A 259,625-nucleotide genomic window follows, 5' to 3' on the forward strand; every position below is an offset into this window, starting at 1 on the left:
TCATAATATGTCCCCTTTAAGCATTTATACTGTTGTGTAGCACAGACGCAGACCCCCTTAAAGGAAGAGTTCAACATTTAGGGAAATGCCTTTTCGCTTTCTTGCTGAGAGTTAGATGAGTTGATCGATATCAGTCTTAAATATGAAGATACAGACAGGAGACAGTTAACTTATCTTAGCTTATCTTAGCTTAGTATAAAGACTGGAAACGGGGGACATAGCTTGTTAGCCTGGATAAGAAGTATTTTTATTTGATAGTGACAGTAGAGATACAGACGGGAAATATGGGGATGACATGCAACAAAGGTGCATGGCAGGTATCAAACCAGAGATGTTACATTCAGTGTCTTAACCACTCGGCCACTGTACACACACAATTTGTCCATTTTATTCCTCAGTTTATGTACATATTAAACAACGAAAATACAGTATATTGTGTTTTAGTGAGCTTTAGAGGTGCTGGTAAGCAGGTTTTGTTGCCTTTGGATGGAGTCACACTAGCTGTTTCCCCCTGTTTCTAGTCTTTATGCCAAGCTAACCCGCTATAAAAATAAGTGTATTTGCCAAAATGTCAGACTATTCTTTAAAATATGAAGCTACAGCTAAGAATTGGTTAACTTAGCTTGGCATGAAGACAGGAAGCAGCGAGGAAGTTGCAATACATAACATTCCATAACAGTTTTCCAAGACTGTTTCCGGTCTTTATGTAAAGATAAGCTTATAAGCTCCTGGCTTTAGCTTCACATATAATGGACAGACATGAGAGTGGTGTTGATTTCCTCCTGCAACTCTCAGCAAGAAAGTAAGGACACATATTTCCCAAAATGTGGAACTATTTCTCCCATGAACGTCCTTCGCAGAGTCTCAGTTTGAAATGCTTGTTGTGAAAAAGGAACAGGCTCTAACTTTCATACATTTAAGCGGCATGATTTGGATAAATATAATGTGTTTGGCATCATAAATAATAATTTTGTCTGTCGGAAAAACCCCTCAATGTTTGGCCAAAGAGAAATCGAGCTTTAAGCCACAGACACAAAGTATCAGAGTCTGTGGATGACTGGCTGGAGTTCAGGCTTATGAATAATTCAATTTAATATGACATGAACCATGAATCAGTTTGTCATGCTGATGCTACCTTGTTATGCCAATCAAGCACTGCGAGTTTCAACATGTGAAAGTATTCAGCTTCTTCTTTTTTTCAGGGCTCAACTGAAAGTAATTGCTCAATTTCTTATTACTTCAGTTTTCTTCTTTTGTTTGTATTCAGAGGTAGTGTTGTTCGGAGCGTTTTTGCCTCTTTACCAATAAAGTAAAGTCATCGATGTTCCATACTGATTAAATTTAAATGTGATGGTTTCACATTCGCTATGATGGGAAGGAGTGCTTTGCATAGCTGATATGCTGGCAGGGCTGGCCGGGTTTATTGATGGTTAGTCTAGTTATGGTTTTTCTTTCCTCCTTCCTTGTGTTATTTGTATTTTTTGTGAGTGTTTTATTTATTATATTTGTTGTAATTATTTCAATGCATTCTGGGTTTAATTGCAAATAAATGTGACATATAAATGACATTGCTCTGTCTGTAAAATCATGAAAAAACGTCTGACTTCTGTGCCTGCTCTGACAGTGTGAGTACGTGCGTGATTGTGTGTTTATGTATTTCAGAGGCAGCTGTTTGGCATTGAGGCTCCGACTTCTGTGGAACTGACTGGTTTGAGGAAATACTTTAATAGCTACACTCTGCAGGGTCGCAGAAATGTACGTCACACACACACACACACACACACACACACACACACACACACACACATATACACGTACATCTTCTGTTAAATATGAATATTTATAAAGTTCACACATATCAAGCTCCCACAGTCACAGAAGTGTCCTCGTCTGCTCTTTTACAGTGTGTCATGGCTACTTATGGGATCCTGGTTGTAACAGCAGCTGCCTACTTGATGCACAGACGGAACAAAAACGAAAACCACACGTCTAGCTCCACAGCCTGAAGTATCAACCTCTTACAATAACGTTTATATTTGCATTATTTATAATGTGAGATATGTGACACTGCCTCTGAGTGAGTGTGACTGCTAAAATCTGTACTTTGTGAATAAACTCATATCTAAACGCTTCATGGGGTCTGATTATTATTCAGTGTTATGATGAGCAGTCACACTGTTTACCATGGTATCATGGCGTGTGCAGTAAAGTTGTTTCCCCACAAGGTGTCAAACTGCCGTTGAAAGTGCAACCAAACTGTTCTGTTTTTATTCGAAATCCTACAAGATTTTGTAAGAGTGTTAGGCTAGTTGTCGTGATCATGACCAAAAAGGCCACATTTATGAATGTTTCAAGGTTTTACTGTTTGAATAATTTGTAAATGTAATCACTTCTGAGCATGTTGTTTGTGTCAGATACAGTATTTATTGTCCCTGAGGGAAAAAAATACAAGGTTCACACAATATAGGTAGATAATCTCCATATGTAAAGACAATAAAATACACTATTGTACCACTGGTACATAAGGTTTACATTATTCCTAAAATAATAAAGAGCAGAGAATGATAAATGGAATAAAAATGTTTAAAAACAGATGTATAAAGGAGGCAGAATCCATATATCAGATATCCAGTTAAATGAGAAGTCTTATTGTAGTGGGTAGGCATCCTAGTCCATAAAAATGACCTATAAAAAAATGAACAATAAAAAGATTACAGATCACACAGGGTCTTTGTTCAGCAGGCTCATGGATGTGGGGACAAAGGAGAGCTCAGAGTACTTCGTGGATAGATGTGTATGTGCTCTCTGCATCTTTTTATTTTTTTTCATCAGTGGATACGTAAGTCTGAACATTAAGACAAGATAAGAAGGTAAGTCTGAAACTTTTTTTAAACTGTCATGAAGGTCTGATAATGCTAGTGTATTGATAATGCTAGTGTATTGATAATGCTAGTGTATTGATAATGATAGTGTATTTATTATCATTTTTATATTGTTATATGTGCATTCATACGCGCCCAGGGGGAAAAAAAATGGAAATAAGTATTGTGTTATATCTGATGCACTACATTTATTGTACACTGTCCTTGTTTTAAATAAACCAATACATGAAATGAAATGAAATCATTATAACGGATTATTTGAAAAAAATTAATCTTGCATCAGATTATTTTGCATTTTCAGCATGTGATGATCTGTGCGGTTTTCTTGTTAAATGTGCTTAAATAAGTAAAAATGTGCTACACACACACACACATAACCACACACACACACACACACATAACCACACACAAATGCACAACCATTGATGGCAGATCACGTGATTTAAGGGAAATCTTCGAGCAAAGTGAAAGCGAAAGTACAACAGCTACCACCTGAACGTTAGTGTGTGTGTGTGTGTGTGTCTGTGTGTGTCTGTGTGTGTGTATGCGCGCGCGCCTCCGCATCAACTACGTATAGCTGCCCGCGTGCACCGATGCCTGTAAATGAACTAAATCCTGCACGCAGCCGGGGAGCATTACTGTCTGCTGAAGCCTAATTTCATCAACAAGCTCTGAAATAACGGCTCCGCCTTCCAACTCACCAAAACTTAAACCGAAAGTACGATGTTACCTCTCAAGTCGAGCTGCGATCTTCTGCAGACACACTGCATTGCATTTCACTCCAGTTTGGACTCAAACACACACCGAGCTGTCAGTTATTAGAATGTAAGTACGCTTTTGAGTTTAATTAATTATGCAATGATCAATTAAACTTACTAAATTACATGTCATTTTTTGTGCTGAATCATTCATCTAGACCCAACAGGTTGCATCATTTTTGATCCAGAAACACACAAATGAGTCAGAGCTGGACTCTCTTACAGTTTTAATTGATGCATTTTGAAAGATTTTTTTTAAAAAAAAATTAATAAATAAACAGGCATATTTAGATTTCAGCCAGATGTGGGAGGTTATGAAAACTTTAACAGCCACGTCAACTCCTGTTTTTGGATTAAAACCATAACAAAGTCAACGTTATCAGCATGTCATGAGTTTCAGTTTAATTTCATACATTGTAAATGTGTTTTACTACATAAAAATGTGCAGTACAAATGACAGAATGATTTCTGTAATGTAAAGATTAGGTCAAGTTTTGTTTTTTAACACTTTCCTGGCACCTGAACTGCAGTCCATCAACATTTTGACATTTTGACACGTTTTTTTTTTTGTTGTCATTGTCACTGATGTCCAGCAAACTGGACCTGAAATTAAACAGTGACTGTGTGGCTGAATTTCTGCCCTTTAGCTTTAATTTCAGGGTGTTTTCATCAACTCTGGGTGAACAAAGCAGGGATCGTATTTCTCCGTTATTGTCCTGCTGCTTTGTTTAACAATTTAGGGGACGTATGAAAAGGTTTATACACTGTGAATGTGTAAAAACTCTCAAATCAATCAGTCAGTCAATTGAAATTGATTCTTATAGCAGCTTTCATACAGGTTAGTCCAGTTCAAAGTGCCTAAGTACTTAAGTTAACCCTTAAACCTTACAGTCATTGTTTCATTTAAAATTCAGAGAACTGGAGTACAAAGCTGTAACAACAGAAATGATCCTGTTATAATACTTTCAGACACCGAGGAAAAACATCCCAGAGATACGTAACTGTAAACCAGTAAAACTGGACACAGTCTAGTTTCAATATATTGGGACTAAGTGAGCAGCACAGAATACAACTTCAGTGACATATTTCCTTGCAATCTTCCTCATTTAAATAAAACTCGAGATCCACAGTTGGTTGTTTTTTTTGTTGTTTTTTTTTTTTGACGGAGAAAGTGAAAGCTTTCGTGTGTGATTATGTTACATCCGCCCTTCCCAGTCATTGATGAAGAAGTGCTTTATTGTCAGTCACATGAGTTATCACTCTCCAATAGGCAGGCGGGCACACACACACACGCCCGCACACGCACACACACACCCGCACACACACACACACACATATTATGTTGACTGGTGAGGGATTAAAGGATAAGGATGTTTCTTAGTGTTAACAAATCTCATGTGCAGAGCCAAACCAACAATGACAAGTAATGTGTGTGTGAATCCAAAATTTCATATATCTTATTCCTCTGTGCTGTAGACTTCCGCTGTTGGCGAAAAGCTATTAAAAGCACATCAATGAGTCACACTGTGGCACAGGGTTCATTTTCCTTCAACACACCAGAGTTTTGTTACAGTAGTTTATTTAGAAATGGCTCCAAAGACGTATACCAGCGATGTAAGCTGCACCTAATGATTGCTTTCATTATTGGTTAATCTGTTGATTATTTTCTCGATTAATCGATTAATTGTTCGGTCTATGAAATGTCAGAAAATGGTGAAAAAAATGTCAACCGCTTTTTCCTAAAGTCCAAGGTGACGTCTTCAGATGTCTTGTTTTGGTCCACAAGCCAAAGATATTCAGTTTACTTTCATAGAAGACTAAAGAAACCAGAAAATATCCACATTGGAGAAGCTGGAAGCAGAGAATTTTATTTCTTAAAAAATGATTCGAAATGATTTATGGATTATCAAGATAGCTGCCTGTTAATTTAATAGTTGGCAACTAATCAATTGATCGTTGCAGCTGTACAGCGATCACATTTTCAGCGTCAGGAGAACATTTCCTCTTACGCAAGACGCCACTGAGCATGTGTGGGAATGCTGTTCAGTTTACAGAGTATCGCTAGATTCTTGTGCTACATCACAACTGAAGTTATTTGAGAATATTTATAATGTAGCACAAAGTCAAGAGGTTTTTAATAAACAATGGAGGTCTACAGCACAGAGGAATGAGATATATCAGGCATTGGATACACAATATGTTTTGGTTCTGCACATGAGATTTGTTGACAATAAGAAAAACAAATAAAATTTCCAGCATTATGCTTCAAATCTGATTGTTTGTGTTTCAGCTCCCTCAAGGACACATGAGCAGATTGAGCCTCTGCTCTTTTCCGGTACTCTGTGATAATGCTGATGAATCTTGATTAAAGATCATAAGCTGATCTTTAAGCAACATGGAGTCTCAAAGAGGACTGAGCAGCAGGTGACCAGACCCCTGAGAGGATAATGGAGGATCTGCCGATGAACAGAGGAGGAACCGGTGCAACAGGTGGCCACGAAGAGGATTCTCCATTGTAGGATGGTCAGAGACAATATTGATAGAACAGTAGTACAGAACCTAAAACAGAACCGTGCAGCTGAGACACAGAACCAGAGTCAGCCCCCTGAAGAGCCCGCAAGACCCGAACAAGCCCAGAGTCCAGAGAGAGTCAAACCAGAGGGCCAAGAGCAGAAGACGAGGCAGCTAGATCCACTGCACTGGAAGCAACTCCTCACCCAACACGACTCAGAGGAAGAACCTGAAACTTGGCACCAAGTTAGTGTTTATTTGACTGTTTGTACTTTCTATTAATTTTATTCTTTTTAATTAAACTGTTTTCAGATGTGGATTTTTAAACAGCAGGAAGTCAGACGTCAATCGAGAGATTTCTGTCTTACTGTTTATTTTATGTGAAAAAAACACCATAGATACACTTTCCAGTATTTGGAAACACTATTTTTAAACATTGGTTACGAGATGACTCATCACTTTTAAGACCCTTGATATATTTTCCATAATTAACTTGTATTTTAGACAGAGGTGTGGGATGTGTGAACATGTAGGTTTTTGTTCCAGCCTGTTCCGATAATACTTATACTAATACTTATACTAATACTAGTACTAATGATAATATGAATAATAACAATAATAGTAATAATAATAAATATTCTCATAATTCATAGTATTATTTTGTCATTATGCAGGTGTAGACTTTTATTCCAGCCAACTGCTGTTAACAATAATTGTACTAATACAACTAAAAATGAACCACAAACATGTAATACAAGTGTATGCATGAATTTTAACCACTGACTAACAAGATGTGATGTGTCTGCTATGTTTGGATAGTTTATGATAAAATATGGACTTTGCACATCAGTTTATCTGATGAAGAAAACAAACCCACACACTACATCATCTCTGGGAAACTCAGTCAGCAAAAGTCCATCAGAATTTATTTTTAATTTCCTCATAAATCTGACCTTTAATCTGCAGAAACTTCTATTACAAATTGATCAACACTGTGAAGAGCATTATTAGTAGTATTTGTAGTAGGAGTTATGCTATTACATTATTGGTATTGTTACTATTATTGTTACTATTATTGTTACTACTACTACTACTATTATTATTATTATTATTATTATTATTATTATTATTATTAGACATTCTCAGACAACCAGAAGAATTACATAATATGGTCAATAAATGGTCCTAAAGCAAAAACATAAAGTGTTAAAACTAAATGTGAAACTAAAAATGAAGTTGAAGTATCGAAGGTACAACAGTAGATTTAATTTATTCTGGGACGTTCTTCCAGACTTCCTGGTTGCGCTTTTCGTCTTAAGTACTAATTAACTGACAAGAGAAATTCTTAGATTAAATTAATAATCATAATTATTATTATAATTATTATAATAATAATCTGTTTACATTCCCACTGGACTTTGGATACACATCTACATCATCAGGATTCTTGACTCACAAACTGTTGTTATTGATTTCCAAAATCTTGATGATATTTTTTTTTTTTTTTTTTTTTTTTTTTTTACATCAAATTGATTTAAAAAAACAAACAAAACACATCAACACAAATAAAGACACTGTGTGTGAAATCCTGGCTACACAACAAAAACAGAAAAGTTTAAAACATCAAAACAGTTTGAAGTTTTTCAGAGTCACTTTTTCTAAATCGTTTCAAAGTTGGGAATCCTCGATAGGTGTTTTTTGAGGATATTCTCTGGATCTTTGTGAATGTAGCCCAAAGTGATTTCAACATCGGGACAGAAACCAGCCCCTGAATTCAACTGTGTTTGTGTTTGATTGGAATAAAAAGAACAGACTGATTTATACATATAACAAGTTTTTAAAGTTTTTATCAAGTACAACACATGTCTTCTCAGTGTTTAAAAAATCATTTCCACTTTTTTTTTTTCCACTGCAGCGAGTGTCCAGAGCTGATGCTGAGAGTTTGCCCACACACCTCCGCCCATTCAGCAGCTCTGCAGAGTATAAACTTGTGAAATACACTTATCAGCAGCTCCAGTACAGTGGCTACTACTGGGGGCCGATGACAATGGAGGAGGCACATGAAATACTCACACACGTACCTCTGGGCACCTTCCTCATCAGGTAATCCACCACTTTCATTTAAATTTTTTAGGATTGTTTTATTTGTTTTGAATGTTGTTTCTTGCCTAGATACCCAGAAAGTTCTGCTTTTAATTATCTGGATAAATAAAGTTTCAATTAAATAAAACAAAAAATAAATAAATTACACCCAGTGATTTAAAGTTCACCTGGTACTGTTTACTGTATTTATGATGTAAAACATGTATAACTTACTATAAATTGGAGTTACATTCATCATGACTTTCATTGGTAACACTTTACTTTAACCTCCCCTATTTATCTGTAATATAAGCATATAATAAATAGTTTGAAACACATTATAATTTAGTTATAAGCACATATAACGACATTTTCTATATATAATAAACTTGTATTACTGTACAGACTTTTCAACTATTATAGCTTCTCCTATGAAAACATATTTTATTTCATTACAACTTATATTATCTATAATTAATGATATTATATTGCGCTTCATTATCTTTTTTTGTATCTCAGAACTTTATTTAAGTGGACAAATCACATGTACAAAACAGAAGTGAAGTAAAGCCACCAGGAGATAAAAAGCAAAGCTAATAAATAAGGCCTAATTAAAAAATAGCTTATACATAAAATAAAGTAGTGAATAATACAGTTACTTTAAGAAAATATTACGTAAAAGAAAAGTTGGGAGAACAAGTTTAACTGCTTTGTTATTGTTAGAGGGTTTCATTTTTAAAGGAAATGAAGCAGCTTATCTTAATTACATTTGCTCTTATGCACGTAACATAAGTAGTGTTCGGGTTTATATATCATTTATTTATTTTATTGTCGACATGAAATCTAAGCAGCACATGTTGAAAACACAAAACAAATACAGGAAGGATATAATAAACAATGAAAGCTCTCATATCAGGCCAAACATTGTGTGACACGAGAGCAGTTACACAACAAGTGAAAAGCACTTTCATTAGCAACTCATAAAAGCTGCAGTTATCAACAATGTCACTTTTAAATCTCGTTCAAATAAAGGTTAGTTTGGTAATATATTAATTTAAAGCTTGAAAGAGATTTCTTTAACTTTATTAGTTATTGTAAATTAATGATGGAAGCTTCAGATCTTCTCCAAGTGAAGGTTTTGAACCAGATTATTCCAATAAGATTCTTCATTATTACACAAAGAGGTGTTGCCGTTTATCATCTGCTTCACTAGGAGGAGTTAACTTATACCTAAGTACATTATAGCATTTTATAAACCATTTATTAAATGCAGTAGTGGACCGTGGAGTCTCGCACTGGGCCTTCAATAGTCAGATTGATGACCCCGTCACTCACACACACACACAAAGCACACTTATCGCCAGCAATTAATATCGAAACAATATGCAAACTACGTCATTAATTCCACATTAAAATAAGTCCATTACAGAATTGCCTTCCACCACCTTTAAACTCATGTGCTCAAACCAACGATGCAAACCTGGTTATTTCTCCCACTGAGACAAATGCATCAGCAGAACTGCCAACCTGGCCTTCTGATGCCGTAGACGTTTGCTCATGTTGTTCAGCAAACAAAAGGAAGGATTTTTTGTGTAGTTTTGTGAGCTCACCAAAACCAAACCCCCAAACCAAATTCCTGGGAACTATGTTGAAATCAAAACGTTTTTTAAAAATAAAATAAATAATTTCAAGAACTTATTCTATTCTATTATTTTAACATAACATTATAATTACTCATTTGGAATATTTTATTAACTAAAAATTACACCTTTCAAAAATGGTCGGGCCCTGAAGGCCCTGACTGACCTCCTCTGATTAAATATTTATACACTGTTTATAAATGTGTAAGTGTCATCTATTGTATTCACTTATATTGGGTGTATTTGAGGTAATGTTTAATTTATCTTATTCTATTTTAATTTCCCTATGTACCTATTTTTGTGGTTTAAAATCGACAAGTCTGTATATTGTCATCCTGTACTAATTTTTATCTCTTGACCAAGTCCAATTATATTTCCTATAAAAAATATTATATATTACGTAGAAAGTGACTGTTTATTGCTTTGGTGTTGCAGAGACAGCGGTCAGCCGGATGTTTTCTTCACTCTGAGTTACCAAAGCAATGACGGCCCGACTAGCGTTCGTGTCATGGTGAACAACCTGCTCTTCAGTCTGCATGGCAGCCACAAGACTTTTGCTTCACTCTTCGCTCTGCTCGATTATTACACCGGCTCTTCCTGTAAGCTGACCGAGCCGTATCGTAGGCAGCGGCCAGAGAGCCTGAAGCAGATGTGCAGGAGGGCTTTTATACGCACTTATGGAGCAGACAGTACATGCACCTTACCTGGACTCAGTAATCAAATGAAAGAATATGTTCGTGCCTATCCTTATCATATATAGTATGTAATAGTTAGTCAATCAGTCAGTCAGTCAGTCAGTCAGTCATCATAAGAAAAATCAACATTACAGTTTACACACATCATTACACAGCGATGAAAGACAGAGATACATGAAGTGCAACACAACAACGACAGGCAAAACAACATGAAAACAAGACTCATAGTTCCATTAGCGAGTCACCCTATTTAGGACTGCTAAATGTAATGTATATTTATGTATAGAGTTCATGTATGACGATGTTTGTGTTACAGCTTGAGTATTTGATCTGCAAGTTATTCACAGCTGGTTTGCACACTTAACAAAACTGTATGTGCAGAGTTATATGTGGCTCATATAGTATTTGTTTGAATAATAACATTTACAAGCACAGATCCTCACTTCTTATCTGTGGATACGAAACCAGTTTCAACAAATCCTGTGTATATGCTGCACTGTTGCCTCTTTAATACATATCAGTACTTAGCATCCATCAAAATGTAAAAATCTGCTGCTGTTTAAAGCTGCATTAATTGATTTGAAAAAATCTGATATATTACCAGTTTATAAAGTTGCGAACAGTTGCCTACTTACTAGGAATGGAGCCGAATCTGAATATGGTATTCAGAAAAGCTCACATAGTAGGTTTTTACAGATATTTATTTTGTACAAATATTTTAAAATATTTAAAATAAACTCTCAATGAGTCACATCCACCTGCACATTTTCTTATTTAAGCATCACCCCCGGAGTCAGGGGTGTTCCCTAGAGATAAAGCTGAGCTACAGACACATGCAAAGTGCTTAAAAGGGACTCTCCATAACCTGCTGTTTCCCTTCCCCTTTCCACAATGTTAGGTTGTAAAATATAGGCAAAAAATTAAAAGTTCAAAGCGATAATGACTTTTGAAGTTCTTCCCTACAACTTACTCGCTGTGCTGCCTCTGTGTGACGGGTGTATAAATAGGTAAAGATCTGTCTATACAATGGTGCAGAGCTGAGTTTTAGCTCAGTAGTCAGCGCAGTCGTCTATGATCTGAGAGACTTCAATTTGAGACCCAGTTTAGGGACCTCCTTCGCAAGATGATTTATTGATGAACACTTATTTTAACATTTTAATATCCTAAAATCAATTTTAATATCCCCCCCCCCAAAAAAAGGATTTTTACGCCTATTTGCATTTTTTATTCGAATACAAATACAAATAATTTTGCTGCCTCAACAAATACAGATACAAATACAAATACTGGGAACTCCACATCCCTACTACTACACATCCAACACTCACAATGCAACATTAGGATTTATTTGGAGTTTTTTCTTGCCACATGATGAATGTAAATCTATTCTCTTTTATTGTGCTTTTTACGGAAGCTAAGAGCTGCTTTTTATAATGAGACAAATGCCTTACCACTTGTTTTCTTAATGGATAAAAGAGCCTATACTTTAAATAGTTTGTAATCCAGCTAAACTGCACATTTTTTCCAGTATCCAGTTAACAGTATCAGCAGGATTACTGGAATACACACCTCTGAAGTTGCAGCTATAGCCTTCTCATTAAATGAGAAAGACTGATTTGAATAATGTATTAAAATGATCCTGTTATCTTAAGAAAATAACCTTTTGTTTTCTCAAGATAATCTGTCATCCTGAGAAAACATTTTTATAAAGAGATAAAATAAAATGATTGCAACCATGGCTGCTTTTGGCTGCCGTAGTTTTGGTCTCCACCAACTAGTAAGTCAGGTAATTTTGTCTTTTGCTGAAAACGGCTGTATACAGGGGTTGATGAGAGCAGTTGAGACTCAGTTATACAGTAAATGTGTAAAACCAAAACAACCAAAACAAAACAATCTGGTAATATGAAAGTATTGATTAATGCAGTTTTAAAGTCAGGACTTTGATCCACTATTCTTCAACACTTGAAATAATGGTTTTGTATGTGTAGTTACTGTTTTCAGTTGTGGAATAACAAATATTGTACAAGAGTGAGATGCTTTGCAAAATTGTGTTCAGATTAATAAATGTTTTACTCTAAAAAATGCAATTGTAATGGGTGTGTTGCAGGCAGCAGGACTGAAGACCTAAATGCAGACACTGAGCCAGAACAGATATGAAAAGTGACTTTACCAGAAACAAGCTCACAGTTTGACACGAGAATGCTGTCCAAACAACACATCCAGAGGGGGAGGGCAGATAGCTGATAACAAACAGAACATTAGGAACAGATGGCTGGACAACATGACGATATGTCAAAGAGAAAGAGCTGGAGAGCTGGTTATCTACTGAGGGACTGAGGTGATAATGAACCATAGACTGTTGGGTTTTTTGGGGTTTTTTTTATTGCATCAAAACATCACTTACAGCATGTGACATTAAGTCAAAAACATAGAACATTTAGGCATCATAGTGTGATATGGATAACATAACAAATATGGCTCCATTCTCAATAAGACAAAAGTAATAGTAATAAAATAAATATAAATATATATAACATAAGTAACATGTATGAAGAAGATAATATAAAATATTAACAGAGAAGTTAGGAAATAAAATCAAATTTCTTTAAATAATCCTTAAATCAAACTAATTGTGTGAGCACATTTCTCGTTTATAATTTAAATAGACTCAAAATGTTCCTAAATTCAATCCTGAAAATTTCAAATGATGGGCGAGACCTTGAGAACTTGGCTTTGTGGATATGAAATTTACCCAGTAAAATTAATAAATTGATATAGTATAGTATTACGTTCTTGTCTCTCAACTTAATTAGATGGTTAAAGAATCCTGATGTGTACTGACGTTCATAAAATAAGTGTTTAGTTGTTTTTTCTTCTTCAGTTCATTCCAAATTTATATGGGAGAAGCAATGATGTTTCTCACTGAATATTAGGAAAATTGGAGTAAAAATAATTCCTTATATGTTTATTGGTACATTTTTGAGTTTTTATATTTATTCCGTTAACATGAAAGGCAGGTTCCACTTCCTGTAACTCCTCTTTCCTCTCAGAGCGGCATTTCATTAGCTGAAGGATCCCACGAGGAACAGCATTTAGTACCGTTTGATATTTTTTATAAGTGACGGGAAAAGTTTTAGATCTGAGAAATTCTTCATAACTGAAAATTTTAGCTTCATCATTTTGTAAGTCTGCAAGATAAATTATATATAACGTTGTAAATATAGTGATTTATTCTTTCTGGTTATGTATTCATTGTTCCATATAATAGTCTTGTTGGGGCAGAAATTATGGACAAAGCATAATGTTGCTGATTGTTGAAATTTTGTGGTAATTTTGTTTCATCATAATTACATAGTAATATAAATTGTAGGCCTCCCATTTTTCCAAAAATATTCTGCGATATAAAGTACCAAAAGGATTCTGGAGGTTTCAAATATTCTTTAATCCATTTTAATTTCACTGTGTAGTTCACATCCATAAAATCCAGTATCCATAAAATCCAGTATCTCCATGCCACCTTCACCCCTCAAATTGTTATTTGAGTTATTCTAATCTCTCTCTCAAAAATCCTTAAACCTTGAAAATGATGGCAATGCAAAATAGGTATTGAAAGCAATTCAACAGCTATAAGAAAAAGAAATGGAGAACTGGGGCAACCTTGGAGATGAATGTTTTACCAAAGCCAAAAGCCTGAAGTGAAGTGAGTAATCTATTAGATCAAGAATCAGCCTTATATTACAACTTATATGTCAATGATGAACCATGGACTGTAAAAAAATATGGAAGTAGCCACCGTGACATCACCCACTGGTTTCTGAAGAGCAGGTATGAACATGGACAGCTCCAGCAGTTGCCATCTTGGCAATGTATGACTCCGCCTAACTCCCCGGCTAATCCAAAATGGGCAAAGAGGTGGAGCTGAGGGGGGCTGAATAAAGCCTGTTTTTTTAAACCAGGCTTAATTAAGAGCTATTATAAGAGCTCTTATAATACATCCATGCCTGAAACACGCCCACTTAGCTCAACGCTGCCAAGCTAGCTAAGGCTAACAAGCTAGGCTATGTGGCTAACCTTGTGGTCTCCTTTCTCCCGGTTGGTGCCGTTACTGTCGCAGCTTACGTTACTTGAGGTAAGTTAACCTGAAACTATACAACAACTTGAAATAATGATTTGTGTTATTGAAATTATACTACACAAGTTTAAAATGCTTCCACGTTTTTTTAGATATATAATTGTGGTAATTTGCAACACTACATTTTGTCAAGACTTGCAGAAATTTGGCCAGTGTTACCGTAAATCAGTGTGAAGCAAAGCAATTAACTTGAATTTAGATTCCCTCATTAATTTAGTTTCGAGTTGTTGATTTGGATGTCACTTGATTATACTTTTAAAAAGTTAATGTTAATAAGCTAAGTTGCATGTGAAGGTAGCCATTTCGTATCCTTACAATAAATATTTTATTGATACTGCCTTGCAAAGCCATGATTATTATTACCACTTTTTTTTTTTTAACATATCAAGGAATTATACCAAACAAGAAATTTGAAAATCTGCAGTTCGATTCTCAGTGTGCATAACAGTTTACATCAAAGATTATAGGTCCCCACACTAGTATTGCAAACTGTGCACATATTTATGGTTTTGACATTGATAGAAATCTTCAGGAGACTGAAACTTATGAGTACTGCTATCGACAGTCCTGTGCGAGATTATTATCTTGAATATGACTGTTGAGACAGAAAGGCACTTTCATATTTGTTAAAAGATGATTTCTTTCATTATATCAATCCTTGTTGAGGTCATGGCCACCTGTGATGCCTCCACCTGCTACACACAGCATCAACTGTAAGTACCAGTCTTGGCTAGTTGACTTTAGAAAGCTGATATTATATCGTCTGTTGTCAAAGGAAAAAAACATTTATTTAAAGACTGACATCTATATTTTGAGGTGTTGCGCCCTTGTTCCATTTTACATAACAGTATTGTCAACATGAAAAACTGAGCCACCCTTTATAGTTAACTTTATATTTTTCATTACCTGAAGCATTTATTACATTCATTTATTTTCCTCTCATATTCACAGCGTGGATCATTGGTGACAGCTGTGTCCGGCGTGGTGCCCAGAGAGATGCAGAGACTATGGGAAGAAACCTCAATGTGCCAGATGTCCCTCACATTTGACATGACCATCCTGGACTATAATGAAAGATGGAGTTCATTTCACACCTAGAGGAAATTATATGTTTTTAAGTATTAATTAGCTAATTGCCTTAAAAACCACCTCCAAACACAGTGAACTGCTCACAGTTGGTAGTGTCACTGCTTTTGAATTTTTCCTGTAGGATCCATTTTGTTTGGCCTAAATATGGCCCTGACTGTCACTGCTAATGCTGAGCTTTCATTTTATTTTATTTTAAATGTAAATATTGTCCACCTTTTTGCATTTTATTCCCCTTTATTTGAAACATTTAAGGGTTAGTCTATGATATCTTCTAGCTCACATTTCAATCAATTCTATTTTGTCTTCAATACTGACTGAAAATGTTAGATTTCTCATTCAAATCTGACTATAACTTGAAAGGCAAGGCAAGGCAAGTTTATTTGTATTGTACATTTCAACAACAAGGCAATTCAAAGTGCTTTACATAGAGCATAAAAGACATCAAGACAGAATATAAAAGCAACACAAGTAAAAAATACATTTAAATACACATAAAAAGTGTTAAATTTGGAAATAAAAAGCTTAACAAATAATAAGACAGATAAAACAGGGGAATAATAGTTAGTCAAATTTGGTTTAATAAAAGGCAGCGCAAACAGAAAAGTCTTCAGCTGTGATTTAAAAGAACTGAGAGTTTCAGAAGACCTGTAGTTTTCTGGGAGTTTGTTCCAGATATGTGGAGCATAAAAACTGAACGCTGCTCCTCCGTGTTTAGTTTTTACTCTGGGGACAAGTAAATCATACAATACAGATAAAATATTATTAATGCTCAACTCTTTTGCCAAGGCATAGAAGTCTAGCTTGAGTGGAAAGTGAAAATATTCCCACACAACGTTTCAGACTTCTGACCTTTCTCAAGACATTGTCTTGAAATGTCTTTAGAAAGGTCAGAGGACCGAAACATTGATGTATTATTATGCAGAGTCCATTTCTGTGTGTGCGGGAGTATTTTCACTTTCTATTTGAAAATAACTACGGAGCCTTTCACCCAGCAGAGAGCCTAAGAAGGTTCTGGAGATTCCCTTTTGTTTGTTGCTCTCTTAGAAGTCTAGTTTAAACACAGGAGAATGTGACTCATCCAAACAAACCAGATGGTCCAGTGCTGGATTAAAGGGCTCAAAGTGCAAAAACAAAGAATTACCTGCACCCTCAATAGTTTCGAAGGCCCCTAGAACGTATCATTTATTTGCAACATTGCAAACTCTGAGAAGGTGTTACTCAGTTAGTAAAGTAAACTTTATTTATAAAGCGCCTTTCAAAACCAGAGTTACAAGGTGCTGTACAATGCAAACAATTGAGAGAAAAATAGAATTGAATAAAAGAAAGTGAATGAAAAAAAGTTTAACAACATGGAATATCAATATAAAAACAATAAAACCATAAAGAGGGTGGGGTCCACAACTGCGAAAGCAGTATTATGTCTTGTGAAACAAGTGATGTTGTTCTGGCTGCTTTTCTTTCCTTTGGAGAAAGAGAAAGCAGTCGGCACAGCACTGTCCTCCAGGAATGTCCTTCCCTAATAAAAATCACAAGAAACATAAAAATGATTGCAAAGTGGCTGTTATTCATAAAAGAGGTTTGTGTGTTTAAGTTCTGCGGATATTCAACTTTGTACTTGAATGTGGTTTTAGATTTAACAGTGAACCACCAAGACAGTTGGAGTATGAATGTACAGAGTGCAGTTCATCCACATTAAAATTATTGTTGCAGTTAAAAGAATATTTAACTGTTCTCAAAGCTTACCGGTCATAACTTTACAGCTTAATAAAATTTAAACGAGTGAGTTATAAAAAAAATTCACCACCGTACAGTTGTCATGAAGGGGAAAAGTAGCTATAGAGACCAAATCTGTTTTTTGTACCAGGCTGTAAACATGTTTATTTCTGCTGTAAAGTTGGACATTTTAACATAGGTTTCTATGGGGAATGACTCACTTTTGTAAACAGCCTCAAGTGGCCATTCGAGAAACTGCAGTTTTTGACACTTTGGCGTTGGCTTCATTTTTCAGTGCTGGAGGTTGCTGCTTGACACCAACCAACAAATACTGCATAGTATACCTTTAAGTACAATTTTGAGGTGCTTGTACTTTACTTGAGTATTTCCATGTGATGCTACTTTATACTTCCACTCCACTACATTTCAGAGGGAAATACTGTACTTTCTACTTCACTACATTTATCTGACAGCTTTAGTTACTTTTCAGATGAAGATTTGACACAATGGATAATATAACAAGCTTTTAAAATACAACACATTGTTAAAGATGAAACCAGTGGTTTCCATCCTTTTTGTCTTTTGACGTCTTACAAAAAGCAGTGTGTAGTCGGGTCACATTTCAGATGTCTATGAGTTGTTAACAGCTCCACCAAATAGTGATTCTTCCCTCTTAACTTCTCACATGGTTTCATTTCAATAAATCTTAAAATGATCCAATAATTCACCGAAAATCAAAAGTTAGAGAAAAAGTCCAAAAAATGAAAACAGTTTTGTGTATCAGAACTTTGTTTTTTCGTCTGTCCTCTCCCATTAATCATCTCATGACTCCTCGAATTTATCTGGTGACCCTTTGGAGGGGCCCGACCCCTAGTTTGGGAACCACTGGACTAAACTATCTAACTGTATATGAAGTAGTTCAAACTAGCTCCACCTCCAGCAGCTACAACAGTAACATGCTGTTCTAACACTGATGCTTTAGTATTAATAATCTAATGATGTCATATATAATAATATATCAGTCAGAGGAACCAAACCACTACTTTTACTGCAATACTTCAACTACATTTTACTGCTAATACTTATGTACTGTTACTTACTTTATGCAGGACTTTTACTTGTAATGGAGTATTATTACATTGCTGTACTCTGAATACTTCTTCCACCACCATTTAGTTTAAGTCAGACTAACTTGACTTGGCATGTGACGTGCCAGTGACATATATCTCTGTGTCACACATATGCACAGAAAAAGCATGTAAACATGGCGCAAAACAGGTTTTTTTTGTAAAACAGTACAAGTCTTCTGTCATCTGTTCCACTTCCTGTCCTAAATCTGACAGGCAGTGGCCCCTTTAGTCTAAATTAGCCCTGCACCAGGGACACACACACACACACACACACACACACACACACACACACACACACACACACACACACACACACTTTCCCTGCCCTCAAATTATCTCCGTCTCATTAACCTTAAACATGTTAATGTAAAACCATCACCACGGTGACACATTTAAAAAAAAAAAAACGAGTAAGGCGACACAGGTTTATTTGTAAGTGCTTTACATGAGACATAAAGAGGCATTAAAACTAGACGTTGACACACTATAATAAAAAAACACATATAGTATTTTAAAAGAATAGCATAAAATAGAAGATAAAAATAAGCAAAATTTGAATAACACATCCATCCATCTATCTAGCTATCTATCTATCTATCTATCTCTCTCTCTCATTGCTGTTGATTGTCCTACGGGTCCACGCGCTGCCTCCCGCTGTCCCGCGCGCTGACTGCTCTCCATGCACGCGTCTGAGTGCATTATTAATACGATGTCAAACGACCTCTCTTGACTTGTGCGACCGCACGCGCCCAGGCACAAGTTCGCACCCAGCACACACACACACACACACACACACACACACACACACACACACACACACACACACATGCGCGGACCGGGATTACAACAACTGGAGTGGCGCGCGCACAAGTAGTTCGTGTTTAGGCCCATGTAATGCCATATGTGAGTGTGTGCGTGTATTGTGTGTGCGTGTTTGTGTGCGTGCATGTGTGTGTGCGTGTGTGTGTGTGTGTGTGTGTGTGTGTGTGTGTGTGTGTGTGTGTGTGTGTGTGTGTGCGCACTGGCACTGGCGCGAGCTTGTCCACCACCGCGGCAGCGGCGACAGCGGTCACACATTAACATCAGCGGCTCGCGCGTTTCATGCTGCGGATTGAGGGCTCGTGAGATTTCAGCGGTGCGGATTTGACCCAGCATAGAGGAGGGCGCTCGAGCTCCACCGTTTTCACGCACGGCACGCACGCAAACCCGGTGAAATCGTCACGCGGATAGAATCTGTGGAATCTGTCGCGAGTGATCCTGCGCGGCCGGGGGAGCATCCGGACAGAGCGCGAGCGAGGTCCGGTCAGTCGGTGGTGGTCGGTGTGGGTCTGCAGCAGCGCGCGGTGTGGACGCAGAGAAGGACTTGAGCTGGACTCCTGGCCGAATCGGAGCATCCCAGTCCCGGCAGCATCCATCCCTCCGCGCCTCAGCTCCAGCGGGAGGCCCGGAGCGGCGACAGGATGTAGCAGCGGATTAACGGAGGAGAGAGGGGCGCTCAGAGGGACCGAGCGGGACCGAGGCGGGACGGAGGGGACATGGGGAAAGACCAGGAGCTGCTCCAGGCCGTGAAGACCGAGGACTTGCTGACAGCTCAGCGGCTTCTACAGAGACCTCGGCCGGGGAAAGCCAGTCAGTATCCCTCTCCATCCATCCATCCACACACACACACACACACACACACACACACACACACACACACACACACACACACACACACACGCACACACCCGTCATCACCAGGTCAGGGCAGTGCAGGCTAAATCTGATGTGATGCCTTTTATCCTAAATGGTGCACTGTGTGTGTGTGTGTGTGTGTGTGTGTGTGTGTGTGTGTGCTTTCCTGCATGCATGTGTGTATTTATGAGCGTATTTGTACTGTGACGTTGAGTGTGATAGTGATGACGTTGCACATGTGTGAGAACAGTCATCATACAGTAGAAATTAGGAGTGTCACCCTGTTTTCCACACATAAATTGACCATTTATGTGTGTGTGTGTGTGTGTGTGTGTGTGTGTGTTTGTTTGCATGAATGCTCAAAAAATGTGTGTGCGTGTGCGGGCGCGTGTGAGAGAGGTGGAAGTACACGGAGGTCCTACACTGCTCTCGGGACAGGAGGGATTATTGGTGCGTGAAGACGCCAGATGTTGGTGGTAATAATGTGATGATCGTAAGTGCACACGTGCAGACATTTTTTGCATGCGCGCACATATGTGGCGCTGAAATGTGCATGTGCATGTGTGCGGGTGCCTGACGTGGAGTCAGCTGGGACTTGAGGTGATAATTAGATTTCAATTACAGCCTTGAAACTGCTCTCCTCCTCTTCCATTTCATCACCGGAGCTCCTCTCCATTCTCCTGCTCTCAGTTTGTCGCATCTCCTCTTCCTCCTCTCTCCTCTTCCCTCTTTCATATCTCCTCCTCTAATCTCCTCACCTCCCCGTTTCTTCTCTTCTCTTTCCTATTCTACCCTCCATTCCTCTCTCCTCTTCCTCCTCTTCTCTCCTATTTTCTCTTCCTTCTTCTTCTTCCTCCTCCTGTTTCCTCTCACATCACTTTCTCCTCTTCCTCCTCCTCCTCTTGTGTTTCCTCCTTTTTTCTTCCTACTCTTTCCTCTCCTCTCATTTTCTCTCCTCCCTTCCTTCCTATCTCCTCTCCCTCCTCTCTTCCTCCCCTCCTTTCTCCTCTTCCCTCTTTCATATCTCCTCCTCTCATCTCCTCACCTCCCCGTTTCTTCTCTTCTCTTTCCTATTCTACCCTCCATTCCTCTCTCCTCTTCCTCCTCTTCTCTCCTATTTTCTCCTCCTTCTTCTTCTTCCTCCTCCTGTTTCCTCTCACATCACTTTCTCCTCTTCCTCCTCCTCCTTTCGTGTTTCCTCCTTTTTTCTTCCTACTCTTTCCTCTCCTCTCATTTTCTCTACTCCCTTACTTCCTATCTCCTCTCCCTCCATTCTTCCTCCCCTCCTTTCTCCTCTTCCCTCTTTCATATCTCCTCCTCTCTTCTCCTCACCTCCTCTTTCTTCCCTTCTCTTTCTTCTTCCTGTCCTCTCCTTTCCTATTTTCCCCTCCCCTCCTCCTCTCCTCTCTTTCCCTGTTTCCTCTCTTCCTCTCCTCCTCTCCCTCATTCGTCTTCCTCTTCCTCTTCCTCTCCTCCCCTATTCTCCCATCCCTTCCTCTCTCCTCTTCCTCCTCTCCTCTCCTTCTCCTGTTTCCTCTCTTCCTCTCACCCTTTCCCCTTTTCTTCTCCTCTCCTCTTCCTTTTCCTCCCCTATTTCCCCCTTCCTCTCTCCTCCTCTCCTTCCCCTGCTTCCTCTCTTCTTCTCCCTCTTTCCCTTATTCGTCTTCCTGTTCATCTCCTCTCCTCTTCCTCTCCTCTCCTATTCTCCCCCTCCCTTCCTCCTCTCCTCTCCTTCCCCATTTCCTCTCTCTCTCTCCCACTTTCCTTTCTTCTTCTTCTTCTTCCTCTCTTCTCTTCCTCTCCTCTCCTCCCCTATTCTCCCCTCCTCTCCTCTTCCTCTCTTCTTCTTCCTCTCTCCCTTTCCCTTCTTCCTCTCCTCCCCTCTTCCTCTCCTATTCTCCCCTCTCTTACTCTCCCCCTTTCCCTTTCTCCTCTCATCCTCTCCTCTTCTCTTCCTCTCTCCTCCTGCCCTCTCCTTTTCCTTTTCCTCTTCGTCCCTTCCTCTCTCCTCTCCTCTCCTCCTCCTCCTCCTCCTCCTCTTCCTCCCCTTCTCTTCCTGTCCTCCTCCTCTTCTTCATGAGTGTGTATGTTTGTCTCTGAACATTCCAGCAGTGCCATGGAAAAGAAAAATGCTTCTCTTCAAATGCCAGAACAGATCAGCTCTGAGTGCTCAGTCCACTGCACAACGACAAAGAGAAAGGGGGAGGAGGAGGGGAGGAGGTGAGGGGAGGGGAGCGGGTGAGGGAGATGAGGGTGAGACAGGGGGGTTAGAAAAGGGAGAGGAAAAAGAGTAAGAGGACAGGATAGAAACATGGAGATATGGATGCAGCTTGGTAAAGAGACAGGAAGTGATAGGAAGAGGTTAAAGGGCGAGTTACGGAAGTTGTGTGTGTGACAGCATGAAACCAAGTTTACGTTTGAATAATTAAACAGGAAGCTGAGTTTCACACACACACACACACACACACCTACACTCTAAACACACACAGGATTACAGGCAGACATGCAAAGAGACACACTAACGCATCAGGTGTTAGTCATATGACTGACTGTGTTTTGTTTTATTAAGAGTATTCTAATGATGTTCAGAGCAGCAGTGCGGGAACAGCTGGAGCAGCTGTTTGCAGTGTCAAAATGGCAAAAATTGATGTAGGCAATTAAAGGAATTGAAGTGGTAAAATGGTCATATGTGTAGAGCTGCGAAGATTAATCGATAAGTTGACTAATTAGTTGATTAGGTGTATGTGATTTAAAGGTTATTTTTCTTATTGTCAACAAATCCCATGAAAAGACCAAAACCAACAGTGTGTTTAATCCGTCTCTCGAAACTTCTGACTTCTGTTACTTTCAGCCCCAAACTCATTAATTACTACTGGAGACATAAAAAAGTCTTTAAAAACAGCTCACAAACATATAGTTTCATTCAGGGCAGCAACTAAAGATTATTTTCATCATCAATTAATCGATAAAATGCTAAAAAGTTGTGAAAAAATGGCATTCACAGTTTCTTAGAGCCCACAGTGATGTCTTCAGTCAACAGTCAAAAATAACACTGACAGTTTTTTGGCAAAGCTTGTCTGTTACGGACAAGTCTGGTTTTAACATTAGAGGAAGTAAAGTATAAAATCTGACCAGTAAACCAGCAAAAACTAATAAAATGCTGTTGCAGTAAAGTGCAGTGAGAATATTTCTTCTTTTTTTTGGCTTGTTAACGACAAATGTTGCAAATGAAATGTCAGTCACATGCTCATAGCGCTGTCGTCCAACTCTAAATGCATTTGAGGGGGTTTCAAAATACAGTTAAACCTTGAAACCTCAATGAAGTTATTATTGAGTTATTGAGTGCACACAACTGTCCTGGTTATTATCTGGTTCATGCAGTTCTCTGGTTATGTGTCTGCACATATAAATGTCATATCCCAGTTTCAAAAACCTGAATATGCTCGCTAAATTATCTCCAAAGTCCAATAGAAACTGAGATACTGTTGCATTTAAACATCTTATCCAAGTTTCTGATCACTGTCTGACATGTGTGACAGTGTTTTCTCAACATTTTACATAGTAGTTGGCAGTAAAAAAATAAAAAAAAACGTGGTGCAAAACTATGAACTGATTACGCTGAAATGAAAGTAAAAGTGTGATATTGGTAGTACAGAGGATGTATTGTATCGCTCAGATAAGATGTGAAAGTTAAATCTGGCAGAGCAGATAAATGCAGCAGGAAACCAAACTAAGTTTATTCCACTATTGAGATAACTCAGTCTGCACGGAAATGTCAGCGAGTGTGTGGATATGAACACATGATGTCTGCACCAGTCAGACACCTCAGCACTGTATATGAATCATCAAGTTTCTCAGGTCTCTTAAAACTAGGATATTAGTGAGCATATTTACAGTTACTGAGCTACAACCCCCGTAAACAGCAGCGGATATATTTTGGGACAAATCGTACTAAAGTTGTTTAAGGAAGCAACATAGATAATTTTTTATCTATGTTTTGGAGGGGAAAAGGGAAAAGGGGGGGAGGGGAAAGGGAAATTGACATAAAGGAACAGACAACTTATCCTAGTCTTGTCCTCTGTAATATATTCAGTTTTTTTTATCTTTGAGAAACAAATGACAAAAAAAGACAATTACAATAAATTTGTCTTTAAAGGGGACATATCATGCTTTTGTGATTTTCTATCATTTTTGTACTGGTATGATGGATGTCTATGTTAAACATGGTCAAAGGTCCAAAACTTGAGGTGAACATATGTATAAATGCTTCCTGGAAGTCAAAAGTCAGGGCTTCAGCCTGCCCTAAACGCTTCATTTGCAGTGTTACCTCTACTTTCCCATCAAACTGAAGTCAAATCGGTCATGCATGCCCACAAAACATCCGACTCTTTTGTAGCCTTTGTTGCTAAGGTTGTTCCACAGGTTGTTCATGTTGTCCACTCACATATTTCAGATCTGCTCGAACATGTACAGATGTATTCGAGGAGTTTCCATTTAGAGTAAAGAACGAGAAAAAGAAGTGAAATCCCACTACTATTATTTGTTTATGAAGCCGGAGCCGTGATGCAGCTTCCAGAAGCTAACCAATCAGAACAAGGTGGGCTGAGGGGTCTTAAAGAGACAGGAGCTAAAACGGCCTGTTTCAGACAAAGGCTGAACTGAGGGGCTGTGTAAAGAGCCAGTATAAGATAAATAAGGAGTTTTTTAAAACTGTAAATCATGCAAAGATGTTCCAGTTGAGCCCCAGATTAAAAATATAGACCTAGAAATGTGCATTAATATGTCTCCTTTAAAAACATTGAACAAAGTTATGTATGTCATTAAACAGGGAATCAAAATATAAAGAACATTTGGTGTATTTGCTGCAAAGAAAGCTGAAGATTCTTTTTGTTCTTTGAAACTGTAACTGATCATAAACTGATAATAAACAGACTACTACTGTGTAGCCAAAACACATTGGTTCCCAAAAAATGACTCCACAGTTTACAACATGGTCTTCATGTTTGTACATGTTTGTCTTAGCCATGTTTGTACAGAAAATTACAGAATAATCTTTGGATAGCTCATCAGTTTAGCTTGTTTTATTCTTCTTGTGAAAATGTCATGCAGTCTTTGGACTGTTAACATATTGTGACCCTAATTCATGTCATTTTAACATATGTGTGTGCAATTGTCTGAACAGAGGGAGGAAAGACATGTCAGCGATGGCCTTTGTTTTAGGCTACTTGTTACACTGAAACTCTGAATGCATGTTGGCAGTTTCCATCACCTCAGATAGAAGTCAGAGGTGATGGAAACAGGACTTCAGAACATTTCTGGTAATGAGAACCCCCGAGAAAAACCCTCCAATTCACCTTTCCTGAGGTCTGTGGAATCTGCCCTGTTCTGTACTTTCCATTGATTAAGAATGAAAGGTTTCATTTCAAATGTGAATGATGATGAATGATTCCATGTCAAACAAAGTCTAAAATAGGGCTCCAATTTGGAGAGTTTTGATTCAGACGTTGCAAAAAATAATATCATAGTGATCCCTGCCAAGTGATTGACAGTCTATGAGAGTGGCACGTTGAGGGGTTGCCGTGGTAACCGGGGCTCAGTTGCAGTGTTGTGACTAAAATTAACATAAAAAAAGATATGAACCCTGGTCCAAGGACACCATCAGAAAAGCATTACGGTAATGCTCTTAAACATGCAGTAGATCGATGTAAAATTTAAAGGAGACAAATTTATGTAACTGATGCGAGTTGTGAATGAAATTATTTGAAGGTGAAAAGCTATTTTAGCTCTCAAAAAAAAAAAAGAAAGGATGAATTGTTTGAGGGCAGAGTGATACTCCATTTTGATTAAATATACATCGTGGCTTTGGGTTAGAGGGCGACATTATGGAGTAATGCCCTGATCCAGACTTTATGTAATAAAAGAAAGAAGACCTACAGAGAAAAAGACAGTAGAATAATCGTGGGTGTTGGATGCCGTGGCTCTGTCATAAGTTAGTGGTGGGGGGTCATGTGGCTCTCTGATAGTCTGACGGTGACACAGATATCTGCACTCATTGATTCATCTGCTGTAGCAGTGAGGGGGGGAGGAAGGGATGGTTCTTATTTTTAATCCAAGATAGATAGGGGGGGACCCTTCACGTGCACACTAACACACACAAGCACATGCACAAGGATGATGTCAGCTGCAGAGTGTAAACAGAAGCTGCAGAACTACCAATCAGCACGCGCTCTTTAGCAAATTACAGTGAAAATTAGAGTGTGAGAGCAGGATAAAGGGATGAAGTGCAGATATAGCTGTGGAGAGAGGGAGAAGCTTTTCCCCAGATTACAGAACAGCTACAGATTACGGCCTGTGGATTAGGAGGGTTTGACCAAAAAAAAAAAAAAAAAAAAAAAAAAAAAGTAGAAGCAGAGGGACAAACAAGCCGCTTTTTCTGTGTCCTTTTAAGAGTGTTTGTGTGTGTTGGTTTTTGTGAGTGTTTGTGTCTGTGTGGTGCTCCTTACTGGATATCCTGCTGTGTGCTGGCTTCATCTTCATCCTTCTCATGCTCTGTCAAAGATCAAGGTTATCACAAACGCACATGTGCACATTCGTATAATCACAAGCACGGACATGCACTGACAGCCAGACATCAGAATATGAACACATATCACCGCAGGAACATGACAAGAAGATCATATACCTCGCACACACCCACAATCTGCTTTTCTACTGATAAACACACAGTTACCACACTGATCCATAATGGAACAAACTGTCTTTAAGTGCAGGAATTGAGGTTATTTGCAAAATTAAATTTGGTGAAGTTGTAATATAGTTAAAGAATCTGACTGATAACAAACATAAAACTGGATTTGAAGTTTACATGGATTGTAATGGTTTTAGATAAACCTCGCTGTACTGGAATGCATCAGTAGTAATTAAAGATACTTTATGTCTTTCTCTAATGATAATTATAGATGCATCTGATATTAAAATTCAGTGTGAGATCCACATGTAAACAAATGGTGAAGCCATAAATTATCAAGATTAAACCTGCATTCACTCTCAGACTGATTGACAAATCTTTTTAATGCAAGAAGTTTAACTTATAGGAATAGCTCAACATTGTCACAATTTGTTAAAATCATTCGCTTTTTTTCCCCCGAGAATGAGATGAGAAGATGTTTGTGTGTTATGTACAGAGTATCAGTCAGGAGGCTCTACTCTGCATAAAGCATAAAGACTGGAAGCAGGTGGAAACAGCTAACGTGGTTCTCTCTAAAGTTCAAGATTATTACTACCAGCATCTTTAAAATTCACTTATTGACATCCATAATCAAACAGAGATTTAAAAATTAAATTTGTTTTTTTAGGGGGAGTTATGTGTGGTAACTACTTCTTAACGTACAACAGTCGGGTGCAGTGACTTCCCAGATTTTTGCCATCACTGTGAGGTTGCCAGGTTTGTTACCATCATGCCTGTGCAGAGACTTGAGTTCACACCTGCACTATAGCCAGAGACACTCAGCACAGACGTGCTAGGCGGATGGATAATCTGTGGTTCATCATTAAATAGTTGCAGCACATAACTCACCCTAAAACCACAATTTGTTGTTTTTACTTCCCTGTCAGTGTATCAGTTATACAAAAGAGATACAACAGGTTAAATTTGTGAGCTTTAGAGTTGCTGCCAGGAGGAGTTTTAAACTTTGTAGAGAGCCAGGCTAGCAGTTTCCCTTTGCTCCCAGTCTTTATGCTAAGCTAGGCTAATCACATCCCGACTCCAGCTCTAATACTTTACACACAAACATGAGAGTGGTATCAATCTTCTCACATAACTCTCGGTAAGAAAGCAAATCAGCTTAGTTCCCAAAATTATTACTTTAAGAACAACTATATCAAATGTGTTAATGTTTTCAGATGATGGCGGGTGTTGTTTTACATCAGTAATCGATGTTAACATTGGAGTAAATCAAATGTATATTATGATCAGTTGAGAAACACATAATGTGCAGATTTTTCATGTAACTGAGCATTCAAAGACCCAGTTTATCCAGAATTATCCTCTCTTTTTGAAGTTTTTCTTGCCTCTTCACTTCTCCTTGACCTCTGTTGTCGTTGTGAAGAAACTGTTACAAGGCAGCGAGTTGTTTTAGAGCAGTCGCAGGTATAAAAAGGGTCGCTGTCTACCTGCAGGGAATATTAGAATATGTAAAGGAGAGAACGCATTAATCACTGAATTCTGAATAGGTTTAAATTTGGACTGTCTCTATAATGAGTATGACACTTCTCTTCTTCACTCTCTCTCACTCTCTCTGTCTCTTTGCTTTATGTATTTCAGAGCTTCTCGGAGCAGCAAAGCGGGTGAATGTCAACATCCAGGATGCAGATGGGTAAGAAACAACAACTCCTCTGTTTCATTGTTATTATTACTCTTTCTTTGCTTCTTTTTCCTCTTCTTTTGTTTTTTCCTCTGCCTATTCGGTCCATTCTTTTCTTAATTTACTTCATTTTTGTCTTTATGGCATCATGTTACGTCATTCCTTTTTCTTACATGACATAGTAGCTTCACAGTTGAATCCTTGAATCAGTATTACACTATTTTGGCTCTGATTTACTCACACTTTTTTATTTATAGCTATTCAAAATACACTCAGTTGCCAGTTTCTTAGGCTCACCTGGCTATAAGTAAAGCAGACTGACACAACAGCCCAGCAGTAAATCCTTCTTTCTTCAAGGTTATAATCGTTTTTTTGTTTAAACTGTTTCACAGATGTGTCGATTCAACTTCACAGTTGTTTTATAGGCTGTAGTTGTTGATGCTGTTGAACTGTATTCAGTAGTATACTGAGGGGTGTTTTTCCACTCGTTGATATAACTGGGTTAGATAAAAGATTAGAAACACCTGTCAGTATAAAGGAATACAATTCAACATCACCACAAACACAGCCTCCTATAGGAAGTTGAAACACCTTTAGAAAAGAATTTCAACAAAAGCTGAACATTGTACCCTCTATATTTCTGCAGAGCTGTTGTATTAGACTGCATTTGTTTTAGCTAAGTGTACATGATAACGTGGCTACTGCAACTACAAAGTAAACACATCCTGCGGTGATGTGGGACTACAAGACCTGTTGCAAATACTGTGTGACAAGTGGGCAGTGTAGTGTTTATGGCAGTGGTTGCCGAACCTGGGGGTCAGGACCCCCCCAAAGGATCCCAAAATAAATCTGAGGGCTCACAAGATGATTAAAGAGTAAGAAAAATATTTTTTCTAGTTTTCCTAGTGAAATACTGCAGGCTCTGTTAAGTAGAGCAAGTTATATGAAAAGCCTTTATTAAATCTGCCATATCTGTTTAAAACGCTGACCAGTTTTGACCTCACAGGGTCTTCATCGGGGCGGATATAGTAGTAGTAATTACCGATACGCTCTACAGACTTTTAATATGACTCCTCTCCGTGTTCTGCCTAACAGTGCCTGAAGAGTGTTTTCTGTGATAATTTTTTCATCTTCGAGAGCACCTTAAGGTTCTCTGGACTAACTTCATGTGAAACTGATCTGCATTCTTCCTCAAATACTGGATACGTCCACATATCCAGGCCTCTAAAAATCCCTAAAATAAATCAATCTCAAAGAGGCAAAATCTCTTTTTTGCTGACATGCCAACAGCTCATGTCCACACTAAAGCCAGAACCTGTGAGGTTGAGTCACTAATACACATTTAAAGGGTTCACAGGCAACCACAGGAGCACCGTCCTTCAATCAGAAATCTCAGATTCAAACGATGGGACAGGAATACTTAAAGATCCCCTCCAGACATGTTTTAAGATGTACCTTGTTAGAAACTCTTGAAAAGACATCTACTCCTTCTTACTTATTGAAAAAACGGAGCACTGGAGGCCTCAATTTTGCACATCACACTTGTGCAAATTGCATACTGGCCCACGATTAGCTCCAAACTAGCTCTGATGTCACTAATCATGCTCGTACGTACATGGCCTAAACTCAGATACAGAAACTTTTCCACTTTCAGCAGATTAATGTGAAACAGTCGTCTAGTTTCAAACTCTGCACATACGTACATCGTTCTGCACAGTGAAGCTCAAACATCCAAGTGGAAGAACAAAAAGCAAAGCATATTTTTGACCGGAGGGAGGGTGGAGGGTGGAGGGTGGAAGGGGGGGGGGGGGCTTTAAGTGTCGTTGAGCAGAACACCAAACTCCTGCGAGGCTTTGTTCTGTAGCTGACCCATGTTTTGATTTCCTCACTGATGGAAGAAAGGAAAAATGAACAAAAAAAATCTCCTTCTGCAATCAATAAATTATCAAATATATCACTTTACACGTTATCCCCTGCTTGAATCTGCCTTTGAAACATATATCCAGCTCAAGAGCTCAAATCTAAAGACTGTAATTACCTTAAAGGAAAGCCAGCACTTAATTTGCTCAGAAATGTTCCCTTATCAACTCTGAATGTACAGCTATGGGTTTTGGCTATATTTAGACTCATGATTGGTTAAGCTTTTTATGTGCACATGCTTGGTTTGCGATTGTGTTCCATTTGGCTCCATCACATAACAAAGATCTTTTTATTATGTTGATTGGAATCAGATAATTGGACTCTACTCCTTGTTTAATGACTGATGATTCGTTTTGACTCCAGGGCCAGGCCCTTATATTCACCAGGGACCCATTAGACACACACACACAGAGACGCGCTGTGTGTACGCTCAGCTCCAGGGGTAGAGAGATTGCTTATTAATGGAAGTAGGTCATTTGCCCCCTCCCGTCGCTCACACAGAGCTGAGGGGCGGAGCTGCTCTACGCTGGAGATTATTTCAGCAAAGTTATGCTCTGGTTTTACACGTTACGTGTATAAATGTGTATTTTTACACATAATCTGTGTCTGTGTGAAGGTTGTCGCCACTGCACCATGCTGCTCTGAGTGGTAACAAGGAGCTGATCTCTCTGCTGTTGGAGGCCCAGGCAGCAGTGGACATTAAAGACCATAAAGGTAAAAAATACACACACAGAATAAGACTGTCACTACAGCTTATTGTGTTACTATGAGGCAGGCACATAACACACAAGGCAGGCCAAAAAACAATAAAAAAAAAAAACCCAGAAAAACAAATACATATTTCCAGCTTACCCCCTGTGACAAATAATGCCCTCTTATGTAATACAAGGTGATGTTGCAGAAAATGCAATAACATTTTTTTGTGTAAGTATATTTGTGAGAAGTGACAGATTTGTGTGCACAGCAAACAATAGAAAATAAAAGAGGAATGTTTCAAGGCTGCAGGACTGAGAGCCAAGTGGAAGCAGAGCAGTCCAGATTTCCCTTTTCCCATCTTCATCCCAGCCTGGCAGATTCCAGAAGAAGGAGGAGAAATCACAGGGCAGATGGGAGATATAATCCCTCCAGGATGTAGGTCTACTGTCTCTGTCTTCCCAGTCAGTCATGCCCAGTATGTCTCTAAATAGAGGCGTACACCTGGCGGACAACCTCACCACGTGGCCCTACAACCTCGACTGTTTTTTCTTAGTTGAGGTTGTAGGGAAACTCATTCTTTCACTGGCTACCTAAATCTCATGGTTAGCATTGTCGTCACTACAGTTCAGTATGACCTAACCTAAGGATCAGTCTTAAAGCTGCTCGAATCAATTATTTTATCTTAACAATGGATCAAATAACTAAGTATAATGTGAAAAGGGTCACTCATAGTGACAAACCTACAGAGAATTATCACCTCAGCTCTGCGAGTGTGTCAGTGTCTTTCAGCTCATTGTTTTGGTTTTCCAGCCTCCAACTTTACTGTTTTGATTCATTAACCACTCTCAAAAGTATTGATTTCAGCTTCAGCAGACAGCTGTTTTCAGCAAACAAAGCTCTAAAATCTCACTGTACACTACCTGCTCAGCACCAAACTGCAGACAGACAAACTTAGCTGCTGAACATAGTGGAGCATTAAACAGATATTTCCCTCACAAGATGGCCAAGACCAAAGCAGAGCCAGAAGAAGAGTGAATTCCTAGACTTCAGGATGGCGTTTGCTTCGTCAGAACTGCTTGTCGGACAGTTAAACACCTTTCCGTCATGAGTATTAGGAGGGTTGTGTCTGACCACTTTTGTAACTTTCCAAAAACGATGATCTGACACAGATCACACCCATTGCACGCTGTGGTTGACCTGCTGTGCAGGGTTGAGAAAGTAGCCAGGGTTGTGCTTCTCTCATCTCTTTCTAACTCTCTATCTTTGTCACTGTTCATGTGAACTATGTTGTGCAAAACTATGAATGATTCAGAACACTTTAGATTTCTGACGTGGTTGGACAACACGTTGTACAAACTAGTTATTTTATAGTATAACACCTTCATAGATTCACCAGGTGGCCAGAGACACGGCTCCAAATGAATGCTAATGTTGCTCTGTGTCTGCTGAATGTGTAAATAAGCAATTGTTGTCTAGCATGTTTGCCCTCTAAATGGTGATAATATGTCAGTGGTGTGTTTGTAGCTTGCTTATGTTGTTCCCAAGTGGCCCAAAAAATCAGTTATCGCAGGTTTAAGATTTATGCCTTAGCTAGTTGGGACAAAGGTGTTCTCAAGTCTCTCTTGAAAAAGAGATCTCATTCTCAATGGACTACCTGATTGAATAAAGTAAAAATAATAACAATAATAATAATAATTTGACTTGGATGATTTGATCCTCATTCAGACCCTCATCGTACCCAGCTACAAAATGTTTCTACAAAATGATGCCAGTTTAGGTCACTGACTTGGACATCCTGCAGGTCCTTGCTTGCCTGTTGGCTCGTTGATATCCTGTAAGAAATCATGAGCAGGAAAAGGAGTACGCAACTATGTCAGAAACTCTGCCAAAATACTGCTTGGAACTCATATGGGTATTTCCAAATTCAAAGAGCCCACATCGTTAGAGTTAATAAATTTCTTGCTTCATTATAAGTGCATAGATAAACTGAAGGTTCATTGCTCTATGACCTGGTCATGATTCACACAGCTCTACCTTAATCTGAGGGTGCATTGCTGTCATTATAGTCTTCTCCAGATGGCTTCAGCAATCTAATTAATGGTTGAAAACTGAGAAATGAGGAAAACCAGCACCGCCTGCCAAATCAAACACGCCATTTCCAAAATCCACATGACGTTCGGGAGACATGTCAGCTATAACAATTGCCAGAGCTTTCAGGATTTGAAATACACTACACCGTTGACCCCTGATAAAGAAAAGGGCTGACACCTTTCTAGCAGTCCTCCAAAACCCTCTTTCTAAGTGTCCATTACACCAAGAATTCATCTCCCATCTGCAGACAAGCTCAGTCTCTCTCTTTCCCTGCACAGTCTGGGTTATATCTTACTTTCTCCTCCTGATTTACTGAAATGTTTTCTAGAATATCTTTGGCACTTGCCATCTATTCATATACACAGGCTTTAGCTTCTGTAATTCAGCTGTTGTGTCTCTTTATCCTGCCAGCACCTTACCTCTGAGTCAGGAGTCCTTCATGCCAACCAACTGGGCCTGGAGGGCTTCTTTATTCAGCTCCATGATGTGGCTCATCACTGGTATCAAGACTGGGGGTCTTGGGTTGCTGCCATGAGAAACATGCTCACTGCTCCTTATAGCCACTGCTATAAAGTGGTGTTTAATGTGTTCTGGTTAGAGGCACCGGTAATGTTCCCACGCTGCTTTTGTGCATCATGCTTCAGCTGGACTTTACAGCAACTCGTATTTCCTACGAGGCTCCGGGTCTTGTTCTCTCGGGTCTCGTCCAGCCACTTATTAGGGTGTTCTTGTCTCGCACTTTGTCTGAAAGCAGTTTGTCTCGGACATCCTGTTCCTACAAACAGAGCTGCCAGGGTCATGAAAGGTCAAAAGCGTGTCAACCACAATAAGATTGCAATTCCAGGAGGGATACAGAGTCTGTGTCTACATCTGCTGCTGCAGTGAGTCAGATATGAATGACACGCCTGCAGAAAATTCCAGAATTTGGGGTTTAATTGTTTTCTACAGCAAAATAAGCACAATGGAGTAAATTATTGTTGAGAAAAATGTCTCATAATCAAGTTTAGTGATTCTACTTTAAAATTAAATGAAAATCAGAGGTGTTCATGCATATTGAATGGACACTGGTGGTGGTGGAATATATCCAAGTACATTTTTAAGTGGTATACGTAAGTATAAGTTTGAGGTACTTGTACTTTTATGTAATATTTCAAAATAATGTTAATGCTACTATATAGTTCTGTTCCACCACATTTAAGAGGGAAATATTCCACTTTTTACTCCTCTGCATTTATATCACAGCTACAGTTACTAGTTATTTGCAGATTACAGTCAAAAGAAATGATTTGTTTATAAAATATGATGCATTGTTATAGATTTAACTACTCAAATTCTGTAGTTAATAGTTATATAGCATCAATAATAATAATAATCTAGTAATATATAATAACTACGATTGTGGGGATAACAAAGTATGATTTTAAATGCATACATTGACATTTACTTGTTGCAGAATTGTTTTTTTTTAATTTTAGTATTTATTCTTTGTACTAGAAAAGTAAAAGTTCTGAATACTTCTTCCAACACTGGCTATACTCTCATTTATTTGTATGTGTCTGTGTACATGTGCTCCTGGGATCCTGGATGTCTGTGTTTTATCATGCTGTCATCTTTGGCTGTGTGTTTGTGCGTGTGTGTGTAGGGATGCGTCCTCTGCATTACGCTGCATGGCAGGGGAAGACTGAACCAATGAAAATGCTGCTGAAGGCTGGCTCGTCAGTCAATGGACAGTCAGATGAAGGACAGATCCCTCTCCACCTATCAGCTCAGCATGGACACTATGATGGGGTAACTGTGTGTTTGTGTGTGTTTCGGTGTGTATGATGGCCTTGTGTGTGTTTTTGTGAGGTGTGTGTATCGGTGCCTCATGATGCATGCATGATTTTGTCTTTTACATGCAAGAAAAGATGTTTGTTTCTGTGTGTTACAGTCGGAGATGCTGCTACAACACCAGTCCAACCCGTGTATCTCAGACTCAGCTGGGAAAACGCCGTTGGACCTCGCCTGTGAATTTGGACGTGTTGGAGTGAGTAGATTTGACTGAAAACCAAAAAAACTCATGCACTTACATACAAAAACACATTTTTTATTTAATCTAATTTAGCCTTTATTCAACCTGAAAGCTTCATTTTTATTAAAAATCTCTTCCTAGCCAAGATAGGCAGCAATAAATGAGTTTACAAGGTATGTTTCCATACACCTGTTTTTATTCACATTCTCAATTTTCAAAAAAATATTGAAATATTGTAAAAAAAAAAAAAAGCATGCTTGGCTGAGGTGGAAAAGTTGGCATATCAATAAAAGCCAAATGCAACAAGCAGCAATGTAAACAGATTTGGAGATTAAATCATGATGTACATGATGCATGTGGCTTAAATGTCCACTCACGTTTCCGCTCAACTGAAGAGACGAAAAATAGCGGCAGATGAAAACATCAGATCTGGACAGATGAGGAAACTATAACACTCCTCAAATTAATATATTAAACAAGCAGAAATATCATATTTCCTTCATGTTTTCTATGTTATTTTTCACTGTTTGAGGTTTGACTGGCGCTCTCTTAATTTCATCATCTTGTTGCACCCGTTTCCTCTGAAATGGTTTAATGGTTCCTACTTGAAAAATAGCACCTCCAGCTCTTTATCTTGAACCAACTCTAAATATTTGCATGAAGTAGAATTTTTTTTTTGCCAATATTCTGGAAATGAAGTTAAAATTTGTGTTAAATTTGGATGGAAACCCTGCTACAGACAGACAACATGAGACAGTACAAATCATATAAAAGACTGCATCATAGAAACAATCTAAATGGCACCTTATGATGACACCCTTGGTCACCATGGTAACAGCATGGGTAATACTACAGCAAACACTCGTTGAGCAACTCCTTTGTCAGAAATACAAACATAAGAGCAACTGGTGTATCTGTTTACAGCAAAACCAAATAAACTCACGAGTGGTTTTCCACACCACAGTTGCACTGTTCCCTCTAATATTTAAAACTGATCAGCTGTCCAAAAATTCTGAAAATAACATGTCTACAAAAGAAGACACTGAACACTTTTAATATCAACTACCAGCAGGAGGAAATATTCAGTTTGCAACAGCGGTAACATAATAGTCAACAATAGTGCTGGATTACATGCATGACTCATTTCCTGTGAATCCTTTGTGCGTCTGAAGGCTGTTTGATTCCCATGCCAGGACTCTGCCTCTAATATACAATGGAAAGTACAACAAAGAGAGGTAATTAATGAATATAAATACATTAAAAAAATGCAAACCAAAATAGTTTTAAAAAAGGGGAGTTTGATTAAATGAAAATCTCAAAACGGCGAACACATCTTGAATCCAAGATATGCCAAAATTTTGGGAGCCAGTAGAGAGAGCATTCAGTTTCTGCTGCAATGATTTTAATTCACAAAAATTTAATTTTAGTTTTGCAGAAGGTGTTTGGCTCAGGAGGTAGAGCAGGTCGTCCACTAATCAAAAGGTCTGTTGCTTAATCCCCGGCTCCTCCAGTCCACATGTCGAAGTGTCCATTGGCAAGATACTGAACCCCAAATTGCTCCTGATTGCTGTGCCACCGGTGTGTGAGTGTGTGTGAATGGGTGACCATAGAAACATTGTGGGGCGCTTTGTGCAGAAAGCGCTGTATCACTCCTGATGAGCAGGTTGGCACCTTGCATGGCAGCCTCTGCCATCAGTATATGAATGTGTGTGTGAATGTTGGCATGTGTTGTAAAGCGCTTTGAGTAGTCGATAAGACTAGAAAGGCGCTATATAAATGCAGTCCATTTACCATTTAGCATTTACATGTATGTATAAGTTATGCTGTATGTGTTCGTCTGTGTTTTTAGGTGGTCCAGCTCCTGCTCAGCAGTAACATGTGTGCAGCCATGCTGGAACCGAAACCGTCCGACCCCAATGGAGTGTCACCTCTCCATCTCGCTGCCAAGAACGGACACATCGATGTCATACGGTCTGAACAACTTGTCCTTTCAGTCTGCCTCTTACAGCGTGTGTCTGTCGTCATTCCTACTGTATCTACCTGTCATTCAGTCCCTATAGCCTGATGTAATTTAACCTCAAATCCAGGATTAAACATCTGTTACAAGCTAAAGGAAATATAATGCAGGTCCTCATAGTTTTCTGTAGTCAGTCTTTTTAGAAATGCTTTTAAATCACTTTTGTCAACTTCCTTTTATGTATATGCAGATTTTATTTAAAGCACTTTTTAAATTATGTTTTGAAAGGTGTTTTGCAAATAAAAGTTATTATTATCATTATTTTATGCACACAATTTTGCAGGTTGCTGATTCAGGCTGGAATAGATATCAACAGACAGTCTGAGTCTGGCACAGCACTACATCAGGCTGCCCTCTGTGGGAAAACAGAGGTAGTACGCCTGCTGCTGGATGTAAGTCTATCTGCCTGTCTGTCGGTTAGTTGAATGTGTTTACATAAGCAACTGTTGTTAAAGCTGCCTCCCTCTCCTCAGCTGGGCAAGTTTACACCTCAGCACTTGTCATTCACCCCACTGAGCTGTGTGATGAAGTGAGATGTAGGATATGTTAGCTTGTTACATAAAAACCCTCCCAGCCAATTATGTATCTCCAAGTTTGCTCCTCCATTTTAAAACAACCATACGCCCATGCTTGCACGTGTTGTCTTTTTTCGTGCGTGCGTGTGTGTGTGTGTGTGGGTGGTGGGGCAGGCTGACGGATTTCAGTCACTGACCTCACGGATTTTCCCCCCATGGGAACAAATCTCATTCCAAGCTGAAGTCAAAAGTTGGCAGCCCTGATAAAACTGTAGCAGACTGGCTAGCATGCTACGTGTCATACGATATTCAAAACAGCTTTGCTTTGTGTTTCAGCTCTTTTATCACATTCAGATAAAATGATGATAAAATGAAACCTTGCTTACAGGACTTAATTACTTTTCTGCATTTTGCCTCTCTATGTTATTAGTGTGGTGATGTTGACCAAAACATGACAAAAAAGTGAATGAAATGCCAGAAAGAAAGAAACTTTTAAGGCTTGTCCACACAGGGTCAAAGCTCCTCAGAAACACAGTGTGTAATACTGTATAACCTTGTTGTTGTTTACTGTTGACAAAAGTAATATGTTTTCTCCTCTACCTCCATCCAGAGTGGCATCAGTGCAGGAGTGAGGAACACTCTCAGTCAAACTGCTCTGGACATCGTTAACCAGTTCACCACCACACAGGCCAGCCGAGAGATCAAACAACTACTGAGAGGTGAGAACATGAGTGCCAACACACAATAGCACAAAATGTAGTTTTGATCTGATACCAAGTAATAAAAGAATCACAAATACTGATACATATGTTTTTTATTAGGCCTTATTAGAAGCATCATGTAGGGAAGAGTCATGTGTCATGCTTTATGAAGTGAATCATTAATGGGCTATTTCTAAATAACTTTAACTGCTAAGATTTGCAAAACAAAAAACATTTCCTCTTTCTAGTATCACTTGACTCTGCAGCTCAGCTGTATGAAGCTGTTCACAACTTTACTGCTTTGGTTCACGCTCACTGCTCATCGTCATTGTTTTTGGCTGCAGCAAGCAGCTGTTTTCAGCGTAAAAGCTCTAAAAATCGACTGTACACTACCTGCTCAGTGCTTAACGGCAGACAAACACAGTTTGAGACTAGCTGATAAATGTAGTGTAGCATTTAGCAGCTTAAGATATTGTAGATAGATACTTTATTTATCCTGAGGGAAATTCATGTACAACCAAGAGAAAATAAACAACATTGAATAAAGCAATGTAAGGAGAACTTCAAAAATTCAAGTTGCAATGACTTAAGGTGAGGATGCTATCAGTGCAATTAACAGTCAGATATTTCCCTCAGGAGTTGGTGGAGACCAAAAACAGAGCTAAAAGAGAGTAAATATTGCACTTACTTTCACCAGGCGGAAAGAAACACGACTCCAATTGAATGATAATGTTACTCCCTATCTGCTGGATGTTTAAATAAGCAACTGTTCGCAAAAAAAAATCGTGATCGCTGTGAGCATATTGACTATTGACGCTAATATCAATGCCAAACTAAGACTTTCGATTACCTCCTTCCTGCACTGTTTGACTCTACTCAACTCTACTGGTAATACTATACTTCTGTCTTGCAGATGCTTCGGCTGCGATGCAGGTACGAGCACTGAAGGATTACTGCAACAACTACGACCTTACCAGCCTCAACATCAAAGCTGGAGACATTATCACGGTACTTAACTTAGATTAAACAATTGCACCAAAACTTCAGTAATTATTGAACTTGTCTACTGAAATTCATCAGTCAGTGCAGAACGCAGTGTACTATATCCTTTATGAGCAAAGTTTTTAGCATTGGTAACAACTTTTTATACATATAGCCTATATTTGTATAACTTTCACTTATACAGCGATGCAGGTTACACCAGCTCTTCATATGTTCAATTTTAGCGTAGTTATAACGTGTTAAAGTTTGTATAAAGTGTTTAAAGTGGAAATTTACACATCACCTAATTAAAATGGGTTGCTCCACAAAAACTAGTTCTTATGTAGAGATTAGTTGTTTCTAAATATTTACACCCAGTAACTGCCAGGTGAAATGTACAGTAGCTAACTGAAGTAACTGACAAAACTAACGTTAGCTTGATAATATTTCCCCAATTTAAATTGAAGAGTAAATTAGGTAAACATGGAATATAGTCAACATATCTGAACTGACACTTCATTAAAATACTGGTTAACACTAACTGGAAAAGATTTTAAATAAAACAATACACCTTCTTTTTCAAAACATTATGCCAATAGTGTAAGCTAGACTACAATGACTAGCTAGCTAAGTTGGTTAGGTTAGCATAAACATATTTCCTGCTCATTCTAAACTGTATGAATATTAATGTATGTATGCAAATAAACAAAGTCCCAGTTTCCACATTACTTAAGTAAAACGTTTAATGGTGCAACCCAATTTAGTAAATCATTAGTTTGAAACTAGCTAACATAGTTCCTAAGAACTTAGGAAGAACTTTACACCCACACTTAGTTATGGTTTTACGAATAGCTAGTGCAACCCAATCCAGTTAATGTTTTATAATTGTACACAAGTTATAACCTTATTACTTAATTGGATTTTGTAAACTGTGAGTGTGTGTGTGTGTGTGTGTGTGTCAACAGGTTTTGGAGCAGCACTCTGATGGCCGATGGAAGGGCTGTATTCACGACAACCGCACTGGAAATGACCGGGTGGGGTATTTCCCCTCCAACATGGTGGAAGTCATCAAGAGGGCAGGTGACCACCCACATCACAGCGGTGTGTGTGTGTGTGTGTTTTGGGTGGGAGGGTGTATGAGTGGCTGTATGTGTGTGAGCTCAGCAGATGTTGTGTAGCTCTAGCTGATCATTAGTTGTAGATAGCTGCAGCATCATCAGCCTCTTTAGGCAGCTCATCTGTTTTTCCCAACCTGTCAATCATTTACCAGTCACCCAAGACTGTCCCTTACTGGCTGTCAACACTCCTCCCCCCTCTCTGCCTCTATTTCTGCTCCTTCTGTCACCCTCCCTAGTTAATAAACCCAGCCTGGGGCCTGTATCACAAGCGAGAATAGTGAGTTAGCCAGTGATCTTTGCATTTGACTCACTTCATTGTATCACAAAGCTGTCTCACTTTTATCCTGGGTTAACTTCAGAGGATCAGATCAAAACCTGTCAATAGCCACACTACTGATCAGTCAGATCACAGCAACAATTCTCTCAGGATCCTGAGAGGGACAAAAGTACATTTACAATAAAGTGTTACCTAATTAACCCCATGCGGTTCACCCATTTTTTGATCTGTTCCATTTCCTGTTTTGTCACCTAACTCTCGGTTGTTGTTGATGACTAATTCAGTTTCTTCCAGGATTTCACAGAGTTTTTTTGTGATTATTGTGGCCAAAAATGCTTGACTTTGGAGCAGCTATTCTCGAAAATTGCGATACAATTTGCGATATATTGAGTATTGTGGTAAAATTGCGAAGCAAAGGAAAATAATTTGATTGTTTTTAAACTACCAATGAAGAGTTATGTAATCACTTCCTTTGATAAAAAGCATACCACATATCACAGAAACAACTATAATTCACAATCTCCTGGAGGGACTGTGCAGTACATATAAGTCTAAAGTCTCAGTCTTGCTTGACTCTCACAGCCTGCTGCACATTTGTGAAAATTCAGAATGTGAACACATCCACCACAAATATCAGATTAAAAAGTTTGTTCAGCCTCAACTAGCTTACAATTAGCTCAAGTATCAACATGATTTAAACTATTCACCCTAATATAACATGTAATATATATTTTGCCAATAATATAATTTTGAATAATGAGCCAGCTACACACTAATAGGCCACATCATGGGAAACTGGTCTGTGCAGTGTAGCAGTTTATCAAACCTGAATAGTCCTCTTTGTACTCTTTACGTCTGTTAACACCTGGTATAAACATGCATCTCCACATGCGTCCTGAGTGACCACATGTGATCAGATCTCACTTCCCCGCTCTATATGCAAATAAACACGGACATCATTTCCCTTTTCAAGACGAAATTCGTTCGTTATTCGTCCAAAGCTGTGTTCAGCTTGTTTGATAACAGGATAGGCTAAATATTCAGGATATAAATATATATTCCACGTCGGGAGAGAGAGAGAGAGAGAGAGAGAGAGAGAGAGAGATGCAGCGATGTCCCCGCAGCTGCATCTCTCCATTCAGAGACACCGTGCGCATTTAAGCATAAGATACAGCAGCATAACTTCATTGATTATTTAAATCTCCGACACGCCGACAGGATGGGTCAGGATCTAATGTTAATTAACGTTCTGTGTTCTTCTACACATCTAATAGGTCAGCTTTTACAAACACAGTCCAGGTTCATACAGTGAAACTGTTTGGAGTAAAGCAGTCGTCCTCCTGGTAAATCCTGAGTTCATTATGTTTAGCAGTGCAGCAAAACTAAAAACTGTATTTATCAATTTGACAGGACAGAAGAAACTATCCAGCAAAGTTTAGCTTCTGAAATATTTTTTTAGACAGGTGGATTACGTTTTTAATTCACATGAAAAACAAAATAATTTGTTTATCCTGTAATCAAACAAGTTGAACAGCCTTGGACAGAGGGTCCTGTGTCTAATTTGCTGGAAAATAGAGGACGTCAGTTGAGTAGGCGGTCCTTCAATGTGGCCCAGGACGCATTTACATTTACACTACTAAAAGAATGTGGCCACATGCGGCCCAGACCACCTCCAAATGTGGTCTCAGTGATTGGATTTTAATCTGTCCCCAGTGCGTCTTGGGTGCATTTACACTTGTATTTAGAGCTGTCCACTTGTGATCGGATCACCCGAGACAGATGTTAATGCCAGGTGTTAACAGGGCCTTTGTTTTTAATAAAAACATCCTGTATTAGCACATGTTTTGAATGGCCAAACACATTCTGACTAGTCACCATGAGTAATATAACCATAACATGATCAGTTGATGCTGGTGCTGTGTGAGCGGATGTTTGTCAGACTGAGGCAGAAGGAAGTTTATGCCAGCAAAGTAATTACAAGCTGATAAAGTAAACCTTCACAATGCAAAACATTCCCACCTCTGCTGTAGACAGCAAGTTAAAAAACTAAACAACAGAATCGGAGCACTTCTTTGTTGCTTAAACACATAATGTCAGTGAAGAGTAAGATTAATTTTGCCTACCCTGATAGTTATGTGAGAGATAGAAGAAATGCTCATTATTCAACCTTAAGTCCACTCTGAGTTTAAAACTGGACTCCTAACAAACTGATATATTTTCCCACACGCTCAGCCAGATGAATGGCAATTATAGATGCATATTATTAATTGCACACACTGTTAATTAGCTACATGTCAGTCAAATAGACATTATCAGGCATTTCTTTTCTTCAGGCCTTTTTTGACTATTAGTACTTTTCTTTTTTGCTCTGACAACAGGAAGAGCCTTAACTTTACTTGGAAATGTTTTGTATCACTTATTCATAAAGTAATAGTTTGTCCATCAAAAGACAAAAAAGCACCAAATGTCACTATGGATAATCCGTTTATTCTCCATACTCATTCGACACAATTGAGCATGTTGACCATATTTTTAAAAGTCGTGGGGTTTAAATTTTTACCTCGCTGATTTTCACATTTTACTGCAGCAAACCAAATTTCCCTGCAGTGTTTCATCTCATGTCATATTTAATACTCCACTCATGGTCCTGAGGATGTTATGTATGATTGGCATGTAAATAAAAACTGTACTTTGTTAATGTGAAAGCGCCCGTAGCTGGATTAGAAAACTCAAAGTTGGAAATCAGCTTTGTGATACCAGTTATCCAGGATCACAGATGTTAGGCTCAGTGAAGCCAGACTAAGTTGAACTTGCTTCGTGATAAAGGTCCCTGCTCTGCTTGACTGTGATGCTTTTGTTCATATTTCAATTTGCTTTATTGCTATAGTGGTATTACGTTTTAATTTAAATAAATATATTCCCTGTGGATATATGGATGTATTCTTTTTCTCATATTTTGATTTCAATTAATTATTCTTTTACACATTTTCTGATATGATTAGATTTGTTTTGTTTCAAGTTGACTGATCAGTTGTTGTTGTTGTTGTGTTGTTGTTGTTGTTGTTGTTTTGCACCTCCCTCCTCCTGGCTCGAGTCCAGGTCACTCCCCCTCTCAGCAGTGCCACACCCTCCTGCTCCGCAGGCCCAACCCCTGCCCCATCGCCTCGGTCAACGGACACTCATACCCCCCCACCAAAGTCCTCCCCCTGCATCTGCCTCCCCCTCCATCCCCTCACCCCAACACACAGTCCCTCCCTCGGTTCTCCTCCTTTGGGTATGTTCCACTTCCCATTTCTCCTCCTTCTCTCTCGTCTCCTCCTCTGTCCACTCCTCCTCCTCCTCCTCCTCCTCCTCTCTCCACTTCTCAGGAGCAGCAAAGTCAGACAGGTACATACTGTAGTACACTTTAAATCACAGATAAGCATCATTGTTAGTAGATAAAAACAGTTTTCCACACTGTTTGACAACATCACATATAAAGTTTGTTATATATCTGCTTGTTTTAATAAAGGATAAGTTCACCCATTTACAAGACAACATATTTTACACAGAACAGTATCTACCTGTGCAGATGTTTTGGGTTTTATTAGCGAAAGTTTTGAGATATTTGCCACTTATAAGTTTTTTCAAAGGAGATATCGCACATTCAGATATCTCAGATGCAGGTGAGTTGGAAAGTATCACTTCAATCTTGAGAAAAGAGGATCCCGCACTCTACTCTTCATCCATAAATTGTGATGCTGAGCAAGAGCAGAGTACGGGATCTTCTTTTCTCAAGGTTGAAGAGATATCCGCTGCTGAAACATCTGATGAAAGTGACAAATTTAATTTGCTTACTCATTGACCGCTCAACAGTCTGTGACTACTCCAAGAGATGCTCCTCAGCTTTTACCAAAACAAATCAATTAAAAGATCAATTACTAGTATTTTTGGGGGAAAAAAAACATGGATTTTTACATTTTTTTCTATATAGATATCAGCATTGGTCTCAAAAATTGAGGCTCTACTGTGGATTGTCTTGATTATCTGGAAAAAAAAGATGTTCAGTTTTTCAAATGTACCGTTATCCTCAGTGCTGTGGCAACCACAAAATAATGCTGTTGTTATGATGACACATGATGATACAGAAATGTCAGTGACATATCTCAAAACCTTTGCAAATAAAACCGAAACTGGTAAGGGCTAGAGTGAACTGAAATGACCAGTTTTATGGTTTCACTAACAAGTCATGTAAAGTTTTCAAGGCATATGCCTCATTTTACATAAATATTCCGGTCAGTTGGCCTGAAATATCTGGTATCATTGGACTTTTTGAAATCGCAACAAAAATTGTAAATAAATATGGTTTGAACAGTGCTTATCTGCACAATATTTGCTTGTAAGAAAGAACCTGCCTAACAGTGTGTGGGGTTTTTACAAGCCTCAAAACTTTTAACAGTTAACAGGTGGCGTGACCACAATGATTAATTCAGATTTCATGAATTTGCAGGTGTGTGAGTGCTTCTTTGTGAGCCTGAGTGTTTGCTTCATTAGTACAGAAAGGTTAAAAACATTTTATATATGAATATATTTTACACTTCATATAGCAGTTGATTAATAGCTGCTTTTGTAGTTAAAGGAACTTTCTCAAAAAATAAAATTAAATGGTGGCGGTAACAAGTGTGTGTGTGTGTGTGTGTGTGTGTGTGTGTGTGTGTGTGTGTGTGTGTGTGTTTGTGTGTGTGTGTGTGCGTGTGTGTGTGTGTGTGTGTGTGTGTGTGTGTGTGTGTGTGTGTGTTTGTGTGTGTGCGTGTGTGTGTGTGTGTGTGTGTGTGTGTGTGACAGGTTCGCGGACTGCCGAGTTGAGTCCTCAAGGATCTCCTACTTTGGGCCAGCAGAGTAGCACCAGTGAGGATATCTGGGTGCTACGCAAACCACTGGCAGGTAAACTCAACAGTGTGTGTTTGGTTGACTTCGTGTGAAACTGTGAGTAATGTGGTCTATATAATACCCTAGAATACGTGTTTGTGTTTGAAGGTGGTGACCGCAGTGGCAGCGTAGGCAGCATCGGCAGTGCTCGGTCATCAAGCAGCCTGCAGAGCTCCGGGAACACACATGTTCTGACCACACCTGCACCCAGTCCGCACCCAGCACCCACACCAGGTGTCAACACGCACGGCCTTAACGCTCCAGGCCTGAACGCACAAGCGGAAGGGGTCAAGGTAAGAGACTCCTTTATGTGGGTGTATGTTTTTTTTGCAGGTGTTTATAGTGTGTTTTGACAGATAGATCACAAAACAACATACACATCATTTCTTGGAAACGGCAAAACGTTTTCAGGAAACAACACTAGTTACCAAGTAAACCACAATTCTGTTTCCTGCTGTTTCTGTTTGTTCTTCTGAGCAGCATCGCTTTTTTTTCTACAATAGACCAAGTGCATGAAGATGATGCCCTCCTTATTCGCCCTTTTATCAATTACAGAGCATTATAAAACCTATAAATACAAACATCAACACTCCTCTTATGTGTATGTACAGTATTTTTGGTAGAGTAACAAAATATGCTAACAACATAGTTCTATTTATTATTATTTGCATGTTTTGAGTCTGAAATTGAAACCTGGCATTTCAGTCTGATAAGCATAAATGTCACTGGAGTTATTTTTTTTATCTTTACAGTTTTATTGGAACCACTGAAAATATGACAAACACATACTTTTAAGGCCACATCTGGTCTCACATCCACTGTTGCACCATGAAGTTATACTTTTAAAAAAGTTTTAAGTTAGATTAGGAGAAAGATCAACCAACCATCTAATACTAAATGTATTAGATGGTTAATATCACCTCCACAACAACACAAACTTGCCCACTACAGTCCAGATAGAGAGGTTATAGATACAGGTGTTTGTCTTTGTATTTTATTGTATGTGCATATTTTTTCTCCCACAGTCTAGTTTGCTTTCATTTTATAGTCTTGTGATGTCATGCACCTTGCAGGTCTGCTCTCTTACACCTTCAGTGCATTCTAAATCTAATTTCATCACCGGACGTAACTTGTCTATTTTTAGTTACTACCTGGAACTTTAGCAACTAGTTAAATTTGATGGTGGTAATGTATTACGCTGGGGGGGGGGGGCCTCGTCTGTTTTATGAAGTATTTATTCCAGGGTTTCAGCTGCACCGGTATTGGTAAATTGCAGGAAATGCATGAGGTGGAGAGTCACAGGTCTTTTATATGAGCACTTAGTCTGCCGAACTGAGTCACAGGCCCCTCTGGGATCTGAATGATTATGCTTGAGTAAACGTTTCATTTTCTGTGAGTGTGTATGAGCGTGTTTGTGTGTTTTAGCTCCTGGCCACCGTGCTGTCCCAGTCAGTAAAAGCCAAGGAGCACCTCTTGGAGCAGTCGCAGTCTGTTGAGCAGTCGACGAGTAAGCACACAAACTCACACAAATATTTTCAGCTTTAGTTGAAGTGATAATTTGTGTCATATTTCATTGAAGTTAAAAGTCAGTTTTGCTGCCGCGTTCTACTAATTGATCAAACACAACCAAGATTTAAACAGACAGCACAGTGTAAAGTTTGTCTTCACTTCCTATTACTAATAATGCCAGTGATTCAAAAAAAGGCACTCTGTCAGAAGTAAAGTGATTAAATACTACAATTCAAGATGATCAAAGCAGTGTTCACACATACAAGAAGTAGATCAGGGCTTGTTTGGATTGCTGCCTTTGTGAATCATGTTTTTCTTCATTTCACTTTTAGTCCAACTGGCTCCTTAAAGACCAACTTTCTATTCATATCAGACACAAGAAGCATTTCTTTCTTCCACCCCTGAAGAACTGAAGTTGAACTTATGCCTTATTTATAAAGGCTGTCCAAAAATGTTGCTGTAAACATCTACGGACAGATCGCTCTTTCTTGGGATGAAAAAATTATGGTTCTCAGGAGATTTAAGATTCAGCTGCAACAATGATGGTTTGCATCTAGTAAGCGGAATAATCTTTGTGTAATTAACCTGGACAGTGATAGCCACCATAGCTAAGGAAACAGAAAAATCAAAACTCCTCAGTGTAACATACATGAAAAAGTAAATGGACTGCATTTATATAGCACCTTTCTAGTCTCCAGAGCACTCAAAGTGCTTTACAGTACATGCCAACATTCACCAGTTCACACACACATTCATACACTGATGGCAGAGGCTGCCATGCAAGGTGCCAACCTGCTCATTAGGAGGATTTTCTAACGCTCATTCACACACACACACTCACACACCGATGGCACAGCCTTCAGGAGTAATTTGGGGTTCAGTATCTTGCCTAAGGACACTTTGACATGCAGAACGGAGGGGCCAGGAATCAAATCGCCAATCTCCCGATTAGTGGCTGTGGCTCTACCTCTGAGCCACAGCCGCCCCTTAAAGGAAGCATAAAAACATGTAAACTCTGCTCTAATAAATCAGCAGATGATGTTGAAATGGGCACTCTTTATGTTTTGGACTGGCAAGTTGTCCTATCATTTATTAGCCACAGCCTTTATTGAATAACTATATTATCAACTATATTGGAGCAAGGCCCAGATGTAGCTTGTAAGCTTCAATCCTTTCAAGTGAATTACAAGCTAAATGGTGCTAACAACTATAAGCAGCCACACTCTTGTTATCAGTTGAGTATTTTCCTGGCACTGAAAAATGTAATACATACTGTATACGATGTGTGTAAAAACATTTTTGATGAATTTATATAGATATAAAGTGTATCGTCTCTATATATTCTGTCTAAGGTTTCATAGTTGTTGAACTCATCCCACTTTGATGATAAATTAGCATATTAAATTTGTCATATGTCCAGTGAATTAAGTGATATGTGGGAAGTGTTGTGCTGAAACATCACCGCAAAGTCTGCCAAGCATCAAAGCTGTTATCAAAATTATTATGAAGGACTGTATAAGCAGAAAACTATTAGGCCTGAAAACTAAAACACTACCAAGACGGGCTATTTATAAATAATAAGTTTGCAAAACATATCTACATCAAATAAAACTCTATGTCATATCACAGCACTGACTAGATTTTCTTAAGATCAAACTAAACTTTTTTTTTAGATTAAAAATGCATTCATAAAAATTAAATCAAAAGGTCTGTAAAAAGAAATGAACTATGTGTGGGTAATGGTAACATATTTTAACTTTTTTCTCTCTTTTTTTTTCTCACTCTCCCCACTGCTCAACCTTCACCCCAAGGCTCCTCCACTTCCACCGTTCATGAACAGCGGTCATTTGAGCGCAAGGCAGAGGAGGATGATGGGAAAGTGAGTTTTTGGATGGCAGATTGGTTCATTCTGGGGGGCTCCTCTTTCTGTTGCTTCTTCTCAACAATCGCTGTGGTTTGGACATCTACGAGGGGTTGGGTGCACTGGGTAAAAGCGAGGTATCTGCTAGGGTGGTTGTGTCTCACCTGAAAAGATGACACTTTGAGGACGGCCACGCCACTGCAGTCTCTGTGACTGAGTGCGTCACCATGGAGACAGGCAGAGTGATAGACACATCGAGGAGTCAGTTGCTGTCTTGCCTTCTGTCCCTCCACCCTCCCCTTGCCCTTGCACCACACTGAGATGCCAGGCACCTGCATGTTGCTGCTCTGTTCTAGAACCTGCCAGCACTGTGTGTTCTATGAGGGTTAAACTGTCCGTGTGTGTTCTAGAAGCAAGCAGGCACCACGTTCTAGAATCAAGCATTTTCTGGTTGCCAGGAGACAGCAACGATCTGTTATAGAAGCATTGGCAGTAGTATTTTTAGTGTGTCGTCATTGGTTGACCTCATTCATCGGGATACAGGCGACTCTGAAGTCATTTACATCATTCAGCATGTACTGTGTATCAATGGTTGTTTAAAGGGTCAGTTCACCCAAATTGCAGAAACATTCATTTGCACTTATCCTTGGTGGTATCTGGTTCCAGGCCTCTGAATAACCACCCACTTTGTTCAGTATTTAAATATTTCTTGGTGTGCACACTGAAAGATATTTTCCACGACTGGAGAAACAATAAACCAATCAGAGCTTTGTAGGCGGGGTTATAAATTGGGACATCATCATCCTACATAGCTAGCAGTATCGTTCTTTGAATTAGTCCTGGCGTTGAAACATTGCAGGATCTACTGTTTTGTATGCTAAAGACAGGTTGTAGTGGTGTGTGTTTTGCGTTCTATTACATACAGCTTGCTAATAAGTTCCCATTCTTTGCTGTTAAAACAGTTTTCTAGATTTTGTTGTAGGGCAAGTTTACATTATGGGGTTTCAGAGGAGGTTTCTGTGCTGTTTTCTAGAGCAGTCCTCTTTGCAGTGCTGTCTTCTCTCCTCTGTTCTAGAACTGTTTTCTCTCCCATGTTCTAGAACTGTCTTCTCTCCTATTTTCTAGAACAGTTTTCTCACCTGAATTCTAGAACAGTTTTCTCTCCTGTGTTCTAGAACTGTCTTTTCTCCTATTTTCTAGAAAAGTTTTCTCTCCTGTGTTCTAGAACAACCTCTTCTCCTAAATTCTAGAACTGTCTTCTCTCCTGTTTTCTAGAACAGTCTATTCTCCTATTTTCTAGAACTTTCTTCTCTCCTGTTCTAGAACTGTCTTTTCTCCTACTTTCTAGAACAGTCTTCTCACCTAAATTCTAGAACTGTCTTCTCTCCTATGTTCTAGAACAGTCTTCTCTGTGTTTCAGAGCAGGCTGCTATGCTGTGTTCTAGAACAGGTCTCAGTTCTGTGCTGTAGAAGAAGCCTGTGCACTCTTCTAGAAGCAGGCAGTAGTGTTCTGTGCTCTAGAAGCAGGCAGTAGTGTTTTGTGTTCTGTGTTCTAGAAGCAGGCAGTAGTGGCGTGGCTGGGTGAGTTTCAGCTGCAGTTCTACACCACCCACTTCCTCACCGCGGGATATGATCTAGACACCATTAGCCGCATGACCCCTGAGGTAAGGTCATGACCCCTGACCCCCTCACGCCCCGCCCCTTGTTTGTCAAGGCTCCGCCCAGCACAGCTCTCAAATCAGCTCCCCACTGACCTGGATGATGTCATCATGACCCTCCTGTCTCTGTCACCTGACCCCCCGGTGTGAGTCCTGAGCCTCAGCCAGTCACTTCTCATACTCTGTCTGCTTCATTTACATACCCGTGTTCACACATGGCTGTGTGCTCCAGTCTGTGCTCGCTGTAAACGCTACTCTGTTTGTCCTTGAGTGTGTTTCAAGTGCCATTGTGTGTAAGTGTATATGTATATATATATATATATATGTGTGTGTGTGTGTGTGTGTGTGTACTGAAGCAGACGCAGTGGTATGACGTAAATCCCCTAAGGGCAGGGGACTCTCATCAGAGATTATCCAAAGCAGAATATTCCTGAAGGCACATCACATGCATCTTATGTAGAAATGTCAGACGTATGCATAAAATTGTTTACATTTAAAAGGAAAAAAACATCTACGGTGGTTGTGGTGAATTTCTGATGCGACTAAGTTTGCTTTGCTTTGAAGGACCTGACAGGGATTGGGGTCATGAAGCCTGGACATCGGAAGAAGTTAACATCAGAGATCAGCAAGCTGCCCTCCACAGACTGGCTGCCAGACCACAAGCCTGTAAGGCTCTCACGTGTACTATACAAACTAGAATAAAGGGGATGTATTGAATTTTGGTGGCTGCACACACACAAGCTTAAGTGAACAAGCCTTTTTTTATTCATCTCTGTGTGTTTGTGTGTTTTTAGGCCAATCTGGCAGACTGGCTGTCTCACCTGGGTCTTAGTCAGTACTACCAGGTTCTGGTGCAGAATGGATATGAAAATATTGACTTCATTTCTGACATCAGCCTCGAGGATCTGCAAGAGATCGGCATTACTAAGCTTGGTAAGCTTAGCACAGCCACACCATTAATATTGGACATGAGATTTAATTGGTGCAGCAGTGGGATACAGTAACATAATTTATGATTTTAGCATTATGAAGTTTGTTGAGATACTTTACATCTAAGTGTGTTCCAACTTAAAAGACATTTTGTGAAATGCAATCTTTGCTTCCCCAGTATGATATACTGTATTTCACGTTGGAACAGGATTTTGAGTCATGACAAAAGAAGGAAGTGTCAAAATTAATTTAATTAACAAGGTGTTTCACGCCTACTAGTGCAGGATGAGGTCACTATTAACCACTTATCATATAATTTCCCCCCTTTGTTTCATCTTAAGTAGCTTTAAGGTTTCCTATTATTGTCTTATTCTATACTGTCTGACACTATCATATATATATTTTGTATCACCATGTTCCAATGAAGTTGTGTTGTGATATTTACACTGAGTGAAATTTTTAAATCAGAGACTCCATGTTTTTTTAAGACTGCACTATCCATCAAATGGAAATATTCTAGATGTGTTCTGCGTCATTTCATACACATTTTCTCCTAAATTCAGCCTGACATATTTGGTATCTTTGAAAACTGTAGGATCTCCACACAAATTTAAAGTAAAGTTCTTTGGGTTTGAACAATGTTTTGCTACATGGCATGAATTCGTATTGACTGGCTCAGCAGTAGGCCACTGCTTAATACGGGCTTAGAGATTCACTTTGACAGTTTTCCAGGTAATTAAAGTGTCCTTTTCACTGTTAATCTCTTTGCTTTGCAGTCTAAATCTATGTTGTTATTCTCTTGCTACCTCACACTATTTTTCCCTTCTTCTCCCCCACATCTCCGCCTCTTCTCAGGCCATCAGAAGAAGCTGATGCTAGGAGTGAGAAGACTGAAAGAGCTACAGAGAGGAGAGAGTGGCTTGGAGCCTCCTCAGAGCCCCTCTACACCTCCGTCCAGCCCAGGCGGCAGCTCAGAGCCGCGGAGGGAGGCGAGGAAGCAGAGGGACGGCGCTCCCAGCCCCCTGGCCAAACCTCGCCCGGGTCTCACTCATTCACAGACCCCTCCCCACACACCGACGCAAACTCCACCACAAACCCCCCCACACGCTCGCACCCAGCAGGCCTCCCCCAGGGCTCGGCCACGTCCCTCCACCCAGATGGCGGCAGTGGATTCATCGGTGCCGCTGCTCTGCCTGCCCAGTGAGGAGGAAGAGCGACGGAGAACTCACAGTCTAATTGGCTCAGAAACAGACTCTAGATACGCCACTGTGTGCCGCAGCAGCTCCGCGCGTACTGCTGCGCCTAATGATGTCACTGTTAACCGCAGCCAATCATCTGTCACACTCCGTCCTCGCAGAAAAGGTCGGCCCCCAACGCCACCTAAACGGTCCTGTTCTTCCATTACCGGAGGTGACGGGGAGGGAGAAGGACAGGGGGAGGGGCTTCTAGGGCTGCCAACCTATCGAGAGCGCCGAGCCAGTGACTGCGGCAGCCTTGGATCAGCTCTAAGAGCTCAGGACTCAGCGGGCCTGGAGAGATCAGAGGGGGCCTCTGGGAGTGTGCGCAGCCTCGCCGCCATGCTGGAGACATCCATCGTGGGTGGAGCCAAAACCCTGCCGAGGAATCTGGGAAGCAGCACCAACTACCTGCAGGTGTTTGTGTGTGTGTGTGTGTGTGTTCAGTGTGGGTTGTGAGCATTGCATTTCAAATAGCATATTAGCAAAGAACGTGTAAGTCTGTAACAGTCATGTGTTCTCCAGGTGAGTCCACCTTTACTTCGTCGCCAGGCTGGCTCAGGTGGACTTGGATCCGAGGAGGATGATATCTTAAGTCGACGCAGGACCATCAGCGGACCAGAGGGCCTTCCTGGTGATCAGACTGGCCTTTCACCTCGTCAACTAGCCCAGAAACGTCCAGAGCCCCGACCTCGCTCCATTGTCGTCGCCTCAGTAACAGAAATCACAGACGGCACCGCAACCCTCCGGAGGAAGCCTCGTCCTCTGGCGACAGACTCTGAAGCATCTGCGAATGTGGCTACCACTGTTGTTACGATGACAACTGGTTCTGACACCATACGCAGGAGACCACGCACATCTGAGCATTCAGAAAGTGTCATTCAAAGCAATAACCAATCAGACTCTCCCAGCGGTCAAACAGATAGCAGCTGGAAAAACGGAGGTGAGCCGCAGCAGAACGGCGGCGTGGTCCTGAGGCGGAGGCCGGTGTCTGAGGTCTCTGATAGGACGGAGACCAGCAGGGAGAGCTGTGAGTGGATGGAGGCCAGGAAGTCTTTGAAGCCACCGGTCTCACCCAAACCATCCACAGTCACCCTGAGGAAGGCACAAGCTGACCCCCCAACCCCGACTCGCAGAGTCCCCATACCAGGTCCTGATAATACTGATACGGCACAGAGTCCAGGTGAAATATACATACACGCCTTTGAAGATTTGGCATTCAGTCATAAAATTCTGCTTCTGTGACTGTGTATGTAGTCAGTCAGTATTCATAACACTTTAAAGCCACTATGAGTACATTTTGTGATTACAAAATTATTCTGCCACTGAGGAGTGCCAGAGTCAGACATTTCAAATTCCATATTTAGGAGAGATTGTTAAAACAGTGCAGGGGGCTGCATTGATGGGGCGTGTTGTTTAAGATACCGATGAGACAATGAAATATGATCCAGGACCTCCAGTTGGAAAAGATTTATTGTTTAAAGGCTTATCAAACACCAAAACACTGATCGTTTGTAATATATCATGAGACAGATAACTCTATAAAAGTTATGGTGGCAACTATTTTACCTTTGGTTGGAACGGTGGTATAATTATATGTATTATACCTTTTATACTTGATTATATTTATTACAAAAATGCAGTTGTTGCCTCTGTATATTTAAATGACTTCACTCCTGAGAGTGTTCAGTACAGCAAACATTAAAAACTTTCATGAATTATTTATGCAGTATGTTAAATCAGTTGTTGATGGTATCAGCAACAGAGTGGCGTTTACTTTATGCATGATAATGTATTACAGATTATTAATTCAAAGTAAGTAGAGATTTAGCAAAACCTTTTCAAATAAATCAGTGTCGTTTGACCTTTTACCACCCACTACCTTTTGGGAATGGTCTGCCTCAGGTATAAAACAAATTATTTTTGATCGTTTGACGCTTGTGATGAATTTGGACATAATGTTTTTTTAAGAATAATGACATTGTTTGGACAGACAGCTTTGGAGACATCATATGTTCAGGTTTTAGTTGTATGCTCTGCTATGCATTGTGACTGGAGTATATAGAGTATAATCTATTCATGTTTATATTAAATGTTCCGATTCATGTCACGTCTTATAACGCTAGAAGTTTGTGAATGTTCTCCATAGTGCTGGCATAGTACGGACAAACCGTGGGAGGGAAAAGATTTTTAACATCAGATCCTTAAAGATTGGCTTTATTAATGATCTTTTAACTCTTTCATTCACTTTTGTATGTAGCAACAGTTTCACTGTAGGTCTGGTAGGTGTGTATATGACTACATTGGCCAGTTAAATATAAACTGACATCTTTCTGTCTGACTCTCACCAGAACCGAAGCGTGTCCCTCCTCCTGTATCTCCGAAACCCCGCGGGCCTCCGACAGCACCCAAACCAGGCAAAGCAATAGTAGCTTCAGCTACCATGAGCCCTAGTCCAGTTGCTACCAGCCCAGCTGAAGCCAGCCCCACCCTGGCCCCAAAACCCTCCTCTCCGCCGTCTGCCACCCCTCTTCCAGCTCCCGACACCCCCTCTGCTCCCTCCCTCTCTCCGGGACTCCCTCTTACCTCCCCTTCTCCAGCCCAGAGTCCCTCCACCCCCTCGCCACACCCTGTCAAACCCCCTCGCTCCTCCATCGCCGGCCTATCCATTGACCTGCTGGGAGGACAGGAGGAAGAGGAAAGGAGGAGAGAGGAAGAGGAGAGGAGGAGAGAGAGGGAGCAAAAGAAGCACAAAGAGCAGGAGGAGGAGAGGAAGAGAGAAGAGGAAGAGAATCTAAGGAAGGAAGGAGCAAAGGAAGAGGTGGAGAGTCAAGTAGAGGAAGAAGAGGAGGCGCAGCATCGTTTGGAGGAGACCAGTGCCTCCTTGGCTGAAGCTCTGCAGGCTGTAGAACATAAAATGAAACAAGAGGATACACAAAATGAGTGAGTATTTTAAGATTTTAATCAGAAAATATCATTTATATCCAACAACAAATCATGAATACTTTGTTGTTGGATATGAATGATGATGGCACCCAGGATCAGGGCAAATATTACCTATACCTACCTATAACCATACAAGGTGTTGTAAGATAAATCTCAGGGGTTATGAGATCATTAATGGGATGTAAAGAAGAAAAATTATACCCTATACTCAAATTTAGATCCTTTTTTCTGACTTTCTTATGTTTGTATTTTTTCTCATGAAATACTAGATATTTTCTTCTATATAGGCCTTAAACAGTTATTCAGATGAAACAACCTGAGAGGTTTAGGGGGGTAATAATGACTCTTTGGTTAAACTGCTTATGACTAATAGACTTATTCCACCTATGACAAGCGTTCACAAGCAGATGCTGCTTCATTTCATGGGTTTACTAGTCAAAAAGGTTGCATGAAGTGCATGGGGTCATCCAGGGTTCATGAAAGTTAAAGTCATGTTTATTTTCTACTTAGACTATGACAGTGACATCCAAGGCTTGGATGGGTATGAAAATGTCTCAATTAAATCATCATTGCAAAATGTGAGCAACTATATTAGAAAATATTTGGTGGTTTGATAAAAAATGTACAAGTCTATGAACATAAAAACACAAGAAGAGAGTGTTTACATCCATTCACCTTACTTAAAATCTGTTGCATGCACCACTAACATTGAGCTGAATCTAAAGATGACACTTTGTAGAGACCTGATAGGTTCACTTTCACTGGTTCACTTTCAGATTCTCGGTCAATGTTGGATGAATTAAACAACTAGGGTGCAGTGTTTTGTTCCCATTTGCAAGTGTTCTGAATTGTGCTCTAATTAGCGCCTCCGGCATCTAAACCATAACAAGGCCGGTGAGTCTGATGGGTATTGTAGTATTAAAAGCCACTCTACATAATGAACAGGAAAAGCTTGATGTTGAGGAACATTTAGGATGTCATTAAAAGAAATAATTTATTGACTTCCTGAAGAATCTCACAGTGAAATTGTCTTATCATGGTATCGTTCTACAAATTACTGTTGTCAAAATCAGTGACTCTGAGAAAGTTGTTATCAAAAACATAATTAAGTTTTTGTTTTACACACAGTGATGGATTTGGTTTGATGTAATGCATGATAGTGGAACACAGTTCACGTCTTTGAACAACAGTTTGATTAGTTAATATGTGATTTTGCATATATTTATATATAGTGATAAAATATATAAAATGTCCTTATTAATATTATACTCATTTTTTCCACTTAGCAACTCTATTCTGCTGCCACGACTGTGATGTATCTTCCACATAATCAGCTAAATTCTTCATTTCTGCTACCCAACTCCCAGCTCTCTTTCCAGCAAAAAGACAACCGTCTCCATCTTGGACGACATCGGCAGCATGTTTGACGACTTGGCGGACCAACTGGACGCGATGCTCGACTGATCTCCTGCCCAAGTCTCATTTCCAACAAGTCCTTTTCCCCTCTCCCTGATCATGTGTAGGTGTATCCAGAAAACTCTCCCAAGGCTCCATGCTGGCGCTCTAAGCGTGTGCGTTTGTGTTTGAGCGGGCGTGTCCTTCCTGCGCGAGCGCTTCTCATGTAGCCTTGTACAGTGTACTGAGGAGGGGGGTCCTCTCCGTCTGGTGCAGTAGCTCTAGTACGCCTCCCGATGCGAGGAGGCTGCTCCCACACAACCTGTGACCTCTGCAGCCCAGCGAGTCACCGCCCAGCCTCAGACGGCTGTGTGGACCGAGAAGCACAATCATTTTCCTCATTGTTTTATCTCTACAGACTCTGGCTAAGACAGAGACGCTTACTCAGTCAGGCAGGGAGACAGACAGATAAGCATATTGCTTGCAAAAAATAAGCACATACACTGACTGACTGACGGGCAGACAAACATACAGGCAGATAGATAGCTAGATAAGATGCATACAGATGAGATACCAGAGAGAATTTTTAAAAGCACATGGAAAGACAGGCCGCTTTCTGAGTCTGTCTCACTCCTGCGATGTCAAAAGGATGCATTTTTCCAGATGAATCGTAGCCTCTATTTCTCTTCTGTATGAGTGGAGGATTGTGGTTAGCCGGACTTCCTGCTCTGTGTGTTGTCTCTGTTCACGTTGTTGTTGTTTGCTGTTGTTGTGTTATCGTTGCCGTTGTTGTCGTTGCGAGTGCGTGTAGTCCCTGCTGATGCTCATGTCAATGTCCTCCCACTCGTACAGTAGTTATTCTAATGATCAGAACGACGATATAGATGTGTGTCCATGAGTTTTGAGACACAAACAAACATAAAGCACACACACACACACACACACACACACACACACATTACATTGGTTTTAATCTCGCTGGTGTTCTGCTTTGTTGGTGTTTAGCTCCATCTATGGAGGTTTGCTTGGAAATGAATCTCTACACATCACAACACACACATCACAACACACACATACACATGCAAAGACACATATATATACAAGCACACTCATGCGGTGTATCCCTTTTGTCCTGCTGCAGTGAACAGTGTTTTTAAAAGATAATCCTATATTTCAATGCTTTATATAGTATATCCAGTATACATACATAGAGTTTATAATATATCTGGGTATTTGAGCTGTTAGAGCTCCCTCTAGTGTTGGTTAGTGAAACTGCCTCTAATCTGCCCACCTTCCATCCTGTCTCCCTTCTTTTTATCTCCCTCTGTGTCCGTTTTGTTAACTCTGCATCTCTCTGTGCCTTGGTAGTGTTCTTTCATATATTCACAATACTTTTTTTTTGGTTTCTTTTTTTCTTGCTTTCCACTCAAAAAAATGTTTCTGTTTCCTTATGAACTCTCGCTCCTTGTGTGTCCGTGATGTCAAAAGTAGCTTTTTTTGGTTGTGAGTCCTATATGATCCCTAAAATCAGTCGCCCTGTCCGCAGTCCTTCTGTAACCATTGAGAAGCCTTGTACGAGCCCATATAAGCCGCCCCTGTAAGCTGTAATAAATTGGCTCCGCTCCTCCTCGGCTCCCTGGTTTTCAGTGGTCCCCCATGTAGACCAGATAGTGGGTCAACCACAAAGTGTTCATCCCGATGAAGAGTCCACTTTTATTTTTATGCTCTTTGAAAAACAAAGATATATTTGAGAGACAGATGGTTCTATGTGAATAATGATGATATTAATTATAAACATTGATCTGAGGTGAGCTGATTGAGCCTGTATATTTATGGTTGAGTTCTGGATGTGTTGTGACGGCTGTTGTGCCATGGTTGGGTTTAGGTTGTGTTTCTGCTGTGACGATGCATTCCTGTACAGCTGTGATCAGAATAAATGTATAAATTAAACCTTAAATGGCTCTCAAGTGTGCTTCTTTTAGGTCTCAAACGCGGGGGATCGTCAGAAACAATTTTCCTCTTCAGCAACTCCAGTTTTATATGAATTACACCACAACATGAAAACAGAACGACTATACACTTTTCTCACTTTGAATCACAAACCATCTAAAATATATATATGAATACTTGAACATTACACCCATATGTGATAGTTATTGCTCCTATTTAGCCACAAGAGCATTAATGAGGCACTGAGTGAGGTGTCGCTCACAGTTTGTCTTCTTATTCATAGCAGAGGTGTTGAAGTCTAGGATCTGTGCAGGTCAGTCAAGTTCCTCCACAAAAACTCAAGAAAATAATTTCTATATATAATAAAATCTTCATGGATGTGGCTTTGTTTAGTGGCATTGACATATTGAAACCAACAGGAAATACCTTCCCTGTAACTGTAGCCACTGAGGACACCAAAACCATGCCCATGAAGATTACAGACTTATTACTCGTGTTTTTTTAGAGGCTAGCTCTCATATATTGAGAGTGTAGAGGCCCTGAAACAACATTTAGACTATAATGTACAAAGATAAAATTTACAGAAGATAGAAACATAACAGTTAAATGAATAAATACATAGTGAAATTTTATGACTTTTTAAATATTCTAAAAATTGTACAGGGTTTGGTTGGTGGCCAGGCAGAAATATCTGAGTTGGATGAGATTCTCCTGGAGGATTTTGGACTCAGAAGATCTCACAGTTTCTAAAATCTTTGTTCCAGCCCTGCTCACTATCCTCTAAAATATCACTGTATGCTGTGGCAATGCGGTTTCCCTTAATTATGACTAAAGGGACTTTTCATGAAGCTGATTTGATTAATGTAAAAACCAGAAAAAGTCTTCTGGTGGTTCTGGGTTTCTAGCAAAGTTATTCATATTGAAGTAAACCTGCTTCATGAGACAGTTCAAACTTTTCATTTTTCTTTCACTAGACTCAATGAAATGCTGAAAAATTATACACTTTATAAGCAAAAAGAATATATAGGCATATTACTGTAACGTTACTTGCTAAAAACAATTGAACATATCGACATTGTAAGGTAACGCAAATATTACTTCAGAAACTACAACTCCCATGATGCTTTGCCAGCGATTCTGAGCTGTTGTTCGATGCTAACGGGAAAAAACGTTGTTTTATATTTTTTAAATTGCAAGTAGCTGAGAAGGTACTGTCCACCACAGTAGAGGATGTCTATTAATCTTACAAAAATGGAGAGCAGATCCCAGAACTAATTTCCGTTATTCAGAAAGGCTGATGAAAGAAACTAGCTAACACATCCATAAGCTAACCTCGCTAGCTAGTAGCATAGAAAGGGGCGGGACTTTGCGTTGGACGGAAGCCGTATAAAGTTACCGGTTCGGAAGCATTTCGCTCTTTCCCTCTCAGTTGCAGCGTGAAGTATAGGATGGATCTCCGATGTCCCATTGAAATAGATGTTCAGATTTGTACAATGCCAGCAAAATGGGGCCTAGTTCGCCCTCCATCCAGAAGCATAAACCGGTCCAAAGACAGATCTAAAGAGGTGAGTTTGGTGTTTGCACGTGTAGGACTTTGCATGCTACCATGTTGGTTTCAGTAGCAACACGTGGCTGAGGAAGGTTATAATGTTCAGCCTGCAAAACGATCATGAGGTTAAATCAACACACATTTAAACCAGTTCCAACATCACTTAAGATGATTCCTTAGACCTTCACAAAGGGTAGGATTATGCATTAGTTTTAACTTTGTGTATCTCATAAACGGTGAGTTTTTAGTTCTCCAAATAGTTATGTTGATTTTTTAAAAGGTGTGCCATCTGAACGGCAGGACACTTAAGGAAGTTTGAGATCAACGTTACAGTGCATGGAAATGAAATCTTGAAATAGCTACACCACCAACACACGAGGCAAAGCTGGAATTTATTCATAAAGTTTGTGTTTTTTTTATCCCTTGTCTTTTCAGTAACAATTTGGAGGCATGTTGGAGTCAGTGCCTTGATGAAGAAACTGAAGATGACTTTCCTTGAACATGGGTTTCACTGGAGAACAGCAAATGTAAGTCAGAGTGCATTGTATACTGAGTGTGGATAATAAATTATATGATGGGCTGTTAGTAGTTTAGTCTGAAAGATGTCAGAAAATGGTGAAAAATGTCGCCCAAGGTGACACTTTCAAATGTCTTCTGTCCACAACATGAAGATATCAGTTTAAAAGAAACCAATCTCAAAACAACTTATCAAAATAGTTGGCAACTAATTGATTGATTTGCAGTTCTACTGCCATGGTATGCCTAAAAATTTAACACAGTAAGGAGCATACTGGTGACTCTTAGCTCCCCCCATACTGTCATCTATAAATTAGAAAATGCCAAAAATCCACACTATGTAATGTTTGCAAATATGTGTTTCACAACCAAATGATCCGCCATCTCATAATTCTAACTCATGAGGCATATTTGTCTATTTATCTTTTTCTAATCCTCCATATTTCTTTTACAGTTGTTACGGGTGATACTGAAGGATGTTGCTGTTTTGTAGCAGACTGAAGACCTCAGAGCTGGCAGCACAAAGATCAACATGTCTGGTGAGTCCACTCCGTGTGTTGGCGTATAAATCAGTTTTAGCCGGTGATGACAAATCAAATAACTTTTCTGACACCTACTATGAGAGCTGTACTTCAGCTCCTGATTCTAACTTTTATCTGAGGCTTCATTATCAGTGTTTTTAAAGAAAGCGAGGTGTGTTGTTGTCTCTAAATTGTCAATGTTTCTCATACAGGTGTGAAACGGGAGACTGGCGACCTCAGAGTTGGCTGGACAAAGATCTAATCCTCGAGGGACGTTGTGTCTCGGATGGTGCAGAGATCAGAGTTGTGACTGAACAGCACCTCGCCGGCTGTGAGATCTGGTGGGTCTACACAGTGTGTTTTGCATTTGAGACACTTTACACTTTTAGCCAGTGATGACAAATCAAACAACTTTTCTGACACCTACTATGAGAGTTGAACTTCAGCTCCTGATTCTAACTTTTCTCTGAGGCTCCTTCAATAGATGCATAAATGATTCCAGTTTTTTCTAAATGTGAAGCATAACTGAGCTTTTCTTTCTTACAGTTTGACTCCGAAACGCTGAAAGTGACTCTTAATCCTGCTGATGACTGACAGTGATCCATTTATTTCAATGGTAAGTCTGTATTCATGTTTTAACTCAATGACAAAGCCTGTGATGACAAATAAAAACATTTTTCTGACACCTCGTATGAGAGCTTTCAGCTCCTGATTCTAACTTTTATCTGAGGCTACTGTGGATTATTCTGCTTTTTTGCCTGTTTCACAGATTGTTCTAATCAGCGTTTTGTTTCTTTCAGGAGCCCCAAACGCATCGTGCAGATGTCGTCACTGTTTAGAAAACTGCTGCTCCTAGAACTTGGCAGAAGAAAAGTGAATGAGGCCACGTGATGAGAAGAAGATTCTCAGTTAATCTTTTTAATCGAGAGTCTGCTCTACTCCTCAGTACTCTGTTCCATCCTCTTCACTTATCTCATTATCTACTTTTGTTATTGTGTGCTGTGCAGGCCGGCCGCCTCTTCTACCCACAGACGAGGTTAAACAACATACAGAGTTTTTGCAGCTGTTTAAGAGTAAAATTCAAGGACTTCAAAGGTTCCTAAACCAAAAGTTTCCAAACTGTCAAAACCTTTGTCATCACATCTAAATTGTTACTATAAATGCAATTGTGAAAAATAAAGTTTACAGAATTTTATACCCACAGCAATCAATGTATATTGTCACTTTTTTTTTTTTTTACCAGCTGTTCATATTAACTTTATGTTTTAATTATTTAATGCTTACTAATTACCTGAGTAAATGATCTACTTGCTCTTTTTGAGTCTTTAATGGTGTCACAGACCAGACGAACTTTAAATCATTTAAAAAACAGTTTACATGTTTGCATGTAGCAGCGAGTACAGAAATATCTGTTCAAACAGAAATGAACAAAATAATCAGATTATCCTGGAAGAATATTTACATTAGAAAAGTTTAATGCTCAGGGTAACTCATTCAGTTTTACTTTCTCATGTTGGGTTAGGGTCTGTCTGGTGTGAGACAAATATGATGACGGATCGTTTCATTTCAGATATTAAAAGTTTTTTGTTTTCATCAGAGGCTGTCAGCCTTTTTGGTGTCAAGAACCCCCACATTGAAACTGCAGACCTGTATTTAATCAGACGTAGCCTCAGAGATCCACATCTGATTAGATTTAGTTATTCCACTACTGTCTATACTGTAGATTAACAGTGAAGACTATGAAACCTCTGAACAGAATACTTCATATATATTCTATCACTGGATTAACTGCTAGTCTATGAAATAATAGTAGAATTAAAATAGTCCCCATCTTTCTAAGGACCCCTGGGGGTCCCTGGACCCCAGATTGAGAACCGCTGGTTTACATGTAGATCATAGTATATTCAAATTCAAGCATATTCTTAACCTTGAAAACATGACAGTTAAAATTAAACATTTTCCAAACCATTAGGACTCTGCTGTAACAGACTAGTAATCTATTACCTGCAGTGTTGGATCAGTTTCAGCAGCAACAGTTTACTGTCTGTCCGGCCCAGAACGTCTGACGTGGACGATAATCTGAGGGTGATGACATCACAACCCAGACACACAAACACAACCATAATAGTGGTGCTTTGATATTTGGGGAGCTAAATTACATCATCTCATGTTATTAATTATACACTGAATATTTACTGTTCTGGTGTTTATTTAACCGTCAATTTTAATAAAACATCAAAGCAGATAAAAATTGATCATTTTAAATGATTAAAAAATAACGTTTTAGACCAAAATAACAACTTGAATACTGTCTGAACAATTTGGAAGTAAAAGGGTTTGACTCTTGTTTAGAGTTTTGACATGTTTTATCACAAATTGTACCTTTTTCTTTTTAACTGGGGTCTAAATTTATAGTCTGTCAGGTTCAACAGATTTAAACAAAAGAATAAAATTTAAAGCTTCCTCCACTCAAAAATGTTCCTCCAGTTGGATGATGAAGGGAAAATTTATCTGTACTCATAAATCTTTGAGTTTGCCACGTGTATGCAAACATGATTTGACATTACAACAATTTGTTTGTCCTCTTTGCTTATTTAAAACCAGCCACCTGTTTCAACTTGTCTGCCAGCTTCCTACCAACGAGGTTTCATAAGGTGCTAAAACTGGTTGGTGAGGTGTGAACTGCAGGCAGCCTCATCTATAATCCTGTTTTGATTGTTGCTTTCCTCCTAACCACAAATGTGGATACTTTTTTTTTTTAATCAAATCATAATTTCTATTTTCTGTCCCCCCCCCCCCCCCCCCCCCGGCAACTACACCAGTATCCTCTGGCTGGGAAACACTGGTCAGTACAGCTCAGTAATAAAACAGATATAACAGGAACCCAAACATGTTTTATCCAGCTCAGATTTTTCTAGTTGGATAAAGAACAGAAAATTAGACCCAAAAATTATAATCACATAAACTTGAGGTCTCATTTCCCTAATTCTTAGCTCTTAACCTAACATTTTTAATTTGCTGCGGGTCTCTGAGGGTTCAACCTTATATTATTAGCAGAGACACCGTCGTCCCCTCCGGCTATCTGAATATAAAACACATTTCCCTTTGGAGCGCGTCCTCATTTGCGTGTTTCCTGCCTCAACTCGGCTCAGCCTGTGTCCACATTTCCATACAAGTGCGTCCTCGGCTCCAGCCCTCGTTTGACAGTCAAACCAGGCGGCGGGGCTCCTTTTCTCCGCCCTGCGCATCCCGCATCCAGTCGCTATCTGAGAGGAGCGCAGGGGAGTGCCCTGCACCGCGAACAGCCGACACACAACCGCCTCCTCCTCCTCCTCCTCCTCCTCTTCTTCCTCCTCTCCTGTAGCCGGACTCTTCAGCCAGAGAAACTCCACCGACTCCAGCGCTCGTTCTCGCCAGCTACAGCCCCGTCTGCATCCCGCATCAGCCGGCTGCACAGAAAATCGACCCGCGGTCCCCCTTTACGGTAGGCCTGACGGTAAGAGCTGTTGTTTGTGTGTGTATGTGTGTGTGGCGCTTTTACGCGTTTCCATCAACCAACAATAACCGTACATCTGCGTGTGAACGGATGTTTTGATGCACAGCAGCCATCGGTATACGTGATTTATCCTCCTGAGCTCTTACATTTATGTCAAAAGCGACTTAATCTGCTGTAAATATGGGATAGAAGGATCTGTTGGTTACTGATTGATGGAGACATGAGCTCAGGCTGATGTCACTGCAACACATTTAGATATTATAATTAAATGATGAAGGCCTTTATTTTAAAATAAATAAATAAATAAATGGAACAGCTGGCTGTGAGGAGCACACACACACACACACACAGCAGGATGGATGCTGGTGGAGGAAACAGGCACCGGACAGCCGACCTACTTAGATCCATTAAAAAGATGAGGAGGATGAGAGAGGAGGAAGAAGAGGAGGAGGAGGAGGGGGAGAGACAGTCTCCAATAGGGAGGGCTGAAGTGATCCATGGTTAGCTGGAACTCTCATCTGGGCCTTCTTCTTCTTCTCTCTCTCTCTCTCTCTCTCTCTCTCTCTCTCTCTCTGTCTGTCTTTCTTCATGCTGTAATGTGGCCTGTGGCAGGGTGGGGCACAAGTTACAATAAGGAGACATAAAAGCCAGGAGCTGCAGACTATCATGGCCCTACTTTGTTGGATTACATTAAGGGTTGTGTTTTTAAAGAACCAGAGATGTAAAAACAAAGTGCATTTTCTACTCAAGTGCTGTACTGCACTTCAGTACAAATACCTTGAAACTGCAGCAACTTGATACTTTATCTGACAGCTGCAGTAACCTGAGCGTTGTTTTTAAAGGCCAGAGATGCAGAAATAGTTCATTTCCTCAACTGCTGTAGTTAAAAAGGACAATTCTGAGGTTTTTCTTTGGCACAACTTTATTTTTACTTCTCATCATTTATCTGACAGATACCAGTTACTCTGCAAGGATTAATTAAATGTATATTTTATGTAAATATTTTACATAGGAAACATGATAAGCTCTTGAAATATGATTCACTGTTATGGATAAAACAAAAAAAGATGTTACACTCCAGTATGTAAGGCCTTTTCCTGCTTTATACTTAGCTTATATATGTTTAGTAAGATTTTTTAAGTTACTTTAAGGATAAGGCTGCTGACTCTCTATAAATCCCATGAAAGGACCAAAACAAACAGTGACTAACAAGTCTTGCCTGTGTAGCCAAAGCCTAACATATCCAATTCATCTGTCGTTGTCCAGAAACTTTTAAAAACATATAAATGAGCCAGACAGTTAGACTGGATGACATGTTTCTCGTCTACAGTGAGCGAAGGCACTTTAGTTTATTTTGAGTCAATCCCACAACCAAATGTGTATTAATCTGCTGCTTAAAATAGTCCCTAACACATGCTCTATTTACTGCTGTTTGAGTAATGTTTGCTAAAAACTACAGTGCACAGCTGTTTTATAAGATTTACATGTTGCAGGCAGATTAAGGGGAGAGACGGACTAACACGCTGTCGGTTTTAGTCTCTTAATGGGACTTGCTAACAAAAAGCTAAATACAGAGTAATATTAGTATCAATTAAGTAAAATTTTGTGCAGGACTGGCACATTTCTACATGGTGTTATTGCTACTTTTACTATTAGTTTCGAGAAAGTCAGGCAGGGAAGAGTGACTGTTTTCACTCGTCTCCAAGTAGAAGCCGTGTTGTTGTTTTGAAAGCTACTCACATATGGTCTCAGTTGAAGGGTCAGTATGACAGTAATCATTATCATATGAATATGTGGAAGTCAACCACTTCCTCTTCAAGTAGTGACCATCTGTTCTTTATAAGGTTTTCTTCAGATATTTTCATACATCTATCAAACAGAGCAGCGGTTCCCAGCGTGGGGGTGACGACTCCCACAAGGGGTCATAAGATATATCTGAGGGGTTTAACAGAAACAACATTTCTGCTTCACAGAGCAGCAGATTTATTCTCATACTTTCCTCTAATCTGCTTTTTTTTTATTGTGAATAATTTGGTCATTTTACTCCTTTAGGACTCCTAAATATTATTCAAATGAGGCAAAGAAAATCACTCTTTGGCTGTGAATGTCATGTTTGTGACCAGTTCAACCAGTGATGAGGGGCTGGAAAGTAGATGTTGCTCAGTTTAAAGGGGTCACAAGGCAAAAAGACTGGAAACCACTGAAACAGAATGACCTATTCTTGCCTTTCTAAAAGGAAATCTACTAAAGTGAGAGTGAATTATTATCTTCCATGTATACATAAGACAGTGCTAATACAATAATACTGCAGCTGAACTGGTTCAGTTACATTTGATTCATTTTGATTTGCATGCGGATCAACTAGCACAGAAACTAAAGATAAAAATGGGATTCTTGGGATCTAATAAATCACATTTCTGTCTTGAGAACAGGATGATGATTGTAAAACCATCATGTCTATGTTTGACCCTGGAGATTTCCTTTATTCTCATGCTGCTCACTAAAACTTAAACTTGATGCAGTTTGTTTGTGCTTCATTACAGGAGATAAATATCGCACACATCACTGTGTATGATATGAAAAAGTAGGCTGGTTCTCATAAAAAAAAGAAAACTACACAGTTACACTATTTATTTAAAAATGTCCCACAGAAGCTGCCTCAGAAAATCATTTCTCTGTGAAGCACCTGTATGAAAGCTGTTATACCAATAAAGTTTGATTGATTGATCCTCACCAGACCAGATCTCAGGACTGTTTAAAGGATAAGGTGGTGATTTTCTATATTTTTCTTATTGTCAAAAAATCTCATGTACAGAATCAAATCAACAATGAACTGATCTACTTACTTATTGTGTCTGATGTCTTATTCTTCTGAGCTGCAGACCTCCGTTGTTGTCCAAAAACTATTAAAAACACGTCTGTGAGCCACACTGCTGCACAGGCTGACATGTTCCTTTAGTTTGATTAGAAACAGCCACAAAGACTAATAACAACAATCACGTGTTCAGTCTCCAGACAGTAGTTCAGTGTGAGGCAGACACCACTGCACATGAGCGAGAACGCAGCTCTGTTTACAGAGCTTTGCTAGCTTGTTGTGCTACACATCACAACCTCTTGACTTTGTGCTACATTGTAAATTTCTCAAAGAACTTCAGTACAAAACAAAGAAGTTGTGATATATAACACAACAAGCTAGTGAAGCTCTGTAAACAAAAGCAGTGGTCGCTGCCTTACACGGAACAACTCTCGCTGTTTTTAGTCTTTGGAGTCATTTCTAAACAAACTAATGAGCCCAAACTCTTCATAATGAAGGAACATGTCACCCCCGTGCAACACTGCGGCTCATTCACCTGTTTTTAATCGTTTTTGGACAACAACAGAGGTCTACGGCACAGAGGAGGCTTTGGATATACTGACAATACTTGCAAATAGGATCAGTTCACTGTTGGTTTGGATTTGCACGAGATTTGTTGACAATAAGAAAAATATAGAAAATCACCAGCCTTAATCTTTAACTCTAGTTACCCCTCGGCTAAATACTGAACTTGGGAAGACTGCCATCCATGACTTTGCACCTTATAAATGGAGTGAATTACAGAGGATCTTAAAAACTTGAGTGACTGGCCGACTTTAAACTTTCAGTCTTGAATCTATTTAGGGACGTCTGATTGTTTCTGATGCTGTACGACGTGCTTTTGCTTGTTTTCTTTCTCTCTCCTGTACTTAGATCTCTCTCTGAGATTACGTGATTAAATAAAGGTTATACAGGTTATATATTTGCACCTAAGTCTTGATGTGACTTCTGTGTTGCTATAGAAATCTCACTATGTGTTTTTTTCTCTCTGTTGTGTGTTTGTTGTGTGAGCAGCAGAAGCATCATGGAGGAGTTAGACGTCCCACAGATGAGGAGAGAAGTGGAGAGCCTTCAGTATCAGCTGGCAATCAACAGAGAGAAATCCTCCATCACCGTTACTGAGTGAGTGTCCACTTTATACACACACACACACACACACACACTTACACACACTCTCTCTCTCTCTCTCTCTATCTTTAAGTATCAAATATCAGATTTGTGCTGACAGTGTGTGTTTTTCTGTAGGTTGGTGAAGTGGATCGAGGGATGTGTTTGTGAAGATCCATTCCTGAACCCTGAGCTGATGAGAGCCAACCCCTGGGTGGAGAAGGGAAAGTGTGTGATCCTCTAATGATCACACACTCGCACACACACACACACACATACACAGACACATACACACAATCACGGATGCATCTAAAACTAAAGAATCATGCACTCCCACACAGTCACGCTGCACTAACTCTCTCTCTTGCGCACACACACACACACACACACATTATTGCTACTATTATGTTTATTTATTTGGAGACTCCTGAATGCTCTCAATTTATGTGGAGACTACTGTGTGTGTGAGTGTACAGCACTGAGTAGCTTTCTAGAGGTTTGTTTTGACGGACTGCTGAGAAATGTTTAACAACACGTTTTTATTGGCTCTTTACACTGTCAATCAAAATAAAGACTGTTTTGAATTCATCATGCGTGTTATGGTTTGATTGCGAAGCTTTTTTACAGACAACACAGGAAAAAAAATACAGGTCAGAATAAGGCAGTTATGTGTATATACAGCGTGTGTGTTTGTGTGTTTTACAGTAGTTCTCTGATGTATACATTTCGCCTGACGGCGTTGGACATGCCCTCGTTGAAGCGGAACCACACGTCACTGTTGCCCACTGCTGTTCCCATAGCAAGAACCGCACACTTCTCACCTACAGGCAGAGACAATTATATTTATTTATTACACTGAAGAAAAGAGAAAACAATTCTGCGTAAAGCTCCTTTCATGCGACCTCATGACCAGCTCTGAAAAGATTAGTCAGTTAATCTTTCAGTTATTTGACTGGGAAATTAAAAACAAGTTAAATAATTGTTTCATCTACAGTTGCAACTAACAATTATCTTCATAATCAATTAATCTGGTTGTTTTGTCTGACCAGCATGTGTTCAGTTTTTGAGAATACTGAGGGAAGCCAAATGTCTGTCATAGTTGCTTCACATAAGACTTTAACAAGTAATTGATTATAAAAATTCAGTCAGTTGACACGATTAATTAACTAATCGTTTCAGCTCCAGTTTAATCATATAAAGTGAAGTAATGAGTTATTTAAAGGCCTCTCCAGTGTAAGGATTTGCAGCTTTTAGCTCTCTCATGTCATTAGAAAAACTGAGTCCCTTCAGTATCTTTAACTGTTTTTCAGAGAAAATAAGTAAATGAAAACATCACTTCAGGCTCTGTGAACTAGCGATGGGCAGTAGTCTGTATTTTTTGACATTTTATTGGCCTAACAGTTCATTAATTGACTAATAATTTAAATAATCATTAGTTGGAGCCATATTCATGACACTTAGGCCCAAATTATACTTTTAACATCCGCATAGCCACAAATGTCCCGGTGACTTAAACGTGATAATCTGCTCATGTCCACAAGAGTCTGCAAAATTAGGGATGCAACTAAAAACTTTTATATTCCTGATACAGATTGTGACAGCTAAACTCAGATCCAGTGGCTTCTTTTCCCAAATTTTAAAATATCTCACTACGGGAAACTTATTGGGATCATTTTCAGGTGACATGAGGTCAGGGATTCCTGCAGCTCTTCAAGCTGAGTTAGCAGCTGTGACAGAATGACAGTAACGTACAGCAGAAACACAGATTAAACTGACATTGACAGAAACAGTATTTGAAGAGGACTGGAGGCCTAATGGCAGATATCCGACCCATTTAATCAGGTCAGTATTGGCGCAAAAGTGATTGTGCATCCCTACCGAAGAAAAATGTTGAAGCAGATTGCACATGTGGAACATGTCTACGCTCGCAGACATCCACCACCATCGAGCAGTATATCATGAACTCACATCAGTGTATCTCAGAAAACGATTCACGATCATCTCTACAGTTCCACTCAAAATGAGGTCCAGGTATTCAACGTGGGGAATGTAGACGAGGATTTAGAGACGTGGCCGTTTTAGTCGGCAGTTAATGTTCGTGCTTTGACCTACAAACAGCCACAGCTCTGCACTTCCAGCCTGATTACCCCGTCGATCAATTTCCAGGATGCAGAGCTTTCAGGGAGGCTGGAGATTTTAAAAGGGTCCGACATGTAATTGCCTCTGCAAATGAACCCTGAAAATGGGCTCAAAAGTTACCGACTGAATAAAAACATAGAGGTGTTTGTACACCATTCTTTGAATAGTTATCATCTACCTGCACACCTGTGATTAGTGCTGAACAATTGATCAAAATATTATCAAAATTGCAATATTACAAGTGCAATATTAAAATCACAGGAGCTGCAATTTTTTGATGAATGTAAAAGGTGTCACAACATACCATTATAAATGAAGCACTGTGGTGCTACAGAGACGCCCCGGCCTATAAATCATACTCTCCAGATGTAAGGGAACATGTTTGTTTGGTACAGACCCCAGAAAAAAAACACATCATCATCATTTTCATTTTTTTTTCAGTTAAAATGAACCAAAAATGACCATTCTCACTCACTCAAATCGCAATATCTGTCAAATTAATCGCAATATTATCTTTTTTGCGTATCATTCAACCCAACCTGTGATCCAACCAAAGAAAAGCACTTTGACTCAAACAAGACTTTAGATTTTAAATAGTAATTTTACCTGATTTAAACTTGTATGTGCTATAAAAAGTGGGCCCACTCTCGAGAAGAATATTCCAGGTGACCATGTTGGAGGAAAGACAACAATCTCCACAACTATGTGACCTCTGTTGTTTATGCAAACTTATGCAAACTACTTCTGGTTTTGAACTGCGGCACGTTTGCACACAGCAGTCACGTATGTTTGTTTCCGATGACACAAATTCACTGGAAACAAATAAAAAAAAAAATCACCATTTCAGCTCAAACCACAGTAACTCAGCCCAGACTTGTATTAGGTTTTTGGAGCTATATAGACTTTAAAAATGAGAGACATGTCTAGTCAGTAACGTACAACTCAGTAACACTTTATTTGTATGGGTCCCTTAATTTTATACTAAATTCCCGAAAATTTCCTGGAGTAATTAGCAGGTATTTAACAGTTAATTTTAAGGACATTTCACAGAGAGGGTGGTGATATTTGGTACAAATTATAAGAAAAAAACTGTTAGTTAGTGCCCACTCATTATATTTGGGTCCATATGCAGTTAATTTGCAGAAACTCTTAATAAATTAGACTCTATTCTTCTGTCTTTAACTGACAGAAAATACTTAGTTTTCAGTGTATTTAGTGTCAAACGATATATCAGCATATTGGGTTTTTTTCAATAATTTTCTATCAGTAGCTGTTTTTTATGTTGCTAATATGGTAAATCTGGTATTATCAATGTTATGGTGGAAAAATGCAGGTGTCTGTGTGGTTGACAGTTAGATCTCCTGCCTACAGTCTGCCACTGTGCTTCAGTGGCTAAATTAGGACCGTTACGTAACACACATCAGTTATCACCTCTTGTGTGTTTGGACCTGAAGTGCCTCGAGGCACTTCAGGTCCCTAAACGGCCTCCCTCTCTCAAAGGGTTTGGACAAATGAAGCTGCGCTGATGTCACTTAGCACAAAGTCTCTACAGTACCTGAGTCTGAGGACGGCTGGACTCTCTGAGGTTTGGGGGCAACAGCTCGACCGAAGAAATCCACCTCCGGCTGCAGGACACAAAACACACAAACACACAAACACAGAGTTGAAGGGGAGGCTGAAGTCGATCAGGAAGTTTCTAAAACACTGTCCTCAATAACAAGGTCAATATCAATGAACAATCACATGAATTCACACACACACTCCACCTCTCATTAGCCTGATTTCCCAGTTTCACCATTAGAGACTGTAACCCAGTGACTTCTCATTATCCTCATTTCTGCCCTCTGGAGGCTCACTCTCCTCATCACTCTATCACTGGACTATTGTAACAACACGTCCTCATACAGAGGCTGTGATGTTCACTGGCGCTCCTCTCTGGCTCCACCTACAGGCACCAACTGAAACATACAACCGTGAAGCTCAAATCTGGTAGAGAAAGGGTGCCCGTGTCTTTTATTTCTTCTGTTATGATGTTTAAAAATGTGAAGTAAAATGTCTAATGTAAATGTCACCTGGCTTTTTTTTTTTGAAAATATGGTGAGACATTATTAAAAATGTACAATAAAAAGATGGAAATCAACAAATCTTTGTGGCACCCTTGGCTCATCCTTCAGGCACCATAAAGGGCCACAACACTCACTTTGTAAACCAGTGAATAATACACTGGTTTTTACTGTATTTACTGTGTCAGCTGTGCTTTAACCAGTTCTATAACACACTCTAAAGGAGGCTCTGAGCCAAAGCCTGCTGATTGAAGAGTGCAAACCTTTCCAGTAACAAGTTATCTTTCACATCGGCCAGATGTGACAAAACTCGTATTCACACAGGCACATCACGGAGATTCAGCTCCCCATGTGTGAACAAAAAGCTGGTCCCCACAATTTAAACCACTACATTTTCAGTTAAGACTTCAAGAAGAAGTTTTTTTCCTCCAGGTACATCTCCAAGGAATCAATGTAAGTCAATGCAATGTCAAAAATGTGTATGTGTCTCACCCTGGTCTCCACTGTAGTCTGTTTCACTATGTTCTCCAGCCTCTGCTGATGGTTCTTGGTAGTTTTAGGCCCGGTGCCCTTTTTTTCTTCCTCTCTCTGCATCACAGACACAGTAGATTATAAATACATTAGATAATTAACACACGGTGACCTGATTATCTACAAGCTGCACATAACAAACCCACAATCTGCGGGGTAACTCATGTTGTGTGAGTAGAGGCTCACCACTGTGGGGTTTCGTTGAAGCATCAGCTGCTCGGCTCTTCTCATCTTCTCTTGCTCCATCTCTCTGCTGATGGTCTGTTTGGCCTGATAGGTCAGCTGGCGGCGGGGAGGCAGGCCTGGAAACCTGACTACCTCCTCAATACGCCTGCAAACACACACACACGTACACACACACTAAAGTAAACAGCTCTATGCTCACAGCAGGAGACGCACATCGTTTACACAAAATAACACGATGCAGCTGACACAGAGGTGAATCTTGTTAAATTAAGTAAATAACAAAAAGCTTCCACTTTTGGTACCATGGTTTATGTTTTCTAGAATAAAAACCAGAATCTGTCACTCTAAAACCATAATCCTCTTACAGCTGATCTCCATCTCTCTCTAACACACACACACACACACACACACACTGTGCCAGTAAACACTCTCACTCCATGCCTGATGCCTATAAATATAACATAACTAAGACGTAACGCTGTGAGCTATTTATTGCACGTTATCGCTAAATATCAGTGGCGTTATCAGAATCTGGCAAACTGTAGTGAACAATCCATTCGGATGACTCAGTTCCACCTAAAATATGTTGAATAAAACACGCTGCAGCTCATCAGGGCTGCAAGTGAGGATTACTTTCATTGCAGATTATTTTCTCAATGAATCGTTTAGTCTATGAAAAGCCAGAAAACAGTGAAAACAGTTTCCTAAAGCCCAAGATGACGTCATCAAATTAACAGCTTTGTTACAGCAACACTCTAAAATCTAAAGATATTAAATTTATTATCACATAAAAGCAAAAATAGCATCAAATCCTCACAAATGACTGGAACTGAGGCATGTTTTTTACTTTAAAAAAGGACTTAATAGTAATATAAATAAAATATAGCTCATATTGAGTAGTTTAACTTCTTAAATGTTATCCGTTTAGTTATGAGAGCTGAAGACACAGACGGATGCATCATATATGATATCATTTATTTTAACTTTACGTTAATTACATTTATTTCTGTCTTAGAGTGTGATTAACTGTTAATTTGTTAACCACATTGACATTTGCTCTATATTAAGGATTTAATGCACTGAGTGACTGAAGCCAAATATTTTTAAGAGCACTGAGAATATTGTACAACAGATCAGAAATAGAGTTCAACATGAAAGCACAGAACAGTTTTAGATGTTAATAATGTCTTTTGAGTGTGAAAACAAAGAACTCTTTCTCTCCCTGCTCATAACCTCTGAAGGCAGACTAATAATTAATAATTCTGCCACAGTTTAACAAAACAACAACAACAGTTTCCAATTTTTTTTTTAAAAAGTAGCTCAATCAAAGCGTGCTGCAGGGAGTGGGCGTATCTGCTGCCTGTGATGTTAAATGTTTATACCCACACTTTCGTCCTAAGTCTTTACCGCAAAGTATCACAGAGAGGTGTTGTGGTGTGCTAACGAGGGCAGGTACAGGAAAGTGTAGACCAGTAGAAGCACCAGTAGAGCCAAAACTAGAGGTAAACCCCAGTCATTGGTGACCAGCACCTCGCTGCAGCGAGCTTGCAGGAAGGAGCCGCGCTGCTCCTCGTTAGTGGCTTGCATGGCTTAGATGTACCGGCTAATTATCCCATTCTACCAACACCAGTGTCCTCCTTAGCCCAATAAATGAAGGTCCAAGATGAATGTAGGTCTTCGAGTTAAAGCAGAGTCAAAGTTTGAGACACAATACGCTCAATTCTGCTCGTTCTTCTCCGTTTCTGTCTTTTCTTTTAACATTCCTCAGTATTCTCACTTCACTTCTTTTCTTCTCATTTCAGTCCTGTAATCATTCCAACTTCACTCCATCCATCCCGTCATCTGTTCCTCCATCCACCTGTATCTCACCAGTGAAGCTTTGCAGTTGGCTCCAGCATCACCATCACACACACACACATAAGGTGTTAAGGGGATTACTCTCTAAGCCTGCATGCAGAGTTGCATGGTTTGAGAAGCCCAGCAGTGTGCCTGTGTGTGTGTGTGTGTGTGTGTGTGTGTGTGTGTGTGTGTGTGTGTGTACTCACGGCTCCAGGACATATGTGTACTGTCCCTCGGGCGTGCGGTCCTGCCTATATGAAAGGTTATAGGCCAACATGGTGTCAATCAGCTCGCACATCTGCTCCTTCTCTCTGCTGCTGAACAGCTGTGGATTCACCTGGGAGGTAAACACAGGATTGAGATCAGCCACCGTTAAATACTTTGATATTATATGTGAAACGTATCCGGTTAATGTCACTTATTCATCTTAATAAATATGTACCCAAAGCAATTAACGTGCATATTCATAAAAACAGAAGTACAAAATGCACATAATCCAACATCAATACACTGAGTTGAATTGTTTCCATAGCAACGAGTACCAAAAACTGTAAGTACAAATTCAATTAAACTTTTCTATAATAACCAATAATTTGGTACGTTTTGTAACATCGTTACTGATTTTATTAAACTGGAAACAGAAAAAAAATCATCAGCCACTTAACTTTGCTGAAATGTGATGAAACATGTACAGTTAGAAAAACTGTAGGTTAATATGTTTCAACCTTTCATTGACTAGTTTAATAAGACAAAGCCATGACTGGTATCTGATAACACAAGAGTGTTTACGGTGATACCTCTGACGTCCCTTTTTTTGTCTTGTTTGTTGTTTTTTCTTTTTCCTTTGCACTAGTAAATGTACAACATATACTTATTTTATATATGTAACTGTATTGACATATGCAACAAACCCCCCAATAAACAGAAGTTTGAAAAAAAAAACTATAATAACTATCATTACATTCACATACAGCCAAACATTATTACATTGGATAAAAGTGAGATTCTTATTCCTTTTTAAAAACTTTATACTGTATTTCATTTAGACAATGCTCTATGGTTTTTGTTTAAAAACAATATTAAACAGTTAGTTCACAAATAATCACTTTTCTTACATACACTTCTCACAGGCTTCACTGTAAACAGCTTTCAACGTTTTCTACATTTCGTAAAATAGGTCCCATTAAAACTTTTATCCTGAGTGACCGAGACATTGTCAAAATGCTAAAATGAGGTGCGATAGACAAGAATTAGCATTGTTCTATTGATGTCTAAACAAGCATCTTTTTCCATTAGTTATTCTTTCCTTATTTAATTAAAGGATAGGGTTTTTTTTGTCTTTGCAGATTTGATAACTGGAGTCTATGTTTTTGGACACTAATATTGTGGTTAGTCGTTACAACTCAGAGCCAATCTCTAGCTGTTCTTGTTGTCTTTCAGACACCCCAGATTAGCTCGTTCCTCTGCATCTGACACAGATGTGTAAATAAAGACATATGTGCTTCACGGTGTTTGGCTTCAGCAATTTATACGTACAGGTCGTAGTTTGGGACAAATGATGTCGAGGAGCAGGGTGAGAATGTCAAGGGTCAAGTTGAGCTGGCTGATCCTGGTTCTGATGCATGCTGGGATGTCAGCCAACATTGTGGACAAAGCGTTCCTGCTGCCGAGGAGACGAGAGGAAGCCTGGACAGGACACAACAACGACTCAGTGATCGATATCTGAATTTTTTTGTTTATTATCTAGACTTTTTTTTCTCTCCCTAAAACCTCTTGTGTATGATGAGTACCTCTTGCTGGCTGTGGGGATAGCTGATGCGGGGCACATGCGTGTGAGCAAACAGGAAGTGGAATGTGACCGATAGGAAGGGCAGGTATCTCATCAGGGAGAAGTTCTGCCCGTGCAGTATCACGTGGTTCAGCCTGTCTGAGAACAACAGCCAATCCAGAGCCTCGCACGTACTCTGCAGGTTGGGATCTCTGACTCGCATAGACAGATAATTTTCATACAGGCCCTGAGGAAGAGAGACAGATGCAAATATTCAACCTGATATCAGATAAAAGACATAAAATGAAGTATTATACAAACCCTAAGTGTACTAATATTTAAGGAAAATGCTGAAGTGCAAATATTACTTTGAGTAGAGTGAGGAGGGTGTTCTGAGTTTATTACCTGAGAAACCTTTTCATACTCTCCACTAGATGAAGCCAGGTGTAGAATGTGCTGAAACCTCTGCACTCCGCCTCCTGAACCCGGTGTTTCCTCAAACCCCTGACCAATACGTTTCCTGAAAAAAGAAAAAAAAAAAAAACACATTGGGATGTTTAGTCAGCATCTAGTAAGAAGTTAAAATTTGTCACATCTTGCCATTTAACTACAAAAATACACATTCTCTGCCTTTTCTTATTGTGCCGAATGTTTTACTCTCTTTTCTGACTGGCTGTGCTGATTTTGTCAAATATATAGTTAATGACCACATGACTGATAACTATTATAATCAAGGAATGTCAACATGCAAATATTTGCTTTTGACTTGTATTTATGCTGCACATGCTGACTATTTAAGAGCAATGTTTACACAGCATTCAGCAAATACACCAAATGATTTCTGATTTCATTAAAAACTCCAAGAGAAACAGACTGAAGGCACTTTTACACTTTGCAGTTCTGGGCTGTCTGAGATGATTTTCAAGCAGTAAGAGTTGCACAGATGGATGACGCGAGCCTCTGCTTTCATATTTTTTCTTCTATTTAAATCGCAGCGCTACGATCCACTATGCAGTCAGCGCACAATCTGACCTGCCTCGAATTGATATTGTGCAGTCTGACACAGATTGTGATTGTGTAAAGTCTAAAGGCACCTTTACACAGAACACACTGTACCGTTTTGTACGTGGTAACTGGAAGATCTCCTGCCACAGATGGAAAAAGCCTTTGTTCTGGTCTTTCTGCCCCACAGACACACACTGGATCGTCTTGGCGTTCAGCTGCTTGTGGCCGCGACTGTGGAGGAACTACACCGAGAAGTACACACATTTTGATACACAGTGTGCTACTACTGCTCATACAACAGACAGACTTCATAGTGATGCCACTCACCTGTAGTGTGTTGATACAAGACCTGATGTCGTTGTCCGTCTTCTCACAAAGCGACATCAGAGTACCCGTGTCCACCTTCATGCCCTGCCGGAGTGAGACCTGCATACAAACAAGAACGCGCCATTATTATTGGTGTGTTTTCATGTTTGTCTACTCCTGTGTGTGTGTGTGTGTGTGTGTGTGTGTGAGAGAGAGTGTCTGAATGTGGGAGCGGACCTCTGCCAGTCTCTGTGCCAGGCGGGAGGGCTGAGTCTGGGGGAAAGTCAGGAGGAAGGCCTGCTGCCTCAGAGGTCTGAGAGCTGGAACATAACTAGAAGGAGAAGGAGTCAATCAGAAAGCAGCAGTAAATAAAACTCGAGATTTACATATTGAGCAATTGAAACGCCTACAGCGCCACAACAAAAAAATTCCCCAATTTCCACCTCGATGCTGCTGTTAAACATAAGTCACTCTTACAGGTCGTTACAGATGCAGATTATTGGCCGAAGCAGGATGGACTCCTTCTTCTTTTTCTTCTTCCCAGACTCTGTACCGGCCTCTCCGCTGTCTTTCCTGTTCAAAGTTGCCAGCAGGATGTTGATGGCAGCCTTCAGTGCACCACAGATGAGGAAAAGCGCATTTATAATAAAGATTTAAGTGTATTTTTATATCAGTCATAGTTATTTTGCTGGTCTTTACTGATTTAAACAGTCCAGGACATACCGCAGGTGCTCCATCGATCTCATCAATAATGAGGCAGTTAGGTCTCTCATTGGCTCCTAAAACTGACTTCATCTGTGTCGCTGTGTCGATGCGTTTCTGGAAAACCTCTGAGCTGCGGTCATCACTGCAAAAAAAGCAACAATAAGGTCACCGCAGGACGATTACTGTTAACTGAAGCTTTGTGATTTACTGCTGCTCATCTAACCTGGCATTGATTTCCACCACGTTGTACCCAGCATGCTTTGCTATAACATGAGCCAAGGTGGTTTTCCCCAAACCTGGAGGACCAGACAGCATTGCCACCTACAACAAAAAACAAAAAAAAAACCGAAAATAAATGATCTCTTTTAGAACAACTAAAGGTCATTAAATTGAAACTGTATCATCATGAGTTTGCAGGTGTGTTTACCTTGAATTTGGGTCGTTTGTACTGGTCCAGTTCAGCCTCCAGTAGCTCTTCAGTCATCTCAATCTTGGTCTTGAAGCGATTTGGATTCTGATTGGTTTGATTGGGTTTGGATGAGTTCTGGTTGGGAGCCTGTCTGTCGGATCGGACGGGGCGGGACTTCCTCTCTTTCCCGAAAACAACAGTGTCCCACATTTTCAGCCACTTGAGCAGACAGCGGTTGGTAAACTGCAATGAAACAGTCACAAACAAGTTGCGTCACTGTAGGATACTTAATCAGTTTTCACAAAAGACTTCTATTCATGTGAAAGAGGTTTTATTCACTTAAGAGTATGTATGTAGACGTGGGCGTAGAGTTATACAGACTTACATCATCACTGAGAAGCTCTGTGTAGTGCCGCGGAGAAAATCTGTCCACCCAGAGTCGAGAGCATCGTCCCTCTGAGTCTTCAGGATCACCTTCTTCTTCCTCTTCTCTGCTTTCAGGCTCAACAAACGCATCGTTCACGCTGCTGGAATGTGACACAAACAAAGAAAGACAATTAAGCAACAAGTACTGCATGTAATCATATTCTTAATGTGTCAGCGTGTGTGTGTGTGTGTGTGTGTGTGTGTGTGTGAGAGAGACAGGTAGTGAGTTACCTGGTCAGCAGCTCTGTAAGACGCTGTGATTCCTCCACAACCTGCTGATGACGCTGCATGATTTTTAGAGAGGAAGAGCAGAAATTGATCCAAATTTGCAGTCTCAACAGAATTCACTGGAACTAAATTTACTAAATACATTCTTTAATTTAGGATGTCTAAAATACATCCTACATACACAAATTGCTGGACCTGTATTTTTATTTCAGAATCAGAGTCTGTTTATTAGCCAAGTATGAATGCATACGAAGAATGTGTCCTGGCGTTTTTCAGTGTTTGAACTAGTCAAATAATGAAGTCAAATTAGCATTTTTTCAAAAAATTAACAATTTTGAATTGTTTAAGAATACAATCATGTAAAAATATCAAACTATTGCTGGTTATAAAATGGGATTACTCAGACAGTGTATAAACTGTTTTATATCAGACAATTAGCTTATTTCATGGCACTAGATATCCTCAAATCATTCTGTAATAGTCTCTATATTTGGCTCATCATAATCAGATGTTTACAGATAATGATTAAACCTTCAGCACACATGACCAATTAGTGTAAACACTGTGTTAGGTGCAGGTTATTTGGCAGATTATAACCAACAACAGGCGCTCAGACACTCACCCTCTCCGCCTCTTGTTCTCTCAGCACACTTATTGGCACTGCGAGCAGTCCCAGACTACCCTGGGAGTTTGGTACCATTCTGGAGTCCACTACCTGCAGACATTCAGGCAAACACAGAATAATATATTAATATAAAATATATGAGCACTGGACACCACAGCGACTGTACACTAACAGTAAATCAGGGTTTAAAGTTGGTGTTGCCCAAAATATAAAAGAGTCGACATCACAGATGTGTAGCTACTGAGGAGTTTAACCTTTGCCCCTGTGTCTTCTTTCTGACGGAGGTAGACCCGACACCCTGATGAGTCTGTCACGCTGATGTAGTCTCCCTCTAAAGGGGGTCTCTTCAGCACATGCAGGGATGTCGCCGCTGTGGCGGGTCGTCTGGGAGACTCTGGGATCGTAGCAAAGCCACTGATATCCAACACAGCTGGGATAGACCTAGAACACAAACATGCTCAGAAGTTTATTAAAGTGTATCAAGGGCCGTAACTGACAATCATTTTTTTCTGACTTCATATAAATATTATATTAATTGTTTATGGAAAAAAGTGTTTTTGCACTAAAATCTCTTCCCATCTCTGACTTTTCCCAAAATATTTTAAATATTAAGAGAGCAGTAAGATCTACCACTAAATGCACCTCTCTGTTACCAGTTGGTGTATGTACAGAGTGTAAAATAAACATGAGTAAATACTAAAATAAAATGTTTGTCATGTCCAATCATACACTAGATATAAAACCAAGTATGTTGTGTAAAAATATCGAATGCTAAAAACCTTCACCATACTGTCACCTTTCACCCTCTTTCCTGTCCCTCTCTAAGTTCTTACAGTCTTCCCTCTTCCCATCGTCCATCTCTCCTACCTGACGGTGTGAGGGGGGACATACTGCTCTGGAGAGGACGGGGGCGTGATGTCATCACCCTGTGACGGGGCTTTGCTCTCATGAATCTGCGATGAGTTGAAAAGTCGCTTGGCTACACCTGCATCCTGCTTCTGACGCTTTGCCTTTGGCGCTGTAAGAACCAGATCAGGTTTAAAGTTCAAACTTACAACGACAAATAAACACAACAAGAACAAAACATGACATGTACTTCCAGGGTGAACTCACTGATTGGCTGGTCGGACAACAGGTGCTCGATGTCTGATATATCATCTCCTGGACCCTGCTTCTGACGCTTTCCAGGCTTGGGAGATTCCACTGAGACGAACAAGCAAAAACACACACTGTAAATTACATATGTTTGGGTTTTGGACTGCTGGACGCACAAAAAAAGTTCTTTTGAAGATGCAACCTTGAGACAGTGGCAATTATATTCTGACCAAATGACTAAACGTCATCAAAATTAATCATCAAAATTAAACAGGGTCGGTCACAAGATGATTGAGATTGGAAAGAAGAACAAAATACTTTTCTGCACACAAAATTATGTTTTTTTCTGACCCACAATTTTGTTGTCTATATTAACTATATAAATTGAGTGCCAAAGGAGATTTTTGTCAAAATGCTTTTGTTAAATACTTGTATGACAGAGCTGTGTCAGTTACACAGTCCAGAGTTTAGTGCATCATCTAGAAACTATACACCAACAGATCAAACAGAAACTTCTGAGTATGTGTTTGAATGTTTATGATGAAGTTAAGTTGGGTTCACAGGTCAGGAGTGAGATGTATGGAGATGAAAAGAAGAGTTAGATCTTAGGTCTTGCTATGCCTGGTATTTGTGAATTATACCTGAAAGTTCAGTGGTGGAAAGTAACTAAATACATTTACTCAAGTACTGTGCTTAAGTACAATTACAACAAGTACTTGTACTTTACTTGAGTATTTCCATTTTGAGCTACTTTATACTTCTACTTCACTACATTTATTTGACAGCTTTAGTTACTAGTTACCCAACAATAGAAGACAAGCTTTTAAAATAAAACACATTGTTAAAGATGAAACCAGTTGTTTCCAACTTTTTTTGCTTTTTGACATCTTACAAAAAGCAGTGTGTAGTCAGGGTCACATTTCAGATGTCTATGAGTTGTTAACAGATCCACCAAATATTGATTTTTCCCTCTAAACTTCTCACATGGTTTCATTAAAATAAATGTTCAAGTGATTCAATATTTCACCAAAAATCAAAGATTAGAAAAATGTTTGTGTATCAGGACTTTGTTTTTTCTTCTTTCCTCTCCCGTTAATCATCTCACGACCCCTCAGGTTCATCTGGTGACCCTTTGGAAGGGCCGACCCTCGGTTGGGAACCACTGGACTAAACCATCTAATTGTATATGAAGTAGTTCAAACTAGCTCCACCTCCAGCAGCTACAACAGTAACATGCTGCTCTAACACTGAGGCTAATATATCAGTCAGAGGGACCAAACCACTACTTTTACTGCATACTTTAACTACATTTTGCTGCTAATAACGTATGTATGTACTTTTACTTAAGTAGGATTATTCATGCAGGACTTTTACTTGTAATAGTAGTATGGTCTAGAACTCTGTACTACTCTGTAAAGAGTATGGTGTAGACCTGCTCCATGTGAAAAGTGCCCTGAGATGACTTTTGTTATGATTTGGCGCTATATAAATAAAATTGAATTGAATTGTAATAGAGCATTTTTACATTGCCGTCTTGGTACTTTTTCCTTAAGTAAAGCATCTGAGTACTTCTTCCAATACTGTTAAAGGTCCTACTTGAGCTTGTTAGCTAACATTAGTTAAACATCAGGTTTCCTCACCCTCCATCTCAGCCAACACTTCCAGCTCGTCGGCGAACTGCTCTTCGAAGTCATCCTGTATGTCGAAAAGTTCATCATATTCATCCATTTCGACTGTAACACGGTGTAAATTAGACACGCTGAAGTTATTGTAACGAACGGCAAACACACACAAGGCTTTTTTTTAAATAAATATTTCATTCGCGACTTCAAGCAGCCGCTCTGTCAGAAAAGATTTCCCGGCAATTTTTTGTTGTGAAGTATTACATCCGGGTAACGCGACTGCTCCGTGTTCTGATTGGTTGTTGAAACTCTTCTCTGCGCCTGAACTCCCATCATGCACCACGGAGTCTAATATTCTTAATATTACGGTAAATTTATTCTATCCTTTTCATGTAGAAAAGATTTTAAGTCTGTAGCCTTTACATGAGTTTTAATACATATTATTCACCATGAAGCTTAAAAAAGTGACAGTGACTCTAAGACGATAAATGCATTTTTTTCTATTAGCTTGTAAAAATCTTACAACTAGTGGCGCCGTTTGTAACCGTTGACCAGCGGGTGGCGCCACTCGAGAGGCTATGTTGTACAGATCAATTTTAGCATAACTTCATCAAATGTGACTCTTCTTTTTCTTTCATCAGCCTTAGTTGCACTTAGTCTGCCTCAGGTGAGTCCCACCCTTTCTTCTTAATGTTTTGATTTTTTATGTCTTAATTCCTTGTTGGATAATTACCTTTGTGTAAGCTAGCTGAACTACTTTCAAACTGCCTCAAATTTTCTTTGATATCCCTGTGGAGTATGGGGACCCAAATATGGAAATTAATAAATGTGGAAATGTATAAATAAATACTTAAATGTAGAAAAAAATAATATGATTTAAAAAAAAAAAAAAAAGCACATTTATTTCCTTTATTAATTTAGTATTTTTAGGGAACATTTTAATTTACTTATTTTTAATCAGTCTTACTTACTTATTTATTTCCTGTATCACTTTTTGGCCACCACAGCGGAGTTGACACTGATTAATGACATGATTAATGATCATACATCATCATATTTACAACCCACATTCTGTAGGATTTATTTGAATGTAGGGCTCATTCGTATCCCAGTAAAATCCCCATTGGTGCTGTCCTGTAGCAGCTTTCCTGAGTTTGTCTGCAGAGCTTCTTGACAGTCTGTCTGTCTGCTGTTAAACTGACTGTTAAAGTTAAAGATCCCCCCTTCACACGTTTTAAGATATATAAAGATACTTTGGTTTGAATGATAATTTGTGTCTGATATGGTTTTTCCCCCAAAAAATGCCTAGTTAGAAATTCTTAAAAAAAAATACATCTACTCCTTCTCTCATTGAAAAATCCTGAATCTATGAATATGCACATATTTTTCATTTCAGAAGTTTAACTGCTGAACATAAGAAATCTCTTCCTTCACTGAAAAGTCCATTCTCAGTGTATGTGCACTGAAGGCATCACACTTGTTTAAGTTGGATACAGGACCACAATTAGGCCTAACTCCCAAACTAGTTGTGATTTCAAGTAACACTTGCTGGTAATGTCGAGTTTAAGATGATATCTGAACAGGTATTACAGACACACAGCAAGTTTCCGACTGTTTTCTTCAGACTACAAACAATAAGAGTCTCTGAGGAGTTTTAACCCTCAAACTTTATTTAGCAGTACATTTATTCAGCTCAACATTTCAAGGCAAAACACTATCTCATGTTTATAAATTGAGAAATGTGTCTTAAAATGGAAATTTAAAGTTTGATAAACTTAAAATTCATAAAACGTCTATATTTATGTTAAGTTAATGACACAGGATAAGTTGATTCTGCTAAGTGATATTTTACAATGACCATACATGATCAGTCATAAGGCGTGTATGCAGACACACACATAAACCCTTCTTTGTTCCCTCTTTTCTAATACTTGACATATGACATAAAATTATATAAAAGTTTTTAAAATAGATTTATATGCATTTATTTATTTTAATGGTTTGATTACTGTCCCAGTATTTACCAAGTCTTCGAATAACAAAATATTCCAAGTCCTTTTACTCGCAAAGTAATAAGAGTAACTGTACTGCACAAAAACATTTGTTCATCTTAAGCTTTTACATTTTGTTGTGTGCATATGTGTGTGTGAGATTAATGATGATGTGTGTGACGTCAGGGTGTCTCCATTGCCACCATCTGCTCCTTATAGCAGACAAACACTGGCCAGCAGTTTGTGTGTGGCACTGAATTAATTTCACATCAGGGAGCACGAAAGCAAACTCACCAGACACTCTTCTTTTCCTCTCGGCTTCTCTTTTACTCACGTTGTCTCAGAGTGAAAAATATCCATATTTGAGAGCACACACACAGTTATGTGCAGACCAGTCACTGGTCATACTGTCAAAATTAAGCAATTTTTCTCAAATATAGCATGCTTTATTCATCTAATGTATTGAGCTATTTAGCCCTCATCATGAGGTTGTATTTAGTTATTGAAAAATTGGGATTTTTACATGTTGATGGATTAAATAGGTTATACTGTAACCTATTTGGTAAAAAAAATAGGAAAACTTGACTGTAATGTCTTGTATTTATGGTCATCTGTACTTTTCTTGTAACCCTTTATTAACTTAGTATTTATGGTGATCTGACCAAATGATGGACTATATACAGTCCAGACAGTAAGTATTTGGACAGTTAACACATTTTTGGCTAGACAGCCACAGACCAACCCTATTACCCCAAGTGTCTGTCCGTCACTGACTGACTCACTGAGTGATGAAGTTATACACCATTGGTCGGCCGGCCCAGTGTTGGAGTTTCCCCATTGGCCGTTGCTCTTTCAAAATGAATCAGTGCAAACAGTTTCTATTATGTCCTAAGGAGGCGTTTACAGCAGAGTGAGCACAGTACCAAAATGCTTCAGCACATTCAGTTTGAGATAAAACAATGAACTACTATATTACAAATTGCCAAGTGTCAGCTTTAATTTGAAAAAAATTATTTTTTTGAAAAATAAAATCTCTCTCAGGGAGATCTTTTAGAGTATCTTGGAGTTGGGGGAGTGTCTAAACCACAAGGCTTATCCACAGGGGTTCCTCAAGGGTCAGTGCTCAGTCCCCTTCTCTTTCCAATATACACTACCTCACTTGGTGCAATCATCTGCTCCCATGGTTTCTCATACCATTGCTATATGGGCGATACCCAATTCTTCCTATCGTTCCTGCCAGAAGACCTCACAGTCTCGGCACGGATTTCGTCATGCCTTGCCAATATCTCAGCATGGATAAAGGAATGCTACTTTCAGCTTAACCTCTGAGTTCCTTGTCATCCCAGCCAGTCCGTCTATACAACAAAAGATCAGTATCCAGCTCGAATCAGCCCAACACATGCCCACAAAGTCTGCCCGAAATTTTGGTGTCATGATTGATTACCAATTAACATTTAAGGTTCATGTGGCCTCAAGTGCGCAGGCATGTCAATTAGCCCTGTACAACATCAGGAAGATCAGACCCTCCCTGTCTGAGCATGCAGCACAGTTCCTGATACAGGCTCTCGTAATATCACGTATTGACTACTGCAACTCCTTTCTGGCAGGCCTCTCCGCATGTACATTCAAACATCTGCAGATCATCCAGAACACAGTGGCACGTCTGGTCTTCCATCAGCCCAAAACAGCACGTGACTCCGCTGTTGATATCCCTCCACTGGCTCCCGGTTGCTGTCCGCATCAAATTCAAAGTTCCCGGTGGTGGAACAAGTTACCAAACTCCACTTGATCCACAGAGTCCCTCTCAACCTTTAAGAAAAAAGTCAAAGACCCAGCTCTTTCATGAACACCACCGCACCTGATGGACTTGTAAAATAATTTTTCTTTAAAGTATTATCCGCTTTGATGCACTCTATACATTTCTTACCTATCCTATCAAACCTGCATTTAGCTTTATGGCACGTCTTATTCGAGTTCCCGACTAGTTCCTTGCTTGTGTTGTATTAACTCTCATGTGTACGTCGCTTTGGATAAAAGCGTCTGCTACATAAAATTGTAACATTGTAATATCAATAAAGAAAGGACTACATAGTGCCCAAAGTTTAGCAGTTCACACGTAATTGGACATTTGGATACTAAATGTGTCTTGGGCAGCTATGTGTCGTTTCGACGTTAGTTCATGCACAAAAGAGCTCATGTGGCTCAGCGTTGATAAAGAGTTATATATATATATATATATTTCATTCCAAGACACTATTTGTGTCCATCATCAGTCAATAATGCAAAATCACAGATGAATATGTCCTCACACATCAAACTTTTTGTTGAAAAGTCTTCAAGAAATGACAATAAATTGAAAAAGAAATTGTGTCCAAACTGATTTTGTAAAAGTTGGTGAAAGGGTTTTCAAATGTTAGCTGTCTTACTGGAGTGAAAGTGTTTCTCAGACTTATAGGTTACTTCCTGATAATTACTGAATGAAACCGTAAACAGTTCAGAAACTCTCTGTTTCTCTCTCACACACTTTCACTGACTCTACTTAGCACTTACCAGCAGATGTTTGTGTGTTTAGACGCTAATGATTATAAACTTGTCATCGGCAATGATTGACCACCTGTGTGTGTGAGTGTGTGTGTGTGTGTGCATCAGCGTGGACTCTGGTCCACATGAGCATCTGCTGTACTCCACTCTTCACCCATACCGCACACTCCATTATCCCCTAGCACAGCGTGTGTGTCAGCGCTGCAGGTGCCACATTAAGGTGATGTGTTTAATCATCAATTCAACCAAGGGACTGCCCTCTTCACACGTACATGTAACACCTCGTCTCAGGCTTTTGGTAACAGCGAGGTCAGCTCGTAGTCCAGCCGAGAGGGGACTTTCACCAAGGGCTGCAGTGTGTGTTTGAGTGTATGTGTGTGTGTGTGTTGGATGGGCTGGATGGGAAGCATTTAGAAGTTCTTCATTAGACTGTGTAGTTTTGGTTAGTTTGAAAAATTTTTATAGTTTAGGGAGTGTAATGATTTTTTCTTGGTGTTTTTAAAGTAGGTCTACAGTGTGAGATCGTGACAGGTGTGTGTATATGTGTGACTGAAAGGAAAGAACAATACAAGAAGCAAATTTGTGCAGTTTTGGTGCATTTTTAAGTGTGTGCACATTCTTGTGAACACTGAGGATGCCGAATTCCACCGTCAACTTCTACGCCCTGTCGCAGTCATTCAGCTTCTCTGACATTATCGTCATAGCAACCTACTTTCTTCTCAACCTCGCTGTCGGCATCTGGGTAAGAGTCAGAGGTGCATTTGTGTGTGTTTTCTGCTTGTGTGAATGTTTGTATGGACGGACGCTTGTGTGTAACTCTTGTTTTCTCCGTCAGTCATCATGCCGGGTGAGCAGGAATACTCTGAGTGGATATTTCTTGGCTGGACGGGACATGGCCTGGTGGCCGGTGAGTGTGTATCTTTCATTATCTGTTCTGTAGCATCTCTAATACTCATGATGTTGTTTTTGTATATATAAAAAAGAGAAGTTTCTAATTCTTGTTCTGTATTTTTGATCTGTAATGGGATGAAGCTTTATCTGATAAACTTTTAGAAGTGTCTGGTTGTAAATATCAGTGTGCGTGGATATGAATATAGATTAGTGATTTTTGGCAGCATTAGGCATGTCCACAAACAAGCTGTATGTGGGTTATGCTTAGAGCTGCAACAATAAGTTGATTAATCAACTGGAAGAAAATGAATCGCCAACTATATAGTGATAATCAATTAGTTTTGAGTGGTTTTTTAAGAAAAAAATACCAAAATCCTCTGGTTCCATTCTCTTAAATGTGAATATTTTCTTGTGATATTTGCTTTGATAGTAAACTGCATTTCTTTTGGTTGTGGGCTGTTGATCCGGACAAAACAAGACATTTTAGGTTGCATCATGGGCTTTGGGAAACAGTGAATGACATTTTCACCATTTTCTGGCATTTTATAGACAAAAAAAACTAATCAGTTAATTGGGAAAATAATTGTCAGATTAATCAATAGTGAAAATAATCATTAGTTGCAGCCCTAGTTATGATTATAAGGGCAAAAAATGTAATTTAAATTAAAAAAATGTTTAATCTCAGCTGTAACGTGGCCTACCTGTGTGTCAAATCATGTATGTAACCTCTGTAAATATATTGAATCCTGTATTATTAATTAATGTAATCAGTGGATTAAAAAAAAAATTCAAATGTCCATGTGTTTGTGCAGATTGGAGCGTCTCTGTTTGCCAGTTCAGAGGGCTCAGGTCTGTTTATTGGTTTGGCTGGGACTGGAGCAGCTGGAGGCATCGCTGTCACTGGCTTTGAATGGAACGTGAGTATAGACAAACATCTATTCAACAAAACGTTATGAGACACTATTAAAATTCATCTATTAATAGTACCATAACACAATATAGTCTGGAATGAAGCAGAGCTGGCCTGCTAAACTCTGTACATGCTATTTCTTTTGTGGTGTGTTGTATTAATACGACTGACCAGACCAATGATTTGTGCAAGAAAAACAACACAGAGCTACAATAACTGAAAAGAGAACAACTAACATGTAAAATTTCAAAAGCTATTTTACCAGACTACCTCTTGGAAAATGGCTGTCTAGACTTAAAAAAATGATTAAATTACTGTTTCCTTTTTTTTTGTCTGAACTTCCCCAAATAGCTGTAACAGAGAGCCAGCAGCAGGGGGCACCAGCAGAACTCTTTAATGCCACAAAGCCAAATTAAGCCTTAGACATGAGGCATGAGTCACTCCGTTAAACACAGCAGCAGCACAAAAGCTCCTGCATACCTAGCACATAATGAGTTAAAACTTTTACCTCAGTTTGATTTTTCTGCCTGAGACGACTGTTGTGGGGAATCTGGTCAAACCTCTCTGTCCTCTTTCCATCTCCTTTCTGTCTTTCTCACAGGCCACCTATGTGCTGCTGGCTCTGGCCTGGGTTTTTGTGCCTGTCTACATCTCCTCAGGGGTTAGTTTGCACACACTCACACACACACACACAAACACAAGTGCGTGTCTGCTTGTTAAGGCTGGCTCTGCGGGTACATTTGGTGCCAGGTGCGGGTACATTTGGTGCCAAGAGGCGCTGTCCTCACAAGCACTCCCCACCTATAAAATTCCCAAACAGGGTGTTACACTACACTGCACATAAATTTAACTGTCTTCGAATAACTAATAATAAATAATTACTCTTCATAATTTTATTCAAAACAGATGAAACTTGCCCACAGTTACTTTCTGCCCATTGGCAGGTTTATTAGTTTGCCTCAGTTGTGTGAGTGTGTTGAAATGTGTGTGTTCAGATCGTGACAATGCCGGAGTACCTGGGCCGTCGTTTCGGGGGAGAGAGGATCCGAACTTACCTGGCTGTCCTCTCACTGCTGTTGTCCGTCTTCACAAAGATATCAGTATGACAAGCAGATAAATCACACTGCCTTTGGTGTTATTTGGCCCCCTAGCAACACTATCTAATCCAAGTCTCCTGTGATGTGTTGTCTTTCTGTCGCCAGACTGACCTGTACTCTGGAGCCTTGTTTGTTCAGGTGTGTCTGGGATGGAACCTCTACCTGTCCACAGTCCTCATGCTGGTGGTCACTGCTCTCTACACTATTGCTGGTACACAAATACTGTACATCTGTTACTACTGTTTTCATGTATTTTTTAGAGACAATACATAAAAATGTTGTTGGCTGATATTAAAAGATTTCCTCAATGCACTTACTTCCTTTCAGGCGGTCTTGCTGCTGTAATCTACACTGACACTCTACAGACATTTATCATGATTGTAGGTGCAATCATCCTAACAATTACTGGTATGCACAATTTCCATCATTTAAATGCAAGGAGGAATTATGCAAACATATTTTCAGTCATAAAACAGCAGTTATTTTAAGGAAATATGTGTTCCTGGTCTGCAGCCTTTAACAAGATTGGTGGCTACAGTAACCTGGAGCGAGTTTACAGTATGGCGGTGCCAAGCAAGATCATTCCCAACAGTACCTGCCACCTGCCACGTCAGGACGCCATGCACCTGTTCAGAGACGCTGTCACTGGAGATCTGCCCTGGCCTGGCATGACCCTGGGGCTCACCATACTGGCCACCTGGTACTGGTGCACTGACCAGGTACATGTACATACTCACACAAACAAATGCATGTGCATATACAGGCAAAGCAAGTGGAAACTACCAAAGCTTTGCATGTGAGTTCCTCCAAAGGCCGCTGAGGACTTTCTCAGGAAAACCCAACTTCTCTTTCAAAATACAAACCCATTTTCCACATATAAGGTCTAAATAGCCAACTTTCTCTCCCTTATGTGTTCTGATGGCACTTTTTTAAAAATAACTGTACTGTTAAAAAGCTATTAACCATTTTATTTTATGTTGTTTTGCTCAGTAGTTTCTGCCAAATGTAATGATAAGTTTCCAGCACATAGTTTGGGTAATAATCTTAGTGTTTGCCTTTGTTCTCTCCTCCAAATACTCAATCTCTAGAAAAGCTAATAAACAGACATTGTGGTGAGATTGTTCTGTCAACTACAGTTTACAAAAAAATAGAAATCTAAATTTATGGATCTACATCCGCTGAGGGAAGTCGTGCAATATAATCAAAACCTCTAAAATAGCCACTAAATGGACCTTGTGGTGATAAAGTGTTGTCCACTATTCTTTCTAGGGTCAAGAATGAGCTTTCAATCACACTGTAATATTTGTTTGGTTTTGCTCACACTACTTGACCCAGAAGACTCCATTCTACTAATGTGGCTGCTTCCAGAAATCTTAGCAAAAGGAAAGACAGAAAGTTCAGGCTCCACCCTGTTGCCCAGATGAAGATTTTGTGCCAAACCCAAACTCAAGGCTTTAAAAATCCCTTCAGAAAACTAAATGCTACATTTATATTCTGTCTGTGAGTCAAAGACATACTAAAAATACCTTACTGTACACATACACAATCACCTAACTGTTAAAGATTATACCCATTTCAGTTGTGTGGGTACACGGTCTAGGCTTCATTATGTACTTTCACTTTCAGCATGATAAACTTATGAGATATATACTGCTGCAAGATTCTTCAATCAATGGTGGATTAAACCTGAGCAAGTCCAGTCAAAAAAAAACCAAAGCAAGAATATTTCATCAATAGTCAATAATAATGTTATTTTATTTATAACATTCACTTTTGGTCCCATATCAGTGTTTAACATCACATATAAACATGTTCTTTACATCTGCATAAGTCATCAATGACATCTTCCAAATATGTGAAAGCCATCACATTACCCTCACACCATCAGTAACCAATCACAGTGGTTATCAACACAAGAGCCACTTGTATATCAGTGGGCTGACATTGTTTGTCACACATACATTGCATCTGTGTGTGTCGGATATGGACACAATATTCCAGTACAATTTTCCGAAAAAGAAAAGCACGAGGTAATTTAGAAATATTTTTTCAGAGAATTGTTACTACATCATAGAGTATCACAGATGACCACCGTTGTGGCATGTAGTAAGAAAATACCCTGCCTCTTGAGGGAATCTTTCTCAAATGTATCTGGTTATGCATTTATGCACATTTGTAAACACACAAATATCAGCTGATATGTCATTATCAAGTTTATTCTCTCACAGATATCACTATCTGCCTCTAAAATTAGTACATTACACAGGAGCCATTTACCAGGATGCATTTTTGGAAATTCATGTGATTCATTTACAGACAGTGCCTTTCAAAACATTTTATCAAATAAACTGTTAAACCCTAGTTAACAGTCAAAAAAATCCCATTTACTTAGCCTCAGAGCAGAGTCATGTATTCTTTAGCAGGAAGTTTATAACATCTTTGTGTACCTGAACTGGCCCACTGTTCTACCTAGCAGGCTTGTTATTTTGAGGCACTTTCTTCTGGGAGGCTCCGCTTCGTGCCTTCAAGTGTTTTAAATTGCTCGCTTTTGAGAAAGATACTCCTAGTAACCCTGATTGGTTGGCTGGTGGCTGTGGCGAAGCGTGATCTGCCTTTCTGTAGCCCGGGCTGTGGCGTCGTGGTGACCGACCAGAGCGTGTCTCTGGCTGCAGCGTTTGACCCTGCCAGTAACGGTGGCCTCCAATCACAGGGCCTGCTGCTCGGGTGGGGCGGTGAAAACTTCCTGGTTTGGCAATGATTACTTTAGGTCCTCTCAGTCTTGGATCTCGACCAGGAGATCTAGAACCCTGGAACAACTAAACAGATAGAAGAAGCAGAGAGAGATGAGTAGGACATCATGAAGTCCAAATGAGTTACACATAGTGCCTGTAGGGGAAATCCTCCACTACCTATTTCATACATGGAGTACCTCAGGGATCAATCCTCAGTCCTTTACTATTTTCTATCTATAATCTAACTTTAGGTCAGATATTTCAAAAGCATCATATCAGTGCAATTTTTATGCAAATGATTCACAGATCTACTTTAATTCAAAAGGTCAGGGTTGCAACTAACAATGACTGTCATTACTGATTATTTACTATATTAATCAATTAATTGTTTGGTCTATACAACACTAGAAAACAGTGAAAAATGCCTATCACAGTATACAGAGGACAAGGTGACATCATTAATGTCTTGTTTTGTCCAACCAACAGTCCAACAACCAAAACTATTCAATTTACTATGATGTAATACCAAGAAAAGAAGCCAATTCTCACATTTGAGGACCTGGAGCCATCAAATGTTTGCTTGAAAAATTACTTAAATGATAAATCGATTATCAACACAGTGGTCAATTAGTTTTGTTTCGGTCTACTTATTGTTGCAGCTGTATAAATTATGTCATGCAACGGAGCACTTGACAGATCTGCCTTACAGAAGTAAAAATCTCAGAACTTTCTTATATTATCATGGGCTCTGACAATGTGTCATGTTTGTTAAGCTTAATTTTGATCACCATGTGAATTCTGTTGTCCAATCTTGCTTCATGCATCATTGTAACATTACTATATTACTGAGGTTATATGCAATCACCTTTTTTTTGTTATTAGATAAGATCTTTATTCCTACTTGGGTCAATACAACCTACTGTATTGTAGCTTCAACTGGTTCAGAACAACAAGAATAGATCCAACAGGTGATTGCATCCTCAATTTTAGCACCTTTACATTGGTTGTCTGTATGTTTTAGAGTAGATTTTAATGATTATCTTTAAGGCATGTAAAGGGTTGGATCCTGACTATATTTCTGACTTGCTAACCCTTCTCCTAAAAACACATAATTTCAGAATAGCATTTTCTGTCTTTTTTTCATTGTTCTACTTCTGTGCTTTTACTGAATTCATTCTTTAGTTTCATCTGTTAAATTGGACTTAATTTCAATCACATTTATTTATATTTTATTACACTATACATTTCTTGTTTTTATGTCTTTTGAAAGGTGCTATTTTTCTGTATTTGTAGGTGATTGTGCAACGGTCCCTGTCTGCTAAGAACATGAGCCATGTGAAAGGAGCATCTCTCCTGGCTGCCTATCTGAAGATGCTGCCCTTTATCTTCATCATCCTCCCTGGCATGATCAGCCGTGCTCTCTATCCAGGTGCATGCACACACATGTTGGCACACACACAAACACATTTAAAAAAAGGGTAAGTTATGTTTACTGTCAGCAGGTAGTGTCTTGCTTTGGACACCACTGGCGAAACACACCCATTTTGATGGTTTTATGCGTGTGTGTGAGTGTGTCAGAGTCTGTGTCTTCCCTGGAACTCTGGATTATCACTGAATCATGCCGCCTCCCTGTTCAAACCGCCTCCCTGTTCATGCCAAGCATTACTCCTGGAAACCTCTGCTCTTTTTTACTCAGTGATTATGCAATAAACATTAAAAAAAGAATTTGACAGCAATGTGTCATTATCTACTTGTGTTAATTAGGGCTGCAAATAACTATTTTTCTTGATTCATCGATTAATCATTTGCAGTAGTGTCTTTATAGTGCTTGTTTTGTCCGTCCAACAGTCAAAAACTCAAAGATGTTCAATTTACAATGGTATGAAAAGGGGAAAACAGTAAGACCTCACAACTGAAAAGCTGGAACTAAGTACGATTTTGGTATTTATTAATCAATTATTAAAATGGTTACCAATTAATTTGCTGTTGATTTCATAATAGACTAACTGTTTCAGCTCTACAACTAACAATATTTTCTATTAGCGATTTACCATTGATCATTTTTTTCAAATAATCAATTCATGGTTTAGTCTAAAAAAGTTTTAAAAAATAGTGAAAAATAATTTCATAATTTCCAAGACCCAATGTTTAGACCAACAGTCCCAAATCCAAAGATTTACAATGAAACAAATCCCCACATTTTAGGGGCTTAAATGTAGTATTGAAATAATTTCTACTGGGTGCTTACCTTTCCTATGTGCCTGTGCGGTGAGGGATGACCATGTCTGCGCAGCTGCTGTGATTGGCGGATGAGGTCAGAGCTGTCCTCTGACTGGCTGGGTTCCCGCAGATCCAGCATGCTCTGAGAGAGGCGGGCCATCATGTTGACCCCATCACCTTGGCGATGCCCATGGCCTGACCCTGTCGTGATTCTGTTGGTCAACAGGTCGCTCGGCTGCTGCTGGGAACAATCATAAAACTCCTCGTCTGATGCCGTGGAAGCACTTGAAGGTTCGTCATTGGCTGCTCGGTCACACATGACCTTAGTGCTGTCTTGGCTGCCATCGCCATTGCTGCCAGAGTCCCCGCCATCCTTATTTGATGTAAGGCGGCCACGGCCTGGTGTTACATCTTTCTGGGTTCTCTTTTTGCTAGAAGAGCCATCTGGGGTGTCCTGTGGGTCAATTTTTATCAGAGTGACCTTTGCTTCACTAGGCTGCTCTGAGGGTGCAGGTTCAATGACCAACTGCAGTGTGCGGCGTTTAGGAACGGGAGTTGCTGCAATTTGTGCCTCTGGAGTTTGTCTAGCATTGTCTGTTGGCTGTGAATCTGCAGTAACGTTGGATTCACATGTGGGAGTGTGTGCATTTGGTTTGTGAGTGTCCTGTGTTAGAGGAGTGCTGGGCTGCTGAGGGGGGCCTCGGGAATCTGTTGCATCAGTTTGGTCTTTACTTGGAGCTGTGTGTTTCTGCTCTTTGAGCTGTTTATTGGTTGGGCTCACAGGAGTAGAGCCTTCAGCACTTGTATTCCCAGAAGCAGGTTCTGCTGTTTCTGCAGCATTCGCATCCTGACCTGACGCAGGTGCCTCAGTCTGTGCTGGTAGTGTCAGCGGTGACTTGAAGCGTATTGCCTGACTGACCTCAAACCGCTCCGACCTCTGCAAGTGGACCTGATTGGCTCGCTTTTCATCCCTGATGTTGATGAAACCAATCACATCGCTCGGCGGGTCTGGCTCTGGCCAGGTGGGAAGGTACGGAATCAGGTACGCTTTCTCCAGATGGGCCAATCCAGGATGTATGGGTGGCTCTTCTGAAACATTCTTAAGACGTCCTTTCCTAAATTTTAGCCCAGTGGGATTCTGGGAATTTGAGTTCTTGTTGCTGGAGTTTTGGTCTGACGAGGTGGGACTTGTGTGAGTCCCTGTGACAACAAGGGCATATTTGGGATTGATAAGCTTCCTAGCAACAGTAGCTGACACCGGAGCAGGAGCTGCCTGAGGGAGCGGGTCAGGGATTGGTTCGTCTACCATTGGAACCTTGCTGAGAGACACACCTCTGGACATGAGGAAAAGGTCCCGAAACTGCAGGTCGAAGGTCTCCACTGCCTGCCCTGTGATCACTGTGATGAGGTTACGGTCCAAACGAGAGGAGGACCAGGTGAAGCTGGAATAACACAAACATGCAGACATTTACACTAGTGTTCCCTTTTTATCTGCTATTCTGAATGTCACTTAGATGTATCACAGCTTTTCCAGCCTGCTAAATCTGTCCCAGTTTCTGTTTGTCCCAAAAACACTTTCTTCTATGTCATAACACCCATAGAGAAAACCCATGTTACTTTTAATCATTACATCAGACATTTGTACCCTGGAGTCATGCATCACATTATGCTCTTTGATCACACGATTCTTGCATGTTTGTCCTCAATTTTCTGGTGGAACAGCACTAGTGAGATACAGTCTAAGACTGCATGCAAAGATGTTGGTAAATAGGTAACTACAAGACCAAAATGACAGAGAACTGAAAAGTCTGTGTGTGTTGAGGTGAAGGTTTACAATGCTGGAAAATCTACATCATTTTCAGAAATTAGCTCTTACAGATACAGTTCGGCATGCTTTCAGTGTCTGCCCAAGGAAAAAATTATTAGTGGGTAGAATTTTTATGTAATTATAGCATCTTGCAAATTATTTTGATGGTATAAGTAATTTTTTGTAAAAAAAGGAGACATTACTGGTGAAAACTGGCGGTGTCACTGTGTTGCTTTGAGCCCATTCATTTCAGTACTTCTGGATTGGATGGTGGGAGGCGGGGTTGTATATTTGCATGCACTGCTGTTAGCCCCAGTGTTTTTGTCTGATACTACCACTGGGAGGTACCAAAGTTATAAATTTTATAATTCAACTCAACACTGACATATTATCATCTTATTAGGTTGTTGTGGCAAACGTGTTAGCTAACAGTTGTCTATTAACACATCCAGCATTGGAATCATGTCATTATTCAGACTCGCATTAGCTTCGTTTTGGTCTCCGCCAACTCCTGATGAAAATATCTGTCTATTTGGCTGCTAAATGCCACACTATCTCACCAGCTAGTCATTAGCTTTGTTGGTCTGCCGTCTGGTGCAGGGCAGGTAGAGTAGATTGGGTAGAGTGAGTTTATCAGAGCTTTTTGCTGTAAACAGCTGCCTGCTGCAACTGGAAACTGAAGTAGACTGGATGAGATGCGGATGTGGGCCAGAAAACCAAAATACTGAACTGAAAGACACCAAAACACTCCACAGAGTGAAGAGGAACTGCAGAGTTGGCCGATTAATATCTGTGGGTTTTTCTTAGAGTGATCCCTTTTCACACACACAGTCATTTGATCGATTTGTAATACAAAAATATTGATTAGTGCAGCTTTAACTACATGAGTAAAGTATATTGTATAAAGAAATGCACTGTGTAGATGCATAATAGTGCACACTCATAACACTGCTCACCTGTATGAACCAGAGATGGCTCTGTCTCCATCTACCAGGAGAAACTTCTGGCTCAGAGAACCACGCAACTTCTGTGCCGACCGTGTAAAGAACTCCACGCCTCCGCAGCAGCGCACACGCAGATTCTGCACAAACACACACACAAAGGTTTAATGCTACATAGAAAGAGGCTCTTGGGATTTGTTGTTGACAAAAGGAAGGATTTTAGTGAACAAAAGAGAAATCAGGGTGAGACAAGAGAATGGGGAAACAGTAAAAAACAAGTTTTCATGTTGCTTAATTACAGCGTTTCTCTATTAATACCATCATAACCTCGTGTTTGCTGACTCTACAGGTTAGAGCATGGACTGTATCAATGTGTGTACATGCTTGTATGGCACACCCTGCAGTGTTTGTCTTCAGCCCTGTGATAAGGGTGTGGCTCCTGGCCGAGTGTTACCTCATAAGTAAATCTTCTGTGTGAAATCTCACAGGAGACACTAACCATAGATGTCGTAAATACTCATCATAACAACAGAGATGGCATATGACAAAGAAGTTGAAAGAGAGGGGGTCTTGTGGTTAAAGCTATGAGGAAGAAAGAAGGAGAAACGAAAGAGAAAACTTTACAGAAAGTAAAGTGAGCCTGTGTGTGGTTTGTCTAATTGCCTTCAGCACAGACGGGAATGTGCCTAATATCTCTATGACTTCCAGTCTAAAATATTTACAAAATTCCCCATGAAACACTAAGTGTTTTCTGTTACTGCCTAGACCAGTTTAACTCAGAGAGACAAAGAATGACAAAGAAATTCAGCCTATAGAGACCAACAAGCTGCTGCATGAACCTTATCAAGGCCTGCAGGCAAAACCTGTTACACCTATGTCAATCATATGCCATACATTCAAACAGTTTTTTACGTTAAATTATACTTTGGAAAATGTATCTTTAACTAAACATTTTATTTAAAATGCTAGCAATGGAACTTTTTCAAATAAACTATTTTATATTATGCTGTACTTATCAAGAGTAGCCATCTATCCAACTAGCTCATCTCCCAGCTTATCAAAACTTCATCTGGGCGTGTTCATCTGTGTGTGTGTGTGTTCATCTGTGTGTGTGTGTGTGTGTGTGTGTGTGTGTGTGTATACCTTTAGGTGTCCACGGTGCATATCAGCTCTTCCACACATGGAAAGGAAACAGGGGACCGCAGCCATGTCAATGATTATGTATACAGGAACTTTACGTTTGTAGGCTGCATCCAGCAGGTCTCGAAAGATATCCACATCTGTAAACACATCCATCACCACAGCTATCACCTACACAGACACACACACACACACACACAAAACATCACACACAGACACACACACAAAAACATCACACACACAGGAAACCACAAATGGTGTTAGTGTTTCCTGGTCTGTGAGGGTGGGTTCGATTTAAGCTGCTCTTATCAACAATATTAAACCCATTAAAAATCTCAAAGGAAGTTGGGCACTTACGAGAACTGCATTCAAACAATAAATAAACCCCCCCAAAGACAGAGAATATTTTAATTGTGATGAACCTAGAAGTTGCATAAAGAGACTGCTAGAAACACAGAATGTTTTGCAGAGTGGTGATAAAAAGTGAAGTGACAGGACAGTGTTTGTTCTGCAGGTTCATCAACTTGCCAACAATAGTGCCAGCATTGTACTCTTCACACAGCGCTGTCTATTCACTTCTCATCTGCCACATAGTGATACATTTAAAACAAGGCAGCAGCCCCAAAGGTTGAACACTTGGTGAATAAACTGAACAAGAAAACAATGAATTGCTGTTAATAAGTGAAGCTTGATGTTTTAATTATTACGACAGGTTGCAACTCAACTTCATTGTCATTATACTTGCGGACAATAAAAAAATATTTTGTGGATAAAGTTATAAAAACTAGAAGGAAGATTTAATAACAACCTTGGGGCACATATAACACCAACCGCACAGTGAAAAGATATCTAACGTTAAGTCAATTAAATTTGGCCTTTAAGTTTTTTTCTTTAGCTCTGGGGTGGTATTTGACTATGATGTGTACATGCATGTGCCAGCATTCATGTATGTGAGAGGTAAAAGTGATGCGTAGGGCGCTGGCATTTAACGCATTCATTGACGTCAGGGCTTCTTTTTTTTTTCCCGCAGGCGTGTCAAGACCAGGCTTGTTTCATTAAAACTTTGCTGGGTGCATGTGTGAGAGTGGTTGAGGCCAGACAGGACAAAAGGAAACAATGAGAAATGAAGAAATGAGCAGAACCCTAAACAGATAGAAAAGTACTGCTGAAGATTAGATTCAATTAAAAAAGCTAATTTCATGTTATGTTTGATAGATATGACTTTGTTAGCCCAGAATATAACTGCATAGCTATAAGTACTGAATGGAGAAAACAGCTGAGGAAGTCAAATCTGTGATCAAAACAATCATTCTCACTCTGTCAGTGCTTTAACATGTAGTAAGTGTTACTGAATTATAGAGAGTGGACAAACATCTGGACCATAAAATGCAATCTAACACAATAGCCCTGCAATGCCTTTGTCAGACAAGCACTGATTTGTAGATTGTGGTGTTGTGGTGCTGAACTGCAAATGATTATTCATTCATTATTTACACTGAGCAGCCAGAAAAATATTAAAACCACAGTCCTTTAGTTTTTGTTGAGAATACTTCTGTAATTTTATGGAGGTCTGAAATCATAGGATATTTTATGATATCAATAAGGCAAATGCAGGCAAAATCATATAAATAATCAAACTCATGTTTCACTGTCATCTATCAAATAATACCAAACTCTTCATATGTATGAAAATAATACATCAATAACTGCTTTTGTGAGTGTAATTGCTCGGAAATATTAGTGTGGAAAACAGAAGTGAGTACAACAATGACATTTTAAATTCATATCATTGTCATTGTGTCTGCTGGAAGTCTATAAATGATAATATTGAATTACTGCACAGATACAGTGTTGACTCAGTTCTCTGGTTTGAGTCTCTGTGTTGGAGTGTTATTGCATTGGACTTTAACATGTTAAAAGGTGTTTTGGCCATGCAGCTTGTATGGATACAATATGATATGCAATATATGATACAATATAATGAAATCCAATACAACAGCACAACTATAATCTAAAAAAACGAGTGAGTTGTACCAATTTATCTCTGACACACTGTCAGTAATGCTTAAAAAATCAAGGTTGCATAAAGGGAGCAGGTTGTTTACTCTGTTGTATTAGATTTCATTAAATGTACAAGGGTTTTTATTCTTTTTTAACTCAGGATATGATGAGTTTTTGTAACTTTGTATATCTGATTTTGCTGGAGTCTCGTGGAACTTTTTCAATCACTGCATTATAACATAGCATCAGCATCATCATCATCATCATCATCATCTTCATGTCTACCTTCTGGGCTGATGCAATGCTCTTGCGCACCACCTCCTTGATGTGCGTGTTCCCCTCAGTTGGAGGTTGGGTGTACACGGTCACGCGCGTGACCCCCCTGTAAGAGCTGGCCTCGGGCCAACCGAGGTCCAGCTCCGCCACTGAGGCCTCAGACCGGTCTGGCCAGTACTGGAGCGACACCTCGCCGTCTCCCCCTTCTTCCCCGGATCCTGGGGTGATGGGAACCGGTCCTGGTGTCTCTGGTTTCGGGTAATGCTCGTACCCGGGCCGGTAGGCCTCCGCTATGTGAACAATCCGCTCCAGCTCCGGTCCAGACAGGAACTCCCGGACGCCATTCTTGCTGATGTAGTCCCTGAATGCGTCTCGGCCCCCGGTGATGAGAGACTCGAGCGCCAACCTTTGGTCCTCGCTGTAGAAAAACTCTGGTTTACTCTCACTCACGCGTAAATTGACGTGGTGGTTGTCCAAACACTGGATCTGAGACAACGCCATGACTTCAAAATATCCACCGGTCAATAAATAGTTAAGTAATGAAACCGCTCTGACCCAGTTTCCACTCGCAGGTCCGCAGGGTCAAACCACGAAAAAGTGCGATCTGACATTCCGGTCCATAATGTGTCCGCGTGACCTGGACCCAGCGAGGAGGTAAACAGATCCCTCCGGTCGGGAAAGATTTTAATCTGATGGCAGTAAACCGCTACAGCTGCTCTTCAACCCAGATCTCAGATTACTCTCACGAACTCAGGTGTTGTGAGAACAAAGCACCCCCCGCCCAGCGCCACGCCCTCCACCTGACAGGGGCCGGGCAGCCGCTGCAGCGACCCGGTTCAGCTGCTCCAGCCGCGGGGCCCGGTAGACATGGAGACAGAGGCAAAGGGAGACAGGCAGCTGTCTGGGTGGATGAGTGTGTCAGTGTGTGTGCCAGTGAGTCAATCCAAAGCGGAACGCAGACTTGAGATAGAGAAAGAAAAGATCTAATCCTCCTTTAAAATGTGTTGAAACTCTGCGTGACTCAGTCTCTAACTGTTGCGCTGACGAGTCAGTTTTCCTCTTTTTTTGTTGGAGCGCTGAAGTCTGACGGACACGCTTCACAGATGTTCAATGAATGCTCAGAAAAACCAACTGTAGAGTTCCCGAAAGACAAAAAAAGTCGTAGATTTCACCAACGTGGCGGGTTCGAGTCTCAGCTTTCACTAGTTTAACATCCAAGGCGGGTTGTTTTCTTCAGTTTTCTGTGTCCCTCCAGACGGAAAGTTCATCGAGGTTCAGTGAACAGTGAAGAGCTGCCGGTGTGTGTCTGACCCTGGAATTCAGCAACGGAAGCTCGGTTACCGGAGGCTGAAAGGCGGAGTGTCCGGTAGTTGGTTGGGAAAGAGAGGGATTTTAACTCCACCCTCTTGCTTGGACAGAGGGAGAAAAATCTAGTTTTTCATCCCATGTCTGAACACTTACAAACAGACCAGTATCAAATAGCCTGCTCCCTTTGTGTAACCTATAATTTTTAAGCATTACTGACAGTGTGTCAGAGAGAAATTGGTACAACTCACTCGTTTTTTTTTAAAAAGATTATAGTTGTGTTGTATCTATACAAGCTGGGTGGACAAACACTTTTAAACATAAAGTCCAGTTCAACAACACCCCAACATAAGGGCAAACAGCGTAATAGCTAGTCCATTACTATTATAAGTTTTACTGATGTTATGGGAGCTTTAATGTTTTGTGGTTTGATGACTGTACTTTTTAACCTCTAAAACTTCCTGTAATAGGCTATTAGCTTATCAGCATTTAAAAAACTAGAATAACATCAGAGAGGAGTGTCATCTGGGGCAATGCCCTATTTAGGTAATTCAGTGTAGATACCAAGTTTATTTCTAACCGGTGTAACTGCTGGTTAGTGATGTGTCACTGATAAAAACACTGTGAGAGATGACTAATGAATGTCTGAATCTGGGGTTTAGATTGAAATAAGTTCCTACATGTAGGAATTCAACCAACAGACAAGTGACATAACAGATCATTAAACATTACGCTGATGTGATAAACATGTCGGAGATTCTCATCACGCCAAGCACAGAATGGAGGTCAGAGATTAACTGTAGCAACTTCGGAGAAAATCATTGAAGGCCGCTTTTCTTTGTGTTTCTGATGTCCCATGTTAGTATTATGTTACAGAGCAGGGAGGTATTTCACGTGCGATCATATGTTGTTTACAGCCATCCATGTGTGTTTGTGAATTAATGTGCATTTAGAGTACATGTATGCTTACTGTGTGAGCCAACAAGAGATAAATATAATAACTACAACTGCTACATTTACTGTTATTTAGCAGGATTTTGTGTAATTATACATGTGCAGGTTACATTATTTGGAATCAGTAATTTTACTTTATTTAAACCAAAGTGTACATGTAATTTTCTTTTATATACTATACAGACAAGTGACAAATTTCCGTAAGTGTCTTAGTAAGGTTTTGGGCCTCCATGTGCTGCCAGAACAGCTTCAATACAGCTTGGCATTGATTCTACAAGTCTCTGAACTCTCCTGGAGGGATGAACCTGATTCTTCCAAAAGATATTCCCTCATTTGGTGTTTTGATGATGGTGGTGGAGAGCGCTGTCTAACATGTCGGTCCAAAATCTCCCATAGCTGGGTTGAGATCTGGTGACTGCAAAGGCCATAGCATCCCAGATCGCAAAGTTGCTGTGGCCCAGATCCGGCCCACACCCGACACTTTCGGCATTTTCATCCGGCCCACATGCCACATGGAATGATGGCACTTGGGCGGTCCGCTCCTGTTTCCCAGATCTGGGCCACAAGCGAGCTGTATGTCAACCAGGAACAAACCAGATAAACCAGAACTGGCCCACATCCAGAATACACGTACCTGAGAGCACCGCATCTTTACCAAAAAAGGTCCACATTTGATTTGGGATATTTGGGCCATATTTGCTATTTTACATGCGGGCCATTTCAGGCTTACATCCATTTTGTCCGGGCCAGAAGAAGGCCATGAATGCTGCATCATTGCCTGAAGTGGCCTACTTCCGTATGCAATCTGGGATATGATTCACATCATTTTCATACTCATCAAACCAGTCAGTGACCCCTCGTGCCCTTTTGGCGGAGGCATTGTCATCCTGGAAGAGACCGCTCCCATTAGGATAGAAATATTTCATCATAGGATAAAAGTGATGACTCAGAACAACTTTGTATTGATTTGCAGTGACCCGTCTCTCTAAGGAGACAAAAACCATGCCAGCAAAGTGCCCCCCACAGGATAACAGAGACACCGGATCCACTCACTGTAGGGGTCAAGCATTCAGACCTGTACCGTTCTCTTGGTGAATGTTACACATGCACTCGTTCACTTTTGAGAATATGGTGGTTATGACTCATCTGACCATATCACTTTCTTCCACATCTCTGTAGACCAGTGCTTGTGGTTCATGCACCACTGAACTCTCAAATGTGCTTTCATCTCTATAATAAGGGGTTTATACACTGTAACCCTACTATAACATCCCTCTCTCTGTAATTGTCAACAGACTATTCTTGCTGACTCAGTCTGATCACATCCTGCATTGACATTCACAGTCACCTGAGGAAGAGTTGATCTTCTGTTTTTCCTTACATATCACGCTAATGCTCGAGCATCACGGTCATTAAATGTGCGCTGTCAACCACAGTTTTTGACCCTGTTTACCGACGTCTTCCCCACAGATCTAAATGCAGATGTCACTTAAGTCACTGTTCCTATTGAAACACCAGCCAGTTGAACAGTCTTTGTGACTGAAGCTCCTGCCATCTGTACCCCAACAATGAACCTTCTTTCAAAGTCACTTAGATCTTTTCCTCTCGCCATCTTGATACAAAATCTGAATCAACTGGGCCTGCTCAGCATTTTTATACACGCCACAGAGCATGATTAGATGTTTACTGCTTAATTGTACCATGCAGTGCACTTGTGTGGAAGCATCTGCATTCATTACGTTTCTCCACTCATTTATTCCTTTAATTTGTATTTCGTCTGTATATATAAATAGTATTTGTTAGTCGTTTGTCACTGCCCATGAAGAGCAATTCTCAGTTGAGATTAGAATAATAGAATTGAATAGAGAGTGTTTACTGCAAAATAAAGATCAAGTCTAACATTATTGTCTTCTGTAAAATGTCACAAACCATTTCTTGCTGGATTTAATTAACTATTTTTGTTCTTAAGCTGAATGTTATAACACTTTGTGCAGCTCCTCATGAGTAGAAATTAGTGCAAAGGAACATGAATTCTGCATGAGTAGAATATTTTGTTACTGCTTCCGCTCCTGTGTGTAAATGACCTTTGACTGTGTCTTCATGTTTCAGACACTGTAGGATGTGTTGACCCTGAGGAGTGCGTGCGAGTGTGTGGAGCCGAGGTGGGATGCTCCAACATCGCCTTTCCCAAACTTGTCATTGAGCTCATGCCAAGTGGTGAGAATACTGTGATAACTTCAAATATCTCATAGTATATAGTAGAATACAAAGGTTTTTACTTGTATATGCATCCGTGCGTGTGTGTGTGACAGGCCTGCGGGGGCTTATGATAGCGGTGATGATGGCTGCTCTGATGTCATCACTGACCTCCATCTTCAACAGCAGCTCCACACTGTTCACCATGGACATCTGGAAGAAGCACCGCCCCCGAGCCACAGAGAAAGAGCTTCTACTGGTCGGCAGGTATGAAACCCACACGAGGAAGTGACTCAGCAGGGTTGCCCAATGGTTAAAGAGGCGTTCAGCCTCATGCAGATTTTTCTCCCTCTGTCCAAGCAAGAGGGTGCAAGCATCAATAAAGAAAAGAAAAGTTTACAGTATGTGTTCGGCTTGTGTGTACACGAGAAACTGAAAGATGTGTTGTTTGTTCCAGGATCGTGACTGTGATCTTGGTGGTGGTGAGTGTGGTGTGGATCCCCATCCTGCAGTCGGCCAACAGCGGCCAGCTGTACGTTTACATCCAGTCAGTGACGAGCTACCTCGCTCCGCCTGTCACTGCTGTCTTCACTCTGGCTGTCTTCTGGAAGAGGACCAATGAGCAGGTAACACACACACACATGCATGTCTTCCAAGAGCCCTTATATTACAATCAAGGTTGCAACTAACGATTATTTGATCATTTTTATTTAAACACAATTTTACGGTGTAGGGATTGAGTTAAAAGTTTGGTATCCACAAAGAAAGAAAACAAGCAGATAGAAATCACATGACTCCACCCTACTAGCTCCCAAATTAAATATTTATAGAATATTGGGAACAATGATTACTTTGAACTTAATTTGAACACAGTGTCCCAGAGCGTGAGCTGATGTCTTCACATTGCTTGTGTGGTCTGATTAACAGCCCAAGACCTAAAGAAATGGAAATTTATAGTAACATACTGCAACAAAAAACAGCAAATCCTTATATATTAGAGGCTAGAACCGGCAAATGTTTGGCATTTATCCTTCATAAACAATTAATCAGTTGTGAAAATTGTTGATTCTTTTTCTGCAGATCAACCAAATGATTAGTTGACATTTCTGCTCTATCTGCAATCAGAGACATAGTTGCACATAAGTGCACCAGTATTTCCCAAAGAAAATTAGCAGAATAAAGTAAAGAAGTCTCATTTTAAGAACAAAACAACTTTAAGAACTTAAAAGAACAAAGTCACAAGATATGACTATTTAGCATACAGAGGAAGCACACACAATTCAAAGTTTAATCCTTTCTGGACACCAAACTACACAGGAGTTTCTTTTTTGAAAGAGAGTTTTGAGGTTTTCCTCTGTGCACTGTTTGTCCTCTCTCCTACAGTACACTGTACTGGTTTGCAGTTTTATTAGTCTCACATGGGTTCCCGCTGAGTGGAAACATGCCTCACTCATTGCTTTGTAATGTGTTGAGCCCATGTGTGAGTGTTTGTGCACATATGAATGTTTGTGTGTGTTATTCACTCAGTTTTTGAAATGTATTGTTTATTATTTCCGGTGTAGGAATCAGCCTGAGCTACCGTTCTGCTCTCTCACGTTAATAAATGAAAGCGATTGTGTCCGTCTGATAACAGCGAGTTCAAGTGAGGGGAAGAGCGATTATGAGAAGATAACGATTACAGAGTGTGACAGAGGAGATAACAATGCAGCAGAGAACAAAGTGTGTATCAGCCCAGAGCTAATAATGCATGTGTTTAAACATCTTTCAACTGCAAGTAAAGACCAGCCCACTGAATAGTTGAGATTCAATCCCTGTTTTAATGGAGCAGTTCCTGGGTGTGTCTGCTTTCTGCTGGCATGCTGTTAAACTATTAAAATGAAGAGGATTTTCTCAAGGGGGGGTTCTTCAGAATGAAAGGGTTTTCCCCTTTTATTATAATGTCAATCTTACCTTTTTAAAACTCTGAATGAAACCACAAACAGACCATACTTAAAATGTGTTCCAATGAATTTGCCTGGGGTTACATCATGTGCTGGCAGTAGTCCAGCAAACACGATTCGCAGGTCAAAAGACATCTCTGTGACACGTAATCATTTTCTTAACAGTATAACTAGCTACAGGCACTGGAATGCTTATATGTAACCTAGATGTCTAAAAATGTTCACAAGCCCATTTTATTTGACTAAAATCATCCCTACTGGGAGGGGTTATAAAATGTCACAGTCATACATTTCTTTTAGATGTTACCATTTCAGATTAGACCTATAAAACGTTGTTAAGAGGGGTCAATAACACTGTTACACAAAATGTATGAGCTATTTATTTGTTCAGATAAACACAGTGAGCATGTTGCTTTAAGAATATTACTGGTGCTGATTCATGGGGTCAAAGGGTACACGCTACCGCACAGGATGTGTCAAACGCTGACTAGTCTGACACTGTAGACTCAGTAGAGAGCAAAGACTATAGACTTATTTACACAGGATAAGGACGTGTATGTTCTTTGAGCCAGGGTGTAATTCATAAAAACAGTAATTAACCCTGTAATTAGTGTCATTATAGTCTCTGTCTCCTTTTGTATGACTGCAAGTACATTTGGGGGATTTTAGGGATTTTATTCCAAATTAGTACATATATTTTGGTGTTTTAAGATTTATCTAACTAAAAACCAGAAAAACAGACTATGCTTATCAACTTAACAACAATAATAACTATTAATTTAAATCTTTTTTTTCCCAAAAGTACTACTTTCACAATAGAAAGAAAGATAAACAGATCAAAGACAGAAATGGATTGATTGAAAAGATAGATAACTTTATCAATCCCCAGATGGGAAACTAGTTTGGTCATCCATGCACAATAACAAAATATAAACAAGTCAGACAGCTGACACTCATAGACTGCTAGGTGTGTCGGTGCACTGTTAGACAGAGAGTTAAACACACTTTCAATAAAGGTTGAAGACAGTGGTGAAAACAGTACTACAACAAATTCAACCACAATAATGGTGATTACAAATCAGAAAAAGACACTGTGAACATTATGAAGAATATCAGATAGTAAAACTTTAAAGTCCCTCAGAGGAACAAGTGTCTCTTCTGCAGTTCATTCCAGTAGTAAAGTGCATAGTACCAGAAAATAGTCTTCCCCACTGCAGCGTTTATATGAGTTCAATACAGTTTGTCAAATGAAGAACTGAAACTGGATTCACAAAACTATAAACTATCTGTCAAATTAGTTACATTATTCATGGAGGAAGAAACAAAGAATTATCAATAAAGATCAATAGAGGATCAAGAAGTACAACACAGTAATTACTAGTAAATGTACACTAGATTAAAAGTAAAAAGAGTAAAATATTTAACTTTTAGCCCAACAGTAATTCAACACTTATAAAATGGGTAGTTAAATCTTGCAATCTGATTGGTAGATAGCCATGGTATAATTAGCGTATACTACAGCTATGACGTTTAATGTTCTTTTACAGTTATATTTTTAATTATCACTCCACTAATAAAATGTTGCCTGCAATCTGTAAGCAAGCAGGGACGATGTGGACCTACACTAACAACTGTCTCCGTAGCACCATGGTGCAAAAAATTTCGGATGTCCGTAAGCGGACACAGATGTGAGAGCTCTCTCCTGAGTTATTGGTGACTGAAACTCAGTGTCTGGAGAAGGTGGAGCAGCATCCTCGCTTGCGGCACCAAGCAATGAATCTCCCAACAAAATGAGTAGACCGCCTAACGTTATTGCAAACACTTTGCAATGTGACCCCAGTGACATTGGACAGTATATTCATGGGTGTATAATTAATGGGAACGTTCAAATGAATGTGAATAAATAAACTCTGGTTAGATCGCTCATTAGCTTAAACATTAGTTTAGCAGTTTACTAGCTGGGAACTACTTTCTTGTAATTGAGTCTTGTAATGTAATTGTTATTTAATAAAAAAGTTTTTATTGGATTGTGTCCATAATTTCTAAATTATAATATTTGGTAACCGTTTTATAAAAGCAATATCTCACTCCTCGCGGTGGTATATTGTGATGAAGGGGGTCGTCAGTCCTCTGCAATGCCCTTCGTGAGATAATGCTTAATTAGTCACTTAGAATGTTGAATCAGCTAAACATTAGCTAAGATAGCTAGTAAAGTGGCTACGTTGGTTAGCGGTAAACTGATCATAGGAAAATTGTATTCCACTAAATCACAAATCAACAATCATAAAACAGCTGTAATGAAAGTGTATGTTCAGATAACACTCTAACAAGGGGATTTGTGGAGTACATAAAAGATAGATAAAAGATCTAAAAAGGTCTGTCAATATTTGCCTGAACACAGATCAGACAAAATGGTGGATGTAACAATGTCAGTTAAGTTGTAACTGTCAGTAAGCCGTACTGCAGGCCGAACACATTGTGCCATTACAATAGTATCAAAATCTAAACACACCTAAAAACAGGACCAGTAACACAAGCAATAAATATCAAATAAAACCTTTAAAATGAACAAATGCAAATAAAACAGTTGAGAGTGTTAGGATGGGGAACAGAGAAAAGAGGAAAAGTGAAAAAATGTGATGAGAAGTAAAACAAAGGTACAGATGTTTGCTTTGTGTGCGTGTTGTTTCAAGCATGATTCAGTCCGACTGCACAGATCACATTCTTCGCCAACGTTTGAAAGAGAAGGAGACAGAGAGTTATTTGTGTCACAGCACGTGAGTGTACTTAAGAGAGTGACACAGTGATGACAGATTGTCATGGTGGGAAAGTGAGAGTGTTGTGAGCCGAACACACCCAAGTGTGACCCAGAACTTCTCCAGGAATTAAACGGACACCTTCAGCAACAGGAAGTTCAGCATGTTAGTTCAACAAGGCATGCAGTGTAACCTGTACGCGTTTATGTGTGTGCTTGTGTGTCTTCAGGGTGCGTTCTGGGGCCTGATGGTGGGTTTGGTGGTGGGTGTGTGTAGGATGGTGCTGGAGTTTGCCTTCCCGCCTCCCAGATGCGGCATTGTGGACTCAGCACCCGCGGTGCTGCGCAGCGTCCACTACCTCCACTTCGCCATTCTGCTCTGCGGCCTCACTGCTATTGTGGTTACCATAGTATCACTGCTCACGCCGCCGCCCAGCCATGAACAGGTGTGTACACATAGATATAGTAAATAACAGAACGTTAAAGGGAAGTAAGCTTATGTAAGTGGTTTTGTTGATACACCTGTAATGTTATCAATTAGAAAAGAGAGGTATCTGAACTGACGGCTGCACAACTGTGAGCTGATTATGTGACGGCTGGCCTCTGTCACAGGACGGTGAAAGAGACCATGCCTACCTAAATCCATAAGATCAACAATCCACCAAAGAGAGCAGAGTTTTAGTTCAGTTCAACTATTGTTGCACAGCATAGAATGACACATGTAATGCTTCATGTTTCAAGTCTCATTCACGCCGGAGATCATTTGGTACGACTTTGGCCTGTATATGAACTCAAAATGCTTTAAACAGTCAGTCTTAATGATTAATAACACACACACACTGTTATACACTCATTCATCATGTTGATCCATAACCCAGTGATGGAAGAAGTATTCAGCTCCTACAGTAAAAGTAGAAATACCACAGTATAACCCATAACCCCAAGTAAATGTCCTGCATTCAAGATTTCACTTAAAGGTGACATGTTATGCATATTTCCAGGTTCATAATTGTATTTTGGGGGTCTGCTAATTAATGTTTGCATACTTCAATGTTCAAACTCAATATTTGTCTCATACTGGCCAGTGCTGCAGCATCTCCTTTCACCCTCAGGAACACATATTTATGTGTCTAAGCAATAAAAAAGGAAATGTTGCATAATAGGTGACCTTAAGTAAACGTATTAAGAGCAAAATGTACTTAAAGTATCGAAAGTAAAAGTACTAATAATGGAAAATGCATTCAGTGTTATATTGTTCATATATATATGAATATATATTGTTGGGTTATTATTACTTATGTATAAGCAAATATGACTAACGTATGAGCAGCATTTTAATTGAACAATTGTATATATTGTTTGGTAGTTTCATCTGTATCAATGCATCATATTTTCAAAATTGATCATATGCTTTACATGCAAAATCTTAATCTGAAGTAATAGTAACTATAGCTGTAATGTAAATCTAATGCAGTATAAAGTACAATATTAGTAGAAGTAGTATAAAATGGAAAAGTACAAGTACCTCAAAACTGGTACTGAAGTACAGTACTTAAGTAAATGTGCTTGTGTTATTTTTCACCACTGCCATGCCTGTAACCTCTTATATACACAAACACTCAGATTTGCCATCTATCAGACAAAGTTTGAGATGACGGATGTCTCTGTGTCATCTAAGGTGAAGAACTATTGATCAGAATTAATCCTAAGAATCAAGTATTGACTGATAGAAATGAAACTCAACAACCTTGACTGGAAATAATACATGTATATACAAAACTGTACACATGCTTGAATGATCTAACAGTTTTACTCAGATTAAGACCCACTGCACTCCACCCTGTAAATGTATGAATACAGTATATATTATTAAGTATATATCATCATGTCTGGATATTATCAATGTATAAACACACTGTCAGCTTCTCTGGAGGCAGTATAAGTTGTATTGATGCCCAATTTGAATCGCTTCTCAGGATATAAAGTTTTTTTCATGTCCTCTCTCTTCTCTCTCAGGTGTGTAACCTGACCTGGTGGACTCTGACTGAAGAGCCTCAAAGAGAAATTCCTCTACAGAAAGTGTCGTCTGTAAGCCAACGTACTTCCCAAGGTAGGAGTCTGAATATTCAAGCTTCCTTGGAATAAAACCAGTCATCATGTGATAAACAAAAAGTCATCTACACACACACACACTGTCAGAGGATTGTTGTGAGTAACTTCCTGTGTCCGCTCTGTGTGATGTTGCAGGCTCTGAGCTGGCGCGGCGGGGGGGGGCATGTGGTCGGGGGGCGGGATTGTGTATCGCAGCAATGCGGCGATCAGAGGAGACTCCAGCTCCCAGGGTTCCTAGCGTCAGAGAGAGCGTATTCTGGTCTAGATTCTGCTGTGTTAATGCGCTCCTGCTGGTCAGCATTAACATTTTTCTCTATGCATACTTTGCCTGAGTGAAGGCGCAGATTTGAACATCCTGCCTCACCCAAATCCTGCTGAACACCAGCCAATACCCCCAAAGGAAGTAGAAACTCTGCCCACCTGCCAAACAGCCGCTGATTTCCCCACATCCGATAGGGGGGGGGGGGGGGGGGGGGGGGGGGGGGGGGCATGACTTTATCTGAATCCTTCAGAAATCAAGGGTATATATTCCATAAAGTGAAGCCTGCAAATGTGAATTCAGGTGCATTTAAGTAATAAAAACATTTGTCTCGTCTGTATAATCCTATAAAATGTGTTTTAATGATAGAAAATGTTAAAAAACTTTAATTATGCATCAGAATCAACATCAAAATACACATAATTAGAGCTGCAACTAATGATCATTGTCATTATCCATTAATCTGTCTTATTTTTATAAATTAATCGATTAATCATTTTGTCTAGAAAATGTCAGAAAATAGTGAAAATGACCTTTATAATATCTCAGTCAGTCAAAGGTGATGTCTTCAAATGTTCTTTCTTTTGTCCGACCAACAGTCCAAAACACAAATATATTCAGTTTACTATCAAGAATGACAAAGAAAAGCGTTACATCATCTCATCTAAGAAGCTGAACCAACACATTTTTGGCATATTTGCTTAAAAATTACTAAAATGTTATTTTGATTATCAAAATAATTGCAGATTAATTTCTGTAAATGGACTAATCATTCAGTCCTCTAATCGTTGTAGCTCTACTTGTAATGATTGACAATCACAGGATACATAAAAAATGCTGCGTTTCACAATGTTTTGAAATCCTGAGCAGCTCCAGCTGGCAGAGTCAGTGTTTTCTTTAAAATTTATTAGGCATGCAGTATTTCAACAGATGTGCTTTGATGTTTATCTGTTTTTACTATTTCTACAGTGCAGACTATTGTTTTTCCCCGACCACAATATGTTTCCCATCCCACCCGTTTCATTGTATAATCTTGTTTACACATTTTTCTGTCTTGATTTTGGAGCAATATGTAAACTTTCTTATGTCACTACTTTGACCAATATGGTTCCCTGATTTGATTTGTGGAATCAAATTAGACAAAACTTTTAACAAGCAAATACAAACGTGCAGTTTATACTTGACGCAATATCAACAGTAACAGAAACACTATCACACTTCATCCTGCACTTAATGTTAACAAATGTTTGTGTAAATGATATAGTAGAACACTTAAAGTTGTTGTGGCGTGTGATTTAGATCATTTTGAAGCTACTTTGTAATATGTTAATGTTAATTACAGTTTTATGTTCAAGACCTTGTATGTTTGTTAGTGTTTGCAAATTTAATTTTTGCTCAAGCAAAAGTTTTTGAGAAGCAGACTTTTTCCTCTCGTGTTTATTTGTGTGATTTTGCTTGTTTTATGAATGTCTTTCAGCCTTTTTCTGGACTCTGTTTTAGGTCCCAACATTCTCAGAAATAGAAATGAGTATGGAAAGACTCTTTTGTTCTGTATTCAAGAGCACAGTGGATGCTCCAAATGGATTATATAGAAATAGAAATTAGAGGGATGTAAAAATATATGTTTCATTAAAAGATATATGAGACTAATTACAGTTTAATAGTCTTAGAAATCTCCTTTTCTGCATATCATCAGACCCCACAAGGGGTCTCCACCACTAGGTTGAGAGACACTGATATATTGACTGTTTTATTAGAAGTATTGTAGAAGGATATATTGGATGTTAAGAACCACAAGTCCTTCAAAGGACAAAATAACTTGACATCTTGTCCATCAAAATGTCTATTTTTCTTTTAACATCTCAACTAAATTTAAAGATCCGTGTATGATGAGATAATTTCACTTTTTATTTGGCTTCTGTATAATTTACTTACATTTACAATAGATGAAAGTAGAGTCAAGTCAAGTCAGTTTATTTATAGAGCACATTTAAAAACAACAAGTGCTTTACAGAGAGAATAAAACTATGGGATTATTTGATTGATGGTTACAATCAAACAAAAACACATAATCAAAAATAAACAGCACAGTCACAGATAAGATAGAAAATCAGATAAAATTACAACACAAACATTGCACAAACAATAAATACAAACAAATAAAAGCCAGAGTGTGACTTCATGAAGATAATTAACAGTCTAAAGAGAAGAGACGGGTCTTTAGACGGGTTTTAAAGTTATCAATGGAGGGAGAAGATCTAATCGTTTTTATTAGGGCCGACAACTGAAAATGCTCGATCAGCTTTCGTTTTTAACTGTGTGTGATCTAAGATGGAAGAAGCCAATACTGACAACTGAGTTGATTTGTTTGTCAAATTTTAAACCAGAATCAAAAATAACACTACGATTTGTTTGCATGGGACCTGAATTCAGTGACGGAGGCCCGAGGGACAAGACAGACAAGATGGTAAATAAAAGTATACATATGTTCCTTCATTTACGTTTTCAATACAAGCAGTTGGTAAAAGCAGGATAGCAGGGCTCAAAAGACTAGTTGAACACTTCACTTCAGGGCTGCAACATTTATTTTCATTATTGATTACTCAACTGAAGTCAATTATTTTTTTTGATTAACTAATAAGTAAGTCTGTGAAATGTCAGAAAAATATAAAACACACAGTCTTTGAAAAGCTTGTTTTGTCTGACCAAGGTATTCAGTTTATAAAGATCTAAAACAGAGAAAATACCTCTTTCCTGACCTGCTTAGGAAGCCTTTTTCCACTGTTTTTCCTGTGGATAAAACAGAAAAGCAGCAAATCTTCGCATTTAAGCAGCAGGAACCAACAAATATTTGGAATTTTTGCTTGAGAACTGACTGAAATCATGAAAGTCCCTGAAAACTAGTAGTATTTCTCTATAACACTAATATTTATTAATTTATTTGACAGGGACAATGCTTTCTGATCAACAGAAAAAAGAAAGAAAGAACTCAAACGTTAGCTTAGGAGGCTAATTTTCATCTGTTGTATTTATAACTAAATAAACACGCAAAAATATATATTTATGTAGGATTTATTCAGAGTTTATTACTCAAAAACTCATGATTTTGTGGGTGAGGTTTGATAAAACTTGACTGACAGCGACCAAACAACCCACCAACTGTCACACGATTACGATTTAAATGTTGCTGAATCCTGATTGGTGCACTGAATCATGTGACATCATCTTTTCCAACTGAGCCCCGCCCACTTCAAAACAGTAAGAAGAGCACAGAGAAAAACAACAAAAAAACAGAAATCTCTCAACTTTGGGAACTTTGACCTTTAACCAATTATCAAAATTGCTTTATTGATTAATTTTCTGTAGATGGATTAATCGAATAATTGAATCGAATCAAATAATTGAGTAATTGTTTCAATACTACTTCACTCACTGGATAAAAGCGAGGTCAGTCCCTACAGCCTGACAGATACGTTTCAGTGATTGGAGTGACGGTCGGTGGTTTGATATGGTGTCAGTGGTACAATGGTTGGACGTAGTCTGGCGGAAAGACTCCGACTCGTCCATGACAGCGCCCTCTCCAGCTCAGCGAACCGGAGCAGTCCAGCAGGTCAATGATGTCACCACGCAGGAAGTGGAGGTGGGCGGTTTGAGCTGGGGTGTAGTCACAGAGGGCGTGAGCCAGGCGAGGTTTCTACGTAAAGACAAAGACGACAGATCAGACACAGCTGTTTATTTATTCTGTATAAACAGTAAGAAACACATTTTAAAGTCGTACATCGAATGTTTTTGTGAACTGTACTTTTTGTAAGAAAAGACACTGAATCACTCATCAATTGTAAACTTTATGGCCAAATTTTGGTCAGATTTCTTGTTGTTTTGAATATTATAAACACAATTTTAAACTTTGTTAACTCTTACATACTGTTACATAATATTCTGACAGTATCTCCTTGTGATTAATCTCTATTCCAAACATCTGAACCACAAATATATTTTTCATTCATAAATACCTCATCAATCATTAATATGAGAGTGACTGATCCTTAATGAAGCTTTCAGAGAGCAGAGAGAGTGTAATCTCTAGGGATTACACTATTTGTTTATGGAAAAAAAAACAATGGCAATCTCACTATATTATGGTCCGATGTTACATAAATAACAGCCATCATGATTTCAAAGATTCAATATGACGAATGTAACATTTCTGAATAGTGATTTTTTAATTTTCTTTATACTTTTTTTTGAATAAATTAGTTAAATTTAACCTTGTAGCACATTTTCTATGTACAAACATGTATCAGTACCACAAAAATAAAAAAAAGAAAGAAAAATTTCCATTTTTGCATATTTTGGGTCACCTTAGGAAATGTCATACATTTAAGGCTAAAAGAAAGATGTTTAGTGTGTTTTTACTGCTCTCAAATGTAAAAATGGGTCAAATTTGGTCTGAACAGTATGTAAGGGTTAAAGATATAACTGTCCCTCTTATTTGTTTGTTATTCTTATTCGTTTTTCTGCTGTGTATGAAGTGTTTTATCCATTTGCAAATTAGCTGTTGAGATAACCCCTGCACATTGACACTGATGTTGTAAAAATGTCAGTGTTGATTAATGTGCACTGTCCCCTATAAATAAACAAATTAATCATTAACTATAAGATTGATTTTATTGTAAATTGTGATGACTATCATGGGCAAATTCTTGATTCACAAATGTTGATTTTCTGAAAGATTGACAATATTTTTCCTTTTTTTTCATGATTTTACATATTTTATAAACTCTAAAATGTCTTCAAAATAAAAAGAATCAATGCACAATTAATTATTATAACCACATTTTTGACTAAAAAACTAAAATTGTGCTTATTGTTGTTTTCCTTTCTATTTATATTTCCCTTATTGTAATTTCCTTTTCCATTGGTTTGTGCTGAAATGGGAATTTTGTCAGCAGCACTTTGATCACATCTGTTTACAAAGAATAATGACACTTGATGATTTGTCGTACCCCCGAAACTGATTCCTGCAGACGTGGGGAGGACTCTCTCGGCGGGTGAGAGGGGTGAGAGGGGTGAGAGCAGAGGCGGGTTGAGCGGAGAGACTCCTGAGAGCTGCTTATGTAGGGGTTGGGATAAGGGTTACGTCCAGAGTGGGACAGCAGGCGAGGGGACGTGTCTGAGGGAGGGTCTCTGAGGCAGACCACTTTCTCCACGGCGATGCTGTGAGTCCTGTAGAAATCCACCAACCGGTTGAGGGAGCAGAAGGACTCGTCCCAGATGCAGTACTGACCGCCACCCTCGAGAACTCGGAAATGTTCCACCCGGTCACCATAGCTGCAAAGAAAAAGGTGGTGGATTAGGACGGAGGTATGCACGCTCCTTTATGCTCCATGCCTGTTTCTTTGTGTAGGCATTAAACACAAGATATGTGCATTCCTCTGTCACTGTAGGAAATGAGACCACAAGTCTCTGCATGTGTAGGTATATCTCCTAAATCATCACAGTAGGTATCTCATATGTCAACACTCACACACACAGGTGATCAAACACACATCAATCTGCTGTGAACAAGTCTGTAAAGCTCATAGTTAAGTAGTTAGAAGGTAGTTTTTCTCATACTGACACTGGAATAGAGAGATGTCTGTGGATTTAATATAAAGAGCTGAAACAATTAGTCGATTAATCAATCAGTCAATCGATAGAAAAATACTTGTCAACTATTCTGATAATTGATTGTTTCTGTATTTTTTATGCAGAAAAACAGTTTCCAAATGAAACAATGCACCAGCAAAGGCAATGAATAAGAGGACTGCAAGCTAGTAAACATGTCTGTAAACAATGCAGGATTTAAAATACTTTAATAAATGTTTTATAATTGTATTCAACACATTTGTGAGGCCTCAAGCACACAGACAATGAATGAATGGTTGTCTGTCCATACTGTATGTGTTACTGTGACAGACTGGCAGCCTAATGCATGCTGGAACAAGCTCTAGCCGCCTGTGACCTGGCAAAGGATGTGCCCATAAAGATAAAAGATGGATAATTAATTTGTTGCAGTGATCAGATCAGAGGTGGTTCAACTGTTCTGCACTGTAAAATGCACTGAAATGTTCTCTGTAAGATTATCAGAGGAAATATGGATCGGTACAAACTGTTTCAGTGGGTCATTGCTGCTGTTTACAAACAATATAACATGTCTTATGAGTTGTTGTGAACTTTGCTTGAACATTATCTCCCTCTGCTGATCATTCTGAGGATTACACTGTGTGTCACTGTGTGTGTATGGACATAAATAAAGCACACGTCTAACCTCTCAGCCCTTACAGGCAGACAGATGTTGTGCCGTAAAACATTAATATGTGCACATTGTGTACATGCATGTCTGTGGCGTGTGTCAATTACATAATGTACCTGTGTTTAATTAAAGACTGTGTGGTGTTACGTAAAGCCCCGATTATTGAACACATTCAATTTACACTTAATGATTAAATGTGTCCCACGTCACTTTGGTGACCCAAATTACACCTCCTCCTCCTCCTCCTCATCCTCCTCCTCCTCACACACATCCTGACTGTCTGTGCGGCTGTGATATTTTTAGTGTAATGGGTTCTTGCAGAACATATTTAAATAGTCTGCCTCCACCCTCTGCTGACCCTGACACACACTCAAAGACACGTGGATGCTGTAACTTGCTAATGTGCTCAGTGTGATGGAAAACAAACACAGTGTACACATAATATAACAAGGAGATACCGCTGCCTGTGTGCTTCCTGCAACTCTTCTGCTGGTACAGTGTGTAATCCATCACAGCCTACATTAAGGTGTTATTTGGCTTTTTAGATCAGACACAGGAGCAGATGCTTACCTCTCCTGTCATAAAGACACTATCTGGCAAAGCTAAACAGCTGCTGCTGATGGAGAGGTGCATGAATGGGAAATCACAGCCAGACAGCAGATTTAACACATGCAAATATAGCTGGTGCACTGCAGCACGCAAACATTTTGGGATTTAATAACACACAATATATGAATAGACTGTAGAAGAATGAAGTCTGCAGCATCAGATTTAAGCAGGCCATGTATCAGGTGTGTCACACTCGATGTGTGTGTGTGTGTGTGTGGTGCGTTTACTGACCTAACGGAGACAGAAAACTCTCCTGGAGCTGACTCGCTTTCCCTGACCAGGAACACTCCAGTGTCCTGCCAGCGCAGACGCTGCTCAGCCTCAAGTCTCGACACCGGTCCTGCAAACCACCTACGACAACACACACACAGTTATCTAAATGATTTCCTCCTCTTTAACACAAATATATCGTTAATGTTATTCTTTAATCTGGCATTTGCATGAGTACCTTTTGAATGAAAAATCAACTCAGTTAATAAGTATATAAGTGGTTCTCAGAATAACTCTGAGGGCTCACAAGAAGATTAAAGAAAGAAAAATAACATGACTGATGTACATAATTAGGTATATTTTATGTATATATTGACTTTTCTCTTTTTTTTTCTTGTGAAATACAAAATATTTTCACTTCTATTTGTCTCTAAAAATCATTCAAATGAAACAGTCTAAGAGGGACAATAACCTGTGATGATGTTGCTTTTTTTTCAAAGGGTCACAAAGCCAAAAAGGTTGAGCAATCACTGCTGTAAAGGATGGTAGTTAAAGGATAAGTTTACAGTTTTTTCAAGTCTTAAAACAACAGTCAGGTGCCCGTATGAACATTTAAAGGGGTTTTTCTCGCTGTAATAATTCCTCCTGTTCATACTGGCCATTTAAAGATCCCAATCCCATTTGATGTGGGACAAAATCCGCAGTCCTCGTTCTAAATGTATTTTAAAGTTTATCTGAAGTTAACATGAGCAGTCTGTGTCAAATCAAGGGTATCGTCCAGAGTTACAGTCTATTTAGTACATAATTCCCTTTTCGTGTTTCCCCACTGAGCTGCAGTGGGGGGATAGTGACAAAAAGAAGGAAATTTGCACTAAAAAGTCTGTAACTTTGGAAGGTATTGACCCGAGTTGTCTAATCCTGATGACCGAAGCCTCAAATAAGCTTCAGTTAAACATTTGAATACATCACTTGCATTGAAAGCACATTATAAAAATTATCTTTTCAGTTTTAGCAGGAGGAATGATTACAGATAAACCTTTTTCAATGTTCATTTGAGCATCTGAATGGCAATCATATCAATAATATAAGGTTGGCAGTAATGAATGCCAGTTTTACATCCTCAAACGAGTTGTTGCTTGTCATGAGTATAAAATATGTAGACAAATGTGTTTTTTCTTACGGATGAGGAAGGAGGGAAATGTAGTTCTCTGGCACGAAGCCACGCTTCCCCTGGATCTCTGCTGTGAACCAGCAAGAATCATCCTCCATTTCTGTCACCTATAACACACATGCACACATTATTCTTACTATGTAAACATGCAGAGTTTGTATTACTTTGGTTAAAACCTCTAAAATGTATTAACATACCTTGATAACGTCCCCTTTGTGAAAGCTGATCTCGTCCGCTTCTGATGCTGTGAAAGAGAAAAGTGCCACCGCTTCCATGCTGGAGAGAAAGAGAGGAGTCAGCCACGAAAATAGTTTCACTTCATGAATGAAGAGAGAGGATACAGCTGTGTGAGAAGAGCACAGTGGGGCGATGACACTCGATTACAGGATGAGATAATCAGTGTGTGTGTGTGTGTGTGTGTGCAGGCAGTCGCTGACATTCTGCTCATTAGTTAATGAGGGGAGTTTTCTGTGTGTGTGTGTGTGTGTGTGTCCCTCTGTTCTTCCATGTGACCGAGTTAGTGAGTGTGTGAACACGTGGAGGTAGCGACTGCCCTTTCCATCTCCATCTGCTGTCCAAACACTCAGAACTCTGGGGCTTTAATAAAGCATTGCCACCAGGGAAATCAAAGGAAGTGAAGGGTAGAAATGAGAGATAGAAAAAGGAATGAAAATAACCTAGAAAAGAGTGTCATGACCTCAAGTGTTAATGACCTTTTCTTATCATTATGAAAAGTCTCTGCAAAGGTTAACAAAGAGCTTTCAGCTGATTCACTTACTGTTTTTCAAATTTGAAAAGGTTTAAAGGACAGGTTTACAATTTTTCTTGCTTTAATTATTAGAAGATCCCCTAAAATGTGCTTACAAAGTAAGCGATGGAGGAAAGGGTTAGTCCTCGTTTTGAGCAAAAATGTATTTTAAAGTTTATCTGAAGATAATATGAGGCCTCAGCAGTCTGAGCTAGTCAAACAAAGTGTTTACCAATCTTCCAATGTTAGTGTTTTTAGTAAAAACTTCCCTCTTTGTGTCTTGACAGACGCCTGTTCAGCTGCAGCGGAAGGATTGTAATAAAAAGACTGTAACGTTGAAACATGTCAATTAGGATGACTGAAGCTTCAAATTAGCTTCAGATAAACTTTTAAATACATTTTTGTGTAGAAGGAGGGATTTTGTCTCCCATCACTTACATTGTAAGTGTATTATGAAGGATCTCTTAATGGTCTGTATAAACAGGAGGAATGATTACAGCAAGAAAAACATGTCAATGTTCATTTGGGCTCCTGAATATTGTTTTAGGACAATTAGAAAAATGGTGAACCCGTCCTTTAAAGACATTAAATTAACTGTTGACTATGAAAGCGATGGGGAAAACCTGATTCAGAATCTACACCATTTATTGAAACTCCATATCCAAAATGTTGGAATTGCATCATACCTACAGAGAAAAGATTCTGCCTTGTTGTTCGTGTTGAGATCTTTGTTTTATGCATTTAAATATGGAGGTTTGAATGTTATGGTCTGTATTGTAATTATTGTATCTGTATTGTGTTTGTGTTTCAGGAATGGGGGAGATGTAGGACAATGAGGGGAAAAATATATTGTTAATAGTGTTATTTAAGTTGCATGATTTGAAATAACATAAATGTGATGAATTTATTATCAAATCCAAATAAAAAAAATACATATACAAAAAAGGTTTATTGCAATTCTGTCTTAAAAGTGACAAAATGGAAACAAACCAAAATCTAGACAGGTAAAAAATTCAAAACAATTAGAACAATTTCATTTAAATTGTATATTTATTCATAACAATTGATTTATGTATAGAGAAACAGATACACAAAGTTTTAGATCTCAGTAGAAATGAACAACAACGTTGCTACTGGTCAGAACATGATCATGTGAGAAAGAGTTTGTCAGGAATTTTGTCGAGTAGCAGAACCTTTACTCACAAACCAAAGAATGTGGTTTTGGTTGAGTTCAGTTTTGGTGAATTTCAAATGTAATTTATACATTTTTTGAAGAAAAAAAATCTATTTTTCTCCGTCTCGAGAGGCTGTTGACATGTTTCAGCTGCATTTGTCAGTTTGTCCATCTCATCTGCATCTGACAGAACAGATGTGTTTGGATTTTACTGAATACACCAGCTACACCTGCTGATCAGACAAAAGCTGCTGCTGCTATTGTGCTGCTATTGCTTTGCGTGCCAGTGTGTAACTGTGCCAAACGTCCGCATCCATGCGTGGAAGCCCAGTGGAAAGAGCCAATAAGCTGCATTAGTCTGGCAAGCTAACGGTCAGTAATGGAGAAATACAGCTTTGGGTTTCCAGTTGGACTCAGTGCTGGATCAGGTCGGGTCAGTATGGTCAGATTCCAGTTTTAGAACACAGCAGAACTCGACTGTCGAGTTGTGGCTGCCCTCTGCTGGAAGTAAAGACAACTGGAGTGTAACTGGACTTTATCATTTAATCATCCTCAGTATATTGTTTGCTTTTTCTTCATTATATCATGAAAAAGCAAACAAACATCTTGCTTTTTAATTTTATTTAATGATGAGGTTTTAATCAGATGGCCTTTTCATTGATTAATTTCTTTCAGCCAATAAATGGTGATCATATTGTGTGTTCACAGTGCAAAAATGTTGACATCACTCAGCCCCAGAGTCCAGATCATGTGGCTTCCCAAAACAACACAGACAGATCTATCCATCACCACATACGAGGGCGGATCTAAAAGTTCCCAGAATTGTTAAATAAAACATTATAAATCATGTCTCAGCACATCTCCCACTCTCAGAAACATTTCCTGTAGTCATATTTCGTAACTGTGTCCAGAGCCGGCTGCAATTCTTCATGGATTTCTTCCCAATTTTAGTTTCAGCAAGCTGTAGGAACACGCTGCCTAACAGCAAAACCCATAACTACAACCTACTCCAGTGCCATTGATGACTCTTGCAGATTTTAGGGTCCCCCCTCGCACATGTATGTATCAAAAATACCAAAACAGCATAAAGTCGTATAGTATGAACCCTGATTGAACAGTGTAGTGTTTGTTACTGATGACAAACCAACAAGTTGCTCTACTCACAGAATAGTTTTGTGAGGCAGAAACTGCTTTTCACTGCATATCGATTTACAGTAATTACCTGAGAAACAAAAAATTTTTCTTATAAAAAAGTGTGTGTGTGTGTGTCAGTAACAGTCCACTATGACCTCTTGCCCTTCTTCTGTGTCTGGATGTGTGTGAGCGGCACTAGCGGTCAGTATGTCCTGCAGCAGAGAGAGGAGGGAGTTGTGGACGTGGTCACTGCTTTGAGTGAGAACGTCCAGCCTCTCGTCTAACCCCAGAGACCTCAATACCTCACACACACTGACACACGCACCATCACCTCTATCGCTCTCACCCTCCTCTTCTGCCTCACCAAAGTCAACCTCGCCTGTGCAGGCAGCGACGTCTGCCTCTTTTGTCTGATTGCACTTCTTCCTCTCCAGTATCTTTCTGATCTCCTGGCCCCAGCCCCATCCAGGAAGCTCACATGACACTCTGGCGACTGTTGCCATGGCAGAAGTTACATCCTCGGCCCCTTGCAACAGGGGGCAGACTGTCTCTCTGAGTGTTATCAGGAGTCGACAGGCCTTCAGACCCACAGGTCTATCGCAGTCAACCAGACCGCTCAACAACGCTGAGAAGACTCCCTGCTCGACCAGATTGCTCAACACGCCGGCTGAATCTGAACCCTCCATGTTTGTCCGTTGAAGACTGTGTGTGTGAAGTGTGTAGGCCTGGTCAGACACCACAGCATAGGGGTGTAGAGAAGCAGGATCTGTGTCTGAACTCTTCTTGTAACCCCGGTGACCGGAGAAGGCTTCGTCCAGCAGCAGCTCAGCAAGCTGCAGCGTGTGAACCTTGACCTCCCAGTCCAGATCGACGCTGCCTTTCGAGAGGACGGAGCGCACAGAGTTCATGAGGAGAGACGACGACGGAGGCGTGTGTGAGGAGCGTGAAGAGAACCAGGCGATGAAGTACTGTACGACCGCCCGCCTGGCGAAGCCCTCTGTGTCCTCAGAGAGAATTTCCAGCAGCCGGCTCACGATTTCAGTCTGACAGAGAAACAGACAGAAATGATTATTAATGAATAAAAGTCAACATTAATTTATGTAGCAGCTGAAAACACTGTGCTGCCATTTTATCTTTAAAGGCCCAACACAAACACTGAATTCTTTACTTCATCCTGTCTGATTTGTCCTCTGCACAGGTTGAAGTTGGGTAGAGTTACACTGGGAATTACATAACACCTCCCTCTACGTACCAATTACAATCATGATGGTTTAAGTTTGTTCCATCTTAATATGTGCAAGAGGAAGATGTCAATCAAGCTCTGTCTACAAATTCCCACACAGTCTTGAGAAGAGGTCTAATCAAGTAAAATAACACCTGTGGGGGTGTAGAGCCTTTAAATTGAACTTGCAGGTTGGATATGTTCAAATCCAGCAAATCAAAACCCACTTTATAACTATTACAAGACATGATACATTGAATATATAAATAAAGTAGTATATCTTATTTCCTAAAATTGGACTTAAATGAAGCTATGGATCAGAGGGTGATTGCATTACCTATGACTACATGGGAAACATGAAAACCCAGTATGTACGGAAGGTTGGACATGACCAAAACATATGAAAAAGTACAAAGGAAGAAGCAGCTTATGTAAAATCATCCAAAATCTAACACAAGTGGAAGCAGGAGAACCAAACTCAGATATTGTCTATATGACCTGCAGAAAGATGCCAACGGTTTTTTTTCTGCCTACCTGCTCCTGAGTGAGCGCTGCCCCCTGCTGCCAGCTGTGTGCCAGCGTCTGTGCCAGTGCAGAGGTGGCGCTGGCTCTCACATAACTCTCCGGATCCTGCAGTGCCTCCTTGAGGAGAGGATTGGTACAGCAGCCGCCCAGCAGCGCCTCAGACGCCCTGCATGACTCCTCCTCAGCTGACTTCAAGAAGATACGCACACCTGCCAGCTGTCCCAAAAACTCCACGGTTGAGTCTCTCACCTCCCAACGCATGTCACACACACGTTTCTGCACAACCCTGATGAGATCTAATAAGGGTTTAGATACAGTATAATGTTATTAACACAGCAGGATGTGTTCACTATGTGGATTCATCACACAGAAGAGTATTTATGAGCTTCTATAAGGAGGCTGTCGGTGTACATTACCTTGCCTGAGCTGGTCTGTTATAGAGGAGACGTCTGCGCAAACACTCATCCACTTTATTAAGGCCTTGTAGGACTTGTGAATCACCTGAGAAACAGAAACATTATCAAAGATTTAAAAAAAAAACAAACACACAATATAATTCATGAGTCACAGTTCTTTTAGCTAACGTTTCTAAACCCACTAGGCTAGTAATCAGACTGTAATCACTTCATCACTGTGACTGTGTGACTTTATGTGGAGCAGGCAAAGTGATACACTGAGACAGTTTGATACACACAGTGAAAAATCCAAAGCATGGTGACACACATAGTGAGACACTTCACCACTTCCTGCCACAGGACGAGGGCAAGGGAAGTTTATTTGTATCACACAGTTCAAGCAACAAGGCAATTCAAAGTGCTTCACATCAAATATAAAAGGCATTAAGACAAAATGTAAAATCATTTAAATGTTTGATTTCATTACATTTAAATAGAATTTAAGAGATAAATGGACAAACAGAAAGCCTTTATTTAAAAAAACTGAGAGTTGCAGCAGACCTGAAGTTTTCTGGGAGATATGTGAGAAATAAAAACTGATTGCTGAATACTAGTTCTATACTAGCAAAAATGATTTTCATTATCAATTAGTCGTTAATGTCTGTGTAACGTCAAAAATTTCAAAACAATGTCTGTCACAATTTTTCCAGAGATTCATAATTATATCAAACTGAGAAAAGTAGTAAATTCTTATGTTACAGAAGCTTTAACTAAATTTTTGGTATTGTTTCATTAAAAAAAGACATTAATTGATTATTAAAATGTTGATTCATTTTCTGTCAATCATTAATGGACTAACTGTTTCAGCTCTTGTATATATAGTATGTACAGTCTTGAGGTAACATGATGACAACTGAGCAGACTTCATTCGCTGATGGAGGCCATGAGATGTGGTTGAAAGGTCTGGAAGAGGCTGGTAAGTGGACCTTTAGTAAAGATTATTTTGTTGTATCACTGTTCCACTCTCAAATATACAGTAGAGCCTCTTCACATGAGAGTATGTATCTCTAAAAAGGTCTAAAACTAAAGATAAAGAAGTTTTTTCTAATAATATTATGACTTTGTCTCAAAACCTTTTTTTCCTCAAAATATTTAGTTTTACTTTTTCCTACAATATTATAACTTTTTTTCTAAAAATATTACAACTCCTCAAAATATTTGACTTTTTCTTTTGTAATACTATGTTTTTTTCTCTCAGACTATTTCAACTTAAAACCCTTAAAAATCTCTTTAAACATGAGGAGAAGGACAATCAGTGAGTGATGGTGTCTTCTGCTAACTCGCTGCTAGGATGTCAGTGACAAAATAAAATAAAATATGTTGTATTCAAGTATTCATGGACACAAACACACACATAACTTACAGTGGGGTCAGAATCAGGATTGTCCAGATATTGTATCAGAACCGTGAACACCTCTTTCATCTTGTCCTTCGCTCCTGAAACAAACACAAGATGGAAGCTACATGTTTCATCCTGTTACACCTTTACAACAGTCACACAAACATATATAATAATATTCATTTTTTAATTTTACTTACTTCCTTCTATTTATATTTTATTTAATTAGGATAAATTTACTTTAATACTTGTATTCAGTACCACAGAAGTGTCTTTTAATCTCTGATAATGCCCTGATGAAGCAAACAATGTCACATATAATTCACCATCTACTTTATTTGCAAGTACTGTTTTTTCCATTCTGTTCTCCATCAAAGTTCAGGAAAAGTGCTTTGGGAAGGAAAGAGGACTTCTCTCTCTATTTATATCATCCCACATGTTCACACAGGTTTACCTGGGCTGCTGCCGAGAGCTGTCAAAGCCTCTAGAGCACATTTCTGAACCTTGCCACTGCCTATCACATTCCTGTAAACTTCTCTGCAGCCGGTGGATGAAGAGGAAGAGTCACCGCTGCAGATCCTTAACAGTGACAGAACTGCAAGGACGACAGAAACCGGAGGACATGTGAGGAGGACGTCAGGAGGCTGAAGGAAAGAGAGAGAGAAGGAGAGGTTCATGTTTGACTCTTTCCATTCATAAGAAATACACCTCATTTCTGTTTTCCTTACTTTCTTACCATGAGTGTGATCTGTGGTGTGTTTGTCAGACAGATACAGATCATGGAGATGCAGGAAGTTTTATTCTTCAGCTGCTCCACCATTAAAAACCGATGCTCATCTGCTGCAGGAACAAAGAATATATTTACTTATAAAAGATGCTAAATAATAGATTTCTTACTTTTTCAATGTGTAGATCTGTGTGTGTTACCTGCAGTATCTGTGCCCAATAGAGTCTGACCAGTAATAATGTTGAGGGGTAACAGCAGCATCCTCACAGCCTGAGCCGTGTGGACAGTGTCCCTGAACAGAAGAAGAAGAAGAAGAAATGAGCACACATGGGAATTTGTAAATAAATACCAGTTTGCTAAAACTTCCTGTTGACAGAAAACAAAATCTCTGCAGACAGAACTTGCAGTGGTGAAGAGATGCTTACAGACGGCCTCTGCGGAGAAAAGCAGCTGCAGCGTGAATGAGGTTGGCGGGCTTGTTGATGTTCAACATGGATGAGAGAAGATGGGCGACGCGTTCATCAGTGCCAGAGCTGCTAACATGGAGAGAGTTTTAACACTGAAACTGCTCATTATAAGGACCGAGGGTGTCTTATGTTGTACAGATTGTGAGATACGGCGTACCTGTTTGCAGCCAGAATGACGTCCATCAGCGGTAGTGTGAGCTGACTGTAGCCTGCTGTCGCCAGTTCCTCCAGAGAGTCGGCGACTGTCTGGAACAGCATGTCCCGGAGGGGAGGCCTGGCCTGGGCGAGGAGCAGAGCCAGCAGTTTGAGGATCTGCAGACTCTGATGGAGCTGTGTGTTTTCTTTGGGCACCAGTGACTCCTTTAGGTATTCTGAGATTGCCATGACAACGGCAGTGTACTTGGTGCTGGTTTCCATGGTGAGGGCTGGGTGTTCTGGATCCAGAGTAATGGGTTCTTTGATACCACCGTATGTCCGTTCTGCATACTCGTCTTTTTTATCAATCCCGTTACATCGTGCAGGTGAGACAGGTTGAAAGAAGAGCAGGATGTGGGCGAGCATTTGATTGGCGGCTGACGCAACAAACAGACTTGTGTCTGTCTGAAGTTGTAGAAGAGGCTTAATGAAATCTGGAAAGATAAAAACAAAAGACAGATGTGAATCAGAATTAAAATCATGAAAATGGGAATGACACAGGGTTTTCTGGGTGTGTTTGTTAGTTTTCGTTTTGTATTTATATTGCATATTGTGTAATGTTGAAAATCATTTGTTACTAAAGGTTTAAAGTGAGACTATGTAACTTTTGCTGAGCACTAAAAACAGCGACACCTGCTGCCACAAGTGGTAATTACAGGACGCTGGCTCATTTAATTATGTTGATATCTGAGCAACGAGAGTATCGTACTTTTATAACGGGAGGGAAACGCTATTTGAAGGGGAACAAACTTTGACACAAGACCAGGACAGAGAGGATGGAAATATGTCTTCAAATAAGATGAAATTAATTTACTTTTGGTTCTACTGTTGTGACGTTCCTTGACAGACTTATGGCAACATCTTCATTTACAAAAAGTAGGATTTAGCAGCCAAAACAAAAGCATGTGTGGGTTTGGTATATTATTTTATTGCTTAGAAATCTAACTTTTGTTTTTTAGGAGAAAGAATTTACTTTTTGTAAAAGTTACATAGTTTTGTTTAAAGTGGAAAAAAGTGGATAAAATGAAATGGTAAAATTCCCAGTTCTAACTATGAATTAGGACCTATAATAAATCTTTATTCCTTGATATTTGTTGCCTCCCTCTCATCAAATTTTCTTTTTAATGATACAAAGTGTTAGTAGAGTTGGTCTCATTTCCTAAATGAAAAGGTCACCTGATTCTACAAAGAAACTGAGAGCCTTTGGGTGCTGCAGCGTGCTCCTTAAGCCCAAGATCCAGCCAATCCGTATACAAGGATCCTCCCAGAGTCCTGCTTCCTGCCAGCGCTGAACATTGAAGACCAGATCCAGAACTGAGCACTCCTGCAGGAGGACATCACCACAGTCGGGTTATGTACTCAGTGCTTAACAATTCATAGTCAGCGTTGGTTGGCTTTCGGATGTTTAGTGATTGAAATTTAGTAAAAGTGCAGTACAAGGTGTCATGAGCTCTACCTGAAGCATTTTGAAGCCGTCCTCAGCAGCAGCCATTAAGCCGGAGAGTCTGAGAGTGAAGGAGAGGACGCTGGGGTCTGAATCTGTGTTGTTGATCACAGTGGATATGAAGTCAAACAGACATGGGCAGGTCTCCAGCAAAGATCCCCCTTCAAGAGCAGAGAAGATGTATGAGAGAGTGGTACAGATTAACTCTCAACGATAAACAGCGGCAAGATTGAGCTGTGCATTATCTCATATATCATTCAACTGGCAGAAATGTGTCTCAAGAGCAATTCAACTAATCCATTAATCCACTAATCATTGCCATGATAGTAACTTTTCAAGCAAAAATGCCAAATATTAATTTGTTACAGTTTCTCAAATGTCTTATATGTCTTATATGATACTATACTTAATATGTTAGGTTTTTCTGGACAGTTGTAGCAATTTGAATATGAGCTCTGGGAAACTGTGATGGGCATTTCCCACTGTTTTATGACATTTTATAGACAAACTGATTAATCAAGGAAATAATCAGCAGGTTAACTAGTTTAGGGCTGCAACTAATGATTATTTTCTCATAATTTTCCAGAGTCAAAGGTGACGTCTTCAGATGTCTTGTTTTGTCGGATCAACAGTCCATAACCAAAAGATTTTCTGTTTACTGTCATGTCTAACAAAGGCAAGGCAAGTTTATTTGTATAGCACATTTGAACAACAAGGCAATTCAAAGTGCTTTACAAGGCTCTAATAATTAAAACCGCAAAGCATTAAATCATCACAGCTGAGAAGCTGACACCAGCAAACGTCTGGCACTTATACTTAGAGAAACAACTAAACCGATTCATCAATTATCAAAACAGTGACAGATAAATTTTCTATTCTATCAATTGACTAATCGTTGCAGTTCTAAATTAGTTACGAACATAATTGTTAGTTGCAGCCCTTTTTCACTTTAGTGGCTTTTATTCCCAAACAAAGCAGCAAATAATTTAAGTATTTGCTACATCATGAAACTTGAGCCTTTGGAGCCTATAAAAGTCTGAGATTTTGCATTTACCTGCTTTACCCAGTTAGTGATCTAACTATTATCTAGTTTAGAGTTTACAGTTCACCTGATCGACTGTAGCTACAGTTTGTCTCTGCAGAAATATGGAAAGCAAAAGCTCACACTTGTAAGCTCTTGAGAAGTCAGAGTGAGCGAGAGAGAGAGGAGCAGCCAGAGGAGGATGAAGGAAGGATGAAAGCTGACCAAACTATCCCACCAAGTTCAGTACTAACCAGCCTCGGTGAACCAGTCCAGCAGCTTCTCCAGGCTGGTGTCATCGGGCAGAGACTTCCCGGAGTCCGCCAGCACCTCACACACACGGGGCAGCAGCGACACACACTCTCGGTCCATGCTGTTAACGTGTGTGTGTCAATGAGCTCTCAGGCTGGTTTACAGCAGATATGTCACTGATAACTTTACTACTAAAGTGTTACATTGAAGCCTACATGGCTAACACTAACTTACATTAAGGACATTTAGCTACAAACCAAATGATGTGTAACTGACGTAGACGATTTGGCTAGCTGTAAAACAAAATGTTTTTTTTTTCCTTGTAGTTTTTCTAAACGTCAATCTCGCGGGAAATTGTTTCGCATCTACCGGCGTCTGACTTCCCTCGTCTTTCTTCTTTCAGTGAAACATTTGGGGGTCATAAAAAGGCGGCTGCACCGTTTACTGATCTATAACTGCTTGGATAAGATGAACTATAGGTGCAGACCCAGTGTACTTCCGGTCCCTATGTTCTACAACTTTAACGTTCCGCCGCAGCGCTTCACTCGTCTGCGAGCAGGTTCCGGTGATACGTTTCCGTTGCATCGTCCATTTTTCACGTAATCGCACATGGTGCCGCACCGGCCGAGGACCGTCAGCCTCTCAATTTTTTCAATTTTGCTCCGTTGTAGCGAGAAATCCGTCTCGTAGTCCTGTTAAATGCAAGATACGGTGGATATGGTGGATGACCCCGAGTACGAAGAGGAGGAGCCCTCCTTCAGCGACCCGGAGGACTTCGTGGATGACATCGAGGATGAGGGTGAGCGGCAGCAGGAAAACCGCCGGCTTTCAGGGCCTGCAGCTAACGGGCGGCGGTACCACGGATGCTATAAAGCTAGCTAGCTAGCTAGCTTGTCATTTTGCCCTCCGGAACTTAGTAATTAATAGTTGTTAGGCACACATATCTAGATGTCAAGGTGTAATTTGTAGAAATTTAACAATAACACGACAATTTTCCTTCTAAGTATCCCTAACATCAGATCACATTAACGGTTTTATCATCACGCCTCCTGAAGCCTCACCCAGACAGACACTCACGGTGGCCTTGTCGCTGTCATTTAGACAGTTTCAACAGCTAACCAGAGAGGAGCAGCTAACAGAAAACATTTTCACGGTTCTATTTGGATTATTAGAGCCGGTGAAACCTGCAGTCTGTGGTTTTGCATGAAGCAGCTGTTAACCAGAGTTAAGAAGGGGAGTTGGCTGCACAAAGCTCTCAGCCCTGCAGATAAAACGTGTAACAGTTACAAATGGCACGACTTTCACTATAATGCTCCACTTTAATAGGCTGCTTTGTTGATATTTCGTATCAGTACTCTCCTAAACAGACATCTGGGATTTCTGGAAATTTCCCAGCAGGAGGAGTAAATGCTTAATGATCCCCTCAGGACATGATTTTAGGATATACAAAAATAATCTGCTGTTAAAAAAAGGAAAAAAAAGGTTGATATGTTTTGGGGGGTTTTTTCCCACAGAAAAGTTAAATACATCTAGTTAAAATCCTTAAAGGACGGGTTCACAGTTTTTCAAATTAGTCTTAACACAACAGCCAGGAGCCCAAACGAAACATTGAAATAGGTTTTTCTTGGTGTAATCATTCCTCTTGTTCATACTGATCAGTAGAAGATCCCTTGATAATGCACTTAACAGTTTATGTTAAGCTAATATGAAGCTTCAGCTGTCCAAATAAGTCAAATCAAATAGATATCTTTCAATATTACAGTCTTTTTAGTGCCAAAGTCCCTCTTTTTGTTATTATACTTCCACTGCAGCTCAACAGGGAAACACAAACAGGGAATTTGAAACTAGAAAGATTTTAAATGTGGTAGATATCAACTTGATGAGACTATTTTGTCCCCTTCACTCACATTGAAAACACATTTAAAAGGGATCTTTTAATTGCCGGTATGAACAGGAGGAATGATTACAGCGAGGAAACCCCTCTTTCAGTGTTCATTTGGGCACCTGACTGTTGTTTTAAGACAGACTTGAAAAATTGTGAACTTGTCCTTTAATTTCCTTTCTGGTCCACAATTTGCAGACTAGTTATGATTACACATATGCTCGTAGGTACACACCTTTAACTCAGATTTAAGATGAGCGCAGAGAAACTTTCCTCTTTCAGCAGATGAATGTGAAAACAGCTTTCTAGTGTCAAACTCTGCACATGCGTCATTCTGAACAGTGAAGCTCAAACATTCAACTGAAGGAACAAAAAGCAACACTCATTTTTGAGTTGAGGTGGACTTTAATACTCCGCTGGCAGTTTATTAGGTCATTTAGCTAAAAATGAATGCAGTCTTACACATCAGCCCTGCAACAAATCCTGCCTTCATGGTTATAATGTGCAGTTTTTGTTGAGACTGTTTTTATTGGGGTGTTGAGTCAACTTTATGGTCATTTTGGCGGCTGTATTTTATGGTGCTGTTGAACTGAATTATATTACACTGAGATGTATTTCTGCTTTTTTGTCAATCCCATTTATATCAGAGAGGCAGGACTAAACATTAGAAACACCTCTCTCTATAATGTAGAACATTTCAACGGCACCACAATCTACAGCCTCCAAAATCACTATAAAGTTGAATCAGTTCCTCTCTAAAATAGTTTCAACAAAACCTGAACATTATAACCTTATTAAAGTAAGGAGTTCTTGTGTTAAACTGTATTATTATCAGCCAGGTGTACCTTTTATAAACTGGTGACTGGTTACAAATTATCATTCACTTTTTAAATTTGAGCTAATTAAGCTATGAGTGACTATTTTTATCATAGTGTACCACCGCTGGGATGAGATTTTGACAGATAAAATGTGATACCTTCCATTAAAATCCTGATGACAGTAAGAATTGGGAATTACAGGCTAACATACATATCAGATAAGTGACCAATGTTGCTGTTGGCCTTTCTAATTTTTTCCTGCCCTCCTTTCTCCTCTTTGCAGAGCTTCTGGATGACATCCTGAGGGAGAAGCCCCAGGAGGCTGACGGCATAGACTCGGTGGTGGTGGTGGACAACGTCCCCCAGGTGGGACCAGAACGTTTGGAAAAGCTCAAGAACGTCATACACAAGATCTTTTCCAAGTTCGGCAAAATCACCACTGAGTTCTATCCCGAGGCTGATGGCCTGACCAAAGGGTATGATCCTGTTGTATCACAGACGCATTTTGTCTCTTTCGTGTCTGCTTACTCCTTTTTATTGTTTAATTTAAGATGTAAAACAAACTAAATTTTTAATGCAGATACATCTTCTTGGAGTATGCTGCTCCCACCCAGGCCCTGGAGGCGGTGAAAAACGCAGATGGGTACAAACTAGACAAACAGCATACTTTCAGGGTCAACCTCTTCACCGACTTTGACAAGTAAGTGTGCAATATCTAACAAATGTGACAGATGCGAAGATTGTATGTTTGTGAGACAGGAAGAGTTATTTTTATTGCTAATTTTTCGCAGGTACATGAACATCAGTGATGAGTGGGAAACTCCAGAGAAGCAGCCTTTCAAAGACTTTGTGAGTGTTCATGGTCACCAACCCCGTTATCTTCATCTTAAATAGTTACTAAACATGCTGATTGTGCTCCATGAATTTGGTTTTGACCCCATAAGACCCCACAGCAGTACAACTCGTATGTTGTAGCCTCTATTAACTCTGTACGTTTGTCTGTCCAGGGTAATATGCGCCATTGGATCGAGGATCCAGACTGTCGTGACCAGTACAGTGTGATCTACGAAGCTGGAGAGAGGACAGCCATTTTCTCCAATGATGCTAAGGAGCCAATCACAGCTGAAGAGAGAGCAGTAAGTCATTGGACTTATAGGTTTTTATTAAATATAATCGAACAGTGTTGGTTGCAGACTAACTAAGTGTCTGTGTTTTCCCTGCAGCGCTGGACAGAGACATACGTGCGCTGGTCTCCCAAAGGCACCTACCTGGCCACCTTCCATCAGCGTGGCATCGCGTTGTGGGGTGGCGAGAAGTTCAAGCAGATTCAGAGGTTCAGCCATCAGGGCGTGTCACTCATCGACTTCTCACCATGTGAGAGGTAATCAATGATGCTGTAACTGCTATAACAATCAATTAATCTGTCAGTTATTTTCTGGATTAGTTGTTTGGTTTACAGAATGTCAGAAATTGTTTCCCAAAGCCCAAGATGCAACCTGAAATGTTGACATTTACAGTTTACTTTCATAGAAAACTAAAGAAACCAGAATATGGTCATATTTCAGAAGCTGGAAACAAATAATTTAAGCATTTTTTCTTTAAAAATGACTCAAGGATTAATCCATCATCAAAATAGTTGGCGATTAATTTTCTGACGATAAACTAATTGATTAATCAACAAATTGTTGCAGCTCTTGTCCACTTTAGAAACATTTATTAGCTATTTGATAGAAATAAATAACATTGCATTACATCTTCTTGTATTGTGTGTTTTTATGGGCACGACAAGGGTATTACATGTACAGAAAAAGTATGCTGAAGACATACAGAAGTGGTCTAAATGACGGATATCGTTAGATGAAATGTGCATTATCTGAACTGTCGTGATGTCTTCCAGGTATGTTGTGACCTTCAGCCCACTGATGGACACCAAGGAGGACCCACAGGCCATCATCATCTGGGACATTCTGACCGGACAGAAGAAGAGAGGCTTCCACTGCGAGAGCTCCGCACACTGGCCCATATTCAAGTCAGTACACTCTGTTCGTTGTCTAAAATCTTTTTCGCTGCAATGTCGTTGTCACGTTCGTTTCTCCTGCGGTGTTTGAATGTCTTATAATGGTTCAAATTTGTTTTCAGATGGAGCCACGATGGGAAGTTCTTTGCTAGGATGACTCCAGACACGCTGAGCATCTACGAGACTCCAGTAAGATGATTTAACCAAAAAAAAAAAAACATGCAGTTATATTTATATAAAGTGTTCAAGTGACACTAAAACTGTGCTTCTGCTGCTTTTAGTCTATGGGCCTGCTCGACAAGAAGAGTCTCAAGATTACTGGAATCAAGTAAGAGTCCTTTATGGTTTTCTCTTCATTATATATCTTCTGTAGTGTCAGTGTTCAGTATGGAGATTTTGACCAGTATCTGTTTGTGTCTACAGGGACTTCTCATGGTCTCCTGGTGACAACATCATAGCATTCTGGGTACCTGAGGACAAAGACATCCCAGCCAGAGTGACTCTGATGCAGTTGCCTTCCCGCCAAGAGATCCGGGTCCGCAATCTGTTCAACGTTGTTGACTGCAAACTGCACTGGCAGAGAAATGGAGATTATCTCTGCGTGAAAGTGGACAGGACTCCTAAAGGAACGCAGGTACGCTGAGGGAGATGAAGACGGGGAAACTAGCAGAGACCTGGCGTGGCAAAAAAAAATCAAATGCTAAATGTAGTTTTCTGTATTTTTCAGGGGGTGGTCACCAACTTTGAAATCTTCCGCATGAGAGAGAAGCAGGTTCCTGTTGATGTGGTGGAGATGAAGGGTAAGAACATATATGTACATACACACAAAGTAACTGATTGTTTCCCATAGAAACAAGAAAGAAACTCATCTGTTATCTGTCACGTCTTTGTTTTTCCAGAAAGCATCATTGCGTTTGCGTGGGAACCCAACGGCAGCAAGTTCGCTGTCCTCCACGGAGAGTCTCCCCGAATCAACGCCTCCTTCTATCATGTCAAAAACAACGGCAAGATCGAGCTCATCAGTAAGTCGATCAGACAGACGTATTCTCTAATTAATACATCTTGTGTCTCTCAAACCATCTTGGCATCTGTAAACCTCAACTGAATGTGACACTTTGTCTTCTACAGAGATGTTTGACAAGCAGCAGGCCAACAGCATCTTCTGGAGCCCCCAGGGACAGTTCTTGGTGCTGGCTGGACTCAGGAGGTCAGTTTTATTTATCTGTGTGTGTGTATGTGTGATAGTGAAGGACACAAGAAGCCGCTGATGACAAACTAAATAACTTTTCTGACACCTCGTATGAGAGCTTAGCTCCTGATTCTAACTCTGATCTGAGGCTCACAGTGTTACACATTTGCAGTTGTGTGTGTCTGAACGCCTTCATGTGTGTATAACCTTCTCCTTTTTTTTTCCTCCCTGTGTGCAGTATGAACGGAGCTCTTGCTTTTGTGGACACATCAGACTGCACCATGATGAACATAGCCGAGCACTACATGGCCTCTGACGTGGAGTGGGATCCGACCGGTCGCTACGTCGTCACCTCCGTCTCCTGGTGGAGCCACAAGGTTCGTGCCGCACCGTCATACCAGCGATACTCGTCTGTTCCATGTGCAAATTCACGCTTAGCTCGTCCTGTCCTTCACTCACATCTTTCCTCCATTTTTATTTTATGTGTGTGTGTGTGTAGGTGGACAATGCATACTGGCTGTGGACATTCCAAGGCCGTCTTCTTCAGAAGAACAACAGGGATCGCTTCTGTCAGCTGCTCTGGAGGCCAAGACCTCCAACCCTGCTCAGCGTAGATCAGATCAAGGTACCATTTTATCTATACATACTATATATGTGTGTGTGTGTGTGTGTGTGGGGAGCCAGTGATGACAAACTAAATAACTTTTCTGACACCTCGTATGAGAGCTGCACTGCAGTTCCTGATTCTAACTCTGATCTGAGGCTCACAGCTGCAACAATCATGTGTATTCATACAACACATACTTGATATTGTTTTTTTGTTATTTGATTTGTGGCTGTGCAACCTTCCTTTCCAATAACTATCCCTCCATCTTTTCCAGATGATCAAGAAGGACCTTAAGAAATACTCAAAGATCTTTGAGCAGAAGGATCGTCTGAGCCAGTCAAAGGCTTCTAAGGTTAGACTAATATTTTTTTTTAACTCATCCAGGCTGTTCACATCTATAGTTGACCTGAATATAGTGGAGTTTTTGAGGAATGGTGCTCTCACAACTATTTAGGCTCTTTCTGCTACCTCATTTGTGTGCGTTTTAGTGCATTTTTTTTGCTAATTGTCCTCAGGCTTATCAAACAAGCTAGCAACACAGTTTAATTTGTGAGTGCAGTCATCTTAATGTCTCTTGTGAAGAGATTTACAAGCTCTCAAATCACTTTGTCGCATAATTGCAGTGTCCATAGAGACGGTTTTTTTCATAATTTATTGAGACTTGATGATTAATATATTTCAGTAATAAAAATGCAACAAGCTGTATATCAGAAGCATAATTAGTCTGTTACGAAGCTGAACATTTTTTATCTGTGTGAGTAGGAGCTGGTGGACAAGCGCAGGGCCATGATGGAGGAGTACCGCCTCTACAGGGAGGCAGCGCAGCAGACCTATTTGGAACAGAAGGACCTCCGCCTCGAGCTCAGAGCAGGTGAGACTCCCCTCCTCTTTTGTACCCCCCCCCCACAGTCTTTATCTTGAATTAAGAACACCACTGACATTATCTTTCTGTCATCCAGGAGTGGACACTGATGATCTGGACAGCAATGTGGACGACTGGGAGGAGGAGACCATTGAGTTTTTTATCAACGAAGAAATCATTCCCCTTGGAGATCTGTAGTCCCCTACGCAGGTGACGCTCACACGCAGACAGTCTGATAGCTCCAGCACACAATTAGGATTTATTGTAACAACTTTGTGTAGTGTTTTTATTGTGTAGTCTGCCGCCAGTTTGATCCTCTCTGTGCTCTATTATGAGATCCTGTAACACTCGGGTCATCCTTTACAAGCCAAATTCATTGCATAACATCTGAATTTATTCTCGTGTGTGTATAAAAATACACAATTATTAGCGATTCCACATAATCTGCATCATCTTTTGGCATCATTAAAGCAACATGAGGGGAAAATGAGATGGTTTCAACCAGCATCTGTCTTGTATTGTGAATTGGAAACCTGACAACCACTGTTGGTGCATCAGTGCCTCTTGCTGATGATTAGGACAGCCACTTTTTCAGGAGAAGTTTAAACTAATGATAACCAACTCAAATTTTTCAGCCCACGTAGCCTAATCCTAAACTATGTTGTGGAATTAATGTTCAGTTTCCTGCTCGGCTGCCTGAGTGATAAGCTGTGTTTTTCTGTAAGGCAGCAAACAGACTCACCTTTATCCACAGTTCTTCCATCTACGGTGCCAAATCCAAAGTGCTTCCACACATCACTTCTCCAGTCAGCACAGCTCACTAGTTTTCCTCCATTTTGTTTTAACAATAGATTAGTTTACAGCACTGAGGGCAACAATAGATCAGAGTGACGATGCATTTTTAGGAGACACCTGCTGGAGCACAGAGCTCAGCTTGTTGCACTTATACACTGTAAATTAGTCAGATCATTGCCAATCCAATGTTTAAATTAATTCAAATTAAAAGAGATAAATGAAGGTTGGGTCATATGGCTGAAATCAATATCCCCTTTTCAGATATTTACATACACAGATTTGGCAAACATCTGCAAAATTTCATATAATAAATGTCCAATGTAATGCATTAAAGTAGTTTTAAGGTTCATTATTAACCTTACCTTATTAACCTACTGGACATTTTTCTGGAGGTTTCATCTACTTTGAACAAATTATGTTGGTTTTTAATAACAATGTGGTTAGAAAGTTATTTGATACAAAACAATATTCAACATGATTTTACACAATATAAAGGTACAAATCATTTAAATTTTATACATTCATCTCATTATAGAACAATGTACATTCAAGTTGACTTGTATGTCGTGGCTCATAGTTGGACTGAATAATTATCTCTGTTATTAGCACTCAGACGACACACACACACACACACACACACATCCTCAATCTGTATTTAACTCGTCCTCTCTCTGTCTTTCAGTCCATCCGTTTTTGTGTGGAAGGAGGAGAGAAGAACTGTGTCATTGATTGGAGGACGACGACCACGCTGTGAATCTTGGGGTTCATCTTGAGCCTCAACATTCAACCCTAGTGACATCATCAAAGCACGCCTTGCGGATCAGACCCACATTGAGGAACAAGAGACGATACTTTCAATTAAATATTTTCTCTTTGTCTCTCATTACCATCCGCCCCATTTTTATTTCTCTGTGGAACTTGATATTTAGTAAAACTGCCTCCTTTTTTTCTATTGATTAATTGGAGTCACTCGGTTTCTAATCTGAGCCCCATCTCTTATTGGAACTGTATCTGGGGGTTGTTTCTCAAATAGCCTCACCATGCTAGTGTGTTATCACAGGGCAGCACAGAGTGCCGTACCAGTGGTGGGCAAAGGTGTTGTGATGAAACAAGTAGCCTTGTTAGTAAATGTGCTGATGTGGCGCTATAGTGGCCTGTATCCTCCTCCTTTCAGACTAGGCTTTCACACAGGGAGGGGGTGCGCAGTGGGAATAACTTTAAATAAACATTCAAAGTCAGTACTACCTGGATCTGTCTTAGTGTTTGGTTCTTTATCATAGAGGGAAGCATCTCTTCTGCTGTCCCTGACTGATCAGTGATGACATGATTACAGCCATAGAGAGAAATACATAGACGCACACATCGATGATCTCTTTAGCATTCGATAGTTGCTGTATCTCTTGACCATACTGGACAACGTTTGTCATCTACATTTATGCATTGAAAGCACCTTGTTCCAGTCTAACAATAGAAAAAAACAACAAAATTATGCTTTTGTATCTTATAAGTTTGCTGAGTAGAAGTCAAGGTAGATGCAGACTATGCACAAGCATTGAAAAAGTCATTTATGTTTTTACATACTTCATTGAACATTATTTGAATTCATCAGGAATTACATATAATGACCAAACAGCGTTCACATCTCCTAGTTAATCATGTTTCAGGTCTTTTAGGTGCGATAGTGATAACTCTAATCATCAATAATATAAGTAATTGTGATCCAAAAGAAAACATTTATTAACCTTTTATTTTACCAGGCAAAACTCATTGAGATCAAATTGATCTTTTTTAAGTGTTGTAGCCAAAATAGGCAACAACATCAAGTACAGACAAACATAAAACACACAACATAAAATATGTCTCAACAATAACAGTCATGAAATATTACATCCAGAGGACAACTGAAGACTCTTCAAAACAGCCTAACAGCTGTCTAGATCCAAAAAATAAGTGAAAATCTGTGAATTTGCAAGAGCAAGAAAAACCTTTAAACATGTAGACATTGGAGGTGGATTTTAAGGGGTCATATGTGAAATTCCATCAGTCTTTGGCAGTCTGGCAGTGAACAAAATAACAAATACCTTTATAGAGTGTAATAAAAACATGTCAAACTACAGCCCAAAAAGGAACAGCTGAGTTTGTGTGTCTGACACACTCTTAATAAACATTGAACATTAGAAGCCAACAGGATTAGATGACGTTATATTGTAAACGTGTGTATAAATACACATATCCAGGTCTGAACAAGTTCCTGACCTGGCAAGTAAATAAGCAATGAGTATTTACTGGTGTGAATTTGAATTAACCTTCATTTTTTTGCAGTCCATTTCTAACTGCCAGTTAGGGCTGCTATCCTGCTCATATAATACTGTCAAGATCATTTGCTAAAAATGGAAAATGATTTACAGTGTGAAATTCTGCAGGATATAATAAATAGCACAATAATGATCTACAATACATCATAATATCTGTAAATGGAGAGCATAATGTACCCCAAAATGGGAAAATAATTTGTACTGACAATGTGTATTAGCACTTTCGTAGATCAGGTTTTTTGATGTTTGATCATGTGGAAGCATTTTTATCATGCAGCAAAAAGTAAAACATGGTACACCAGCTCTATCCAAGACACATGTACCTGTTAATATTTACAAATGCAACTATGAAGGAAAGTGCACTCATGGGACTCTATAAAGGGTCAGCCAGGAATGTTTGATCAAACAAGTATTTGATTCATTTTTGTTTTGCTTGGTCTTGTATTATCAAAACTCACCAATCAGGATTTATTCAAAGTTGTCAATTAAATGAAGTAGACTGGTGTTACTGAAATCACCTTCACTTTTTGCTCCTGGAGTCTAATAAGTTTGTTAATTAGCCTCATTCCTCATTTACCTTCTATACACTTTGAGGCTGTTTTGTCTTAAGAGAAGTTCAGCTCTGTCATCTAACTGCTACTAGAGGTCACTGTGAGGTTTAAAGCAGCATTTATGGTGAAACTGAGATTTAAAGGGAAACTTCACTGCTGTGAATATGATGATTTCTTAAAACTAGGTCACCTATGTAGTAGATATATGCAATTATTTTTGAAATTGGTGCCCTATGACTAGAGAAAACTGAGAATAAGGCTCTAGATTCCCCATATTGTTCTTATAAGGGAATCCTACAACAGCCAGAATGCATTGTGCATGTCCCATCCAATCAGCTATTGACGGTGTGTTTGCTGAACACAGGGTGAGTACGTTTCCCAGCAGAGTGGCAGGTAAGGAGAGACAAAGTTAGTAAACAGTGTTATATCTCTTTACTGAGGCTTATTTTCATTCAGAAGTCTGGATATATCGTATCAGTGTGCACAGATCATAATACAAATGGCGCACTGGAGTCAGTTATGTGGATCAATGCAAACTTACTGACACGCAAGCCAGAGCCAGAGCTGCCAGAGTTCATTTCAGTCTGGTTTGGGAAACAATTGTAGATGAAGGGGTTAAAAACTGTCAAAAAATAGTCAGGTTTACCAACACACAGCGTTCAATGGTCACCAGTCGATGCTGCAAAGCTTCTCCTGCTGCAGGGCTTCTCTTTTCACTGCCACTGTGACGTAGCTCTGGTGGTCCTTCCGCCCTCTGTTTCATCTGATTCCACAGCACAATATTCAGCTGTGTATCATGCTGTGTCATCACTAGTTAGTAATATAATATTTCAATGTCTGCTTTTCCCTGACGTAACATGATAGGCAGAGTGTTTAGGAGACCCACCTTTGACCGTCCTTGAAAGCACCACTTGAAGGCCTGTAGTACTTCCTTCCCCCCGCTACGTCACTGTACACGTCAAACGACGGCACTGGTGCTCTGCGCCCCAGAGACACAGAGAACATCGGCAACAACTGCAGGTGTTTTTCACACTATATCCCTAATTTGGATAGCTAGAGATAAAATCGGCAAAATGGTCCTTTAAGGCTATAAACTGTTAGAAAAAAATATGCTTTAGGAGAATTTACTCTGCTTAGATCGTTGTGAAATCTCTTGAGGTGAAGAGCTTTCACCATAGTTAAAAATGAGGTTTGTGGTCCTTAAAGAGTTTACGCAAACCATGATTATGATGATCATGGGTTTCTTCCTCTATTCTTGTGGATAGCTGGTCTATCATTAACGCAACTACAAGGAGTTTTTTACTGGTTATGAAACAGTGTCATGATGCCTCTATACGATCTACATCAGTAAACGAGACCCTCAGCGAGAAGATTCGCTATTTCTATATAGTTTATCCTAAATGCCTGCTCCCAGGTCGGATTCCCCGCAAAATCAGAAGAAACGCAGACCGGAAGAGCCTTCGATTACATGTAGCATTGTAGCATGAGGGAGTACAAAGACGTTACTAGGACGAGGGGAGGAGATTTTTCTTTGTTTGATAACGTTAAAAGTAAAGTTAGACTTGTCTTGGTTTTCCGAGAGAAAAAGAGAGACAGCACGAGTGAACTGAGTGAGCACGACGAGAGAGAGAGTGAATGAAGAGAGGGAGCAGCGGTAGCGAGAACAAAGCAGTGAATCACAGAAATAAAACGTTATTTTCTGGTTAAGTTCTAAAGCACAAATAAACACACCCACACCTCCGCACAACCCTGCTGGAAGGTGCGACATTGCCGGATTTGGTGTAAACACAGCCTACATGTAACCGAGGTGTATGAATGCTACTGAAAGTTATCTTTACTTCACCATCGTCATATTACAATTATTAATCTTACATAGCCACAAACAGATATGTTACCTCATCACTATGCATCCTGCAAACAGCTGTGTTTAAAAAAGAAAATAGTATTGCGTCTTTCTTTCACTTGCTTCCAAAACAAAGCTAGCACATGCCGGCCAAGATCTTTATAACACTAGGCAGTGGTGCTCATGGGAAATGCAGTCTTCATTCCAGGAAACACTACCGCTTTTGTCCACAAGGGGCTCCAAAATCAACACAAAATGAAAGTTCCTTGCTCCTTTAAGGTGAATGTCTTGTTTGACTTTTGTCATACATTTATCGAGTCATCTTTATCCTTATCCTACTTTTTCAGAGAGTAAAATAGAGTATAATTTCTTTTGTGAGGAATAAATAAACTGCTCTGAAGACTTAAGAAGTCAAAGTTTTCTGGCAGGTTGACCAAAGTCAATAATTACATTACAATTGTGAATTTCACATCCAACAGTTGCTTCTCTGACAAACTGGTTTTAAGACATACCAGTTCTGCAGAGACTCAACATGCAGGGAACAGTTAGTTCTCGATGCGCCAGTGTCATTTAGGTTCATTAGTCTGCATGGTTAATCCCTAATGGAAATGTGAGCACAGACACAGTGAGAATATTGACACTACAGATTGCAAAGAGATTGTTAACCTCATTAACCCCCTAATGTGTGTCCTCTCTCTTGTACAGACTCGTTCTGTGTTGTTTGTCGAAATGAACTGAACAGTCAAATAATGACTTATTCATAGAGGACATTATGCTCACGTTTGTCCCCAAATGTGTTTTGACGGTCACATGCCGTCTGAACCAAGATTCAAATTTAAAATGCTGCAGCAATAGACGTCTGTGATTCTGTGGGCTGCCGTTTGGTTTTAAAAACTTTAATATTGTGGATTTGTCACATGCAGTAAATCATCCTTGTGAGTTAAAGGACCAGTGTGTAAGATTTAGTGGCATCTAGCGGCACAGATTTGGCAGAAATAGAATATAATATTCATAAGTATGTTTTAATTGGTGTTTAATCACCTGAAAATTAGAGTCATTGTGTTTTCGTTACCTTAGAATGAGCCTTTTATATCTACGTAGGAGCGGCTCCTCTTCTAGGGAGGCCACCATGTTGCACCGACATGTTTCTACAGTAGCCCAGAACGGACAAACCAAACACCGGTGATGACACTAAATCCTACACACTGCACCTTTAAAAACAACTTGGTGAGACTGAGATGACGGTGATTTATCCAGATGTTGATCCACCAGGTCCTCAATCTTGTTGAGGAGGTCACACTGTAAATCTGATGCATTTGTGGCACCATCCAATACTTTCTACTTTCTGGGAAAAATACATTCTCTCAAATGTGCGACTTTTTGAGCAACACAGCCAGTGTGATCCTAACCTTCACTGCTGGTAACCTTCACTCCTGGTTCTTATGATGTGGAGACAGCCACCACCCTGTCATTTTCCCATCAGCTCACAGATGTTATAAATACTCATTAAGAGGCCCTCATTCAAACATGGATAATGCCCTGCTTAGAGTTTTATGATTGAAAAAAAATAAGAGGCGAGCATATACACTTTGATTTGAGTTACCAGAGAAATAGAAACACCTGTGATGCAGAAGACAACAACATTAAATACTACCTTACTGAAAATGTTGAGATTGTGAGGCTGTAGCTTATGATGGTGTTGAGTTGGGCTATATAAATAAATTTGCCTTGCCTTATCTTTTTAAATTTTATCTTACAATTTTGATTTAATACCTTGTGCTAGCCTATTTTTATTTTTGACATAGACAGAAAAAACTATAATGCATAGTTTTCATCTATTTTTTATTTTTCTGGCATAAATGAGCTTCCACAGAGTCCTAATATGTGTTAATAAACACTGCTGTTTATCAACACTGACCTTACATCATTCCTAATTCTGCAGGAGCCACCTCAGGGCCCGCCTGGAGGTCCCGGAGCTTCACTATTGGAACCACAGGACTAATGTCATAGTCATAGGCATGGGTGGGTCTATGGTTTCACAGCCTAAATCCAGGCAATGTGTGTGTGTGTGTGTGTGTGTGTGTGTGTGTGTGTGTGGTATTCCTCATGTTGTGGGGACGTTAATCTGTTTACACAGTCATGTTGTGGGGACTCGCCTCCCTTATGGGGACAAACAGCAAGTCCCCTTAACGTAAATCATTAATTTTGGGGCGAAGACTTGCTTTAAGTTAAGGTAAGTTTAGGGTTATGTTAAGGTTATGTTAAGGTTTAGGGTTAGGCATGTAATGGTTATGGTTAAGGTCAGGATAAGTCTCCAGGAAATGAATGTAAGTCAATTTAATGTCCCCAAAAGTGACCTAAATAAACGTGTGTGTGTGTGTGTGTAAAACGGGGGTATGGCTGGGTGGGTGGTATGGGTGGCTGCTATCCCCCAAATCTCGCGAGAATTTGCTCCAGTCTGTGTAGAGTGCAGACCGCTACAGTCAGTCCCGTCGTGCCCACCCGGTCTCACCACCGGGCTGACGGACACACAGACAGAGAGAGAGAGAGAGAGGAGGGGGACACCGCACCAGGCAGCCGACAAAGAGGAGCTGACCGCCCGGCACCATGGAGCTCATCAGCCGGGTAAGATAAAACACACAAGAATCAGATTTATGGTAACATTTTTTTTTTTATACACCGAGAGACCAGACAGGCTTTGATATTAGTGTCGCCGTGATGCTCCCGGTGTGAGGCGCATAAAGGGAACAGAACCGGGCTTTCTTCCACCTCAAAAGAGAACCAGATGAAAAGGTTCGTGAGAGGAAGAAGAGGGAGCCTGTGGAGGAAAATTACTCCAAGCTTTTCTCTCGGCTGCTGCAGTGGAGGTGAAGGAAAGTGTCCTCTTGCATGAGAGAGAGAGAGAGAGAGAGAGAGGGACAGTGAAAGGGCACATTGTAACCTGTGTACTGTATAAATTAAGACTGTTTTCCGACCGACGATCAGAAGGAGGTGGTGGTTGTTAGTTTACGAGAAATAATTTTTTTTTTTTTTTTAAAAAAGGGAAAAAAAACGAAAACAGCCCCTTTTATAAACAAAATTGAAACCGTATTGAAAACAAAAACAGTGCTAAAACCTGCTCTGCAAACTTATTATTGACACATTTTAAGTTCATATGGGAATATTTATAATAGTTTTTTTCCCTTTTGCGCGTGTTTGTGCGCACGTGTAAGGCGTGTGCCAAGAGTTTGTGGATGTCCTGCTTTCTCAAAATAGCCCCATGCAGTCAACGTGGAGTTTAGAGTTAAAACGTGGAAAGACATACCACAGAGAAAAGACAACAATTTTCTCTGTCAACATATGAGCTGATGGATTTTTTTTTTTCCTGCGTTTCTCTTCCTCCCTCCTCAGACTTTCTTTTTCTTACTTATTTTATCGGGGGCCGTCATTTTTTCCAGGATTTTTCCCCAACAGCAGATGTTTTTATGGGGTAGACAATAAGGGGGTGTAAACCCTCCAGCAGGCTCTGAAGTGAAGCTGCTTCCACCCCCACAGCCCCGTTTGTTCACATCTCTGTGACAGCTGAGCGCCCAGAGAGGAGCCCGAGGTTCCCACGGCCCCTGGACCATTTCACACTCAAAAACACAAACATACCATATAGCATGTAACAGTTACAGCAAGTTACACTTTAAAAGGTGAGAAAAAAGACTAATGTTCATCACGAGTTGAAGTTAACCCTCACATACTGTTCATATTCTGACTCATCATTAATCTCCTTCTGAACCACAAATCTTATTTCACATTCATAAATACCTCATTAATAAATGTTTGATTAGTCCTTAACGAAGCTGTCAGAGAGCCAACAGAGTGTATTATATTCATTTATGGAGAAAAGACATTCACAGTCTCACTATATTATGGTCCAGGAGAATGTGAAGAATACAACAACATGTTTGAATGGTGATTTTTGATTTTTCTTTATAAATACGAGTCACATTTGTACATCAGCTGCACAAAATTTTTTAAAAATTCATACATTTTATTTCCATTTTTGTATATTCTAGGTTGCATTAGGAAAAGTGTACAGCATGTTTTTACAGCTATTAAATGTAAAAATGGGTAAAACCCTGAACAGTATGTGAAGGTTAAAGTCTTAAATGTATATTTTCCCAGTCGTGAATGATATTGAAATTGGAGCTACAATGATAATCGATTAATTGTCAACTATTAAATTAATCCCCAACTATTTTGATAATTGTTTGGAGTCATATTTTAAGAAAAAAAAATCCAAATTCTCTGCTTCCAGCATCTCAAATGTGAATAATTTCAGTTTTCTTTTGTCCTCTATGACAGTGAACTGAATATCTTTGGGTTGTGGACCGTTATCAGGACAAAACAAGAGATTTTAAGTTGCATCTTGAGCTTTTAGAAACTGTGATGGACATCATTCATCATTTTCTGACGTTTTATGGACCAAACAACTAATCAATTAAACGAGAAAATAATCGTTAGTTTGAGCCCTAATTGAGATCTTTTAACAAAAGTAAAAGCAATAGGCCTATCATAAAGTAAAAAACATTCAATTACAAGTGAAAGTCCTGTGTATTATAAGAACGTAATTAAAATATCAAAAGTAAAAGTACTTATGAACAGAATGGTGCTATTCTAAGTGTTAGTAGTGATGGTATAGTGCAGGCTACTACTTTGCATTTTAAGGTTTTAGATCGCCTAAAAAAACATACAGTATATGATATAATATGATATGATATTACTGGTTTCAGCTCATCCAGCCACAACATTTTAAAATGTAAAATCTGAATCTGAAGTAACTAGGAACTGTCTCAAATAATATTCTCTCAAATTAATGTTGCAGAATAAAGAGTACAATATTTATCTCTGAAATAAAGACGTATAAAATAGCATATGATGGAAATACTCTCAAGTAAAGCTCAAGTACCTGAATATTGTGTTTAGGTGCATGAGTACTTATAGTTACATCCTACCACTGCTATACGTTGGCTAAAAAGAAAATAAAGTCTTCATATAAAACAGGAGATGAGGAAATCTTAGCTGTTGTGAAGCTGTAACTATTAAAGTTGTATTTGAGAGTTACAGTGTACTTAAACTTGATTGGCTAAACTAATTTACCAATTTAAGTGATTAGAAAAGTATTATTTTTTGTTTCTTTGGTTGTTATTATCTTCCTATAATCAATATGAGTTGATTTATAGATTAATAGGGTTGAAATCATTATAATATGATATATATTTCCATCAATATATATCATGATATGGCAAATATATGCAAAGGTTTATTTAGACACTTGAATTAATGGAGCCATTGTTTAACACCTGTGTTTTTTTCTACAAAGACACAATTCAAAATGTCTGCTTTGAAAAATGATTATTGGCATGTTTGAGGTTCAGTTAAAACATACCGTATGTGCAGGTTATAATGTCAGTATGTTATATTTAGTTTTTTCCATCTTAATGTTTTTTTTGTGTCACTCAACCATTGATTTTAGCACAATGGCTTGTTGTTGCCATGGTAACCTGGCAGTATCTGTGTGTAACCAAAGAACATGTAGGATAGATCTGTTATAGTTAACTGTTGTGTGATAAGGTGATAAAGTAACTGTTTTATACACTTATGATATGATATTATAAGTGTAATTAAATATACTTTATTGAATTGCTTTTGTGTAACTAAATGGATCTGCTAATGTTACGATATTTTGAGTTGGTGGAAGACATTTTGAGATCTTAGCAATAGTCTATGTAACGTTTACTGAACAGCAGCCACTGTCACCACAAGTGGAGGTAATGAGATAGTAGTAAATGCTAAAATGTTGTGTAACAGAAGCACCATCAGAGAAGAAAGTCACAAAACTAACTCATTATTGTCAATTAAACAGCTGCATCTACCCAAAGTTTGCTAACATTAGCCACCATTAGCTACTGGTCCAACCAGAACAAGTAAGGTTTATCAGCAAAACCCACTATACTGAGTTTGACTTTTTATGAATTTAAAAGTTTCAAAGTCATGTTTTAAGGTGTAATGTTTTAGCTGGTTGAGGTGGAGCAAATCTAAACTACTTTATAAGCTGTTGGGTAGTTTCATCTGTAACAATGCATCTTATTTGATAAACCGTGGCTTAGGAGGTAGACCAGGTCATCCACTAATCGGAAGATCCACATGTCGAAGTGTTCTTGGGCAAGATCCTGAACCCCCCATTGAAAAAGTACAATACTTCTCTCTTAAATGCAGTGGAGTTGTAGTATAAAGTAGGATGAAATTAATTTAATAAACACAATTGTACTTAAATGAATGTGCCCTCCTCCACTGGTGAAGTATATGACACCACTTCCTGTTTTTTTTAAAGAATAAATCCGAAATCTCACTCTACTTCTGTTTTTGCTCATACCCAATATCTATTTTAACACCAGTCCGTACTTCCTTTTACTTCATTTAAGCTAAATCGCATTTCCTGTTTCTTTCAGTTGCAGCTGGCAAGCAGGAAGTGGGTCCTTCCGTGATAGATGGTGACCATGGAGCTGAGATAACCTCTTGTCTTCACCAATCACGGCTCTGGATCTAGTATAACCATGGGAACCTGGCGGGGTCTACGAGTAGCGTTCATCGTGGGGTCTTTGTTTATGATCCTGGTGATCATCGTTTACTGGGATGACGTCAGGGGCTTCAACCTCTACCCGCTGCAGGACCCCAAACACTCTAATTTTTACCCTCAGACGACGACTGCAGACCCTTCACATTCTCCCTCCACCAGCAGAGCCAGGACCACTTCCTCCTCCGTAGTCCCCACCACCACCAGCATATCCAGCACGACACGTGTCCCCGAGGACACAGGAGGAACAGCTGAAAAGGAGGAGGAGAAAGACAAGAAGAAGGGAAAGGAAACACAAGAGAAGCGGAAGGAGGAAACAAGGGAGGATGAGGAGAAGGAGACGAGTCATGCTTCCGTCGACAAGAGGGAGCAGGAGGCGAGGAAGCAGAGCATCATGGATGTGTGTTCAGGAAAGGACACGATGGAATTTCCTGGAAGAACTCGGGCGTTTGAGCAGATCCCCAACAGGGAGCTGGATCACCTGATAGTGGATGACACACACCAGATTATCTACTGCTACGTTCCCAAGGTACAGCTGTCTTCTGTGTGTGTATTTGTGTGGGAGGCTGTTTAGTTTTCTTTGTGTGAGAAAAATAGCAAGAATGTAAACCACAGTTCTCCATTTTCCCACCAGCAATTTGCAGCTGGTGAATACACACATCCACACTGACACACGTTCATAGTCCCTCATCTAGTCTGTCTGAACATCTCACTTTTTCTTTCTTTCTGTTATTGTTCTCCGTTCAGGTAGCGTGCACCAACTGGAAGAGAGTGATGGTGGTTCTGTCTCAGTCTCTGATCTCGCCCTCCTCAGGAAAACCTTACACTGACCCAGAGGCTGTACCTCCTGACCTCGTACACAACTCCTCTCTGCACCTCACCTTTGCCAAGTATGAAACACATACACATTAAGTACATATAAATACTCACAGATGTATTGTGGAGTCGAGTTAAGTTGATAATAATTGATCAAAACCATCAAATAGGTTTTGATATAAAGACTTTTAGGCACGGATTTAAGAAAAAAATCACCCCTGAAGAAATGTTTGATTAGCCACCAGAAAAACTTATCTTAATTATTTTCTGGTTATTATTTTAACCTTATTTATCATTTTAACCGCTCAGTAATATTAAATGTAAATTCTAACTCCCTAAATCCTGTTTCAAATCTTTCTCCACGCTGCCTGAATATAATTCTGGTGGGAGAAATACAAAAATCACATTTTAAGATATTAAGAACTAAAAAAACATGTGAAAAATCCCTCAAAATCTACCATGTGTGTAATTTTATACAATATAAAATCCTCCTCAGGACATTGAAATCCCCAAATTTCCAGATACTGTACTGAGGACATGACTTCTGTACCCTAACAGGACTTTTTCAAAATGAACATTTTGACTTCTCATAGCAGGAAATCACCAAAAGTGACTGTGTGCGGGATTTTTTGATCTTTTCACAATCACAGGGGATGTGAACTTTGTGTGTTACTCGTCATAGTGGAAAAAGCACAGATGTTACTAATAACACTAACGATGGCTCCATTGTATTTGACAGTGAGTCAGCGTGCACAGTACCAGGATCCTGAAACTGAAACAGCTAAACGGTTTTAATATTTTCAACAGTTGCACAGTTTAGAAAGATGCGAGCGCTTACACAAAATATTATCATTTTTACTTAATGAGTAGCAGACAGAAGAAAATCGATGTATTACATTAAGTCTTTGACAGCACTGGACCAAAATACACGACTGACGCCTATATCAAGACTAATCTCAAACGTTTTTGATTAATAAGAGCACTTTACCCTGTATATTTAGGCAACAGATCCAAAATTAGACAAACTCTCTTTCTTTAGAAAACATAAAGCTTACACACAAACCACATTCCTACAAATACACAGAGAAGCCAAGTCTGAACTAAAAATGTTTTAACAGCTCAGTAAAAAAAACATCTGGCCAACAAATCAACATGCAAAACAGGCAGACCAAAAAATGTGTCTAAACAGGAAAACTGGACAGCCACAAACACAGCACATAACTCACTCCCACAATAATAAGATAGACAAATGAACCCATAAATCGGGGTGTTAAACCAGAGGCATGAGATAACTTAACAATTCTGTAATGAACGTGAGGTTCACTTCTAAAAATTCCAGTTTAACAATTACAAGAAACATCCCAGTAATCATTTATTTATTTAAAACTTAACAAAGCTTAGTTTCTAAAACTCATGCATGTATCTAGAAGGTCTCTCTCTGCAGCAGTGTATTGTCTTTTGTTTTAACTGCTTTTCAAAGGGAATTATTTAATGAAAAGTTGCATAACACTTCGATATTGAGTTATACTAAAGCTGTGAGTTGAACTATGTGCAAGCGAAAGGAGTTATTTACTGAGTTGACACTTGGAAGAGGAGAGTGGAAACGACAGGCGGAGCTTGGTGCTGCAGTACAGGCAGATCTTTCTCTGCCCCTCGGGAGCTGTCTGTGTTTGGATATGAGTTTCCGATCCAGTGTTATTCCTATCTGCGTCGTTGTACAAGACACATATTTTTCACGTTTTAGACAGATCTGGCTCTGTTCTCGAGTCATTTAGTGACAAATGTTTTCACTCCTGTATGAAACTGAACAGACTGAACTAAGCAAACTGAACATACGGCTTTTGATCCTGCAAACATCACAATCACAACTGAGGTTGCAAGCCAATAACACTAACAGATGATCCTTCATGACTTTTTTGCGTATGTGTGTGTGTGTTTGTGTGTGTTTGTGTGTGCGTCTATGTGTCTTTTACCAGGTTTTGGCGCCATTATGGTTCTTTGTCCCGCCACCTGATGGCACTCAAGCTCCAGCACTACACCAAGTTTCTGTTTGTACGAGACCCTTTTGTACGTCTCATCTCTGCCTTCAGGAACAAGTTTGGAAGGTGTGTGTCTGATAATGGATGGGTAGAAAGAGAGTGTGTGTGTTTGTGTGCTTGTGTGCTGGGTCGAGGCAGAGACACATGCTTCACTTTTGATGAAACAGCAGTTCTACGATTCTTCAATTATTAAAGTTTGTGTTATTTGTGTTTGTCTTGGATTGTAAGACCCAACGAGGACTTCTACCGGCAGTTTGGTTCAGTCATGCTGCGTCGTTATGGTAACGTGTCTGGGAGTTTGCCAGAAACTGCAGCAGAGGCGTTTGCAGCAGGAATCAAACCAACCTTTCAGCAGTTTATCACGTATCTGCTGGATCCAGAGACTGAGAAGGAGAGTATCTTCAATGAACACTGGCGGCAGGTATCTGTCTCACAAAGGCACATGACACACATGCAAGACTACATTTAAAATTTTGACTTCATTTATAAAATGTAATTGAATTTAATGAGATCCCAGATCAAAATCTGTCTCTATTACAGTAAACCCGCCACCTCTACATTTATTTTCAAAAGACCATACTAGTGTAATGTTGAACTCTTTATTTACATGAGGTTGCTCCTGTCCCCTTTAATTCCATACTACATACTACTGCTATGAAGTAAACACTGTGTACTAATGTTGACTTGCCAATTTCAAGTTTGAAAAAACCTCACAAAGAGCAGATAAACGTGTAATTTCCACAAATGTATATCTCAATTTCTTTGTGTCAGCTGCAACTAGAGCGACCACAACACTGTTCAAATCTTATGCAGTTTTTTTCAGACTGTGAGCAGCTCTTCCTTTTCTGTCATGTGCTGCATTATGGGGCAATTGCATCCGTCAGCAGCACACTCAAAACATTCAGTGGTGTGTCTGTCTGCATGCAGGTATTTTTCAGTATAGACCACTTAATTGAAGAGAAATCCTATCTTCTTTTATTTTTATTTTTATTTTTTCATGTTTTGTTTCTGTTTTTTTGTGTTATTTCTGCTTTGTAGATTAGATACAGTGTGTTAGATTAGAAGTTGGGACACACCTTCCCATTCACTTGAATATAAATAAATAGAGTTGTATATACAGAGGGCGTTAAGGTTAATGATTTGTGGATGTACAGATAATGTAATACAGCATTTAAATGATGGTGATTTCAGAGAGGTCACACACACACACACACACACACACACACACACACACACACATACTGTGGTGCAGACCTGTAGAGCCATAAGAAATTGAAGTCTGTTAAAGTAATAAAAATTAGATTAGGTGCACACCGAGGAAGGCAACGTTTGGGTTAATAAAACACAGAACAGAAGTAGAGTTGTGCAACCTGTTTTTCATCTATGCTAGTACACAGTACGTACACACACAATGTACACACACACACACGGTAGAAACAGTCATGGCAGACACACACAAAATCACAAACGCACAAACAGATGCAGTTTTAAAAGTTTAGACCTTGTTTTTTGTGTGTTTCAGGTTTACCGTCTGTGCCATCCATGCCAGGTGAAGTATGACTTCATTGGGCGATTAGAAACCCTGGAAACAGATGCTGAGCACCTGCTGAAGCTTCTGAAAGTGGATCATCTCCTCCGCTTCCCGTCTGGGGCTCGAAACCGAACTGCAGCCAGCTGGGAAAGGGACTGGTTTGCACAGATTCCCATTACAATGAGGAAAGAACTGTATGAGCTGTATAAACCAGACTTTGAGCTGTTTGGTTATCCCAAACCTGACAGCGTGCTCCACCAGTAGATCTAAAAGAGCTAAAGGCCTGGGCGCTGCACTGTGTGTAGAGCCCACACCTCACCTACCTACGCACAGCCAGTATATGCCTTTAAAAGATGTTGCTGTCTGTTTCATTTGTTTGTGCATACCTCAAACGACAGAAGTGCCTGCCAGTATTATTTTATTCTGTGCTTCAACCTGTCTCTGTTTGTCATCCTTTCATTTCTGAAGCACACTCATGTACAAGGTACTTAATCACAGTCTCTTTGCCTCATGTTAAAGCACTTTGAGCAGTATTTTGACAAGTCATGGGGGAAGGACTGGAGCTAAGTGTTGGCTGACATTTCTGAAGGGACATATTTTGCAGAGGAATAAAATGTTTTTATAAGTGTTTGACTTTCTTTTTCTGACTTTACTGTTGTTTTAATCAATGGTGGAAGAAGTAAAGAAGTATTCAGATAATTTTTCTGAAGTAAAAGAAGTTGCAATACCAAAATGTAAAAGAAGTCCATTTCAAACAGAAGTCCTCCATTCAAAATATTATTTAAAGGGACATTGCACCAATTTTACACATGAAAGTCAGTTTACTAGTCGCTGGGAGAACTATTCAGTGTGTGAAAACAACCATTTTTAATAGAAAGCCTACATTACAAACTGAAAAGACACAAGACAAAGGCATTTATCAGGCTGGAAGGGTTTAAAGAAAAATGGCTACTAGTTGCATGATGGGATACGTATGATAAAGTGTTTCTTGAGCTTGACTAGGGACTAAAAGATAGAATATCTATATAACTTTATAGAACTCTAATACTTAATTGTTTTAAGTAAAAATACGTGTCCTGTCCTCTCTCCACTTCCTCTATCTGATAAAGGGAAGAAGTACAACAGTATTTTCACCAAAATCATAATGAAACCCAAAGTGCTTTAATAACAGAACACAACATAAAGAAAACAGTAATAAGAGTTAAGATAGAAAAAGCCTTCCTATATGGATAAACCATCTAATAATCCACATTTATTTGAGTAAATGTACCATAATTGACGTGGTGTGTGTGTGTATGTGGCAGATAATGACGTTCTCCACCACTTTCTATTGCACAAAACATCGCTCTTGTTGCAATCACAACTGCCCTGCTGTCTGTTTCCACGTGGTTCCAGGCGTTTCTTTACTCCTCCCACTTCTGCCCCTCATCCGCCATCTTATTGGCTGAGCATCCTGTCACTCAAAGCCTAGCGCGGGAGCGGCCCCGCCCCCCTTCGCTGCTTGACAGCCCGTTGTTGACGTCACCGGTTCCGTCCCAACACGGAAATATGGAATAGTGACAAGAACGGTTTGCGTTGCTGTTGTTATGGATTTAAAGCGGCAACGGTAGTTTAACGTTTACCGCGTTTGTCCGCCGCTCCTCGGGCTTTAACGACGTCAAACGGCCGGTGTTAACCGTCTGACAGATGGACGGCCGCGCTGGAAATGGACAGAGAGTTCGACCTCTGTTGTTAGTTCAATAGCTTCAGTCCTCTGTTTGTTCACAGCCATGAAACAAAGTGTTTTGGGGGTCATGGGGGCTCTTGGTCGGCTGCTGCTGTCTCTTCTCCTGCTGTCCTGGGAGGGCAAACTATTTCAGGTGAACTTTTTTTTTTTTTTTTTTTTAAACTTGTTGCCGTTTCGGTTGTTGTTGTTGTTAATATGTTTGCGTCTTCAGCTATTTATGCGCAGTTGAGACAACAACTGCCTTCCCCCTGCGCTTCTGTGTCTATTTCAGGCTCGGAAGTTGCCATGACATGATAGCATGTTGAAAGTGTTCAGTTAGCTGGCTGGGTAACGTTAGTCCAAATTGCCCGAAGAAAGTTAATACAGTGTGTGTGTGTATGTGTGTGTGTGTGTGTGTGTGTGTGTCTGCCTCGCTTTCCTTTTGGGGACGCAAAGAAAGTCCCCACGAGGGTTATGTTAAGGTTAGGTTAGGGTTAGGGTTAGACCAGTAGTGGTTATGGGTTAAGGTTAGGATAAGTCTCCGGAAAATTAATGTAAGTCAATGTAATGTCCTCTGAAGTGACTCTGTGTGTGTGTTTGTGTGTGTGTAAATGCCTCCGAGCACATCTTGTTTGCCTTTACCTCAGTCTGTGTTACCAGTTACCAAGCCTTGGTGGGTAAATAAGGGAGCGGTGAACACACACACACACGCACGTACACACTGAGACAAACATACACAACTTCTCAGCACACGGTGTGTAATCTTGGGAAGGAGGAGGGACAATAAGGATATCCTGCTACATGAAGGAACACGGTGTAATTATTAGAGCAGAAATGTACTGCGGGGCTGGACTGTCAACTCCAGCCAGGCAGATGTGACACACCCACTCACACACCCACTTTCTCTCTCTTACACACACACACACACACACACACACACACACACACACATGCTGTGCTGAAATCTCTGATACATGACACTGTGACTGAACAGTGTCAGACAGCTGGTCTAAAGTTTCTCTCTCTCTCTGTTTTAGGTTGGAGGAGTCAGATCAGTCACTCTCCCAGAATCCCTCCTGTTCGTCTCGACGCTGGACGGCAGTCTGCATGCTGTCTCTAAACAGTCAGGAGACATCAAATGGACCCTACGAGAAGGTTTATATATATAGACTTTGACACTATATCCTAATTTTATTTAATTTCAAAAAGTTTTTTTCATATGATTTCTGCCTTGTTTGTTTCAGACCCCATTATTCAAGTACCTGTCTACCTCACAGAGTAAGTAACACATACACATAAATATACACATTCACTCATGCACACTACATTTAGATTTCTTGACTTATTTTTGGATCAGATAGTTCCTGCTTTAAATCATAATTTTGTAGGGCTGCAACTAACGATTATTTTCATTATTGATTAATCTGTCGATTATTTTCTCGATTAATCGCTTAGTCATTTCGTCTATAAAATGTCAATAGAGGGTGAAACATGTTGATTACTGTTTCCCAAAACTCAAGGTGACATCCTCACATGTCTTTTTTTGTCCTGAACAACAGTCAGCAACCCAAATATATTCCATTTGTTATTCACATTTAAGAATCTGGAACCAGAGAATTTTGACGTTTTTTGTTAAAAAATTACTCAAAACAATGAATTGATCATCAAAATAATTGATTTATTTTCTGTCAATCGACTAATTGTTGCAGCTCTAATTTTGCTAATTTTTGTATTTTATTCAGGTAACATTCTTGCATGGCTGTTTTGTGTTTAGACAACATTTTGGGGCATTTTATGCGCAAAATTTATTAAGTAAATTTTATTTCCTGGAATCGAACCACGGATGTTGCGGATATATAGCACACGTCTTAACCAGTAGGTTATTGTTGTGTGCCTAGACAACACTTAACATCTGAGAAGTTTGACTCCTTTTTTAAATAAAAACAAGTTTTTGTAGCAAACAAGTCAAGGTAAGGTATTGAAAAAGTATTAGTACTGATATTCGGGTATAATATTGACAACAGGCTTAAAAATGTTCAAATGACACCCATACACACACCTAATCTAATTAATGTATGTATTATGGGGTTTTTGTTTGTTTTGTTGTAGGCCAGGTTTTCTTCCAGACCCCAACGATGGCAGTTTGTATGTACTTGGTGGAAAGCACAAGGAAGGCCTGATGGTGAGGAATACAGTGTGTGTGTGTGTGTGTGTGTGTGTGTGTGCGTGTGCGTGTGCGTGTGCGTGTGCGTGTGTGTGTGCGTGTGCGTGCGCGTGTGCGTGTGTGTGTGTGTGTGTGTGTGTTTGTCTTTGTGTGTTAGGTTTCATTTTTTGACCCCATTGTTTTGATTTATCTGCAGAAACTGCCCTTCACCATCCCAGAGCTGGTCCAGTCAGCTCCCTGCAGGAGCTCTGATGGTATCCTCTATACAGGTGAGACCTGTATGTGTGTATGAGACTGTGACATATGTAGAGACATGTACAGTGTCCAAAAGTAACTTTTTGACTCACCTGTCAAGGGGACTGGTAGATGAAAAAATCCAACGGCCAAGCATAATTTTTACCTTTTTGTGTCACATATACTCACTCCTTGTAAATGTTATGGTATTTAATTAACAGTAGCAAGCAGCAGTGACAGTTTAGCAGAGAGCTGTGATGTCAAGTAGCTGATGTCTCATATGGTAAACAGTCCCACAAAACTAGGAGCACTTGAGACGGTCTGTGGCTGGCGTTCCTTCAGACTGTCTCAAGCGCTCCTACAGTTTCGCGGCACTGTTTAGATGCATGTGGTGCGTGTGTCTACACTGTAGAGGGACAAACATGAGTAATTTCCTCTGAGCCATCATGCCAGATATTTTATTACATGATCATGTTGTTACAAACATTTACCTGCCAGTGTGGCGGATAACCTTCTAAAATCTACCCGCATTTGGCGCTTGGCAGTTGCTCATTTCAAAACCTCGACATGTATGACCTACTCAACCTACTGTGAGTGACACAGTTGTGAGATTATGAAAGACAAGACACATAAATTGTTAATATACATAAATTGTTGGTTTAATAGTTGTGTGTGTGTGTGTGTTTGTGTGTGCGCACACAGGTAAAAAGCAGGATGTGTGGTTTGTGGTGGATCCTGAGACAGGCGAGAAGCAAACCAGTTTAACCACCTCGTCTTCTGAATCCATCTGCCCCAACACTCCTCTGCTCTACATAGGACGCACAGGTATGTCACACAGGTGCACACTTGCATGCACACTTGCGTGCACACACTGCTGAGGTGTTTTCATATATCTTAGCTCAATATTTGGCAACTTTGTTTTCCAGAATACATGGTTACCATGTTTGACACCAAGACACAGGAGCTGCGATGGAACGCTACGTACAATGACTACTCTGCTCCACCTTATGATGAGAAACAAGACTACAGTACGTTTCTGACACACATGTCCCTGCACATACTCTCAGTTACAGAGACTGACATGGCAGGTTAAATATTAACTGATAACACTCTTGCAGAACCAGCTTTGTGACATGTTAGAGCATTTACCAAAATTATAAAAACGTGTTTGGATGCCTGTTTGTCAAGGACGGGTGCATCTGAAGAGAATGGATATAAAATGAAAGAAACAAAACCTTGTGCACCTCCCTCAGTCATAGTACTACAGCTTGTACTGGAATGAACAAATCATATTCATATATGTTATAGTTGTCAGTTTTTATGTATAAAGTTTAAGGTTGAGATGTAGATTTAAAAATGTAACTTTTTAAATGTATTTTTCTAATAACTCACTACCACCACCCCAGACTTGGGATGGACATTTTTCTTACTTTTTAAACATTAAAAACAACACAAAAACATCACAGGACATTACAACATTTGACAAATGACACCTAATATTTGCACAAGAATAACCAGATAAAGTGGTCCAAGAATTACCTGCAGTGACCAAGGGCTTCACTTCTGATACCTGAAACATGAAAAAAAGTGTTAAACCTCTTGAAAAAAACTGACCTGTCCTACCTGCTTCCCCTCCAGAGATGGCCCATCTTGTGTCGAGTGGGGATGGTCTTGTTGTGACAGTTGACAGAGAGTCAGGTAAGGAGAGATGTAAGATTACTTTTACTGTACTGTTTACTGTAAGATTTTATCTTGTAGTTGTGAGAGTGTGTGAGGTGTTGATTGTGTCGTTATTTCCATCTCTGCCTTTTAGTAAAACTGTAAGTGCTCCATTTTTGTCTTCCAGGTGACGTTCTGTGGAGTCAGAACTACGGGTCGCCCGTCGTGGGGGTCTATCTGTACTCTGGGGACTCGCTTAGACACGCCCCCCACCTGTCCCTCGCTATGGAAACGCTACAATTCCTCACCTTCTCCTCTGCCAACGACCAGGCAGACACGCACTCCACTTTGAAGTGGAGCTATCAGTTTGTGAAGGAGCAAGCCAGCGCACAAACACAACTTGTGTAAGAGAAACTGTACACACACGCATATGCAAATGAAAGAATAGAAACTTGTTCAGTCATGCAGTCATAACCTCTGTTTGGGTTCCTGATGATAGTTATTCATCTAAGTTGTAAGTAGAAGCTCACAGGAAGCACAACAAAAGAACAGTTTCCCAACCTGCTGTTATACCCACTATTTGTTGCAAGTGTTTTAAAATTTAAAGTGATAATACTCAATAACATCTCCTCATATCTGAAAATAACAAACAAGGCAGTCTGTTATTTTCTGTATCAGGATACCTCAGGATATATTATCACACTTCCACGTTTGCTTACCACAAGCAAAAAGATAAGCTGTGTTCAAAGTATTATCATTTTTCAAAGATTTCTTGTAGTCAGTTTAACCCATGGTTAGGTCTGTTGTTGTGCACTGATGTACAACAATTATTAAACTGTTGACTTGAAGCATGTTTGAGGAGTCCTGTTCCATGATTTTAAGGAATCAATGTCCCGTAAACATACAAGTGTGAACTGAGAATCAAGTCTGTATCTCCATTTCATAGTTATGGTTGAAAATTGATAATTGCTTTACTGTGGAAATACCAAAATCTAAAAACACAATTTATCCAGACCATTTGGGGAAAAAAAAAGTTTTTGAGTCGTTCTGCTGACAGACACACAAACAAGCAAACATGAAAACATAACTTCTTTGGCTGAGGGAATGTTTTTTATGTTTCTTTAAGACCGACTCTCTACGTAGGAAAACTGGACTCCCACCTCTATGCCTCCACCTCCCTTGTTCACCAGGGAGTCTCGTTAGTGGTGAGTTCCATTATTAATCGATTTTGATCACATCATACCCTCTAACATCCAAGTCATGTGTTTGTGGTGCTACTCCCCCTTGGTTTAACAGAACAGTAACAATATATCAGATCAGGTGTAGATAATAAGATAGTTGTTGTGATTGATATGTGCCTCTTGTTTCCATGGCAGCCTCGGGGGCTCACCCTGGCACGGATCGAGGGACCACTGACGACTGGAGTGACGGAAAGAGAAAGAGGCGAATGTGAGATCACGCCTTCCACTGATGTGCGCTATCCACCAGGAAGCACGAACAGCCGGAAAAACCACTGGCTGCTGATAGGTAAAACACACCCGCGGGCAGGCACACATACACACACACACACACACACACACACACACAAACACACGTCTGCGCAGGTATCCTTGGTAGGACATTGCATGCCATTGACTTCCATTCATTGCGGACAGCCTAACCTCCACCATAACCCTAAAATTAACCATAACCAATTCATGCCTTCCCTAACCTTAACCTAACCGTAAATTCACACGTTATCCCTAACCTGAATCAGGACCTCAGAAATGACGTTTTGCCTCATTAGGACCGGGCTTTGGTCCCCATGAGGATTACTGGTCCCGACAAGGTCGGTGTTTATACCGGAAAAGGTTCCAGTGAGGTAACAGAAACACACACTCACACACACACACACATAAATACACACAGCCAGCTTACCTCCATTACTGGATGTTCCTTAGATTAGTTTGTTGGTACGTAGTAAGTTAGTCAGCAACAATTATTCCAGGGAGGGAAATATACATCAACAACTCTAGGAAGTTGGATGGCTTGTGTGACCAAACTATATTTTATGTATTAATAAAGTAGTTTATTTCACTATTAAAGGGAAACGTCACAGATTTTACACATCAAAGTCTGTTTACAATCTTAGGGAGTACAGATGCCTACTTGAAAAAAGTTGCATAAAGCCTTTTTGTGGTTCCACTCTGGAGTTAGAAAGAAGTGAAGTTACCAGACCTCTGCAGACTTGCTCCTCATCTCCATTAAAGCTAGCAGCTCAAGGCTGCATTAGCCACCACCAGCATAACACACCCGAATCTCTGACCAAGCTCTTGGCAGACGAGTTGCATTGTGGCTAATGTAGGCACCGGGTTTTGACAAGGAAGAAGAAAGCAAACATGTTCCCTCAGCCACAGGAAACCGGTATTAATACGTGTTTTTCATACCTTTTGGGCAGAGAAGCTCCAGGTCACATTAATAACCTTGGTTTTGAGCAAAAACAAACTAATATGGCAATAATTTTAGATTAGAAAACCTCACTGTATGTTTAGCATCTCTTAAAACTGCATGCAGAGGCATAGAGAGGCATCCCTAATTTTATTTATTGGTGAGGAAATAGGAAAAATGTAAAATTCTACAAAAAATATTACTCAAGTTTACAAATCTGAACATTTTGTACAAAATCAAGCTATGGTAAAAGACACCATAGCTTTATGTTATAAAGGCAGCTTAGGGAGAAAGTTTGCAAATTTCCTACATAAAAAATGTATTGACCAGGCAAGAAGGAAACCCAAAGCTTGACACAAACACAGACACTGTAAATGTACTGTATCTGTGTGTTTATGTGTTTAGGTCATCATGAGCTCCCTCCAGTGGCCCACACCACCATGCTGAGGGATTTCCCAGTCACCCTGCAGCGTTCTGGTGAGGCGGTCATCCCTCCTCGACCGCCCGGCTCCTCTGCCTCCCCAGTCTCCTCGGCCTCCTACTACCACCAGCGCTATGTGAGTCACAACTTTAAACTACTTCTGTGTCAGCACTGCAGTCGTTGGTTAAAATTGCTAAACGCCCCTTTAATAACCACTTTCATCATAAACTGACTTACAGAAAACAAAGTAGAAAAACTCAGATAAACAAAAGTGAATCCTCACAGTAATCTTATTGTTCCTGCTCCCTCTAATCATATTGTGTCCTTCAGTTTCAGACAGATGCTGGTAGCCATAGCGACAGTGATGCTAATAGAGGAGGTGCGGATGGGAGGACATCAGGACAGGCCCAGAGGCCGGCTGCTGTGCTGCCTGTTTATTTGACTCAGGACCGTCTGACTCTGGCTGTTCTGACCCTGCTGCTGGGAGGATGGCTGGCCTTCGCACTCACCTACCCCGCTGTGAGTTTGTGTGCTGTTAAGATGCAGTTTTTCAAATTTTAATCTTAAGTATATAAACAAATAGTGACAAGCTGCATGCCCCTAAAGGAGATTGGTGTATTCAGTTTGGTCTGTTGAGGCTTTCAGGGGAGTAGTTTGCGTGGAAACCTTCAAAGTGTCTGGATGTATGATGGAAGTAGCTCCATGTGAAGTCATGTGATTTACATTTGGCTAAACTTCAACGAGGAAAAGAAAGATATGCCCTCAAATGGACCCTGAAATGCAAGATACATTCACTAATACTAAAGCTGCTATAGTTTCCTTTATATTTATACCAAAGCTTATCACTACACACACTACATTTTTTTCCTTGCTGCTTAAATTGCTTAATTATAATAAGGTCAAATTTATTTGTAGAGCACAATTTTATACAAATGCAATTAAATTGGCTTCACACAGTGATGAAATCACTCTAATGATAAACTTACTAATAGTGCCTTGTGTGATATGAACCTTGTCAGCATAGAAATATTTCCAAATTAATGCATTTATCATCTCAACTAATGGTTCATAATTTGTTATGAAAAATTGTGATTATTGAGGGACATGCACCTCAAATGCCTAACATGTTATTGTGTTGAATAATGTAATTTAACAGTTCAATGTTTTTTCCTTCACAAGCTTTGAGCTGAATGTTAGTTGCTCTGTTTATATAGACACTGTTGCAAAGAAGAGTTTTATAATCTTATAATCTTTCTCAAAGACTTGTATTTATTTATCCTCCACAATGTTTTCAATACTGATCTCAAACTTGATCAAGAGCATCAAATGTGATTTATATCTGTGTGATTTTCTCCAGCGTGCAGCCCAGCAGCTGAAAACTCAACAGCAGCTGGAAGAGGCTTTTGAATCTCGTCTCCAGCGCATTCAGACCAACATGCAGGCACCTGTCTCTTCAGAAGTAACCCTTTCTACCGACACAAACCTCTCAAGTGGTAAGTAACTGATAGAAGAAGTTCTCTCTTAATCCTCTCCCACTATTTAACGACCCAGTGATTTAACATTTTTCTTTGCATTGCACCAGAGAAATAAAGGATTATTCAAATGCACAGTATAGTGTTGAAGCTGCAGTTTTCTCATAGCTTTGAAATTTTAAATATAATATTCAAGCATTGATTCTCTATGTAATAAATGGATTGCATTTTCATAACGCCTTTCTAGTCTTCTGACCCCTCAAAGTGCTTTACACTACATGCCAACATTCACACATTCACACACACATTCATACACTGATGGCAGAGGCTGCCATGCAAGTTCCCAACCTGCTTCCTGAGACTACCTGGGGTTCAGTATCTTGCCCAAGGACACTTCAACATGCAGAGTGGAGGAGCCGGGAATCGAACCACCGATTGGAATAAATATGAAAAAATACAAAAACAAAAATGCATAAATACTGTACATCCTCACTTTTCTGTGTCCAGACTCCCAGCCTGCACCCGCTGACCCTCCACCGAGTCCTCACACTCACAACAGTAGCACCTCAGATGTCGATAAAAATGGCACCAGTGGGCAAAAACTTGCAGCAGGTAACACAACAAACTGTGTTTGTGACAAACTGTATATTATTTCCTTCTGTTCCTCACTGTTCAGGTGAGACTTAATTTCTTGCTGCTTTTTTCTTCCTTCCGGTCACTGTCAGAAGGAAACAGTGAGGAGGTGCAGGTGGGTAAAATCTCCTTCACTCCATCTGACGTCCTTGGACACGGCACAGCGGGAACTTTTGTCTTCAGGTATTGTGCATCAGTTCATAGATGTGTGTGTGTTTAATTGTGTGTCATACGTTAAAAGAGTGCTGTTCCATTAGTTACCTTCCCTGCTGAAAGGACCATATTAGTGGATTTGCATATTTTTATATGATGAACTACAAAAAAGCACTCTTTATAACTTTATATTACTTTATATATTTGATATTTGTTTACATTAAATTTATTGCAGAATAACCATCAATTAATTATTGCAGTGTGGTAATGCAGGGACCATTTTGAAAACTATCCTTATTGATGTATTCAACTGTTGAAGCAAATCAATGCAAACCAGTGCCTTCCTCAAAATAAAAATGCAAGATATGCAGTGGAAAATGATCAGCTATAGCATAAAGCATGCATGACTCTTGAGTTAATGAGCTAAAATATACAAAATCTCTGATATTTAACCATGCAGTTTCTATAAAACTGCCAACAAACGTCACAATTTCTCAGACAAACTACTTTTGTTGATGTTGATGTGTTTTCATCGCCCTTTATCGTGAACGTAGGGGTCAGTTCGATGGACGTCACGTAGCGGTGAAGCGAATCCTGCCAGAGTGTTTTGAAGTTGCCGAGCGGGAAGTGCAGCTCCTCCGAGAGTCTGACACACACCCCAATGTCATCAGATACTTCTGCACGGAGAGAGACCGCCTCTTCACGTACATTGCCATCGAGCTGTGCGCCGCAACCCTGCAACAGGTCAGTGTTTGTCAAAGAACAAAGTACTGTAAGACCTCATTAGTGCACTTTTTACAGCTGTTAAGCAGTTTATATTCAGCATCTGGTCCTTAAATGTTATTAAAATTAAAAACTTTTTTTGGACCAAACTAACATATACATTTTTGTGTGTTTTTTATGTCTGCAGTATGTGGAGGATCCATCTTGCTTTCCTAAACTGAATCCTATAACGCTGTTGGAACAGACTATGTGTGGCCTCTCACACCTCCACTCACTCAACATAGGTACGAGATAAACGCATACACAAATTTTTTTCTGAATTACTTCCTCCAGAAACATGGTATATCAGTTCTGCATACAGCTAACAAATGTTTCCTCTTCCTCTCTCTCCACCCACCTGCCTCTCTGAAATCACAACTTCCACTTCGCCCTCCATCATCTCTTCCTCTAGTCCATCGTGACCTGAAGCCTAGAAACATCCTCCTCTCTGGTCCCAGTGCGTTGGGTCGGGTCCGAGCTCTCATTTCTGACTTTGGGCTCTGTAAAAAGATCCCAGATGGTCGGTGCAGCTTCTCTTTGCGGTCCGGAATACCGGGAACTGAAGGTTGGATAGCTCCCGAAGTGCTGCGAGATACTCCGGGCAACAAACCGGTAGGATGCACACATGTATAAAACACAGCAATGAAACTCTGAACTATACGTTGTTATTTTTTTCTGAAGTACAGCATAGACGTCTATATTGAGTCTGTATCTGAGCGTTCCTCTCTCCTCTCTTCAGACAGCAGCAGTGGACGTGTTCTCAGCAGGCTGTGTGTTCTACTACGTGGTCAGCAGAGGGCAGCACCCTTTTGGCGATGCACTGAGACGTCAGGTCAACATCCTGTCAGGAGAATATTCACTTGCACATTTTATGGAGGATATACACGGTGAGGGCTGGTTTGTTAACACCAGAGATATAACGGTTATAGTGTTTATTCCTGCACAAATAATTAGCTTAGATGTGGAATTGTCCCTCCAGGAATCTGCATCTTTGCAGTTTAATCAACGTCTCTTACAAAATCACTTCGCTTATTTGCGTTACATGATGGAATCCAGAGCCATCGTCTTGAATGCAGGTCAAATCAGACCTCAGTGAAACAACCATATATGCTTGGGCCCTAAATATATTCTTACCCTCAGTTGAGCCTCTCAGGCAGCGCTGTCTACCCAGATGAGTCCTTCAAAAAATTCAAATGCATTCTTGCTTACTTGCAATTTTCAAACATTTCTGTAATGCAAAATTTACACAAGAATAAGGTCTCAGGCTGCATTTTGAATAGTAACAATCACAACAAACTGCACAATTGTGATGAGAAATGCCTGAAGACAATATCTATCTCTCTCTGGTTTATTTCCAAATCAGATGATGTCATAGCGCAGGATCTGATTGAGAAGATGATCAGTGCTGAGGAAGAGTCACGTCCCTCCACCGCCTGTGTACTCAAACATCCGTTCTTCTGGAGCCCTGAGAAGCAGCTGCTCTTTTTCCAGGTGAGTTAAATGAGCTCCCTGTGTTCATTTGGTTTGTAGATACATTCACAAAGCCTGTGCAACTACAGGTCTCATGTATTTTTAAAAGTCATTTCTTGCTGTTTTAGAAAAAAAATCTAAATTTTTTTTTTTGTTTTGTGATAGTCAACACTGAGCAGGTATGAGTATATACCTGGGTTGTGTATTTTTCCTTCTTTCTTGGCCTTTGTTAGCTTTTCTGTCTTTTTGTCGAGCCTCAAGTGTCTGTGTGTAGACTCTAGAAAGTATTTTTTTGTGTATGTGTATGTATTTAGGATGTGAGTGACCGTATAGAGAAGGAACCAGCAGACAGTCCAATTGTGGTCAAACTGGAGACTGCAGGAAGAGCAGTGGTCCGAACCAACTGGAGGATGCACATCTCTGTGCCTCTGCAGACAGGTACACACACAAACATGCCCACATAGTGTAAACAGGATAACAAAGTCATAAGTGGGTTTTTTTAATACATTTTTTCATGTATTTTTTCCAGACTTGAGGCGGTTCAGGACATATAAAGGAAACTCAGTCAGAGACCTGCTGAGAGCCATGAGAAATAAGGTCAGTCTGCATGCTTTTGTTGGTTTTGATGCAAGCAGAAACATCTTGACACATTCGGTATGTTTCTGACCTTTTTGCACTCTGCATGTTACAGAAGCATCACTACCACGAGTTGCCACCGGAAGTGCAGCAGACTCTCGGCGAGCTGCCCGAAGGGTTTGTCAGCTACTTCACCTCACGCTTTCCACGGTTACTGATGCACACTCATGCTGCTCTGCACATCTGTGCCCACGAGAGACTGTTTCACCCCTATTATCTGTCCCCCAACGCCAAATAGCAGTCACATGACTCTGCACACAAACACACACACATACTGTACACACACAAGTCCTCTTTGTGTTAGCAGAGGAAATCCCTGACAGTGCCTTGTTACTGCTTTTGTAAAGCCCAAACTGGTTTTTAGGGGAAGATACAGTGCTGTGGAAAAGTTTGTGTATCTCTTGAGTTGTTTTATATATTTATTTAATTTTGTTTTTTTACAAATTTATTATCAAAAATTATTTTACATTTAAACAAGAAAGCACAAGTGCATACCTCTGTACAAAGGCTGCATACATTGAAAGGGCGAATCCAAGTTTGTTCCTCCAAGTTTTTCCAAATGGAAACACCCACTTAGCCGTTAGCAAAAAGCAGTGACGTGGGTTAGAGTGCTGATGACCCTCCACCCCACACACACACACACACAGCTCACTGACAGCGTCTTCCTAACATACTCGCTCACTGTAAGTTAGATCACAAAAAAATTGTCCAGATATACTACAGGCGATGTGTGTGAGATGTTTATTAATACACCGGACGGAGCGGAGGGACAGACAGCTGCTGAGTGCCGGGAGCTCTGGAGGAGAGAGCTGGGAGTAGAGCCAGAGCTTCAGGACAAATAACAACCGCAAGTCACACCGGATTCTGCTCTGATCCGGAGCCATTTACTGGCAGGAGAAGAGCTCTGAGTTTATTTTTTAAACTTTGAGCAGCAGTAACAGTGCGTGCTCCGTCTGTGTGTGTGTTAACACGTTTAGCAGAGCAGCAGTAACAGGGATCACTCAGTCTGTCTCTGTAGCTACTGGCTAGGCGGGTTAGGGGGTTTATATCGGTTTATATGTAGCAGCGTCATCATGCAGAAACCTACATCAGGTCACATGGAAAGAAGTTTTTAGAAGAACTTAAGAAAATAACATTTTGACACGAAAACATACGTACTTTGACTAAAATTTGAATTTTCTGATTTGAATACATATTGAACAATAATGTGAAGCTACAGAATGATATAAAAACCTCAAAAACTCAAAAAATAATGTACCCGCCCTTTAAAATAAATTTGGGTCCTTAATTTGGGTCCTCATCAGAATAATCATATATCACATAATGAATGACAATCATGAGATTCAAGTGTCAGATTATTTTCAGCATGTGTCCTCCACCACATTTATTTTTACACATCATGACAACACATGAGCTCTTTGACAGATTTTACTTTTTAAAAGAGATTTCACTTTTACCAAAAGTTAGTCTAAAGAAATCTAAAATTTGAATGTTTTTTGTTACTATTAAAATAATAACAAATTGTCCTTTAATTTTATGGATTTATAAATTTCAATTAAATGAAAAAGTGAGGACAAAAGTACTGTACACATCATGTGTCAACACCAGTGCAGCTCAAATTTCACATTTAGTGAGTTTACCTTTTTAGCCAATAAAACCAGATGACATGTCTGGTGTTTCAGAATTCTGATTTAGAAAATAGCAACATATTGGAAGGTGACATACTGGAGTGTCAAAGCTCATCAAACTGCATGTGAGGTGCACAAACTTTGTCACAGCACTGTAACCAACGCAGACACTGGACAACAGGTTTCCTAAAAGATAAAACGTGTCTTGCTCTTACAGGTACAGTGTTACAAGGCTGCATTGTCATAGAAGAAATCTTTGTTATCCATTTTAACAGTTTACTTTCCCCTTTGTTGCTGCTGTGTTTCTCACAGTTCTTCTGTATGAAGTGCAAAAGACTCCAATATTTTCTTTGCTGTTTTTATATATTTGATGTGTGTGTATGTGTTTACGTTACTGCTTTACTGAAAGTAGCTACACTGACTGAAATGTATTTTCCATTGAAAGCAATATATGGAGCATAATAGTAAAATATTCATTTACACTGTTCAAATGTGGGGAATGTGCACATGCTGTGAAAATCCGATTGATCACCAGTGTGTTCAGGCAATAATGCAAAAAGATGTATTGACATCTTTGTGATGTTTACCCTTTTTTAACTGAAATGCAGTATGTTTCATAGGTTCACCTCTCCTGAGTGTTATTGGCATTGCCTGAACTTTTGAACCTCATAAAATACCACAAAATGCTCCATGAAATCTCCTCCTGTAACCACTGGATGACGGTTTGTTCATAGTTCTGCAGTAGAGTGAATGATGAAGAACCAAACTTTTGTACTTTTTTTGAATGAGTGAATTAAATTGATACTTTGAGTGTGCCAAAGAACGAAATAAATCGAGTCCTGTCTTCAGTTTTTAAACCCAAGATGGAGAAGAGTAAACAGTACTATCAATTCTTACTTGTTTTGTTTTCATCTGTGGTTCTCTGTTCTCAGTTTTTCCCCAATGCAAACAGGATGATTTTAATAGAAGAATAAACTCAAAATAACCATTTGTTGACTTCATTATTACTGCGAACACTGTAGACAAAGTGAGAATGAGACAGTAGTGAAGGTAAGAGTAAATAGTAAATGGACTATACTTGTATAGTGCCTTTCTAGTCTTCCGACCACTCAAAGTGCTTTTGCACTGTGTCACATTCACATGCTGGATGGATACAGGAGCTACCAAGCAAGGTCCCAGCCTGCCCATCAGAGGGAACTAATCATTTACACACATTCACACACTGATGGGACAGCCATCCGGAGCAATGTGGGGTTAAGTATCTTGTCATCCGCCGATCTTCAGATTAGCGGAGGACCTGCTCTACCTCCTGAGCCACAGTCGCTCACAGAGGAGAGGATAAGACTCACTGCTACTATTACATGAAATAAAATTTTAAAAACTAAATGTGTAAATGTTGAAAGTTCAGGGAATTTATTGGGGAGATCAGCTTCATTTTAGATGAGTTGAGTTTTACTTTTGCTCTCCACTACCTGTATCAACTATATGATTTAGCAGGTTTGTAAAACATTTAAACAGAAATTTATCTTCATCCCAAACGTATATTATCAAAACAGGACCAACAGCGAAGGTCTCAGTGTAAAAATCAGTTATTAAGAGGCCTTGCCTTCCTCTGCATTCATTCAACACTGTTAGACGACTTACAGTCACAATAATAGTAAAAGACTTCATTGTGTTTCTTTTATAATTAGTAACAAATAGGAAACTTGAAGTTAATTAAGCCATAACTGTTCATCTTCACCAGCTTTATCTTCAGTTACCTCAGCTGATATCGTTGAGAAAGATACATAATGTGAGTATTACACCTGTAATAAAGAATCTAGATGTCTCAGGCTTTATTACAGCGGGAGTTACTTCAGGCCATATATGATGAACATCAACATTTTCAAAGTTCAACAGGAACCATAAGGGATAAAATTAACAGAGACTCGTTAAGAGTCTACAGACACACTAATGGTTCTGAGGCTACATCATGGATGTATAAAGTGGATTGGATTGGAGGCCGGGCCCCGTTCATTCGTATGAAAGTTGCTCACTGGCACATGAAGCCAAAAAAGTTAGACCTCTGGGCATAAAATTACCTGCATCCTCCAGGATCATGTGGCCCATAGAGCAGGTGGGCCAGATACTTCTGCCGGCCAAGCTGGCTAACTTCCGGTTTAGCCCTCTGCTAACTTGAGTGGGGTTAAAATAATTAAATCCAGTGCGCATCATCATCCATGTGTTTACAATGTTCACCATCTTAGTTTAGCATGTTAGCATGCTAACTTTTGCTAATTAACATTAAACACAGAGCACCGATGGAAATGTCATTAGGTTTGCAGGTATTTAGTCATAAATATATCATAAATCTAAAGTATTGGACAAAGTGAACATTTAACCTGATGGTGGCACTAGATGAAAAAGATTAAAGCTTTGACATAATTAGACATAAAAGATAGAACATAATAAAAAGATCAGATAAAGCATTCCCCAACAAGGACAAGGTAAGACCTATGGAGCATTAGTTGAATTGCAGAGGGATTGAACAATTTAGACTAGCAGTTAGTTTTACAAGCAGGTAAAACAGGCAACAGAGAAAATTCACTTGGAAGAACATGTCCAGAAGAAGCCAAGATATTTTTGGCTTTCTGGAGGATTTATTGGTTGTAAAAATAAATCAGCTCTCTTTGTTTCACTCCGGTGAAACTTTGAACAGATTTTAACAATGCTGTTCAGGCTGTTTCTGTCTTTTACTGTTGGGCTGTAAAACCGGCAGATAAAAGAAAAGCTCAAAAGACTCAATAAAAGATTGATAAAAAATGACAGAGGATGACGAGACTGACAGGAAAGGAATTTAGTTTGCCGAAAAGGTGAAATCTCTCTTGCTTCACAATAACGTCAGTGTTCACATCAAATTTAAGGTGATCATCGAAATTAGTAGCCAAATATTTGTATGATTTAACCAATTCCACTCTTTCATTATGTGTTATGCACTCTTTGGTTGCATCTCTCTTACATCTAAAATCAATAATCAGTTCCTTCAAGTCCAAGAAATTGTTATTGCACCGAGAAATAAAATCAGTGAGAGCATTGTGGTTTGATTGTGAACCTCAGAGAAGCGACAGCAACGCAGTGTCCTCAGAAAATTTCACCAAATAGCTGCCCTTCTGAGTGCTCCTGCATCAGTCTGCATACATAATAAAGAGTAAGGGCCTGTGGATGTAGTTATAGTGTCTGAGAAACCCTCTGCTCTCTGTCAGTCAGGCTGGAGAGGGACATTAAAATCACATAACAACCTTTCAATTAAAAGATGCAGCTGCATTAGCAACCCAGAGAGGACCAGGAGGTTTAGATCTATCATAAAAGAGACTGTCTTACTCATGATGACAGGTCGCACATTCACAGATGGTATCAGAAGATCAGAGGAAGTAAAGTTTATGTCTGAATGTGTCAGACACGACACGTCATGTTGAGTCATATTGTGTAATTGACTCACACAACATCTGGCAAAAATGTAGATTCTGTGTAATTTTTCTGGAAAACTACTTAAGGAAAAAATATTGACACTTGGAAAACAAAAGTTAGTGTTTGAGTTAATACCAAAACAACATACATCACTTTGTTAGCAGACAATCCAATAGATGGATTCTCTTTTGTTTTTGTTTTGCTCTTTTGTTCTTCTGTTTAATCAATTGAAAAAGTCTCAATGAAATTAAAATCTCTTTTTCTAGAGAGGCCAGAGGACTGTACTACGAAGCAAGTTCAACATACTCAGGATATCTTTTCGTTAGCTGGCTTCAGTGAGCCTAACATCAGTCGTTCATGTGAAAGAGGAGGGGTTGTTAATTACGAGCGACATCATCAGAACCGTGAATGACGTACTTCATATGATAAGAGATGAAACGGTGATACCAAGTACCTGTAGAAAACTTCTGCTTTAGGAACATATTCAAGGTTCATATTCAACGATATGAAATGTAAACAACAGCCTGTAATCACACAACAGAGTAAGAAGATATAGAAACACTAGAAATCATTTCCACATATTAAAAGTAGGTTTAGGCTTAAAATACATGTATGTTAGAAGCTGTGTTTTAAAACCAGAGTGGAAATAGAAAGCCTGGAACAATAAAATATTTCTACTGACATATAAAAATATATATTGGTCTTTTTTTTTTACATTTTTGTGAGAGTTAATTGTTGAAATCAGCTAAATATTCAGCTATGAATTTGAAAATCTTTTAGAAAACACTAAGCTAACTAAGCTAAGCGCAATTGCCCCAAAGGATTACACTGCAGCCTGTTTCACGGCCGCCGGCTGAAGCGCTCTTGCTCAATACTGGACCAATTTCAAAAATTGTTTTCCCCATTAGTCACTTAAACACAAAAGATGGGAAAATAGGGTCCAGGTTGAAAAATCCCAAAGTTTCCCTTTAATTTACCTCTCTTTCCGGAACTGAAAACTCAAGAGTTTCCCTCATCTAAGGGTTAGCAAACAAAACGGTTCTTTCTGGAATACCACCTAGGTCAAAACCTGGTATATGGCTGTATGAAACGCTAGATAAAAACACTAATTTCAACCTACAGATACAGGAAGTGGCGACACCAGGCCAAGTCCAGTGATGAAGCTCATCAATCAGTCATTTAGTCACAGATATGTGTGTTTATAGGGCTGGCCCCCCTGTTGCGGTCCAGCCAAAAAAAAAGTAAGAATGCAAACATTTAAAAATGACCACATTTGGTCAAGAGTAATATTTTCTCCTCATGCCAATACCACTAAACTGTTATTCATCCGAAGGAAAAATGCACTTCCTCTGATGAGTTTTATAACAGTATTTTCAGTATAATATCTTGAGACCTTGTGAATGTGCTGAATATGTGAATGAATGTATCTGATAAGTACTAACTGTCCATGAGTGACTGGAAAAGACTAAAGGCTGCTTAAGATTCATTCTAGGTCCAAGATTAAAAAAAACAAAAGAGCCTAAGTGCAGCATCAGTAATGTAAAATGTTGCATTACTCCTTTTATACCAGTGGGGGGAGACATCTGACTTGTTAATGTCTCTTTTATTCTTACAAACTACAGTATGTTTTGAAGATTTATGAATTGTTCAGAGATATAAAGTAAAAGTTTTAAGGTTATATGTATGAAGATGTGTTAATCATCATCTATCCATGTGCATCTGCTATACATCTTCCCTGATTAATAAACAATCTGTCCTCAAGGCTTTACGCAAAAAGGGAACCCAAATAAGATGCCAGGCATCACCAAGTTAATTCCACTGTCACTTTGAACTAAAACAGAAGTGTTTTAATGATGTGACAGCCTGCGTCATGTCCAGATCATCAGCTAATGACCCAGTGGTTGTTTATATTTCACTCACTGTATGATTCAATCTTATTGTCAGCTCCTGTGTGTGTGTGTGTGTGTGTGTGTGTGTGTGTGTGTGTATGTGTGTGTGTGTGTATGTGTGTGTATGTCTGAGGGGCAGAGACAGAAACAGAGGGAGTACTTGGCTCATTATTAAATATCAGAGTTCAGCTGTAGGTCCAATCAAAACGGCCTTAGGGAAACATCAGCTTAACCAGAGTCATGAGACCAAATTCACTCACACACATGCAGGCGTATACAAACTCAAACCAACACACGCACACACACACACTCATTCACACACGGAGCTATTCAGATAAATGTGTGTGGTGTCACTCAGGTCTGTGTATACTAGACTACAATTTCACTATTGTTTATATCTAACATCTATTATATTGAATAATTCAGTGATATAATATTATTGTAATAATTACTGATCCATAACCTTTAAACCTTAGATTACAACTAGAAAACGGCTACATTTTCTTAGTTTATGGGAGTTTGCTGACCAAACAACTCACTTGACCTTATATTACAGTGGGGTGTTGCTCGATGTTTGGTAGGTAGTTGCTGATGTGTTGCTCTCAGATGTACGTTGCTTTGGATAAAAGCATCTGCTGAATGAAATTGTAAATTGTAAAATTGTAAATCGCTATGATATTTAGAATTAGTGTGAGTTGCTGGGGTTGTTGCTAAGGATTTGCTAGGTGGTTGCCATGGTGTTCTGGGTGGTTAGTAGGACATACAAGGTGGTTGATATGTTGTTTCAAGTGATTTCTATGTGATTTATATGGTCTTTGGGGTGTTAATAGGCGGTTACTTGGATGCAGGGTGGTTGCTAGGCGATTGCTAGTGTGTTCTGACTGGTCTCCGTGTATTACTAGGTGGTTACCATGGTCGTCTGGGCAGTACTAGGTGGTTGCTTCTTCTAGTGTCGTTAGCCACAGTTTAAAGATTAGAAGTCATGTCTCTGATCACAGATGTGGACATTTTGAGTGAAAGGAAGTTTAGCTTGACATGTCTTCTATTTTGTGTCTCTGTGTCATGTGTTGTAATTAGTACCTGATTAATGTTCGGTATGATTTTTTTTTATTACTATTGGTCTGCATGCTTATAAATTATCTCAATAACTTTGTTATTTAAAATCTTGTATTATTTTTAGGGGGCCTTTGTAACATCTGTTCAGGGATTACAGATGTAAAAACAGCCTCTTGAGTAACTTTGGCACATTCACAGCAATGTTTATTAATGTGCTCTGTCCCTGTTAAATACACCAATAAATAAATAAATATAATAAAATTGACTTAACTTTTTGATATTTCACTTGTCTTGTGAAAATAGGTGGATTGACAGTATCCTTGTTTTGTTTTGTTCAGAAACCACAGCAGCATGTACAACCAGTCTGTAGCAGTAGAGTAACATCTGAAAACCTCGGGATGGGTAAAAGTTAACTGTGAGGAGCAACTGCCAACTTTCCATGTGCTCAACTACAATGACCAGCACAGAGGTGATATGGCATGTGACAGCATGTCCAAACACACTTACTGCTTTTTGTTTACATACCTGCAGGAAGCACAAAGGAAACAAAAAAATCTATATATATAAAACGGAGGGTGTGGTGGCAACTTATCTTGGCACATGACTCATGAACAAAATTTACTGGCCTGGAGAGAAAAGAATGGCACAGTGAAGGTAAAAAAACATAAGCAGGTTGTGTTAAAGGAGATATTAAATATATTTGGTTACTGTGTGTACACGGTGCACAGTTTATATCCAAAGGCTCCACACAGAAACAATATCTCCAGTTAATGACTCAGAAGCACAAGAAAATTTGTACAATTAAAGTATAAAAATGTTTAAAATGTTTTTCACTCAGTAACATGCACATTTACATGCTACAATAGAATATAATAATCTATAAATGATCAAATTAATCATTTCAGTGACAAAAGTATGATGAAAGTATGAATTCAAATATCCTGCACTGATTCTGACCAGGGCTGCAACTAACGATTAGTTTCATTATCAATCAATCTGCTGATTATTTTCTCGATTAATCGATTAATTGTTTTTTCAGAAAATAGTCAGAAAATAGTGAAAAATGCCTGTTATAACATCGTGGAGCTCATGGTGACGTCTTCAAATGTCTTTTTTTCCCATCAACAGTCCAAAATCAAAACATCTTCAGTTTAGTGTCATAAAGAAAAGTCTCAAATCCTCTAATCTGAGAAGCTGCGACCAGCTGATGTTACAGTAACGATTATTCAATTATACACTGAGTTGCTAGTTAATTTTCTGTTGATCGACTCATCGACTAATCTTTGTCGCTCTAATTCTGGCAATAGTATATACTTTAACATAATTCAACATACACACAGACAACTACAGGCTGCACACAACACACACATGCTGCGGTGCAACTTGAGGACAAAATGTCCTTTGCCTCTCTGCCTCAATAAACGAAGGCTTCCTTATGTTTCAGAGACCACTGGGGATATATTTTTCTGCTCCCTGCTTTTTCCTCTCATCTCCTTTGTAGGATACCGCGGGAGGTTGGTTTGGGTTTCTCTGATGTGTGTGTGTGTGTGTGTGTGTGTGTGTGTGTGAGGGAGGAGAGGGAGGAGAGGGGGAGGAGAGGGGATCGAAACAGGCAGAGGGATGTCGTTCTTACAGTCACTCCATTTTAGGATCAGGACAGGAAGTGGGCCCAACAGAGGAAACATGACCTCCCCCACCCCCCACCCCCTCCCTCCCTCCCTCTCTCCCCCCCCTCTTCTCCTCCCTCCCTCTATCCTCTTACTTTTTCTTGTATTCCCTCTTCCTCCCTTTGTCTGTCCCTCCCCCCAGTCTGTGCCTACCCATTCACAGGGTCATTTCTGTCTCTCTTTCAGTTCCAGAGATGCAGCCCCTCTATGCTGGTCTCACATGTTTGTACGACTTTAAACTTGCATTCTACTCACTTCCTATGTAAATAAATCTATGTTAACCAGTGATTTCTAAAAACACAGCTAAAACTCTGCTCTAGTTGTTTCTGGGCTCCCCTCCCTCTCTCTTGAGACTTGCAGTCTGTTATGTATCAGAGCTCCTCTGATTAAAAGCCAAAGCAAAGGTCAGACTCTGCTGGGTAACGGAGATATCGCCCAACTTCAGCTTTACTCTCATGCCCAGCGGTCTGATAGCTCAAACTGATGAGCTTCATATTACATTATGTGGAATGAGAGCCTACGGTAAGCCTCCAGGCTGTACATCAGTATAACATTACTTATCAGGAGCCTCAACTCTAAGCTTTCTGGCTTTGTAAGAGAGCTCCTCGTGTTCATAAATACTGATTAAACTGCCCCAGGACATATGAAGAACATACTTGGATTTATTTTCTACCCTCCCTCTCTCCCTCATGAACTCAAAAAACATTTTTTAAACTCCCCTGCCATCTCTCTCTACTTTCTGCCACTTTTCACTTTTCGACTCAGAAGGTCTTGACCCGTTGCTTTGCCATATACACACTAAAACACACACACAGACGCCCACACTGAGAAAATAAAGAAACAGCATGTCAGCAAACGGCAGTGTATTTCACCACAGAGCACAGAGCCAAGGCACTGGGAAACAAAAAAACAAAAGCAGACCAAAAAAAAAAAAAAAAAAAAAGACCAAACGGGTAAAGCGAGTGAGAGACCTCCCTCCCTCTCTTCATCCTCTGCCTCCATCCTGTTCGCCTTTCAAAGTCTGCCGTCTGTTTGTTTGTTTCATTGCCTTTTTTTTTTTTTTTTCTTTTTTCTCCAGACGTTCTCCTTGCTGGTCGTTTTCTCGCAGACACATCCAGTGCAATGACGACGTGTAGAAAAACTCGTGTGAGTGGAAAAGGTAGGTTAGTTAACAACGACAAAATGCTACAGCAACGTTACAGTTACAGTGATACTGTTAGACAGAGTGGTGTTTGTATTGTAAGGTTTTACACACAGTGTCGGTCAAACACAGTATTCTATGTACAGGAAGTATGAACATGCACAAAATGTCGCTATGCAAACACACACAAACACATATAAATTACACAGTTTAATACAGTATTATAATAAAGGCGTGTGGAAGTGCTCATAATTAGCCTCATTCCCCTCAAGGCCATTTGGACTTAATACTCAGGGTGGGAAGAGCAGCAGCATTGTCCTACTGCTGCGTACCAAAATCTACATCATGTGAATGCTGGGAATCAAATCTCATTTCATAGATTCATAGACATATTAGAGAGAAACTGATTAAGATTAAGAATCCAAAGGCTCGACGATATGGGTTCAAATTGTGACTTATTTTAAAAAATACATATTTTTGATGTGCTTGCAGTTATCCATTAAAGTCATGTAGCAGGAAACCTCAAACATAGTTGTGGTTAACAGTTTACCACAGATCTAAATCAGTGCACAAGGAATATTTAGCTGCAAGTCACCATAGCAACAGTACTTCATGCAACATTAACTCTCACTGGTCAAACAGGCATAAATAGTGCTTTCATTAGTGAATTATCAGTAGATTATTATTTTTGATTGATTCATTGGTCATTTGGTCTTTTAACCTGCATTTACTGATTTTCTGGTATTTTGGAGGCTTTGTAACAAGTAAACTGACATATTATCACCAAATAAAGTCGAAATGGCGGACGTGTTAGCAACCAGTCATTTATTTACACATCTAACATGAGTCATAATTTGGAATGTTTTTGGCCACCTCGTGAACAAAAGTCAAATATTAACTCTCCTTTTAGTTTTAGTTTTGATCTCTATCAACTTCTGAGGGGAATATCCGGCTCTTTAGCTGCTAAATGCTCCACTAAGTTAGCAAGTTGCTAACTGTCTGTCGTTTGGTGCTGGACAGGTAGTGTACAGTGCGTTTATAAGAGCTTTTTTTTGCTGAAAACAGCTGCCTGCTGCAAATGGAAACAAGGTTAATGAAAGCTGTGAGAGTGAATCATAACAGAAAACTTGTTGGGGTAAAACCGAAACAACGAGCTGAAAGACACCGTAGAGCCGAAAACCGCAGAGTTGAGTCATCATTCTCTGTAAATTAATCACTACAAGGGGCCCCCTTACATTACGCTGTCATTTTTTTCTATTGTTAATATAAATATATTGATTAGTGCACCTTTGAAATGTCCAAAAATAGTGAACACAATCCCTCAGAGCCCAAAATGACATTTTCAAATTACTAGCTTTGTCTGACGAACAGTCCATGTTCATTTTATAACCAAACACAGAGAAAACCAGCAGGTTGAGCACATTTGAGAAGCTGGAACCAAATAATAAATTGATTAATAGTTGATACATTTTTTTGGCCAATTGACTAATCAGTTCATCAACAAATCTTTTCAGCACTAGACCTAGCTAAGAGTTTAACCATCTCCAACAAAGTTAAAATAATTCATGGGGGATTATTTATTGTCTATATAGTCTATTGTATTACTCGGTGTTCTTCTTAGCAACACACTCAGAAGTGTTGATAGAAAATACCAGACAACGTGGGTAATCCTTTATTTTACGAGTCTGTAATGTCCTAAAAAATGTGAAGTGAAGTGAGAAGTGAACGTGAAAAATGTATTTTTATTTGGTGCTAACTGTAGGTCATAAAAAAAGGAAAGAGGTCATTTTGTACATTTTATTAATTACTTGCTAGCGTAACCTTGCTAGAGTTTTTAGTCAAAGTCAGCTGTGAATATGCTAAATGGGAAATTTGTCTTTAGGGAAGCAATTCAATATATATATAGAGAGAACTACATTTCCAATAATGAATGAATAATGAATGATTATTTACTTATTATTAATTTGAGTTTTAATGAAGCTGGTATTTCAAGGAAATTCATACTTTCTCGTGTACTTACAGAGACTTACAAGGAGATTACAGACCCGTAAAATGAAGCATCACCAACACTGGTATAAGTTTGCTAACTTCACTCTGTTTTTGTTTAGTGTGGCTTGTTTCGGTCACTTGTTGCTGTTTTGTGCCCACCCTTCCCACCCTGACTGCTACAGAAGTCCAAAATGGGACATGCAATATGGGAATAAGGTCATTTACAGTTCAACCCTGTCATTCTCTGCTGTTCCCTTCACGTTCACAGGACAAAAGCTCAGGACCAAATAGTGTAACCGAACCCCTAAGCCTTCTTGTAAAAGGGGATACTTATAATATGCCTCAGGTTGAGTCTGGGGTAATGTGGTACATCTACTAGGATGTTGGTGAGAAGAGAAGAAAACCATAAGAAGAGAGATGAACCATGAATTCATGCAAGACCAGGAGCTGTGTGTTTCCGCATGTGCGTATTTTCCCAAGAAGAGTCTCTAATTTAACCGTCTACTGTTTCTGCTGGAGAGGAACAATCTCTCAATTGTGCCGGGGAGGAGAGGAGAGGAGAGGATAAGTCTTACTATCTGCAGCTGTTCATCTCTCCTATGATGGTGGGACGAGGGGAATAAATACAAGCAGGGGAGGAGAGAGAAACAGAGAGAAGACAGTACAGGAGAGAACGAGGAGTGTAAGAGAGATAATCTCTTTCCTCTGTTAAAGTTCATTGACAGGAACACTTGTGCAACCTTATCACATAACACAGCATATGACCAGTACGGGCCCAAACCCTCACCCCTCTCCCTCTGTCACGTGTATATTAGGACAAGACATTCTTCAGCTCTCTCTAAACTTTCTTTCTTTTCACTCTCTTTCCCTCCTGCTTCTTGCTCTCGCAGCTCGAACTTACTGCATTTCAGCCGGCAGCAGTCTGACTTGGTTTAGTGACAGGGTTGTCATAAGTCTTATATACATCCGAGAAAAAAACACTTTCAGTGCTTATGTCATGTAGTGGGTGCTTTTCTCTATTTTTTTTCCTTTTTTTTTTCAACATTTCTTAACCTGTGTACGAAGGCGAGTTGTACAAGAAGAAGAAGGTGACTGTCTTTCCAGCATACACACATTTATACAGGTTAAATGCAGGGTCTTGTCCTTGTAGACCCTTGCAGTTTCCACAGGGGCCGACATGGGCCAACTGATCCAGAGTCACTTCATGGCTCCACAGGTTCAGAGTTCAAAGTTCAGTTAGATCCACTCGGTGGGTCAACTGACTGCTCCACAGGTCAGTGTTAAAAATGCTCCCAGGCCTTCTCTGGCCTGGATTCATGGCTGGTTTCACAGTTTACAGTCAGAGAAGCCGTCGTCTGCAGCGTGAAGGTCACTGCAGCATGATATCTTTGAGGTTTTCCTGCAGGATGGTGTCCTTCACGGCGTGGAAGACAAAGCGGATATTTTCTGTGTCCACTGCAGTTGTGAAGTGGTGGAACAGCGGCTTCCCTCGGTTTCTCCTCTTACGGCTAAACGACTGCACCAGGAACGCCTGGAAGAGTAAGACAACCCTTATTATAAGATGACCACCCACCCCCTTTTCCTGTTTTAGTTAAAATACTTTTTGAAACACTTTTAGACTTGTCCTGTTGGGAACATTTTCCCAATAAACTATTAAGCCAAAGATAATATAGTCCCCATCCTTCTCAAAACCTTCTCTGGAAGCAATTCATGGCAGCTTGACAGATGATTCAGTCTATGATCTGTTTCTCCTTAAATTTATTTACTCCAAAACAAGTTAGACGAGCCATTGGAAACTCCCATAAATTACACTTGGCTAACTAAACTCTAAGAGGACTGACTGACTCTAACAGACACGCTATAAACTGACATGAAGAAACTCGCTACCCTGGCATCACTAAAGCTACTAATGACCCATAATGCAACACTCTCTGTAGGAGCCAGTGCTGCATCAATACTCTCCTCATTTAAAAAAAGAATATGTGATGATGTGCTGATGTATGGTCTGCTCACGAGAATTTAATCACTGTCCTAAAAGGTTTGACTGTATTTTCCAGTTCTTGCTTTACCAAAGGTCAGAGGTCAGACTTTAGAGCGGCCACCTCGCAATGTATCTGTCTTTCGGAGGAGTAAAGGACATGGCTGCTTCAAAAGTGCAAAAAGAGGGCCGAACTTGTGTTAAAGCAAAAAAACAAAAAACAAAAAAACAACTAGTATTTATCTTTTTAGTAACTAGTATCTTCAAATAAATAATGCTCATAATTTGAGTTTTGTCACAACCTGTCGGAGCAACGTCTCACCTGATGATCGAATATGTGATGCTGTGAATACGTAACTGTCAAGTTTCTATAATATGAACCCCGCTTTTTCAAATTTTCAGAAAAAAAAACTGGATGAAAGAAAACTGGGTGAAAACTAGACCGGGGTAAAAATCAGCAGAGTTGAAGATGTTCAGTCCAAATTGGAATAACTGTACACAATCTTTTGATTATCTCTCCTCAAAGTAATTAATGGTGTTGCACTACTTTGTATACATGAAAATGAAAGAAGAACAGGTGTAAAGATAAAAAAAAGAGCTGAAGAAAGAAGTTCATACTCATATTAGTTCAGACATTAGTAAGGTGAGAGGGAGGGGGTTTCTTTTTAAAGGCCTCAGTATGCTTCAAACAAGTGCTGAAGCATAATGAAGCCTTTAAAAACATTCAAGAAGAACTTATAGCGGAAATTTGTTGATAACAAAGAACAGGTGCCTCATAATGCTCACAACATTAAAACCTGTGTGTGTGTGTGTTTGTGTGTGTTTGTACCTGTACGTCCTCTAGCCGGCGCGGGTCTCCTCTGAACTCGGGGAAGTGCTTGCGGATGTCTGCTATTCGAATCTTTTCCACCAGCAGGTCTGTTTTGTTGAGGAAGAGGATGATGGACACGTTGAGGAAGAGCTTGTTGTTTACAATCGTCTCGAAGATGTTCATACTCTCAACCAAACGGTTTGTCCTGCGGTCCTCCATCAAGACCTGGAATCACACACACACACATAAAATCCTTTGGTTTCTTCAGGTTTTATCTGCACACCAATTAAGGATTCAGTTTTCATCATATGACTGTTTATTTGAACCGGAGCCACAGCTGAGGGAACAATCAAGTTTGCGCAACCAACCACAAAGAGAGCTTTGTGTAAACCTCAAATGTTGCATCTCTCTGATGTTTCTGGTCCATTTTGTAATTTGAAAAGTCAAGGGAATAATGATCAGACTGTCTGACTAATCTCAAAACATCTCCAGATCAGCGTTTCATGATGAGAAATGTGTCTTGAACGTGCGAGTACCTGGTCATACTCTGACGATGAAACCATGAAGAGTATTGACGTGATCCCGTCGAAACACTGAAACCACTTCTGCCTCTGGGACCTCTGCCCTCCAACGTCCACCATCTTGAAAGGAATCTTCTTGATGACAAAGTCATGCTCGACGATACCCTTCGTCGCCTTCCTCGCAAACAAAATATCCTGTCTGCTTGGGATGTAGTTCTGAAAGAGGGGGGGAAAGGGGGCGATGTTTTTTTAACAATTTGGAGGAGGAGGTGAAGAAATACAGAGTGTACTTAAAGCATGAACAAGTCCTTGTGACTCACCAGTTGACCGATGCGATCCAAGTTATCCAGGAAGTATTTGACCGACTCACTCTGCAGACAGGAAAAAGAAAAGAATCCATTACAGCCACAAAATGGAACTGAGTCATCCTATTACACATTACCAGATTTAAAAGATACAGATGATCAAATTAAAGCTCGTAATCCGATTATTGAAACAATTCCATTTCTTGTATTTCTTCCTTATTTCATTCCCATGGAAACTGTCATACTGTGGTTATTGATTTAATAATACATCAATCGATGCTTTCTCCCGATCTGCGACAAAGGACAAGAACCATGTGATCCACCATAGTTAAACTGGTCTCATCATATTTTCACAAGACATTTACTAAGGCTTGAAACACTTTTAAGTACAGCGGCGTGTGAAACAACTCTTAAGGACAGGACTCACCAACAGTGCAGCATTATGAATGTATCACTACATTAACATGACATGCTAGATTACAACTGAATCGAAGCCACACAGAAACTTTAAGGGTTTCAACTGGGAACACAAACCTACAAAGACCAGATAGTCCACACATAAAGACGGTTAGAACAGGGCTCAAAGAATAAAAACATCGGACAACTAAGAAATGAGTCGAACGCTGTTCTGTGTGTTTCTGTGTGGAATTCGGATGAGATGGTTGATGAAGAAACGAGGGAAACAAAAACCGCAGAGAGGGCTGGAGATGAGTAAAAATCCATATGAGTCAGGTGAGCTGCGGCGCTGACCTGAAACCTGATGAACATGATTATAAAATAATTGTTACTCATGGCACAGTTTTTACCATTTGTGGAGAGTTTATTTAAGTATTATTCCTCCTTAATTTTATTTATAATAGTCCAATATCACAAATCACAAATTTGCCTCAAAGGGCTTTACAATCTGGACAACATATGACAGACTCTATCCTTGGAACCTCGGTTTGGATAAAGAAAATCCCACAAAAAGCCCCTTTAATTGGGGGGGGAAAAAAAACCTCAGGAAGAGCAAGAGAGGAGGGATCCCTCTTCCAGGAAAGGACAGACAGATACAACAGAAGCTGTGTGGTCCAGATTCTAGTCGTAAAAAATCAAACATGTTTAAAGTCAGATCAAAGGATGAAAGCACTGATATTCTCCTTTGTTGTTATTGTTAACAAATCCCATGAAAAGATCAAACTATTAGTATTCAACGCTGACTTCTCTCTCTGTGTGTGTAACACTCAGCTCCAACTGTGTAAATCTTTAAGAAAAAATGATGATAAATATATTGAATATTTTTTTTATAGGCTCATAATTTCCTAAAACAGCTGTGCAAACGTAACTCAAAGAGAAGAGTAAATAGTGCATTTGTTGGGGACTATTTACAACCACAGATTAATTTAATACACAATTGGTGCGGTACAGTAGTGACTATTTATAGCAGCATGATGGTGTATGTAGGATTGACTCAAGTTATAGTATAAGCAACATGTCACTTGTGACCTTTAAGTTGTGGTTTTTGGACAACAATACAGCTCTACGGCACAGAATAACAAGCTACATCAGGTTTTGGATACATACACACAACACTTTATCAGAAGGCAAACAGTTATAATAATCAAACATCATACACTGTTAGATTTTATCTCCTGGCTGTCGACACAAAACTGAACCAGGCTGGAACAGACTCGGTCGATCTCGGTCTGATCGATGTACGCTGTAACTTACACGTTTTAGATGTCCGTGTGTATTTTCCCATTTGAGTTGACTTCATTTCCGTACGGTACGAAAATCAATTAACAGACTCTTGAAACTTGAGTTGTGTAATCCAGTCTGTATTAATTTCTGTCAGCGCTATGTCACATCTGAGTGTAGACTGACCTTCGCTCTAATGGATTACACAGCTCAGGCTAGTTTTAAGAGCCTAATTGATTGTCATACTGCACGGAAACGGATGGACACCAGTGGATCACAGTTTTCTAAAGCACAGCAGCATTATATGTAAAAGGATTTGTTGTGATGTTTAGTATATATAATTTGTTGTAGACGGGCGAAAAACTTGGAAAAACCACAACTTTAATGTAAACACACTGGACGTAGGACATAAAAACACACGTTTTAAGCTGAAACAGTAGTTTTATCATGTTGAAATCATACTCAAAGCTAAAAATTGTTCCCATGATTCCCGACAATAGTTTAAAACTGAACCTCTGTTCTTCTTCTTCCTCCCTCTCTCTCTTAAACACACACACATTCAACAGGAAACAGCTGTGTGTGTGAAAACAGTGGGGAGAGACATGGGGGAGGGAGGGATTAGCGAGTCAGACTGAACCGAGTTACAGAGTCATTTTAACTCTCCCATCACACACACACACACACACACACACACACAAGCATACACACTTGGGCCCAACTACAATATGGCATTATTCCTCTTTAAACCCCTTGTCAAAAGCAACTTTTTTCTAACTTTGCACATGTTCGGCTTCTGTCCCACCGGCCGAACAGAATCTCTTCATGTGGCAGTTAAATTCATCTCTGTCAGCCCCGAACATGTCGCGTAACAACCAGGAAACGTGACCCCTGCGCGGGTGAGACGTGACCCTGTGACTCCGCCGCTGACCTGCGATGTCACAGCAATAGGAAACACAAAGCCAGGGGGCTCTGATTGGTTCAACAGGACATGAGCAATAGGAGGGGTTGGTCGGAGGGAAAAGCACGGAGAGGGGAATTCCCAGAGATGAAGGGATACGCAAACACAGACAGAGACACAGACACACACATGAGCACACACACACACACACACACACACACATTGATCATTTCCACAGACACTTTAACTGCCATCAGCAGAAATGAAACAGCCTGATAAGTGATGCAGTGGAAGCATTACAGCTAAATATCAAAATAAATGAATTTTATTAGGTTGAGGATGAGTTTTAGCACCTTGTAATGCAGAGCTATAGGTAGTAAAACTGGAAAATATAGCTGTGTATGTGTGTGTGTCTGGATTTGTGTGTGTGTGTGTGTGTGTGGTTGAGTAAGGCGGGAGGAATGTCTCCATTCATGGCGTGTATGGGCAGATTAGGGGCTTTATTACAGCAAAGACCTGAATAGGCTCACATTCTGCAATGTGTGTGTGTGTGTGTGTGTATGTGTGTGTGTGTGTGTGTGGACAGGTATATGTGTGCCACTTTGCAATGTGTATGCGACTGGGTGTGACACCATTGTCTGACCAATGCACTGCTTTCCCTACAAACTACAATGATGTATTAACTCGCAGTTGATCTATTTAGTCTGTTAAATGCCACAAAATGGTGCGAAATGCACATCACGGCTTCCAAGGTGACATCTTTAAGTGATTTGTTTTGCACATTCCTGTTTACGTGGGAAACAACTTGAGAATGAAAAGTAAAAGCAAACATTAGTGCCTTATTACATCTGCATTTGCTGGCAGTAAACCAAACAATCTTAATGACCTGGAAAATACAGAAAAAGGACTGTTACATTGTGGATTTCTGCCTCAAAGAATATATTTTATTAGCAATCAAGCAAGCAGCTCCAACATAAACATATGGACATTATACCCGCCCCCCCTCAAAATGTCTTTCATTGTATTGTATATGTATTGTGTCAGTTCAAGTCAATTTCTATTTATATGGCCCAATCACAAACTCGCCTTAGGGGGCTCGACAACATGCAACATCCTCCATCATTAGACCCTTAATCTGAATAAGGAAGAACTCCCCAAATGAACGGTATGTACTGTTATTGTTTGTCACTTATTGTTTGTGAAAATCATGAACTATAATTTAAAAAAAGCAAAAAACAAATGACTTGTTTTGTCTGCTCAACAGTCTAAAGCCAAAAGATTCATTTTCTGTAGATCTGCTATTGATTTAGGTGTACTGGTGTGATACTTTAACTTTTAACAAAGGAGCTTTTGTTAAAATATCCTGATTCATTAAACTCTGATTCTAATCAATTTATTATTGAATCTTTTATCTCTTGCGTCTTTTCATTGAATCGTAAGAGTGTATAAATGACAGAAAATCACAAAAAGCATACAGTGTGTCCCCTTTACACAGAACCTCAGTCGGAAAAAACGTATTAAGAAGAGAAAGAAACAAAAGTGAGATTACAAAACAAAAACTTTTGTAAGCATCTATCACAGTTTACAGGCTGACTTCCTGGCTCAACTTTGACCTACTGTATTATTGTTTTACAGCGAGGGATTTCTGATGAGCTCTCTTTCGGTTTCACAATGAAATTAACCTGATTTATATAATCTGATGGTCTGACCGTCTGTGTTTCTTATCACGCTGAACTTTGTTGTGGTGACTCAAACTGTAATAAGTTTCATTGAATTCTTAAATCACAACGACAACAAAAAAAAGTTCATCAATATTAAAGATTTTACTTCTGTGGTTGTTGTGGGAACAATGTTTGGTCCTTCACACACTCACACAGGAAGATATTAGCAAGGAGAAGAAGATATACCAAGAAACAGTTACAGTTATATATATACAGCAAACATTAAAGCAGAAAGAGCAGCTCCTCAGTGACGCAGCCGCAGAGGGACGTCCAGGTTGAAATCTCATTTAGTCAACCATATGGAGTGTGTGTGTGTGTGTGTGTGTGTGTGTGTGTGCCTGTTCATGCACTTAAGTATTTATAGCTTCTTTACGTCTCTACGAGGCTTCAAAGTTCCCCTACGAGCCTCACACATACTGTATATAGTCTAAACTCCAACCTTCTATACTCACGCTGTGTGCACTACTAAAGACAACAGCAACCGTTTACAATCCCAGCATGATGTACAGCCGTGTTCTGGTCAAGCAAAAGGAGGTTTCGGTGTTTATATCCTATATAAAACGTGTGTGTTATCTGGGTGTGGTGGGAACACAAGAAAAGCCTGCGAGTAAACAAAATCCTTGCATGTGCTCGCATTGGGTTTGTTTTTTTCTCACTATCTGCACTCCTTCACTCTGTTTTCTCTTTCTCTCTCTCTCTCTCTCTCTGTCAGCCTCCCCATCCCCCCTGCTCTTCTCCACTTTCCACTCCCTTTCTTTCTCCCCTCTCAGCGGACTCTCTCTCTCTCTCTCTCTCTATCTCTCTTTCCTCCCTCTGCCCTGTCTGCCTGTGGCCCAGCTCCAGCCGTGCCTGGGAAAAGCTGACTGTGGTATCCCCGGAAAACCTCTCAGAGAGTGGAGAGAGAGGCGGGTGGAGAGTATCTAACTCAGCACATTTACTCCGCGGTAGACATTTTGGTTTTTCTTACAGTGAAAGGATAAGGCTGGCGTTATTTTATATTTTTATTTATTTTTCACCAAATCACATAAAAACACCAAAAGCAACAATTTGTTAATCCGTCTCCGTTTTTTCTGAAGATCTTTAAAGCAGCTGTAATCGATACTTATAATGATAACTATTTATTAGATAACAGGTCAGGTTTTTAATGAGTTTCAGCTCATTGTTTAGCTGTCTGGCTGCAACGTTACTGTTTTGGTTCAGTCTCAATGCTCTCATGGTGTCATTTTTGGCAGCAGCAGGCTGCTGTTTCCAGAAAAAAATGTCTAAAAAGCCACTGTACACTACTTGCTCAGCAACAAACAGCAAACAGACACAGTTAGCAACTAGCTGGTGGACATAGTGGAGCATTTAGCAGCTAAAAAGCTGGATATTTCCCTCAGGAGTTGATAGAGAGCAAAAACAGAGCTGAAAGAGAGTGAATATTGGACTTATATTCACCAGGTGGACAGAAACACGACTCCAAATGAATGATGATGTTGCACCGTAACTGCAGGATGTGTAAACTCTTCAAAAACAACAAAAGTTCAACATATAAAAGGTGATGACAGTGCAGTGTTGTGTTCACAGTTGCGCCCCAAGTGGCCAAAATAATTAGTTAATGCAGGTTTAAACCTGCAGTAACTGATTTTTTGGCAACCTGTTCAGTTGATTTGGTGAACTTGTTCATCTGTTTTGGTCTCCTCCAACTCCTGAAGCAAATATCTGGCTCCTTAGTGGCTAAATGCTCCACTGTGTTCACTGCCTCGTTGCTAACTGTGTCTGTCTGCTGTTTGGTTCTGGGTAGCGTACGGAGGGTTTATGAGAGATTTTTTGCTGAAAACAGTTGTGAAATGATGAGAGCAGTGAGAGTTAATCAAAACAGTAAAGTTGCAGGTCATAAAACCAAAACAATGAGTTAAAAGAAGCTAACACATACCTCTCTGGGTTCATCACTTTTAGCAACATCTTTCACATACACACAGTTATTTGATTTTATTATTTGTATAAAATATCGATTATAGCAGCTTTAAAAAGGAGTCACAAAAACAACAACAACTCTAACAATTGCTCACTGTAGTTTTTAGCAAATGTTACTCAAATAAGAGTAAATTGCATTAATATGCGTTTGTTGTGGACTGTTTTCAACAGAGATCAACTCAAAATAAACTAATGTGGTGTGTGTGAAGGAACACAGTGAAACATGTGGCTCATGTGTTTTTAATCGTTTTAACAATGGAGCTCTATGGAACAGAGGAATGAGCTAATAAGCTATTTTGGCGAAACAGAAAATAGCTGTTAGTTGGATCAATTTATTGCTGGTGTTTGTCTTCTCATGGGATTTGTTAACAAAAAGAAAAAAAAAAAAATATAACCAGTCTTATCCTTGAAGCCAGAGTGATGTGTGCAGGCCTGTGCAGCTGTAGCATACTAGCTTTATCATACATGGACTCCAGATAAGACAAGGCAGTCTGACCCAAAGCTGTGCACTGACATCTCACACACACAAACACACACAAACACACACACACACACACACAGTATGCTAAGTGAGAGAGAGAGAGAGACGGAAGTGGCTTCTGTCTGAGTCCAGATTGTTTTGTCACTGATAAATGTGTAACAAGGTAAAAGGTCAAACTCGCAGCTCTGAGCAGACAGCACAGCTGCAGCGTCACTTACAATAAAATACAAACAAACTAGCTGCCACAGCAAATACAAAGTGTACTAACAACAACAAAAACAGCTGGTGGTGCCGATGCTGTGAGACAGTCGCCATGTTGACAATACGGTTGGTGATCATTTATAACATTCTGCTCAACCGTTAAGTGTCATTAACCGTCTGTCCGGCTCTTCGCAGCATATTTGTGGACAGTCTTGTAGAGCTACGTGCTAAAACAAATAATTCATAATCTCTTCAACTACGTATATCGGCTGCTTTAAGAGTCTTGTTTTTTTTTAGTTCTCGCTCCTCAGACGGCAGAGAAATGATGAACTTTGAGACTTGGAAAAAGTCAAGTCTGACTAGAGATGATTTATAAACTCGGATATACAGTACATCTCTATATTATCTCACTCTTTCTAAACATTTACTTGTATAGGGAATAATTAAACACATTTCTTTACAGATGCTTTAATCGATCGATTTTTTGGGCCACGGGGGGTTGTGCAACAAGCTGTAAGCACAAAACTGACGTATTATCACCTCATGAAGTTGAGGAAACAGTTGCTTATGTACACATCAAGAACACGCAGAACAACTAATAGATTCATTTGGTGTCGTGTTTCTCTCTACCTGATGAATAATTTCACCATTCTTATCACTAACTTTGTCTGCCTGTTGCGGCCGGAAACGAGGTCAATGAGAACAGTGAGAGTGAACTAAAACATTAAAGCTGTGGGTTGGTAAATCGAAACAATGAGCTGAAAGATACTTAAAAACTTTGTAGAGCACAGGAGATTATTCTCAATGAGTTTGTTCCTTTCACGTACACACAGTAATGTGATTTATTGTTAATATAAAATTATTGATTAAAACAGCTTTGAAGCTACACTAAAATTTACATGTCAATACATGTCAAATATGCTCGTCTTATTGGCCTAAATTACAAATTGGCACAACAACAGAGAGAAGTGCTCATCCTCAAAAGAAATTATATAAATTTGACCTATTTGACAATAAATTGTCCTAAATTTTGTGCAAATTTTGTGATTAATGAGAACTCAAGAAACACTAACTTCACCCCACCACTCACTGAAAACAAAACACTTGGTTCAAAAGATGCAAAGGTTTGTAATGTGACATTGTGACATCTTCCAAGTCAACAAAATTAAACAAAATGTTACGAACCTGTCTTTAACATTTGGGTAAGTAAAGGTGCCATTTTACTAAACCCTCCTTTAACCTTCTTTGCAGCATTTTCAATAAAAAAAAATCCAGCTTTATTTTCCATCAATTCAATTTGACTAGTTACACACTAGAAAGAGAAGAATCCACATATCAGTGAGTGCAAACCGCTGGTTTTGATCAGCGGGTGTTTAATATATTAGGACTAAAGAGGAAAAGAATTACACTGCAATCTACGAGCTATTTCAGATTGTGCTCAGTTCAGTGTAGCGTGGCAGATGAAACTCCACAGGGCTCCACTTCACTGACTCCAATTCCAGTCAAGAGAAAAACAATTACATCTTTGGAAAGTCTCCACACACACACACACACACACACACAAAATGAGAGAGGTAAGTTACACACGCACAATAAATACTTCCACAGGCTTCACTCAGTGGGTTCTCCATCACTGTGACTTCTTTTTTTTGGTTGACATTCACGATATTATCCAGTTACTTCCTCTGAAGTTCGGAGTGTATCAGAGATCTTTGGCTCTGTGAGAGCAGGCTGTGGTTCATCAGTGACCACGCAGATTTCTTCTTCTCTACACTGTCACTGAAGGGAAATATTTATGCAACTGAAGGCAAAAACGTGCGGTTTACAGCAGCAGGGAATATAGAAAATGGAAAACATATATTTATTAAAGGTTATTTTTTGGAATTATGCGCTAACTTTACATTATGTGCTGTGTGCTTTAAAGACAAAAGGGTTGATTTCCTACTTTTAAACTGTGACTGTTAAGGAAATTTCTGTTCGCGACCGCATTGATGCACAAGAGATACGTTACAATTTCATACTTTGACAAATCAGTGAAGTCTTGCTCAGTCATAGGTCACTCACCGGATACTCGTCGGCTGCTGTGCCAAACGTGATGAGAAGCATGAGGTCAGCTGGTGAGTAACCTGTGACTGAACATGACTCCTGGTCAATGAATGAGCTGAAGGCGGGTCTTTAACGTCCACGTTTATGTTAGGATTAGTGGTTCACTTTCAAATTTTTCCACCATAAATGACTGTTTGGGACCTGTTAAGCTTTCTAATTAGATACCTTAGACTGCCTTGAAAGTAAAGTGGACATTTTTACAGATGTTTTGATACATTTTTCTTCTGTTTAGGGCTGCAACAATTAGTCAATTAATTGATCAGTTGCCTGACTGGAGAAGTGTCTGGTTTATGTGAATTTGTCTTATTTTAGTATTATTGTGACATTTTATAGACCAAACAATTAATCGATTAATTGGGAAAATAACTGGCAGATTGATCGGTAATGAAAATAATTGTCAGCTGCAGCGCTACCAGACCTGCCAACACTCCTGTTTTCCCGGGTTTCTCCCGTATTTACACCCTCTCTCCCACTGTGCTCCCGTTTTGTTGTTTCTCCCAGGAAACTCCTATAAAATGCATGTCCCTCAACCTTTATTATGAATAATCGTCATACACATGGATCCATAAGTTTTGTACGTTTGTCTGACATTACTCGAGTTTCCAGATCGTCTATGAAACACAATCCACACACGACGTACAGTTTCAACCCATCTGTCCCCACAACCCGATTCAAGGGGCGTGTGCACAGCTGCTCTCTGTCCTCCTCCCTCTGCTGCTGGTGTGATTCACTGCCTGCAGGTACTGCTGGTAGAGAAGAGGGGCTGGTTTGTCTCAGCCAGCAGCTAAGTTTACAAGAATTTGCCAAATTTTAAGATACGTGGCAAACTCAGATAAACAGTTAACATTCTACATGTTTATGCTTGTTGAACAGCTGGTTTGATAATGTATTAATTGGTTTTTCACTCACGAAAGTTTTACTGCACTTATAGCAATGAGTGTAGTTGTTGTCAACTTAAGTAAAAGATTATCTCACTTCACTTTGACTTCATCCCCTTCCCCTAACTGATAAACTTAATCGGAAACCAACTACTTCCTTTATGTGACTGAATATGATGATTCATGTATTTTTTTCCAGCATCGTTCCAGGCTGTAGGAGTAAACAAATAAAATGTTTGTGTGTCCTCATTTAAACTGTCGTAAAGAGCTTCACATTCACAGTCATCCATCTATTTACTGCGTCCTACATCCTCTAATCCAGTGATTCCCAGCAACGAGCACTTTTACCCCAGAGGACACTTCTCCAGTTGCCACAGGCTGCAGATTGTGAGATTGTGGTGTAGCTCAGCTAATCTGAAAAATTACAAATTATGATGTGGTAAAAAAAAAAATCTATCCAAATATATGTATTAAAAAGTAAAAAAATAAACACAATTAGGATTACAAACTGGGTAAGGCTGTCTGTTTATCTATTGTCAGTTTAACCAGTAGATTACCAGTTTAAACACCACACACCACCAACTTGTAACACTGATACCACATGTTGCAACTGAGAGTGCAAGTAGAAATCAATCGCTAAAAGAAGCAGAACAAATGCAAACTTGACCAAAGCTACAAAAAAGAGACACCAAACATCAACAGCTCCTGGATCACTTTGTCTTGTGTGAAAAAAAATTAAATAACAATCTCCACTTCCATAGAATATATAGTGTTCAATAATATTGAGTTTAAAGTCCAACTGAAATCACATTTAATCATCCCACTTTTATAGTTAAAAATAATGTCAACATATTTTTTAAATGTACTGTTAATAGTTCTGTACACCGTACATAACAGAGACAACGTAAACAAACAGCTTCAAGTCATGGACAGACAGCGTGTTGCTAACAGGGATTTAGCAACAACCACACCAGCACCCAACAGGTCCGAAGTGACATTTTCAGGTATGTTTACATACTGTTTAATGTGATGCAGTTGACGTTAGCAGTGCACTTTCCCCGATGAATGTTTGTTTGGTGGCTCGTTCAACAAGCTAAGGTGCAGGACAAGTTGTGTGTTCATGCTTATGAGTTAGATAAGAAGGAGACTTTAGCAGGAAAGCTGTGTTGATCGGAGTCTGTGGCTCTTGCGTTGTGTAGCCGGATGCTATCAGGCTCAGTGTGACCGTCTGCTCTATATTTGATTTGCTGTTGAGATAAGGACTCCAGCTACGTAAACGCGATGACGGAACAGTATTTAATTGAAATAATGCAAAACTAGTGGGCACAATCATGAAATTAAAGATTTTAAAACATATTTTTTTTCCTTTTTGTTTCAGATTTTTCTCAAACGAGAACATGAGTGTTTTACAGAGCAGATACGATGTTTGCTGTGGTAGACAAAAAAAGTTGGACTATAAAATATGTTAAAATGAAAACATCTGGAACATGAGATGTGGTTCTTGAGATGATCTGATCAGGCTGTGCGGGAATCTCTCCTACTCACCAGTTGGAACTCAGAGCGTCGTGCGTAGGCCTGCTGAATGCCGGTGTCCGCCCACAGCGCGCTCAGTGCCATCACGTACAGCTGAAACTCGCCAGGCTCGACCCCCGTGGCGCCAACGCGTCCCTCCCACGACATCACCAGCATGCCCTGCTTCTCGTTCTCACAGCTCTGCCAAGTGATGCCCAGCTTGTCCCGGGCGTCCACCAGCACACGCATGCCCTGCAAAAAAAAAAAAAAAAATTAGACACAATCAGAACGTATACGAGCCTGAACGTGGCGAAGCGGTTCAACAGCTGCAGTTTCTAATGTCAGCAATATTGTACAAATGTTTCCTGACCGCACAGAAGAAAAAAAATTCATAATTCATGTGCTGCTTCCTGGGAAAAACGTCAACACTGAGTCTAACGTTTCTGGTAAACATGGGGTAACAGTGCAGCACATGTGTCTGACACACACACACACATGGAGTCAAACACATGCACGTGAGGCTGCTGGTGGTTTTCCTGAGGAGAACCATGTGGACTGATCTGTGTGGGAGGTCTCCTCCTGAATGATCAAACTAACCAACACATACAGAAAATTATTCAGTGATTGTATCTGTTTCTCCTTTTCTTCTTTTTTAATCAAACATTCAATTTATTCTATTTCACGAATGACTGACGTGTTCTGCACGCAGATTATTTTGTTCGGTTTTTTTTAATTACAGTTTTTATTTGTGGCTTACTACTTCAACTGTTACATAATCCTACTTGTTGTTTTTGTGATATCTGTTCCTCAGCCTCTACTTTTTATGTTTAATAGTATATTTTATGGCTTGTTAAAGGATATAATATGCTTGTTTGCTTGCCTTGATTTATCGCACATGTAGGACTCAGCAGCAAGCAACAACTAAAAAGGTGTTTCAGAGGTCACGGTAGGTTGAGGGATGTGTGTATACGGTGTGTGTCTGGCATTGAGTCATGATCACCTGATTCTTGTGCAATAGTCAAGTCCAGTCAAGTTTATTTGTACAGCTTAATATCATATTCAATAGACTTAACAGGCCCATAATATGAGCAGTTCCCAGCCAAAGTTCTCAAAGAGGACGAGGAAAAAACTCTAAAAAACATCTTAGCACACAAGAAAAAAATGAATAAACTTCAGAGGAGACCATTTAAAGAGATTCCTCTGCTAGGACGTAGTTAGCAGGAATTCACGCTATTACTGGTACTATGAGTAAATACATGTGGTGTGCTTTGCCCTTTTGTGACTAAGTTGTGTGGTGTGTTTTTAAGTCTGATCCCTCATTCAAGACTTTTTTTCTTTTTTCAGAGCTGGTGCTGTTTTTGTTTTGAGGTATGACTAAGACGGACAAAACCTAAACAACCGAGGACATCCCATAATTTAACTGGGAAGCCATGTAACCATAATATGACACACATGCAGATCGAAAACCAGCAGCAAGTGAGCTGTGAGTGAGCTCTTAGTCACATCCAGTCATTTTTTCAGGCTGTTAGGCAACATGAACATTATCAATAGTCCCGTCTGTTTCTTTTCCTGTGTGCCTGTATCTGCATGGCTGCCTGTCTTCAGTTAGTTCAAGTCAGCAGTCATGTCCCAATTCAGCAGCTGAATGCACCAAATTGCATTTCTACACTAACCCAAAACAAAACCATAACAGGCTGACAAGGCCTGTCCCGTTTCAAAGTCTTCTCCAAATGCAGGCAAGAAATGCAGCCTCATTTTGCCCAAATTTGGGGGACAATACCAGTGTATCTGTTGTCCCCTGCAACATCCAATCCTCCATGTTGAATGAGCCGGCCAGTTTATTAAACACATCGTTCAGGTGATCATTGTAAACTCCTGTCTGTAAAATCTCACAAATCCATCTGTTTGTTAGACAAATATAGCAAGTTTAGCTAACAGAACACTGTCTCCTCCCAGGTTTTTAAACATGAGAATGTGCTGCTCTTCTTGTTCTTACATTATAAAGAGTTGAATATGTTGTGTTTTTGGACTGTTGGTTGGACAAAACAACACATTTGAAGAAGTTATCTTGTGCTTCAGAATATTGTGATCAGTGTTTTTTTAAATTGTTTTTAGGTCTGATTGACAGAAAATGAATTGGAAACTATTTTGATAATCGATTAATCGTATAAAAAAGCAGACCTTTGAGGACGTCATCTTGGTCCCTGGGAAACTGTGATGGGCATTTTATAGACCACATAACTAATTGATTAATCAAGAAAATAATTGACACATTAATCAATAATGAAAATAATCATTAGTCAGAAAATGTTGGTTGCAAAAAAGCCAATTAATGTGTCCCAAAGCCCCAGATTTAACCTAAGATGTCTTATTACAGAGATATTAAGTTTACGATAATAGACGACTAAATAAACCAGAAAATATTCACATTTAAGAAGCTTGAACCAGAGAAGTTCAGCACTTTTTCTTTTATAAAAATGACTAAAACTTATTTGACTATCAAAATAGTTGGCGATTAATTTTCTGTCAATCGACTAATCATTGCAGCTCTAGCTACTGTTCTAGCGTTTAAAGCTGAGGTGATGTGTTATTTGTCCTACAAGTCACAGTCCCTCAGTATTTGACCGCACATGGGCGAAGGAAACATGACAATCTGACATCTGAACTGAATTATTCTCACAGTTGCGATACGGTCAGCGGCATCATTATCAGCCGCCAAGGGTGGCAGCTGGTTAGGCGTTTCATTTATTATTATACTGTCAGTGTAATTTTAAAGTCGCTCCCTTCCTGCACAAGTGCTGCCCACCCATGAACTCCGCCGCCCTCCTCCTGCCTCACAGCACCTGACTCCTGAGTCCACAGAGTCCAGTTGAAGGATGGGAAGACAGAAAACATCCTCTTACACTGTACAAGTGACATGAAAAACAGCCATAACACAACATAAAAGCAGGTAACTGTTTCCTCTATTTCATGCCCTATAATAAATAAGCAGTAACTATGAAAAAGCTGCAAACTGAACTTTTAAGACCTATAGTGCCAGTCGAAAAGTTGGGAAAGTGTAAAGTTGTGACTTGACTTTTAATTGATGGAGGGTTGGACAAACAAACAAGAACTCAGGTGAAAGAGAGATACGAAAAAAACCCCAAACCATCATGTGCTCAAATTAGAATGAATTAAAACTGTTTTTATTCTTCTTGTTTATATTCTGTTCTGGTGAAGAGATACAGCTTGTAAATTAGGTGACTCTCATTGGTACAAATGTAAAGTTTCTCATCAACTCAGAGTATGAAACGTCGGACGAGCATTTGAATAGTTTAACTTTAATGCGTGAGAAATGACTGATTCCACGTTGACAAGGATTATACCAGAGATTTTGTCTTTTCACTGGAACTGTAATTATTCAGATTAAGAAGCGGAACCACACCTGAACTTTAGCTTTAAGGTATTTATTTTCCTGAGCCTAAATGCTGTGCACACCTGTGTGTTCTCTGTCACGGTTTTACCGCCTTCCTTCCCGCTTTGTTCTCTTTCTCTATCATTAAGATCCCATGAAAGGGGGGGTGGGGGGGGTCTCTACATACAGCAGGTGAGCCTGATCCTCCACCAACGCCCCAAACCACACACAGAACTGTTCAGGTGACGTCTCAAGATGTCGCAGGTTTGTGGAAGCGATCATATTCAGTTTATGGTGTCATGGATCAAATCATGAGAGGCCACGTTTACACCTTCAGACACTGAGGTTTGTTTTAACTTATGTGTTAATTGTACACTATTGATTAATGTAAAATTGTGTTTAGAGCCACAATGATGAGTCGATTAATCGATTAGTCGTTCAACAGAAAATTAATCACAACCTACTTTGATAACTGATTAATCGTCTTAAGTCATTTTTTAAGAAAAACTGCTAAAACACTCTGGTTCCAGCGTCTTAAATGTGAATGTTTTTTGCTCTCTTGGGTTGTGGACTGTTGGTTCGGACAAAACAAGACATTTTAGGTTGGTTCTTGGGCTTTGGGAAATGCTAATTGACATTTTTCACCATTTTCTGACATTTTAAAGACCAAATGACAAATCAATTGTTAGTTTCAGCCTTTGTTTGCATTGTTTCCTTCTACATATTCTTGTATCTTGATCTCAAGGCTTCTAGTGGCCAGTAAAATGTAATTGTTGTTATTTTATGTTATATTTTATGTTAATTTACGTTATAGAAGCATTGAACCTGAAACCATATAATTGAAGGCGTTTTAAATGAAACAACTACTAAAACGATTATTCGAGTATCAAAGTAGTTGCTGATTAATTATCTGTCATTTTACTGATTGATTAATCAACTAATCGTTGCAGCTAAAAAATGAAGATGACACTTTCAGATATTGTGGAATAAGATGAGTTTAACAACCTTTAAGCTACTGAAGTGAAAACAAAAGGGGGGGAAATATCTTTTAAGTCATTTTTCAAGCAAAAAAGCCAAACAGTCAGTGGTTTCAGCTTCTTAAATGTAAGGATTGTCTGTTTTTCTCTTTAGATGATTGTAAATTAGATACTTTTGGGTTTTGGATCACTGGTCAGACGAAACAAGCAATCTGAAGACGTCACAGTGGGCTCTGGGTACTTAAAATGAGCATCTTTCATTATTTTCTGACATTTTAGACACTAAATAACAGATAATTAATATCAATGATGGAAATAACTTACTTACAACCCTTTAACTAATAATGTTGTTTTACAAGATAGAGGGTTCTCAGGGCAGATGAGTAATGAGAAGACGGATCAAAGGATTACGGACATGCAGTGTCATGTTGATATTTCTATAAACTAGCTCAAATTCATGTAGTACTTTATATCTCTGGGCAGGGAAGACACAAATGCTTCATTAGTGAAGACGCTCTTCATAATCAAAACAATATTTTAAAGGATTTGTGGCATTGTTTGACTCTCTTTCTGCTCCCACACATCATGGCATCATGCTTTATGTGTTTTCAAGAGGTTGGATGGAGGTGAAATGTGTATGTGAAGGGGAAGGGGGGTGGTACTATTCAGGATCTGACCCGTGACAGGACCACCAACCACTGTGTGCTGGTATTCAGGGAAGGGTATTGAACTGCCTTGGCTGTAGAAGTGCAGGCTCTTATCATCCTTGTCTGGGCTGTGTGGCACTCAGAGCGGATGTGCTCATCCCTCAGGAATAGTCTGGTATTGTTAGCTGGTGAAGGAGGCCCAGCCATGACAGCAAACAAAGGGACACTCACACACACTCACACACACACACACACACACACACACACACACACACACACTTCAGGATAAAAATATGTACTATGTCAACAAACCTCTATGTGTGCTTGTGTGTGTGAAGCTCAATTGTGGGATGAAAATGTCAATATAAGGGCAGTGATTGACCAGTATTTCCATTATTTTTCATTTATTTTCTTGATAAGTTTATAATTATTTGATCTATAGAATGTAATTAAAAAAAGTGAAAAACGCCCATCACTTTGCCAGAGCCCATGTTGACATCTGTAGCTTGACTGTCTGAAAAACAGTCTGAAAAACACTAAAATATTCAGCTTCTTCTCATAAAATATAAAGAAAAGCTGCAAATCTTCACATTGGAAAAGCCGGAACCAGCAAATTGGTGTTGAAATTTGGTACAAAATTGGTAACTTTTGCTTTAGAAAATGACTAAAATGATGATTGTTGCAGATTACTTTCCTGTCAATCTCCTGATCGTTTCAGCTCTAGATAGCAGCCTATATCTTCCCAAGTCAGTTTCTCACACATCATTGATTATCTAAAGTGGATTGACATGTTTCATTAATTCTACAACAAACAAAATATTAATTGAAATGTGTTGACAGCACTGATAATAAACCTGGGAGTTTAAACTTTAGACTCAAGTCTATAAAGTTTGCCTCAAGGCCCCAAGCTCTTAATTTCCCATGTCCTTACCTTCAGTATATTATCATAGATAGTGTCCCGGAAATCCAGCAGAGCTTTCTGATCAAACTCTTGTCCGTTAATGATGCGCATCTGTTTGAGGAATGTGGACTTTCCGCTCTCTCCGGCCCCGAGCAGCAGGATCTTCACCAGCCGGCGGACGGCTCTCCTCTCCCGGGCGAGCATCGCGTCTATCTCCCGGCTCCTGCGCCGCGCCTCCCGCTCCTGCGCCGCGTCCCTCTCCCGGCTCCCCTCCTTGCTGCCGCCCGGGTCCCGGCTGGCCTCGGCCGGGAGCAGGCAGCGGCTCAGGGTGCGGACCACTCCCGACATGGCGAGTCTTTTGGAGGAAAAAGTTCACCGAAACTCCAGTGGGAAAATGTTCATTATAAGGATCCACATCCACTTACATCCACTTACATCCACTGAATAAATAACACGGATAAAATAAATAATGTCTACATCTAGATTGAGTGGGTGAAGCCGTTATCTAGTCTCCAACCGGCAGACAGCCCGTGTCCATCTTGGTTAGACCGCGTCATCAACAAAATCACTGTGGAGAGATGAGAAACAATGCCAGCAGACTTTTAAAAAGTTCCGAAAAAAAAAGTTTTACCCTCTTCTGCCCAGAAAATGGAAGAAATAAAAAAATCATAAATCCATAAGTGTGTCCATCCAATGCAAAACAATAGTAGAGGCAGTGTAAAGGCTGCGGTGATAACTCACACAGGGGGGACAGCCTCCAGACTTTAAAACACAGCCAGCGGTTTGTGAACTTGGGCAGCGGAGAGAGAGCAGCTCCTCCGGCCGGCGGTGGGACGGTCACAGGCTGAGGAGGAGGAGGAGGAGGAGGAGGGGGAGAAGGAGGAGGAGGAGGAGGGGAGGCTGAAGAGGGGGGGGGGTTGGGGAGGGTCGCCTGTGCTCCACCGGGGCTCACCGTCAGGGGACGCCAGTGGACCAGCGGTTTCCGGCAAGGTGAGAACTTTTTTAGGAACACCTGTGTAATCTAATGCGATCTAATACAACAGCTCTGACATCAATTTTACTTTTACGAAGCTTATACATTTTCAGTTATTTATGTTTATTATTGAGGTAGTGGTGGGTGATGGTGGTGTAGCCTATATTTTGCCACCCTCGTGTATGTCAATGTGGACAAAATATTAGGAACACTTTTCAATATAATGCACCCGAGTGCACCACCACCACCACCACTACCAAACATTACGCCCTCATTAATAAAGCAGAATTATCACCTTTCTGACAATGTCAACAAAAACTGAAAATGTATAAGCTTCATAAATGTAGATGTATTAGATTGCATTAGATTGCGCAGGTGTTCCTTATAAAGTGCTTGAGTTGAGGTCAAGGGTCAAGACTGGGGTGTAGGTTTCATATCAGCAAAAGTCAAATATATAGACTACATGCTGGAAAATGAATTAGGCTCCTAAATGCTGTTTTACTTAGTAAATAGCTTTATTATTTTGACATACAGTACCAGTCAAAAGTCTGGAAACACCTTAAATGAGAAGGTGTTTCCAGACTTTTGACTGGTACTGTATATTGGGTGGACGTCCTGATAAAATATCAATAGCTTTGAAGAGGGTTGCTGTTTTCTTTTTCCTTTCTCTTTAAAATTAAACATAAGATTCAGCCCCCCTCCCCACCCTGATAACCTTTGTACTGTTCATTATAGACAGTAATTCTGTGCAATCATATCCACTGACAAATAATTCAGTATCACTTTCAGACAAGTCTCACAAGCATTAATAGATGGATTTATCTGTGGTTAATATTTCATATACTGATGCTTTATAGATTATTTATATGGGGGCATTAATTATGAACAACGTCTGGGTTGCCAGGTTGTGGGAAATGCATCGAACTCGCTTTTTCTTTTTTGCCCTTTAATTCATCTAGTAGACTCCTACCTTAAACATGTTACATACAGCCTATTAACATTTACAGCTGAAGGCTTGATGGATTATTAAAATAACTCAGATTGCAGATGACAGACAAGCTTTTACAGATGGTTTATTAGAAATTGAGGCAATTCACAAGGCCAAAGCTTCAACCGTTGGAATATGGAGAGAGAGAAAGAGTTTTTCAGCGATTATGACATTGACTTTTATTGATTTGGACAGGAAAATACCATTAAAAAACTTTTAATACATCACTTACACCTTCCCTCTCTCTCTCTCTCTCTCGCTAGTCTTGTTGTATGTTACCTGCTCTTAATATGGTTTGTTAAAGCACAGGTTCACAGTTTTTCAAGTCTGTCTTAAAACAACAGTCAGGAGCCCAAATGAACACTGAGACATGTTTTTCTTGCTGTAATCATTCCTCCTGTTCATACCAGCCATTAGAAAATCCCTTCATAATGCTTTTACAATGTAAGTGATGGGGCACAAAATCCACAAATCTTCCTGCTGTGCAAAAATGTATTTAAATGTTTATCTGAAGCTAATATGAGGCTTCAGCCATCTGAGTTAATCAAATCAACTATATCTTTTAAAGTTATTGTTTTTTTTTAGTGCCATTTTCCCTCGTTTTGTTATTTCCACTGCAGCTGAACAGGAAAACACTGTCCGCCGAGACACAAAGAGGGAGTTTCATGCTAAAAAAGGCTGTAACTGTGTGAGATATCACTTTATTTGATTAATTCAGACTGCTGAAGCCTCATATTATCTTCAGATAAACGTTTAAATACATTTTAAAACAGGGACTGTGGATTTTGTCCCCCGTCACTTACATTGTAAGTGTATTTGGAGGGAATCTTGTAGGTCAGTAGGAACAGAGGGAATAATTACAGCAAGAAAAACATGTCAATGTTCATTTGGGCACCTGACTGTTGTTGTATATGTTGTGTTTGAACTATATTCTTTCTTGAGCTCAAAATAAAAACACAATTCCTCCTAAAGCCTAATCTTCCAGCCCAGTGTCTCTTTTCATTATTACGATTGTTCCACACCTTCTCTCTGTCAAACAGCCAGACCGCAGTGTCCATGTCTTTGCAAACCAACCTGTGTCCCTGAGAAACTTAAGATTCTCTCTCAGCCAAGACAACAGGGGACCCTTCAGTTTGACAGCTTCCCTGCCAGAGAAATGGGAGCTTGTCTCAGACTAATCAGCCACAGGCTCCAGGATGTTTCAGGGCCAGTTTCGACTACAAGAATAAGCCGCCTCACACATGCCAGTTGGGTACGCAGACCTTGAGTACTCCAGCAGACTTCTCTCTGCCCACCAACTGTCTGCTGTTACTAAGATGGGGACTGTGAGCCAAAGGAAGTGGACCCAGCAGACACCAGCCAGCTGGATGAAGCAGCAGACATGGAGGTTGAAGGCTGTGCGGATGTGTGAGGGCCAGAGGAAGTGGATTCACCAGAAAAAATCCATTTTGTATGAGACTGATTCTGAGCTATGCTAACTAATCAGCATTCAGCTCCTTCCAATATCAAATGAAATCCAAAGACAGTGGTGATTCAGTTATTGTTGCAATTTGATTTCATTTTTTGTCATTTTAATTGGTATTACATGGCCTCATTTAAATGTTAATCTCTCACTGTTTTCTTCTATGAAAAATCATCATCTCAGTTGAGTCTGTTCATGTTAAATCAGTCTGTTGGTCGGCCCACCTCATTGATTGAGACCGAAATATATCAACAACTACTAGATGGACTGCGATATTAATGGTCCCCAAAGGATGAATAATACTGACTCTACTACACATTCTCATGGTATGGTGGTTGACAACCCACTAGTTGTTGGTCTTCCAGCTAACTAAAATCAACTAATTACACTTAATATTAAAGTAATATCATATGTTGTGTCATTTTTTTGTATGTGTGCATCCTGTTGCTCCTCTTGTGGTTACTGTCTTTTTTTCCCCATTAAAGAGTCATTTTTTTCATCTGACTCAAGGGTCTAATGATCGAATATTTTGTACTGATTGTAAAGACAAATTAAAAAATTTTAGGCTCTAAAAATAAAATTGACCAACCTTGTCTTTATCTTTGAATTCAGAGATCACCAGTCCAAGGAAACATTGGCCAAATCATAAATGATGTGATGTTGCAGTTCTTAATTCCTTAAGACAGAGGGAGCTGTTGGATAATGTTTGATGCAAACAAAAGTATGTGCCGCCTCTCAAAATTCTCTCTTTTTATCGCCCAGAATTAAAACAGAGGATGTGAGAGACAGTGAATGAAATGCACGGTCAGCAAGCAAGGTATCAGCAACAAACCATGAAGAGGCTGTGTGAGTCACGCTCAGAACATCATGTCCTTTATTGACTAAATCATGAAGTTTAGTGTTGAGGAAAGAAGACGTGGGAGCACACACACACACACACACACACACACACACACACACACACACACACACAATGTCCTAGGTCACTTCTGGGGACATTACATAGACTTGCATCAATTCCCTGGAGTATTACTCTAACCACTCACCCAAAAATCAGCTTTTTCCCAGTTTGGGACATGGCTTTTGTCCTCAGTTGGACCCAATCAACTGGTCTATAGTCTGAAATTTGTCCCTGAAAGTAGCCTATGACAGACACACACACACACACACACCTAAGAACAAGTTATTCTATTAAAATGACTCCCTAATTTAAAAATCCAACAACAGCGTCAGTCTATTGAACCAGTGCTGTGTGTGTCTGCACATATTATTTGCATGTGTGAGGAGGGGATGTAAGCACAAGATTAAAATTCATCTAGGTAGCAACATACTTCTTGTGTAATTAGCCTAAAAGCCTTTTTCATCAGGCTTGGAACAACACACACACACACACACACACACACACACACACACACACACACACACACACACAAACACACACACACACACACACACAAACACACACACCAGTGGACACCACCACAGTCTGCTTATACACACTAATATTCCACGTTCACCTCTTAACACTGCTGGAAAAGGCATCTGTGTGATGGCACCATTGCCTTGGTGTGTGTTTTTGTGTTTGTATGAGTTATTTATATGCTAATGAATCTGGAAGGGCATGTTGAGTGGTGAGGGTGTGTGTGTGTGAGAGTGCAGGAGAGGATGGTAGGAGTCACTACAGCTGGAGAACAGATGGTGGAGGAAAACCTTTAAGACATAGCTTACGTTTGTTGCCTTTCTGTTAAAAGTCATAGCAACAAGGCTGCAGCTCCATCCTGAACTATGTTTACCCCCCTCATCCTCTTCCCTGTTATTCCCACTTTACTCTGATGAAATATTGTTATTCAGGCACACTGTCTGGATGCCTGTCTGACTTGAGGTACTTTGGCACCAAATACACCTTCTGTACCTGACTGAAATGCCAAATGCAGCTGTTAGGGATGATTGACAGGCCCACTCCAGTCAGCGCAACATGCTTGTCTTCTTTCCGCTCTCTAATGGCAGAACCGCTCTCACTGCTCCATGTCGGGAAGATGAGACCCAGTGGGCTGAGTGGCAGTCAGTATACTTTTCTTCCTGTGTGTGAATTTGACTGCTTTTGCAAAGTTAAAGGATAAATTTGTTTTATTACAATCCAGGTCTTATTTTTCATACTTCATGCAGCTAACTCACATGGAAGGAATTATTATGTGGATGTAGAATATGTACAGTATTGATGTTTAGCGTCACCTCGTCACTCCCTGCAAGGAAACACTAAGCTCAGCTCAGCAGGGAGCAGGGAGTGACATAATAACTTCCCCCCCAGGGAAGCATAGACTCAGGGCCTACAGGTGAATGTTGGGATGGAGGTGAGGCTTTTGAAATAGCTTTATGAACAGCAGCAGCTAATGCTAGCTCGGCACCAATGGTAGGAGAAGTATTCAGATCCTTAATTAAGTAAAAGTACCAATACAGCAATGTAAAAATACTCCATTACAAGTAAAAGTCCTGCATGAAAAATCCTACTTAAGTAAAAGTACATAAATATTAGCAGCAAAATGTAGTTAAAGTATTGCAGTAAAAGTAGTGATTTGGTCCCTCTGACTGATATATTAATATATATGACATCATTAGATTATTAATACTGAAGCATCAGTGTTAGAGCAGCATGTTACTGTTGTAGCTGCTGGAGGTGAAGCTAGTTTCAACTACTTTATATACAGTTAGATAGTTTAGTCCAGTAGTTCCCAACCTAGGGGTCGGGCCCCTCCAAAGGGTCACCAGATAACTCCGAGGGGTTGGCAGAAGAAAAAACAAAGTTCAGTTTTTGGACTTTTTATCTAATGTTTGATTTTTGCTGAAATATTGGATCATTTGAACATTTATTGAAATGAAACCATGTGAGAAGTTTAGAGAGAAAAATCACTATTTGGTGGAGCTGTTAACAACTCATAGACATCTGAAATGTGACCCCGACTACACACTGCTTTTTGTAAGATGTCAAAAACCAAAAAGGTTGGAAACCTTTGGTTGGTTTTGTCTACAACAATGTGTTGTATTTTAAAAGCTTGTTATATTATCCATTGTGTCAAATATTCACCTGAAAAGCAACTAAAGCTGTCAGATAAATGTAGTGGAGTAGAAAGTACAATATTTCCCCCTGAAATGTAGTGGAGTGGAAGTATAATGTAGCATAAAATGGGAATACTCATGTAAAGAACAAGTACCTCAAAATAATACCTCAGTACAGTACTTGAGTAAATGTACTAAGGCAAGAGATGTGTTCATATATTGATTGACAGCTGTGAGCTGACTTTGGCCATCTCTGATTGGTTAGAGGGGCGAGGCTCGCTAAAAAAGGAGGGAATATCTCTGTGCTGCTGCCAGGCTGTTCAGCCTGGGTCACAGAAGTCTTTGACACCTCTACATATTAAGATATGCTTAGGCACATATTTCAACTTAAAAAATATAAGAAAATAACTTACATACTGTAGCTTTAAACAGGTGCACTGGCTATACATTGAACTGAAAACAGTTTGACTCTGAACTAGCTTGCAGACTACGCTCCTTTTTTGCCATCATTGCTATGTGTAATAAACTATTGTACTTATGAAGTTAATTGCTGAGATGTAGGAAGACGGTGCTAAAAAGAAGTTGGATGGGGCAAGAAACATGAGTACGTAGTCAGATAATCATACAGGTGGAAGAGAATATGAAGGGGAGCTGCAAAATTATCACTCATTATCATTTTCGAAGACGAAGAGAAACAACACATTTTGTGTTACATTGTTTAATTTTGAAGACTTGTCTGCCCGCTTGTGTTTCCTGTCTCACTTCAATGTAGTGATGTCATCGTGATCCCAGTTCTCAGAAATTACTTTGGCGAGCACAGCGTAACCAATAAAAATGATGGCCAAATGAATTAAAATAAGTCCCATGTTGTAAAGTATATCCTTTAATCACATATCCTCCATGCACACTATCAGAAATATATGAAAAGATGTCTAACAAAGTGGAGACTATTACAATTTTCTGACAGATTTACCGATAGCTTAAATAATCAATCAGTAGATCTGAAAAATAATGGGCAGATTAACCATTACATACTGTTCAAGTACATTTTGACCCATTTTTGCATTTGAGAACAGTAAAAACACCCTGAACACATTTCTTTCAGCATATTACTTTTCCTAAAGTGACCCAGAATATTTAAAAAATGGAAATATTTCATCTTTTTTGTGCACATTTTTGTACAAAGAAGATGTTCCAGGTTAATCTGACACATATTTTTTTAAAATCAAAAAACAGCAATTATTCTTCACATTAAATAACATTAATTGAAATCATGATTGCTGTTATGTTCTCCTGTTTTATGGAACATAGGACCATAATATAGTGTGACTGAATGTTTGTTTATGGAGAAAAAACAATGTAAAACCTAAAGGTTACACTCTCTCTGCTCTCTGAAAACTTCATCAAGGATCAATCACCCATTTATTAGCTGGATATTAATGAATGTGGTTCAGAAATTTGGTGTGTCTTTGTTTGAGTCCTGCTGCAGTTGTAGTTTGATTCATACATGTTTTCAATATGGACAGTGACACAAAATCTCTCCCGTTCATTCTTTTTTTTTTTTTGCTGCTATTATCCAATTTTGTCTATATCATTATAAACAACAATTTTGTTTATATTACGGTTAATATTATCCAAATATTCAAACCAAACGCTGAGTAGCTCTCTGTGGTGCCAGCAGCTGCGGGTCCATTGATTGCTCACTGTGGAGCTGACACTTTGGCTGGCTCCTCAAATTAATACATGTGAACACTGTATTTCAACACCTCGCCACCCACCAGCTTTTCCCTGTCTGCAGGCCAACGTTTTCCATTTTACACTTGAGGCGTTTAGCTGGCACTCTTATTCAGAGTGAATTAGACTGGATGGAACAGTCGAGTGAGCTTCAGTTCCTGTATGACTGAAATTATAAGCATGTTGAAAATCAGGAATGCAAGGTCAGAGTCAGAGTCTTGTACTGTTACCACGCAATTTTCTTGTGGCTCTACAGCAGTCATGTAAAGGGTAAAGTGCTCAGAAAAGAAACATGAAGGGGTTTATTTAAAAAGAAAGTAAATGAATTGGAGAACAAAGAAGATGGAGAGAAGGTGGTATCGAGTGTTTCTTTCTTTTTAAAAAAAATAAAGAGTCAAATTGCAGATGTGGTCGGTGAGAATGATGATTCATCCACCATTAGGGAGTCGAGAACAGAGGAGACTAGGTGGAGTGGATTGATTAACAGGCTGTCACTAAGAAAAGCCTTGTTCTCCCCGGTGTTTGAGATGGCCCACAGCAGGGACAGATAGGGAACACAAAGAGTAAAAGCAAAAAAAGGAGAGTTAGATTTAAAGCCCCTACGGGCCCATGGTGCACTCACACAGGTGTTTTCACTTAATTTGACTGATTAGACCACTTATCAGGACTTTGTAGACAAAACCAGACTGTGCTTGTTTGAAATCTCACTCATCACTCTCTTGTTAGTTTTGTTGCATCTGTCAAGGCGCGACAACGTTTATCTTTGTCATTCTTTAAGGCCTCAGTACGCTTCAAATGAGGTAGGTCATACAAAGTGTTTATACCTGTTCCAAATCACCACACTCTAAGTAAAAACCACCTCCTGGTGACATCTCACCGCCTCCACAGTCCCGCTTTTGTTTATCAAGTCTTTATCACCTCAATGTGATACATCGTCTCTCTCTTTCAAAGATACATTTAAGCTACATTTCAATCTTACATGAAAGCCATTTAAAGGAATAGTTGGGATTTGAGAGAATTTGACTCATTCACTCTCTTGTGGACAGTTTTATTATCTCTCTGTACAGTTCAAAGGATACACCAAATGGTCAAGATACATACAGGATTCACATTTAAACCCCAACAGAGAGCTGAAGTCAAACCGGAATTTCCGGATTCTGCTCAAGAAGTAAGAAAACCTCATTAAAAATTTACATTAGTAACTATGCTCATAACTAAAAATCCAGCCTTGGAACAGAACGTTTCTCAACAGTATGTCTTGTGGCTCGCTTCTTATTGTTTTTTTAGATAAGGACATTTTATGAAAAACAATCTAATATTGTTGCTTATTCAATATTTATGCTTTTAGCTGCCTTTAACAAACAGAGGAGATGAGTACAAGCTGTACAAGTGTATACACACAGCAGAGATTACCACTAGAAAGTTAAATAATGGCTTTAGAAGAAAGCATTCAGGAGTTTCATCGATATGGAAAAAGCCAAGTACCCGCCGTGCAGCGTTTGTAGTTCTTTTAATGAGGGATGTAGTTTTTTCTGTGTGCTCAACAAAAACATTGTTTAACTTTGTTAAAATAGCAAAGGTTCAACATTTCTGATAGCAGCTGCTGTAGTGTGAGCCGAGCAGTCTTAGAATATGGAAAGTAAACTCTAGGAGCATGCTTCATTTTTCAGGAAAGACATATTAAATGAGAGATTGCACTGAGTTACAGAAGCTGGTGGAACGGAAGCTAACCAGATGTAATGTTATGACTTCGGCTCTCTATGGTACACCAAACACAGTTGTTACTTATTTTGACTACCTGCACCTTTTCTCAGGACAACTTGGACATGTATAAAACATGCTTGATTGACATCTCTGACCGTCTCTTTGGTGTTGTTGCACCTGTCAGTTGGGACATCGTTATCGCTCTTATGCTGCCTTCAAATGGAATCTGTGAGCTCATGGTTACCACATGGGAACTTGTGAACACGATATGATGTTCAAGTGGTTAAGGCGTGGGAACACCGCTACTAGGCAACATGGACACCAAAAGACTCCTCGTTACATTAATGTCGGCGCCTAGAAGCCACTGAGGCTAACGATTTAACTAGCTAACAAGTGGGTAAGGTACTGGAAATGGGCATAATGATAGAGGAAAAAGATGAGGCCAATTGGAATATCAACATTTTCCTCAGATGTATTGTAAAATTACTAAGAAAACCTCTATATGACTAAAATTGCAATATATTAACATATCATTCACTGAAAAATGAACTTTCATAGCATCCGCCATTTCTGAAAATGTCAACAACAACACGGCACACAACTCTTGAACTTGGAGCTTTCAGAAAATTTCTACTTCCAAAGTTGTGAATACCACAAGAGGGAGACATTCATATGGATGTGAACACAGTAAACACGACCCCATTTGAAGGCAGCATAATTAGTACATGGAGTTAGGTGAAGTCAGGTGATTTCCAGCATAGCACCACCCAATGTCAACCTAAGCAGAAGTTTAATTATCCTGAATCCTGAAAACACCTTTGTGCGTGTTAAGCATCTAAAATAGAACTTCACCTTCAATTTTCATTCATTAATTCTCATGATTAAATGTACACACTGCAGGATAGTTAGGTCACGTTGGCTTAATTGTGGTGTTAATAACCCTAAAATGAATGGTTTGACTCCTCCACCAGTACTGTGCTCACTGATCCTTGCTTTGCAAGCAGGAAATTAAGATGACGTTGACATTTTTTGTCCAGATATTAGAACATGTGATGTCTTCAAACATCTCATCTCATCAAAATTGCGCGTTAAGACTCGAAATTAAAACATCTTGTTGAGGGATATGCTGCAGTCTAAAGTCTTGCAAACTGTAATTTGTCAAGTGTGATCTTAAGGCATAAAAATGATTGGGATGCATCTCTGACCCTGTTTACACGTGGTTTTAAAATGCGTCTTGAATTGGATCGGATCACAAGTGGACAGCACTAAATACAAGTGTAAACAACCACCAAGCTGCATTGTGATCCGATCACTGAAACCACTTGCCGAGGTGGTCTGGGACGCATTTGACCACATATCCTTTGTAGTGTAAACACTAATGCGTCCCGATGAGTCCCCAACAAGGACATAACAGCAAAATACGTCATTGTTGCAGGAAGTGGTGGTTGTTTTGGTGACAGTGCGCCAATCTCAACTTTCTCTGTTTTACATTTTTCGCATGTGTGTGCTATTTTTAACTCAGAGAAAGTGTGTGTCAGTCATCAACTGTAAAAAAAATAATGGACGCAACCACTGTGATGTCACCCATTGCTTTGTGGACTCCCGTTTTGAAGCCTCAAGTTTGCATTTTGACATACCGCCATCTTGGATTTTTGGAGCCAGAAGTGACCATATTTGGTCAAGAGGGTGGAGCCGACCCTAACACTAGCTGCTAGCTTGGTTAGCATGGTGCATTTGCAGTCTATGGTTAACTGTGATAATGCTAATGCAACATGTCATGTTAACATGTCATTTAATGTTTAATGTGCAGTGTATGTACAGTGCACATAATAATTACACTGTTAAAATTGAGATGATTTGTTGACAACCTACTTAAGTGAAAAAGGTTAATGAGCAGCACTTTCTGTGTTTATTTTTAGTTTTCACAGTGCTACACATGATGTTAGTCATGCAGCTCATTATGATGGCAAAAGAATAAAATGATTGCACCTTAGACAGCGTTAATGGTGGATTAATTTGCTATGTCAATGCTGTATTCGACTGTTTACCTTGCGACCGTCGCAACAAAAGATAAAACAGTTGCCACCATGACAGGGCTGCATCTAATGATTATTTTCACTATTGTTGTTGTTATTAGTTGTTTGGTCTATAAAATGTCAGAAAATGATGAAAAATGTTAATCACTGTTTCCCAGAGCCCAAGATGACGTCCTTGTTTGTCCTGACCAACAGACCACAACCCAAAGATATTCAGAAACCAGAAAATATTCACATTTAAGTAGCTGGAACCAGAACATTTGGACATTTTTTTCTTGAAAAATGGCTCCAAACGATTAATCAATTATCAAAATTGCTTATTTAATAGTTGACAACTAATCGATTAATCAACTAATCGCTGCAGCTCTACAATGTGATGACTTTCCAGGGTTGTAAATCCTGTCTGTGAGTATTACAAACCACTGTGCAGTGTTGTGGCATCTGATAAACCTTGAAATGCATTAATCTGTGGCTGCAACTCGACTCCACAAAACGTCTTTGGCTAATCCAGAAAATTGAGGATCTCATTCCAGTGACCTTGGTGTGGTGAACATGGATTCAGGTGTGGCGACAGATGGGGATGAGGATGTGGAGGATGAAGAGGTGAATGAGATGAGATAAATGGTTGGAAAGATACATGAGGGGCAGAGAGAGAAGGTGAGATGGACAAATGACAGTTTTATTTTCACTTCAGAGTGGGAGAGATAGAACAGCTGGCTCCCCAGTCTCACACACACACACACACACACAAAACATAAACACTCTCCTTCGTCTTTCCATCAGTTAATAGTCAGTTGAGATCACGTTGAGCACAAAGCAAAGAGATCTGGATTTTTGCATAATGGATGTGTGTGTGACACTGTGGGTGAGCCTGTGTGTTTGATTAGTTCTCTTTCTACGCATTTCTACCCAGAGATCATCACTGTGTCACTAAAACAGTGCTCGCTCTGCCTCGCTCTCTTTCTCTCTGTTTCTGTGTTTCTGTGTTTCGGCAAGTGTGTTGACTCAGAGCCTCCGCTATCTGAAATGGCATCTTTGTTGTTTTACCCTTCATTACTGTGCACATGTGTATGTGCATGAACGTACGTGTGTGTGCGTGTGTGTGTGCGTGTGTTTGTATGTGTGTGTGTGTGTATGAGGAAAAAACCAATTACCACAGGTAAATAACATAACACTTCGTTTTGCACTAAGATTTAGCCAAACAAAGAATTTATAAAACAGAAAAACGTCCTCTTACACACTTGTGTGCGCACACACACACACACACACACACACACACACACACTTGTTTTGGTATGCTTTTGAGAGCATTACCCTTACCACAATCTGAAATTCTATCAAGTCATCTCTAAAATCGGCTGTTTTCTCTACAAGTATCACCAAAGATTGTTTCCCCTCACAAGTCCTCACAAGTTTAGATAAACCCCACCATACACACATTTCCCCCTGGGACTGGGTGTAATTATGAGTCTGCCCTGGAATGGTTTGATAACTAATAAAACAGATTTTGGGAGAAAAATAAGGAAGAGAAAATTAAAGTGTTGGAGTGTACAAATCCTAATTAAAATAACGCAGTATTTATGGTGTGCAGGACACAGAGAGAGAGAAAAAGGAGGAGGAAGAGGCGAGGGGTTGGAGAGAAGAGGATGAAGAAATGTTAGCTTTAGAGCGAGGAGGGAGAGAGAGGGGACACAGTGGGTGAGGAGGGAGGGTTATCATATTTTCACAGGAATTTCCTCATTTAAAATCTTCATTAGGCGCTCCCTCACTTTATATTTGTTCTCAGCTCCTCTATCACGCCACAGAAACCTGTGGTCCTCAGCTGTGTGGAGCGATATACTTTGCTTTGTTTGTGTGTGTGTGTGTGTGTGTGTGTGCGCGTGTGACAGTGTGAGATAGAGCGAGCAAAGCCTGCATGTCCAAGTACATGCGCATGCTGGCTCCTGATTATTCTTTGAGTTTATTAATTACAACCCTTTGTCATTCATCCAGGTTCTATCAGTTGCCGCACAGCACACTCTAGCCTCCTCTCTGCCATCTTTTCCTTTATTTTCATTACAGTTCTGTCTCCCTTCCTCCTCCTCCTCTCTCTCTCTCTCTCTCTCACGAGGAGTGCAAACAATGGTTTTGCATCAAAGAACAAGAGACTTTAGCGCGTGAACAAATAATTTGCTCTTCTCCCCAGTCTATCTCTTGCAACTGTCGCTCCAGGACAAGCCTGTTGATTTGATCATCTTTTCTTCTCGGTAAATAGGCCGGTCTGGCTTTAATCATTTAACACACATAGGCAGAGGTATAGATCTTAATCTGACTAATCCAGGATTAGAGCGAAGCTATCAGACACTGTATGTGAGTGTGTTTATGTGAGTTTGTCTAATATTTGGATAAGAGAGTGCGTGGATCTTTTTGCAGCATGAGTCTCTCTTTTTATTCTTTATTTGGGTACTCACCAGCTTCCACAAACTAGTTGTTAGTCTATAAAAATAAACAACAATTTCAAATCATGCTGCATCATGGAAAAAGCCAAGGCGAAACCAGCCAATCACAAATGTGAGAGACTTGACCAGTCTATCCTCCACAGGAGTCTAGAGGTTGAGATGCTGGATACCACATAGCTTTGTCTTCTCTGGTTTGATTCTGGCTGGTCACTGTCTGTTAAAGGCACCAAAGTCAGTAGGATTCATACTCCTGGCACCTTGGATATCTGTAGCAAATTTCATGGCAATCCATCCAATTGTTGTTGACATATATCTTCTGTACCAAAGTGGTGGACCATCAGACTGTCAGACCAACATTACTATTCATAGATCCACCCCACTAGTGGCTAAAAACAATAAAAATGAAAAGAAATTTGTTTGTTTCTTTTGAGTAACTGTTTTTACAAAAAGAAATTTACTTTTGGAGAAGGAGAACATCAACAGAGACCATGTCTAATTATACAATTTGTGTGGGAACATGGAACAACTACGCCTGATGTGTTTAATACCAGTGAAATAAAGTGTGTGCTAGTTATACAAGTTTTTCATGAAAGAAGTGTGGTGTATTATTCCAAATAGCATTTTGCATAGATAACTGAATTTATGCAAATTATAATTTAGCCTCTGCAGTTAGCCATGAAAATCGTTCTCACACACACATTAGCACAGAAAGAAGAATTAAGAGTAATAGCAGCTAGTTGTTAGTCTGCGTGTGCATATACTTGTGTGTGTGTATGTGTTTTACCCATTAAATACTACATGTAATGTGGCCCTGAAAGTATATTTGTATAAAATGTGAATGTATTTGTTTTCATTAACAGCTTTGACATTTTCATTTTAGAGAGAACTGAACAAAAATCACTTCTCTTTTCTCCTGCAAACCCCTCGTCTCTGACAGCCTCAATATTTCATGTAATAACACTGTAGCACTGCTTCCTTTGTTGAGGTAGTCCGTGTATGTGTGTGTGTGTGTGTGTGTGTGTGTGTGCGTGTTTGTGTAACTGTGTGCCACATATAAACACATATATGACCTCTTTTCTTCTGTCTGCGCCGCAAAGGCTTCGCTTTCCTGCCTGACTGAGCACACACAATGCAGCTGTCCGAGCAACTAAAACACAAGTCCCTGACCCACATGTTTGTTATTAGTGTCTGTCGCCAACCAAACAATACATGCACAAACACATACATACACATGTGATGCACCTAAGACACACTGATGTCAGGGATAAAAACTTCAAACCTGTGACAACTCAAAGGGACTGTGTCGCATTGTGAACTGCATGTGTCACAGACAAAATTACATTTTGAAAATGAACATCGAAAGGTGAAATTCATTATATTCAACAAGTGAAATCATTATGCAACAGGCACTTCTGACTGCTGACTTGAAATAAGTGCACTCTGGAGTAAAGTGACTATAAACGTTTCGCTCAAATTCCAAACAAAGACCCTCTTTACACTTGTTTTATTGGCTGTCACACACTTGAGGCTCATCTTGTGCACAACTGCCTCCAGATAATCACAAAAGCAATTTCAGGCTGATCTTAAATGATTATCTTCCCAGATAATCTTTACTCTCCAGACACACATGTGGGCCTGTCGTGACCACCAGAAATGCAAGTTGTACAATGTAGAATATTTATGATTTGCAACTCTGTCATATAAGGAAAACATAACTGTCTCAAGAGTATTACGAAAACATGAACACTGTAAAGGAATATCACTACAGTCACGTTCCTGAGAATTAATTATTTTATTTTATCTGCAGTTCAGATTTCATTTGTGACCTTGGAATCAACAGTTGAGAAAACAGTCCCACTACAAGGTCTATTTAGTAGCCCTTTTGGAGCTTACTATCATTGTTTGGCCAATTGTCATGGAATTGTATATGTTAAAAATGTTTTATTCTTATTTTGTAATGACAACTGTTGATGAGGATCATATGATATGATTACAAGATCAAGAACCTAATGACTAAATGGTCCTTGTGATTAGATTAGGGTTACGGTTACAGGAGGTCATCATCGGTTAAAAGTTAAAATGTGAACACTCCTGTAGACAATTAGTGCTGAAACGTAACATATCATCCTCTCCTAACTAAAAATGTATTAAATGTACTTTATATGTTGTAAAAGGAAAAAATGTGCAGTCTCAATCAAGTATGATCATACTATTCCTTCCATGTAAATCACATTACATTAAAATTATTAGTTAAGCCTGATTTTTTTTAGCTACTTGTTGTTGAAGGATACAAGCTGTGAACATGAACACAACACTGACAGATAGTATTATCAACTTTTAAAGGGGCATATCCTAATTTTTGTGATTTTCTGTAATTTATGTACTGTTATAATGTCAGATATCTATGCTAAACATGGTCAAAATTCCAAAACATGACGTGAACGTACAGTACATAAGAAAACTGAGTACATCCCTGTACAATACCACTAAAATGTTAAATGATTAAAAACTATATCACCTTACAATAATTGTAGTATTTTTAGGGTGTAGGGTTTTTGATCGTATTTGTAATTAAAAACAAACAGTTTAAGGGCTGAAAATAGAATAAATTGAAAATACAGGCCTCAAAGTACAACCTCAATGCAACAAAAGTGAGTACACCTGTGACCACTGAAACAAAAATGATTGCACCTGTATTTGGTGTTTCAGTGACTGTTCGTGTTTTAGACTTAGATTTTAAGATTTATTTGGTTATATCTTGTCCCATTGCCAGGAGAGGGTATCAGCTTCAGAATTAAAGTATTGGATGAGCTACTCCCTGCTCTGTTCTGCACAGTTTGTGGGGTTTGTGGATTATGGCAGTGGTGCTGAGGGCAGTGAATGGTCTTGTCTCCAAGTGCCTGAAATTGTCTCGTTATTTGGTCCTTCCTTGTTTATGATTTCAGCAGAGTAAAGCCCTCCACATTCATCTCTCAAGTAGTTGTGCAAAACACAACAAGCCAAAACTACCAACCTCCACTTTTTCTGGGCAGAGATTAATAGAACTTAGCAAAACACGCCAGTCAGCCAAGATCCCAAATGCATTTCAACCACCCTGTGTAGCCTTGAAAGCCTATAGTTAAAGGGGACCTATTTCTCTATATTTTTATTCTGGGACTCCACTAGAATAGCTTTGCATGATTCACAGTTCAAAAAACTTCTTATTTATCTTATACTGGCCCTTTATGCAGCCCCTTAGTTCAGCCTCTGTCAATAACAGGCAGTCTAAGCTCCTGTCTCTTTAAGGCTCCCCACCCAATGAGCACACTCTGTTCTGATTGGCCAGCTTTCCGGAAGCCTGCCAAGGGGCAGCTGTATCAGAGTCATGTTAAGTTACCTGCAATGCAAACCCAACATTTCCTGCTTTACTGCTTCAAAAAAAAGCTTTTAAATAACTAAATAATGGGAGACTTTTATTGTGAAGAATTTACAGAAAATAAACCATGTCTTTTTTCTCACAGGGATAATTTCTACATAGGTTTACCTCATTATCTGACACATTGGTCACTTTTAACATGAACATCTGACATTGTAACATTATATAGATGACTGAAAATAAGGAAAAGCATAATAGGTCCCCTTTAAGGATTTGCTGTTCAACAGTCAGTCCTCTTCTAGAATAGGGTTTCAGCAAGTATGGTTTCAGAGGGAATGGCTCATCAGCCATTATAAAAAATGGCAGTGGCTCACCATGTCTATTAATAAGAAGTGGTTGGGGTACATTTACTGTGCTCTTTTCCAGGGACTGCTGTAAAGAACACCCACTGAAAATACCACCATCTGAAATTCTTCCATTGCAACCAACGTCCACAAAAAGAAATTTGTGGCTGCTATCTACAAGAGCCATTAGCACAATTGAGTTAAAGTGCTTATAGTTGTAAAACATTGATCCGCTGTTTGGTGGGGGATGAATAGCAACATGTTTTCCATCCAAAGCGCCTGTGCAATTAGGAAATTGCCATCATTTTTGGAATAGAGTTGCAACCTCATTCCATTCCTTTGCGGTGTTAGGATGCTGAAAAAGACACAAAAAGAGACATACCAATTAATGTTATGTTTTTTACCTGTGCCTTTGTTGTTGTTAAAGCAGTGGTGGACAAGGTGGATGTGGAAAAAGACAAAGAGGAAAACTGCTCTCTGCAGTTTTCCTCTTTGTCTTGTTGTCACCACCAATCTGTGTGCTGAAATGTGGAGAAAAGCCTGAAACACTGGAAACAGCTCTGCTCACTCAAACAAATACAAAACAGGGGAAAATTGCACTTAGCTGCAAAATTTTGTGTACGTGTTTGCGCTGGCATATCATTAGTGCAAAATCTTTCGAGAATAGGACCTTAAAAAGGGGCAGATTGCGGGTGCGAATGCTGCGTAATTTTTTGTGCTATTAGCAGATGCAATCCATCCTTTGTGGATTAGGCCCCTTGTGTTATGTACAAAGTGGCATGTGTTGAATGTAGATGTGTGTGTGCATATATGCTTGTATAAAAAAAAAAGTATTGTGGCTGGTGCTGTTGGATCTGTAAGGGGTGGGATGGGTAAGTTATGTCCAGACTTTTTGGAGGCAGAGGGGAGAGAGTTCAGCATCCTGACAGCCTGATGGATAAAGCTGTTACACAGTCTGGTGGAGCAGGCTCAGAGGCTCCAGTATGTTCTCCCAGATGGAAGGAGACTGAAGAGGCTGTGTGAGGGATGGGTGGGGTCACTCACAATGCTAGTGGTTTTACAGGCTAGGCAGGTGTTGTAAATGTTCAGGAGGGAGGAGAGTAAGGCACCGTTGATCTTCCCAGCCGCGTTCACTATGTGCTGTAAGGTCTTGTGATTGGAGGCATGCAGTGCAGCTCCCAAACCACACAGTGATGCAGCTGGTCACAATGCTCTCAATGATGCCTCGGCAGAAGAAGTACATGATGGGTGCTGGGGCTCTTGCTCTGCTTAGCTTCTGGAGGAAGTAAAGATGCTGCTGGCCTTTCTTGGCCAGTGATGCAGTGTTAATTGTCCAGGAGAGGTCGTTGGTGATATACACACCAAGAAATTTGATGCTGCTCACCTGTTCCACAGCAGTACCGTCAAGGGTCAGCGGGGGGTGTTGGGTTCTCCGGAAGTCAATAACAATCTCCTTTGTTTTCCCTAAATTTAGGAAAAGATTGAAAGATGTGACCAGTTGGTTCACCTCATTCCTGTAGTTTGATTTGTCATTGTTGCTGATGAGACCCACCACAGTTGTGTCATCAGCAAATCTGACAAAGTGGTTGGAACTGTAAGTTGGTGCAAAGTCACAGGTCAGCAGGGTGAAGAGCAGGGGACTGAGCACGCATCCTTGGCGGGCATGCATCCTTGGGGGGCACACATCCACACTGAGCTTGGGGGCCCCCATGCTCAGTGTGGTGCTTGATGTGTCGTTGCCAATCCTTACTGACTGTGGTCTCTCAGTGAGAAAGTCTTGTATCCAGTTACAGGGTGAGGTGTTCAGGCCCTGCAGGTCCAGTTTTCTTATCAGCTGCTGAGGGATGATGGTATTGAATGCTGAACTGAAATCTATAAACAGCATTTTCACATAAGAGCCTTTCGTGTCTAGGTGGGTGAGGGCTAAGTGGAGGGCAGAGGAGATTGCGTTATCAGTGTACCGGTTGGCATGATATGCAAACTGAAAAGGGACCAGAGTGGGAGGAAGGATGGATTTTATGTAGTGCTTGACTTGCCTCTCAAAGCACTTCATAATGGTGGAGGTTAGTGAAACAGGGCAGTAGTCAGTATGTCAGTGACTTGGTTGTATGTGGCAGCTTGCTTGAACATGGCCCATATTCAGAGGTGCAGTGCAGAGGTGCCACCCTCAGGCCACACATGTATCAGTCTCTGAACCGGCAGACAAAGATACACGTGTGAGCGCCATACTATCAGGACCAAGAGAAGCCGCTGCGTCCGTACACACCACCATTGTGAAGAGATAACCGAGACAACTGAGTCTCCTTCTCTCCCTTCACCTGTCAAAAAAAAAACAACCCAAGAGAGACAATAATGATGATGATAAAGAAATCCTTCATTGCATCACCAATACATTGTAGATTTTAGAAAAGAGACAACAGAATACACCTCTAGTTGACCACATCACATCCTACTGTGATAACTGATCCGTAGCGGTTGTGTTTTTTTCAGTATCAGTTCAGCCAAATTCTTTACAGTTCAATGTTCCAACCACCTCACTAGGATGGATTCACTAATGGCTATATGTAAACATGTCCTCCATTCACCTTCCCACAAACCTAAAGTAATTTTGGTTAAAATTGATGCCAAACTGCACATGTGTTATACAAGTTTATTCTGTTTGTTTACCTACCTGTCACCCTAAGGAAATAGGGTTTTGAGTGAATGTATATAGATAAATAAATGATGAATATATGAGGTGCAGGCCTAGTCAACTCAGACTGCAGAGTGACCTACCTTCAGGTTCTGGTCACGCAAGACTTTGTAGATAGCTTCACAGGTTTCTGGAACAATGCTTCTTATTGTTACAACACCCATCCGAAATTGAAAGGACAGACTCAGGAAGGTCTCCCCTGGAATATTAGATGAAGATTAATCAAGAGTTATGTTTATTCATAATGCTGACAGGCCAATGTGTTCCGCAATTGGACTGTGACCTAATGAAGCTAGCCTAATTGGTACCTGTTGCCAAAAGTCTCAAAGTGACCATCAGTCGCTCCCCTGGAGAGATGCAGTCCCTGTAATTAGTATTTTGACATCTTATAAGTGGTGTAACCTTTTTCGACAGTCTGTAGTACTGCTCTGGTGCAAATCAAGAGAAGATTACAAAACCAGATCTGTCTTCATTTTCCAACTCACAACAAAGATGAAAAGGTCCCTTGTGTTGTCTTAATAACCACTGATTGGATTTTCTTCCGATATTTCTGATATTTCTTGCGTGTTTGAAGACATCTTACCACTTTTAAACACAATAGTACAGAATGTCTAAATTACAGTAGATATCCTCTTCACTCTCCATTTTGAGGTTGTTTTTGAAGTCAACTGTTTGACCCGTTAAGTTTTGTTCATGCAAAGATATTTCAGCAGAGCCTCAGAATAAAAATATAGACCTAAAAATGTGCATAATATGTCTTCTCTAACTTGATATGGCCATTGTATAAGAAACTTGTCTCTGGCTCTTTATTCCTACTAAAGGTATAAATGTTTAGAAATTGGCCATGACTTTGTAACATCTCATGACGACGGCCATGAGATGTGACAAAAGTTTTGGAAAAGTAAGTAAGACTGACCTTGCTGAGAATCTTTTTGTCCAACATCTATTTTTTTTCTTTTATAGCCAAAGCAATCTATTATCTTTGTGAGAACAGTCCAACAAAAGTTAAGAATGAGGCAAATGATATATTGCTGTTTTTCCGTATCCTCAAGGTCCAAGGTTCATTGTATTCACCCATAAAAAAATTTGATTAACAAAACATAGGAAGAAATACCCATAAAATAAAATCACCGATAAAAACAACATAAAATTACAGTGTATTCCATAATAAAACAGTTGGAAAACAACAGCATAAAACCAAACTTAAATTAAGATTATCTTTTTGTCATACATTTAAAATGATGTGGTTGTAATTTGTGTACTTAGGTCACCCTTGAAAATTGTATTTTAAACTCAGTGGGAATGACCTGATTTAATGAAAAGTATATGAATAAAATAAACTTTAAAAGATCGATAGACAGTGACTGGAGGCAAGAACTCAAGTAATGAGATAATCATGACTGCAATCATTAAATGTGTTCTATTCTGTTTCAGTAACATAGTCTTTGGTTTGCCTCTAATGACTGAAGGTCAAAAACAGGTTTTAACTGACATTGTGTGTCAGAACTATGTGTGTCCTTCCCATGTTTCACATTGGTTATGATTTATAAAGTCTTAGTGCGTGACAGGAGGAATAAAAAGTGTCCTAGACTGAGAATGCAGCTATAGGATTATATCGACAAGCAGCAGAGTTTAACTAAATACTTTCTTTGTTCCATATTGTTATGTTTCTGAAAAATCCATTCTTATAGACTCCTGCTCCTTTATTTCCTTTGTACTTAAAGAATAAACATAATATTCACACTTTGTTGTTCCTTGCCCACCTCAACAGGCTTGATTTGTTACATTATAATATATTCTCACTGCATACTGGATGTGTTTATGTTTTTTTTATATAGGCACTATAATTATAAAAAGGTCCTGGGTGCATGTTAATAGCAGGTGTTGAGAGACCTCAATGCAGAAACATTCTTTCAGTCTCTATCAGGAAAGTCACACAAACAAACAAATAAATAAAAGGACTCTGTGATATTATATCAGGAGGGGGAACCCTGCTGCTTTGCTGAAGACTAGAGGCTATAAAATCACGGCTGTTTTTGTGAAAGACACAACTGGGTTGATAGTTTTTCTCATCTTTCTCAGTCTGTAAAAGATGCTTTCCTATAAAATCTGTATCTGCTTCTCCTATGCACCCGTGTTACCTTAGTGAGTTGAATCAGTTACATGTATCTCTGTGACACCTGAACATCCCTGATATCTTTATGGTGTATGTGACTGAAACTAATTGCAAATACGATGATCAATACAACAGCAGAGTCTCTGCAATGTAGGCCATTTTTGTTTTGCAGGAATGTGATCAAACGTTACATGATGTGTATCCATTGTGACAGGGTTTTCTTTTGTTTCCATCGTTCCCCGTCTGCTTTGGAGAGGAGTCCCTGAACTAAATTTAGGCACTGCTCAGGAGGTGACACTACATGCAAATTCCAGGTCCTTCCAAGGGTCAGCAAGTACAACTACAAGAAGCCCAACAACAGTAACCATCATTTTACATCTGCATCAACATTGGTTAGAAATGTAATTGAAAAACTTCACACTGGTTTGACTCCCTAAACGCCATTTTGAGCCACTGGCCAGCTTGTGTCTGGGGTCAGGGTGGACATGAAAGAAAATCAATGACAATACCTGCACTGCGTCTCACATAGAACTTTTTCCCAGGGAGCATTTTGACATGTCACAGTGGGAAAAGCACAAGTGTAAATAATTAAATTGATTGAAATTCAATTAGGTTGCGTCAGTTTCATTGTTATGTTATTAACGCCAACATTTTTTGTGCTTTTTTAGTCTTGTGGACTGTACATGTGTATGTTTACTTGAGTGATTACAGTGCAGTTTTTACTGTACTTATTCATTTTTTACAATAACTTTAGTCAAACTGTTGTTATGGTATGTTTTTCTAATTTGTAATCACCATTATTGAATTTGTTGTCCAATACTGTTATCAAAATTTCACAACTGCTTCCAGTAAAAAACTCAAAGGCAACCCACTGTCTTAAACCTGAAGTGTGTTTAGCTCGCTGCATATCTGTACACCTATACACATAGTGAGGGCAATAGAATCATAATTTACTGGGACACTTGAATAGAACAGAGCCATTGTTAATGTTAATGTTATTATTGTTAGTAACACCTGTGCTTTTCCTGCTGTGACAAGTCAACATGTCTGCTGTGAAAAAGAATTATTGTCATCTATCCCTGTGCTTGCCTACAAAAACACATAAGCACATAAAAATGACATAGTTATTGTTATGTGACATAGAACAGTTGGTCCAGCTGTAGCCTTGCATAATGATGTATACCTGAAACTTCCCGGTTTGTGAAATATAGAAACATTAGGACGAACATACCAAACCCTCACAAGGTTCCTGAAGGATAAGGCTATCAGTATTCTATATTTTCCTTATCAACATCAACAACAACATGAAAAGATCAAAACCAAAATGGTGTATACTTTATGACTTCCTACCCTGTCTCTATAATTGTAGTTATGGATAAATATTTCCTTAAACACCTGGGCACTGTAGTTTATAGCTAACATTACTCAAACAGAAGTAAATGGTGCATTGGTTAGAAACTGAAATCACATATGATCCCTCTTTGCAGTCAAAAATAATGTTTTTTAAATGTATTGTTAATGGTTTTGTACTATTAGAATGAAGAAAAAAGGTCTCTGGAAAAATATCAGAAATGCTCCTTTTTGTCTCAGCCGACGTGGTTTGTTTGATAGACATTAGCTGGCAGGCTGCCGTTGTTACACCATACAGAACGGAGATTTCAGATTTTTTTCTCAAAAGAGAACACTGGACAAGTGATTTTTAGAGCAGTTATGTTTGCTGTAGTAGACAAAAGAAGGCAGTTTACTTTCAGTTGGACTTTAATACACATTTGGTGCTCTAGTGATGGTAGCAGGATGGTGTATACAGTATGGGATTGACTCAAAATAAACCCCAGTGCACATGTTCACAGTAATGAAGTAACATGTCACTTGGTGTACGTAACTGCGGGGCTCAGTGATGTGTTTTATTACTGTTTGGACAACAGTGGAGGTCTACAGCATAGAGGAATAAGCTATATCAGACTTTGTCTGCACAGGCAAGGTTTGTTAACTCATTGTTGGTTTGTTGACAATAAGAAAACAATGATATAGAATATACCAGGTATCACCAGGTTTGTCCTTTAAAAGTTTTTTGAAGCCCCAAGTGCAGTGGAAAAGGACAGTATGTGGTCTGTCTGTCTGTCTTTGAATTTATTCTGCATAAAGCTAGTTGGCTACACAGTAGGCTAGACAGTTTGTCTATCAGTACGTCCACTCACCGCAATTTTGCTATTCTCTGTTTATGTTTTAATTAGTTAATTAGTGCTGGAACATCATGACGTCTGTTGTCAGGCAGCTTCAGGCTTTATTTGTAAACACCACCCTGAGGACTCCATAAACCACAAAGACACATATGCACACTCACACACATAAGCATCAAATTAACATTTAGAAAGAAAAATATCAACAAAACCAGGACAAGAGAGCATAGTACTGAGCCAAAGTCTTCAAAGACAACTTCTGACAGAATTATTGATGAGTCAGAATAAAACAGCAATAAAATGAGAGGGTTAAAACAGAAAAACAAGAAAACATCATTCTCTCTCCTCTGTGTGTGTTTGTGTGTTTGTGTGTGTGTGTCAGAACTGGCTTTCATGTTCACAACTATGTCAGCCTTAAATAGCAGAGAGATTATTCTTTCAATTTTCTGTGATCAGCCACTTAATTATTGAAGCTGTGTGTTTGTGGATGTGTCTGTGTGTGTTCTTCTCGCCACTGAAGAAGCACTTAAGAGTTTGTCTTTTTGAGTGAACAGTTCGGCTTTTACACTTAATTATGATGGTGTGTATATGTGTGTGTGTTCTCCACTGATGTTTGAAAATGACCAGCAATTTGGTTTGTGAAAGATGTCTTAAAAGTGTTTATTAAGAATCGACTGATATTGCTCCTGAAAAGGAATATGAAAAAGCAGCTTGTTTATTGTGAAACACAATTCCAGACAAACATGAATGGTCGAGTTAAAAGCTGGAAAAAGATGAGCAAACACCACAGGGGTAAAATGAGTATTGAAATCATAAAACAGTTTTTCATTTTGAGGTGTGTTGAAGATTTTCTCTATCTCATTTATATACATGGAGGAACAAAAGGCGTCTGTGTGCTGACACCAAGATTTCTCTCTTGTTTTCTTTATCTTTATTTTTCTTTATGGTGGTTATCAGTGTGCTTTTGCACATTGTGTAGTAGTGAATAAGCTTTTTTGACACCAAGCTCTCTCTCTCTCACACTGTCTCTCTCTCTCTGTTGACGTTTATTGTGTTGTATAATATGTGTGAACACATTGTAAGCTACACTGTAAAAAAAAAAAAAGTTATTTCACAGAAATTTACTTTAATTTACTTTACTTTTTAAAAAAAAAAAGTATAAATGAAAAACATTGCAGAAATACCTTAAAATTACCTAATTTAAATAATGGCTTGTTTTATACAGTATTCTTTTGTAAATTCATAGAATTATCCAAATTATCCTTAAGACTGCCCCATCAGAGCAAAATGCATGTTTGTTGTATCCTATGTTCCATCCTAATGCTGAGGAAAGCCTAGGGCTGAAACCTGTCTGTTTTTTGCCGCTGTGCATCATTAAAAAAATGATATGCACTTATTTGTGAGTGCTAACGACTTCATTTGTTATTTTTGTGAGATGCTGCCGTGACAGTGTTTTTTGTTATCATACATATTGACATGTGCAACACATGCTTATTTAAAAAAAGATAAGTAATTTCATTTCAAAACCTAAAGGTAGCTATAATAAAAGCTATAAATCCACCTTAAAAATATTGGAAGCTGTCCCCCAATACATTATGTTAGACCACAACTTGAAATTGCATATGTAGCATCCATATGTTTTTTCCTTGTGAAGGTGTCATTTGTAGATCTAATTTTTCTTCTCTAAACATTAAGACCCCAAGTGAGCCACAGTCAGTCTATGTTCAACAAAATTCAAGGCCCTCATTGCAGTCCTACTGCTCCCTCAAATCATTAAGTCACTCCAACATTTCTACAGGTCAAAGGGAATGAAGAGCAAAAAGCAGAGATAATATAAGGTGAATAAAGAGGGACCTCAATATGAGTAAAGCTTTACAGTGGTTTACAATTATTTTTTTTAGCAATAGGTGAGAGATGTGTGAAAGACTGGGATTTGATGCTAGGACTCAACAGTTCAAGCAAGGCTTGAGCTTTGATAATATGGGTAATATGGGGGTGAAGGGATGTAAGACCTTAAAATAGTTGAAAAAACATATAAATGTAAACATAGAAAATGTCTCTATAGTCTCTGTGCTTCAGACAGATCAAGAAAGTGTGAGCAGATTCAAATGAATGTTGTACAATCATTGGATGAATCAGGCTGTGGGGAGATGATCTCGACCAATGATATTGTTTGAGTTCTGGGGGCGGGTCCGCCCAGCGATTCATCCAATGACTGCTCAACATTCAATTGTTCGAATTTACGCGTACATTGTTGATCTCTGTCTGAAGCACAGAGACTACAGAGAGAAAATTTCTCCAGATAAAGTAGCGCAAGTCATTTCCCAAGCCTGTTGATTTGAGGATGATGATTCACATTCAGCTTTCACTATAGGTAAGGTAATCATTTCGTTTTTCTTCATAATATGAAGTTTCATATAAAGAGAGATATCAACTGAACATGAGTTGAGCTAACACCAAGGACAGCAGAAAGGGAAAGTAAGATAGTAGCATTCAACGCTAGCTACAACTTGACATAACTAAAGCGTTGACGTTGCATAAGTGTCAGAATTTTAAAATGTATGTGGAGTCAGCAGTGCTAACGTTAGCATTTGCTTTTTGTATGCATTAAGTAAGTCTTTGTGGCTTCAGAAAACATAACGTTATGCCAGTCCTGATGAAGCTATTAAGGTTAGCCTTGAATCAGAATCTCATATCAGTCATAGTAACGTCAAATAAGTTACATTTGTCAGTTGGCCAGTTACATGTTAAAGCTCCTATTCTGTCCTGCAAACATTAAATAAAAGACTGTGGCAAGTTGTGACCTGAGAAAGACTTTAAGTGACAGCTAGTATGCAAGTGCTAATAAGTTTAGCCAGTTAGCTTGATAAGTTACTAATACTATTAATTAAAGAAACATTAGACCGCCCAGCTGCACTTATTTACTGCTAGAAGTAAATACGTTACCAGTAACCTGCTGCCTACCAACTAAGTTAGTGTTGGTGTGTGTGTTCCTCGACATTGCAGCAGCAATGATTAGCAATAACAGTAAATTAGCAATATAGCAATATAGCAGCACACTAACAGCAATATAGCATTTCAAAAAGAAACACAATGCAGTAAGATTTACAGTGTGGTAGTGAAATGATAGTGTAGTGTGTGTAAAGTGCTGTGTGAGTGTGTGAGTGTGTGTGTAATGTGCAGACAGGCAATTAGTGTTCATTTTTCATAAGCCTGGTTGTCTGGTGGAAAAAAACTGTCTTGGAGCCTGCTGGTCCGGGCTTTGAGGCTGCTGTGTCGTCTACCAGACAGCAGAAGCTGAAACAATCCATAGTTGGGGTTAGAGTTAGAAATACAGTTGTAATACACTTGGAAAATAATAGAACACCTCAAAATATGTTATGTTTTAATGTAATGTTAGTATATCAATGTGTCACAAATTTATTGATAAAATAAGTATTTTAATCATGATAATTATTTGAACTTGCATCCCCCAGCCTCTTCCTGAGTTGTTTTGCTTTGCTGGCATGGTTTTCCCAGGCACAGCCTTCACATACGGCCTGCGTGGTTATTGGAAGGTTCAGGGCCTCAACATCTCCATGGTCATATCCAGCCTCACCACCCTGCAGGAGGGCGTTCTCAGCCAGGGGAAAGCCAAGTCGAGTTTAAGCAACTGCTTCTGTGTGCTACACTGCATGACCGAGGCCTACTATCTTTTTACCAGGTGTGTGCACTCGCTCACTCATTATATAGATCAGTGGCTAAACCTGGAGGAAACTCTGATTATGCCAACACTAACGCATCTCAGAAGCATTGTGTGTAAGCATTTTTGATTTTACTCTATTAATGGCAAAATTAGCGATAAAGATAAGGCTGTTTGCCGACTTTGTATGAAGCAACTACTTTACAGTAACATAACCACAACAACAAATGGAGTCACCTGTTAGCTTTTCACCCAAGCAAGGCTAAAGAATCTGAGCACCAGCAGCTACACAACCTCACCTAGCTTTCTATTTTTTGCCTATAAATTACACAATGCTAATGTTCTATATAATTTGAATGAATTCCATAGTACTGTGAATTCATTCAAACTTTATTCAGTGAAAAAGTGACAGCCCTAGCGCGGATGCTGCATGGGAGATGGACCTGCTGTTTTTGCTGCTCCATTCATTTAAGCTTCAAGTCTATTTTTTCCCAACCCTGCGCATTAGTGAAGCATGGATATACATACTTTGACTGCTATGTAAATAAATTATATATTCACATTAAAGAAATCCATACATAATTATGTTAAACTAATTTTGGCCATCTGCACTAAGATTTCAGTTTCTACTGATAGGCCAGATGATCAGTAATTTAGAGAATTTTCACTGTATTGTTGATAGTGTATACATAATGTGTATATTTGTTGTTTGTTTTTTATTTTAAACTGTATATTCTGCATAATACAATCACTGTATTGCAAGTCAAAAACTGAAAATCACTCTCTTGCCTAAAGCTTGTGCAAAATACTGCACCAGAGTTTTAACTGATCCAAATGTTTTTTACTGTTATTTGATGGTAAGTATTTAGCAACTTTTGCTGCCAGACTTTTTACCATTTTTTTACGATTTCTTTTTTTACAGTGTAGCTGTGTCCATTGATTAGGTTTGATTGTGCATTAGCTCCACATCTGACTGGCTTTGCAGTAATGCCTAATTAGTAAGACATAATTTGTTGACTTATAGAAATAAATAAATAATTTTATCCGTCCATGCATAACATGACTTTGGGCTGCTGTGTTAATTGAATGTAGACATATGCTGCATTGATAGGTCCCTGCTTACCCAGATAAAGATTACAGCACACGTTACTGGTCATTATATAAGGTCATTTCAACATAATGTTTTTCACCGTGAATCTATCAGAGAATAGCATACATAGTCTTATCTTCAGGTCAGAGTCAATGAGGTCCAGCTCTTACACAAGCTCCAGTACACATGTAGATGAGACACATGCAGTTTTTCTCAAGACAGAGACATATAGTCTGACTCAGCTATAATACATATGTAAAATGATAAACTCATTACTGTACTCATGTTAATATGTGATATTACTTTCACATTCACCCCTTTCTATCATTTTATTGCTAACTTAGATCTTCGTGAAATCAATACCTTACTACCCTATGTCCTATGAGCGCTGCATGACCCAATCAAGCAGTCAGGTTCAAAGGGTCCTTCACTAACAAGTAAGGACACCTGCTAGAGGATGTCTCTTCCCACAGTTGACAAGCAAAGGGTAAAAGACCACCGCGTCTTAGCTACCCTAATTATCCATGCCACAAGAGAAAAACTTCAAAGGCTAGAAGAGCAAAGAAAAACATCTTGAAGCACTCAACATCTATCTAGAATACAAAGTCAAATGAATCAATGTGGGTAATGCAAATGTAAACATGATTACAATAAACCAAGTAAATAATATTGATCAATAACACGTTAACTATAATCAGTATCAGCCAATTAGTCACGGTATTTTAAACAGGTCAGAATTTGCATTTATCTTCTGGTTACAGTGGTGGTAGCTCTCAGATAGCCTGACTGGATAATACCCGATGATTATTCTAAGGCACATAGTCAATTCAAAAACACCAAATGAAAATAACAAATTTCAAAAAAAAAACTTGAAAGACCTTAAACTCAACGCATACTTCAAAATCAAAACACTCATCATGATCTCTGTCATAAGCATCAGGAGCTGTATCAGCATAACCATCGTTGCCATCATCAGGATTTAGGGTGAGTCAGCCATGCCTCATTATAGATTTGTTTGTCCTAGTGTTGATGAAGACTGAAACATGTTCATTAAAAGATACACATCAAGCCCTGGGGCTGTTTTTCACAGTTTTTCGGTTTGGACAAGGCCTCTTACCTTCAGTTAAGGAAAATGTGAAGGTCATGCAAAGATATTTAGGCAATCATGCACATCCAAATGTGTGGCAAGAGTTTGGGGAAGGCATGTCAATGCATGAAATCATAAAGAAATGGTTTTTCTGAGTTGTAGAAGAGCTTGACTGACCTGCATAGAGATCTGACCCCATCCAACACATTTAGGATGAACTGAAACGATGACATAAGCTAATATAAGTGGTAGACCTCATTGATGCTCTTGTGGCAGAATAAGAGCAAATCCCTGCAGCCAGGTTTTGAAATCTTGTGAAAAGCGGAGGAGAAAGGAGGTGAAAAGAAGAGTGGAGGCAGCAGATTAAGTTGTCCACAAACCTTTGATCATGTAATGTGCTGGATCGTAGGATTAGACCAAGTACCGTCAAATAAGAAAAACTCATTGATATTAAGAATATCAAAGAGTTAAGTAATCTTGATACGTTAATAAAACAAATAATGACTAAATTCAAGTAGACAATGAGCGTTTCCCAGGGTATGTTTACTTACTGATTGTTTGCATTGTATTAAAGGTATCAGGTGTCCATTTACTGATTTACTTAAAAAGTATATTTAGAAATGGAAAAGTGGAGCCTGCACTACCTCTCAAGCAAGTTAGAGATTTTATTATTTATTATTTTATTCATGTGATCTCCTACCCTTCTGGTCCAAAAAACCCTGTAATATTCGTACCCACTTCTTCTAATGAACTGCAATCTACACTGAGCTACAGACATTGTTCCAAAACAAAGATGGTGACCTTTTCTCCAACAGCAGGTATTTCACTGATGAAAACACTGGTTGTGTCACCCTCTAACTTGTAATCACAGTAAAGACCACTTTCTCAAACATTATTAGGCCTATATTGTTGTTCTCCTTGGTGAAAAAAATGTTAGATATCTATAAAGAAGGCTTTTGTCATCTCAAACAAATCTCAAACAAATCAGTGAAAAGCCATTTGATTACTGTATTAACACACATATCGCGGACTGATGATCACAGATTGTTAATGTACCACTGAGAGTCTCGTTTTACAAGTACGTCATTAGAATTCACACAGTCTCTGCTGCAGTATTGCACACATGCAGTAAACAGTGTGTGAGCTCCGTCTTTGTCTTGTTGTAGTCTTTTTATGCTCTGTTACTCCATCGTCAGTGTCTGTTTCCAGCGTTTCACCACTGCGGTTTGACAGACATCATGAAACCATGTTTAGCAATTTATATGCAAAGCAGAGAAATGGAGAAAACATCAACTGGAATGATACACAGTTACACAGAGAGAGATCTAATTGGACAGAAGGTTGCTGGTGGTGGATGTGTGAGATACTGTAGCTCTGTTGAAAAAGGGACGTGCTTGGAAACAATTAACACAAAGGCGAGAAGAGGAGTAAATGGCTGTTGATCCTATAATCTGAGGGGAGTGGATAATGGCTGAATTTTCACTTTGGGGTACACTGATTCTTTAAAGGGGGATGTTTCCCTATTTTTGTGATATTTTGCTCATAATTGGGTCTCCGTAGTTCCACACAAGCCTTTTGGCTTTGGGCTTCATTAAAATAACCATTACCATTATTCCCATTATTCATGATCCATTATGTTTATCAGCTGGCCATATTGTTGCCCTACCGCCCCCTTGAAGCACTTTTATCTGCCACTCCATAACCTGGTTCCCACCCTCTGAATCACAGCCCACATCTACAATTTTTTCAGTCAGACTGAATAATAAAAAGAATGGCGAATTATAATTCGGTACAAAAACTATAATTTCAGAACATTTCTGAAGGACATTCAGTACCTAGCAGTATACTGTGAGACCCAACTGGCTGACAATGGAGGGTGGTCAAGCGATCTGGTTCATCGGGGCCCTCCAGGCTATAAAATCTGGCCCATGTGCTCTCTGTTTCTTCCTTTCTACAGTTGATATGCACCCAACATCTCCTTCTCTTGGTTTTGCATCTTCAACCATGGATTGTATATAGAGACGTAGTGAGGTGTGACATCACCCATTGGTTTGCAATGGAGCCGATTTGAAGCCCAGAGATGCAGCTTATCTTTTCAGTTTGGATCCAGGACCTTCCACATAAGGAGTGCTGGGTGTTGCCTCTCACTCTCTGGAAACATGCCCTGCTACCTTGGACCGAAGTTAACGCTAGCTTACTGGGAACACTGAGTGGTGCACACTTGGGTTAATGTTAGCTACTTTGTTAACAGGGCAGGTATCATAATCAAGTAACATTAAACTTACCAAAATATTGCAACAATAGTCAGACTCAGTGTGAGTCCCGGAGCTGAGGAGAGCAGCAGGTGAGCGAACCGTCAATCACAGCTGTCAGTCAACATCCACACAGCAGACATCAAAGCCTACTGTAAGTCTTCAAAACTTACTAACAGAGCAATAATTTCCCAAACTGTGACAGCTCAGAATGGTTTGCTCAAGTGTTGCAATTTCATCAAATAACATCTCTGACTGAAAAATCTAATTAGACTGAAGATTAGTCTGTTCTTATTCTCCACAATGCCCCATCTGTAGGGCCAACATGGGTTTCTGCAGTAGTGATGTAATGTTTCTTGTATCATCCTAACTTCAAAACATACAATCTAGTAGTTACTGGTGGCTGCACGTTCATTACAGAAAGGTATACAGTAAAATGTTTCTAACTCAAATCCTAAAGTCAATTATTCAACAAATTTAACATCCCAGTGGGGAAAAAAAAAAATGAAGACAAAGTGGGTTTTCTAAACCACTAATCCTCTGATTTCAGACTCAAAGCTCAGAACTGTCAAAAGCAGCTTCCTTCCTTCCTTCCTACCTTGTCTGATCTGGTATGACCAAATACAACAGCTTTGAGTACTCCAATCATACCTTATCAAAACTGAAAGAGGAAAATAGAGAAACAAGGAAGAGAGACAGAAACAGACACACACACACACACACACACTCATGGGCAGAAAGATCAGTGGAGAGTGAAGTAAAGGAGGCTCTGGATAGAGGCTTAAGAGCTCTCATACATCATCTCATTACCTCTGCTGTGTGCACGTTATATTTCCACATTTCACCCCGTGTGTTTTCTCGTGTGTTTCTGTGTGTTGTCTTGTGCTTCCGTACGTGCACGGATTTGTGTGTTTGTGCATCTCATGCGTGAGTAGCCAGCAGACAGATGCTATTATTTGCATGTAAATGTTTCCTCTGCTGAATTTACAGCTGCCATCCATCACCAAAGATTTCTACTGTCCATGGACGGGCAAACGGCGGTCTAACTGTGTGCTCTTACACTGACTAATACCACTTTACACACCAGTGGACTAGTATCACAATGAACAGGTATCAGAGTCTCAGATCTTGTCTCCTGTGTCAACGTGGAACACGAAGCATAAAAGTTGACTGGATGAATGCAGGCCCGGCACCAGGATGAAGTGACTGAGGGGGCTGTTCAAAATAGCGAGGGGGTCATTTTTTTAACCATGTAATAGCCTCAGAAAGGCTAAATAACAACAATATAAGGCTACTAGAAGCGGTGACAGTTGGAACTGGTGGAGGCTGTGGACTAATTCTGATTGTGCTTGTTGTGGAAGGGGCCGCCATTGGAGTAACGTCTTCTGCGGCTGGTGGAGCTAGCTCGGTCTTGGCTAGCTCAATTTCGACAATATCATTGCTGCTGCTGGGGCTACTGGCCCTGACTGGGGTCTTTACTGTGTTTTTTCTTGCAAAACCATGTTCTGATAACCATTGTTATTCCTGAACTGCTTTTTACGGCTAAACGAACAAGTCTATTTGTTAATTAAGATCCTCCTTAGTTGCTACTGGGGTAACAACTATTCTTCCTGGGGTCCATACATAAAATAACACAACATCAACACACTACATACAAGAAACAGTCAGACAACACAGCCCTCATACCTCTCACCCAAAACCCTGATTCCCCTCAACCCACCCAACAACCCCCAGGTCACCTCATACCCTCACAAAACTCTCTCCATGTTAAAAGAAAATCACTCCAATAACATCAACAATGATAACAATACTGACAATAAACAGTGAAAACAAAATAAAACAGAACAAAACAGAACTCTGTTTCCACCAGGAAGGAAAGCACTCAGGTACAGAATTGAAACAAACAGAAAAGGGCAGACTCAACAAAACAAAACAATCACAATCACATAATATGAAGGTCCACATCGGAAAACAACAAGAGCAAAAGACATACAGTCAAACACTAGACAATAGCTGATAACAGCTTTTTTAAGTGCTTTTTAAAACAAGTTATGCTAGTAGGTTTTTTTAGGGAACATGGTAGAATATTCCAAGAAGAGGTAGCTATGTAGAAAACAGATTCTAGGTGTAGGTACTACTACATGACCTTGTGTTACCTGTGTGGTAGTATGACCGTGTCTGTTGGTGAAATATGAAATCTTAGAGTGTAAGCTTTTAGGCTTGGGCAAAGTACAGAAATTACAAAAGAAAACTAGGAGACTGCTTAACAATCTGTCCTCAATTTTTAGCCAGGAGAGAACATCACGCATGCCCTCGACACTCACCATGGTGATTTGAACCAAAGATAATACATTTTGTTTTAGATACACTTAGCACAAGCTTATTATTTTCTACCCAATTTGACACGCACTCAAGTTCACTTTTTCTCGTGTCAGAAAAAATACCATTAAAGTACACACACTGCATCCTGTTAGACAGGTACCCTTTCATCCAGTTGACAGCATTTATTCTGAAGCTGTAAGCTGGTAGTTTTTTCAGTAGTAGTTTATGGTCAATAAAGTTGAAAGCAGCACTGAATTCATGCAAGACAGCACCAACAATTTTTTTTTATTATCTATTTGACTCAACCAATCATCCATCATTTGTGTTAAGGCTGTACAGGTTGAGTGACCATCTTTGAATGCATGCTGAATCTCAGAGTCAAGGCCATTGACAGAGAAATGCTTTCATCCCACTGAAGGGACTCCTGCTGTCCGTAGATATTGGAATGATTTTGGCAACTTTCCATGCCTGAGGGAAAACAGTTTCCTTCAGGCTAAGGTTAAATATGTGACATAGCGGTTCAGAAATGTAATCAGCTATAATTCTTATTAATTTACCATCAATGTTATCCAGTCCAGACTGTTTATTGTTTTTTACTAAGATTAGTTTTTATTTTTACATCCTCCAGTTGTACTTGTTTGAAGTTAAACCTGCAATCTTTCTTTTTCATGATAAATTCTTTAATTAGTTCTATAGATAGTTCATCATTAGAGTTATTCATATTTTGTCTTAGACTGACAAACTTATTAGTAAAAAAATAACTAAAATTGTTGGCAATTTTGAGGAGTTTTGTGATAAATGCACCATCAATGCATCAGATTCAATAAAGGAAGGGTTCTGTACTTTAGACCTGCCTAAAATACATTAACAGTATTCCATAACTTCTTCCCATCATGCTTTAGTTCATAAATCTTGTTTTGATAGTCAGTCTTTTCATTTTTGTGACCCTGTTTCTGAGTTTCTTCCAATTTTATTGCAGCATGTTTAAATTAATTCTGGTGAGCCATGCATGTTTTCAATTCCTCATCGAGCCACAGGGCTGACATACTTCTCACAGTGAAATTTTTGTTGATGCATGCTTGTCAACAGTCTGTAACATCTCTGAGAACATTTGTAGTGCAATATGTCTCTTTTGCTGTATGTACTTGGTCCCACTGTAGATTTTTTATGTATTTAACTTTTTTTTTTTCACAAAAGGATCTATAAGATCTTTGCAGCACAATTCTAGGCCCAGCTTTCAGTACTTTTGTTTTTCTTGCTATAGCAACCATATTGTGGTCACTAAAACCTTAGCCTTGGAGCAGAGCTCATTGGCATTGGTATAAATGCAGGCAATACATGTGGCAAATATAACTCCAGACATGTTAGAGTTCACCCTGGTAGGCACATGCATCATCTGATTCAAACTGCATACATTCATTGCTACTAGTACTGTCTGTTTCAGGGCATAGGCCGAGGAAAGTCAAAGTTTAGGTCCCCCAGAAAGTATATCTCTCTAACTGCATCTATAACTTTATGAAGCATAGTACATATGTCATCAATATATTGTATATTGGGGGTCTATAACTACAACCAATGAGCACTAGTTTAGTGTGAAGTAGGTGAATTTGAAGCCAAAGGGCTTCTATAACTGGATTAATCAGACCATTTCTGATCTTAATTGAATGTGGTTTTGTACATATATGGCAACACCTCCCTCGTGCTTATTTCTGTCACGTCTGAAAATTCTATAACCAGGTATAGCTACTTCAGACTCAATGTTGGGTAACGCGCAGGTGATACGTTAATGTTAATGTTAGCTGAACTACAAGTAAACAAACTAGTTTGGGTTTTCATGGCTTTTTTTATCATGTTGCGTGCAGCGCACATACCCCCTACATACAACAAACAGCACTGTCCATTGTTCTGAAACAACAGCTAAACAATAGTCACACGTATCTCGGCCAATAATTTTGTTGTTTTTGCTATTTTCCTATAGAAACATAAAGCTTAAAAAGAGGGGGCCCAAAATATAACTGAGGTGGCAAAGCCCCTCAGACCCCTCGTGGTGCTGGGCCTGGATGAATGATAAGGAGCACAGCTACAATTCAATCTACAACACTGACAATAGTGGTCGATAACATAATACAGAGGATCATCTGAGTGCAGGGAGGTGCTGAGACTACATCAGGGATGATATTTGGGAAACTGCCCAGCAGTTCTAAGATGAATTTTGAGGATGAGTATTTTTCTTTTTGAGGGTGGAGTAACAGAGCAGCTGTGGTTTGCTAGTAGTCTACAGTGTACATGTCAGGTGATGTTCTTCATTGTTCCAACATCTACAGCTTAAAATGTCCCCAAAATTTACTCCTGTTTGAGGAATATTTGCTAAAACTACAGTGCCCAGCAGATTTAGGACATTACTGAGCCTTTTTTAATCACTAAAGTATATTTTCATGACCCTTTTTGTAAATTTCCATCTTCAGGAATATTAGGGTTTTCTATGAGAATAAATTATGCAAAATTTTAGCTGTTTCATGCTCATGAGGATGAACATTTCAATTTATTATATTGTATACTGCATTGTAGCGCCACCCTTGTCAAAGTTTGCCAGATTGTTTTACATTTGTTGAAAAACTGCTTTCCAAAAAGTTAAAAATGGCAAAAAATACAAATCTGTTCAGCTGTGTTTTTTTTACAAATGTGTCTTGTTGTTACAAGGAAACAAGGAAAAAACACAACTTTGCTTCAACACCAAGTGTTTTGTATATGGACACATTGTGGCACTGCTGGATCTGGAGCTACACCAAAAATTAATCACTTGTCCTTGGCCGAACTTTCTACCAAATGTCACTGAAATCTGTTGGCAAGTTTTTGAGATATCCTGCTAACTGACAAACCGACAAGTAACCTCCAAATAAAACTGGAAAACATATCTTCTTTGGTAAAGGGTAAACATTTTCCTCTTGGAACATGATTGTCAAATATAAGCATCCACTTTGAATTTCTACTTATTTCTGCTAGATGGTTGCTCTGTCAATGTTTATCTGTCACTGCTACTCAGCTGTTCCCTGCAAGAACCACAAGAGAAGGGAAAATGTGTCACTGATATTTGTTCATGCATACATTATTTAAATAACTTGACTGTTTGCTTGCCACAGAAGGAAGTGAGTCAAAGAGTCATGAACCCAGATTCAAAAAATAACCTGTTACTATATTCTCCACTTATCAGTAGCACCACTTCCAGCTCTAGAAGTCGAGACTCAAATTCGGAGGAAACTCTGAATGTTGATTTTATCATGCAAAGCTTTTTGCATCCCGAGGGCATGGGAATTGTCCATATGAACATGCATAGTACTGAATTCAAAATGGACTAAGTCTGGGTGCAACAAACTGACCCTGATATTTTTGTGTTTTCTGAAACCTGGTTGTCGAACAAGGTTAAAAATGCTGATATTTGCCTTGATAACCATAGTGTTTTTTGATGTGATTGGCCTTTTTAGGGAGGAGGCCATTTTTGTAAAAAGTTGTTTATCTGTTATGTTGTTACCTCTACCTCTGTATCTAAGCAGAAATGTTTTGAACTCTTGGCTGCAAGTGTTTGTCTGGGGAAAAATAATGCTGGAAAAGTACTATTATTATTGGGTTTTATCGTTGACCTTCTGCACCTACGGATGCAATAGATTTTTTATTTGTTTTGATATCCAGCTATTAAAATTCACAACTTTTTATCCTGGGTGATATAAACATTAACTGGTTAACTAATACTTCTGGTCATCTAAAAAATCTCTGCAATGAATTCAGTCTCACACAGCTTATTTCTTCCCTTACTTGGCTGGATCCAAAAAAATGCAGGAAAGGCCACACTTCCTAGATATTATTTTAACCAATAAACCTCAACATTATAAATCCAGTGGTGTTTTTCCTCTCGACTTCAGTGACCACTGTCCAACAGTATGCATCCATGACATGAAATTAAAAAAAGATCCAAACCACGTATTTTAAACACTTTTCTGAACAAGCATTTTTGTTTGATTTTTCACTACAGTGGTATTGGGTTTACAGTATTGGCAATTCCTGATCCACACTTGGCCTTAGATTTTTTATAAAAACATTTAATTCCATTGCAGACAAGTATGTACCTTATAAGAAATTCAGAGTCAAAGACAGGAACAATTCTTGGCTTTGTTCGAAAACTGCTGAAATGTTAAATGAAAGGGATGCTGCCTGGTGCAAAGCGTGAACAATTAAATCATCCTCTGATTGACAATACTTTCTTCAATATCATAATAGATGTCTCACTGTTATTTGAAATGCCAAATGATCATTTTATGTCTCTGCACTACCTGAAAGTAAAGGATGCTAGCGAAATTTTGGAAAATGATTAAATCATTATCACATAGTCCTTCCTCATCCTTATCTAATGAAATTGTACAAAGTTCAACCACTATCTCAGTTTGAAGTTCAATGAACATTTTATTTCTTCAGGTTATTTATTTGAAAATGCTGGATTTCCTCCCACTGTCTCTAATCATAGTGCACCTTGCTGGGAAAACAAATTAGGCACTCAGACCTTTTCATTGAAGCCTTTCACAAATCCTGAAGTGTTTAATGCTCTTTGTTCTATTGATCCCATAAAGTCCACTGGGGCTGATCAGTTAGAGCCGAGGCTTTTATTATTAGCAGCTCCATTACTAGTTTATCTGACTGTAGTAACAGAAAGCATTCCCTGACCTTTGGAAGATAGACTACATCCTACCTTTGAATAAAGGAGGTCAGTCAACACTCCATTTTAAAATCATATCAATCAGTGGATAAGATTACAAGCAGGATTTTGTTGCCTTTTTTATTGATTTATCTAAAGCTTTCAATAGTGTCGATCATCAAATTCTTTTGAAATGCCTGGAATCTATTAGATTTGATGAAAAAGCGTGTAATTGGTTTGCAAATTATCTCAGTGGTAGAACACAAGCTGTTGTGGCTGATGGCTATCAGTCCAGCTTTATGAGTGTTAACAAAGGTGTGCCACAGGGTTCTATTCTAGGACCACTTTTATTCACAATCAGGTGAAAATGGTAGAAACAGTACAATTCATCTGTAAGACACTATTCTCTCTACAACACCGCCCTCTGTTGCCCAGGCAGTTCAAAACTTGCATTTTTGATTTCTGTGCTGTACAGGCAATTTTTAATTGATCTTAAATTACTTTCAAACTGTAATAAAACAAAATGCATGCTGTTTTCTAGAAAACTGACTAGAAGTTCCACTGAAGTGAATATTTCTACCCTTAATGGTCCAATAACTGAAAGAGTATCCTGTTATAAATATCTAGCTCTCTGGCTTGAGGACAAGCTGTGCTTCAAAAAACATATTAATAAACTGACTAAGTCCTCAAAAGCAAAACTGGCATTATTTTTTACAAATAAGGCATGTATTACCCAGAATTGCAGAAAGCAAATTGTTCAGTCAACATTTTTATCTGTTATGGACTATGGTGATGTAATTTATATGCACTCTCCTGCCTCTACTCTTAAACTTCTCGATGCAGTCTATCATTGTTGTATTCTGTATGACAAAGTTGGGTGTCAGTTGTTGGTAGTGAGAAGACAAAAGCACCGCATTCTGTGTATTTACAAAGCACATATTGGAAAATTTCCTGGGTATCTCACATGTCTTTTTAACTATAGATCATTGTCACACTGTACTAGGTCCCAAGACTATTTGGTCCTCGAAAATCACCATGTTAGTACTAAGACTGGGAAACTGGCTTTTAAATACTATACTCCACACAAGTGGAACAATCTGCAGAAGCTTGCAAAATTAGAAGAGCTAATCCCTTTTAATCAATTTAAATCTCTTTTGACTGACAGAGCAGTGTGAATCCATGTGTTTTCTTTGAACTGATGTTGTCCCTTATGTTGATGTCTTTGGCCTGTTTGTTGTATAATCTGTTGCTGTATACTGTGACTTTTGTGTGCTTTTATTGTTTTTATATGTACTGTAATCAGGGCATCCTTGTAAAAGAGAGCTTGCTGTCAATGTCAATCCTCCCTGTTTAAATAAAGGTTACATATATATACACACATACGATTTAAAGCTCAATTATCACCCTCTTTTGGCCATGACAACTGAAAATAAGTCAGTCTCCTTGGACAGTCAACACACACATTATCTTTAGAGTGTGTGGGGCTTTAGGATTCAAATCCTAAATTCAAAGCCTTCAGATTGAGCCTTGAACTAGCTTTCAAAGCAGTCAAGATGATTTTAACATAAGATTGGTGCCAATTGGAATGTAATCCTGTAGTTTGAAGTGTTTAACAACTATAATTGGAATGCAGTCATATCAATGTTTGATGAGTCTTTCAACAGTCAGTAAGGTTTTAAATGTCTTCTAGTATGTTCTCAGTTCTACCTATATATATGTTGCCATCTTTGTTTTTCGATTGGCTAATTGAGCACAACTGATCATGTTCATCGTAGATTCATCTGCTGAATATTTTGAATAATTGATTAATTATTTGGTCTACAAAAAAAATAAGGAAAAATGCATCAGAATTTCCTAAAGCCCTACGTCTTCAGATGTTTAGTTTTGTCCAACCAACAGTTCAATACCTAAAATAAGACAAAGAAAGACAGCGATTTAAAACAACTTAGAAGCTAGAGAATGTTTTTCAGTTTTGCTTCAAAAACCACTTCTGGGATTAATCAGTTATCAAAATAGTTGCCGATTATTTTTCTGTGTATCAACTAATTGATTAATCGACTAATCATTTCAGCTCTTTAACAGATGCTGCCTAGAAAAACCCTCTTAACACCTGTGTCATGCTGCTAACATCCAAAACGGGTGAAATAAAATAAGTTTCACTTTTGTTGCATCTTCTTTGTGTGTGTTTTTTGTAGTGTATCCTGTCATTTTGGGGGAAACGTCTTTCAGACTTTTTGTCAGCGCCCAGTTTAATGCGAACATGATCAGACTGAAACTTGTCAATGTTTGTATGTGTCCTTCTTTTTGTGTTTGTGTGTGTTGATGTCTCATTTTTTTTTAATAACAGCTTTGCTGCGAGAGGCTTTCACTTGCTCCACTTTACAACACACACGCACACACACACACACACACACACATATGCACATACACATACACACACATACAGATGCAAGAGATGCAGAGATGTAATATGGAGTGACATGTTTGAGTGGAGCTCAGAGACAGAGTGAGTAAAGCGGGGAATGTCTTTAATGTAACACCTACTCATCTACACCAGAAACAAACAAGTCAAAGACAGCACCTCTTCACACAGGCTTGTACATACTGACTCACACCATCTCGCACACACACATATGCATATGAAAAGGCTGCAATACAAATAGATGAACTCCATATTCAGCCATGTTCTCATATGCTGGTACCGAGTATTCACCAAGAACAAACATGGAGGTGATTCAGACGCATAATTGCTTTGAAGAAGATGTTATGTGACCTTGTGTTGGGAATTAATAGAATACCAGCAGCAAAAGATAATACAAATCTGGTGGACTGTCTGAGCACTGCTGAATATATTAACACAATATCTGACCCTTTACTTCCTTCTGTTTATTCAGAAGCTAAATAAATTAAAATTCTAATAGGTTGTCTAATGTCTCTGTGACAAACATGAAGGCAGCCTCTGACAATCAGAAAAGTCTTATTATCAATTACTTGGCATTGTATCTGTTTTGTCAGGTTATCCTCCAGTGATTGGGGATCATTACTGAAGCAGCATTATTGTGACTGCAAACTGGCACTTTGGGTCAAATGAGCTGTTGCGCAGAGTGAATGGAGGCGCTGCTATCAGTGGAGAGTCAATGAGATGACACTGGCCATAGAGACAGTGTCAGTGATAAGAAGGGGTTGCTAGACACCCTTTTTACTCTCCTCACCTCTTTCTCTCTTTCCGCTGGAGCTCACTATGTGTCTGTAAACACCTTATTTACGCTGAGGCAGTTCATAAGTCTCAAGCTGATTGGATAGCTGCTGGGTGGCTAAAAACGCAACCAGCATGCACATGAGCTGGATTTGTCAAACCACAGTGAGAGTTGCACTGAGGTCAAAAGTTGAACAAGTATAAAACGATGCATCCATACAAGCTACATATACGATGATCCAGTCAGGTTTAATTGATGAGGCCAGGTGTAAATGGAAAGATTGTTGATAGTGGACAATTTTACAAAACCCTGCATTTCATTCAATAATGATGTTTTTGAAGGTTCAATATCAGTACTAGTCTCAGTACTACTCTCCAGAGACTAAAAAAAAACCATGATAGTTGTTATTAGTCTTTGTAGCCGTATCTAAACGAACTAACCTACCTATGGCTCATTGACGTGTTTTAAAATAGTTTTTGGACAACAACAGAGGATATCATTATCTCTGATGTCCATCGCCTGAGAATCATCACATTTGGAAGGTTTCTTCAGTATCAAAGTAATCCAATAATAATTATCTGTACATCCATGGGTACATTGCAAACAGGAACTGCTAACAGCTATTTCGGCATACTTTTAATGGTGTCAAATTGCCAAAATGTAAACATATATAGGCTAAAAACAGCTGAAATTAGTCAATAGTACAAATAAATCTGCATAAACAGCTTATTGTCTGGTTAGTAACTCAGCTAGTCAGCTTACTACCTCGTCTTTAGCATGCTAGCTGCATCTATTGTGACTGGCTAGTGGTAGTATGTGCATGGCTGAAAGGCTTAGCAGTTAGCTTACCTACCTACATACTTTTTGGCAACTAGACTAACTGGGCATAATCACGATGTCAGTACACTTCCAGCTATGCCACTATCAGGTGTGACCAGGCCTTTAGAAGTAGCATCGCAATGTATCTTGCTATCTCACGGATCTATTTCAGATCTATTTGATCAGACATTGACTTATTGGAGAAGTGCTAAAAAACTTAAGCTATTTAATAGCAAACTACTAATACATACATGGATATTATGGATCATAGTGAGAAAAAGTTTTGCTTACTGAATTTGTAGCGGCTCAGTCTGCTCAGATCATTCAGTGGTTGCAGGGATGAAGTATTCACCTGGATGCCTGCCACTTTCAATTTCTCTGTTTGTTTTTTTAAGGCTTTCTTTTAAAGTCCCTCCACTTAAAAATGTGTTTTGCTTATTGTTATTTCTCTTGAATGTTTGAGCTTCATTGTGCAGAATGATGTATGTGCAGAGTTTTGACATTAGAAGCTTGTTTTCATCTGCTGAAGGGGGAAAGTTTCTCTGTGCTCACGATAAATCTGACTTTAAGGGGTGGGCCTACGAGCAAGACTTGTGATTTCACATCTTGTTTGGAAGCCAACCATGATCAAGTTTGTACCTTACACAAGTGTGATGTGCAAACTTGAAACCCCCAGTGCACATACAGTGAGAATTTACTTTTCAGTCAAGTAGAAGACATCTTGTGCTAAGCAGTTAAACTTTTGAAATGAAATATATTCACATATTCATAGATTCTGGATTTTTCAGTGAGGGAGAAGGAGTCGTTTTAAGGATTTTAATGATATAACTGAACTTTTTTTGAGGAAAAAAACCATGTTGGACACAAATTATTATTCAGAGCAGAGTATTTTTCTGTCTTAAAACATGTCAAGAGGGGATCTTTAATGAAGTAATTACACACAACTTAGAGAAACAGATGCATTTACATGAATATGGCAGCAGTCTATGCTGTTAAATAGCTGTTTACTGTGCGATCTGCCTCTCATTTACTACAGTTTAAATTGCATGTTTTGCTTATATGTATGAATACATTGTTTGTATGTACAATGGGGAAGTTGCCTCTGCTGTGTGTATGTGTGTGAGAGAGTGAGTGTGTGTGTGTAATTGGTGATTCTGACCGCTTTGCTGAATCATTCAATGGCAAAACCACTGCAACAGACGGCTGAACAAACCCATTACTCTGGCTCAGTGCTTCTGACACACACACACACACATACACACTCAAGACTCAACAGTGACCCGCAGTGACTTCAGAATACCACATGACCTGCTATACACTCCGTGGGAAAAGGGCAGCGAGCGAAAGAAGTGTCAAAGTGGAATTAAAAAAAAAGTTGAGACGGAGAATCAGTCGATCTGAGGTGGAGAGAGACTGTTTTGAATAAGAGATAGAGGAGACAGAAAGAGAATGAATCAATTCACTCAGCGTCTGTTGTCACCAGAGGGGGGCAACAGAATATTTCCAAACCACTTCCCTACACACAATCACAAGAAACCCTACCTGCCCTATACTGTCGTCTACAGGTGTGTGTGTGTGTGCGTGTGTGTGTGTGTGTGGGTGTGTGTGTGTGTGTGTGTGTATCTGAGTTCGTTGGGAAGATGTGGGCATTAAATTGAGCGATGGAGTGCTCTCATTGATTTCCACAGTAAAGGAAAAGTAATCTTCTCTGAACTGGGCTGTATGTGTGCATATCTGTGTGTGTGTATGTGTGTGTATGCCGGTATCGCCCAGTGATTGAAACAGTGGTCAGAAAACAGTATTAAAGATTTTATAGGCTCTCCCCATAGATATATCACTCCAAAATCAGTTGATAGCAGATTATAATTGCTGCTATAAAACAGGAACACTGCCCGTACAGTCCAAACAGAAGCCCCAGTAAGTTTCACGTACGTTTATTTGCGAGGATGTGGAACGTTTCAGGTCAGGTTTTCCTCTGCGGCGCTAAATTGCTTTCCAACGAACTGGTACATGACATTTTTCAACCTGCAGAAAGGAGAAATATGCCATTTGCCTCGGCAAGCAAGTCATACGGGCGAGTAAAGTGTCAGTGGCTTGTAAGATTTATATTGCTGAAATTGAGGGACCTTTTAATATGAAAAGAAGTCTAAAAAACATGTTTTTTTTAACAATACGTACACCTGCTCCTTCCTTACAACATCTGCCCCTGACAAATGTTCCCATATAAACACAATAATTGTATTCCACGTCTGATACTGACTACATCTGACCTCTCCTCTTCCTTCCCTCTCAAAGCTTCGTCCTTTACCACATAACAGCAGGAGACAAACCCAGAAATAAATCAAGCCTTGGTTTTATTTATTTTCTATTAATAGCTGTTCAATTCCAAAGACATAGAAGATCTTAGTGATGAAACATAACCAAGGTTAATTCAATATAATCTGTTAAAAATTTGATTTATCTTTTTGCCAATAGTGCAGACAGACACTCTGGCTGGAGATACAGTATTTATCTTATTGATTTAACAGCATATTGTTTTTATAATGTATCACACATTAGAAAACTGACATTGTCCAGACACATGAAAACATATAAATCTCTTAATAATGGATAGTGCTGATGGGTAAGATGATAAATAGTCTGCATGCATGTGTGTCTATGTGAAAGACACATTTATAATTTGTCTTAAACTCTTTTAATGTATTACATTTAATATTTACAGTACTTAAAGATGCACTAATCAACATTTTTAGATTATATATTGTCTAATTTGAGAAGGGTGACTCGTAATGATGAACCTACAGAGAATTATCACCCGGCTTTGCAGTTCTCGTACGGAGCGTTTTTGTGTCTTTCAGCTCATTGTTTTGGTTTCACTGCTCTCATCAGCATCATTCCAGCAACAACATTCAGCTGTTCTCAGAAAAGCTCTGATAAACCTATTATATACCTGCCCATCAAACAAACAGCAAACAGACAAAGTTAATGACTAGCTGGTGAATATAGCAGAACGTTTAGCAGCTACAGAGCCAGATATGCCACTCAGGAGAAGAGTGAAAATCGGACTTACATTCATCAGGTTAAAAGATATATGACTCCAAATGAAGGCTAATGCTGCTTCACATCTGCTTGATGTGTAATTAGGCAACTGTTTGCTAATTTCATACAATGATAATATGTCAATGTTATGTCTACCGGTTGTTCGGAAGAACCTGTCCGATCCAAATTGTAGTTTACAGACTGTAAAATCTTCTAATACAAATTTCACATGGCCTACACTTTGTTCAAATCTTATGACAGGGCTGGAGGTGGGGCTGGATATTCAACTCTGCCTTCCGGTGCTTACAGTCAGGTGTTTTGTTACTCAAAGTTGGCAGACAATTCGCCGGAGTCATGCCATTTTCTGTCCTCCTGAGGTTTTTCATACAGGAGGAGGAAGGCTTGTTATGCACACTTTCAAATCTGCACATTGTGTAAAGAAAAGGTACATACTGAGTAGTCTTCTTATAATTTAGATCTACACATGTCAAAAATGATGCTATGTGTTTATTTTTTTTACAGTGATTACATTATTGTGCATCATATGCACTGTAAATGCTGTAACTTCAGTTTCCCAAAATTTCTCATTCTTTCGTCATTATTGGTAACAAAGATAGTGATGTTCTGAAGTTTTCATGTTTTCTTTTGCACACATTTTATCTTTGTTAGTGCAATCTGTATTACAACATTGTATTTCATAGTATTATATATTTCAGTATATTTTTAGTGTGTAGAATTTTTCATTTTTTTCTACCTTTCTTCGATCATTGCAATTTTTAACATCATTTTTAATGAAAATTGCAACCTTGAACATTATGCAAAAAAAAAACTTATATTTCTCAGCTTGTTTTATGTTTGATGGTTTATTATTAACATGATGAAATAATGGCCAAATGTGGAATTATTGTACATCTTGTCAAATCAAAAAATCTCTGGTGCAGCTGCAGTACAATGCAGATTATAGCGGAAAAATATTTCAATAATCTAAAAACATCAGCATTAACATCAGCCTTTGATGTCAGTCCTTCAGAATCAAAGAGCAAGAACTTCTTTCAAGGCCCACCATTTTGCACAAACGGCAATCATCATAATCATCACAACCGTACAAGACGAAAACCGTTCAGAACGACAGCATGATGCAACATAAATGCAGAAAAAAGACATATTTAGAGTAAAACTGGTGATTCGCTTCTTATTCCCAACCAGAAAACGTCACTTTCTGCTCTGCACTCAGCATGGCTCTTTGCTACTGTGCTCTGTTCCTGCATGTGTAATCAATAAAACTGTCTAATTACATGATACTGTCGCTCAACAACTGATTTCGGCATTTGTAGTCACCCATTCAGCCTCACTCTATCGTTGATTACATCTGTTTTGATTAGTCAACTTACAGTTTACCTGCAGGGGGGAAGCAAGGCTCATTTATGTGATTGCCAATCATACAATCAGAACAGCTATTATGCTATTATAGATTATGTGTTTTCTACTGTCGCTTTCTCTCCTGTTGATTTGACACGTTGCGCACTGCAAACAGTTGTAGTACAGTGTTCACACTGTTGGAATATAAAAAAAAAATATTTTATGAGTCTGAATTGTTTTTCTGATAAACAACAGAATTAAAGAATTCTAATTGAATACTATAATCCCTACATGCTCCAACTTTGATTCACATGTTTAAACTTAAAATAATTTAGAGTTAAAATAGCCAGTGATGTAATTACAATACATTCATTTGGCAGACAATATTGCCCAAAGTGAAATACAGTAAGTGAATTCAAACCATGACTGGGCCTACCAGACACAGACCCCCAAAGGGACAGGACCCCATAACCAGACCCTATGTTTGATATGACTGTTATAAGGTTATGTAATATATTTTCTATATTTTTCTTTTTGTCAATAAATCTCATGTGCAGAGCTAAACCAACAATGAATTGATCTACTTACAAGTCAAAGCCTGATACATTGTATTCCTCTGTGCCATAGACCTCCATTGCTGTCCAAAAACTGTTAAAAACACGTCAGTGAGCCACATGGTTACACAGGGTGACATGTTCCTTTGCCACAAAGATTATGGCCACGGTAGCCTGGTTTGTTTAGAACTTACAACACTTGTAAGTAGGATCAATTCATTGCTGGTCTTTGGCTTTGGAAAGTCATATACGTCTGTACCACAATAGTCATGAAATTTGATTCATAATCTTGATTAAGAGGGAACTCCGCATTACTTTTTAAATTGATGTATTAATACAGACAAATTTTCCAACAACACACATATGTAATGACAGCTGTGAAAGAACCTAATGCAAAAACTATTTTGGAAGTGGAAATTGAAAATGGCCAAAAGTAATTAATATCACCTGAGATAAGGAGAACCAATACTAGGTCTGTAACATTCCCTGACGTCTCCTGTCCTTTCTCAGCTACAGCCTCAGGTCTCGAGGGTGTTCATACCCTTTAAACAACGTGCTGCACACCAAAGTGAACACTACTCAACACATCCATCCATTGTTGCTAGTATCTAATGAAAGTCTCTCAGTTTGATACAGACTTGTATTTCAGCAATTGTTTGACAATTTCTCTTTCTGTCGATATGCATTTCTCTCTCGGTTGTTCTTAAAGTGACAGTGCTCTCGTCTTGAAGAGAAAGCTGGATTTATAGTCGATACAAAAGGTATTTCGTCAGGAGCCCCAACGAAAACACCTACAGCACAGATGTTCAGCCACTTATGTTCATAGGATAGGAGGTTCATGGACTCATACAAAGCAGTGGTCGCGGTGAGCATAAGGTCTGCGGTCTAATGCTTTTGCTAGATGTGTGTAACTGAAAAAGAGAAGACTATGGGCAGAGTTTCTTCAACTTCTTTGGGGTCGTCTTCACTCTCAACAATCTCTACCGGCATCAGGAGGATGTAGGAGAAAAGCAGCTCATGTCTCGCAGTCCCCATGTCGTATCTCCGTCATTGCTGTAGCCCCAATGTGTAGTTACATTTTTGAGGAGGGTCACATCAGCTACGATATAGCCTACAGCGTTACCTTGGGGCCCACACATGTAGCCACCATAGGTACGATAACGCAGAATAATCCAGCACAAGTACAACAATCAATGTTTTCTCTCTACAACGTAAATTGCATGCTGTTACAACCCAATAAGGGAAGCAACATACTGATGATGTAGTCAGGCAAGCTCTGGCATTTATTGTTTGGCGGACGGACAATAACAAAAGTTACAAAAGTACAAGCTTTCTGCTCAGTGGTTAAATGAGAGTAACGGACAGAAAATGGAGTCAAGTGAGGTGAGGAACAAAGGGAAAGGGCTGCGGGTGGCGCCAAAACATAAAACAAACAAAATAAAATACGCCTCCCAACCCAACAGATCCCCACTGGCTCACTACAGCTGGAAGCAACTGAGAGAAACAAAATAAAACCGTAACTGGCTGCACTGATCTTACCTGTCAAGATAAAACACACTTTAGCAGCCACCCGTAAGGTCTAGTGTTCAACTAGACAGTCAAGTTACCGGGGTGTGGTGCCAAAATAAGGGATGTATGAAAATAAAAAAACCACAAAGTAAGCCTAGTGCCCTGATCCTGAAACCACTAAACTAGTGTCTTCATTGAGAAACATTATTTCACAAATCAAAAGCTAACCTCAGAGCTAACTATCAGATGAGTCAACATTACAACAGAGAGACACAGAAACGGACTGCTCAGGTTAAATCACAGCCGCCCCTGGCATTTGCCCGAAGCAGCTTTTATCATCTTGAGTGATGGATCGGGCCAGCTGGTGATTGGTGGCTGGACCGCCCACCGGTGTTGGTGCCCAGACACAGGTGGGCGGTCCAGAGGCGTTGCCCAGAGGGGAATCCCTGTGGAGGAGCTGATGACGCCCTAATTTTAGACGAAAGGAGGTATTTTAGAAGAAAAGACTGCACCACAGTAAAACGTAGCATTAGAAAGAGCTGTCAACCAAACCTATAACATATGCCAACAATCTTTAAAAACTGAAATTAATGAATAAAGCTGTACCTTAATATGAATTAAATGCAACCAAATCAAATAAATATCAACAAATATAAAATAATAGTTCTGGGTGGCTTTTCAGCACATTACAAAACCAAAGCCAACTATTTAGTGAGTCTACTTGATGATACTTTTAATAGTAACTTTTTTTTCCACAAAGAAGACCAATTCTCACTGCTAAATCAACTTGCAGAAAAAAACACCATGAAAAGGGAGCAGACTACATGCAGTCTTTTTTCCTAATTCATTTCAGGCTTTGGAGACGGATAATGAAAACAATTTCTGCAATCTTGCGCTGTAATTTTCAGGCCAGGGGGTGTAAATAATAAGGAAAGCAAACCTTAGGATGGACTTAAAGATAAAAGATGTACCTTTGAAGAAGTCCATGACTAGACATGATGGTGTGCGTGTCCATGAATCAGAATTAGAAAGGAAGATAAAGAGTGTTTAGTATGGGGAGCGATTTTATGTTGATGTAATACACACAAAACCACGCATCCTCGACTTCATCATCCACTGGGTGATCTCGGGCATCAGCATTTCATCAACTTTGTCTATCTATGCTACAGTAAGTGGACACTGAGTGCACATCCTTTTCTCATCACCCACACATTTTGTTTTCATTCCTGAAGCAGTAAAAGTGATGTTAGACCTGCTGCCAATGAAATGCCTGTCATTGGGGACTTTGAAGATTTTAATAGCATAAGTGCTGACGCACATCTATGAAGGCATAAAAAAATGTCGTCCTGCACCAGCAAGCAACGGCACATGCAAGTAATTAATTGCCTGGCATGACTGCAATCTTGTCCCCTCACTTTGTATTCTGCTGTTGCTCTGTGCTGCTCATGTTGTTCAGTCTGCTTTTTGCCATTATGTGTTTGATTCCAGCAACCTAATTTAAGAGACTGCCCTCCAAATAAAAACAACAGAAGCAGTTGTTTCAGCAAGTGCCCCAAAACAACATAATTTTAAATGCAAGTGACAAAAACTAGGTGACATTATTGCTGAGTGTTCAAGTTCACATGGGGAGGAGGTTGCGGTGAATTTATGGGTCAACAATTCATTGTTGTGTCCAACTGTGAATCAACATTGTTGTTTTTGGGTTTTTTTCAACCATGGCCACAAACAGCACCTAAACTTAAGGGGGATATATTATGCTTTTTGTGGTTTTCTGTCATTGATATACTGTTATGACGTTGGATGTCCATGTTAAATGTTCCAAAACTTGAGGTGAACATATGTAAAAATGCTCTCTGGAGGACAAAAGCCCAGGGTTCAAACATCCGTCTGTTTTGTAATATTTGTTGCTGAGGTTGTTGGCGTTGTCTGGATCTGATTCTGGCTCAAACATGTATGAATGTATTTGAGAAGTTGTAAAGAAGTAAAGAACAAGTACAAGATTGAAATCCTACGACTATTGTTTGTCTGCAAGGGGAAGCTTCCAGGAGCTGGCCAATCAGAACAGAGTGGGCTCATCAGGAGTAGGGCCTTAAAGAGACAGGAGCTGTTGCAGACAGAGGCTGAACTGAGGGGCTGCATAAAGAGCCAGTATAAATTAAAGCAGTGATAATTGATGTTTTTAATAATAACATTCTATCAAATGACAACGTGTAACGTCAGAGGCGTTGCTCATAGTGATGAATCTACAGAGGATTATCAGCGACGTTGCAGCTCCCTTTGGCTTTACAGAGCTTTATAGCGAGTTTCCGCTCATTGTTTAGCTATCCGACTGCAACTTTACTGTTTTGGTTCACTCTCATTGTGTTTTCAGAGAAACAGACACAGTTAGAGACTAGCTGGTGAGCATATTGGAGCATTTAGCAGCTAACGAGACAGATATTTCTCTCAGGAGTTGATAGAGACCCAAAACAGAGATAAAAGAGAGTGAATATTGGACTTACATTCACCAGATGGACAGAAACACGACTTCAAATGAATGATAATGTCACCAACGCCATATCAATTTAAAAGGTGATGATGTGTCACTGTTGTGTTCACAGTTTATTTCCGCCTCCCCCAAGTGGCCAAATAATCTGTTAATGCAAGTTTAAATGATGAGTGAACTGCAAATCATGCAAAGATATTCCACAAAAGCCCCAGAATAAAAATATGGACCTTGAACATTTAACCATGTGGTTATTATTGTTTTCATGATGGTGAAGGTCCCTCAACCCTAACAATGTAGTAATTTTAACCCAACAACAACAATGATCTTTTCCTAAACCTAACCAAACCTTAACCACAGTGTCGTCACATCAACAGTGATTTGTAACAGGTTTGGAAGGCTAAGGCAAATAATGACATCTGGAGTGCTTGGACCAACAACAAAATTTGTCATTTAATTTGGAGGACTTGTTCTAATTTAATCTCTGCTGGTGAAAGTTTCCTTACATTCCTGTCACTGCGTGTAAGCAGCAGCGGCAGCAGCTCTGCTAATTTCCCTTTCTGTCCTCACTGCGGAAAGTGAAACCTTATGTGTCGTGTCTCAGTTTCACCTACCTTGACATACACAGAAGCAAACACACAGTTACACATTCCTGCACACTTCCCAATAGCCCGAGGACAGCCTAGAGCAACTCCAATTAACAGCAGCACTCACTAAACAAAAAATCGCAAACTCCTCTGTTCTGTAAATTTTGAGGGACTTTAGAAAGAGGCCGCTTTAAATTCTGTCCTTTAGGGGAAATATTTGCCCTAAAGCAACATGGCACACGACACACACACACACACACACACACATATGTAGGCACACAGATGCTGACAACACACATGCACACACACACACACATACACACACACCGCCACTGGGAGATGTTTGATCAGTATCTTCCGACGACTTTTTTATCTTTATTACCGGCGTCATCATTCTAACCTCCGCAGAAATGAACATCTTGCCCCGGAGAGGAAAACACATGCATACACATGCACGCACAATGGCACATGTGCAAACAAAAATGAACATGCACGCACTCATACACTGTCTGATGGAAGGTTGAGTGTGGGTGGATGAGAAGCAGCGTGTTGGTAGGGAAGAGATAGAGGGTCGGATGTAGAGACAGGGGAAAGACTGAGAGAAGATTAAGGATGAGAGGGGAGTAAGTGTTAGAAAGGCGGAAGGGCGACGGGAGGTACATGGTGTTTGGAGGAAAAGATGAAAGGAGGATTAAAGGAGGGAGAGAGTTAAAGTGGGAGGGCAGGAAAAGCCACGTAATGGTGGCAAGAATGGCAAAGGAGGGACGAGAGCTTCTGCGGTTAATTCATCTGAAATGGAAGGCGAGAGTCATAAGGAGGGAGGAGGAAATGAGGAAGACAGAAAGAATAGCCTTGAGTGGGACTGGTGATATGTACGATGAATAATGGAAGGATGGAAGGTGCATAAGGAATTGAGATGCTAAGAGATGGGGAGGACAGGAGGGAGGTGGGGAAAAGACGAGTTGAGTTAGAATTAATAAAACAAAGTGAGGGCATCTGTCATCCCATTTGTTCCTTAAGAGTGTAGACAGAAAGGAGGATAAAAAATTGAGAGAATACAAAG

The 259,625-nt window shown here is 39.5% G+C and overlaps 12 protein-coding genes, 2 long non-coding RNA genes and 5 other non-coding genes across 29 annotated transcripts in view; 14 read left to right on the forward strand and 5 right to left on the reverse strand.

Moving 5' to 3' along the window:
* The first annotated feature begins 3,391 nt into the window (after window positions 1-3,391).
* On the forward strand, window positions 3,392-11,751 carry LOC137179988 (suppressor of cytokine signaling 1-like). Its single transcript, XM_067585125.1, has 4 exons — window positions 3,392-3,707; window positions 5,931-6,397; window positions 8,067-8,254; window positions 10,309-11,751. Exons 2-4 carry the CDS (start codon window positions 6,161-6,163, stop codon window positions 10,631-10,633), a joined length of 750 nt encoding a protein of 249 aa, XP_067441226.1. The 5' UTR covers window positions 3,392-3,707; window positions 5,931-6,160; the 3' UTR covers window positions 10,634-11,751.
* A 7,725-nt stretch (window positions 11,752-19,476) lies between these two features.
* si:dkeyp-9d4.3 (caskin-1) lies at window positions 19,477-59,395 on the forward strand. Of its 3 annotated transcripts, none has more exons than XM_067585126.1 (21): window positions 19,477-20,261; window positions 28,630-28,681; window positions 31,206-31,303; window positions 35,019-35,164; window positions 35,307-35,402; window positions 37,237-37,358; window positions 37,688-37,796; window positions 38,530-38,638; window positions 39,534-39,628; window positions 40,567-40,702; window positions 45,821-45,919; window positions 46,013-46,197; window positions 47,330-47,411; window positions 49,225-49,292; window positions 50,831-50,938; window positions 51,497-51,598; window positions 51,727-51,865; window positions 52,718-53,514; window positions 53,623-54,280; window positions 55,449-56,040; window positions 57,411-59,395. In XM_067585126.1, the coding sequence occupies exons 1-21, from the start codon at window positions 20,168-20,170 to the stop codon at window positions 57,505-57,507; spliced, it is 3,984 nt and encodes a 1,327-aa protein (XP_067441227.1). In that variant the 5' UTR covers window positions 19,477-20,167; the 3' UTR covers window positions 57,508-59,395. The 3 variants fall into 3 exon arrangements, with proteins under 3 accessions (XP_067441227.1, XP_067441228.1, XP_067441229.1); XM_067585127.1 differs by having other exon boundaries at window positions 19,478-20,261; window positions 40,567-40,681; XM_067585128.1 differs by lacking the exon at window positions 50,831-50,938 and having other exon boundaries at window positions 19,479-20,261.
* A 1,380-nt stretch (window positions 59,396-60,775) lies between these two features.
* On the forward strand, window positions 60,776-63,169 carry LOC137179996 (uncharacterized). Its single transcript, XR_010927901.1, has 6 exons — window positions 60,776-60,953; window positions 61,373-61,464; window positions 61,908-61,992; window positions 62,187-62,315; window positions 62,521-62,590; window positions 62,775-63,169. It is a non-coding gene; the product is annotated as an uncharacterized lncRNA (long non-coding RNA).
* Window positions 62,031-62,118, forward strand: LOC137180666 (small nucleolar RNA SNORD60). The gene has a single exon (XR_010928038.1). It is a non-coding gene; the product is annotated as a small nucleolar RNA SNORD60 (small nucleolar RNA).
* LOC137180669 (small nucleolar RNA SNORD60) lies at window positions 62,362-62,449 on the forward strand. The gene has a single exon (XR_010928042.1). It is a non-coding gene; the product is annotated as a small nucleolar RNA SNORD60 (small nucleolar RNA).
* Window positions 62,625-62,708, forward strand: LOC137180668 (small nucleolar RNA SNORD60). The gene has a single exon (XR_010928041.1). It is a non-coding gene; the product is annotated as a small nucleolar RNA SNORD60 (small nucleolar RNA).
* Window positions 63,170-65,133: 1,964 nt separating the features above from the next.
* Window positions 65,134-70,019, forward strand: LOC137179995 (guanine nucleotide-binding protein G(I)/G(S)/G(O) subunit gamma-13-like). Of its 2 annotated transcripts, none has more exons than XM_067585138.1 (3): window positions 65,134-65,458; window positions 69,339-69,446; window positions 69,570-70,019. In XM_067585138.1, exons 2-3 carry the CDS (start codon window positions 69,349-69,351, stop codon window positions 69,673-69,675), a joined length of 204 nt encoding a protein of 67 aa, XP_067441239.1. In that variant the 5' UTR covers window positions 65,134-65,458; window positions 69,339-69,348; the 3' UTR covers window positions 69,676-70,019. The 2 variants fall into 2 exon arrangements, with proteins under 2 accessions (XP_067441239.1, XP_067441238.1); XM_067585137.1 differs by having other exon boundaries at window positions 65,316-65,470.
* Window positions 69,951-84,638, reverse strand: chtf18 (CTF18, chromosome transmission fidelity factor 18 homolog (S. cerevisiae)). The gene is made up of 22 exons (XM_067585129.1): window positions 84,397-84,638; window positions 82,775-82,864; window positions 82,529-82,679; window positions 81,916-82,102; window positions 81,659-81,751; window positions 81,040-81,092; window positions 80,768-80,909; window positions 80,401-80,625; window positions 80,197-80,294; window positions 79,992-80,115; window positions 79,746-79,876; window positions 79,506-79,599; window positions 79,290-79,388; window positions 79,074-79,204; window positions 78,363-78,477; window positions 77,980-78,204; window positions 77,726-77,875; window positions 76,396-76,526; window positions 74,351-74,495; window positions 74,126-74,221; window positions 73,126-73,195; window positions 69,951-70,252 (listed from the first exon to the last, which is right to left on the reverse strand). The coding sequence occupies exons 1-22, from the start codon at window positions 84,482-84,484 to the stop codon at window positions 70,131-70,133; spliced, it is 2,760 nt and encodes a 919-aa protein (XP_067441230.1). The 5' UTR covers window positions 84,485-84,638; the 3' UTR covers window positions 69,951-70,130.
* A 49-nt stretch (window positions 84,639-84,687) lies between these two features.
* slc5a10 (solute carrier family 5 member 10) lies at window positions 84,688-116,112 on the forward strand. Of its 4 annotated transcripts, XM_067585133.1 has the most exons (16): window positions 84,697-84,746; window positions 85,020-85,045; window positions 89,746-89,817; window positions 90,614-90,718; window positions 91,313-91,372; window positions 91,707-91,811; window positions 91,914-92,019; window positions 92,136-92,216; window positions 92,322-92,527; window positions 95,834-95,969; window positions 107,294-107,401; window positions 107,497-107,647; window positions 107,838-108,006; window positions 112,306-112,521; window positions 114,092-114,185; window positions 114,323-116,112. In XM_067585133.1, exons 3-16 carry the CDS (start codon window positions 89,803-89,805, stop codon window positions 114,517-114,519), a joined length of 1,749 nt encoding a protein of 582 aa, XP_067441234.1. In that variant the 5' UTR covers window positions 84,697-84,746; window positions 85,020-85,045; window positions 89,746-89,802; the 3' UTR covers window positions 114,520-116,112. The 4 variants fall into 4 exon arrangements, with proteins under 4 accessions (XP_067441235.1, XP_067441234.1, XP_067441233.1 ...); XM_067585134.1 differs by lacking the exon at window positions 85,020-85,045 and having other exon boundaries at window positions 84,688-84,746; XM_067585132.1 differs by lacking the exon at window positions 84,697-84,746 and having other exon boundaries at window positions 84,755-85,045.
* On the reverse strand, window positions 93,534-104,494 carry LOC137179991 (protein FAM83G-like). Its single transcript, XM_067585130.1, has 5 exons — window positions 102,935-104,494; window positions 100,652-100,819; window positions 99,524-99,648; window positions 96,789-98,202; window positions 93,534-94,624 (listed from the first exon to the last, which is right to left on the reverse strand). The coding sequence occupies exons 1-5, from the start codon at window positions 103,424-103,426 to the stop codon at window positions 94,274-94,276; spliced, it is 2,550 nt and encodes an 849-aa protein (XP_067441231.1). The 5' UTR covers window positions 103,427-104,494; the 3' UTR covers window positions 93,534-94,273.
* Window positions 116,113-116,404: 292 nt separating the features above from the next.
* On the reverse strand, window positions 116,405-123,690 carry LOC137179994 (GRB2-related adapter protein-like). Its single transcript, XM_067585135.1, has 5 exons — window positions 122,929-123,690; window positions 122,741-122,838; window positions 121,582-121,701; window positions 119,453-119,777; window positions 116,405-118,140 (listed from the first exon to the last, which is right to left on the reverse strand). The coding sequence occupies exons 1-5, from the start codon at window positions 123,004-123,006 to the stop codon at window positions 117,961-117,963; spliced, it is 801 nt and encodes a 266-aa protein (XP_067441236.1). The 5' UTR covers window positions 123,007-123,690; the 3' UTR covers window positions 116,405-117,960.
* An 820-nt stretch (window positions 123,691-124,510) lies between these two features.
* brat1 (BRCA1-associated ATM activator 1) lies at window positions 124,511-133,995 on the reverse strand. Of its 3 annotated transcripts, none has more exons than XM_067585141.1 (12): window positions 133,437-133,995; window positions 132,174-132,322; window positions 131,894-132,041; window positions 130,680-131,151; window positions 130,481-130,591; window positions 130,256-130,347; window positions 130,065-130,165; window positions 129,783-129,972; window positions 129,353-129,426; window positions 127,951-128,035; window positions 127,544-127,830; window positions 124,511-126,830 (listed from the first exon to the last, which is right to left on the reverse strand). In XM_067585141.1, exons 1-12 carry the CDS (start codon window positions 133,552-133,554, stop codon window positions 125,922-125,924), a joined length of 2,736 nt encoding a protein of 911 aa, XP_067441242.1. In that variant the 5' UTR covers window positions 133,555-133,995; the 3' UTR covers window positions 124,511-125,921. The 3 variants fall into 3 exon arrangements, with proteins under 3 accessions (XP_067441242.1, XP_067441241.1, XP_067441240.1); XM_067585140.1 differs by having other exon boundaries at window positions 130,065-130,168; window positions 130,481-130,588; window positions 133,437-133,994; XM_067585139.1 differs by having other exon boundaries at window positions 130,065-130,168; window positions 133,437-133,994.
* A 22-nt stretch (window positions 133,996-134,017) lies between these two features.
* On the forward strand, window positions 134,018-142,854 carry eif3ba (eukaryotic translation initiation factor 3, subunit Ba). The gene is made up of 19 exons (XM_067585142.1): window positions 134,018-134,233; window positions 136,418-136,610; window positions 136,715-136,834; window positions 136,926-136,983; window positions 137,142-137,270; window positions 137,358-137,515; window positions 138,032-138,163; window positions 138,274-138,340; window positions 138,433-138,479; window positions 138,575-138,785; window positions 138,879-138,951; window positions 139,051-139,173; window positions 139,280-139,358; window positions 139,579-139,717; window positions 139,840-139,965; window positions 140,222-140,299; window positions 140,710-140,818; window positions 140,907-141,019; window positions 142,287-142,854. Exons 1-18 carry the CDS (start codon window positions 134,134-134,136, stop codon window positions 141,005-141,007), a joined length of 2,043 nt encoding a protein of 680 aa, XP_067441243.1. The 5' UTR covers window positions 134,018-134,133; the 3' UTR covers window positions 141,008-141,019; window positions 142,287-142,854.
* LOC137180667 (small nucleolar RNA SNORD60) lies at window positions 139,411-139,492 on the forward strand. Its single transcript, XR_010928040.1, has one exon. It is a non-coding gene; the product is annotated as a small nucleolar RNA SNORD60 (small nucleolar RNA).
* On the forward strand, window positions 140,019-140,106 carry LOC137180665 (small nucleolar RNA SNORD60). The gene has a single exon (XR_010928037.1). It is a non-coding gene; the product is annotated as a small nucleolar RNA SNORD60 (small nucleolar RNA).
* A 5,903-nt stretch (window positions 142,855-148,757) lies between the features above and the next one.
* Window positions 148,758-157,933, forward strand: LOC137180000 (carbohydrate sulfotransferase 12-like). The gene is made up of 6 exons (XM_067585146.1): window positions 148,758-148,938; window positions 152,793-153,446; window positions 153,665-153,807; window positions 155,710-155,838; window positions 156,001-156,193; window positions 157,295-157,933. The coding sequence occupies exons 2-6, from the start codon at window positions 152,898-152,900 to the stop codon at window positions 157,565-157,567; spliced, it is 1,287 nt and encodes a 428-aa protein (XP_067441247.1). The 5' UTR covers window positions 148,758-148,938; window positions 152,793-152,897; the 3' UTR covers window positions 157,568-157,933.
* A 180-nt stretch (window positions 157,934-158,113) lies between these two features.
* On the forward strand, window positions 158,114-173,655 carry ern2 (endoplasmic reticulum to nucleus signaling 2). 2 transcript variants are annotated; one of them, XM_067585144.1, is made up of 24 exons: window positions 158,114-159,162; window positions 160,046-160,163; window positions 160,253-160,286; window positions 161,118-161,190; window positions 161,369-161,441; window positions 162,109-162,231; window positions 162,333-162,434; window positions 163,045-163,104; window positions 163,253-163,469; window positions 164,192-164,270; window positions 164,442-164,592; window positions 165,898-166,049; window positions 166,244-166,432; window positions 167,271-167,406; window positions 167,893-167,997; window positions 168,114-168,201; window positions 168,726-168,915; window positions 169,082-169,178; window positions 169,346-169,545; window positions 169,673-169,820; window positions 170,297-170,424; window positions 170,718-170,841; window positions 170,933-171,000; window positions 171,095-173,655. In XM_067585144.1, the coding sequence occupies exons 1-24, from the start codon at window positions 159,073-159,075 to the stop codon at window positions 171,275-171,277; spliced, it is 2,928 nt and encodes a 975-aa protein (XP_067441245.1). In that variant the 5' UTR covers window positions 158,114-159,072; the 3' UTR covers window positions 171,278-173,655. The 2 variants fall into 2 exon arrangements, with proteins under 2 accessions (XP_067441245.1, XP_067441244.1); XM_067585143.1 differs by having other exon boundaries at window positions 158,115-159,162; window positions 168,111-168,201.
* Window positions 173,656-181,574: 7,919 nt separating this feature from the next.
* gna12a (guanine nucleotide binding protein (G protein) alpha 12a) lies at window positions 181,575-205,665 on the reverse strand. 2 transcript variants are annotated; one of them, XM_067585148.1, is made up of 7 exons: window positions 205,562-205,654; window positions 204,851-205,388; window positions 198,935-199,153; window positions 187,487-187,537; window positions 187,182-187,382; window positions 186,664-186,870; window positions 181,575-185,387 (listed from the first exon to the last, which is right to left on the reverse strand). In XM_067585148.1, exons 2-7 carry the CDS (start codon window positions 205,166-205,168, stop codon window positions 185,226-185,228), a joined length of 1,158 nt encoding a protein of 385 aa, XP_067441249.1. In that variant the 5' UTR covers window positions 205,169-205,388; window positions 205,562-205,654; the 3' UTR covers window positions 181,575-185,225. The 2 variants fall into 2 exon arrangements, with proteins under 2 accessions (XP_067441249.1, XP_067441248.1); XM_067585147.1 differs by having other exon boundaries at window positions 204,851-205,665.
* Window positions 205,666-233,327: 27,662 nt separating this feature from the next.
* Window positions 233,328-259,625, forward strand: part of LOC137180018 (uncharacterized) — a 37,050-nt gene continuing 10,752 nt past the window's right edge. Inside the window, exon 1 of the long non-coding RNA XR_010927904.1 lies at window positions 233,328-233,599. This is a non-coding gene — a long non-coding RNA (uncharacterized lncRNA). The remainder of the gene's footprint in view (window positions 233,600-259,625) is intronic.

The sequence above is a fragment of the Thunnus thynnus genome, chromosome 3 (assembly GCF_963924715.1).
Source record: "Thunnus thynnus chromosome 3, fThuThy2.1, whole genome shotgun sequence".
Classification (NCBI taxonomy): Eukaryota; Metazoa; Chordata; class Actinopteri; order Scombriformes; family Scombridae; genus Thunnus; species Thunnus thynnus.

Bases quoted from the DNA above. Each gene is read 5' to 3' on its own strand.
- LOC137179988 (XM_067585125.1), top strand. From the start codon at position 6,161: ATGGTCAGAGACAATATTGATAGAACAGTAGTACAGAACCTAAAACAG. The intron at 6,398-8,066 runs GTTAGTGTTTAT...TTTCCACTGCAG, and splicing joins AACCTGAAACTTGGCACCAA to CGAGTGTCCAGAGCTGATGC. The intron at 8,255-10,308 runs GTAATCCACCAC...TTGGTGTTGCAG, and splicing joins CTGGGCACCTTCCTCATCAG to AGACAGCGGTCAGCCGGATG.
- si:dkeyp-9d4.3 (XM_067585126.1), top strand. From the start codon at position 20,168: ATGGGGAAAGACCAGGAGCTGCTCCAGGCCGTGAAGACCGAGGACTTG. The intron at 40,703-45,820 runs GTGTGTGTGTGT...TGTGTGTGACAG, and splicing joins TGACCACCCACATCACAGCG to GTTCGCGGACTGCCGAGTTG. The intron at 53,515-53,622 runs GTGTTTGTGTGT...TGTGTTCTCCAG, and splicing joins GCAGCACCAACTACCTGCAG to GTGAGTCCACCTTTACTTCG.
- LOC137179995 (XM_067585138.1), top strand. From the start codon at position 69,349: ATGGAGGAGTTAGACGTCCCACAGATGAGGAGAGAAGTGGAGAGCCTT. The intron at 69,447-69,569 runs GTGAGTGTCCAC...GTTTTTCTGTAG, and splicing joins TCCTCCATCACCGTTACTGA to GTTGGTGAAGTGGATCGAGG.
- chtf18 (XM_067585129.1), bottom strand. From the start codon at position 84,484: ATGGATGAATATGATGAACTTTTCGACATACAGGATGACTTCGAAGAG. The intron at 81,752-81,915 runs GTTAAACTCCTC...GAATGTCTGCAG, and splicing joins AAGAAGACACAGGGGCAAAG to GTAGTGGACTCCAGAATGGT. The intron at 79,389-79,505 runs GTCCGCTCCCAC...GTTTGTATGCAG, and splicing joins TGGCACAGAGACTGGCAGAG to GTCTCACTCCGGCAGGGCAT.
- slc5a10 (XM_067585131.1), top strand. From the start codon at position 89,545: ATGCCGAATTCCACCGTCAACTTCTACGCCCTGTCGCAGTCATTCAGC. The intron at 107,648-107,837 runs GTATGAAACCCA...TGTTTGTTCCAG, and splicing joins GAGCTTCTACTGGTCGGCAG to GATCGTGACTGTGATCTTGG. The intron at 114,186-114,322 runs GTAGGAGTCTGA...GTGATGTTGCAG, and splicing joins AAGCCAACGTACTTCCCAAG to GCTCTGAGCTGGCGCGGCGG.
- LOC137179991 (XM_067585130.1), bottom strand. From the start codon at position 103,426: ATGGCGTTGTCTCAGATCCAGTGTTTGGACAACCACCACGTCAATTTA. The intron at 100,820-102,934 runs GTAGACATGAAG...GTGTCTGTGTAG, and splicing joins GCATTGCATCAGCCCAGAAG to GTGATAGCTGTGGTGATGGA. The intron at 94,625-96,788 runs GTAAGCACCCAG...CTATCTGTTTAG, and splicing joins CGCACAGGCACATAGGAAAG to TTGTTCCAGGGTTCTAGATC.
- LOC137179994 (XM_067585135.1), bottom strand. From the start codon at position 123,006: ATGGAAGCGGTGGCACTTTTCTCTTTCACAGCATCAGAAGCGGACGAG. The intron at 122,839-122,928 runs GTATGTTAATAC...TGTGTGTTATAG, and splicing joins ACAAAGGGGACGTTATCAAG to GTGACAGAAATGGAGGATGA. The intron at 119,778-121,581 runs GTCAGTAAACGC...TTTTCTTTGCAG, and splicing joins GAGTTTTCTGTCTCCGTTAG to CTATGGTGACCGGGTGGAAC.
- brat1 (XM_067585139.1), bottom strand. From the start codon at position 133,554: ATGGACCGAGAGTGTGTGTCGCTGCTGCCCCGTGTGTGTGAGGTGCTG. The intron at 130,348-130,480 runs GTAAGCATCTCT...TCTTCTGTTCAG, and splicing joins TTTCTCCGCAGAGGCCGTCT to GGACACTGTCCACACGGCTC. The intron at 130,169-130,255 runs GTAACACACACA...TTGTTCCTGCAG, and splicing joins ATTGGGCACAGATACTGCAG to CAGATGAGCATCGGTTTTTA.
- eif3ba (XM_067585142.1), top strand. From the start codon at position 134,134: ATGCAAGATACGGTGGATATGGTGGATGACCCCGAGTACGAAGAGGAG. The intron at 137,516-138,031 runs GTAATCAATGAT...GATGTCTTCCAG, and splicing joins GACTTCTCACCATGTGAGAG to GTATGTTGTGACCTTCAGCC. The intron at 138,952-139,050 runs GTAAGAACATAT...TTGTTTTTCCAG, and splicing joins TGATGTGGTGGAGATGAAGG to AAAGCATCATTGCGTTTGCG.
- LOC137180000 (XM_067585146.1), top strand. From the start codon at position 152,898: ATGGGAACCTGGCGGGGTCTACGAGTAGCGTTCATCGTGGGGTCTTTG. The intron at 153,447-153,664 runs GTACAGCTGTCT...TTCTCCGTTCAG, and splicing joins TCTACTGCTACGTTCCCAAG to GTAGCGTGCACCAACTGGAA. The intron at 156,194-157,294 runs GTATCTGTCTCA...TGTGTGTTTCAG, and splicing joins TCAATGAACACTGGCGGCAG to GTTTACCGTCTGTGCCATCC.
- ern2 (XM_067585143.1), top strand. From the start codon at position 159,073: ATGAAACAAAGTGTTTTGGGGGTCATGGGGGCTCTTGGTCGGCTGCTG. The intron at 164,593-165,897 runs GTAAAACACACC...TTATGTGTTTAG, and splicing joins AAACCACTGGCTGCTGATAG to GTCATCATGAGCTCCCTCCA. The intron at 166,050-166,243 runs GTGAGTCACAAC...TGTGTCCTTCAG, and splicing joins CCTACTACCACCAGCGCTAT to TTTCAGACAGATGCTGGTAG.
- gna12a (XM_067585147.1), bottom strand. From the start codon at position 205,168: ATGTCGGGAGTGGTCCGCACCCTGAGCCGCTGCCTGCTCCCGGCCGAG. The intron at 187,383-187,486 runs GTGAGTCACAAG...CCCCTCTTTCAG, and splicing joins TGGATCGCATCGGTCAACTG to AACTACATCCCAAGCAGACA. The intron at 185,388-186,663 runs GTACAAACACAC...TTACTCTTCCAG, and splicing joins GCCGGCTAGAGGACGTACAG to GCGTTCCTGGTGCAGTCGTT.